The 288358-nt window shown below is 37.2% G+C and overlaps 18 protein-coding genes, 1 long non-coding RNA gene and 3 other non-coding genes across 33 annotated transcripts in view; 9 read left to right on the forward strand and 13 right to left on the reverse strand.

Moving 5' to 3' along the window:
- Positions 1-8722: 8722 nt before the first annotated feature.
- LOC124637704 (matrix metalloproteinase-14-like) lies at positions 8723-145648 on the forward strand. Of its 2 annotated transcripts, XM_047174324.1 has the most exons (13): positions 8739-8857; positions 9009-9143; positions 12419-13283; positions 55644-55766; positions 56162-56331; positions 137320-137469; positions 140459-140604; positions 141649-141807; positions 141910-142475; positions 142604-142745; positions 142856-143015; positions 143129-143232; positions 143348-145648. In XM_047174324.1, exons 3-13 carry the CDS (start codon positions 12588-12590, stop codon positions 143614-143616), a joined length of 2685 nt encoding a protein of 894 aa, XP_047030280.1. In that variant the 5' UTR covers positions 8739-8857; positions 9009-9143; positions 12419-12587; the 3' UTR covers positions 143617-145648. The 2 variants fall into 2 exon arrangements, with proteins under 2 accessions (XP_047030279.1, XP_047030280.1); XM_047174323.1 differs by having other exon boundaries at positions 8723-9143.
- Positions 17370-17442, reverse strand: Trnak-cuu. Its single transcript has one exon. It is a non-coding gene; the product is annotated as a tRNA-Lys (tRNA).
- Trnar-ccu lies at positions 60324-60396 on the reverse strand. The gene has a single exon. It is a non-coding gene; the product is annotated as a tRNA-Arg (tRNA).
- On the reverse strand, positions 60853-60925 carry Trnak-uuu. Its single transcript has one exon. It is a non-coding gene; the product is annotated as a tRNA-Lys (tRNA).
- A 1317-nt stretch (positions 145649-146965) lies between the features above and the next one.
- On the reverse strand, positions 146966-149578 carry LOC124637706 (cytochrome c oxidase assembly protein COX19). The gene is made up of 2 exons (XM_047174326.1): positions 149115-149578; positions 146966-147075 (listed from the first exon to the last, which is right to left on the reverse strand). Exon 1 carries the CDS (start codon positions 149400-149402, stop codon positions 149136-149138), a length of 267 nt encoding a protein of 88 aa, XP_047030282.1. The 5' UTR covers positions 149403-149578; the 3' UTR covers positions 146966-147075; positions 149115-149135.
- A 262-nt stretch (positions 149579-149840) lies between these two features.
- On the forward strand, positions 149841-160130 carry LOC124637703 (probable RNA-binding protein 19). Its single transcript, XM_047174321.1, has 15 exons — positions 149841-149997; positions 151611-151973; positions 152058-152309; positions 152520-152648; positions 153691-153871; positions 154100-154191; positions 155849-155954; positions 156038-156232; positions 156600-156761; positions 156901-157004; positions 157087-157569; positions 157641-157843; positions 158914-159030; positions 159592-159700; positions 159900-160130. The coding sequence occupies exons 1-15, from the start codon at positions 149962-149964 to the stop codon at positions 160110-160112; spliced, it is 2745 nt and encodes a 914-aa protein (XP_047030277.1). The 5' UTR covers positions 149841-149961; the 3' UTR covers positions 160113-160130.
- Positions 160131-160469: 339 nt separating this feature from the next.
- Positions 160470-163641, reverse strand: LOC124637705 (transmembrane 9 superfamily member 3). Its single transcript, XM_047174325.1, has one exon. It carries the CDS (start codon positions 163523-163525, stop codon positions 161798-161800), a length of 1728 nt encoding a protein of 575 aa, XP_047030281.1. The 5' UTR covers positions 163526-163641; the 3' UTR covers positions 160470-161797.
- A 507-nt stretch (positions 163642-164148) lies between these two features.
- LOC124637446 (notchless protein homolog 1) lies at positions 164149-177808 on the forward strand. 2 transcript variants are annotated; one of them, XM_047173935.1, is made up of 10 exons: positions 164149-164368; positions 164632-164789; positions 164917-165053; positions 169295-169469; positions 169805-169979; positions 170201-170345; positions 171063-171252; positions 171401-171564; positions 177482-177608; positions 177702-177808. In XM_047173935.1, exons 1-10 carry the CDS (start codon positions 164231-164233, stop codon positions 177712-177714), a joined length of 1422 nt encoding a protein of 473 aa, XP_047029891.1. In that variant the 5' UTR covers positions 164149-164230; the 3' UTR covers positions 177715-177808. The 2 variants fall into 2 exon arrangements, with proteins under 2 accessions (XP_047029891.1, XP_047029892.1); XM_047173936.1 differs by lacking the exon at positions 177702-177808 and having other exon boundaries at positions 177482-177612.
- Positions 177727-179819, reverse strand: LOC124637447 (something about silencing protein 10). Its single transcript, XM_047173937.1, has 2 exons — positions 179479-179819; positions 177727-179199 (listed from the first exon to the last, which is right to left on the reverse strand). Exons 1-2 carry the CDS (start codon positions 179493-179495, stop codon positions 177801-177803), a joined length of 1416 nt encoding a protein of 471 aa, XP_047029893.1. The 5' UTR covers positions 179496-179819; the 3' UTR covers positions 177727-177800.
- Positions 179820-180195: 376 nt separating this feature from the next.
- Positions 180196-208824, forward strand: LOC124637870 (active breakpoint cluster region-related protein). 4 transcript variants are annotated; one of them, XM_047174590.1, is made up of 21 exons: positions 180196-180629; positions 182839-183082; positions 183264-183453; positions 183615-183771; positions 184019-184271; positions 185195-185366; positions 185927-186068; positions 195413-195526; positions 195654-195839; positions 196078-196275; positions 196558-196677; positions 196767-196898; positions 197091-197294; positions 199342-199554; positions 199884-200079; positions 200563-200756; positions 204088-204263; positions 205497-205636; positions 205717-205862; positions 205940-206064; positions 206267-208824. In XM_047174590.1, the coding sequence occupies exons 1-21, from the start codon at positions 180345-180347 to the stop codon at positions 206505-206507; spliced, it is 3828 nt and encodes a 1275-aa protein (XP_047030546.1). In that variant the 5' UTR covers positions 180196-180344; the 3' UTR covers positions 206508-208824. The 4 variants fall into 4 exon arrangements, with proteins under 4 accessions (XP_047030546.1, XP_047030548.1, XP_047030550.1 ...); XM_047174592.1 differs by having other exon boundaries at positions 183267-183453; XM_047174594.1 differs by having other exon boundaries at positions 183267-183453; positions 196767-196889.
- Positions 186832-188411, reverse strand: LOC124637873. Its single transcript, XM_047174596.1, has 3 exons — positions 188050-188411; positions 187396-187943; positions 186832-187204 (listed from the first exon to the last, which is right to left on the reverse strand). The coding sequence occupies exons 1-3, from the start codon at positions 188123-188125 to the stop codon at positions 187163-187165; spliced, it is 666 nt and encodes a 221-aa protein (XP_047030552.1). The 5' UTR covers positions 188126-188411; the 3' UTR covers positions 186832-187162.
- A 2896-nt stretch (positions 208825-211720) lies between the features above and the next one.
- Positions 211721-214491, reverse strand: LOC124637871 (cysteine-rich with EGF-like domain protein 2). The gene has a single exon (XM_047174595.1). It carries the CDS (start codon positions 214344-214346, stop codon positions 213237-213239), a length of 1110 nt encoding a protein of 369 aa, XP_047030551.1. The 5' UTR covers positions 214347-214491; the 3' UTR covers positions 211721-213236.
- Positions 214492-221823: 7332 nt separating this feature from the next.
- On the forward strand, positions 221824-231105 carry LOC124637426 (armadillo repeat-containing protein 5). Its single transcript, XM_047173903.1, has 12 exons — positions 221824-222146; positions 222300-222526; positions 222722-222950; positions 225499-225667; positions 225926-226096; positions 227080-227504; positions 227586-227925; positions 228143-228328; positions 228708-228945; positions 229084-229192; positions 229601-229746; positions 229829-231105. The coding sequence occupies exons 1-12, from the start codon at positions 221901-221903 to the stop codon at positions 230586-230588; spliced, it is 3246 nt and encodes a 1081-aa protein (XP_047029859.1). The 5' UTR covers positions 221824-221900; the 3' UTR covers positions 230589-231105.
- Positions 230956-238635, reverse strand: LOC124637427 (cytochrome P450 315a1, mitochondrial). 3 transcript variants are annotated; one of them, XM_047173905.1, is made up of 8 exons: positions 238604-238635; positions 235698-235872; positions 235146-235549; positions 234843-235049; positions 234519-234655; positions 234244-234435; positions 231356-231571; positions 230956-231231 (listed from the first exon to the last, which is right to left on the reverse strand). In XM_047173905.1, exons 2-8 carry the CDS (start codon positions 235865-235867, stop codon positions 231085-231087), a joined length of 1473 nt encoding a protein of 490 aa, XP_047029861.1. In that variant the 5' UTR covers positions 235868-235872; positions 238604-238635; the 3' UTR covers positions 230956-231084. The 3 variants fall into 3 exon arrangements, with proteins under 3 accessions (XP_047029861.1, XP_047029860.1, XP_047029862.1); XM_047173904.1 differs by lacking the exon at positions 238604-238635 and adding an exon at positions 236290-236584; XM_047173906.1 differs by lacking the exons at positions 230956-231231; positions 238604-238635 and adding an exon at positions 236290-236710 and having other exon boundaries at positions 231246-231571.
- Positions 238636-253193: 14558 nt separating this feature from the next.
- LOC124637314 lies at positions 253194-254261 on the reverse strand. Its single transcript, XR_006985219.1, has 2 exons — positions 253843-254261; positions 253194-253464 (listed from the first exon to the last, which is right to left on the reverse strand). It is a non-coding gene; the product is annotated as an uncharacterized LOC124637314 (long non-coding RNA).
- A 109-nt stretch (positions 254262-254370) lies between these two features.
- Positions 254371-263126, forward strand: LOC124637315 (26S proteasome non-ATPase regulatory subunit 2). Its single transcript, XM_047173676.1, has 18 exons — positions 254371-254546; positions 254623-254679; positions 254772-254990; positions 255079-255164; positions 255265-255471; positions 255557-255715; positions 255974-256103; positions 256671-256896; positions 257195-257428; positions 257804-257952; positions 258331-258433; positions 258994-259160; positions 260376-260490; positions 260754-260914; positions 261311-261495; positions 261808-262013; positions 262356-262474; positions 262857-263126. The coding sequence occupies exons 1-18, from the start codon at positions 254472-254474 to the stop codon at positions 263049-263051; spliced, it is 2793 nt and encodes a 930-aa protein (XP_047029632.1). The 5' UTR covers positions 254371-254471; the 3' UTR covers positions 263052-263126.
- A 940-nt stretch (positions 263127-264066) lies between these two features.
- On the reverse strand, positions 264067-264931 carry LOC124637318 (PRKR-interacting protein 1 homolog). The gene is made up of 3 exons (XM_047173679.1): positions 264730-264931; positions 264467-264646; positions 264067-264375 (listed from the first exon to the last, which is right to left on the reverse strand). Exons 1-3 carry the CDS (start codon positions 264826-264828, stop codon positions 264127-264129), a joined length of 528 nt encoding a protein of 175 aa, XP_047029635.1. The 5' UTR covers positions 264829-264931; the 3' UTR covers positions 264067-264126.
- A 375-nt stretch (positions 264932-265306) lies between these two features.
- LOC124637316 (enolase) lies at positions 265307-269039 on the forward strand. 2 transcript variants are annotated; one of them, XM_047173678.1, is made up of 8 exons: positions 265307-265459; positions 265848-265920; positions 266300-266494; positions 267269-267521; positions 267637-267833; positions 267974-268222; positions 268305-268456; positions 268546-269039. In XM_047173678.1, exons 2-8 carry the CDS (start codon positions 265849-265851, stop codon positions 268727-268729), a joined length of 1302 nt encoding a protein of 433 aa, XP_047029634.1. In that variant the 5' UTR covers positions 265307-265459; position 265848; the 3' UTR covers positions 268730-269039. The 2 variants fall into 2 exon arrangements, with proteins under 2 accessions (XP_047029634.1, XP_047029633.1); XM_047173677.1 differs by lacking the exon at positions 265307-265459 and having other exon boundaries at positions 265829-265920.
- Positions 269040-269673: 634 nt separating this feature from the next.
- LOC124637610 lies at positions 269674-273731 on the forward strand. 2 transcript variants are annotated; one of them, XM_047174204.1, is made up of 5 exons: positions 269674-270106; positions 270372-270522; positions 272261-272337; positions 272662-272847; positions 273453-273731. In XM_047174204.1, the coding sequence occupies exons 1-5, from the start codon at positions 269914-269916 to the stop codon at positions 273632-273634; spliced, it is 789 nt and encodes a 262-aa protein (XP_047030160.1). In that variant the 5' UTR covers positions 269674-269913; the 3' UTR covers positions 273635-273731. The 2 variants fall into 2 exon arrangements, with proteins under 2 accessions (XP_047030160.1, XP_047030159.1); XM_047174203.1 differs by having other exon boundaries at positions 269679-270106; positions 272261-272403.
- LOC124637611 lies at positions 273727-275232 on the reverse strand. Of its 2 annotated transcripts, XM_047174206.1 has the most exons (3): positions 274951-275232; positions 274279-274455; positions 273727-273991 (listed from the first exon to the last, which is right to left on the reverse strand). In XM_047174206.1, exons 1-2 carry the CDS (start codon positions 275083-275085, stop codon positions 274327-274329), a joined length of 264 nt encoding a protein of 87 aa, XP_047030162.1. In that variant the 5' UTR covers positions 275086-275232; the 3' UTR covers positions 273727-273991; positions 274279-274326. The 2 variants fall into 2 exon arrangements, with proteins under 2 accessions (XP_047030162.1, XP_047030161.1); XM_047174205.1 differs by having other exon boundaries at positions 273727-274455; positions 274951-275229.
- A 1385-nt stretch (positions 275233-276617) lies between these two features.
- Positions 276618-280014, forward strand: LOC124637855 (THO complex subunit 5 homolog). Its single transcript, XM_047174569.1, has 5 exons — positions 276618-276847; positions 277182-277319; positions 277453-277743; positions 278345-278684; positions 278768-280014. Exons 1-5 carry the CDS (start codon positions 276752-276754, stop codon positions 279976-279978), a joined length of 2076 nt encoding a protein of 691 aa, XP_047030525.1. The 5' UTR covers positions 276618-276751; the 3' UTR covers positions 279979-280014.
- A 250-nt stretch (positions 280015-280264) lies between these two features.
- LOC124637854 (serine/threonine-protein kinase unc-51) overlaps positions 280265-288358 on the reverse strand; it is a 36295-nt gene continuing 28201 nt past the window's right edge. For both annotated transcript variants that reach the window (XM_047174567.1, XM_047174568.1), the window contains 7 exons: positions 285413-285530; positions 284784-284944; positions 284409-284526; positions 282763-282891; positions 282184-282302; positions 281586-281724; positions 280265-281415 (listed from right to left, as the gene is read on the reverse strand). In XM_047174567.1, the coding sequence (XP_047030523.1) occupies positions 281330-281415; positions 281586-281724; positions 282184-282302; positions 282763-282891; positions 284409-284526; positions 284784-284944; positions 285413-285530 (870 nt within the window). In that variant the 3' untranslated portion in view covers positions 280265-281329. The remainder of the gene's footprint in view (positions 281416-281585; positions 281725-282183; positions 282303-282762; positions 282892-284408; positions 284527-284783; positions 284945-285412; positions 285531-288358) is intronic.

The raw sequence follows: 288358 nt of genomic DNA on the forward strand, positions 1-288358 counted from the left end.
CCCTCATTATAATATTGTTATTTGCAAATTATGTTTTACAGTATTGCAGTACCAATAAGCAGTATAAGTACATTGAGAGTTGTGGAAGAATATGCTTCCATAGGAGCGAATAACGTAACCATATATGAACAATTGAACATATATGAAATAGAATCCATTTATTGATCTCAAGTTAATAAATCATCACATTAATATATTCTTGAAGTGCACACCTACTTGTAATATAAAGTTGTGTAATTTCCTCAACCCATCCCATAAGATAAGATCCATATGGGTGGTGGGATGGATATCTATTAACAAAATAATGTCTTGTGTCCATAGCGTTAGGGTTAATAATAATTGATCTTAGAACACCAATCTTAGGTTACCGTAAGACAATTGGACTCGCATGAGAGGTAAAGAACTTTATCACTATTTACATTTATCGACATTTATTACTCTTTTGTGCTAATTAAACTACACAGTTGCGTCGACATTTGGTTAATAATAACTAAAATATTATTAAGTTCCTAAGTCCTACTGCAAAATATAATCTGAGTAAGTGTTCCTTAAAGTATAGGAAGTATATCACTATTTACATTTATCGACATTTATTACTCTTTTGTGCTAATTAAACTACACAGTTGCGTCGACATTTGGTTAATAATAACTAAAATATTATTAAGTTCCTAAGTCCTACTGCAAAATATAATCTGAGTAAGTGTTCCTTAAAGTATAGGAAGTAAAATTGCCCTTAGTCACCAAATCGTTTAAAAATTTACTGGGGTGCTGTCCCTATAAAAGATAATAATATTTTTATATTCTGGTTGTCTAACTAAAACAACGTAGATAAAGTCAGCTGCAATAAAGGGTAAGCGCTTTTGAACGAAACTATAAACATACTTATGCAGCCAACTATACTTACATAAAAAAAATATATATATTACGTTACCTATACGCGGTCATGAAATTGGAAAAGCGTAAAATATTAAAAATGGAAGCAGCACAAAGCTGATCATCAAATTGATGAGGTCAAGTATGACATGAGAGCAGCATAGCTGCTCATGAAATTGAGATATAGAATTAGAATCCCACATTTATCTTTGTGTAGACAAATGTTTTAGAAAGTTTAGCGGTTGTTTTGCAAAAGGAAAATTGCATCGACTAGAAAACTGTTTGTGAGCTGCTGTCACCTTGTTGAAAGGAAGAAGAGCATGAGTTGAGGGTCAGGGACTCTTCTATTTTATGGTGATGCAGAATGTCACAGCTTCAAAATATATAGTGCAAAGTTAGTGACACCTGTTAAAGTGCGTTCGTTACATAATATGGTTCTAATTAGTTAAAATCTGATTCGTAATGTTACTTTACACCTTCGTTATAATCAATATGTAACCATGACACTAAAAAGCTTACCATCAAAGCATAATAATTCTTTGACTACTTTAATTTTTGAAAACCACATTAATAAAAGCAAACAAACATTACAGAACGCAATGTCCGGTGATAATAGTGTTCTTGGATGCCTAACCGAAATATAAGTATTCCTATCGCACTATTATATCATCATCATCATCATCATCATCTCAGCCATAGGACGTCCACTGCTGAACATAGGCCTCCCCCTTTGATCTCCACAGATACCTTATAAAGACGACCTTATAAAGGTCACCGGAAGACGCTGGATGCAGGTCGCTTCCAACTATTATATGCAGTAAGGTATTCATATGTTGGGTGTTGAATGCTAAGAAGCTTACAGTTTATTGACTAGATATTGGACATACATTGATGTAGGGTATTTAAAGCCTATATCAGAATTTCAGCGAGTGTACTAGCAGAAACGTGCAAAGTACTAGCGCTGATCAATAGGGTTGAAGACCAGATTGTTTGTTACATTGCTGAGATAATGATAGGCTTTGATATTCCACTCTCAAATTAAAAACTACATATTACCAAAATTAGTTGAGTTAGCATTCTCTTGCTTACAAGGCACACAAAGTACTTAACTCGTACATACACTCAGCGGCACGGAATCTGGCCCAAGCACATTTTGGCCTTATAACCATTATTTAAATGAAAAATCAGAATTTATATTTTAAAATTGTTTAATTTACTCATTTTCCAATAGAAAATGACTAACAAACAACAGAATTATGAGGATTTACATTAAGTTTCATTGAGTTAGAAAACAGAGTCCTTTACCGCAATAATCACCATAAACTTTTAAATTCAACATTTTTAACAAAAAATAAAGTTATCGAATTTTAATAATGGATGTTTCTTCCTCTTGATCTGATGAAGGCTTGCATACGATCTGGCAACCTCTGGATCGTGTTTTTTATCTCCACTTGGGATATCTCCTCCATGGCAGCTACCAGCGCGGTTTTCAGTTCACTGAAAGTCCGTGGTGGGTTACGACTTGCTTGGACCTGTCTTTTAAGCATGTTCCAGAAATGTTCTACAGGATTCATGGCTGGGTTTCTTGCAGGCCAGTCCAATTTTTGAATACCGACCTCGAACAAGTAATCGGTTATTCAAAGAGCTGTGTGAGGTCGAGCATGGTCTTGCATTATACGAAATTCTTCACTTCCTATGAATCCCTGACAGGTTAAAACATGATTTAGAAGGATCTCTTCAATATACCGCACTGTTGTCAGACGACTTTCGACAACCAATAATTCAGTACGGGCTTCTGAACTTCTGCCTCGACAAACCAAGATGGACCCACCATGAAAACCGACTGTTTGCTTAGTAGTGGTGCGAAGAAACCATTGTCCGCGCTTTCCCCATCCACGTTCACGGCCGTCTGGAGCTCTTAGGACGACTCTGCATTCATCGGTCCATAAAATTTTACTCCAATAGTCATGCGTCCAATTTTCATGTTCTCTTGCAAACCTAAGTCTGGCTACGCGATGGTGCGGGAGGAGTTCCGGGCCTCGAGTTGGTCTTTGAGCACGCACATCCCGTTCCTCTATCCTTCTTCTTATTGTGCACTTACGGACGTTGACTTCTCTTGCTGTTTGCAAAGGCTGGCGTATCTCTAATGCAGTGAGTAACCGATTTTTCATTTTTGCACGTACGATAAATCGGTCGTCGTGCGCCGACGAACACCTTACACCCCACTTTCTGGTCTTCTTGTGTAAAGGCCAGTCTGGTCATGCATTTTCTATGCATATCTTTCACTTATACGCGGTGCACTTAAAGTTTCAACCATCTTCCACTGCGTACGCCCTTGACGTCTTAGCAACACTACTTGAGCAACTTGAGCTGCAGTAAGGGTAATTTTCAGATCAAATTGTGAGAAAAGAGAAACAAAAAACGATCATAATCATTAATTTTTTTTGGAACGTGCTTAGTACTTCGGCAATTTCTATCTGAATTTAAACTTAACTTTCTGATTTGTGTTCCAACAACGGAATCTGCTTCTAGTGTTATAAAAGTTAAACAGACTCACATTTTTCTGTATTTTAATTAACAAATACGAAAGGACAGACAAAATGTCATATGAAATTAGAATTTACAACAGCTATCTGGGCTGATATCTACTTCTGTTTGTTTGGGCCAAATTCCGTGCCGCAGAGTGTAGAACTACAATTTAAACCATTAAATTGGTGACAAAATATGTGGTCGCCATTAAATTGGAGACAAAGTATGTGGTCACCATTAAATGGGTGACAAAGTATGGAGTCACCATTAAATTGGAGACAAAGTATGTGGTCACCATTAAATGGGTGACAAAGTATAGAGTCACCATTAAATTGGAGACAAAGTATGTGGTCGCCATTAAATGGGTGACAAAGTATATGGTCATCATCAAATTGGAAACAGTCCATCTAGGTCACCATTCAATTGGGACGATCTTATGTGATTACTTTCCTCGTACGGCTCGTACGGTTTTGAATGAGTGAAAAGCATTGATGAGGTACCCTAATGCCGATCTTTTACCTTGGAACAATGCATTCTGTATCAGTTTTAAGTGAAGTCGAACCAAGCAAGATGAGTGCTCATTATCTGAAGGCACAGCAATATTTCAGACTTGCTTGATTTCACATGGACTGATTGGCGGGATGTCTGCCAAATGGACGGATCATCTCTAGTGTAGATATAATACAGGGCCGGAACAGCGGCTACAAAACCTGAAGTTAAACTTGCCGGCCTGATATCACTGCTACGAATTTGTCTTGTTGAGCCTGAAGCAGATGCTGGTATGTTACCGTCTGCAAAGGGACGGATTTTTATTTATGTTTATTTCACAAGGGAAGGGATGTAGTGTCCTGCAGTATCACCGATATCTGTCGTCTCCTTAAATGGAAAGGGAAATGAAATGGAAACGGAACAAAGTAAATCAGTTTGATGGCAGTGTGATCGGTGGACTGATCTGATAGCGTGGTTTTGTTGTGCTGCAGGTGTTTGATAGATCTTTAAGAAATTACCAAAATATTTATGAGTTTGATTGTTGGACTTTTTGAAACAAGGTTAAAATCAAAACAACAAGGGAGAGATGTAGTGTATGCAGGTACATGTGCATCATTGTATAGGTTATGTCATTATTATGACGCCTCGTGCGCATACGTCACTCGGTTATAAATACCGGATCGAGCGGTGGGGAGTCAGTCGTTGTCAGACTGTCGACCTGTGTGGTGGTGCGTTGGCGAGTCGATTAACATAATAAAATGAGCGTACAATACAAATATCAAGTGCAATATTTAGTTAAGCCAAAAGCATAAGGTAGTAAGTACTATTTGACAGCTGACCTATTCCGAGTTACCCCGATTCTCAGAAAATGGTCTTACATTTGAATTACAGCTAGAGTTTTAGCTAATTAACGTAGAATAACTCCGTATAAAGTTTTCCATAAAGTTTATAATATAACCCACTTACGGTTAGCTTTCATAAATCCTATTAGTCAACTTACATGGTGACTTGTTGGTCCGCATGTGGGTCAACTACTTAGAATTTGGTGAACAACTAACGTTACTCATCACCGCTTAGAGTACGGTAAAGAAATTATAAGCAATGTTTTTATTTCTTTGTTATTGTAGTCTTGATCTGTGATGACGAAAGGTAAACTTAGTGATATCATTTTTTGCTTCAGGCTAGGAACTGCAGCTCTCATATCTATTGCTCTTTAGTATTTGATTGAGGAAATCGTAATCTAAGTTTTTTGGTTCAATAATCTCTGATATCACGTATTTAATACATATCCTTTAATTTTCAGGTTTGAGTGAGATATTTGCCCGAGTAAAATAAAATGTCCTATTATATCAAATTCTACCTTTTTCCTAACCTTTGATCCTCGATAACATTTCTTCCGGCGCAATAAAACAAACTCCAGACAAACATTCAATAAAATATCTTAAATAACATACATGTGCTGCGTGATTAGTATAATGACAAGACAGTCGTGGGTCAAAGTCACGTTGTGCCGGCGCCTCGACCAACACTCCTAGGCACGTACTATTCCATATGTGAAAACTGCGTCGGCCACACACGCTATTTTTAAATGTCTCTCTATGTGTCTGTGAGAGGTTTGAACGTAGTTAACAAAACTGCAGAAACTTCATTAGGTTTTAAGCAATGTTGGTTCTGATTAAAAGCTGTTCGAAGATTTGGATAGGCCAAATAGATTTGAACGTTTCACTGAAGAATGTGAGAAGGAAATGGAAGATATTCAAGAACATGGATATCTACTTGGTCGCATCAAAATAAAATGAAAATGTTGTAGACGTAAAAGCTCTAATAGTATTTTTATACAAGGTTGGTTGGGTTAAATAAAAATAGGAAGGAAGGAAGAAATTTTCTTGAAGGAGTCGCTTAAAACCTTAATGACTAAAATGAAGGAAATAGAACCATAAGGTAACAGTTCTTTTTCACAGTTTCAAAATTTTCCTCCAGCACCATAAAACGGTAGGCATTATTTTAAGCAAGGAAATGCACCTTACATTAAAACAGTAAGGAAACAATGCTGCCATGTTTACGATTACAGTTTGTATCAACAAAACTGCCTATCTGCCGCGTGTACGTAGCACGTGATGCAGATAATCTTATACTCTTTTTGGTAAGCATTTCCTTTGACACAACATAAGGTACGCGTCGTAATAAAACATACGCAAAATAATAACACATTTGAAGTCAGCAAAGCTGAAAAACAGAATACTTTTATTGCAATTAACTTTTGTGTCGATGACTCAAGTAATGCCATCCTGTCTATCGCCATCAATTGCGATATCCGGACTTCCGAGAAATTATAGGTCATTTACATAAATTGACAACGCAGTAGACCATTTACAAATATCAATTCAATTATTAAATCCGATCGATAAAGCAGCCTAGAAAATTGTTTTCCGACATTTTAACATTGCAATTCTATTGAATCGTGAGAAATACTCGTATGCTACAATGTGGAGGCATAAGGTTTATTACCATCCAATTTTAGAAGCAGTCCATATACGTGATGAAACATTGTCAATTGTCGCCGTGGTCGTCTACCTGTCTGTCCAAACGCAGTGGCTATGCTAAACTACCGCATTATAGCACATTACCGTGAACTTGCTAGTTTCCTTTAACTGTCCGTTTTCCTGTTTGTGAGCGGACATCCAGACATATGCTCTGTGGGTTGGACTTTGTTTTAATTTATTTTGTATTGGTTTATAATTGCTTTTGCTTTGATTTACCTGTTTCAGCTGCATTTAAAGAGTGAACTTCGCGGGTTGTGTAAAGTATATTATGTTGTTTAATACATTCTTCTGCCATGATCTCAATACCTTGATTTTCCATTTCTTCTTCGAGTAACTTTCTAGGTTTCAGTCTTCTTGCTGTAGATATTTTAATTTTGAACAAGCTTGAGAACAAAATAATATGATTGCAAAGAAAGAAACAAGTCTACGTAATACATAGCCATAGATCGTGATTTAAAAATCGTACCTGAGATGCGAGACTTCGAGAGACCTTTGCTCATATTTTTTCTCCTCAATTCAATTATCTGTTGAGTCATTAAGACTGAATGTTTTGTTTATATAAGATTAGTCACTATCGAGTGTGCAATCGATCAATCCTGCATTTTTCTTGCTAAGTCAACTTGCTAACATTATTCATCTGCCTAACCTTTTCCCAATAATTAGATTGGGGTCGGCTTCCAGCCTAATCGGGTGCAGCTGAGTACCAGCTTTTTATATGAAGCGACTGCGTCTCTGACCTCCTCAACCCAGTTCCCCGAGGAACCCGCCTCTTGGTGGGACTGATTGACAAACTCTCTGGCTGCTGACTACCAGTAACGACTGCCAAAGATACTGACTGGAAAGTTCAAATAACCTACTAACGTTATTAACCCATATAAATCCTCATATCTCACTATCTTTATTGATCATCGTGGCACCGTCATGGCTCAGGTATCAATTGATTACTGTATTACGAAAGGAAATGAGATTATCATTGTGAGAAATGTAATTATTATCGCGTAATTCTGATTAAAAACGTAGTATTAGATCATTCTATTTTGCGAAAATAGTTGTAACACTTATTTTACCTGTGTGTTCTCTTTATTCTAGTTGGTTGAAATAATAATTATATCACTTATTTCACTTTCTTACTGAGAGAACTTCAAGATATTGATTCAACTGTTCAATTTCCTTCTCTAGATTTTAATCTATTTAATTTATTCATCGATATCGGCTAATGGAACTTAGAAGGATTATATGTTAACAGATATAAAGAGGCCAAACTTTAAACCTAATGACTAATACTTACTTGGGTTGACCTATAAATTGTGTGGCCCTAATTTCAAAATTTAATGATACAATGAGTAATATCATTCGTCAGAAAAATGGGTTAAGATCTCTTCTGGTCTCATAAAAGCAATTGTTTACATTATAGTTAGCAGTCAATATGCCACCGATGTCTAGACCAGATGTTATGTTCCAAAACTAGTGGCGTCTGGAGCTTACCTAGTTACAGTTACTGCGTGTCTAGACGATGCAGACATTCAGGAAACTTTATAGGACTCCCTTTAGACAAAACTAGCCAAATCTGACCTGCAATATTGTTTCAAATCTTCTCTCTGCACTTACAATTTTTCTTTGTTTTCTAAATCAAAAGTAAGGATCGTAATTTTATACTTGAAGACAATTCACAACACAAGCAAGGCTTTTGTTGTTTTTACTTAACGGTAAACTGTGTTAATTGAACGCATTGAACCGCAGACTAATAAGTCCCCCAAGTTTGTGCACAAAGACCCTACAGAAGCTGCGTACGGGCGCAAAGAAAAAAAAAACTTTCAATCTGTATGGAACTTGAGGGCCCAGTGTTATACAGTAAGCTCGTAATTTTATTAAACGTAGGTAACGTTAATAATAAACCCTTTTTTTCTTGAACATATTTTTTTCAAAATTCGCAGATTCAATGTCAACGTCTGTCTGGCGTTTTTGAGGTCTCATAAATTACTGTTATAATTTGCACATATTACGTAGTAGGTACGAAAAATATTTGCATAATGGCAATGGATGCATGAAACACATGAAGCCCCATTGAAATCGGACGAGTCGACAATACAACAAAGCTCCGACCCTCCATTTATTTGAAGATATTTTACACACCGACGACAAAGCATGAAGGCACACATGAAGTAACGCTCGATTCTGTCTCTCAACTCCCTGGATACGAAAAGAAAGGGACAGATGGCGTGTATACAAGCAACATAACGGAGTGGTTGCGTTGCCCGTCAAAAGTTTAGTAGTTAGTTCGCGCTGTGTCGCGGCGAACGCGAGCCGAAACCGAGCGGTCCGCTCATGGACACTGTTCATTTTTATTTACGATAAACTCGTACTAAATTCAAATGTTCACAGAAACAGTGCGTTAGTTGAATTAAGTACTTAATCAGCCGTCTGTACGTATAGCTAAATAATAGTGTCTATTTTGATGTTCCATATATCGATTTTTGACAACTCCTTAGAGAATTAGTTAGCTTCATTATTTTTGAGTTCAAATTCATTGGATGTAAAGTCTCAGTGGTTCCATAAAGTTATTAGTGTTTTCAGTTTCAGCTGTGTAAGCTTGTTTGCTATCCCTCTCATTTGAGTGGAAAGGGAAAGGAAGGCCGAGTGTTACCCAAGCATTGTTTTGTTTTCATGATTTTCTTTGCTGTATATTAATGTAGAGCGGATTAAGAAAATGTAAGTGTTGTTTAAGCTTTTTTATCAGTTGTGTTACGTGCTTGTTCTATTTTTTTTTCTTGTGCTTTTAATGTGGAAATTATACAGTCTGGCATAAAATATTTTTCTGACTGTATAATATATTTTGTGATTTTTCCTTTCTCGATACATATACCTACGTATATTGTCATAGGTATAATACAGTTTCATACTGTGTTATGTTATGATTTATTTGTAGATCAGTCTCGGTCATGTGGACGGCTCCAATTAGACTTGAGTTCGTTTATAAATAGTCCCCACTTAGGATCACTTGCATGTTACTTACTTGTGCCAACCGCTAACTAAGCTTTGCATTATTCAAGTTATCATTCACAACTTATAGATCTTGCTAATGTCTATGTATTTTAGAGTCTAATTAACGATAGTAATTTAAATGACATTATGTATTTCTCTGTACCGTTTTTCATGTAGTTTTCTGTCATCAAAACTTTCTGGTATATTATATCATCCTACTGATATTGATACCCAGTAGGTACTTAATTATTCCCCCATTTTTTCTGCAGCTTTGCTGCTAAAAAACAGTGTGCAAAAATATTTAAATTTGAGCTCAACCTTCATGATAGCTAGCTTTTCGCCGAAGTGGTGATTATCAACATTGCGAAGTTCATATAGCCAAAACTACTAAAAACTTTTTTGTAGACCGTAGGTAGGTTTCAATAGGAAAAAAATGAAAGACCTTTGAATTAAAAAAAATGCCGACCAAGTACCTAATCAATAAATTGAATTAGGTACTAGGTTCTGGTTACAAGGTCATGAAACCGGGTTAATGACCTGAATAGGTTTAACCTAAGGTGTCGAGTGTTTTTGAAGAAGGTGTTGAAGTTAATTTGACCAATATAATAATTTGTGGATGAAAACAAATCAATTTTCTAAATTGTCAACGATTTCTTCAAGTTATTATGTTCGTAAAGGACGATGGGCGTTTTGGTACCCTGTCCAACAGTGTTGATTTTAGTACAGTCAACTTCAGGTCAGTGGTAACAGTTTTATTGGAAAATCGTACTTATTACTATCGAGTTAAGGTGCATGACAGTTACCACTGATGTGCGGTCTACCGTACCATTGCGTAGGTCTTGGCAAGCCAAAAAATGTTTACTATGACGACTAGTCCCAATTCCTTGTCCATTTCGCGTGACATCGACTAATAGAATGTATAATGTTCATAAATCATCAACGTAGATGTAGTTCTTAAATCCAACTGTATTGAATAAAAACTGGTAAAGTAACAAAAAAACAAGAATTTGGCCTTCTTAGAATGTTTGCCTGCCCACTGCTTTAAAAAAAGTCTGTGTGCAAACCTTTGCAGTTCACGCAGAATATAGCTTCTGTATTTGATGAAAGTCTTTCAGTATTTACAATCAATTAATGTTTAATGATTATCGTGTTTTTTTATTTCATATAATGTGTAGGTACATGGAAGCCAGTATGTTTAAAGATAGTATGTAACTAAAATGATTAGTTGTGTTTTCAGAAATGTTTTGAACTTTTGTCAAATCAGATGACGATTGTGTTTTCGTAGTATGACTCCATAGACTATTACAACCTTTAGATTATAATAGAGTGTATCTCAAACAATTTAAGATGTCTATTAACTGAGTTTAAAATTATTACACTGACATATGCCTCTTAATGAATTTGCATATATGGATGACATACTTGTTTCTATGTCGATTTAATTTTTATCGTTACTCGGATCGGACAGCTAATTGAGGCAAGCCCCATAGTTTTTATTATTGTTCACGTAAATACCTTTCTAATGATATATCATACGTTACTGTTGGAGCGGGTACCAAATCCCATACAAAGTGCCCATTGTCCTTTCACCTATTACTAAGGCTGACATTCAATTATAAATGAATTTGTGGTGAATGTAAAGGGTATGCCTAATATAGGTATAGGTCAATACAATTTTCCATTGTCATCAAAATAAACGAGCAATAAAAATTATAAACAGTTCCTAAAAAACTGCGCTAAAATTCCTACACAACTCATACATCAATTTCTAATCAATTTGCAATATGAATCATAGGTCATAAATTAGCGGAATGATGACAATTGATATTTGACAGGTCATTTATGACAGACGAGAATCAAAATGGCGCCCGTTTTGCAGCATCGTGACGTCTATCGTCCAAAAGCTGAATGCAACTAATTGAATGATGTCATATCTCTGACGTCATGAAATACACCGAATTAAAATAAATCTATTGTTACTTGTTGCTTTCTTATGGTCTGCTGCAATAATAGCCCTTATTTAGAGTGTTTCTACTCTGAACAAGGATTGTTGAGCATCAAACATCTTAAGCTAAAAGTTAAAGGCGTTTTGCCGGCATTAAATGCAGGATCAGGGTCAAAGAATCACATAAGGACCCCAAACTGTACTCAGAACGAGCATTCATGTGTATTTATTAAGTCATAAACAATAAAATGCGTGAAAATCGAAATACGTGAACCAATAAGTAATACAGCAGTTACGAATGTTGATTTATGTTTCATTATGATCTTTGTAGCAGCATACACAGGGACAACAAGTTGAATTAACAGATTTTGATCAAGGTGCCATTTAGTACTAAGAGTAAATAGCAAATAATTTATAATATTTATATCTCAAACCAATACGAAATGTCAAAAAAAAAATAGCGCGGACCCCCAAGTCTGCGGTAAGGTTTTATCAATATATATAAAAAAAAATTGTCATGTGAACCAATCATTTTAATGAAACGATAGTAAAAAATTAAGGTCTATAAAATCTTGTCATTAATTGGTTTTGAAAGACTAATACATAATGTACTTATAAATATTGTTGTGGGTCCTGTTATCTACATACCTTTCACATTTATGTAAAATCTATTTGTTTTATAATATAAAGGAAGATTTATGCCGGGGGCACAGGTGTTATCTCAGAAATATGATTAAATACTACTTTCTCTTCTGTTATCGAGCCACAATGTACTGTCCGGCAATATCAGTCAATATTAAGTCGCTCTGTGAGAGCTTTCCTTATCTGGATTTCCTGTTTTCAATGTTACTCCTATAAGTGACGAGTTCATGATCTCATATGGTTCTATCTGAGTGTATTTAATACAACTTGAGTACGGTGCTATGGAATCTAATTAATGTGCAATGTCAACAACATTACTAATGTAAAATTAAACTCTTGTACATGACACACAAGGAATTTCTTTGTGTTGTATCTTATCTCATTAAAATCATCAAATATTTTTCTTTATTTTCAGAGATCGCTTCGATATCTTGTGCCTACAAGAATATTATAAGTACAAAACAAACACAGCGCATCGCCCACGTAGCGAGATAACACAGCATCCCGTCCACAGAGAAATTAATAATCTGGAACACGGTAACAGGAAGCATGTCGATAAAGTGTTCCATGCTATAACAGTGTTGATGAGAGAACTGCTCGACGCTGCTGACACTCTAATATGGTTAGCTGACACCTGCGAACTATCCGCTGCAGTTACCACGATGTTGTCAGACTCCCCGGCACACTACAAACGCGACGTGTCCGCACATCACTTTCATAGAAGTTCAAAACTTGCTCTCGCCGTAGACCCGACCTCATCTAACATGCATCACACTGCTAACGTTGTTGGTGCATCAAACTCGCCGTGTGACAACTCACAAACATCATGCGTAGTCACTAATATCGACAGAATGGCACACGACAATCATTCCAATGATAATTTAGAACAAGTTTATGAATTGACTGACTTAGATAGATGTAGGATACTTAATCATGGAAAATTAGAATGCCAATATGAGTCTGAAAGGCGATGCTCTGCCAAAGATAGAGCCTCTCAACGATACGTATTGCATAACAAAGAAGACGTATACGGAAAAGAATCGATTACCAGAAAGAGGGTTGAGGCTGACGAATGTGGTGGTTCAAGGCGGGCCGCTAATTTGAAATTTAAATGTAGTCGGGATGCACAGAAGTGGATGGGAGCGATCGGGAGGACAATGGGCATTCGTGTTCACGTGCGCGCCATAGCCATCGTGGGGTTGTTCCTGGCCGTGTTAGCGACGAGTGCCGCGGCGCCGACGAGGTCCCGGCCCACGCGCAGCGCACATGAGAAATCAGCGGTAAGTTTTAATTAAGTATCATCATTCACTGTAATTGCACAAGGAGGGAGATAGAAAAAAACGACAGTTCGTACTATGTTTTATAACATGTAGGAAGATGCGACCGTTCTAGCTCATGCATACTAAAAAGTACGATCCTACGTGTATCCGGACGACTTGTAAACTTTAGCTCCCTCCGAAGCGCGGCGGAAACGTGCTGCTTATTATACTGGCATTGTCTGCGTTATCTGAATCTGTCTGATTTACCAGACAATGTCTTTCTTTACACTGCCTTTTTTTCGAGCACTCGCACTGACTTGTGTCAGATCTTTTCATAAACAATACAAAGGCAGTTAGTACTGTCATTTTACTAAATAGGCTTTATTTACACGGACAATTTTAGTCTTTAAAGCTGAGCGTTTAATGACACTACCCTCTGAGAGAGTATATATCTTCAGTTATGTTTATGATAGTCACAAACCCATATCAGAAATTGCGAAGATTCCAGTATTGTATTATAGATAGAATGTGGGCTATGCAGGTAGGTGTCTACTTTTATTATTCACGTGTAGTTAGTCGGACCTCGTTATTCGATTACAATCGTGATGTTATGTAAGTCCACATAGATTGAGCCAGGGCTCGCAATGAAGGTCCCTTGTACCCGAGGAATGTTTGATTCTCCCTTAAAGGGACCTTTATCCAGTGACGGATTAACGACCATTTTAAGGCGTATTTCTACTGAGTGCAAGTAATATGGGGACAAAAAGCTGGCGTGTCGTATTAGATTACTGGCAGTGACAGGCGGACGGACCGTTTGGGAGGAGATTAATGGGCTAAGTGACGACTGGGAGGCATGCCTCTAGTCCTCCGCGAGTCGGGAAGACATCCCGCTCATTTATTTTGTGGACCGTTACAAATAGTGAAAAATTCGACTAATTTCATTGGGGCCTCACGACAGCTAGCTGGAGACACGGGTTTGTTGTTTCAGTGAATGAAAATTTAAAGTGTTCTTTTGTACTCAATTCGCAACAAGAGTTTATAATTCCTGTTCTGTATCAATAACCATGCAATAAGAGTTTTAACACAAATATTTCAATAAAATTCTGTTAAACAAAACGAAATTTACGGGCATGTTTACTGCAATCGTCTGTTAATCCAAATTTCCGTAATCTAAACAGAAGAATAGTAACGAGATAAATTAGTTAGGTCGGTCGGGACGAGTTCAATCAGATTTGAACCCGATTTAATTACAGTTTAAACACGGCGTGACCGCGATGTTAACGGCTTCCTGCGCAAGAGCATATAGGCCGTGTTTGTGTTAAACTTTAGTTATGTAAGTGATAACTGGTCCGTTGCAATCATAGTAGAGAACTTAATTAAACGGAGTTTAAGTATAAAAGCTAAACCTTTCTATGAAATATATACTCAATATACATAAGCAAAACTGGACACTAAACACATTAATTGTGGATGATTATTATAATTAAACAGCTAAGTAGGGAATATCAAAATTGAAACGTTTATCCTCATATCTTGTGTACCTCAATAGGAAAATTAAATTTTTAAGCGAAAACGTAAATGTGGGGCTATAATACATCAGTCATCAAACACCAAACCATATTAAGTACTTACTGCGCAATTTCTAAAACCTATAATCATTGACCGAACTTCGTGAATTAAAATGTGTTCCATAGTTTAATGTGCTATGTATGCATGATATGTCCATGTTCACAATATTCTGATTATGATAGCTATTGCTAGCTTATGTTTAAATCAAGAACCGGTGACCACAGTTATGTACTTAATTTATTTCGTGTAACAGATGTAGGAAAACTGGTGCAGTACGCAACTGAACGGATATTTCCATACCACTTGTTATTATGCAGCTGTTATGTTACGTCATTAGGACTTACCTGAGAAAAAGGGTTTTTCAGAATATAATAATTCTCTTTTGAATTAAATAAAAAAAAAGTTATAACTGAAGTACTTTTTATCTAAATTACTATTTCAATTAATAAAAATATTTATACTATACTACTAAGAAGTAAGATTATAAAATAGAAATAAATTCTTATTTGGATTTATATTTTTCGATTTTCGCATTCCTATTTTTCGATCCTTATGGAATACCAGTTAGAAAGGTATTTTGAACGAAGTATTGGTGCATGAATAACGCGATTTATTCGACCGAATGCGTTTAAAATTTGTAATTCAATATATTTATTACATTGGTTATATTCATATTAAAGTATTTAATATTGCTATACCCGTATCGGTGCATATTAAATACAATTCTATTCAACCAATTTGAAATTCACTTGTACAAAAATATATATATTTTTAAATCTTATCCAGCCAGTTTGAATTCACTTTTACTAAAAGAATTCTTTTGATACTTTTTACTGTTTCGTTGCAAAATTATCGAGAGCAATACGATCGTTCAAACAGCTGTGTATTACGTGGCATTTGTTGACACCAACACAGAATGCAGTGCAGTAAAGGTGCAATCATGACACCTTTACTTTCCTTCGACCAGTTTATTATCCGCGTGGGAAGAGTGGGTACTGTAGTCTGTGCTGCTACCAGTATATCTTGACCTATAGTAATTAGATACACTTATTATTTAAGTAATACAGATGTCATTTTATTTGATGTCATCGTCTATGATATAATTTGGCCCATGTAACTAATTATTTTTACACCAATTTTATTTAGTTCATATGTATGTACCTACAGGAATACGGTAAATAGAACTAGGTTAGAGAGTAAGCGAAATAGGTTTTGAACTAGCCGTCATTAAAATTACTCATCTGTAGAACGATTTTCTTCCTTAACCTGTATGAAAGTTTTACCTTTCATCCAATGTCATTAAAAATATGTAAACTGGTTAATAAATGAAAATCCGAAAAGTCCGATTTTTATGTTGATTTGGAATGAAATTCCGTACTGTCTATATCTATTTGAATATCCTACTCTGAACAATATAGACGGACATATTCGAATAAGAAAATATCAATTCTTATCTTCGTACGCAGTATCATCTTTATCCGTCATGTCGCTAGAAAGTCTGGCACTTCCTTCAACAGATTCAGTTTATGCACAGAGATACCGCTGTGTGGGTAACGTAGTACGGAACAAAAGGTGTCTGGGCCCGCCTGCAGCCAGTAAATACCTTGCAAACTGCAAGGGATATGCATTGTCTACGAGCTTCCCTTACGGCGGACCACTTAGCTTAGCTGTCTCCACTTCACTATAGTGCCTTTATATTATTCATGCATATTTCGGTGCAAAAACAGTGCTGATATAAGGAATATTCTAAACAAATTTTAAATTAGTCAAAAATATACTTACTTAGTAACAAGCAGGTTTTATACGCATAAAGATATTTTTAAAGTAGTCAAATTATATTTGCAAATTTCTTTATCTTCTTTATCTTGTAACGTTATCCGGATGTAAGCCATTAACACAATCTAAGGAGCAATTCTTTTCATTGCTTGATACTGGGAACGGTAAATCTAGACTTATTGAAAGCAATAGCTACATTTTTATGACGATTGCTTTGATCTTTGGTATAATTTAGCTTTACAGCCCATTCTACTGTAACTGTCTATTAGTTTAATTTCATGACAATATTAGCATAAAGGAAAAAAAAAATGTCGTTAGTCGTAATTTTTGTAGAGGAAATGAGTCAATCAATACCAACATGTTTAATTAACACATTTAAATTGAACTCAATAGTGTTATGGTCATAAGATAAAAAAAAACCACGACATTCGGTCATTAGGTACCGTTGAAATATCTAGGTGTATCCGATGTATGTACACGGCCAACATTGTATGATGTGTATAATTCTCTTTAGCCGAAACGAGGTCACATCTGACTGTAACATGCGGCGCTAACATTGATCTAAGTGATAAATGAACGCAAATTCACACATCTCATGAGCCACTGCGAACCCGAGAAAATTATGAAATAATGTAATCCCTACGAAACGTTATCTCAATATATTTTGCCTATAGTTTATATAATAAGTTGAAAACATCGAAATCCATGTAGAATTTGTTTTAAAAAAAATTGTGTGCGTAAAACAGGAGCAAAAAGATATTGCGCCCAACGTGGGGCTCGAACCCACGACCCTGAGATTAAGAGTCTCATGCTCTACCGACTGAGCTAGCCGGGCTTATGACAGTAGTTCAAAATACTGCATTACTTCTCCACAAAGTCTTCTAAAGTCTATTTAACAGAATTTTAATGGAATAAATTAATTTCTTGGCACAATTCCAAGAGAAAATGTCTATGACATAGAGGATTTACATATTGAGTGATATGTTGAACAATAGAAGTGAAAATTAACGTGAGTTATACTTAAAATTAAATTGTAACGGCGCTGGAGGCCATTGCTATTGACCCAAATATTCATGGCGCTATCTATAGCATCCTATTCACACATCATGTTAACAAAATCTCGTTCGACAGTTTAACGAGTACATAAACATTTTTAATTTACCCGTTCAGAATCGCAATAAGTATTGTATGATAATTATTATCATGTTTATATTTTAATTATTTGATTTAATTAAGTTTTTTTCGTACATACAAACAGCCACGTGTTCTTTTCTTAAGACTCTCATGAAGCCGTCCAAAAGTATTAACCTCCACCTCTGTAATTCAGAAGTTTATAATAGGATTACGAGCCCCGACTTTAATCGAATATGAGCACGAAGACGGTCATTAAATTATTAGACACAAGGACTAAAAAATCTAGTGAATACGCAGTTCAATAAAAAACATAAGCAACTACGAGTAGTTCATCATTCTTATCTCAGTAAGCTCTCAAATCTGTGCAGTTACAAAAAAACATCGAATTTCGATTAGTAAATACCCTTTTTCTTTCTTTGCTTTTCCTGCTGATCCACTCTCTGCACATCCATTATGACAGCTTAATCAAAATCTCCTGAGCTTGTCAAAAACCTTCATTGTTCATCTACGCATGAGTCTCCAATTTGCATTTGCAACCCGTAAGAGTACCCCCTACTACAGACTAAACAGCTGACAGTTGGCTGTCAAATTTTTTTTTTTAAAGAAATTCTTAATTCCAATCTGTTTTTAGACGATCTGATACTGACCTTTGTTATGTTCCTAACCACATATTACCGTCCATCTTCATACTAATTTATAAGCCTAAACTGTCGGCCGACAAAAAGTTCTCTAAAGGTAGAGCACGTTTGATAATAATCATCAAGTCAGCTTCTTCATAATTAACAGGACTACACTAATGAAGCTGTATGTTTTACCAACATTAGCATACTTGGAGTTGGTCATCTTTCACGCCATATTCGGTTAAACCTAGATTTCCAGGAAACGCTGATAACCTATAATAGATACAAAATATGTTACCTACAATTTAAAATGTATGTTGTATAAATGTGGCTTGTTAGCGCCATTCATTTGATATGACAGCTATCTCATTTCATTAAAGTACTTCGCATTTCTTGTTTAACTTGTCCTAAGTGATTCTTACGACTTTTTGCGGAACTAATTTTTTATTTAATAGCACTAAAACAATAAATAAAAATTCTAACTGTTTTAGAAAGTAAATAGTAGCACAATAATGTATTCGTAGCTTTAAATTAAACGCAATGAATAAGAAGTTCTTTTTAAAATATTTTACATACATGTAAGTCACTCTTTTAGATTGGAAAACGATAAGTTCCACGAATTATACTCATTATAACTAAATAGACGTTAATCCTCAATTTATAACGGCCTCGATAAATAATACAAAATGTTAAAATAATACGTCATTTGAAATTCTTATTCCTTTACTTAAGACACAAAAATTTATTTAGGAATTACTTTAAAAAAAACAATTAATGCCTTAAAATATACAAGTTTAATAGAACAAAATCGTTGTTACAAAAATACATCGTAGTATGGTAAGATTCTCAATAGTCTCTTGTTAAACGCTCACAAGATAACACGGGCAGATAAGACGACCGAAAATTGATAACGATGACATAAGACTCCAGCCATTATCTACTGCAAGGTGCAGTAAACACAACTGTATCAATAGCTCGATGTAGAAATATCTTTCACTCTTTGTTATCTGACAAAACATGTACTTCCGTCAACAAAATTCATATGTTCAGCCACACGGCAGAAAGCACAATGCAAATAAAATTATTCCGATAAATATACCATGCATTATCTTCTCAATGTAAAGCAACTTATATTTAAACTTGAGGAAGTGCATGACTTTCACAAATTCATTCAAATTGAGTGCAGTGCGATCTGGGAGCCTGCCGAATGGCATGTGCTGACCGGAAACCGCATCTCCGAGATATATTTAGAACCAAAGAGGACGGACATACAAAAATAATACCGAAACAAACCAGTTAGAGAGGGACAGACGTATGTCAGTTGTTCAGCCGCTGAGTACTGAACTATTTACATGTGAATCGTTCATAATTAGGTTATGCATACGATGATGATAGAATCCTATCATTGCTAACAAAATAACATATTAGTCAATAATTACTAGAAGCTTATTTGAAAAAGATATAAATTCAAATTAATAAAGTAGATACTCATTAATATCAAGATCTTGAAATCAACTGAAGAGAAACTTCCTGAAATATTGCATAACAGCAACAGGTGACAATGAAGTTGAAACAATGTATTCTACAGTTGCTTCGCCTGTATAAACTTAACACTGAATAAATAAATATTGCTAATGAAGATTCTTATGATAAGGAAGTACAGCCGCTCGACTGACTTGGCATAAATCAAGATCTATTTATTGAATGATAACACGCTCATGCAAAAATACGAATCCTAATTTCTATTCAGGACGAGTCGCCGTTCGAAAAATTAACAATGTAAATTGTAACAATTAATTGAGAGTATGTTTGAGCAGTGTGCTACCAACTATTCACAGATTCGTCAATTAGTATTCATTGCTTGTTCACCGCCGACTCCCAGGTGAATCCGGACACTATTCAGCGCAATGTTCCGGTGAGTCACTCTGCATCCGTCCAAATTCACCCATTCACAAACCATTTTAAACTGTATTGTAATCAAATAAGCTTCAACCCATATGCAAATAATAATTGTGTCAGTAATTTAACTCTATACCGCTTTCCTATTGTTATTCTAAATGTGTTTCAGTATCGTATTTTTAGACTATTCTTTTAACTTTATAACTATGACGCTTGATATATCGTTGACCCATATTTTGTTTAGTATCTACGAAATAGTTTAGTGTTAACTAGCGCCACCTTTGAATGGAAGATCCCATATTTGAAAAAGTTTGATATTTTCTTAGTTGAACTATTTAATTTTTGTTCAAGGGAGTTTTTTGTTTTCCACTGAATTACTCATTCGCGTGCGACTTCAAATTTTGTTGGCTTTAATAACAATTGTTCAGCTTCTTAGAATCAGCGCATTTAATTTGTTAGTCTGCTAAAGTTTGCCAGCGATGATGATAAAATTTTGTTTGAGATTCAATGAATAACCTTACGGTTCATACAATATATGATTGCTTGAGGCTGGCTTCATGTTATTTTTGACAATCTGATTAAAAGGCAATCTGATTAAATGTATAAATACTTCCAAACTCAAATATCAGTTACTTTGCTTCCGCTGCTTATTTCCTTTCACATTAGCTTCCTTTCATAGAATTTTGATTTTGACGTTTTATTTTGGAGCAAGATCAGGTTTATTTTCCTGCTTGTTTACTAGAACATTTCACGCATTCTCCTTATGTCACAACGCTCATCAGGTTTCACTAGAACTATGTACAGCTGACCGAAGAGCTTACCACTTCTCATCGAGCTTTACGCCAAAACGGTCTGAAAGCCTTTGGGAGAAGGATTATTTCGGCGTGCATTGTTATGAAGGCGTGTCGCCTGTGTGACCAAGTGTACTCTTGTCGTAGTTGCTTTGTAACCTTAAAAGTGCATACTGCATTCTCGTTAACCGTCGTTTTTATATGGTCAAGTTTATTTCTTGGGCCTGTTACGTGTCTCCCTTGCTTTATACCCGATTGTTACTTTTAATGTTCTCCTTAGTCACATTGTGCTACAACAAATAGAATTACTTTCCTCTTCAGTAATACAAGATCTAAAGGCGTGTATAACGTTTTTCGAAATACATCTTATTAAATATGTATATTCATCTTGTTAAAAATGTTGTAGATTTTAATAAAACAAAAGCGATACAAAAAAGCCCTGAACTAATTGTAAAGAATTAGAGGAGTGAAACCACGGGTGAAACAAATTACAAACACAATAATAATTTGGCAGCTATCCCAAATTGCCATTGATTTTGAATCAGCTAATGTTCTCTATACCGAATAGTACAGAATTGGCCTATTTGAAAATAAAACATAAATAAATGTTATATTTTCCTTTTTGGCTCTAAACTTTAGTTCAAGATTTACAATCCCCGCTGAGGTGTTTGCCCTCTGTTAATAGCTGTTTTAATCACAGACCTTTGCGCCGTGTGACAAAAGAAAAAAGTTTAAAGTCTAGAATATATCTTTATTGGCGTTATAAATGCCAGCAACGCAGGTTATTCTACTATTAGAGTTAGACAAGTTTAACATGGCGATCTTTTATCGCTTTTCATTCTTTGCTCGCTCGTTCTTGTAAGCCGTATTTTTGAAACAATCGTTATATGCTTTGCGATAAGGGGAATAGGTAGGAATATCTTTTTTTTTTTGTTGGGATATCATCAAATGACCCCCTGTGAGTGCAGCTTGAGAGAGAGTTAGATGCTTTCTGACTAAAATCCACCATGTTCCTTCTGCACTCTGTCTATCTTCTGAACTCTTCGGATAATCCCGCAGCCCCAGCAGGCTAGGCCATATATGGCCCCTAACTCATCATCATCTCCCGAGCCTTTTCCCAACTATGTTGGGGTCGGCTTCCAGTCTAACCGGATTCAGCTGAGCATCAGTATTTATATGGCCCCTAACTAAGTCATCAATTTAGTTTCTTTAAATAAAATACAATTTATTTCTTCCTAATCAAAACACTCAACAATATATTATAGCAACTGTACACTTTCTCACATCAGTTAACTCATATGGAGGAAATGGTGCCTAAACGCGGTTAGTCTCAATATCTTTTATCGATTGGCCGCTTCCGCTTGTACACTGTATAACGTCGTCCCATACGTGACTAGAGTTCACATGCAAACAAGCTTTTTGCATAATTTATTAATACCTGTGTGAAGTGACCGTATAATTTATTATTTACACGCTGCCTATAAAGTGTTTAAGTAATTGAGCGACGTTTTAAGCGCACCTAGGTTGAGTTGTTTGAACTAAGTCTTTGTAATAGGCACTTAAAGTCAATGTGATTGCTTAATTCAAGCAAAGTTTAGTACCAGCGTAAATAAATATCGTAATCATAAATCTATTACGCTCCAATTACAACTTCGAATTGACCTTTAATTAGGTTAACTCCGCACTATTTTAGATACGTTTTGAAGTCCATTCGAAGATGCGGTTGCTTCCGGCTCAGTAATATTCCTGTCGATTGACGCCTGCCTTATGCATAGTTCATAGCTATGCGGAGTCAATACAGTTTAAATACAAATATGTATTAATGCACGCAGACAGTGAGGGCGGCCGGCGCACGGGCGGCCGGCGCGTGCGCAGCCTAATATTAACTCTAGCTACGGACACATTGCATAAGCGATAGCGATTCTACTATCTGTTGATACCTAAATAGAACTTGTTTTATCGTACAAAATACTACTATTATGGCAGATATACTACGACATATCATTAAGGATACCTAACGATTGAGCATCTATTAACCGCAGAATATTGCAATATTCCTCTCAATTACCAAACGAGCGGAATTTGCACTATACTGTGCACTTAAGCTTCTATTTGTCTCCTAAGAATGCTGGTCGCCCATGCGCTAAGTCTGCAGTCTTAGGCTATGTTTAGCCAGACGCAGCGAGGGGGGCTACCTGTGCCTGCCGAACTATAAATGTGCCCACTTTCACTGCTCGCGAGGGCGTGACCCGTCCACAGCTGATGTATTGGCGAATGGGAGCAACAGAGCAACAGATCTCGGATCTAGCAATAAACATGATAGCTAAATGCTTAACAACGATATCAATTATATTTGTGTTCTGTTCTATTCCAGTACTGGATTTAATTACAGTTATGGTCAACAATTTTATGTTAGGGTGATAGTTCTATGTGATATATGATTATTGCATAGTCAATGGATTACCTTGAGTAGCTACGTGAATTGAGTTTATTTTATGAAAAGTATTTTCCGATTCCGCTTATCGAAAAATATGTCAGATGTTAAAGTTACTCATACATCTTTAGAAGTATCTTTTGTATTAGTCGTCTTATAGGTATGCAATTAGTGTTCGTTACAAATTGTTACAGTGCTGATAGAAAGTATATCTACGAGGTATTTTTAAGTTTACAAGCTGCTGAATGATTAAGTTCAATGCTACAAATAGTAACTAACAAAATCATTAACGAACATGTTCACAAAAACAAACAGTTAAATTAAATTCTCTAAAATACAGTTCCGCAATTTAGTTCCCTTCATAGAACATTAAAAGTTGTTTGTTTACATAAGTCGAAAGCTCGTGCCATATTGCAGTAACTACCAATGAAATATGTAGCTAACTAGTGAACTAGTGATTAACACATTGGTATACAGGCAACGTCTGAGAAAACAGGAAGCACTAACGTAAAACTAGATCATCTTCTGGCATTCTGGTTTTCTTAACAATGTACATGATCAAATATAATATAGACCAAAAATAATTTTAATACATTTTGAGAATATTTGTTGGTTTAGTCGAGCTTTGATGTGCTTTCAGTTTCATTGTTTCCAAAACAATAGAAATAAATAGGTTCAAATCACACTACTAATGCATTATTTATGCTATCGAAATCAGGCCAATATTGTTTGATGATTCAGCAGCGCAATCTCATGGGATGGTTTCAAAATGAAACTTAACATAAAATGAAGTTATTACATAAACATAGAAAGTGTTGGGTGAGGTTGGGACGTATATCCAAGGGGTAGGGAACCCACACAATATTTTCCGTATAAGCAAGACGGAAGCGTCCCTCCATGGCACGTCATTAATTCACTTTCATCGAACGCTTTTATGACAGCAGTTTGTAGAGCATATCGGTTAGAGCTGTATTTGTAAAGGTCGACGGTACCCCACGCCCTTATAAATAGGTAGACGCCCGTGGGGGCTGTAAAAATGCGCCAACGACCCCCCAGTAATATATCAAGATATCGGATTCCGTACGTGCCCACTTCCTGAAAAGATAGTGCAAGAAAAGAAGGTATTTTTAATTATCTACGTACATTATCTCGCAGTAGTCTACGTTTACCGACCCGATAGAATGCTGGTTCCTTTATCTCCGTACTTTACGCGTTTCTGTTATTTGTATTCACACGGACACGGACAACGAAAGAATTGCATTTGTATAATGTTTGCCAAGCGTTTGCATTACCTACAGGTTGCACAGCATTTCCATTTACTTGAAGTAGAAACTCGTGATTTAAAATGTAAAACGGGTTACCTTTCATTGCGTTGTAAATACTTTTTATAATTATTTTCTATGGGCCTTGGGTTGTGAAAGGATAAAATAAGGATGGATATGAAATTATAAGTGTATTCATCATCACGCACAGACGGCACGCAATATTCATAGTCGAGCCAAAGCTTAATGAATGCTACATACGAGTATTCGGTCTGTATTCTGAAATGAGATTTCCAGTACTCTCACTGTGAGCCAAATACTCTTGTTATGTTTTGTTGGTCCGGGTCCAAAGTAATTTAATCCGACCTTTCAAAAGCCGTATCACATTAACTTTTCACTAGATTACATTATTACGTTCCTTCCTAAACAATTGTAGCTGAAAGGTAAAAGAAAGAAAAGTTAGATTGCAATATTTCTTGAAGTGTTTTACGAAGAGGCGATGAATGAGACGGTTACCTTGAGTTGTTAATGAATCGTAATAGCCGATGTTCGTGCCAGTACATGAATATTATTCAATGGAGATGCCAACAATACTCCATGGCGGGAAGCGCAATCGATTGCCGGGGTCAACGGCACGGGAACTGACCTTTGAACCAGCTGATCGAACGTTACTTGTTATTCGTAAAAATATATTTTTCAATGAAAAGTAAAAACCGGCCAAGTGCGAGTCGGACTCGTGCACGAAGGGTTCCGTAAATTACAGTTAAATCAACCTATCTCAAAAACTATAAGAGATACTTTGATCAAACCAAAAATCGTTGAAAGAGTTAATTAGCATGCATCACCTCTATTTTTTTTAGAATTTTATACCCCGTAGTTATAAAAATAGAGGGGGGGGGACATACTTTTTACGACTTTGAGAGCTGATATCTCAAAAACCGTTCACTTTAAGAAAAATGTTTTTTAGAAAACTTTATATCATTTTAAAAGACCTTTCCATTGATACCCCACACGGGTATGTACATCGAAAAAAAAAATTTCATCCCTCAGTTACATGTATGGGGGGCCCCACCCCCAATTCTTTTTTTTACTATTTAGTGTCATATTTTTGTAGCGGTTCATACAACACATATTCCCATCAAATTTCATCACTGTAGTACTTATAGTTTCCGAGTAAATCGGCTGTGACAGACGGACAGACGGACAGACGGACATGACGAAACTATAAGGGTTCCGTTTTTGCCATTTTGGCTACGGAACCCTAAAAATGGAGATTTTAAACTAATTAAATCAATTTAAAAATAGACAGTAATTTGTAAATTGTTTCTGCATGAAGGTAATAAATACGTCCGTGATAAAAATATCAAAAAAGACGTATGTGCATATCGGATAACCCAAGCTGTGTCACTGAAAAGTGAAAACAGATGTTATTGTCGCGTTTCGCGAAGTACTCGCACACAACACGCTCACTCAATTTTAAATGTTCACTTATTTCATTTCAGTGAAGAAACGCGTTGTTTTATGTCTGAACAAGATGTTGAAACTGTGACAGATGTCAGTTATATGCAGCTCTCTTAAATTAGCCGCCCAAATGATGAAGCAAGAACGTACTCTATTTTTACTGCTGTATGCAAATAAATGCGTCCCACGTATTTTAATCTTGAAAATCATTTAAAATAGTACCAAAAATAGATTCAGAAAGTGCAAAAACCTGCTTAATTTTATAGTAAAGCTCAAAAACTATGTACATAGTCATAACACGCATATATTAAAGTTCGGGTGAGTCACCTCGAGCGAAATCGCGTGGCGTCTCTTGTTTACTAATAAATCGTTCTGTGTCCCTGACACTGAGGAAAAGCAGTTAATGTCATAGGAAGGGGGCTCGAAAGAATTAAATGCAATGCTTTGGCTGGTCGCCAGTGACGCGGAAAATGAACTATCGAGTGGTCCTTTTGTTGTCATCCCAACCGACTGAACAAGCTTATTTGGCTCATTATTTAGCTAACATATATTGTCAGTAATTGCGGCTGTGAATAAACTGTCAAACCCCTAATTCATGTAAGGCTGGGATTCAATGAGATTTGAGGGTTTAATTAACAATATCCTTTGCTGAAATGGATAATAGAATTGATTGATTATGTACAATTGGATGAATGTTTGTAGGCGTACAATTAGTATTGTTGAATGATAGTTTAAAAGAAACACGTTTTATACATCTGTTATAGGTACTTATTTATCAATTCACAGAATCCATCATGTCATCCCGTCATTTAAGGTAAGTAGGTAAGTCACACAATTCAGAAAATGACTCCTTAACACTTATTTGCAAGCTATGAGCCAGCTATAAAGTGGCAGTACAAAGTTCAGTGGCTACTCTAACATTATCTATACACGTACGTCTTACGAGCTCGATTAAAGGTAATGGAGTAACGATGATTCATCTTAAAGAGGTACTGTTACATAAAATGTGGGTCGATGAAAGTTCATGCCTGTGATTTATAGCTTTTTTATATCAAACATTATGCATTCAATATGCTTAATATTATTGTAGAGGTATAGTAATTGAGGATGTAAATATTTATACGTTTATAAACGGATAAGAGTTCTCTGTTGAAAATGAACAAAATTGCGAATATTTCCGGCATCGATAGTTTTATACGTTTAGGCCTATTATCTTGCATTGGTGTTACCTTCATAAAGCCAAACCGGCCTTTGTGTGTTAAATGAAAAACATTGTTGTAGCGTCTGCTATGTAGATATAGTATTTTATTTCAAGTTTATTAAGATAGGGGACATGCAAACACAGTCTTTATTTATACTTATAGTACTTCAGTTATTTTAATTACTAAGTAAAATCTAAGAAAACGTCGGTCTTACGTGTTTAACAGCTTGACTCCACATTTATTGCTTTGTCAGATAGCAAGCGATTATCATATCTTGCCTAATCTAATGCAGTTAGTTTCCGCATGGCCACGTAAAGACAAATGGTTAGGTTAGGTTAGAAGTTGCGAAAAGTTGCCTGAATCAGAAACGACTGTTGATATCGACCAATAAAATTTTAACACAGGTTTAGATACTATTTTGTGAGCATTCGATGTCAAATTGAGAACTATTCCATTTCGAACAGTATTTTGAATTCAAATGTTTTTTTTTTATCAGCTTTTATTTAATGGCATCTTGCTCAGAATATACGAAAAACAATTGGAACTATTTGGAACGTTTCATTCCCCAGTATAAATGTTCCGTTCTGTTCTTTAAATAAACCAGTAGTGTGAATCAGGCTTCAGACTGCCATTCGTTTGTTTTAGGGATGATTGATGCAAACAAATATCGATACTCTGATGAGTTTTCGAGATGTATGGTTTACATAGTTACGTAGACACAGCTGGTCGGTCACTGACCCGGTTTACCACTAGACAGCTGTACTTCGTTAAGGATATTTTGGAATATGCAGTTATTCGCAAGAGCAATTGATGACCTTTATTTAACTCCAAATTGCACGCAAGAAAAAACTAGAGACGCCTGTAAATATGCTACTTATAAATGCTGACTAACCCTAACAACATACACAGGTTCTATAACTTACCTTACTCCATCATAAGTTTTGTAATTTCGTTATCAATTAAACGCAGCTCAACCCACTGTCACCCACATTTGCGTACACTCCTTCCTCCTCCGCTCTCAACTGACTCCATCTTACGTAATAATACAAAGCAGGGTTGTCAAACGTTATTCATCACGACGAACGCATAAGTGGCTGTTGTTTAACAAAGTCATCGATCACGGAACCGATGATAGTGGCCGAATCAATGGCGACATTGGGCCGGTGCACGGAGAAGTAGCGAATGGAGTGCTAATGTGCGTAAGTGTTCTCGTCTAAACAAACATTGTATGTACGGGTTACTTTGTAGATTTTAAGACAGTCTAATGAGTCTGGAATGGTTTATTTGAAATATTTTTGAATACGTATTGCTATTTACGGCTGTAAATAGCTGCTGACAGAGTTGCTGACAAATTATAGACCGAACTTGATCCGAAACAATATTTCTGCCTATTTATATATATATATTTTCTGAGTCCATCTCATGCGCTCAGAAAAATATATATATTATTATTAACGTCTAAATAATATATAAATACACCAAAATTGTTAAAACACTGCAGCAATCAGCTATCCTACAGCAAAAATCCTCAGAACAGACGTAATTGCAAATTTTTTGACAGTGTAGAACGATATTGGCACTCCATTCGCTCATTCCTCCATAAAAACACATTCATTTCACTGCGATAGGTGAACGACTGCTTTATGAAGTTGACATTACGTTATTTAATCGATCCGTACAATTCTGAAACAGAACATAATGATGCGCAGAATTAATTTTAATTTCAGTCATCAGCGTCAAGCGTCACGCATCCACTGACGATATTGTTTGTGACTCAAATCATTCACAGTAGGATAAATGACCTGTAATTCAATGTAAATATTAGGTTCGTTGTAGATACGATCAGCACAGATTTGAAGATGACCGAAATGTTTGTTTTCAAATATCCATTCTAAAATTGTTACTATGTGTGTGCATTGCTAGGGGAAGCTTCCCCTACCAATCCGAGAAAATCAATGAAAAAGAATAAATAAATTCTTTTTATGTGAAGTGTTACCTTATACTGAGATCTTCTTAAGATCAAAATGAAGAAATAAAATATTTATTTACAAACGGAGCTCTTGTAGTGCCGTTTATCAAGTGCAGGTCTGTACTCAGTATAATATCACTGTAAATATTTCCCCGTGGAAGTTTTTATTGCGCGAATCAAGTACACACATTGGACTTTATTAAGGATATTAAGGATAATTTGATCAGTGCTTCGTGTGTAACGTTTACTACCGTTTTATTGGGCGAAGTGGGCACGTGTGCCCGATGTTAATCATAACTGGCGCCGGCTTTGCCGAACAGATCTGTCTTAGTTTGACATACATAATGTGCTTCAATACATTCTCCTTCTAAACGGTTCACGGCTTACAATGATAAACATAAACACACATGGACATTGGGAAACAGACATGATGAACACATTCTGGTCATGGAGCTTATTTTCTTCTTAAAACAAAAGCAGGGCGATGCTACATAAATGATATCACCATTAATTAATTAAATAGTCCAATTTTAACTTTATAATGTTAGGCTCGTTTACATACATAATTTATCTTGCAGATAGTGCGTACCCAAAAGTTATGAAACACGCCTTCAGCTACAGAAATATTATTCCAATAACTACGGAGTGTAATTAAAACAATTTCGAGTGCGTATGCACGTACAGACAAAACGCTTTTACGAAAACCTATGAGAATATTTTATGATTTCGCAACACAAATATTGAAAGTTTCTGAAAAACAATCAGCCAAGCTGACATTCAGTTGAAATTTAAATTACAATATAATATGTATGTAGTGAAATATTAAAATTGGGATACGCTTTGCGCCGTGAATAATATATCGCAATGTGGCTTTTGACATAATATTGCAGAATAAAGCTCTAGGTCGTGGTGGCCTAGTGGGTAAAGAACCAGCCTCTCGAGTATGAGGGTGTGGGTTCGATTCCAGGTCAGGCAAGTACCAATGCAACTTTTCTAAGTTTGTATGTACTTTCTAAGTATATCTTAGACACCAATGGCTGATAAAAAAGGTGAAGGAAAACATCTTGAGGAAACCTGGACTATATAGTCTGAAATCACCAACCCGCATTGAGCAAGCGTGGTGATTAATGCTCAATCCTTCTCCGTGTGAGAGGAGGCCTGTGCCCAGCAGTGGGACGATAAAAAGGCTGTAGCAGAAAGCTCAAGGGACGCCAAGTCGAATCCCAGTTACTCATAATTTAATAATGCATATTGCTATAAAATTTGATATTGTCTTCATAAAGCTGTGACTCAGTTTTATTGGGATGTAGTATTTTTATTGCCATGCATTGATTTTTGGGCAATGCGCTCTTTCTGTGGCTTTAACTTTGTTTGTACAAGAGATATTGAAGCTTCATTCAGGATTTTTTACAATAATTATTTATTCAAAATAATAGATTTTAGATATTTGCTTGAATAGTGCTGAAAAAAAAGAAAATACTGAACACCGAAATAACGCAGCGATGTTCACCCGTCACTCCATTTATATCACCTATGAACATAGTGTCATCGATACGTCATTCAAATTGACAAGGGCCACTAAAATCTGCGCTACGATATTTATATCACAAAATATATGTCAATAATATCATAAAATGTCATAAGCTTCTAATGACTGACGTTCGGGGCAAAAGACCTAAATTTTTTTGCAAAACAAAATAATATAGGTACATACAATTGAGATAGGTCAAAGGGAACGTCTGACATAGACGATGTTAATTCAATGAAGAAATTGTTCAAATTCTAATTCGAACTAATATTTATTTGAAATCGTTATTTGAATAGCTCGGGTGATAGTGCAAATGTCAATTAAGAATATTTTAACAGAACATATCTTTTTTTAGAAGACGCAGAAGTGGATGGATCGAGGTTCATTAATATCCATAAAATATGGACTACTTAAGTACTAGGCCTTTCTGTGTAAAACCTGTGCGTCATTTGTCCGTCTAGAACATCCTCTTCCTTTAAATGCTTAAAAAAGACTTGCATCATGAATATCACATAAAATGCGCCTCATTTTTTTTTGGTGCACGTCACCCAAAAAAGTTTTGACTGTTCAATAATGATTCTAAACACGTGTCTTTTACTACCGCCGGCGCCTGCAGCTTAGTACCAAGTAGCTGCTGTTCCGAAATACCATGTTCCATGAATCACTGTTATTGTCACTGTTATATTGGAACTGTTTTACGAACTGACGTTTAATTTTAGTTGCACTAATAATGGTTTTGTTGTAAATGCAAATTGTTTGAATTCTTGCACTGGAATTACTGTTGGAGATATAGCTTTAATTCTGTCGAGTGAAATGTTTGTGCTTTTTATTTTGTCGTCAGTAAATATATCTGTTTAAAATTGCAATATATTACAGATAGACTAGGTATAACCAATCATATTTTTTGTCAGTTTTATGATAAGAAAATCGTGGCTTGTTTTCCGCTGCACTTCCATTGAGCTTGTTTGTCTAAACTAACCGCATTCGTATCAATAAACTATAAATTGCACTTTCAATGTAATTGAAACCGCAGGATGTATCCTATCACATCCATTGAGGAGCTTTTCTGAACTTGCCCCGGAAACTCAAAAACACAAATATATTTTACGCTTTATGATGTTGTCATTAAAGCTCATAATGAAGTGACAGTGACCCAGAGTCGAGAATGAGAATGGACAGACAGAGTAGGGTTAAAGGCCGTTATTAGAGACTATTATGTTAATTTGAATCATAATATTAGTAATAAATAAATACACAAAACATTTATGTAATTATAATGTCCTGTATAACTTAAATAACTATAATTCTAAACTATTTATTACACTGACACATTAATGTAGTTATAAACATAGGGTGAATGTTTGATTAAATAAATACCAGTTTCGAGAAGTTTACAAATATAATTTTAACTATAAATACCACTTACTTTACGTCCTTAATTAAAATAACTATAATTTGAAACACAATACTTATTTACAATGTGTAATTCTATTCACTAAATCCAATTAAAGTTAGTGCATTATTATTATTAAATAAAGTTGTTTTGCTTTGAGTCTTTAATTTGATAGTGAGCGTGGTATGTTCCACAAGGGGGCGCTTGCATGTCAGAACAATAAACATTAAACTTAGACGATACAAAACGATCTCCCATAAAAACGCCATCACTTTTATGACAAAAGACTGCACTCACAAAGCATGGATAGAACTTCCAAGAGCTTTCCTTATCAAAAACACACATATTTAACAAAATACTATTGTAATTAATATTCCGATTGAGGATAAAAGATTGCTCGTTAATTGTGTTTTCATATAATCATACTTCTGTCCGATAAATAGTTCAAGGAGTCTTGTTTATCCGAACGTTCGATAAAACAAATAGAAACACAGAACAACAAAGCTTTTAATGAAACTGTGGAAATACTAATTAATAATAAGGTTAGATACATCATTTTGAACTGGAAACACGAGCCATTTGAATATTCGAGCTATATTTTTCAAACCACGAGCTCATAACAATTTTCTCACGTTTTGATTAAAAACTAGAAAAAAGATCTACCTATTTACTTGCAAATTATTATTGCAGACTGTCTAGAGAGCTAATGAGAAAATTTACTCGAGTGAAATGAACCTTCAGCAGTTACTGATAGTAAAAAAATACTACAAATACCAGATAATTTTTCCTTTTTGTCTGAAGAGGGGTCAGACACATTAATTTATCTGGTTCACTCAGCACTAACATGGCGGACAGGTGACGGCCCGCCCTATACTACTCCAGGCTCCGATATATCGATTCATACATTTTAATCGATTCTTTTCGTGATAACCTACGTGGTACACAGCTGGTAAAATAGCCAATACATATTTCACTCAAATTGATAGGTCACTGGCAAAGTCAATGGATACATTAATAACAATATTATTGACAAAATATTATGCAGTGCGACCCAAAATACATCCGTGGAGTATTTTTTTGGGGTTCAAAGAACTTTTTATAGTCTCCATGAATCCGTCAATCAATGCATTTCAGTTTTAACTGCTTTGTGTAACGCACGTTTGCGGGCTCTTCAATGTTACGTTCAGGGCTGACTGAAAAGTTTTTAATGACAATGAGCTTTTTGACACGACATGACACGACATTTTGACAATATTGTGGTTATTATAGAGTTGACTCTAGACCGTTTCACAAGTGTCTGGAAATGTTACCTACTTTGTAGAATTCGTGAATAGTGCTGTTATTTGAGAATTGGGTTGCTTTACCATTCTTTATTATTTAAAAAATCTCCGAATATCTAACGGGCTACTGCATCCACATATTTTATATTCATATCAGTTACCAGCCCTATCTCGTAGGCACATAACTTTAAAAGGTATTGAAACGTCGTTATAGTTTATGGCAAAGATTTACATCCACATAGTAGAGGGGTAGCACTTATATCTTTAGGGTTCGGTTTAAGTGAGCCTCATTCATCTGCGTTATTTAAATAGTAGGCTTACTCATACAAGGCATTCCGCAGTAATATATTAGTCTCCGTTTAAGATAGGGCCACAGCAGATGAAGATTATTATGAATCATGTGACACAGTTCTTAACTAGACAATAAGGCTAATTTATTAGTTAATTGAGATACAAAATCAAACTGCAGACAGACACTCTTATTTATTTATATTTTATTCTACGTAGTCTATCTCACCGCAACAGTCGTAAAAAGACGATAAACTTAAACTTCTAGTATGTATAAGATTTTATTAACAAAAAAAGCGTTTTTGGTAAAAAAATGTACCGAAAAGGATGCAAGTATATCGTGATAATCTCGCTATTTATCAATGTCTCCTTTATGTCCGTAGTAAAGTTTATGGGGCCTTAGTCGCTCTACGGGTTATCAGTAGTCAACTTGATCATGATTTTGGATAGTTTCAATCCCTCAGTTAAAGAAGGTTGAGCAAGAAGATACCTTGAGCTTTACTTACTAAAACAATTGACAGTCGAAATAAATTCCCGCGCGTGCATGCCATAAATGTGCTCGATAGACACAAAACTTATTGTCTTCTGTGCTATACATATGCTCACACTATGGTACGTGTTCCTAGAATTATCGAAATAAATCCTTTGTGAGTGCACGTTACTCATAACTTTTGACAGGCCACATCATTTTCCGCAACGTATTTTATAGAAGTGCGCATTTACACGCTTTAATGAACCTCCACTGTACTTATAGTAATAATTGCTTTTTGAGTTTACTCAGGTAATTAAAGGAGTTAACTCAGAATTTAAATATTATTTTGATAAAGAGTAAAATAACATTTAATCACAATTTTATTTAAATAACTTTTTAATATACGTGTGTTCGAGGTAAATGCAATTATTTGCCCGTTAAACTTATTCATAATCAAGTTATTCGTTTTTCAAACTTTTAACCTTTCAGTCTTATTTTAATAAATAATTTAGCGTCAACACTGAAAATCATAATTTGATTTTATTTCAAAGTTTATGAATCTGAAACTTTGTTAAAATATGTTTTTGTAGAACTTATTAATGTTATTGTAAGCTTCAGAACGCCTCGTACAGAATCTGCATGATTAAGATCTTTGTTTTTATAATCATGTCGTTTTCTAAGACAAGTCCATCCCATCGGCGCCTGTCGTCCGTGCATCACCGACATAATGCGTTTACTGTTAGGCATGAATAAATCACAGGATAGTAGCCCATAAAGACCTTGCAATAAGGTATTTATTATCCTGATTGGAGTAAGCGGTGATTAATAGTGCTTAGTGTAGGATGCTCGCCAGACGTTACGTTGGTGCAGTGACGTGTTCGCCGGACGTCCATTGTGCACTGGACCTTAATTAAAAATAACATTTACTTGGAATAAGTTTCGTTATTACGGGGAATAAGCTTTTCCTGTCAGGACGACTGCACTTGTAAATATTTGGTACCTATATGGAAATTATTTGTGGTCAGAAAATTGGCATTTACATTTCATCTAAAATAATTCATGACTAAAGGAAAACCAATTCTTAAGAAACTGGGAAGTCTGAAATTACTCTTTAGGTTAACAGAGATGCGACACAACATCGTATCATATTTAAGAGACAGCTGTCGTTCGTGACTTGACATAAATCATGTAACTAATTCTCGTGATCTTGACAATGTAAGTGAGGGCCATTCGGCATGAAAGCTTTTAATTAACTCCCATTGTTCCAACTAATTGAGAATCAAGTGTAACTTAATATTACTGGGAATTTAAATAGTTTCCAGTGGGTAGATATGCGCTACGCTAATGATTTACATTCTGATAGCTATTATTAGATTCATAGAATACGTTTTAAGTACTAGGGACGTACAAGTGTTAGCAATATCACTTTATCGATATCGTAGTTCCAATACTTATCAGTTTTAAGCATACATCCTGTGTGAATACTGAGTAATTGCCTAATAGCGTGGAAATTGTACCTAAGTAATAAATAATGTTATGAAAACTTTCGCCGCAAATTAAACACTTTTCATTTTTAATGGACTGCGTGCGTCACACACATTTTCGGAAATTTAATTTGCATTTGCAGCCGCTACGGTGCAACAATGACGACATAAAATTTACCAAAAGAATTATGGGAACAGTAAATAATTTTAACGTGACCGTTCGCCGGGATTTCTGTGACAGATTCGCTGGCGACCATGACAGAATTTATTGTCATACTTGCTTGCCACATTTTAAAATACCTACGCCAATAAATTTAATGTAATCACCGATTTTCGCTATCGAGGATTCAGAGCATCTATGTGTGAGATTCATATCGATATAATGCATGCACTATTTCATTGTGCTTAAAAAATGTAAGTGTAATGTATGAAGATAAAGAAAAGCGAGTGCAAAATAACGTCAAAAACCCATTCATACAAATATGATTAATAGTTACAGGTTATCCAATTAATACTACCTAGTACTTTGTAATAAAACTACCACAAAGAATACCTAAGATCACCCAAAGACGTAAGTAGAGGAAGTACACGTAATACCTACCTTTGCTTCGTTAGCAGTTTTCAGGAACAATGACTAATTATAAAATGTAATTATGTAAGCAAATAAATATAACTCCTGAACTTTAATCTTTGATACATTACATTTAGTCGTATGATGCAATGTTACTGTACCTATTTTGTATGGACCTTCGATGCCAGACACAAATAAAGAAATAAAATTAACGAGTAAATCTGTATTCAAATTTCTAAAATATATTGTACATTTGTAACACGGCAAAGCCATGAGGTAATAATAATTGTCGGAACATCCCGGTTTTCCAAGAATAAAATGCAATGGAGGAAAAATTACTCAATATTGTCTGAAATGGAACTACATACAAGTAAACAATTTGCTGTTTAGTTTCTCGAACTTAGACTTTAATTCTTATCAAGCACTTTGTTGACCTAACTTCACAAAGTTAATAATTAAACAATTTCATAAACAAACTCTAAAAAAAACAGCAATTCAATACGTCGAGGAAGCATTTTTATAATTATCATCAAGGAAAAAATATTTATTTACCTTATAATATTAATCAATTTTCTATTTATTTTTTGTTTTGTTGAGGGTCACGTAAAAATAATAATTGCCTACTTCAATCTAATAATAATAATTGGGTTTATATTAAACTATAAAGCAAAATGTTTTCCATTTTCTTATATGGATCTAGGTAATATACTTACCCAGGTACCTATTCACATTTTATTAGTCGCAAACCTCTAACCAAAATTACAATCTGCTGGCTTATGATATTATATTTCATAATTTATATAATATGAAAGCATCAGAAATTATTTCTTTTTTATTTTATCGAAAAATAAATTTGGAGTAGGCCATAGGTACAAGAAATTAACTAAAATATAGCTCTTCTCATTGCATATATAAATCTGATCAGTCTTGTACCTAATTATTGATAATTTGGTTTGACAAATGGTTTTAAAATTATTGATTAAGATCACGATACCAAATATAAATCTGCTTGGCTCAAATTCTAAGCTGAAAGTGTAATAAAAATTAATAATATTAATGAATAAAGTTTGCGTAACATGACATAACTACAGATTAAGGCGTTATCCACATAACGCGACTGTATAAAGCCTGGCGCCGCTTTTGTTCGGATTTCGTTAAAATCTGCATAATTAATTCAGCAACACGCTACGTAACTTCACAGTGAATAAATTAATTAAGTCTTATTTGCGAGAAGATTCTGTCACCCTATTGTATCACATAATAAGTGCTAAGTTATAACATTGTTACCTAAGCTCTTGTCACCGCTATGACGTGAAACGTCACATCATATTTGATGTTCAACGTTTTCATTTCATTGTGATAGTTTATTTTCGTGAATTTAGAAAATTATGCGAACAACATTATTATGGATTATCATGTACACCTAGCTATTCTTACCTTCGTAATAATCTAATTAATGCAAAGGAAGGAGTCCTTTATAATGTTTAATGTTCCCTAATCCCATTAATTTTGTGTTATATATTTTTCAGGTGAATTGTCGTTATTATCTAATATTAAGAAATAAAGAAGCTTTATGATCACGACAAGGCAGTTTACCAAACCTGCTTACATTTAAAGTATTAGAAGAATAACAATTTGTATTTTGGCATGTCTGAAATTGCCTTTTGGATACATAACACGGAGATACGTAAAAGTGTGTGTAACATATAATTTTCTAGGCTGACGGACACAGCTTTTCACATCAAACGAATGAAAATAGATTACTCGGTTCCCTGGGGTAGTCGGGTTCGGGTTAGTCGGGAAGACGTGGGATCGCGAATCGCTAGGCGCCGGGATGACGACGATAGTGAATCATACGACCTCGTTAGCGACGCGACGCGCCACCCGCGCTCGCCGATGCAAACTCAACCCTATCGCATCGATAACAATAACATCGATAGCTTGCACCGCACTACCGATGTTTGTCTCGATAAAACTAAGTACCTAAGATGCAATAAATTAGTGACGTGACGTGACTGCCATGTAGATTGCAGAAATCTTAATGTTATATTTACGATTCTTATAAACTATAGGCGATACAGTTGTAAAAGTGAATGTTTTATGAAAAATGCATTCATAAAACGCTATGCTTGTCATAAAAGTGTGCGTAAATAAATCTCGACTTCTAATATTTTCTTTTACAGTTATATTAATATACGTTCAACCTTAAACGATATGCGAGCAAAACTTTATTAAATTATTATTTTGAAAATACATCATTTGCAAGAACTACAAAGTTTGTTATTATTAGCTTTTATACGCAATAACATCGCGGTATATTAAAACACACGTACAGCCTTCGTGTGTTGCTATAACCCTGGTATATAAACTAAGTAACTTATATCGAGTAAGTTTAAATTAAGCTTTTCGAACTTTAAACTGACTTGCCTAAATCAAACAGAAAACACCACATAAATAATGTTTAGTTTTTCAACAGTGACTGCTATTTATTCATCCAACAATATGCCTGAATAAAATAATGTCTCAATCAGAATATTGCTATGAAATCTTCTAAAATCAAAATTCCTCCCAATATTGGACACACCTTACATTGGAGTGTATTCTCGTTCCACACAGCATTCCCTTCATATCATAATGACTTGCGATAACTGACAGCCAGCAAACTGCTTTTCTACTAGACCAAGTGATAGGTCCCACATACCGGAGTATCTACCCTGATAAAATTCATATCGGCAACAGTAGACTAACATTACAGTAAAGGTGTGAAAGAATGATCTAACCGCTGCTTTTCTTTGGAGCTTTTCCGGGAAAACTTTTCGAGTTGAAATGCTGTCTTCTCTGTAAAGTTAATCTGTGGTGCCCTATTAATTTGCCGTGAAAAAGTGTTGTATTCTTTTTCAGTAATTGTATGGCAAGATCAATAAGTATGTTCAAAAAATCATATGTAAGTTAGTAGTCATGATCCAATGTGCATTTCTCTTCTCATTTCACTGTCTAGCTTGTAAGTACTGCTAGTACGACTAATGTAGGTTATGTTTATAATTATAATAAAAGCTAATCAATAAGTTATTTCATTGCTCTACGTGTGTGGGCCGGCTGACCGTTTTGACAACACTGTCGGCGCGCTCCCAGCTCGTATCAAATCTAAACCATATGTGAATGCTTATGTGATTATCATTTGCTATCTCAATGAAACCTATTTCTAAACACAATAAAAGCTATATTTGAATGGCTCAATTGCTTGTATACTGTGGTATAAATGCTTGATCGGCGTTTACACGGGTAGTTAATTATAACGCATCACATCGTTACAGACATATTTCTAAGCAGTGGGTCAAGTGTCTGTTGCTTTTATACGTCTACTCATTTACACAAGACTTCCCTCATAGATAATTCCATAAATACCTGTAGGCTTAGCAGCTTTCTCCTTGTAACTCAAAAGGCTCATATAAACAAAAAGAAGTCAGTATCTTTTATCGCACAAGCAACCTTAGATGGGATTTTCCAAATTTCCCGTGGGGACATAAGACGCGAAAAAGAAAACAGTTTTGAACACGAATCAAGTCGCCAAGAATCGTGTGTAACACATCATATACATAAAATATACAATCTTGACACTTTTGTATCGAGGTGACATGGACGTGATTTTATGAGGTTTGGCACTACCGACTGCTGCGGTTGCTGAAGGTGGCAACTTAGGTCACTAGTAGGTAAATGTTGTGGTAAACAGCTAATTTGAATGAGGTCTTTGTATATACCTATGTATGTATATCTCATAATAATTAGTACTATTTCATAAGCAGAGTATAGAAGCAAATGTTTCTAAAAAACTTTAACACATTTTCCTAATGAAAATCTGAATTATCAATTATCATTCTCAAAGGATCGCAAAAAGTACGCAGCTGCAGTAGCAGCCCTTATAATAATAGCATTAACTATTGCCTATGAATGCTATGATAATAAAACGAAGCCATTAAGTAGCTTTAATATAAGAACTATAAAACGATTACAAATAATTTATTTGATTGGTTACGAGCATTTTACGGCCAGTACTATCATAAGCTGATCAATGTTCTGATCATAGACAATTATCGAAATTGATGCGGCACACGCCGTTATGTTTAGTCATGTTTGAATGAATATCTATTATTTGAAATTATCGAACGACTCATTCTATATCCAAAGGTCTTATGTAAGTAAAGTATAAAAGCAACAAACTTTTTTTTAAACATAAAAGCAAAAAGTTTGAATAGAACACTGAAATCACAGAAAAAAGTCTGCCACAAATGTGCTTCCTTTCAGGGCTTCCTTTCATCATGAACGAAACCCTAAATTTCAATGCCCTCGGCCATTGTATACAAAAGTATTGCATTTGTATAAACCACACCAACCATTACCTAATATGTGTCAGTGCAGTGACGATGACTGTACGAAATGTCAGATATGCATTCAATGCACGAAGCTCATTGGTCGATTGCGACTTTCCACGTCCAGTCACTGAACTACGTTAACCCGAATTGGGTACCGTCTGGTTGTATCGTCCAACATAATTAATCACGCTCATTGCCAACCAAGGGACGTTAATATGTCCAAGGACCACTCCAATTTATCACAATACCGTGACAAAGTCCACTCGACAATTAATAGTTAGGACTAACTGCAGTTTGCCAACTTTGCGAAGTCTGTTAGATAGTTGTAAGCCCTTTATTGATGACAATCCGCTTCTGGTAATCGAACGCTTAAGGCGAGGAAGTGGTCAACAATAATTCCATAACCGGCACGCGCATCTAAGGCGCCAAAAGGGGTCGGAGCGTCTGAGCGGGGCGAGGATAACAATACGCGCGCTAGCTTATAACTAAAAGTCGTAAGCGACAAAATGGTTTTGTAATTTTAATATTTAGAAATGATAATTTAATAAAAATTCCTACTACCATTTTAAAGAGTATGTATATACTCAACTACTAAAAAAGTTAAGAGGCTTAAATCGGTCCCGTTTGCCCATAATATGTGAATCTCTTTTTAAAAAGAGGTATGTTTGATATATTTTTCTCTGTTATAAAAGTTACCTAATCATGTTTCTACAACTAACAAAATAAGGCTTATATCATGAACTTTCAGGTAACCAAGTTGTATTTTGATCCGTTTTGTATTTACTGAGAAAAATTGACATCCTTGGCGCCAAAAATTCCAATTCGTCCTCTTAAGTTAGACTTTAGTCATCGTGAGAACGTTGTCTCGTTAATCTTGTCTTTCCTCAGATACATTTAATATACGTTTTAGGAGTCATTAATTGAGAAATGTTGATTAAATCCTGATTTGCATGGAATTGGATTTGATTTTACAAGACATAAACTTTGTTAGAAGCTTCCTGTATATTGCAGGCGTTAATATTGTCTCATCGTCCGTGAGTAACCCCTCGCTGGCGACCGGTAAAATTAGTTCCACACAAATTGACTGTCTTTGTTTACATTCTATACTTATGAGCGTCTATGAAGATGTGACTAAAACTCTACTAAAATCTAAAATTCATCGCTGTATTTATGTACCGTATTGTATGTTGGGACCCATTGTAGTTCAGAACCGCAATATTTTGTATAAGACAATTTACTAAGAAAATGCAAACGAAAAATACTAAAAAGTCTCACACACAAACCACGAACATCTTGCTTATTTTCTCATTCTTCTAGAAAATAAACAAACGCCTAATGACCTTTCTCTGAACCCCGCGAACGTGCTAAAAACGGGCCAAAAAATAAACAAGTCTTTACCAAAAAAGCGTCCTGACCAGCCTTAATTGCGAAACGAAATTGCAAATTCAATAGCCAAGCAATCATTCTGCACTTACTGTAAACGCACTACATCATGTCTTGGCATTTATATCGCAGTAACTACGGGACATTGTAACCGCGGTGAACACCTGTGCGATGGAGTCGACTTCGCAAGTCGTCGGTAGGAACTAATATCTCACTGTTCGAGGTGTCGGTTTCGCAACGACCTTGCTATTGCCATTTCAGTTTGCCGACCTCGCGCCATATGATACACGAATTTGCAAACGGTCATTGACTCACTTTGTATAATAAGATCGAGTGTTACAAGAAGACGACCTAATTCATTATTGGCGGACTTTTGATCTCAGTGGACGCGAGATCGTCGTGATTATGATCCGGGCACATGGAATGAATGGGGATACCGTGGGAAACATGCTTTAAAAATTACTTTAGTAGAACTCTGCATTTTTGTATCTTGAGTGACTTAAAAATAAATGTGATTCTAAATAATATCTCAGTTGTCTCTTGGGGCATAGTCACAGTAGTCTCAAATGGTTCGTACAAAAGAAAAAGAACTATTTAAGAAAACTAAAATAAACAAAACTTTCCAGCAGATGTACCTAAAACTTTTTTATCTTTTACAATAATTTTGTTTAAAATACCTGTTTCAAAAAGAAATTTTCTGCGAATTGTCCTAGACTGAAACAATGGAACAAAGTTTGGCCTCTATCTTTATGACGCATAAACAATGTAGAAGACATGTCACAGTGTGTTCTCAGGCTTACGGTAGCAGTGTGCTGTAAAAAAAAAACATTTAAAAAGCTTAGTGTTTGTTTTGATTGTCGGATGATTCACTCACGCTTGTTGCTCGCAGTGTAACGAGAGTAGCGTATGCGCTCTGCACGGCTAGCCAACTTCAGACTTTAGTTCAATGACTGACGCGACGCACGATCATTAAATAGACACAATATAGGCTGCCAAGAATGCTGTTATAATAACAACTTACATATAGGCAAACTAACACTTCTATATAAGCAATTAGCTATAAATATATCACAAACTGACTCGACGTCGACGTTTAACGACATATTCTGACGCTAATAGATACAGCTTTTTATGGACTTCTGTTTCCCTAAAAGTTTTTGTTAGTTTCCTAGTAATGGGAAAATATATCGTTATGGCTTTACGATGTAGTTCGTCTTTGTTAGAAGCGTGCATATCGCGTGTAATTGTCTAAAGGGCTGGCAGGTAAGTTTGTTTTTTAACAAAACTGTCTTGGAATCTTTTCAATGACATACTATTTTATTACAAAAATGAAGTTGTGTCTTTTTCATTTGTGGATTTCAGTAGACCAGTTTACTCAATGTATGTAACCGCATTCATAGATTCGGCTGATATAACCTCAGTCTAATTTTATCAGGACACATCAACATAATATTAAAAAGCGTCAATCTGATATAATATATTCTGTGATACTAATTAGGCCCTGAGCGATCGAATCCGTCACTGATCGGAATTATTTCTCCAGCTTTCCCTTTTCTGTCGCAGCCCTAATAGCTAATCGTTGTGGTACATTCCCTTGCTACCGGCGCCCTATATGGCGTCTCCCGATAAAGTGGAACCTCTATGTGACGTATTATACTTCCAATCCTGTCGAAACGCGTGACTCGTTACACTCCACTCGATTCTATCGGTTTTTTTCACTTCCCTAATAAGGTACCTTGTGGAGCCATCCGAGCCATAGAGTTTGTAGCTAAAATACAGGTTACCTACTCTAGGAAGATGGTAGTACTGAGAGAACTTTTTACCTAGGTAATGGTTAACTTGCTAAAGTTTATTTAGATTAAGTTACGTAAGTAGCTTGAGAGTACATAAATGAAGAAAAATTTGCGTGTGACTAATTCCTCAAAAGTCAAAAAGCCTTCCATTTGAACTTCGTCAGTAAATTCAATGACATTGTAAAACCAAAGTTCGTGACAGCACCAAACAAAGCCGTTTGCAAACTTTTACAGCTTTAAGCTAATTTCGAAATAAATGTTAATTAAGAGGCCCTTAAGTTTCGCCATATTCCGCTAAATATTTTAGCGCCCACTTACATGAGAGTGTACTTCACAAGGCTCATGTAACTTCTGTTTTAGTATTCATTAGCTTACGTTTGCGCTGCGGACTGTTACGAAACTAATTTAACATGTTTAAATTCACCTTTCTCGGAATCAATTTAAAAGTAACTGAATTCATTTAAATTTTACACAAAGCAATTTCGTATTACGGGCGCTTTATAAATCTCCGGCAGAATAATGTTGCTTTATAAACCATAAATAGTGATTTAATATTTATAAGTTGAGGCCAGACATAGACATGGACTAATGATGTTTTAATAAACTCTTTGTGTAAGTCATGTTGTCCAGTGAGTTACCATAAGAGTAGGAGCGAGCTTGCATTATACGCAGCTGTCCGTTGAATCACTACAGTACCGGTTGTTTGTACTGGGTCCAATCATAATACGTATGTTATCGTTTCTTCATTTAAAGAGATTTATAATAAGGAAAGTAATGCTACGAAGAAGGACAGCTAAAAGGAATAGGACAGCCGGTATTTCTAACTGTAATTTCAGGTCACTTTTAATTAAATTTAAAGGTCTTGTTGTTCATAAAAGGTAAATAAATAACATACCTACCATAATCTTCAGTTATATGATGTCCAATCAATTCATATTTCAACTCAACTGTCGCACCTTACCCCATTACGATAAAGTTTATATTACCAAGTTGATATCCACCCTGATTCCACCCAACACATGGTGGTCTTGATTAATAATGTCATAAAAATAACGGTTTTTAATGTTCTTTCATACCTATAAACAAGTAGATATTCACAGGCACATACACGGAGATAATATTATATCAATTTCATAAACGTGGCATAAGTGTTGTAGTAAAACTCGGAAAATTTCTTCAGGAACTCGTAAAAGCTGCAAAAAGTGTCCATATAATGTTGGGCAATATCGCAAGTTTATAGCGCGGCCAGCCGATATTAGTATTTACTTTGTGGCAATAACTGAAACTTGGTGGAGTTCAGCCGTCGGCTATTTGGTCGCTCTCAGCTAAGCCTCGGATTTTCACCTTGATATTACTGAGAAACTTTCCACCTCAATGTTTACAAAACAAACTACATTTACATAACTAATCTTGGTATACGTCGCACTTGAAAAGCTCTCTTGCACTTGTTTGGATAATAAACACATTCGAAAACTTGCAGTGTGATTTTACGTACCTACATACAATGTAACTTTTTAAAGTTTGAAGGTTTGGATTCACAAATACTCATTTATTGTAAGAGAGGGAATTAATGATACGAAACCGGTAAAAAACAAATAGTGAGGAATGCTATTTACTCGACAACGCATGTATACGGCCTGCACTTTAAAGCATATTTGAAAAGCGAAGCTCTTCTGATTTCTCCAGTTGGTCAATAGCCACCTTTGCGTCAAAGGTCAGCCCCCTTTACGGTGCCTTACACACTTGTGACTAATGGCTCACGATAGCATCACTTAGAGGCACTCACCAATCACACGTCACGCCATTTCTGGTTGTTCTCACGCACCTAACAAATTGCATGCGCAAACGCATCCGCGCCTCAACGGGTTTATTCAAACGGCGTATCAGCGATGTCTCGCGAGTCAAGAGTGCATTAAACATCGTACTGTCGCCCCCATTTACGATTTAACGCTCCCAACTAAAGTTATAAAATGTAATGAACTTTGTTAATTAGAAACTGCATTTTTATTGCATTTTATAGTTTTGTGAACATTAGTTTAGGGTTTTTAATTAAGTAGTTTAATTGAACTATAAATTAATTGATTATAAATGTTTGTAGATCTTGATGAGTTTCATCAATTTACTAAAGTTGTGTAGTTGGTAAACTTTGAGCTGAAAGTTTTCACAAGGGGAAGACAAGTAACGATCTTAGTTAGCTTCAGTTGAAGCGGTTTAAGTAAATGACTGTACAAAGCTTTTCTATAGAAACTTTACGATAGTACACCATTTATTCATAAATCTCAGTGATTTGATCACTTTGACTTCTCTAAAATAACTCAAAAAAGCAGCCGTGATGGCTCTTCGAAACGATGCTAATTTCCGAAAACAACGTGTTTACTTATCTTATTTGAAAAATAAGGCACCAGTTTTGAGTGATATAAAAAAAATACTGAGTATGAATAATTTAGAATATCATTTGAAATCAGTATTCAACGTATACTTTGAATAGAATTAATAAAACGTATTGAAAATAATTGGCTTCTGGATTCGAAGTTTCCACGGTTTATTATTTAAATTGCTACGTATAAGGTTGAACAATATTATGGTTGAATATCAAATATATTGATGAATTATAATCACACATATGTATGAAACATATGTGTGATTATAATTTGTGACCTTCCTAATACAACCACTGTGTACCTAGTTACTCTATTCTTCCCAGCATTGATTTTTATAATCAAATAAAAAAGAACGCCAAAGAACTCAGTGTTACGAGTATCCCTGATTATATCTGTATCAAAACTTCTTTTTTTTACTTACCGCGAATATTTGCATTAAAATCCGATGTAACTGAATAGGGTTAATTCTCAGTGCGCGTCAAGTTACTTACGGATGCCTGTCAGTCACAGTTCGATGGAAACGCGATAGTAATCTGACTCCTATTGCTGGGCCTCGCGAATTATCATGGCTGGTAGGTACCATCGCATATCTTTCGAAAAAAAAAGGATTTAATTAGTCATAGACAACCTTTATCTTTTTGTTCAATGTAGCAGCCAAAATTGTATGAGAAAAAAGCACAAATGGTCGCAAAAACATTATACACGCCAAGATTTCCGTTACCTTATGATAATGAAGACCTTTTAAAGACAGTCTCCTGGCTGGAGGCCAAACCTCAGGTGGAAACAAAGGGAATCACAAAACATCCCAGAATGTCCCGAGAAGCAAACATACCGGAAACTCAAAGGAAAACATAATTATTATGTTATTAATATAAACCTCATACGGGTTTTTTAATGCCAATTAACTTGAGATTTTTTTTTGGGTTAGAAGAGTTTTCTTGAGAAGCAGATTACTTAAAATAACTTGTTTTTGGTTGCTTCACAACCTAAGCTTAAAAAGACGCATTGTTACCGAGAGTTATTACCCGTAATGAAATGTCTAAAAAAGTATCATTTGCCACTGTCATACACAGTTACACATCAACAAGCATATAAATACAGCATGATATATATTTTTGTCTGGTTCAATAGTTTTCGGTCACATTCAAAATCCGAATACTTATATCGCATCAGAAAACTATATGAAAAGGTAATCTTTAAGTTATTTATGAAAACTCAGCTCTCCAGGTTTGGGCGTCTCGTCTAGACTTCAGAACACCCTTTATATTCAATAATGTATAGACTTATAGAGGTCAAGTCGAATAGAAAATTGGAGAAAATATTTTATTTCTAAAAGTTCTATCTTCCAGAACTAACTAGCTTATTTTTGTTGAATAAAAAACCTTAAGAAATTGAATTAATTGGGTACAATATTATTGTTTGTTTTTTTTTTTTTTTTATACGGCCAATTTTTACTTTCAATTAATATTAGAAGATACACGACCTAAGATCTCATTTGCATCGATTTAAACAACAAGCGATAAAATAATACTAAAAATGCTTATATTTCTTTGAAAATAAAGACCTGTTTTCTAAATAACTGAACCTATAATACCTATACGATATAATAGATACAGGTATCCACAATACTCGAAGAAGAGCCATTTAGAGATTACAATAGCAGCGCGGAAGTACGCAATTACAGATTGTTAGATCGCCTACGGACACCAGAATAACCCATGACGGGACTCCACCTGCGGGGAAGATATGAAAATAGATAGTTTTATGTTCTATGATGCATCGCGATGAATATTTTTATGTACCTATATTTAAATGAAATTGTTTTCGTGAAAACACTGGAGATTACTACTGCTCGCTCTATGAAATATTACAAATGTCAGTATAACATCTAGAAATCAGTCTTGTTAGTTAGTACCTGGTTGATGAAAAAGGACTGCTTAAATATATTTAAAAAAAAGAGTCAAAAAATTCTTCATGATATACAAGCTATTAATTTGCATCCGTGCCATATTCAAGGAGGTAATTATGCTAATGATTCTCGACCCAAATCAATAAAAAAATTGGCACGTAATTTTTTTTCTTTAAGTTTTTTTCGGAATTCCGTAAATGTCATCTAGCCTTATTTAAACTTGGCGCGTATGTTACTGGCGTTAAAACCGTGCTGCACCCTCACACAAACGCAAACACAAAGCATACGCAACGATCACTCATAAATTTCATTCATAAAATTGGATTACTTCGGAAATACCACGACATTACAATGACAAAAAGAGCACTGCATATTAGTTATTTCCCATAAATCGATTATTTACGTATTGTATGTCCTCCTCCTGAACTATGGCACAAATGCAAATCAACACCTTGTATACAAAAAAAAAAACTGGAATTAACTTAGGAAAAAAAAAACATTAACTCATGAAAAACATGCATTATTTATTTGAAACTTCTATCACGCATGCTCGTGTTCTATAATCCTTAAAAAGTTTCCACTTACTGTACTGACCGCGCCTATTTCATTAATAAGCACAATAGTAAAATAGTCATAAAACTTACAAGTATGGCATTGTGACCGCCATATAGGTACTTATATCGTCTGTCGTACCTTTTGTAAGAGAGAGTGATACCAGCTACATTTTACTGAATAATTTATTAACAATAAAAGCTAAACAGTTAGCCGTGACGTATTGCAACAGTCACGTCTTCATTGTTTTACAAATATAAATAAAGCTGAACTCTAAAGGAAGGCTAACGAGTCAATGCCCTAAACACCTGTTTTAAGCTTCTTTTTTCTTTTACCGCAAGACAATTTGCGCGTAAAAATAAAAACTTAGAATGACGCCTTTCAATCAAAGCATAACAATACGTAATTTGGTATTTACCGTGATTAATTGGGAATTCAAAATATTCCTAGCCACGACCTATATACATTCCTAAATAATTTGCTTTAGCACTAAATATTGATTAATGTAATTCGATAACACATCAGACGCAAATATTTACCACGAACATTAATCATTATTACTACAAACAAACATAACGCGTCATCAAATAATGTAGCAGGAAAACGTCTTAAATTTGAAAATGAATGGATTACATACGTTCCCCTGAGTACAAAAGCCGGAACCAACATTGTAGAGAACTCGCCACCATTGTTTCACACTTAATTCCATTCAATTTCATGTGTCACTGACGCTATTAAAATTTGAATTTCAAATTCATCCCTCATTGTCCCCTAAACTCGAATTAGTGTTTTGATTCGAATTACCCCGTGCCACGTCATGAGACCGGCGCATTATGTGATGAACACATCCACGTGACGACTGGTTCTCTCTGATTGGATCCATTCAATGGACGCGTTATTACATCCGTCCATTCGACGCGACACTAAATCATTAACTTTTAAATTACAGATCGTCATATTCACAGAAATCATTACTAAAATCCACGTGCTTTTGATGTGTCAAACTTATAAAAAAAGTTTATTGTTCTTCGAAATTGATTTTCAAATTGAAAGGGTAGGTATGTGTCTCGACCCGACCCGCATATTTTTGTTAAAGTTTACACCCGCAGGCCGTTTCCAACACGTTTGCATCGAAAACATACCTACATTTTACGGATTTCATGCGAGCAATTACGGTGTGAACTTTACTTTTATGTAATTTTAAAAAAACGGTGCTTGATCCCAAAATTAACGAAACATGGTTCTTATCTTAAGTAAATAAAGGTTTGGAAATTAAACTTATCTTTTGGACGTCATATAGGTGCAGCGAGAAATCAACTTCTGCCGCATTGCAATATCACTTCAGCTCTGAGTTTCTGAAAATGACCACTGCATTGTATTACCTATGATGTAAACTTCGAATTTAATAAAAGGAGTACAAAAATCGAACATTCAATGCTATTATTAGCAGTTCATAATGCACAAACAGTTTCACCGGAGGGCAGGCCGCAATAAAATACAGTTTAATTTTACTCTCAACTCCCTTCTGGGAACGCCATGTTTTACTGGTAGCAGGAAACGGCCATCGATGCCAACAAAATAAGCAACTTATTTAATTCGGCAGTTTATAATGCAATATTATCTGCATTAAGGATTTCGGTGAAAGCAAATCGTTTCTGATGAAAATTGTTTGACTGGAACTTTTATACTTCCCACGCTTTTAAGTATTTATATCTACATAGTAGGATAGGTATTTCAACTCTTTTTAATATAAAACAAAACAGAACAGCGTAGCTCTCTACAGTTTATATGAAGATAAAGTAGAATACATTTGCAGTACTCAGCACTATTCTTCATCGCTTTCACGAAACAAGCGAGATTTCGCAAATTACTAAAAGTAACTGTACCTACGAAACGCTTTTGGCACAGAAGGTGAAAATACCCATTAGTTAAGTATACATACATATACCGTGTTTATTATAACATGCATGTAGAGCGGTCTATAAAGACGCGTGCATCACTTTATTGTTGGAACTAGGAAGCGCTTTTAACTAAAATAACACATGAAGAACTCCCACGCATGCGACAAATTGTTATCATTATTATCTAGCGAGCAGATGTTCGCTGATGAGTGAACGATAAACGTGGACCACGCTTGTACCGGAATCAACTTGAACGAGCGCCCATTCAAGAATGTGTGTACATTTGCATTCATTCATCTGAACAAATTCCTACGCACGGCGTAAATTGCAATCCACACTATGAATATTTATATTGTGACACCTAACTGCATTCTGCTTTGTGTGAGGTATAAAGCTAAAGGTTTACATTAGTTATTCTCGGAAAAGTCCTCATTACATTACGTAAAATTAACGGCATTTTAAAACAGCACGTTCCTAATCGATTTCAGTCCCCTAAAAACTTTAATTTACGAGCAGACAGCCTGCATAAATTAAAACTAAACTACAAAACAGTAGTGGTGTGAGTAATTTATAATCATATCCAGTGGGGGCGAGCCGGAGTGACAGCGGGTGTCAATCAAGGGGTGCAACGTGCACCGCGACCGCGACACCCTCGCTTCACTTGATTAGCTACCGATGACAACCACACACGATGCATTCTATAATCTATGGATCCCCACTATGGTGCGTTCGTTGTCTATGGTGTGCGATGACGGCCGCATCGTAATCACTATGGTAATTATCCCCGTATAATTTAATGGATATTGATGAAGTTTGAATTTATATTTTAATGAAGCTCATATTTTGCGGTGGCGACATGATAATACATATTTTAGCGTATGGTTATTACGTGATCGTGATGATGAAATGGATCGCGGCCAGGTTAATATGACTGACATTACCTAAATAATATACCTACTCATAGCCATTATTTACATGGAAATTAGGTTATTTGCTGAACAAAACAGTATTCAGAAAATTGCATACTCTTAAAGATCAAAGTCTTTTATCAGAGACACGTATCCTAATCGACCCAAATAAAGACTTTTGACTTGTTTCCGCAACACCGAAGAAACTGGCACAGGTTGATGGCAGAGATTTGTTAATTAATTAGGGGACAAAATAGGCGGCGTCACGCGACGCACTTAGTGATTCAGGGTACTTTACTTACCGCCGTGTCCTACATTTAGGGATCTTCGTTCCCCCATTTCCCCATTCAGGATCGCCTGGTGTCGTTACCCGCTTACCATGCAAAATAGTAATTAAGTAAATACTACCGTAAAAAAAAATTTAGGCAGTATTAATTAAGTATGTTTGATGAAGTGGGTCCTTTTTAAGTAATAAGTACTGAAATGCTTAAGATAAGTACTATAAAGTATTTTTCTGAAACATTGCACATTAATCCTCTGTTAGTGTAGAAATTGCAATAAAAACTTCATAGCAACCAATAGACAAACAAAGATAGTTTACTTTTGAAAACCGAATCTAGAAATGAGACCCTTTTTAAAATAGCACACCGTGTAGCAAAAATAGTGATTGGTAAACAGTTTATTAAGCATTTTCCATGCACACATCTACGAGTTCAATTGTCCATATTATTATTTACTTAGTTACTTATTTTAGTCTTATTGACGTTAACACTTACTTAGACTGGGTTTAACCACCAGGAAAAACGGCATATTATTAATATAGAAAACATTTTCCCTTAAATTACTAACTGGGAATAGTCATGTAAACATTTTAGTAACACAAAAGTTAACGTGTTTACAAGTTTACAGAAGGAAATTGTTATTGAAGGAATGCTCGCTTGAAGCTTGCAAAAATTCCTTCGCACAAAAAGTTAGGTTCCAAGAATATAATTTAAAAGCACCTAAAAAGATTTTTTGGGTTGTAAAATTTTATGTAGGAATATATTGATGATTGTGCTTTTTAGTTTAACGTTTAATTTATTATTTAACAGATACAAAAACTGACGTCATCACACATTTTAAAAATGAAATACATAGGTATGTACTGAATTTAGTTTGTACAAATAGTTAGGTAGTACAGCGCATTGGCTAATAAATTGCACCACAATACTGAAAGACCAATATTTATTTTATATTATAAAGTAAATTGCAGAAAACAATCTCATTAAGATCAAAAAACGATCATAAAATCAACACACATTTTTTTTTTAAGTACAGGAAAACGAGTAGGTAATTTATTTGTTTGCATACCAATTCCCCGTAATCACTAATCTCAAAAGCGATCCCGAGAACGGTGTATGGACAAAAAAAAACAATAGGGTTACCTTTCAACTTTTAGCAATCAATTCCGGGCCTCGCTGAAACAATATTAACCTAATTCTTAAAATATTTGCATCGATTTATGGGTTCCTTATGGGACTCGATAACTACGTCATCGTGGTGAACTGGGGGTGTACCTGTTGACCTGACACAGATACACCGATAAAATATAGCTGCCCACTGATTTACGTGCTGCACTCTGGAAATGAAAAAAGATACTAATCCGGCCATAAAAAAACATAGGTACTCAAATTAATTTATGCGTACAAATAACTACTTTAATATAATATTCGTGGTTAAATAACAAAAGCCAGACTACTAAATAATGATATTCAGTAAACGAACTATGCGGTTAGCTTTTATAACCACAACACACACGCACGTCGGCTCGCAATTTTTAAGCAGATTATGGCTTATTAAAAAACTTTGTGCCTCCGTGTGTAACAGAGGTATGAGGTATTGCTTTGATAAAGCTGTAGACAAAGCAGATAATACAGCCATTTTATCTCCCTACCTTAAAGGAATGATTGCCTTAATTTAAGTGAAATTGTTCAACTTGAAAGCAAGTTACTTTGGGTCCTTTTCAAACACAGGTATATGTAAATAAACAGAGTCCCACAGAAGCGTTTAGGAGCTAACTTAGATAAGTTAAGGGAGTGAATAATAGACGGCAGATTGCTTAACAAAGTCTTTATTGTTAGTCGTAAAGTCAGGGGCATCCTCGGTTAAAACAAACTTTGCGCTCACCGCAAGCTATGGACAAAAAGCGGTGCTATTTCAACTACTGATGCGCGATATTAGTTTGTAAGTTTTCGAATAACAATGTTAATGGAACTATATTCACGAAGTTTCTATAGGAAAGGTAAATATTGATTTCGATCTGACTATCTTACAAAATTAACCGAGGAAGGTACAAAGATTAAGTATATTCATTTTATCCTTAAAGCATATAGAGCAGGCATTCAAACCAGGTATACTTACCGACTAATACTTGTATGAAAAGCTTACGATAAAATCTTCAGTCAGTTCAGATAATCGAGCGTAACAGACAAACTGACAGGGCGACGTTATCTCCACCAGTTGCATCACAAAACTTTTTGAATAACCACGTCGTATCCCTAAACATATACATATCTACATACAGACAGACAAAAAGGAACTCTCGAAAAAACACAAAGGGATTCGTTTAACCACCATTGTCAACCCACAAGTGTGGTTTTAATTAAAATTTAAAAAGAGGATGTTTAACGAAGAAACTAAAGTTGGTTTAGGATTAATGAGGGTGTTTAAAAATGTAGATCACAAATTTTATATTCCGTGGCCGTTTGCTGTGCAATAATGGGAGACCTTTTAATTAATTGCCGAAATAAACGAGCAATGTTTCAACTGTAGGTACATTTCATAAAACGTTGAATACAGGACTTAATTCTTCTTCTACATCGTCTGATAATTACCTCTATATTATTATTACCTACGATGGAACAGCTGTGCGGTAATGTTGGTACGATGCCATTATTTCCTTTTGAAGGATTGTTTTGAAATCATACGCGTTAAATATTCCCTTCGCTTGCCAGATTGATTGAGGATTCTAGCCTTGTGTGCTAGGCATTCAATTCTGGAGCTGTCTTCTGAGAAATCTATTCCATACATAACTTATGTACTGGAAATAGTTACCGCATATTTCACGCTGCGAAGATAGGTATGTGCTCATCGATGGTTCGTTTTTGTGTCTAAGAAGTGATTTTGACAAAACAAACTAAGATCAAGCAAGTAGTCACCTTTGTTCCACATTACTCTGATTACATAAGCCGTAGCGAAATATTTGCAAACAATTTGAAATCACTTTAAAGATTCAAAAGCAGAGCAAAATATCCCGTGTAAAGTATCCACTCCACACGTAATCCACAACTTACCTTTTCCACCACAAACTGCAAAAGAGGTAGCATATCCTTACGGAAAATAATTACAATAACATGTCCGACTTTGTTGGGCAAGTTTGAGAGATAAATGTAGGGCCGTGTCCGGCAAGGGCCGCTAATGGAGGCTTAATATCTGCTGTACTTTGGGGTTTCGCAATTCGAAAAGTAAAAGGAATCCTTAATGCGCTAAGTACGCGCTTAATCTGCTTAGCCGTCTCGTGTGTTTCACGTGAATATTATGACATGCTCATGTTGCTTCACTTACCTACTTCATGTGTACAAAAGTGACAAACATGGGTTTTACATAACTTATTTGTTCACGTTTACCTATTAAGCAAAGGTTTTTGAACCACTCATTCTGTATGAGTCAAGTACAAGTTTGATAGTTATATTTACGGTTATGTTACATTTAATGCGACTAAACAAATTGATTATGTAATGTGTTCAAAACGGTAACAAGAACGCCGTAAACGCCGTTTGGATATTACGGCCCTAAAACTTACTTGCATTATCATCATTCCCCTGCCCTTACCCCAATTTTATGTGTGATCGGTGCAGCATGGTTTCGTCTTCCTATTTGCGTATTAACCATAGCCATAGCTAAATAATTTGTAAGTTAGAAAGTACACACGACTTTTCTTCAATAGGGAACATAATAGAACACTTTTAGAAATACCGAATCAATATTAATTTTGTTTATTATTTATTTCCAGAGAAGTTACCTGGAAACGTTCGGCTACCTGAAGAAGGGCAGACCAGAGGTCGGCAACCTGCAGCTCATGGGCAACGAACAAGAGTACGAAGACGACTTCAGGATCGCCATCAAGACTTTACAAGTGAGTAACTACACAATCAAACAGAATAGACATGTCTTAGCGCCAAAAAGTATTAAAATTTAAAGTATAATCCGACATCTCACAGTTGCAATTTTGACATGAAATGGCTGCATTCGTCTAGACACCACACAGTGAAGGTGATAAGATGATGTACAATGTCCCATGTTTTATTTAAATTGGGCACCAGTTCCATTCCAGTAAGTGCGAGTAGTATAAAATCCCTTTTGACCCCTATAATTTAAAACAACCTATCCTTCTCTAAAATACAAACTCATTTTGCTTTTGCTCTTCGACCCACTGTCACACATTAACCTATCAAAATCAACGTAACAAAGTCGTACTTAATACTGTGTTAAAGACAATAAATACATGTCTAATTTGCTATAATCTTCCAGGAATTTGGCGGTATACCAGTGACGGGAGAGATCGACACAGCTACGAAGAACTTGATGAAGCAGAAACGATGCGGCCGACCGGACCGGGAGGATGGTGAAGACGAACATAGGAGGAAGAAACGGTTTGCTGTGCAGGGGGAGAAGTGGAAATACACCAACTTGACTTGGAGGTAAGATGCATGATTTATACATATTATGACAAAGTCTGTTTAGGGATATGGAACGATTTTTAATGAAAATAATTTTTACCCGGCATTTTTAATACTTGATCAAAATTTTACATGATATTTTTTACCACCATTTACTTAATATAACAAAGTTTTAAAAATATTGTAAACATTGCAAACAATGACGCAAAGGAATTAATTTATACCTCAAGACAAAATACAGCGCCATCTATGAATATAAACCAAAATAAATTAAACCACCATGTCAAAAGTTTTAAAAAAGAGCCATCTATTGTTCAGACTGTAAACGAGGCAAACAACTATTAAAGTCTCAGTCGATGAGTTTCTGCTACTCGACGCTAGATGGCGCATGCAAGTAATTTCACTTCGAAGTTTAGTTTTACTATAATAATGGTTTGAATTATTATAATTTTGAAAAACTGATATGAATATTAAATTGCTATACATTTTGTTTTATAACAACCGACTTTAAAAGGGAAACTACCACAATTTTTGGATTACTATTGAGCTTTTTTTTAATGTACTGGTACCTACCAGTACATTAAACCTACGTGTACATTACAATCTACTTTACTACGTGTTTCGTATGTAATTTGATGGTTCTTTAATTGCTTAATCTGCCACTAAAATCAATTTACATAACTTCCTACTTAGATAATGCGTGCAAATTACGAGCAATAACGATATTAGAAAAAGAATAAGGTGGGACCTTAATGGCTCATTTTATGTCAAACAGTTCCAACTGTACTATTTGCTTTAAGACCACATAAAATTGATGACAAATAATAGTTAAATCACGGACCTCGTAAAAGTTACGACGCTTTCCGCGTGGCTTAATTAAAAGAATATGTCCTTTTGACGCCTGCCGACGACTGATATTTGGAGCTTCAAATAAACAGAGAAAGCTCTTAACTTCATCATACATCGCTCTGGTAACGACATTTCTTAATGGTAATAATATAATGTGCCATGTAGGTACTGAGTATTCCGAAATAACTGTTTTTCCTTCACTTACTATGGCACAGTGAAGTTCATTTCAAATATGCGTTGACGATATCCTTACCTTGCTCCATTGAGCACTTCTGCCAACTGTGTTTTAAGAGCTCACCTGATCCTAAGCTGGCTTGCATTTTCCATATGGTCGATTTGGACCAAGACGTTGGCCGCTTGCCCGTCGGTTTTACTTTGATATTGGGTACCTACGTTACTTGCGTAGACAACGTAGAATTAACATAGCTTTGCGTAAGTTGGTACCTGTGTAGGAAATAGATGCCCTACCTACGTAGTAAACATCCCACTGTAGCTAGAGTGATATGTACGAGAAAAATCGATAGCGAGACATTTATATAAACGTGTCGTGTTCGTGCCGCCTGTTACGGTGCCCACTAGGCTGCAGCTTGCAGAGTTTATTCAACTTGATGTCCCTGGAGTAAAAAGCCCGACTTGCTCGTTCGCTGTTTGAAGTAGAAACAACCGCCAAACACGCGGATAATTTAAAAAGTTCACAATCACCTGCACAGACCGCGGCTTCAGCACAATTTCCTGTCGAATTAATGGTCTGTCAATATTGTAGTCCTCCATTACAGCTTGTTGTGCAAACAAGCAATAAAACTAGCAGCGCCATCTCGCGGTGGGTTTACGAGAGCGCGGCGCCGGGAGGGTCAGCACAGACACAGACTCCAGACCCAACCCGCGTCCTGCAATAATTGTTCTATAAATACAATTCGACCTTATGCTTATTTTCGGATAGGGATTAAGGTATATTTTTAAGTCGATTGTGAGGTGTCTATAAAGAAACTCCTTCAACCAAAGACGTTTTGATGTGGGTTTCATGTCAATTTTCTTAGAAAGGAATTCGACGATCCAAGCTATTTATTGTGTAGGTAACGCATTTTATCTTAAATAAGTTACGCAATTGATTGTTATGTGAAGGAACGCGTTTTTTGTCCCTAGGAAAGTTTTAAAATAGTTGAAGGCAACAGCAGTAAAACCTGGTTATCTACAGGAAAACTTCTAATGAAACTCAGTAGATACGCGAGAGGGATTTAGAAAAAAAAATAGTAGAAACTAAAATTGGTTGAGGGCGAGAACCTATATTGAAAATTGGCTGTACATGTGCGTGCATACCTCTTATATTAACATAAGTACCTAAATTAACACTGAAATAAACCAAGTCTTGTGAAATTCAAATAATAAACAACATAGTGTAACGTTATCTGTGCCGTAGCTATACCCACCTAGGTAGGTACCTATCACATAATCACATTAACAAAGCTGGACTTAATGCAATGGATACAATGAAATGTAAACAAACGTCGTTATGTTTTAGACGTCTGATAACGATAGAGTTATTACATGGAAATAACGGTATTGTTTTCGCTATGTCGCTGACAGGGAAGTGACAGGCGCATTTCGCCTCTCGCCGCATGGGGCGCTGTCATCGCCACTCAGCTCAACACTAGCAATAATAATATTATGAAATCCATACTTGCCGGCTACCGAGCTTATTGTTAAAATACTTCGTGAAAATTCATAAGCATTCACGAACCGCGTTTTTTCTGCAACTGCAGCTTGCAACAAATAGAAATAAAGTAGGAATAATGTTGGATGAATAAAATACTTATCTACCTAGTGTAATTTGATATTTGTCTGGTTTTTAATTGACGGGCCAGCGACGGCGGTCGCGACCCGCGGTGGTTTTTGTATAAATATTCTGTATGCTTCCTAGATCTTTATTTCAACTTATTTAACAGACACAAAGTTTATTAGATAAGTTTGGAGCACAAACTTGTTATTTATTGTGCTAACGTGTTTAATATCTGCAATTAAAAATAATTGAAAATTGGCATCTACGTAATATTATGTAGAATGCAATGATAGTTCGTCTTTTCATTTACGTTCCGCTTTTTGATTTTTAAAGATCATACTAAGATGATAACTGTTACAAAATAATACATCTATTGCAAAGTTCCATGTAAAAACTTAAGGCGCCTTTAGCACACCACTGACTTACGTAGCTATTAATTACTTAATAATGTAATTATTATGGTATAGTATGGCTGTATTAAGCCAATTACGAAAATGGATATATTTTTTTAAATTCTTATCGACAGCTAACAGTTTTATAGTTGGGTACAATTTGTAGAAAGTTTAAGAATTTCAGGTCAAGTCTTACAGATTGTTTGATGAAGGAGATACAATCCTAATTACACTACCTACCCTCCTTTCATTACAGTGCCTAAGGTTTTCCCATAACTTTTATGTTAAACTGTTATTTTTTCACCGATAAAGTAGATGAGGACCATGACGAGCCATTATTAATTGTAGTGACGTAGCCACTGCCCCTCCCCCCCGGTCGCCCCACCTCGCCCCCCTCGCCTGCCACCGTCACCGGCCGCGCCCCGCAGGCACCCCGTGGCCACGCGAAGTAGGTCGACATTTCAATATTGAAGGCATTTCACAATTTCTATTGCTCTTTATTGCGACTGTACGGCGTAATAAAGAGCTTATTATGCGTATATTGAATGTAGTAAACCGACAATGAATCTGTGGATCATTTTATTAAAATTATGATTACAATTTAAACCGGGGTTAAACAATTGACGGTTAACCTCTTGAACATCCCCGGTTATCGCAATAGTATTATAGGTTTGGGTAGCAACGATAACACGGTCCAATATCATCATTTTGTTGTACGAAAGCATAAAAGTGTTTTAAAACTACCTCTAGTAACATTTTCTAAACTCAGACTGGACAGGAGAACCTCGTAAAATTTAATAAAGCGTGAATTTCGCCCACCTTCACTTGCATGTTGCTGTACTACCATTATGAATATAAGAGTACCAACATCTTAACACAATATATACGCTATCCGGTAGGTACTTGAAACAAATAAATAGAATAAAAGTAAACAAGTACCCAGAAGTTAAAAGATTAAAAAAAAAATAACAAAATAGAGTATCAAAACGACTTTGTACCCCTGGTGGGACTCGAACCCACAATCCCCGGCTTAGGAGGCCGATGCCTTATCCATTAGGCCACAGGGGCTTGTGGCAACTGTTTGAAATTAAACATTATTTATAACATAGTATTGATTCTATAATTTGAATATCAATCATCATTCACCAAGATTTTCCTTGATCCTCAACCTTGCCTGATCTCGAAGCTCCGTCTAGACAAAATAACGGAAAATTGACGGCGTTTTTTTTCTTTTATTCAACGAATCAATCGTCTGCAAAATGCTTGCTTTTTAATAGTAGGAGTAAATGCACATTAGATACGAACAACAATAGTTATTAGTATAACTGTACTTCAATCATATCAACAATTTGTGACACCACGTTTTATCACATCCATGTATCAACTAGGTAAACATTAAACAGTTGATAACGAGCCGCTTAAGTTATGAAATAAAAATAATTTATTTTAAGGCACTAAAAAATACCAAAATAAAAAATAGCTAGCAAAAAGAAATACTGTGACATTAAATTGCAAAAAGAGAGCCGCCCGAACAGGGACTTGAACCCTGGACCCTTGGATTAAAAGTCCAATGCTCTACCGACTGAGCTATCCGGGCTCATGTATAGTGTTCCGAAATTACGCGCCGCGTTCAAAATGGCACTTGTTTCTTTTTTATTTTAGGCGAATTATTGTGATAAGACGGTACATTTTATTTGAACATAATTTTATAATATTGTGGGAAACTCATGATTCAGTGAACATAATTATCTCCATGGACTCGTTTTAGTTCCTACACCGTTCTAACAATCGTTACTTTTTTTTATTCATTTGATTGGAGATTCCCGGAAACCAAATCACGTGTAAGGCAATGATATGATTCATATTTTTTATGTATCAGTCACTGTTAGATTTCATCTGAAAAAGTAAAACAACAGTAGTGTTATTACAAAAAAGTGAAACAGATGTTTCATAAGCGCTTAGACAAAAAATATACCTATGGGTTTTTTTTATAAACAAATCAAATGTCTGTTTCCCTTTTATTTAATAACATCACATTTTTTTTAAGTGCATAAAGATCAAACGATTGATTATTTGGCTTTTGAAAATGATATCAACGCAATAAAATATCGCCGTGAAATCAATCACCATGAAGTACCTATTAATTATATGGAACGAATAACTAACTTGTAATGTACGAAGAAATCCGGTAATGTAGCTGATTTTTTTTACAAAAGTCTGGTGTTAAACTTATTTATAACTTCCATTGTTTTTATAATTGTGATGATACCGCTATTAATGGGAAGTTGGCGTTAATGACCTCCAAAAATCAAATAGATAGATCCTTTAGGGTTAGGTGTTATTCAATACTTAGTTTAAAAAGAAGTCAATTATATTTAGAACCCTCATATTTTTCTGTAAGTCTTGAGATGGATTGGAGGTATCCAACTATCATAACGTTGTATGTATTATCTAGTCTATACTCTATCCACGGAAGCAAGAGCTAAAAGGTAAACAAAGAATGACACTTTTTCAAGATGGCGGTATAACCCGACCGATGACAAAACGTCACATTTTTGTGTAAAATGTTCGCAGTATCTGTGATTTTGTCATCGGTCGGGTTATACCGCCATCTTGAAAAAGTGTCATTCTTTGTTTACCTTTTAGCTCTTGCTTCCGTGGATAGAGTATAGTACATACACAAACAGTACCAAACATACACAGATATTATAGAATTATGTATAGACCAACTACGTCACATTACCTATCTATAAGTAGGTTTGTAACTTCCTGGAACTCCTAATGCCTCATAACCCACTATATACATACTTAGGTATCCTACATATATAAAGGTATGTATGTTGATACCTACACATAGATATGTATAAATATGAAGTAAATGTTAGTAGGTAGGTACATTCGTATACATATGAAGTAAATTTTGGTACGTACATTAGCGTATATGTGTAGTACATATCCATAGACAACAGGTCAGCCGACGTTCAGGGTGTTCATATGACGTCATAACGCGATTAAATTAACACTATGGACGACAAATTGAGTATTCGGCTTTTGTTTTTTTTTTTACTTGAAAAGAGGTTCGGTGGTACGTTGTTTTCATTGATAGTTATATGGCACTGAAGAAACATACAAATATGCATACTTATCAACTACTTACATACATTTAGATTTTTTCTTCGTTAGAAATATAAATCTGGCCATTGCAATAATACCTACTATAATTAAGAGTAAATTTTTCTTTTTTTTTTGTTTGAAACTACTAAACCGATTTACAAAATTTTACACTATTGGGTCGCTACGCTATTCCCGAGTAACATATGTAGACTATATTTTAGTCAGGTACGGGCAGTAGTTTCCACGGGACTCGAGGGAAACCGCGGGAAATCAGCTAGTCATAAATAAGTAGCATCCATGGTTAATTTTCATCTAAGTATAGACTCTCGCCTTCAGATTCCAGAAGGATCGTTTTAATCCATTGATCCTAAGTCTATTTATGATAGAGAAACTATTTATAGAGATTTTTTTTCAGAAAACTGATATTCCTGTTTATCTATCCTTATTTCTCCATCGCTAAAATTAAATTTTCAACATCCCATAATAAAGCTTTCATTGTATAAATCTGGAGTTAATTTTACCCTGAGACTGATATAGCTAGTTCTCTGAATAAACGGGATAAAGTGCTAGCGGGATCACTATGTGACACCCGACGTTTTATTCTACATAGGTATAACAGGAAGGATATTGGTATGGCGCGGTCACTTTGCTCACTTGCAACAGTTTTTTTCTTAATATAAATGGTAGTGTGAATAATATTGAAAGTAGCTATGTTTTTGGACACCTTTCGGTCATTTAATCATATGTAAGTACTAGGTAAACATTAGCATCATATCATCCTCCTGCCCTTATCCCAATTTTATTTGGGGTCGGCGCAGCATGTTTTCTTCATAGGTAAACATTAGCATTACCTATAAAATAATGCTTTAGATACCGTTAGTTGCTGGGTAAACGAAAATGATAAGTTTGGTTATTCTCACTTCATGAAGGTCTTATATAAACGTGAAATACCTAATGCATGTACGATTCAGATGCGCTACAATTTGAGGATCTCATGCACAAGGGCCAATGCCGAAGAAGAATCCAATCCGGGCTGCTAATGTGAATTTCCTAATGGAAATACCCAATAACACTTGAGATTCGGGAAACGGGGATCGAACCCCACGGCCTTCAGTCGCGCTTGCGTCCACTACACATGGCAGTAGTTACCTACGTTATATAATGGATGATGACTGCAAAATTAAAAATAACAAATTTCAAATTAAGTATCATTTTCAGTGAAAATTTTCAGAATGCATATGTGGAAATTTCTACTTAATTCATCAAACATAAACTGAACACCACAAATAAACCGAGAAGATACAAGAATTTTCCCGAAACACCCGAGATTCTTACACTTATAAACAGACAACGGGAGCGAGATATTCGTTCTGTAGTTGTGTAGTACCCGTAGGTAAGTTGCACTCCGGGATATTCGCCGCGTGACGTCACCACGGCCGCAATCAGCTTTTCTTCGAACCTGAAGGGTTCAAGTTACTACCAGCAGTAACGAAGTGATTAACTCCGTTACTGCCCACACAGATCCATTTGCTTTTTCTATTACTTGTCGTAGTTCTTACAGCGGTGTCTGGTTTTTGTACTCTGGTTAGGTACCAGTATGGTTTTGTTATGTCACTTTTCTGTAGCTGGGGTACAAGTTGGTACAAATAAGAAGTACAACTTTAGGTTTGGATTCGAAACTATTTACAATGGCTATAATGTACGTGCCACTTAATTCAGTCGTGTAGACTCGTTGGCTTAAACTTATAGTGATTCGTTAATTGCTTTGGCTTTAAGAACCAATAAGGTTTTGATGTTCTCGCTATTTGTGTTGTAAATTTTCTTACAACTACTTTTCTGCAATACATCTTTGTCGTGAGCAAATTGAGACACTGTTTGACATGAGGTTGTTTTACAGGACGATATAAATCAGGTTCAATCTCGGCTGAGCTCGTTCAAACGCCACGTTTGGAGACCTCGTACGAGTGGCTCGTAAATCCTGGACTGGAAAACAATCCGTGCCTCGGCCAAGTATCCGGTGGGTCTGAAATTCCAATTAAGGGGAAGCTCTAGACGAGTTCGCAGGTCGACTGCACGCGGGCGATCACTCACTTGCACTTTTAATTAATTTATTTATCGAGTTCGCGAATCGACGGCGCAACTCGCGCCGACGCCCCGCCCCGCCGCCGCCTATATAACCCGACGAGGACCGGCGACGTCCGACAGTTTTCTCAGGGACGCCTCGGGCGCCGGTCGCCCTCACCCGGGAAAATGTGCCGGAAGGACGAGGAATACTTTAAATTTTTAAAGTGGGTAGTCGAAATGTAAGGAGGGTGGCGCGGCGGGGTTGCGAGTAGGGCTCGGGCGGCTCGCGGGCGATGGTCGGCAGCGGTGACCTTGAGGTGAGTGAGTGCACGCGCGAGGGCGGCGAGTCGATAGGCTCAGCGCGCCGCCGCCCGCCCACGCGCCTGCACTACAGCTGTTTCACTTGATAACGTGGCATTTTGACACTTTTTCTTCTATTTTGACGCAGTTTTCATTACTTCGACGAGTTGTGATCGCCGTTGAACCGACGGAAAGTTGGCCGCAGTTCCAAGTTCCAGCCAAATGCTCAAGAATGTTAACAAACTTTTCAATTAGACTTATTTAAAAACTTGTTAAGTTGTATTTTACAGGAGACGACTGAGGAAAGGCCTTGATACTTGCGTTTGTTTATATGTTACGTTGCATAAGTTTCGCTGGATATGATCGATATTTGAGTTTATAAATAGCTTCAATCGATGAAGACGCGGCTGAATTAATTTATAAGGGTACCTATCATAATAAAAGTTATTATCTGAAACCTTAATCAGTTCATTGCTCAGTTGGGATAATCTCATCATTAAAAGTCTCTCATAAAATCCTAAGCCGTAGACGAGACAAAAATTGTTCAGCGTCGGTGCAGCTCTCGCCTACGATAACATTCAATAATCCATAGCGATCCCATGGGGTTTGAACCAATCGAGTTACGTTTGAAAATCGGGCGAATCGAGTCGTTCATAAATCGAGCAGGATGTAGTGTAAGTAGGCAGCGTACTTGGTCGATGGCCAAGTACAGACGCGCAGTAATTACTGTCTCAGGAGCGAGCTCTTAATTTGCTTAATTTACCCGAACCCGCTCTTCGGAGCTAAATCGCACGATTTAATGGGATATTTGAATGATGCGCATTGTTTTAAAACGTCTCGCGTCTGTTCCGAACGATCTTATTTCCGCTAAAACACTTATTCGTTAACTGAGCCGTTAATGAATTAGCAGTCCGCTGTCTTCCAATTGGGCTTATCCTTGTTTCGGGAAACTTCATAACTACCGTACAATATTGACGGGTTTATGAGATGGTACATGAAAATGCATTTGAAATAGGTCCCTTAAGAGATATAGCGTTTATACTTATATTAGAGTGCAGTTCTTAAATGAAAAGATAATATCAGAGTGAAATTGCACCGGTATGTAAGAAAATGTAAAGGAAAATCTAAAAACGTAAGCGCTTCAACCCCGAGATGCACGGAGATACTTTAGCGGTTGATATTTTTACGTACATTTTTGGAGTAAGATCTCAAAAAAAATTAAAAAGTTGTGGCACACCGTGCTCAAGATTGCTTTCGTGTGGTTGGCAATAAAAGACCACCAAGTGTGTACTCAACCGCGCGGCTCTGTATTTAGAGCATGAATTTTAGATATGTGTAACCAAGGACAATATAGGTGTACGTAAAAGTACTGTATATCATGTGCCGAGTGGGCTCATACTCTGCTATTATTCATAATCCGACTGTGCCACGTTTTGTTCCTTAAGCCCAAAAATGTAGCGCCGCGTACTGCTGGAAATATTCACTGCTATTTCGCTGCTAAGTATTTTATTACTAGGGGTGTATGTAGCACTTTTCTGATGGGGAAGAAAAACTGATTTAAAAAATCATTACTGCTTTGAATAAAATTACAAGTCGATATAATTATCTAACCACATTTGCCGAATAGCAAAAAAATAAAATACTTAGAAAAAGATCAAAATAAAAATTGTAAGCTCCAAATAATATTTAGAAAGCGTGGAACACGTCGGGATATATGAGGACAGTACGCTACACATACGTGATGTATCCGCCACATTTTAAAATGTGCGGAAAGCTCAACTTTTCCGCTGAGAACGAGGAGGCCGCATTTGAATTATAGAGGAAACGTTGGGAAAGCCGTCAGTACCCTTGCAACGTCTTACACTCGTTAGGAATATTATGATTTATGCGGCACCCGGCTCGGCCGCTCCGGTAAACAAGGATGATTTCACACCATTTACTGACAATGTTTTTTGTACAATAAGTAATTTTGGCTTAACGCCGCCGCAGAGGTTAGACTGGAGCACAAATAATTTAATAGGCGTGCTCCTGCGTATTGTCATTGTAATAAAATTGCGATAAGGAAAGAAAGCAGTCGCTGTAATTAAAGGTGGAGGTTCCGTTTCACTTTTAATGTTCCGTTTAATTGCTGCTTTGATACTGAATTTTGCTGGCGTTCGCGAATTACCTTAAACAGATGTACGTCGTTTGAATGGACGTAAAGTTTTAAACAAATTGAATACAATGTAATTGTTGGGGTATCAATTTTAATTGAATGCGAACTACTGTTTTATTCAGTTCCTGTCAATTTGTTGTGTAACGACCGCGGCTAACAATTTAATAATAACGGTTAAAGCTGTACAATATCAAGGAGCGCTATTTCTAAATAACTAATGGAAACGGTTTTCCTTTCAATTATGAAAATTACCGCTGTATTTGTATATACAACAAAAGTATGATTTTGTTGTTACTGGGAATTGTCTATTAACATTATGTGTATTCAAAGCTAATGCATTGCAGAAGTACCTTAATTGTACAATAATATCATTTGATAACAATATTAAATTTTGTTTCTAAGTTGTATTTATATGTACGTTAAAGTTTCAAATGGAATTTCGAAATTGAAACATCCAATACAATAATTCTTGGAGTTAACATACTTAGTTGTGATCGTCAATAAATGCTAGTAAATACATATTTAATTTACTTATTCTACTGGGGCTTCTCTCATTCCGATTTTACAATAAATCATCTGACTTTTCCCAGAAGGATTTAATGTTGTACAAAATCCTATGATTCAGGAAAACATACCAAGTCTCAGTTATCGTTGTGTAGCAATGTATAATCCCATCAACTTCTTAAGCGCTTCACGTTCCCCCCGAGACAACCGCAATAAGACAAGCATCTAAAAACACATATCTCCACAGAACTTATAAGGCGTCCTCATAGGCCCCTCCAAAATACATAATCGATTCAAGTTTATTTTTCGTAGCAAAGGTAAATGCAAATGTGGAGGAATTCTTTCAACGATTCCGAAGAAAATGTTGCTGGTACGGGCTCAATCAAAAATGTTTACCTACGGACTGAGCTAGTTCAATATTTTAGCCCCTAGCATCACACATTCACGTCAGCGAGGGAGTGCACCTCACTCTGGCGCAATTGAGTTTACCGTTAACGCAAACGTGACGTTTTACACGGATAAGTGGTTCGGTAATAGAATTCATGTGTCTCGCGACCTTTCTCTAACGATCTAAATTAGTGTTCAATGAAATACGTGAGTTACACGGGTATTTGTTCCCGTTCTCAATCTTTTGCGTTTTTCTTAAATGCTGTCTCTTCTTAACATTATTCTATAAAATGCAACCATTTCTGAATTTACCGTAAACCATTAAGTACAAAAGTCTTTCACAAAAAACGCAGACCAGTTTTCACAGTTTCAGTAGTTCTCTACAGTGCGATAGATTCACTCCAATAGTTGAGTCTACAGGTAAAGCCATTGTTTTTGCAGAAAAAATACAAGTATTTGAAGAGACTAGTATTTCGCAGCCTCTAGTCAGGTAGAACTGCCGGTTCACAAAAAGACGACCAAGTTACACACACAGCGGACCGACAGAATTTTTTGCTGACCACACGGGAATTGAAACTAGCGAAACTTTTATCAGGGCCATTCAGACATATGACTTTCAGACTAATACATACGTCAACAACTTGTAACCACAGCTTGTCAATTGCAGACCTGAATGTAAAATAATGAAGGATGCGTAGCTACACCATGGTTAACACAAACAGAAAGTACAACGTAACGACCTAAACAAAAGGAATTAGACGGCATTATTTGCACGCGCCCGCTAAATGACCAGTTTACAACAACAAATGCTGAATAAAACGCAGTGTTAATTAAGATGGGTCGTATATCAATAAATCCAGGCGACTGATTCCTTGCTAATTGCCAGGTTGCGATGAAGTGCGGAATCAGATGCAAGCGCGACTCGGTGCAAAATGCAAATTCGCCGCCGCCCTAACAGCACTGAACAGGCGGACGTAAAAATGTTTACGTAGAACGCTTGACCGCTTTTAATTGTTCTATTTAAATACAGAGAGCTGACATAAAGGCTAAAATGCTCCGTTTGCAGATCAAATTACATTCATTTTCATCCGCTCTGTGATAATTAAAAACACATTTATATCGGAGCTTTACATGCAATTTGTTTCATGAAACATCATCATCTTTTATCGCGTCGCCTAGAAAGGTCAGGCATTTAGATTTTACTGGTTTTCCGTTCAAATTGAGTGCAAAATAAGAAACTGTTCGGTTTATTAGATTAATGGAGTTTTGTGATGTTACCTGGGCTTAATTACTAGCATTTGCTAAGAAGTCTCTAATTTTAATACCTGTCTTAGTTGTAATTTCGGTTACAATTCTCTTTTCACACTCACTGTTAAATTACTCAGAAGGTATTAAACTTATTAATTAATACGTTGTATACCTGACAAAGATATAGATATTGTAATGTAGGTTGTATTGTACCTACGCAAAGTTATGCTTTCCCGTGATTTGGGGTCGTGATTGAGGCTACGCAGATATTCAAAATATTTCTACCGCATTCCAGGCGCAGGTAGTGCGGTGCATATTGAAAGTCAAGCATGTTGTATAATTAAACGTTTCCTCGGCTATTTCGGTGGTACAAATTCGTAAATGTACGATACTTACATCTGACATGAGATTGGGCTCGTAGACTATCTGTATTCGCAGAGCGGCGCTCGTAGCCGGCGGCTACGTCGAGCGGACGGGGTGCGAATGCAATCCGGATTTAGTTCAATCAATGCATCCACTCGTCATGTTTACGTAAAATTGAGCAGAATCAATTTTCGTCGGCTCACTTAAAATTCGAACACATTCGCCTATATCCGGCGGCACATGGTACATTTCCTGCTGTCTAGTCAGCAGTCGCTGCACCGCGGCGCGCCCCTGCCAGCGGCCGCTCGACCACGCTACCGGAGCATTTCGTGTGCCATTTTTATTTCATCATAATTCCGTTTTCAATTTCTAGCGGGAACGTCGGTGGCGAGATTGGTGCGTAAAACTCGCGTAAACATTCGAGCGGTTGCGGAACGGTTACTCCCGACTGTAACCGGTTTATGCCAGTGTAGAATGTAAAGAGATAAGGTTCTTTATGTGTGTAATCATTTTGTGTTACGACGGACTTCGTCATCCGTGAGTGTTATTAGGGCGCGCCTGTCCTTCCGCCGCTGAGCTTTATGCTCCGCGATTTGAAGAATTCAAAAACACGTCTATTCATCATAATCATTACTACGTTTTTGCGATGACGTTTTTGGTTTCTGTCAGAATATTTTCCTATTTTTGCAAGGCACATATTCTGAAAATCATTAACAAAAGATGAGGTTAAGTCAACTAAAATGTGTTATCTAGTGCCAGTCCATCGCTTTCGATCTCCTTTCCTATTTACAGCTGAAGTGAGTGGTTTCAACCTCGGCGTCCGACCGATAATCCCTTCAGAAATAATAATGTGCCATCAAACGGAACATAATGGATACCAATTTTATTCGCAAGTAACGACCCGCAGTATAGCACGACGCTTTCTTCTCACTTCCAGTTCAATTTTATCAACGTCGGTATTTATTTTTTACTGCCAGCGCTTACTTTTCCTACTTTCATCACAGTTATGCCGCAACAGCCATGAATTGGCGCAGTGTGATTACAAATTTAAGCCGTCGCAGCTAATATGAATGACAACGGGTCGCCCTACTCGACATTCATTTCCCTCGGCGCACCTCTCTTATAATAACTTACACGGCAACTTCGCCTTAAGGTATCGATGTGTGCAGGCACACGTATGTGCCAAGGAAACAGCTTACCACGCCCCGGCTGCCGTCCTGAATGCCGCCTAATACACGATGTCATGTCATTTGTATTTGTTTTGCGGAATTTCAAAAAAGATCAAAAACAACATCGCCTTTTCAATCACGTCAGCGCATTATTTCGCACACCCTTACAACGCCGGGGTTATGATAAGGTAGTTTAATCTCATACAGGCGTTTTATTTTAGTCGTTGAATGGAGCAAAATTACAGACAGTGTACAATTTTGGGCGCCTCAATTGCCGATCTGCAAACAAATTTATACATATCTGATGAAGGTGCAGACTTTGGCGCCCTATAATCCAGATTCGACCCTTGAATGCGAGCGAACGAGCGGGTGGTCGAGGTTTTAGAGTGGCCCTTCAATCAGCCCTTCCTTGCGGGCGTGCGCGGCGACCGCGCTGCCGCCTGGTGCCGGGGGAGGGGCACGAGGACCTTTGAGCTACAGGCTCTTTGACACGAGCCACTGGCGCACTCTTCAAGTAATGATTCATTCTGCTGATGACTGACGCGGCTAATGCGTCAGTTTTCCCCTCCGCGATGTTTGCTTAAGGATTAAGGATTCGTTCGCTGTAAATTAGATTTTACCGCGTCGTCTCTTTTTTAAATTACTTTGTTCGCATTAAATTTACATCGTCCTTGTGTAAAATGCAAACATTAAATCATTTTATTGAGAGCTTCATTTCAGTTAAATGTGATAAGAGTTAGCGCTACCTTGCACATTAAAATTATGAACGTTTTCCAAGCATCAATATTCTCTGCTCCTCAAGAAATAAAAATAATTCTCTGGAAAAGTCCTTTTAAATTACACTTACGCACAAAGGCATAGCTTCATTTACCACATAACAAATACATGCTTTGCAAATAGTTCCAAATCGAATAGTGATTAAAATCTCTTTACAGTCGCATTTAGTTTAAAAAAATCATTAGTATAACGATGGAAGTATGTTTGACAGTGACATAACGCGTTGAACGAAATGTACGCTGAATGAGTCGCCGCACGCACCGCTGCGCCACGACAAAGTGCTCATTGTTGGCAGAACTCACCAATTCTGAAAGACAATAGCGATCCTCCAGCTACAGGATTGTGCACATTTAAATCCCTAATCGATATTCAGAATAATTTAATCCGTCGCTCAAAAGCTCATTGATATCGATAATCGAGTGAAAAAGCGGGAATGGAAAGTGTCATCTTTTGATGTAATAATAACTAGCCGTGAAAGCTGCGTGTGCTTCGGTGACATAAAATGGGCACAAACAATATAATCCTTCTTTAAAAATTCAAAAATTAATTAATTTTTATACCTTCACTAGAGAAATGTATCTCATTTAACATATTTTTCTTTAACGTTACTTTTTGACAAACTCCTCAGTAATAATTGTTTTAATCTACAAAAAATTCCAATTAAAAGTTTTTTATCTCTCAGAAAGCTTAGGCTCGGTTTGCAGCCAGCGGACTCGGATTACATTTTGCGTTTATTTTATTTTCACATTTTATTTACTGACCCCTGACGCTGTATTGTTGATCTTTTTGTCATTGTGAATGAACATTTTGGTTACTCGGGCACTTCTGACTAAATAAGTAGCAGCTTTATATTTTCAATATTTCCTGGTTCCGTGAACAGTGGCAGCGAGATCGCACGTCAATAGAATATAATGTATTCGGTTGATATGAGCTGAGAACGCGGGTCGTTATCATGTCAAAGAAACTATCGCATTACCGGACTCAAAAGACTGCGGTTTGTTTGATGTCAGTCATGCACGATAGATCCTACTCAATAAACTGTAATTCTATTATGGCTTTTCAGCAATATTAAAATAGCAGCAGTAATAAAAATACTGCAAAATATATTTCATAATTTAAGATTAATATTCTAATAATAATTTAATGTGAAACTTCTGGCATAAGTACTGAAGGAAAGATAACATTTCGAAAAGTTTTCTCGAATAATTCTCGCGAAGATATTCGAACGCCACATTGATCCTTGGAATGCTATCTTTTTTCGGTTTAATTATAAATTCATTCTTATTTAAGACTTGCTCATAGCTTTATTTAACAAATAATAATATCAGAGAGAAATGTTTTGTTGTGGGAAACATAAAACAACTTCACACGTAATATCATACACAAAAGCGGGATAATGGTGTATTCCACGCCATTCTACTTTATTCCCAGCACACGGCTCTGTTGCATTGCCACCGCATATCAAAGCATAAAATGTCATTCTCCTTAATACATCTCGAATGACGCTGGAGTTTATGTAAATTGTAATACACGCCCGGAATATTTCGGTTCGTGTGAAACTCCGTGGTAATGCAAAAGGCAACTTTTTACGGATTCACAGCGTGTACCTATTAACGGGCAGTCTCCTTTAAAGATATTCTTAGAAGAAAAATAATATGAACCTGTGAAGCGAGTCGATGAACAGATTTCCGACTAGAGAGCTTTCACTTGTTGTTATTCTGTTACCGAGCAGCTTACAGAATCATTATTTTCTTTCAGACTTCTTTAAGGGATATTATAAATTGCATATCAAATAAATAATTGCCTATCAATAAATACTCATCATTTATATTCTTTTTTACATCAAATAACTTACTTCACTACAAATAAACTAAATGTCTAACAAAACTCAAACTGCAGATAATTCGAAATTATACATCAATATGACGTTACTTTTTTCTTATAATGCAATACAGTTAAATTTATTCTTGTACAAAAATACTACATGCAAGCATTAAATACTGACTGCACAGCAAATTTTCCATATTTCATAGCAAAATAACTATCCCAGTCGCATATTAATCAGTAAGTACAACAAAACCTGTTCATCATATTTGTCTAAATTTTCAAGAAGCCATGCTCGGCAAATTTAATGATTTATTAGAACAAAAAAAATCCTGTCACATTGCATTATTTCTAAAAGCAGAACAAATTAACTGAAAAATTGAAGCTAGTAACGAAAACGAATCGCTGCAAAACCGACTCCTCGTAGTCTTGTTTGCCCTACCCCTAGAGTGCAATTCAAAACCGCGTAGGCGCGGAGGGGCGAGGCGGCCTGCAGGTAGTTTTAACGCTCGCCGACGCGGCTGAGGCTGGCCGGCTCTGCCGGCCAGTAAGCCGAAGCTGCGGTGGTGAGCGTGAAAACCATCTGCGACGATAAGCTCGCATGGGACCGCCGGAGCCACGAAGCGCCGGAGCCGTGACAGAAGCCATGCTGCCATGCATTGCTGCATGTTGCATGCTTACTTCCATGTTGCATGCCTGCTTACATGCTGCATGCCTGCCTGCATGCTTCAGGCTTGTTTGCATGCTTCTTACAGGAAAATAAAAATTCCAAAACTATGCCAAAAGATGATTCTGACTATAAACATTCTGAAATATGATAGTTCTGCCTTTTAATGACTACTTATATGAAGTGTATGCCAAAAGGAAGTACTGACAATGACTAAAAAGTGCCTATTGGGCAAACAAGGAAGCGTGGACGCTTATTAATAATTCAATATATTACAATTTTGTATTTAATTTTATATTTTTTTGCTGATCTCATTATGTGGTAATTAATAAATAATAAGATGACTGTGACTAATAAAATGCTGTTTTATTCAGAAAAACTGCTGTAAATAATATAAAAATAGAAGCTATATTTAAAAGAAAAAGAGTTAACATGTATAATGTGCATTAAGATTGTTAGCTGTGCATTGATGAAAAAGCTTTTGCTTTAGGAAAAATCGCTGTACGCTGCGAAAATAAATTGTAGTGTGTTTAGTGATATTTTGAGTTGAATATTTTGCTGTGCAATCAGTAATTTTGATGGGAATTCGGAATCTTATTGCATAGAAAAAGGATATTTTTTGATTTGCGTTTAAATACTACCCCTTCTTTAATAACGTGACGGAAAATTCTCGCATTTCGATTTGAACCTGGCTACGTTCGTGATAAATTAAATCCATAATGTTATTTAAATGTGTCCATGTTGAAATCAGATCAGATAAAATGTGGGCGCCCGTCGTGTTTCCCTATATTTCATTAGGAGTACATTCGGCTTCCTGTGAAAAGTATCGTGTTTCGCGTGTCAATGAACACTGGATTTCATATTCCTAGCTATATAAATGTAATTAAAACATCAGCGTTACAAATTCACCAGTAAATATAAAGCTCTTAATTAACACAGCGGTCAAAGTATTAATTTCACCATTAATTTTGAGTAATTGCGCTCCGTTATAATTTAGACAGATATTAAGCAGCTTAAATTGTATTTATGTTGTTTTTATACTTTTCTAAACACATGTATCTTCGTCTGCCCTTAATTGGAATAAACGCGAGTAATATTATGATGTATGGATATGAAAATGAATAGGGTAGCGTAATTTATAATTATAATTTTGAAATATTAATGCCGGATTTGTTTTTTGTACGAAATCTACCTTAATTACAAATTAAGCCTATTTTGAACATGTTAGTTACATGATTTTAACGAAGTTTTTTTTCTTGCAGGTACGTACATTGTCAACGCTATACCTGCCTACTTAGCTGAGCTGGTAAGGAACCACATCAACTTATATCAAAAGGCTGAAAAAAATACCCATAGACGAAAACAAACAGTATTTACTAATGGCCTTTAATTGTTGATTACGCTTCGATATAAAGCGATCAGTGTAAGGACGTAATTAATCCTTTGAGCGTCGGTCGCACGATATTTGTGACAATGGCGGCCGGTGTCCAGGGGCGACCGATCAAACTTTGTGGACCATTGACATACGCTCCATTGATACGACGGATCTACAAGGGCAATTTGTCCTTATTATTTCGTTCTTTCTAAACAATTACATTTGGAAAATAAATGGTTGTTACTTTTTTTAAATTTAAATGACTGGACTGGCTGAAAATATAAGTATGTAGGAGTAGTTTTAGGCAAGCAATCGGTACATTAAAAGAAAGAAAGTGATAATTGTAATGAATTTTCATAGATGCTCACATATTCGTAAATTAGCTCTCAAGCACTTAGTATCGGTAACTTCTTTATTAGTTCTAATCTGTTGTAAGGTATAACTGGTAGTAAGTAATATAGGAGCAGTTGTCAGGACCGGGTCGGGCGGAAACAGTGCATCCGGCCCTCAGGGACGCCCGGATTTTCTTACAACTCCAACATGCCCGCAGGACACTACCGAAAATACTTTATAAAGGTCCCTCTCACACTTGATATATTGTTACCGGATGTTTTATATCGATTTGTGCTCCATGAATGGGGATAAAATGTTAGAGGAAATATAAAAAGGTAATATTTTAAAGTAAACAAAACGATACTAGTCCTCCGTACGGAATGTTGGTACTCAGAATTTATATGCGTTTGATACAACTAAAATATATTATTTTTACGATATACGTCGTAAATCTGGTACTTAGCGCTGTTATAACGTTTTAGAGCCATCAAATACATTATAAAACAAACTTATAACCGTAAAAGTGTTTTCCGACAATGTTCACGTAACTCCGTAAGGTTCTTACAAAGTTGTTGAGTACTAAGAGCACTAAAAGGCGGCAATGCGTTAATCCGCCTGACGATATCGGAAACGCGTTCTCCACCGGCTCCAAATATAATATAAATAAGAATCACGTATGTAATAAGGCGGGGCGGGGGCGCATTCCTCACACGTCCCGGGGCTTCCCGAGGCTTAGCCGAACTTGGGCCATTACCCACGACCACCGCCGGAGATTTCCTATACGACCTGACGCTCGTCCCGACGTCTGCAACATTTTTAAGTTTGGAAACAAACAATAAAAATATATTTTATTAAAAAACTTAATTCATAAATTGTTAACAAGTTTTGTCTTCATAAATAAATCATTCTCTAAGACAGAACAAAAAAACAAGGACCATTTTTAATACTTTGCAACAATTGCTAGCGAAACGTATGGGCTCGGTGTTTTAAAGGGAAGTGTGCGACTGACCCAATTAGATTGTTAAATTAGAACGCGCGCCGAACAAAACCATTAACCATGATAGTTGAAAATTGAAAATTGTCTTTGCATATTAGGTATACGTATCTAATATATTTCAATTACAGTTAAAAATATATAATTATAAAGACGTAGAACTTACAAGGCTGCGTGGGTTTGAAAATTGTTACGTTATCATAATGCTTGAGGAAGGTACTGATACTCACATGTAACTACCTCATTAAAATACATGACGTAAAGCCTGCCTGCAAACATATTAGTTTACTTTACAGCTGAATGCAGAATCTAGCGTAATACGCGTATCGTGCGCTCTCGTGTGTCACATTCTCGTCAAGCTTTCACAAAACCCATTCGCCTGAACTAGTACTTTCACATAATCAATAGGTACCCAAAATGATAGCCTCAATAACCACCATATACGTTTGAGTCAACCTACATTTAAAATAAACATTTCCACTAACTTCAACATAAAATGTCGTCAGCAACACTGAAACGGATCGTAAGTATCCTTCGAAAACAACGTAAGTCGTTCCATAAAACCGTTTACTTACAACGGACGTGGAAACCATCAAAAAGTGTAAAACATATCCGTTCAATTGGCGCTCAAATAAAAGTTTTATCGGTTGCTAGTACACGGCAATCAGTGCAGTTTTAGCGGCACGTGCTCCGGGAACACAGTTTATGTAAATCGTGTGCGGTTGAACAATCTCAATTGAAGGTATTATGCGATAATATTGGAACACTCCGCTCTCTGCGGCTCTGTAAGCTAATACACAATATGCAGGCAGATTGGATCTGAGGCATGACCGACAATGCGTTTAGCGAGTATCTTAGCGTTATTAAGGCGAGGAATTGGTCAACAATAAGGCGCCAAAAGGGGTCGGAGCGTCTGAGCGGGGCGAGGATAACAATACGCGCGCTAGCTTATAACTAAAAGTCGTAAGCGACAAAATGGTTTTGTAATTTTATTATTTAGAAATGATAATTTGATAAAAAATCCTTCTACAATTTTAAAGAGTATGTACATACTCAACTACTAAAAAAGTTAAGAGGCTTAAATCGGTCCCGTATGCCCATAATATGTGAATCTCTTTTTAAAAAGAGGTATGTTTGATATATTTTTCTCTGTTATAAAAGTTACCTAATCATGTTTCTACGTCTAACAAAATAAGGTTTATATCATGAACTTTCAGGTAACCAAGTTGTATTTTGATCCGTTTTGTATTTACTGAGAAAAATTGAAATCCTTGGCGCCAAAAATTCCAGTTCGTCCTCTTAACGTTTAATGGACAGCACTATTATTCAAATTAACGGTTACTTGATCTCTGTTAATAACATTTCAGATTGCACCGTTTTTCATGATAACTATTTTCCAAATAGTGTTAGTGAACTTTAAATAAGAACTACCAAAATATATACTTACTTTTAATGAGATTTTATACGTGTTAGTATTCTTTTAATAAAAGTTAAAGTTTGTAGCATATTGTATTCATATCATGCTAGACAAACATCGTTCTTAACATAGCGAGCTCTGATGAAGAACAGGCAAAGATTTTCAGCATAAAAATATTTTTCCAGACACAGATAACATTTAAAAAATAAAACATGTTCCAATTTTACTCCGCTTACAGAAAATACTATTTCGTAGATGGTCTACGCAGCGAGCCGTGACAATCGCTGTACAAACTTGCTTCTTGCTCGAGGAAATATATGGCTCCGTATAATATTTTACAATAATATTTATTATATCCATAAATATTTCATTAATAATTCTACACGACAGACTTACTTTTATTTTATCCTCATGTGTGCTACGGCGCGTAGCAGTTTGCTACGCTCGTGTTTGCGTAGACCTTGAGTTTATTTAAATACAACTTAAGTAAATATTACTACAACAGTTAAGTAGTATTAAAAGCCATTAAGCCAGCATATTACTATAAGTAGTTTAAAAAGTATTTGTTGTTAAACGTAGTCATGTTTCATAGTTCTAACGGAGCAAGTTTGAGTGCAATAATTCGGAGTTTATTTGCGATCTGGCCATTAGCAAGTTAATTATTCAGTGGCGGACAAACTTCGTGCACAACGGGAACGCGTATGTGCCACGCTGATATTGCGCTCTTATTCGCATTTTCATTAATTTCCCGGAAAATATTGCCTGCATCAACTTACGACACTTAAGTTATAACGCTGTTAGGGAATTTGTTCAAATTCGCGTAGTATTTCATGTATCTTATTTACTATCTAGTTTGTAATGTAATGTGATGAAGATTAAAAAGGTAGTTATCATATAAATTAATTATCATATTTGTTTATGAGAATACACAGGCATTTCATACAACTGGCCTTTGCTTGAATCTGTGCCCGTATGAAGTGTCCCACAGACAACATAGGGGCCTGCTCGCCCACAGATAAGATAACGTAGTTTGAATTGGCTATTATGAAATCGGGCATAGTAAATAAGGCTGTTGGCACACCGACTGACATCTCTGAATATATTGGATATCGGTTGTAGTGTCGCTGAAGTTTATAACCACCCTAATAAATCTTGCATAGGTATTCTAAACCTTTTACTCAGGCATATTGTGTATAATCTATACTTATATTATAAAGAGGAAAACTTTGTTTGTTTGGTTGTAATGGATAAACTCAAAAACTACTGGACCAATTTTAAATATTAGAAAGCTATATTATTTGCGAGTAACATTGGCTATATTTTATCCCGGTGCGGGCAGTAACTCCCACGGGACGCGGGTGCAACCGCGGGAAAAGGGCTAGTTTTACATATACCTGTACACACAAGGGTAGGTTTTATTGGCTCATGGAACATTTTATTATCAAAACTAGCTGGTGCCCGCGACTTCGTCTGCGCAGGTTTAGTATTTCGAACAATATGTTTACAAATTGTAGCCTATGTGTTATTCTGATGTATAAGCTATATTATTGTAAAGTTTCATTAAAATCCATTCAGTAGTTTTTGCGTGAAAGAGTAACAAACATCCATACATCCATACATACAAACTTTCGCGTTTATAATATTAGTAGGATAATAATTTCGCATGCTGAAACATACAGTTTGCAAATAGACATCCAAACAACTGAAGTTTAACTGAAAATAGTTAAGTAAATCAGACACTTGCCTTGGTTACGATATTGTGCTAAATAGGTACCTATCTAAACTAGCAACACAAATTCAAAGACATTCCGTGCATCGAGTTTGCAACGTTCCCCAGGTTTCACACCAACTCTGCCGACTGCAAGATAATAATTTATTCACATGTAAACTCGTCCGCTCACACAACTTAGATTGGACTTAAACGAGTATGTTGTGAGCTCGTATTATGCTTAATGAAGTTAAACATGTCCCGACCAGGAAACTTGACGACTAGTCTCGGCTAAATTACAACGCCACACTGAAATTATTGTGGAGCCCTCCGACCAACAACGTTTACATTAATAATTGATAGCTCTAAGTTATGATGGCGAAGCATGCGCCTAGTGGGACAAACCACCTCACTGAAATATGGACGACTCTAAAATATACTGAATGAAATTTCTAACGTAGGTATAATAAATTGTTCACGAACTACCCCAAAGGCCTTTTATCGTATATTAAATAGTCCCTCGTACGAAGTTCTCTTTTAACTTGTATTAAAGCAAGCTTTTTGTCCAATGTTTCGTACAAACACATATCTTAATAAAAGATCCTTTGCAAAGACAAAAAACCTTGCGTCGCGCCGCCTGCTCCGAATCTCTGCACACATCTTTTGCGTCCTCCACTCTTTTTTATTAGTACAAAATTTTTTGTATTTTTCATCTTAACTTTACCCAGACTTCGTTTTTCTTAAAATGTGCTGGATAATATAAAAGATAGATATAATACCTACATGTAGATACAGGGTTACTGGTAAGTAGACCGCATCCTTTCAGGAGGTGATAGTATAGGTCAATACGGACAAATTTGACCCTGGGATGCACTGGGCAAAAGTTAACCCGTTTCAAGATAATCGAATTTTAAGATCTTTTCTTTACAAGTCGTCTAGGTACACGTATACATTTTTATTATTAGTTAAAAGTCTCGTTTTTGCGGATTTTTGTGTGTTTTGTGGCTTTTTGGATAGCTAGATAAATGTAGATGTTTTTTAAGTATTCTGCACAAAAAAATGAAGAGTAATATTTTTGAGAAATAATGTCGGGACACAATAAATAATGTCGGGACACCTTTTTCACAATTTCCTCTGTGATTTGTACAGTTTTATGGTTTCTTATTATGAAATGATTCATCTTCTATCCAAAAACACACAAAAATCCACAAAAACGAGACTTTTGACTAATAATGAAAATTTATACGTGTACCTAGACGACTGATCTTGAAATTTGATTATCTTGAAACGGGTTAACTTTTGCCCAGTGTATCCCAGGGTCAAATTTGTCCGTATTGACCTATACTATCACCTCCTGAAAGGATGCGGTCTACTTACCAGTAACCCTGTATATTGTTTCTATTCCTTCACCCCATAAAAAGCAAAACAATATTTGAGAAGTTCGTGGAATTGTTCTATACGTTAACCAGAATAAATTGAGCTCAAACATTCAAAATGTTTTCATTAATGGCTTATGCTAAAATAAAAAAGCCATTATTAGTTTTACAAATTGTTTCCCAAATGACAACACGCGCACAAATTGAAGGTTTTAGTGGCTACTTTAATAGCAATAGTTGGTAACCACATCTACGTAACCACATTTGAAGTTAGACGGGCAGCTAAAAGGCCATTACTAGACGGGTCGTATGAATTATTTGTAGTGGTAGCGGGCACGCGACGCGGGTAATCGAGTAAATTATTGTGGTAGCGATACGCTCCCTGGCCGCCCTCGCCTTCCCGAACAAACTGACAATACCACCACATTTCTACTACTACTTGAACTTCGACATTAGCTCCGCACGCTGCTACCAATATCAATTTACGTTCTCTGCATATTTAAGCATTAATTAAATGTTAATAACTGCATACCTACCTGCCTTCACGGAAAATATATTTTTAGACTGCGTTAATAAGTAAATATTTCAAAGGTAAACTAAAGCTTTTAATAAATACGTGGAATCCAAACGTTACATAATACGGCGTAATCTATGAAAACGAAGCGGGTGAAACCTGTTTCGACATTCGATTCACTGGGAAATAGTGGAATAAAACGAGTAGTAATTAAAGATTTATTGGAAAAATATATTCTACAAATTAACATTCATTTTGAATAAGAACTGTTGGTTTAACTTTTAAATTAAAATACCTCTATATTCTATGTTGAAATAGAAATGTTAAGAATATTTTTGCATTTAGATAGTCACGTAAACTTTTAAGTTACTTTTTTTCAGTCACTATACGATTTGATCTCATTTTAAATAAGTCCAAGCCCCTCCAAGATTCAACAAAGGTCATACACAGAAGTACCGAATCATTATATGAACGAACAATTAAGAACGCAAAAGATAACTATCGTAAGAGTACATACATACATTCTTTAAAACAGCACGACAAGGACCGCCACAAAACATCGAACAATCAACAAGAAAACGTGAAATAAAACTGTTATACCCGTTGTTTAATGGCCTACCAACACTGCATATCACACTGCGATTAAGTTACAAGCGGTATGTGCTTGTTTTATCGTCATCAGGAAATAGTTCCGGTCATATAAACGTGTAGTAATTAAAGATTTAAAGCGTAAGGCGCCGCCGCGGCTGGCTCGATGGCCTAGCGTGCTTTGTGCTCTATTTAAACCACAAACAAACAGTCACTACTAGGAATACTCGAATGATAATGATACTCGTCACTTGTCAATGTCGTTTCTGTAAGTGCTGTTTACGTTGAAAAGGCGTTTAATGACAGGAGGAGAATAGAACTTTTTACAAAGTAATAGAGTATTATGAAAACATCACTTATATTCTAAATACATATTGATGCACCTTCCTATGTGTAGTTTTATTGTACATGCAGCTACCTTTATTTAAATTACAATGACAGTCAGTCCAAATAAATAGATACAATAAAAAAAATATTGTATCGAGAAACCGTAGTTGCAATCGTAGCGTCGACAAGTACCGGGTGGCCATGACGCTACCCCATATATCAAACTTCACATGAATAGTTACAACAATGCTACACACGTTGTATTTCAAACATAGGCCTGTGTATCACCGACCTTACTGGAATTACCAACTCAACTTTTTTACCGACTGTACGGCGCGTTAGTTACTGAAGCTTTTTGGTGCCCTGTTTCAATTAATTCACTTAAGGTACATTAAAACCATTATCTGTAGTAGCGTGGGAGAGCCACGCAAATTACGTTAATTGTGTAGGCATTTAAGTAAGCAATTTTGATTAGGTTCAACTAAGTGCTCGCTAAAATCCACCGCATAAAGTTTGATACTGGTCCGTTAAAGTTCAAAGTAACAAAAAGGATTTTTATTTAAATTCGAATTTATTGTGCTGTCGCAGAGCATACGTTGTCTCCACATAAAGCCGGCTGAAAAAACGGCTCAATAAAACCCCGAAATTTACTGCAGAGGCTGTGTAGTGGAAATTCACAGTTTGTTATAGGCTTAATACACGCGAAACCTTTCTTGAGGTGACTCGATTAAACTAAGTTCGTGTCTAGTTGCGGTTGAAACTGTAGCACCGGGAGTAACTGGGGCACTCACCGCTTTCCTAGTTTTTTCCAACGTGCTTGAAACAATGATATTGTGGAGATGAAGCTTTACTCTTTACTTACGTTGAGAACTTGACAGTACGGTCTGAAGTTAGACTTTGTTCCGCGCTCAAACTATAAATGTTTTAAGGCAGCACTCTGTTATTACGAGTATTTCACTTCTTGTTTTCAGTATATTTTAAAGTGTCTCTGTTTACGTTTGAAAAGACGACCCACAATGTTATCAATTTCTAATGGTAATATTATACAGTGATTAAAATTGAAACCTTATACAAATGTGAAATAAATTATCAGGGTTAAGATTATGGTCCTGAAATAACCACTTTAAAAGAACGCCAACAAAATCTACTTGGTAGCATTTTAGAATACATATTCTTTAGGCGTTATTCGAGCGTAAAGTTTTAGGGGTATGTCACAGAGTTAAAAGCATTTAATTGAGAGGAAATCAAGCGATGTAAAGTTGGTCCCGTAAGAACGGTTTTGTTTACACACATGAAAAGTATTTGAAGCTGAAGCTGCGACGACAGCCGCGCAGCCGAGTGTGTAACAACGTGCGCATCGCTCCGCCAGGACGACCTAACAACACTTTCATTTACATTACACAACTCTCGGCTATTTGCTTAATAAACGCTCGTTAAATTAACATACCCACCGAATAGAGGTTCTTTGAGACCCACTTAGGCTCGTTGAGCTTTGACTTTTTGTAACACTCCTATGCTTGCGCGCTGGTTTTATTACAAGTGAGAATTGAAATTGTTTCAGCAAATATTCTGTTAGGTAAGGGGGACCTCTGTAAAAACCTTTGATGCGGTTATTACACACCACTATGTTCTTATCTGAGTAAAGGGAGCGAATAATACTTAACCCTAAAATTTGTGAGTGTCGTGGCAAGTGTACATACAAAGAAACAAGATGAGTTGGAACCAGCCGGTAGACGCGGGAGACGTAACGCATCCGGCACACAAGCACCGGCAAGCGGAACTCGACTCACCGCGACAATCACGCCAACACGCCATCTTGCCGTATTCGCCACAAACCTCTGCCATTTAATGGACTTTCGGGACAGCGTTAAAAAGTATTTAGCCGAGTATTTTAATACTGTTAAAAGCCACTTAACGCGATTCTTAAATAAAGCGACCCCAGATAAACCAGTAAATGCGTATCTAAAGCGGACTAACAAGAAAAAAATGCTCTTTTTTACAGAGCACCATTCTACAGAATATTGGATACGAAAACTGCGTAACACAATGTTCTAAGCCAATTAGTTGGTCATTTTTGCAGTGGCACGGCCGTGTTTACGCGGAACCGGCCTAAGCTGGAGTAAGCCGGTTATGCCCGGTTCGAATCTAATTAAAGGGCACCGTTTCGTCCAAAATGCTGACAGTTGCCATTTGACGCGATTTTTATTTTATATAGCCATCGCAATCAGAAGGTTAATTGGTTTGTTTTTTTGGTGTATCGATCTGCGGGTGATATTATTTTAACGTTCAACAAAAATAATGTAAGAAACGAAGTGAAAAGAAAAAGTAGGAATGAATAATTTGATCAAGTAATGCAGCAACCGCAGTCGCTCAAAATGAATACAATTGTTTTGTTTTCCCTCGGTAAATTTATTCGTTGTTTAGAATAATGAAACGGGCGTATTTGCTCAAGGAAATCCATTCTCTTACAATTTAAGACGGAGCCGCCTAATGTGTTGCAATTTTTCGTCTATAATAACAGTATGCAAATTGTGTGCGGACTCCGCGCTTATGAACAAAATGTGGCTCAGGGAAACCATTAGCTGATGCTCCTTGTATCTTTTAATCATTATTCTACTTTTCTAAGATGAATTGCTGAGAAAATTGTATATACTTAAGCATAACTGTTCGCTGACAATTCGCGTACGCTTTCTACACTTGAAAAACACAAATAAATATGCATATAAATCAAGTTTAAGATATAATAATTCCAATACATAACAGTACATTGTCTTACATAACCTGTATCTGTATGAATGTGTATGAATATCGGCTTCGCTCGTAGCATGATGTACACACCGGCACGCTCCAGTCAACGAACGACATTAAGGAAAAGAGTTTCGTGAGCTGTAATTTAGTAGAAAGCATTGAAATATTCGTGTATAATCTGAATAACATGCCGATATGAACAACGGGGGAATACGGACGAACGTTAGGGTGTATTTTATCCAATATTAAACGTTCAGGGAACTGCGAGTGGAATATTTTACGAATTACGCAAGGGCTTTTACAATATTCAATAAGATAATAGATGGAAAGAGTGTCTTCATCAAAATATATGTTTATGATTCAGTAATAAAGCGGCTACACGTGTCCTCTTCAATGTTTGATCGTTGACTATAACCAAATTAGAATATGATTTCATTGTATTGAATCTTTTACGATGGAATAAAATATTCTTTGCCGCTTCAAGGATTTAGTCTTGTATAAAAGTAGCTTCGATGTCGCTTTTCACTGTTAATGTATAGTATACAAAATGTATTGAATAATATGAACAAGTATTTAATAAAATAATGTATATTATTTTATTAAATACTTTACTAGCATTGCATAAATGTAGGTCTGTACTCTATTTTATGATTCATATAAAACTCAAAGTACGTATGCATATCTTAAAACTTATACCCGCTATACAATTTGTAGTAGAGATGTCGAAATGAAAGTCGTACGAGCGATTTTATTCCTGTAATAAGTCCATCTGGCCGCTTGGTACGACATCTCGTGTCTACCTACACGCTCGTCTGATAAGAGAACCTCAATATCTCCCAGCTAGACCTTCGTAATGTAATTTTTCGCCTCTCCATTTTCTCATACCCAAAACTTGGAGCTTTATTGAAATATTGGATATCAAGTACGGTAGAGTTGTTTTTATTATTCAAAAGTTTGCCGAATTCTTGGTCCGGTCTACCAAACTATACATAAAAGACACATTGAGTTTATTTTGATTTTTCCCCTGAACGAAATTGGTTTAACATAAAAGTAAGAGATAGGGTAATGTTGCCTGTGTCACGGAGAATGGAAAATTCGGTCACGCCTCGCGACGTGCGATATGAAATGCTTTTTATTTCCCATTGCTTCAGTTTACAAGTCAACATTTACCTCCGTGATCGATATAATATGCTTTGTACAAGTTTCATTTCATTGTCAATAAATAACGTTTAGTAAATAATATAGGACCGACCAATACATTACGAAGGTGATTTATGTACTCTGTAGACATGTATTATCTATCTTTATTGCCGTAAGCAGTTCCACGATAAATCATAAGTGATTTTACCTAATCTAGTTCGCACAACATATTTCGAAAGTTAACAAAAAGGGCAGTGAACATATAAGAAGTACCACTACTAAGGACTTATAGAAAGGTACCTACCATTCGTTTACAGTAAGTAGCGTTCTGTGAACCACTCCTTAGTGTCGCGTGAGGGAAGCGCATGAAACATTTGCAGCCACATACAATGTAGTGACACCGCTCGCCCTTTACTTAGACTAATATCTATTGCAATAACATTTGTCACATAATGCCATGCGATTAATCAGTAAATACCTACTTATTTATGATAGTATTAAAATGGCAATATGTTGGTATTAGTGATTAATCATCATCCGCTTGGCTGTTGGAAAAACCCTTCAACAAAATAATATTTATTCATTTACATACATCGCGCATTGCTTATCTGTCTGTATTTATTAAGTACCAATTAATTATTTATATATTTCTCTGCAAAACTACAAATTAAATATCGCTCAAATTTTACACTACGGTAGTCAGTTGTTATTCCTTAAAGTCTATATCTACAATTCCTCTCGTCTCAAAACTCGCGATTAGCTTGAGTCCATAAACTTGTTATCATCATTTAAAGTCCAAGACATTGTGGGTACTAGTATATTAACTCCAAGTATAAGTAGCAACAAATTCCCGTGTGTGTTGATTTGTAACAGTAATATGTACTGGGAATGCATAACTTGCGGCTAACATGCAACCGCGCGAAACTCGACGCCGGCGCGCGTATCGATATCCTTTCCCATCGCTAATGCAGCTAGACTTGATTTAGTAATCTATACTAATATAATAAAACTAAGTGCCTGTCTGTACGCTTCTACAATTTTTACTCTAGCAAAGTCTGTGGAGTCTCTGTTTGCAGAACGTTACGAAGGTTCTATTTTTGAATTTAAAAGAAAGAACGAAAAACAAATGAGCAACTTTAAGGACTTCAAACTGTTGCTTAGAAGCCGAACAAACGTGATTGTTTCTAATAAACTCTGCAAATAAGTGTTGCGTAGAGTTTTTGAGTTGTGCTGAAATCACAAAAATGCTGAAAATTAAACAAAAAGAAATGTTTTATAAAACATGTTTTGTTAAATTTAACTTAAAAATGATATTTATAAGTACGAACTTTAGTTTTTTCTTTAGACCAGGAGTAGCTATCCAGTACGTAATATAATATAGGCCGGGAATGCGCATGGGTGAATAAAATGATGTGCAACTAAAACACAACATTTAATATTTTGCACAAACGTAGATAAACAAAGTTCCAAGTTGTTAAGTAACCGAGTCTCCCAAATTAGAAGACAAAACATAAACAACAAGTAAGTGGGTAGCAGACGAGACAAATTCTACCGCATGCCTCGGAGTAAACCGCTCAACTAGTGAAAAATTTTCTTGCTTTTATTTCTAGACGGGTGACACTCGATCGCTTACGGTGCGCGGTGTCACTTCGCCGCCCCGCTTGATTTATGCGACCAATATGGCCGCCGCTGTCACTCGCCGACCGATATCGAACCGCTCCTATCATCTAACGCAATATGCTTGACCAGATTTTGATACAAAAAGAAAATTATAAAAGTAAATTGTCTTGCTGAGCTCTCAATTTACCAACCCAATAGATGTGGGTGTTTTATTTACAGAAAGAGGGAAATATTCAAGCAGAGGCAATCCTGCTTAATCTTGGCATTAGGAGCTATCCCGTAATTCACTCGACTGAATTTTTCAATTCGTTTTCGTTGAAGCCTTATTTTCTTACGTTTAATATTATACCCTCTTTACAAATGTAAGCAGAGCTCCTCTGTGGGCGTGTAGAAGACGCTACATTTTGTAACTTGTATTGTGTGACTTACGATTATTAGGTAGGTATCTGCATTCTTTTAGCATATTCCTTATTCCTTGATTGAAGATAGGAAAATGTGAAAATAAATATACAAAGCGTTGTCACTTTTCAATTGAAGTTGAAGAACTTTACAGCGGCTATCAGATTTTTATAATTTCGTGGCGTTCACAAAAGAAAGACAAAAATACTCGTTGATGTGAACAGGAGTCGTCCACGTCGCACGACAATATCAAGTAGGCGGCTTCGGGTGACACCTCGGGCTCGCGGCGTCTATTGCCGCCTCTAAGTAGGTCGAATAATGTGACGGGCTCGCCACAAGTGCACTCCCGACCCTTCGGCCGCTTCGAGTGCTCTCCTGCGCGATCCTCCATACTAAAATCGCTTGATTTGACATGATTTTAAATACCGATACCGGAACGCAGGTATGGCGATGGTAAAATCTGTCGCATTGAAAAAAAAGAACTGAAAGCACGGATGCAAATCGCAGTCAAATCATATATTCACATAAAACATTTCAATAGCAATATTTAGGTATTCCGTGACTATGGTTATTCTACAATGACAGTTGTAGAAAACCCGATCGCGTGCCATTATTTTCATAAATTCATGACAGCTCCTTTGATATGGGCACGGAACTACTGCATTGAAAAATAAACTTTGAAAAGTCATCCCTATAAAAATGTAACTGTCATATCGATTGCCTGTTAAAAAGATAGAAACCTAAGTTTAGATTTTCCATGTGAGGTTTATCCAACAAATCATTAACGCTGAATTCCAAATTACTTAGGACATCCAGCTACCTTCGATAAATAATTTACCAGCAGCTCAGTTTACGGATACCTTATTAATTTGGCATTTCAGGTAAAGATTAAGACTCCGTGGAACGATAATAATCTCTTACGCCATCATCTGTATCAATTCCTGCTTATTATAGCTAAGATTTTTTTTTTTTTAGAATGTAATATAGTGTAGGATGATTCTTGTACGACACTGGGTGTTAGGGAGCAGTGTGTGTAAGCCACAAGGGGGCGGCTGTCACGCTAGTTCGACGTGCGCATCGCTCACGCGCTCCGACGGACCGACTGAATTGAGAAATTGAAACGCGTATCTAATCACAAAAACCTCACCAATATCAATGTTGATCGCTTCAAATGTACTTCCTTCAGCAAATTATAAAGCTACGTATTATATATGTTGCCGCTGTAGTCTTCGGAATCAAATCAAGATTCTACCTTAATAACATTTTAAAGGAACACGTACCCACTTAGAGCTCACACCCGCTGAATTTAATTGTCGCTCGCTTCTAGAACGTCATGCGGTAAGAATGTTAAAATAATTTCCACCGTGTTCGATATTCCTCTCAATTTCACAGACACGACTTGCCTTAGACAAGTATTTAGAACGCTTGATAAATTGGACCCGAAATCGATTTATTGCAGAGTCGCCTTTAAACGAAAATGAAAAATTCCCAAAATCTGGCGGAATCTCATAATAGCCTTTTCATCAATCAATACAATGAATTCGAAACTGACAGGAAACGGCGTCTATTATTTCATAATCATGGCATATTTTTTACGCGATAAATAACTTTTTCCTTCGAGTCATCGCATAAGCTTTGCAGAAATATGTCGGAGGCTTTCGTCTTTTTCATTGTTCAGCAAATAAGCCTAGTGGGTGGACAAAGGCGGCGTGTCGTGACGACAAGCACGTAAGGGCCCGCTTCCGCCGCGCCAGCACTCTCAGGCCGCGGGCTCGAGCCACCTCGAGCCTTGAGCCCGAGACTCGAGCCGCCTCGAGTGCCTCGAGAGCCGAGCGCTGACGAAGCCCACCGAATAGCTGACATTATTACGCTATGCAGCCGCCACAAAATAGGATGCTGCGGATTATGCCGAAATAGCTGCAGCTGTACATGCGCTCAGCACATTCATATTATGTGTTTGCATTACATAATGCGTATAACCATATCGCATACTCTTACCACGTATTTACGTAGAGTTTTGCAAGTTGGGTTACACGCGTAGATATCATTGCATACCGAACATTAAATTTTATATTCTGTTCCGAACAGGTATGCAGAAAGCTCGCTAGTAAAATTAGAGTGTGCAGTAAAAACAATCCAAATAACTGTGCAGCTAACGAATTTAAAATTCCTCGTATTGCAATGGAAATTTAATATTCAATTTGAAGTGAATATAACTCGGTGGCGCGACAATCTGGCCGAACAAAAAGTTCCATTCAACATTTGTAATTAGACGCCACACAGTCGGAAACAGAAACTCGGGGATCTTATGTGTGCGCTAGAAATTAACAGACCCTTCTCATTACGAAGATTTTACTGTTATTTTCTGAGATGGAATGTTTTGTATGGCTATTCTTTTTTGGTTGTACACTCATAAATACGATGGTTGTATGGAAGTTATAATATTATTTCAAAAATCGTTTCAAATAAATAACAGAGATTAACAATTGTTGCTGCAATACTAAATTAGAATAATTATATCACTGTTATACAAAAATTCTCCACAATATTCTGTGTAGCCATTACAGCCAACAAAAAGCTTTTAAGGACTCGACCCAATATTATGCGATTAAAATTCAAAATGAGTTCTATTCCAACTTTTATTCATCGCAGTAAAGTTCTTAATCTAGCAGACACTGGCACGTTGTGAATGGAATTCTTTGAGCATGAAAATCCATCTTCTTATGCATTTTTGCATTAACTCACCGTCCGTCGCGCAGTCTACTTGCCATTGATACCGTCGCCACTGCCTTCATACTCATGCAAGCTTCTTACGCCTCTTCACTGGAGTATCTTTAATCTTTTAATGATCTGTGCGTGTCATCGAAATAACGGAAATCGTAATACCGATACAGTTCACCTGTAAACAGAGTTTGTGAGTTTTTTTTTTCCATTTTAATATTCAGTATTAGATCGCGTTGCAGGTAGAGTGGTACACACGTCGGGACGTGCCGGCCGACGGAGAAAATAACTCAATTAAGTTTTACATTCAAGAGTTCCACGGACGTGGATAAATGCGGTTATCACAATTATGCCGTGTCCGTGGAAACTAACGAGTTACACCGGCACTCGGTAACGTGGCCCGTTTTTTTTTTTTGTAATTTTAAAATAAAATTATATTACGTTTCACAGATTACGTTACCGAGTAACCGGTTGCCGTACCGTGTATTTCGTGATAAATGTTAGAATAGCATACTGAACTGACTGCGAAACGTTTCCACGTATTTGGATGTTTGTTTATTCGAATATTGTTGTTTGCGAAATAATATTTGTAGCCATCAGTTTCATTTTGAAATTACAAAATAATACCTAATCATAGCGCTAATACCATTTATTCGCCATGACTATCCCTGAAAAAGAAAGTAGTTAAAGTAGTGGGTAGTGTGTGGCGCCACGCTGAGCAGCGGCAGGGTTCCGCAGCAACACGCGCGCCTAATGGAGGGGCCGGCAGCGCGCCGGGGGGCTATTACACCCAGCTCTTATTGAACATCGACTTTCTTAATAACGAAGAATTAAGCCTTCTCTCTAACATACGCGAGGATACAATTTTTGAAAAACTACTCGCCTTTTTTCCAACAGGCAAGACTTATAACTGTTCTACTTCATCCCACTTAATCCAAGCTCTTATAGATTAAAGCTGAGCCGTCTGATAGAACTGGTAATATTTCAGATAGTGCAGACTCTTTCAAAGAAAAGGGGAAGAACTTTTCTGAATGAACTCATGATTATGTAAGGACAAGCCTGTCTGCTGTTCGTACCGAGAGAACTCATCAAATGACATCTACTACAAACTCATATGAAGCAAAACTTACGTCAAGAATATTTATGACTTTTTACATACAAGGTGAGGCAGGCTTAAACTAGGTACATCTATTAAAGTTTGTCTAACCCGATCGGCGACAAGTACAAACATCTACGTACATTCCGTCAAGTGAAATACACTCGATTCACCACAACCTGACGGCGGAACTTCCGAGATCGACGTGTCGACTAACAACTGTTCGCGAACAAACTACACACAATTATACACCTTATGTAACAACTTTAAAGCACCAAATCGTTTAAAGCGAGTAGTTTATTTAATTCTTTGACAACGATGTTTCACAGCCACTTAAAACTTTTGAGTGAATAACAAATCTCCTCCGAAAAGTCTATTCGACGAAGTTATACTGTTAAATTGTTTGTCGGTAGACAGAGAAGGTCTTTTAAAAAGTTAAAGGTTGAGAGCATATAAAGGGATCAGGTGGGGCGCCGGACGCCGGACAGTGGGCGTCGGGCGCTGGGTGTCGCTGCATTATCATGCTTTATTTGCAAATAATAACGATTAAAAGCCACTATAAAGTTTATCGATCTCCTGGTGACAGTTCCATCTCAAATTCATAAACAAGAGTTAAAAATTACTATAAATAATATAAATATCTAAAGAACATAATTATAATCACATAGGTTTACTTCAACCCTAGAACATCAAAAAGCTGGAACTACGCCGACTTGAATTAACCATAACATTGGGGAAACGTGTCGAAGTGGCAACTTGACAAAAAGGTTTCAGTGATTGATGTCCTTCCCCCTTCCCCCACCGACCAACTACCTACTAGAATTATATGTAATACGATCCATATTACTACTTGATATCGTTACCATCTTTATAATATGGAAATGAACATTATAACATAGAAATGAACATAATAAATATTCTTGATTTTATCACTTTTCCTGTCGGTAATTGTTTATTGTTTATTATCTCTACTAATTTGAAAAACACAACCCTAAAGCCAGAGATTTGAGTGAATTATGTAACAACCGAAAATATAACTATAAAAACTGATTTCGCAACGAGTAAGTTCAAATACGTATTTATCCGTTTTCCTTATATTCTTGATGAAAATATAAAACGGAAAGGTTAATTAATGTTTCACTCAGTTTTCTGTATCTCTATATAAATTTTCCATCATCCATGATAGGTCTGTTCCAGTTTCCAAAAATAGCTGGTTATTTTTTGTGAAGTTCAAAATATATTACGGCTACATGAAGTATCGCTGGCGTTCATCGTTTGCGGTCAGTACCTCATTACTCGATGCTCACAACTGCAGAGTTCACTAAACTTTACAAGACACACCTAGGAGGTATCCTACGAACAATTAGGATTCGTAATTTACTCGCCGAGACAAAAGCCATACGACCGCTGATAAAACTTGTCAGCATGTAAACTAACCGTACAAGAGAAAAGAAACAAATAGTGTATTTATTTAATTACTGGCGCAGCAGTTGACAAATCCATTTACCACGAGACTCGGTATTATCTTTTGTTGTCTGCGTCTGAGACCAATCAATTACTCTGCAGTCGCCAGTGGGGAGTTGATTACTGTTCCACTACTGATGTAGACGTAACGATATTGTCCAAATGCATCAGTGTAAGGCTATCATTGCGATTACGTCTTTAGCATTCATCGAGCGGATGTTTCGCATGTACGTACTGATTCTATCGATGCCTACTCGGTTCCGTAGTGTAGCACGTGTTTATCTGATGCTATTTGTAACGCAAAATGTAAATGATAAGGGAATGATACAAACACTTTTATTGATCTTGCTTGCTGTTAAGTAACGTCGTAAGTCGATCGTTTGCCAATTGAGTACTTACTACACGGCCGTTCTGGTTTGTATCTTATATATCGCTATAAAGTAGGTACGTACATTAAATAAAACTAAAAAAAATAATTCACGAAAAACATTTAACAATATTTATACGTATATTAATAACAAATTTATCTTGTCACAGTTCATAAAATAAACTTCCATTGAAAAGGCGCCAAAAGATCCCTTATCTCGGTTACAGCCTCTTTGAATAACGATCCAAAGTGTAACCCCATCGCGGCGGTTCTTTGATGTCCTTTAATTATAAAAGTTTTTCTCGTAAAGGAAAACTTTTACAAGACGCGCAGAAACACTGCACACAACGCGTGGAGAAACCACCGACTTATGATTCTATTACTAAACTCGCTCACAAGTCACCATACAATGCCGGGCTCGGTTTAAGAACTTGTTTATAAAACGCGTTTGCAATCATGTTTAAGTAAGACAACTTTATTCTTGCTGCGTTAGGACTCTTCACATAATGATTACATACATATTATTGTAAAGGGCTTCCTCATACGTTTTATTACAAAACTTCGGTTTCGTGTTGCCTTTATGGGAGTCACTTTTCTTTTGCATAGCTTTCATATACATCCACATTCACGCTTGTTTCAGTATTTAGAGAAAACGAGAATTTATGTTGTTGGATCTATTTTACATTCACATTGTCTTTGGCATCACGTCCCGTCGAACTGCGTAAAGTTCATTTGTCAGGGTCTTACATTTTACCATAAATTCTCAAACGACACTTTCTAGACTGGTTGTCGCAAGTATGCCAAAAATGCGGGCGATTCCTACCTACTTTCCCGTTTACAAAGCGGAGGGTTCATAGTACCTACTTAATAATGTCCGCGCCAAGCTTTGCTCCTATGCTTTGTAATTAGCTGTTGAGCTCGGCATTACAGCGCTGACTTCTGTCACTTTGTTTTTTGGCGTATAAAGTTGTGGTCGGTTTCCTTTTTATACGGAACTTTCCGTTGTGTTTATTCTCTCTTTAAAATCAAGACGATTCTTTACTTGAATAAAAAAAAACGTAAAAAGGACGAATTATACATACATCAACATTCCTTCGACGCTCAATTTCTTTTACTCCTGTTTTCAGAATGTTCATTGGAATTTTATCGGGCGATTCCTATTCCTTTTGCAAACGTTGAATTATTTATTGAACATAATATCTTCCATTACTATTTTGTTTCAACTACATAGAATACATGAGGTACGTAATCGCAATGGGTTTGTTCATAATACATTCATCGTTGTATTCAAATAAAGGGCAAAAGAAAATAGAGTTGTGGGCAGCAGCAAAGTAGGGCGCGGTGGGCCGCGCGTATCGATCAGACGCTAAAACAAGCTCGACGCCGACGTCTGTCTAGCCATTGCCTAGCACACCCTATACAAAGCCTACATCACCTGCGACTCTCTGTGTTCCTGGTACAATGACCCAGTAAAACGATTCCGGGACATGTTGATTGAAACTTGAAATAGCGCTGTGTTTTATGGAATTGGATTGGAAAGGGCAGAGTTACGAGTGGACGCGGTTGAGTAGTTACGATCCGATCTAATAGTTATTCACTCTATTGTTTAAATAAAAGGTTGTGGGAATTAAATCGCTCAACTATTTGATTTAGGGTATATTGGTAAGGTTTAGGGTTTAATTTGCATTCAATTGTAAAGTAAAAAGGTTTTCGACAAAATTACCAGAATTTAGGAAATTGTTGTAAACTTCAGTCTTTGAAAAAAAGAGTAAATATGTATTAGAATAATCAAGGTCTGAAATCGTGACATTTTGCATAATGTGAATAATGGTTCAATTAACAATGAAAACCACTTATGGAAACATGATCGTGCTACATAACTATTAAATTCTCATTTGCCTTTGGTAAATGGAAAAATGGAATAAACCCCAAAGTCTCGAATTACTAATCGATGACGTAGATTTGTTTTACTTCCGAACTGAATCTCCCTCATTATTGTTCAATGTGATGAATCACTCGAGATAGACGTTTCATTCAACACAAAGTAAATCAAATGTCGAGTCGAGAGCAATGCGTCGAAAGCTTTTATTAAACATACTATTTGTTTAGCGTTTTATTTCAGTTTATTCATAATGGACATGTTAAGCGAACGTTAATCGTTCATTTTGGTAACAGAACCACTACTCATCGCATTTAATGTTAGTTTTCAACAATAAATGTGAAAAAGCCTGTAAAATGTTAGCAAGCAATAATATTCGTAGTTTTTTTGCGCAACAATTAAGTTACTTTGAGAGACTCGTCTCAGTATCTTGGTTCCTGGCCCAACAAGAGGCGAGCCATCTCGGGCCGCGTCGGTCATAATTGTGAACGTAACAAACATTCCGACAACTGCGGTCACGTTTATTCCCCTTTAATGAACCGTTAGTGGTATAACCATTCGTATTGCAAACGTTTTCTTACTGCTTTACCGCTGTCATGAATGTCCCTATGCACTTAGGTCGTCCATTAAGGCCAATGCAACGTTCTCTGACGGAACGCGATCGTAAAACCTTTATAACATCCTTCCAGCACTTGTAAAGCGTTTTGAGAGTCCTCGTCGTTTTATGCGACCCCGCATTACCCCGCATTACCCCGCACTATCTCCACTTTTTTGTGTCTCAGTGTGATCATACAGTCGTCGCTAAGTATACAAGTTTATACATAAAGACGTCTGTACTGGATATCGCGAGCGCTCACTTTAAATGAAAGTATTTTGAAGTTACGCCTCGTTAGTCTACCCGCTTAGAGAGATCTTATCTTTGGCTCTAGCCAAACACTTGTTACTTTATATTCGTTAGTGTAACTTAAAACCTTTTCCTATATTTTGGCAAGTCTGAAGCAGTACAAATGCAAATTATACTTAAGGAAACAGACTTGGAAATAGTATGCTAATGAATCAAATAATAAAACTACACAATGCTTTAGCTGTGTACAAACCGCACGATTTATAGAGCATCCTAAAGCATTTAGTGTAGCTATTTGTACGATGCACAAGTAAACGTATTAGGACAACAAACCAATGTCGGGTAGCTGGCGGGCGCCGCGCCAAGAAGCCATAGCTCCACACTTGACATATTCGCCCGGAATCCTTGGTTCAAAGCGTTTTAATACTATGCAACTACTAAAAAGTGTAGGATTTGGCGAATGAGCGCTTATTAGAGGTCGTGATTTGCTAGCCCCAAAGATAAGTTTAATCAGAGTGCCATTAAGTTTTACTGCTTCGCCGGGTGCATACGGTTTATGGCGGGTTGGGGCGACATTGTCAACAGATCTTGCGACGCTCTTTACGGCTGCTGAAACGTTGCTTTAACGGTTTTATAGTTTTCGTCGTTTCGTCTCGCTGGCGGTCACAGCGCCCTTAATAGCCGAAGCTAAGTGCCCGCTCGGGGCTTCGTTGCCCTTAAGAATGACTGTTTTTCGTTCATACATACTGAGATTTCCATCTCGAGTATCGTAAAGAATTTTATTTTTATGTTTTTACTTATACTGCTAGCTGGCACTATTGCTGTTTTCAATATTGCGAGAAAGCCAACCTTTCTATATTTTTGCCTTGAAATACAAAAGCAAAACATTAAAGCTCTCGCGTCCCACCTAAAACTTAACTCCTTGAAAATCAAATAGAAAACTAATTATTCACACTTATGCAAAGAACGTTTCACTTTAAAAGGTAACACATTTGTGAGGATTCAGTCGTTCGGCGACGCCTTCACTCATAGCCGTTATAGGTAACATGCACAGCCGAACTGTAAGTCTTCTTTAATTAAACGGCGGTGCAGTGACGCAAAGCGCAATCACGCGGTGACGCATGTCGGCGACGGCGCGATGCAGCCTCACGTCAACTGCAAGCCTCACAATATTAATTTGTAGCAACTAATTAATTAATAACATGTGCACATTCCGCCATTAATCAGACGGTCACGTTTGTCGCGACTCGCACGGCCTCGCAACACCACTTCTCAGTAGCTGATTGGAGCTTCGACGACGCAAATTGGTTTTATTTACTTGACGTGTAGTTCATTTACTTACTTCTTCACATAGGAGCGCCGAACGGCTTCACGACTCGACTTGCCTTATTGAATTTAAAAAGCTTTGAGCTTTTTCTGTATAGCGAGGACGCTTTCGAACTCGACTTATGTTTGAGCATATCATTCTGTGAGACTTTTGCAATGACATCAATAAAAGAGAGAACTTTAACAATATATTGAGTATCTCGAAGCCTTAAATGATAACTTAGTAATAACTTTGCAAATCTGTCTTAGTTTAGATAAATCAAAGGTTGGACGTTTGTCGAGACTATTTTCAGTGAGTTTTTCAAGAGCTCCCAGCATGCGCTATGCAGTAACACAAAGAATCCAAAATCCCATTTGCGCAATTGTTTCTAAACTCAGTTGTAAACTTTAACTTTCAAAGCGTGGACGAGACTACTTTATCTCTGTTTTTTCTAGACATATTAATCAGATCAATACTAAACTTAGACTGAAACTATTTACAGAGGTATTTACAATATTTATCTATGAAATGACGTGGAACGGTGGCCGCCTATTCAAAACAACTTATCAGTCGTTAGTGAATGTCAACATTCCAACAACAGGGGATCCCGTTATCTATTACGTAGATAGTGGTTGATAAGTGGGACGCAAATAAAACAAACTATCGCATAATATCCTCACGTAAGGGGTAGTTATGACGTTTCACAACGCAACAAGTAGAGGCAGGCGCCAGCCAGCCGCCGACGTGTGGCTACGAAAGGAATTTCAATCTGGTCGTGATGACCTGAGCAAAGGCGCAAATTACACACGAGCGACCGTCTTTTATTACCCTTAACGTGCTTTCTCGAATATTCGAGAAGTTCATTTGTGAGTGGACGCCATAAATTTATCCTATACACTTAGTTAGTTAGGGATTTATCAGGCTTTGTTAGCTCCAGTAAAAAGAATATTGCAAAGCTACACGCCAAGCCATCTATAACAAAAACATCAGAAAACTAATATTAGGTACGTGTTAAACGACAGAGCGTCTAATATGTAGATAGAGACATAACAATCGAGAGTGCTTAACGAAAGAGTCGATATTGTTTTGTTTGAACGTAAATACTGAGCGGCGTGGCCTGCGCAACAAGTAGGGCGACGCGTCGGCGCCATCACATATTGGAATTAGTGAACCAACCTTCATGGATAACGTCGAAGGAAATTCAAATTACGTACTAAACCTCTTTGGACGAAACTGCTTTGGAAATACCTTCGAACTTGCACCATTATAGGTAATTGGTTATTTTATTACCATCAAGTTCCTTTAATAATTTGGTCAGGCAAGTACCAATGCAACTTTTCTAAGTCTGTATGTACTTTCTAAGTATATCTTAGACACCATTGGCTGTGTTTCGGATGGCACGTTAAACTGTAGGTCCCGGCTGTCATTGAACATCCTTGGCAGTCGTTACGGGTAGTCAGAAGCCAGTAAGTCTGACACCAGTCTAACCAAGGGGTATCGGGTTGCCCGGGTAACTGGGTTAAGGAGGTCAGATAGGCAGTCGCTTCTTGTAAAGCACTGGTACTCAGCTGAATCCGGTTAGACTGGAAGCCGACCCCAACATGATTGGGAAAAAGGCTCGGAGGATGGATGAAGTTCCTTCAATAATTTAAATTTCTTAAAAGGTTACTTTCATTATAATATTTATTCAATTTTACGAAATAGTGGACTCTTACCATCTTCCATACTTTTTAAATCAAAGTTTAAAGTGATGACTAAAATAATATTGAGATAGACTGATATTGCTATTGCTACGAGTGCTACGGAGCTACGAACGTGCTACGGAAGTTTCTGATTGTATTTAGTTCAAACTAACAAACTGGTTATCCATACACAAGCTTGAATCCCGAAGTAGTTAACAATATAATATTAATTTCATTTTCTTACCAAACATTTAGTTTTAATTGAATAATGTTAAATAAAATATAATTTTAAATCTCTAGCTCAAAAGGATAAATATGTGTTAGAAATACATAAATAAATAACTTCAGATGTCGTAAGTTTTTCCTCAACACTTAATACAGCCATAAAAATAAATTTTAAATATTTATTTTAACTATAAATAAAACTATATATACACTACGTAATGAGCAACAGCACAAACAGCTTATCGCAAAACAGCTACACACAATACTCTAATCGGTTATCTTTTCTATATAAATAAATTATAATAAATTACAAAACTGAACTAAATAATAACGTTTCCGCTGACAATATTTATCTGAGCGCCGATACCCGCGGCTGATACCGACAGTGCGAGACAAGTGTTGGTAGACGCGTCGGCGCAACAAAATAAATATGAATTATCATTGGTGGAATAACAAGGCCGCAGAGCTCCGGTACACCTACGAACGCAGTCTCAGGGGCGCGCCCTAATAGCAGTCCACTTCCACTTTATTAAATTTCTTCGCAAATACACTTTTATTGTCGACGGCCAACGATCTTTGTAAAGGACATCGTTGTCTTCACTCGTTTGTATCGTATGCAAACACTGGAACAAATGGGGGCCGCCCTTACTACGTTTTATGATTTTTATGGACGAAACCAAGTACTCGCATAAAATACGATGCAAAGAATGCTCTCGAGCAGAAATATTCATGTTGACACAGTCAGTCTGCAAATGCAGTCAAATGTTTTTGTTCCGTAAATGAATAAATAATGAGGCGGCATTGGACGGTAATGGTAATACTGCGCTCCATTTTATAACACATAATTTAATGAGATGTGAAACTGTAACAATATTGTTACAATCAATTATGAATTCAATTTGTTGCAATGCTAATGCTAGTGCGAGTTTTGTCGTAATTGAGTCCCCGGTTATAAAAACCTTTAGTGAGTATGGGATCGAATAAGTAAACATAAGCGCGTACATAACTTAGTAGAGTGAACAATTTACTGCGTACGTTTAGGACTATCGTGTGATGCCTCTTCACGCCGCCTTATGGCTTCCTAATGAAGTTGTCGCCGCTTGCTCTGTGTGCGTGCATGACGTCAACACAAATACGTCTGTGTAGTGTGTATGTGTGTGTGCGGCATGTTATCGGTCTCCGTGTATGTGCACATTTTAAGCTAAAGGTCTTACCGATCTATAATTACTGTGCGATCGATTTCCTTCGATAACACAAGCGTGAATATGTTTTAATATTGCCAACGATTTTTAGCACATTAACACAACCACGTAAAATAAATGTGTGGAAGGTACTTTCTGAGCAATTGTACATTGTTCATGTAAAGCGTGAAAATTATTTAATTAAGTTAAAACTTAAAAAGTTAAAAAAAATATCGTAAATCTTTTTCAAATGGAAGAAAAATCAGTGTGTTCAAAATCCTATCTCACGCAACTAAAAGATTATCATAATAAGATAGCAACCCTGATATTGCCAGCACTCAAGCAGACTAGAGGTTCGTCTCGAACAAATTGGCGTGATGCCCCCGCCATATTAAGTTAATATCCCCCATCCCCACTTTTACTTCACTTGAACACACTAAATTCACTATTTCACTGTCATAATTAACTTAAGTCGGTAATAAAGGTTATTAGACATGATTAACGTGACTTCAGAACTTCCATTACATTTTTAGTACCTATCAAAACAGAGAACCCTTTAACTCGTCTGAAAGTCAGACATTCTCGAATCAGGCAACTAAAGTAGTTATTACGTAAAACTGTTTTTAAAGGAAAAAGTAATTTGAATTACTTATCTGTTACGTGTCAGATTGTTATGAGAAGATATCTTACATTGGCCCATTTCAGCTTTGGTTTAAACGTAAGTCAAACTTATTGAAGTTTTTAATTGCAAAACTTTCCCTGTACTGCGTCAGAATTACTCTGAAATATTTCACCGTAGCAAACACGAGTAAAAACTATAATCAATATCCCGAGCCCTACATTTTTCATTAACGGAGGTAAGGGTGTGGGGAATAAATGCCAGTGCTTCAGTAGGGAAAGTTAGGGTGGCACGGGTAACTCAAGGGGTGAGGGGGGCGCTGTAGAACAATGGCCACCATGACATTTAGCATGGAAGCGATTGTCACGGCCCGTTAGAGTCGCGAGCCACTGGGCGTACAACCGTTCTCCGCATAGGTTCCCTCAAATACTGATTGTCATAGATTGTCGTCTTCATTTTTCAAATTCTGCTATGCATTCCCTAATGGCTTGAAATAAGTCTTAAGGCCTAAGCAGAAAATTCAAAAAATATAATGTGATAGCAACAAAGTTGTCAGTATCTTTAGACATTGTTCCGTGATTCTGGTTACATAACGTAGATGGGCACGAACGGCATTAACAGTTTGCGAAAGTTATCATCGAGTAATACTGAGCTCATAAGCAGTAACATAAGGATGCGAACGAAAACATAAGCTGTTTAAATATTTTAGGCACATTTTCTGTGCAAAAAGCAAAGCGGAAAAGTTTATTGGAAGAATAAATTGGGACTAAAAAGCAGGGCGCGCTTGCTCGAGTTTCTCTCGAGGGTGGGAAAAAACAAATTGTTGCTAGATGGTAAGTAATGCCGGGGACGTGCCGCAACGACTCGAATTACTTCATTTTACTTAGACCTGCAGGTGTAGCCAGTGCCACAAGCCGCACAGCCGCAATCAAATTAAAATTTAATTGTCAAATTAAGGACATTAATGGCGGGTTTTTTCGGTGGTCGGCAAACAAGTTAATTAATTTTTTGGGCTGCTCGAATACTTGCATACATAAAACAAAATTGAATTTGTATGTCATCCCCAAAAAAGTTTTACATATCTATGTTTGATGGAAAATATGTATTCTGTAAGCAGTTTGGCACTACGCTGAGTCACGAGATCCTGAGAATTTTTAGTGCTCACCTGCCGCCAGACACCTGCGGTGTGGCATTGTGTAACTACGCGAGCATATTCAACAGCACGACCAAATGTTACTTTTATGCACTTTGTGCGACAAACACATCGGAGCACGTCGGACTATAACAAAAGAGTAACTTCTTTAAGAATATGACTTATAATAACCCCGTCTTAGACCACACATCTAACAGATTGCTTTATTTTATATCTACTTGAAATATAACCGAGCCATTAGTCAGTGATTCGAAAGGTCTGTAACATTATTGAAAATGAAAAATTATTGTCGTGGAAATTTTCAGTCTGAGCCATCTAACGAGGCAATTAAAGTTGAATGAACTCTATACCGCCATCAGAAACTATCGATATATCTTCTAAGTACTTTATCAGCCGCATTTATACTGCTTCTGGTTATTCAATACGATTTCTAACGACCAATGATTGGAAAATTAATCTGACTGTAGCGGTGCGCTTTGAAATATTTATTTCATAAATATACAGCTCAGGTAAATACTCAATTATAGAGCTCTTTGAAATAAATTCAATAATATAATTGGAGTCAACTTGGCATCCGTTGTAAACAAATTCCATCAACATACGACTTAAACATATTGCTCTTTATAAAATGAGTGCGGATTATCACGAACGCACCGATTTTATCCTTACATGGGCGTTTAATTCTCACTATACTTACTTTGCAAATGGCAGGGATGACAAACATTTAAGTTTAATATTGACGTGGACAATTAAGTGGCGGACGGACGGACGGACGGGACGGTGGGTAGACTCGTTTACATATTACAATAACTCGGAGACCGATGCTGCTGACAAGCATTCACTAGATAATCGCCTGCATTGTTTGCTGAACCCCTAATGCTTTTAAACCCGCCTAATCTTGCTTGTAAAGGATCTTTATTTTGGATATTAAAACGTAATTAAGTTGTCTGTTTAGTTAAGATTTTTTATTATATTCGCACATTTCTGTAATGAGTTGTCAAACAGATATGTAAATGTGTTGCTAACCTTAACCAAACTAATAAATTATAGAGACATGTTATTTTGACTTTCCACCATATATCCGACGTCACGTTTCCGCTGAAAGCCTTACTGGTTCCGTAAGGGAAAAATGTAGCCCCATAAACCTAATAAATAGTTGAAGACGCATAGGTTTATTGATCGTTTCGTATGAAGCGAAAATACTCGTACGTGTACTAATACAGTAAATAAAGTATTAACGAATTTTTATTACAAGTACCACCCCCGCGCCCTCGGCCCCCCTCACTCGCGGGGGGTGGCTGTTATGTAGGTATTTTTATTTTATGCGGTGACACTCTGAACCCCAATAGGGAAATTGGACTGATACTACTTTTAAGGGTTTTTTAGACATCAACCGCGGTTTTATGTTTAAACCAATATTGCGTCTTTATGTTTTTTATGCTTTACGACATTGCCAGTTATTATATTTATTTATTGCATATGGACAAGTACGGACACAAGAATGGAAAAGTTATCGATAACAAAATAAATTTTAGAATTACTTTGTAATGAAAAAGACTTACTAAAGCTTTAGATCGAAATTAAATTGAACAAGCTTTTATGGTAAGCCGGCAAGCCCACAGGTTGGTTATAAAAGAGCAAGAACTACGTTTATCGCGTTTAGATTGCTGCTCGGGAATAAATTGGGTGTGAAATAAAACTAAGTAGCTGAAAGTTTAACATGGCTACGCGCGACGGCGGCGCGGCTCGGTGCTACGCGCGTAGCAGTTGGTAGCGAGCGAAGTTGTAGCACTGTGGCCCCGCGGCTACGACGGACAACTTCTTTCGTGTGCCGGTTTTGTATTTCGTGAACTGATGTTCCGCCTCAGATTTTTCAATACATCTCAGTTGTATATCGCTGTTTTAATATTGTTGAGGAAACCAAACTCAAATACGAAAGTTCACGCGTTTGTTTCTTATTGTGTAATAAATCTTGTGAAACTTATGGAGAACACAAAACTTGAGATTTGTAATGTAATGTCATAATAAGGTCTGAAAATAGAAAATAAGGATGTTGGCTGAACCTAAAATTCACCCCATAACATTGTTTTGGTTCCATAAATATATCAGCACACAAATTCACCCTAAAACTTTTGAAGTCAGAACAAATTATAGGAACCGTTGTATACGTCATATGTACAACTTTATATTTTGTCTGTAGTTTGTTGCACGCGGATACTTGGCAGCTGTCACTCCAAAAGTCAATTTGGTCAAATGACTGCGTATAAAGGCGAAGTTGTATCTAGTGCGGGCCAAACGAGCTTGCGGAAATAAAACAAACAACTGTCATCAGCGACAACTCCTCCACCATCACACTACGCGAGGAGTATTGATTATTCTTGGAACCGCGGCTCAGATACCCACCAAACCCGCTTAGATAGTGGACCTCTCATACCCTCGAGACACCACTACTCCGCCCAACGAAACGCAAAACTAACCAAAAATACTCTTTTTAACCGACTTCAAAAAAGGAGGTTCTCAATTCGACCGTATTTTTTTTTTTTTTTTTTTTTTTTTTGTATGTTTGTTACGCGATTACTCCGCCAGTTATTAATCGATTTTGATGATTCTTTTTTTGTTTGATAGGATATACTCCCGAGGTGGTCCCATAGTCATCAGGTCAGGATCTGATGATGGAAACCCTGAGAAATCGAGGGCAACCTTCGAAAGTTGTAGGCATACATAGGGTAAAAACTTGACACTCAGGTGTACGCCTAAAAGCACTATTCAACTGTGAAGATTTGGAGCTGATCTGATGATGGAAACCAGAGAGGGTCGAGGGAACTCGACAACTGAATATGTGAACTACCTCGTGTTTGGGCTTAAATTATTTGTATTGACAAGACCTTTGCAACAGTGAAGGTTTGGAGCTGACCTGATGATGGAGACCAGAGAAAGTAAGTCGAGGGAACTCGACAACTGAATATGTAAAATACCTCGTATTTGGACTTATATTCTTTGTATTGATGAGAACTTCTCACTTGTATGGATAGTGACAACTATTCGTATCACTGAAAAGCTTTAAATAAAAAACTTTTTTACAAAAAAATTAAACCGACTTCCCAAAACACTAAAAAGCAAAAAAAAATCTATTTTTAGGTGCATCGGCCTAGAAGTCGGTGGCAAAATTAACTTAGTAACATCCATTAGACACCGACTTCTAGGCCGATGCACCTAAAAATAGATTTTTTTTTGCTTTTTTTATATTTTGGTTTGAATACACAGAAATCCAAGACTTAAATTGAAAAGTCAACAATCAAAAAAACTCATCCGTTGTTTTGTGCGCTGTGAACAAAAAGCTCCAAAAAATTTGAGTGCAATCATAGTATGCAGCGCTTTAACGAGTGAGTGGGATAAAGTTTAAATCTAGGGTTGTGCTATATAAAACTGAGTAAGAAATGTTGGCTTGATAAATGATGCGATGGTTCAATGAATCTCCATCAGCGCGCGTGGCGCTGCAATTTGAAAAAGGAATTACAGCTATCTGCTCCCTGCTCTCTTTATGGACTTGGCATTACAGCATTCCTTGCATCAAAATGTCAGCGTGTAAGTTTGTGGATTCCTGTGCGTCTATCAAATATTCAAATATGGAATTCGCATACCTAACACTCAAGCTTAGAATGCACTGAATTGCTTTATATTTTTCATATAAAATAGTTCTTAAAATATAATCCTTTATCATAAAGTGTGATGTATGAGTTCGGTATCTTTGTGTTATGTGTGTATTTGGCTCGGTTGGCGACATAAAAACCGTCGCTCGTGTAACTAACAAGGTTATTGTATCGGAACTTTGAACCCGCGATGATAGATGCACTGGAGGCGGACGCTTGCATGCTTATCAACGAACATGCAGCTTATGTGCGCTTATTTTAAAACGTGGAATTTTTATACAGTACATTTTGTTGTAGTTTAAATAACTTTATGTTTAAATGGTTCTGAAATATTTAGTTGGATTTCGATGATTGAATTAACACAAATGCATTGATGATATAGTGTTTAATAACCCCGATTAAAATATATATCGCAACTTGAAAATAACTCAGTGCCGTCTCATGAGCGTTTCTTTCGTTCACGTCGACAAATCAATTACTCAAACCAATATAAGCTATAACATGTTAAAGTAGGCATGCACAAAGCGGCACTGCAAAGCGTGCACAAACATGAATCAGGTGAAAACCACTTCAAAGCCTCGCATTATAGCATAGCGTAGAGCACGCAAATTGGACGCGTTGATCGCGTCACAAGTTCTATTGATACAAAATAGCAACAAGCGTGCCGTTCGGCGACACATGAGCGTTCGCACGCGTGTTTGCTGCCGCTGTTGACCGTCCGAGGCACAGACGCAAACATCCCCGCCCTCCGACATCTGGCCCAAACGATATTGCTCACGCACAATACTCGCGACCCACGTTTGTTCAACCTCCGCTGTTTATACCTACCCTGGAAACACTTCCTCCGCTATGTGGACCTTCCCGCTACGCATTAGTGTTCCACAGAAATCACAATAGGTAAATTATACGCAAAAGCTAGTCTAGTCAACTTTAATTTTCGACTGCGAACCCAAACCCCATTACCGTATCCTTTTTACACCAAACAATGTAGGAAATGGGTACAGGAAAAATGCAGGAGCAACTTTATGTGAACCCACTTACGATATTTGCTCTCGATAAAGGTGAAAAATGTAAAGTAGCAGATAAACGTTTAGATATGAGAAAACCACGTGCGAATAGATATTAAATCGAATTCTAACTAGAAATCTGAAACCTCATTAGAGAGGATATTCGTTCCAAATGCTCGAATGTGTCGCAGCGTTGACATAAAACTTGAATGCTCCTTCGTACAGTCGGAAATCAAATAAAGAGGAGCAGCTGTCGTCGGTGCAGTTGCGAAGTGCTCCGCTACATGCTCGTCTTCGTCACACAGACGTAATATCATCCAATCCCACGCGACTCCAACAAATGACACTAGAAAAATGTTGTCTCGCTTTCTGCAACTAAGTTCGTGAGCTGTGTACATACTGTTGCCACAATTTGTGGAAATAGCTAAATTCTCATAAGCTTGGAGCGCTTCATGTGATTTGATGCCTATTCATTAAAAGGTTAGGGCTCGGACTCGTTTCCACGCCTATGTTGGTACGAGCGTGTTGATCCTCACAATAAAAGGTTGTATTGCAGCGCAAATATTGAGAACTGAGAGCGCGCACTGACCCCGACTCATTTCATCTATGCTAACCCCTGTTATCGCCATCTCATATAGACTCAATTGTCTTGTGGGAAAGCCCAATGACCGTTCACAAGCTCTATGATCGACTGGTTGGAATCCAGAATAAAAACTGAAAAATGACAATTACACTTTAGCATTAGCAATTAAAAGCGTTTTGTGTTCAGATTTTTATATTTTCACAGAGCTTTGAAATGAATATCAAAAGGTTTTTCTAGTAGAAACAATAGAGGGATATTATACGTGAATGCTGGAATAACAGCACAAACGCACAACTGGGACTCTAATCCCGGCCGGGTTGGGGAGAGCACGCGCCGCCACACTTCCTCTGGATAATTTACAATTTGCGTTTATATTTAGACATTCTCTCAATACCACTATTAAATGAGTACCTATAGGTACAAAAAAGGAATAATTAGTTTTTAAAGTTCCTTTTTGGGTAAAACTGGATCCATTACCAAGACTTATCTGTCGGTAATATTGCGAGTCCGCACTTGGGCAGTTTCTTAGCAACCTTAGTGACCATCAATAGAAGTAAACTTCCGGCACCTTCGAAACCATACTCAATTTATTTTGTCGGCCGTTAGTAGAATGTTCTCGAGCAAGCGATGATGTTACAAAGTGCTATTTCGAGCAATCCTTACAGTTAGACCCTTATTTAAACAGCGGCTTTCATGGGTCCCAAGGTGGCCCTCCACGAGCTCACGTTGCGTACTGACTCGAGTTGCGCCACCGATCTGCTTTCAATAAAATTATATGCATAGATTTTCATACTGAAACTTTTTCTATTTCAGTCGACACATGAAGTCAGGATTTCGAAGTGACAACTTATTTCGATTTCTTTAACAAACCTCAGACGAATAATTCCAGAAATGTTTGAAGGTCTAACCGAATAGGGATTACAACATACTTTATAAAAACGTATTTATGTCTCCCAATAGAATTGAATCTGAATATTGTCGATGAATATCTCAAATCCAACGAATAAATCGTGCGATTGAAATGTAAATAGGTACGAACGAACTGCGTTGTGGAATTAATATTTTGATTGGATTAATCTATTAACACAATATCGGAGTGCACAATGGCTCCACTCGCGGTGGTCGGCATACGTGCCTACTGGGCCAGTGCCGACAGTGCACTCATATTATATACTTAGGTATAATGAACATCGGCCGGATGGCGCATAGGAAATGATAGCAATGTGAATCGTTTAATCATATCAGCCACACATGCCTAAACTGTTCATTATTGTACTATGAGCACGAGCTACAACTATTAGTAGGTACAGCCACACTATATGCATGAGGAAATACTAGTATGTTAGAATACTTGTAATTGGAATGCGAGTTAGTAAAATTCATAAGTCAGCGTATTTGCAAAAGATATTGACTAGGGAGTGGGGCGCCCGAACACACCTGAGAATCCGAATGATTCCGGGGTTAGCGGAAATATGCGAGTATTACGGAGTTGATGTACCTCTCGGATGTTACTACTAGGCAATACACTAGCGTTTAATGTCTTTGAGACGCTTTAAACTGCGGAATGTGCGTGACACGCGATTTTATGTTAATAGTAGGGCCGTAAGTACTGAGAATATCTGGACATCTACCGGCCAGAGTTAATTTCGTTTTTATAACACCACAAACCCGAATGATCTGTTTACTAGCGGGTCAGTAATAAAAAAGGGGCCGTGGTAGCCATTACGGAGCGAGTAGTCGCGCCGCCCGGTGTCGCCCCCTATCGGGTTGCAAGTGAAACGGATCGTAGGGGGCGGTGACAGATAACGACCAATATGGCCGATGGTAAATGTCAACTCGATGATATCAACTGATCTACCTCAGTGAATTTCAGTGTTCATGTCCTAATTTTGGTATAACATTTTGAAGAACATTACATTCCACCCAATGGCGCTTCAAAGTGTATATTTGAGTTATGGACTGCTTGAAGTTGTAATTTGCGTAATAACATTCATCTTTACCCTCTCATAGCTTATAGGAAGGAATGACAGTAGTCTTAGGCGTCGTCCTAATTGGCAGCGATCGCACGATGGCGCGATGCGTTTTTCATCTCACGATCTCACTATCTCACTTGCGAGGTTCAAATAGGACACTCTGATGAAATCTGTATGTTTGAACTCATCGAACGACGAGAACGCATCGTGTCATCGTACAATCGCTGTCAATTAGGACGACGTCTTAGATGAAAAACGCATCGCGCCATCGCGCGATCGCTGCCAATTAGGACGACGCCTTATAGAGCAATTCTGCTGCTTAGGAAACTTTCCTGCAAGGTTTAAATCTTTAATCAAACTCAAAACCAGTAAAGAACTAAAATTCGTCTTTCCATACATTTGTATAAGACTATTAGCAGACATCTACAATATCTGTCTTTAGTCACATTGGGCTTTCATCATCCATCATGTTTGGACATGTTTTCCGAACCGTAGTTATTGACTATCGCACTGAACCATCGCATTCATTACTCTGATTATAGGATTACATTCGTTAAACAAAAACTAAAAACTGATAAAATTGAACCTTATCGTATGACTGTCGGATTAGTTGATTTATAGTTGGTTATAAACCTTCTTTTCCTTTTCCATTATAAAGAACTCAATACGGACTTTGATGATGTCGGTGTCTGTAAAAACCCGACTTGTTTTGTTCTAAATAAAAGAACTATCAGCTAGGCTGTCCGTACAATTCCGTTTCCCATCTGCGGTTGTTTGTTGCCCGTAGGTATTAAAATTTTCATCAAATCTGGTATTACTTAATCCACAGGGAGTGTGCGAGTATCTGAGGCCGTGCATGCCGACGGGTCGCGTTATGCCACGATGCCGGTGACACATCCATTATAGTGACATTTTCCCGCCCTTTTCCCTGTCACATTTGACAGGTTTGAAAGCGACTCCTCCTCGCCAATGTTTTCGGCTTGATCCTCATCCTCTCCGCCCACATACATGATATATTGATGATTGAAAAACACTGTTGTTTCGTAATAGCGCAAAAAGAAGGCTTTACTGAAAAGATAAAACCTTTTCACTGAAGTTAACTTCAGTTTCAGACGTCAAACTAAGATTTTGATAGCATTTTCCTAAAGGTTCTTATTGTTTTCAGAATATAATAACTTCATCTACTTAAAAACATTCGTAGACCCTAAGACAATTTAGTCCACACATGAGCAATTTTATAAGATTTACCAGCTTGATTAATTGTTTAATCAAGGCCACCTATCTCTCCTTGCTTACCAGGCTATCAGTCAAAGGCCTTGGAGCAGAGTGGACGTCCTGTCCCATCTCACTACTGCAGTTATTTATAGACGCAATCTTCGCATTGTTGCTGGAAAAAATCGCCACCTGTGTTAGCGCGTTCTACGATTTATTGCTTTTATTGGGAACAGATTCACGCTGATGCGAACACCACATGTACTTATATTATACTTGTATGTAATAATATAGTAAAATTATCTTCAACTGTACTAATTAGAATTTATTTTGTTACAGGTAAGCTTAAACTGATTCTGATCAACACCTACAGTAAGTAAGTGTAACTTAACTTAAAAGGTGGAGATCTTTAGAAAAGTCAACCGTACAGAGCTACCCTATAAAAAACATTAATCCAGTTAGCGACTAAAAACAAAACTCCAACTTAATTTCGGAGCTAAGCTCCACTCTGGCATAGCATCCTCGGCGGGCGTTGGTCGGCAGAATACCGCGAAAATTAATTTCCAAATGTGAAATAGCACTACGTTTGTGGAGACGAGCGGCGCCAATGAACTGTCCGTAATAAATGTCATTAGAGCACGTGACGTCACTCGGGGAACATGGCTGCCGACTCTCCGCATCCAATTATGTCTCAAAACTGCCGGACATAAATTTCAATAACACAATTTGTCACAATTTGCGGCGGCGTCGAAACTGCTGTCGGCTCTTTGTTTTTTGAATGCGGTGGGCAGTATCGTAACAGTTCCATATTCTCTCACTGACATCAACCAAGTAAACAGCGGTCTACATATCGGGTTAACGCGGCGCAATCAAATTTTCCCCGCGATAAGTTATTTGTTTGTTGTATACGCGATTCCAAACAATTGTTCAAGTGAAGATGTCGAATTCATACTCCCTCGTATGAATCATTTTACAAAACATATTGTTTTAGCACTAAATATAGTAGTTAGCTCTATTTATAGCCAACTTAACCGCAGAGTGTAAAGTGCTAAGTCCACAATTAAATAGGTATTATTAATTTGCTATGTTGATAGAGCATTTATATATAAAAGCATCTATGAGTGCTGAGCTATACCTATATGGATTGATTTAACGAATTTCAATGTGACCAGAAATAAGTAAAAGAACTGAACACCTTCAGCTAGTTTAATATCACATGCGCTTCACGCATATCACGTGAAAAGTCAAACGGAAAACCCATCCTTTATATAAACCATTATTGTGACTTAGGCCGTTTATTTATCACGTTGCTTAACAATACGAAAACAGCTTTGAAATCGCGAAACAGATTTGAAATAAAGCTGCGAACTCACAGAAGGGAAACACAAACAAATTAATTGTTACAGTTATACAGTTGACATCGGCAACTGAATAATGACGTAAGCGACAAGCTGAGAGCGCCCTTGCTAGCGGCGTCTACTCCACCAACTAAAATCGCGAATTAATCGCCAATGAAAATTTCCGTCGAGCCGTGAAATTACAATTTAAGCGAAGCCTGTTTATATTATGACGTATAGGTAACTCAATGTTCTCTACCTATGTTACATGTAAGATACATGGCAGAACGTGTGACTGCCCTAAAATTACTTTAGTATCAAATATAATTTAAGTTTAAAACAAAGTTATTAGAATATAATTCGATTCTGTTGAAGTATAAATTATTCCAAACGCTAAGATTCAGGCCATAGAAGTGTTTTCAAGATATAATATGCTCAGAAAACCCCATTAGCCTACCTAAATAAATGTGAATAATGTTGTACCTGGGTGTAACTAACTATAGCTAGTAAAACAAACATTTATTGGATTACAGCCATTTCGAGGTATAAATTTCACGCAAAGTAATTTCCCGTTGCCTAAATATCAAAAACTAAATGTATTTAAAGCTACGTATCCATTTACAAGTATAATAAGATATCGGGTATATCCCGCCACAATCATTAGATTATCGTCGCTCGGACATGAAGCCACAATTCGGCGCTACTTATACCGGCGAAGCCTTGCGACGCCCTTACTCGATACTGACTCACACATTTATTACCTTATAGGATTATCATATCGGCATTTTGCTTGCTTCTATATTGATTGGGACAGGTAGACCTCTCTTTTATAAAAATCGTTTACGATCTTTATTTTTATGAAGGGATAATCCATTTACGAGGATATTAAAAATTATCGAACGCCCTTAATGAACTGCGCTGCAAGTAAATTACGAAAGGCCCAATATTAATTTTGTGAGAGAGAACTGATAAGTGGCCAGTCCCTTGAACAGATGTTAATATTTATCAGTTAATAGTTATGTAAAGTGCAGTTTTTAATAGTTATGAGTATGTAATGCGATATTATCGTATAATTTATCGACGCCGCCCCGCTGGCCGCGCTTATAACCGCCCGCCCGGCGCGGCGCAGGGCTGTGTGCGGGCCGTGGGCACAGCACGTCACGGCACGAGCGCGCGGCTGCTGCCATATCACTCCCAACCTCCGCACGCCGCGGACGCACTCTCGGTGCCGCGGCCAGCTTCCTAACGCAAAACAATTCAAATCAAACATTCCATTAATTGTACGTCTCGCGGCGATAACGCGCGCCGTTTTATTACTCCGTCTTTTATTTTCGTTTTTATTTCGCATCTCCTAATGCAATTGCACTCGAGCAGCGCGGACTGTATTATTTTTTACGTTGTTATTCTTGTTTTTATTGGTTTTGTGCGTAAGTGAAAATGGAGGCGCGCTATGAAACGGTGAGTTGGTAACATTAATAAATTATTTATTACTTCCGTTTTACACAATGGGTATTATGTTTAGATTTTAATTAGTTTCATATTTGTTTATCTTTCGTATATTAGTTTCAGTTTTTTTTAACAAAAACAGTTGTGAATTTCAACCTGAATATCTATGAAACTAGTAGACAAAACATAACAAATCTAAAATTTAGCTTGCCACTAACTACTGAGATATTCTTATTTACATATTCTGGAAAATAACTTCTGAAAACTGGCCCTATAGTTAACTCATTAGGGCTGTAACCATACTACGATATCAACTAACAAAAATATGAGTTTATCCAAAATATTTAACAATTCCATGGGTCTAGAAACCATAAGTTTCTCAAGTTACAATAGCTAATGCTGCGGTATCCTGAAGTCGGTCAAAATTTACTCTTGCAATTTTCGATTGAGTCTTATGTGCAATCAATTAGTCTAGCTTTAAATTATTTGAAACAAACCGGCATACGACTATAACTGTAGAATAATAACCAAATTCCGTCTTTGAACTTTCTTACTGCACACACAAATCTGTGACATCAATTTGACTTATGTATTGTGATCCCGAGCACTCTCCACTCAGGCGCATTGTGAGCCAATCAGTAACAAACATCCATTCCATTAGACCATTTAAACTTGTCACAGTGAGCGACAGTAAGCGCACGTTACGTACAATGAATTTCTATTGTCGTGGATATATCTCTAATCTGTACTTACGTATCACTTGTACATATAATCTTGTCATTAAATTAATCGTCATGCGTTATGTAAGGAAATGTGTCAGCTAAATAATATTTTATTGAATAAACGTTAATTTTAACTTATAGATTTCAATTAAGACGATCTATTTCTAAGAGTGTAAAATAATGTATCTTTTACTCATTGATTTAAACTGCGAAAGGCAAGTCCCTAAAAGCAACGCCCCTATCACATTCCTATTTATCCACAATGCTACATTAAACTTCATTACACAAACATGATCTATCATATCGAACAATCGTAATAGCTCCTCGCATTATGTTCCCATAATACACAAGTATTTCATTCAGCTATCGATTGAGTGGCTTCCCTTTGGCCAGATAGCATATGATAAGATACTTTATCTCGTCCGGGCCGGCCGCCCCCTGACGCTGCCACTCTCACCCTGATATAAAAAACATACCTTAATGAGGATGCCCAGTACAACGATACTATAATCTAAACCATCTCAAAACGATTTCCGAAGAATGGTTATATTTTTGGTTCATAAGTCGCGTTATTACAAGCGTCTATACAATCATAAAACATTAATAAAGGAAATTCAACTGCCCTTATTCAGCGAAGAATGATTGTGAATACATACATTCAAATTTAATGGGGCTATATACCTGCATTGAGATTGAGCCCAAGTGAATTAAAAAGGAACCAAATAAAAAGGGAAGCCATTATTTTGCTGTCGGTTCTATCTAATCTAAATCACTCTACAGCGAAATAGGCTGCAATATTGTGTTATTATTACAATCAGCGTCAATACGAACTTCCACCTACAGTCCCAAGAATTCTCAATCCGACTGAATTATGAGTTTTTAATAAAACGTTTAGAAGACATTTTAATTCGAAACACGTAACTATAGACCGATTTTAAAAAATATGTCAACAATCGGTGGAATGATTACCCGCTATTTTCCTGGTAGATGTTCCATACTACACGTGAGTGCAATGCCGACTACAGAACAATGGAGCGCTAGGCACAAGGAGCTGCCTAGCTCTTTAATAGACCATTATTTTCATAGTCTCTCAATACGCAACGCAAGACCAAGAAACGCGGCTGTTTTGTTTTATAAACAAACGCCTTTGTGTGGCCACAGTCATACCTACTCGTAACTTACTCGATTTACTCATATCATAAGGAATTGTAATTCCTTATTATTACACTCTGGAAAGCATGATTCAATGTAAAGAGTTGAAACCCATTTGAATTTCAAATTGCTCAAAATGTTGCCTTCATAATATTTCTGCTGTAGATTAATGAAAATATCTCTAAATATAATTTGCAATGTACAATTGTTGTGACGTAAGAATGTCTCGATCAATTAAGAACAGTCATGCGAGCGGCTAACTCTCTAATTATCTCTAGTGGATTCCTCAAAACTACGCCATCCATTAGGAAAGTTAGTCCGTGGCCAACGTAACACCTCAGGCCACGTTACAACGTCATCCGATATTAGTCATCTAAACTCGTTGAGGAAAACCCAACAAGGAATATTATATAGGCCCAAAACATTCACATTAATTGTGCGACGCCAATTGATTAGTCACTCCTTACTGAGACACTTAAACAAAGGACAGAGATGTTCCACGCGTTTTTAGAAACTTAGAAGGCATTCTTACAGAGAATAATCAAACTGTTTGTCAAAACATTATCTATTTAATAGAAACAGACATTCCAGTTATTCGTATAAAAAGTATTCATATCTCTTCAGTACGCGTTAACAATTACAAAGTATTTATTATTTGGATCTCGAGTGAGTTCTATTTTTGGAAGCTCCTATTTTTCCCGAAATATATTTTTGTGTAAACAAGACATTACTTATACCTGGTTTTGTGGGTGTGATCGTTTTGCGAAAATGTATAGAGAGAAGGTGAACGTCACTAGTTGGAAGTGTAGTGGGGAATACGATCCTGGCACAAATTGATTGAGAGCGACATTTGATATAAAATTGTGTTGTGATTGATGCGACCCCGCCTCGAACGTGGCTCCGCTAAGTGCTCTGTCGTGGTGTCGCTTATATATACACACCTACACCAGCATGTAAGGCCATTAGATACACGCTGAAAGTATATGTAATGTAACAACTAGATACATCTTACATTATGTACGAGGCGAAGCGGGTTTGCCGAGTAATCTTTTTATATATTCATATCGCCACATTGTCCCTTCACGGGTGAGTAAACGATAGGTGATCGACCTCATCATTAACCTGCCTTCTTGTAGATACGATCTGTTAAAGGCGCGCTTCTGAATTTTCCTCTCGTAGCGTGCCATCGCAGCATTATTATCAACTGGCTCATTTCCTCCTCGTTGACAACACGATATCTAAAATTATGTAAAACGTGAACAGTATAAGACTCAAGTTTTAGGACTCTCAACGACGTTGTAAATGTTCTTGCTTTATTTGCAGCCCATTATGTTTATGATTATGGTTTTATTTTTGGTATTTTTCTTCATTATGTTGGAGCACTCTAGGGAAAAATACTTACATTATTATGACCATTTAATAAAAACATATTGATTAAAAAGAAGCACGAGAGAGTAGGAATTAAGTTGAAAATAAACTTAGTATTATTTTTACGAATATCCTTACTTGCTGTCAGTTTTCGTGAAACTGACAGCTCGTCGTAAAACTTTACTTCATTCCGCGACCATTGAAAGTGAGATAGAGCTTATTTTTCTAAGTCATTCAACACAAAAGGGTAAGCCGAAACGTTCGACAAATTACTCCAATGGTACGCTTAATTTACTTTACAAATGCTTTTAAAGTTTTCCGCAGAATATCTAATTGGTTAGTGGAATTCTGTGTTCATTGTGATTTTGCTGTTAGTAACGTTTTAGAAACCATATCATGTTTTTTACTTTTATGAGGCATAGGTATTTTACTTACTGTTACTGATGCATACATACGAGCAAATAGATTTATTATAAACGACTTTAATCGACTATGCAGGGATCTGCTCAGGCCGATCCATCCATCACACTCTGGATTCATAAGGCCCCGTGCAGATGTCCCCTGTTCGGTTATAACAGACGCGTTATATGTTCGATATGATATAGCACATACTAGACACTCGGCTTAGTTGGCTACACTGCCAGTATTAATTTGGGTTACAGATAGTCATTATATACATGGCTGTTATACATCCTCCATTTACAGTATTAAAAATAAAATAAATCCGGCAAGCATGACTAGCTAGACTAAAGTACATGAAGAATAGGAATAAAATAGGCAGAACTTCGTACCTACGTTTACTACAAACATTACACGTATTGATGATGGCTTTATAGAAATTCCCTTGAGCTCATGTTAAGCAGCCACGCCCTGGCAGCAAGTGAACGATGACGTGATTCCAACGCGATATATCGCCGTGCAGGGTAATATTGTGTCGCGGGACCAACTGATAGCTTCAGCCCTTCGGCAAAAAATAAGGTCGCCCGTTTACACGAGAGCAAAGGCTTAAAGTGACAGATACTAGATAAATGTTACGACGCATTAGATAAGGGTGGAGCGCATAAAAAGGTCGGGTAATCTCGCGTAAAAAGTGCACTTAACATTTTAATACGTAGAATATTGAACGTTGACATGAAGGAGCATGAAACATGGATGTAATTATTGACTATCGGGTAACTTTGTGAATACTAGGACAGTCCCCATTTCATTATGCAGGGGTGTAGCGGACAGGCGACGTCGGGCCAAAGTTAGATTGAAGGCGACGACGCGGCGACGCGAGCGCGTGCTTAAACTGTATCCCGGCTCACTTAGACCAAGATTTACACCAACTTTGCACTGTTGCCGACGCCTGACGCTGCTTGACACTATGTCATCAAAGCATCAATTATATACTATTGAATACCCGCATAACGATGGCATTCGATTTGTTCATTCATTGATTTTAAATTAACACACTCTTATTCATAGTCGGCGTATAGTTCAATTGATACGATTGAAAGTGAGCTGTCTGTGGAATTTATGAATAGAACCATCATAAATTAGCTCTTGCAAAACTTCACAAAAGAAAAACAAACTACAACACAGTTGCTATAATGAATCACAGTAATATCACAGCTTCAGCTAAGATTCAAGAAGCAATTAGTTTAAAGTACACATGAGTGGCTGCACTTCAATGAGAGCATCTCATTAATTCTATTTTAAGATTCCTTTACGTATGTAATCATATGAAAAACATAATTTTATGTAATTATAATTAAAAGCTTGGTGTAATCGTTGGTTCAGGAAGCCTTATCATATCAGCGCGATGACAGATGTCAGACGGATGTGTTGTGGACGGAAGCGTGTGCGCGGGCGGCTTCCGTCGTCGCGTGCGCATGTCCGGCGACACTCGATACGACGCCAGCGACCCGGCTCGCCGCACAGATCGGGTTCCAATCGGCCGGCTCAGCTTACATCCAGCGAAACTACCGCAAACACCGCTAGCTAAATAATACCTACGTACAACCAATCAAACCAATATAATTTTCTCAGAACTCCCATTTTCTTAAAAACAAAGTGTTAATACAAAGTTACAATGATATCAAACATTAAGCTAATTCTAGGCGCATTCAAAATAACCGCGCGCGGTAATAAACAGTTAAAAACAAATGGAGAAACCTCACAATTGCTCTAATTACCGCCTCCGTTACCAAATCACGAGAAAATTCACGCCCTCAGCCCTCCACGTCACAATGAGGGAATGGAAGAAGCCTGTGAAAAAGCAAATTAAATTAATTGTGATGTAAACGAGGGTAGGCCGGGCACACTGCGTACTGTAAATAATAGATGGCGTTGCCTTCGAACCGCACCCCTTTACAATACAATTTTATTTGGCGTATAAAACGTTGGCCGCGTGTGGCATTACTTACGTACTTAATAAATAAATCGAATCTGTCGCTGTGTTACATAAAACTGTTTGTGTTTTATTGCCGAACAAAGATGTTATAAAACGAGCAATTTTATTCAGTTGTTTACTTCTCAGACACATATTCGTACTTTTGTTCAACTTTTTACTTGTATGTAGGAATATTAAGTCCAAATTGGCGCATGTAAATTCAAAGATCTATTTGATAACAAAAAAATATTAAATTATAACGTAGGTAATTAATAGCAAGTAGCGGTCAAGACTCGAAGGTGAAAGCTATAAGAGTGTTTGTTATGAAAACAGCGTGTTCTTCGTTGAGGCCGAAATAGTCGGAGTAAGACGTCCGACCGGTTTACAAGCGAAGCTTTACACCGCGCTATTTTCGGAGCTCCATCAAATAACCGTCGATATCGCTCTTATGGATTTATACAATGATTCGAACATAATTCTTGCTGTATCGGAATTTTTGAGGAAAAATACCAAAAATGGATGTTACCTAAGCCTAATTTGTAGTGTGTTCACTGAAATAGTCATAGTGATATCATAGTTTATGCTTATTCTATGTTAGCTATGCTCCTTTGATGTAATGCAACCTCAAGCAAGAAGCTGGCAACACAGAAATGAAGATCACCAGAGTTCAGAATCTCATTTCCGGTTACTCACTCAACCTGGGTGTGATGTGTGCACTCGTTGCTCGGCCCATCACAACCTCCTTGAGTGAGCGATCGTGGACGAGACACTGCGGCTGATGAAGAGAAGGAACTACATCATAGCAACGTGCCAGCGAAGATTTGTCCAACAATACATATATTAACTGTCTTTTGTTTCTTTTTGTGGGTGTATGTTTGTATTGTATTCAAATGTAGAAATAAAACCTTTTGTAAGCTTCATTATTGTCGTCATCTCAGCCATAGGACTAACATAAGCCACTGCTAGTTATAAGCCTCATTGATTTCCATTTATTGGTAAGCTTTGCCATCATATAATTGATAACGTTTAGTTACTAGTCCTTAGATGAATATGCATAACTTTAAAACCGTAAATCCAGTATAGTATAGTAAAATTCTACGAGGTGTACTGATACGCGTCTTGTCGAAATTTTCATAGAAAAACATTTGGCCTGCCGGTCGGCAAAAATAGCATCACGGACATACAGAAAACAGGCGCGCATCGATCACGTGATTTATGCGTTATTGGCTACCGATTTGGCGGTTTACGACATCTGATCGAGAGCTTGTTCTGTACTACACCGATATGTCAAAAGAAAGATAGATAATACATATAATTTATTGAATAAAATGCCACAATGCACCTGCAAAGCATTGTGCTCGCGTAAAAGAAGATTCACAAACATCGTTACCTGAAGGCATACTCTGTTTACGTCAAGCAGTACTTTTATCCTCCGCTCTGTTCCATTTGCCGCGGTTATTGTTGAGCACAAATCGCTTAGCAAAATAACTACAAACTACATTTTATAACGGAAGCCCAATATATAAACTACACTTGTACCCTATGGGAATACTTCCTCCTCAGGGCAACCCATAAAAGTCACTAAATTTCAAACAGATTATTTCATCCGTGTCCGCTTTATGCACGATAGGAAACTTCGGAATATCTCAAAAACGTCTGAAAAAAATTCGGTATGCTTTTCACAATCATGTAAAGCATTTTTCGAGAAAGTTTCAGTGCCGAATGCAATTTCATGGGCGTAAAGGTAGTGTACGCATTTTGATGTAGAGGATCTCAACTGTTTATAGTAGGCGTAGGCACTGTGTGTGGTTGTAGTAATAACTCCAATCACTTATGGTCATGATATGCAGTATTGTCCGTATCAAGCGGCACAGTCGCGAACAGTCATCAAGTACGCAGTACTCAACTGCCATTATCTGACGGTTCCTACACCTGGCCGCATTGATATGCGCTTACTGAGCGCCTGATTAGCCATGCAATGTTTCACTCTTAGACACCGATTGTATTCGCTTAACACCTGTCTGATTGCATCTGCCATCTGTTATTATAATGACACGTATTGACGCTCGCACACATTCCTGCAATAAACGTAACATATTATGAACAACAACATTCAACACCATTTGCTTTTAATTATAAATTCCATCTTGATTTATCATGTGTTTAAATAATCTGTTTGTTATAAATCTAACACTTACCTAGTTTATTTTTTAACATATACTTGTTTTTAAAAACCATATCGCTAACACATTTATGAGTGAGTACTTCGGCTCGTAGTGTGCGTGTTCATAAAATAATTTTCCGCCTATTAAGAGCGTAACTCAACCCAACTAGTGTTTCTGCTCGATCGTACATTTGTTGTTTATGTCTGTGCCTCAGAATTTGTGTATATAGTAGCATATAGATGTCTTGCCATGTGTGTAACTGGTGGGCTTATCCGTTAGGCGCTGGCAACTCGCGCATTCGTAGCAGTTGCCAACTAACAGGCCTACGCGGCTAAGCCGATATCAGCTGTCGTCGCGTGCTACGCCGTCGCGCCGTAGCCGACTACGAGAATTACATTTTCATTGCCTCGATAGTAATTCATGGTACTTATATTTATTGCGCTATTTGCTCAGTATACCTTTGTTTCATGTAATTTACGTTATTGTTTTATGTAGTTTCTTTATTAAAACTTAGCCTGTAATAAAGAGTGTTTGTTTTTGGTGTTCAAGATATAATCGTAGATAAATTAATAAAAATGAAAACCACAATACAGACAAACATTAGAAGTAACCCTCTTGTATTGGTACAAGGGTATTGTCAGTAATAACAATAAAAGTTAATACAAAAACATCAGGTTATTACAACGACGAAACATTAAAGGCCAGTGGTGTAATTGTTAGGGCGGTTCCACACACGCCGGTAATTTGGCAGCGGCGACATCGCGTCTATTGCAACACCAATTTCATACCGACAACGTGTAGCTGGAATTGCTTTTATTATACACGCTAACAGCGCCCGTACTGCAGTCTGTACGCACACATTATCATTAGAAACCGATGCTCTTGGAAATAATAAAAATACACGATATGAACTAAATTGAGAACTACATGCAACTAAATAAGACAGATTTTAAGGCTTATTTCGTAATAGTCGAACTGAATTACATTCTAATGAAGTACACCGCTAAGATGATTAAAAATTGAATATGCAAATGAATCAAAGTTTGCCACACTAGTGCCCTCTCTTCGCTCCTTTAAGTTGAGACGTGAAGTTGAACACTCGTTAGTTATTTACCGTAGCAAGGTAACAATATAATTTGCACGTGACTCCGTCTAGTTTTACACTTGACAATGGAACTTTGTTAGCAGCGCTCCGCTGTCCGGTAATTAATCAACTTGTTTAGCAGCTATTGAGGGTTATCACTGCGCTCTGCAAGGTGCCGCTAATTGTCAAACTTTACCGACGTCCGTAATACATATTTATCACAAATTCTACTTTTGTACTCACAGTACGCTGACCTTACAATGCCAAAGTAAAATCTTTTAACTTTTTGATGAAATTCAGTAAGCCCCGGCGTTATTCGAGACGTTTATACAAGATAGTGCTCTTTAAACAAGCCAAAACAATTTCACTTTACAGTTTAAATAAAAAAGCCCCCTAAGTCACTTACGGCGAGAAGAAACGAGAGTCGAGTGCAATTTTAGGGCCGACACTACCCCTTTAGGAAATTGAAGGTGTTTGGTTTGAGAACATCTGCATAGGGTGGAGTGTTTACCGTCGCCGGCCGGTCTCAAGACAATTTATTTGAAAGGTGTCGCCGCGCAATCCACTCAGCGATCACTGGCGATACAAATACCCGACCTAGAATAACCTGGGGATAAATCACTCGGAGGAAATAAGTTGGTCGAGCCATTTACCTAGCTGGACATGTGTTTAAACAACGTCTCGCAGTGCCGATACACGCGACGCCACTCACGCTGACGATATTGTGAAAGCTTCGCTATTGATGTTGTTCACTTCAATGGGAACACTGAAAACGTTTTGCATATCTGTTTTGTTTGTCCCCACTTAACTTCTCAAACTTCTAGCGTTGTTTATGCCAAACATTTACCTGTTCGTAAAAAAGTTACCGTATTATATCCGACTTGTTTACGAAAACAAATGATAATGACATTTATCAAAACGTTCGGGGGCCAATACTTGCTTATTTAAATAAGAGAGTACTCGTTCAAATAAAATCAATGCAATTTTCTTTAACCAAAGTAAACTGTCAAAATCGAATTAATCATGAATGTTAAAATTATATAGATATAAGGTATGCAAAATTTGAGCACCTTCAAACACGGTCCCGAGATCTCAATATTTTACGGCAAACGTGATACGTTGAGTGATTTCGTTAGTCACAACGAAATTCCTAATTACGAGAGATGGCAAAATAAGAGGAAATTGTATTAAATCGTGGGTTATCTAAGCTCTCACTCTTATTATTTCGGAGATGGAGCGCGACGACTTCCAAATTTACTTAATTATGTTATGAAGATACTGATCTGAATAAAACGGAGCGCCGAAAGCCGAGGGAATAATCGTCTGGACCGACAGACAATTGGTATCTCATCGCAACTTCCAAATGCGACTTGATCCATTTTTTATTACTTATGTCCTTCGTTACAAAACGGGCACTCTTTGCTGTATTTAAGACGACAAAATGAAAAACACTATCGAAAGAAGATCGATCATTCGCGATAGCAAGCTAAAGTGGCACTTGGATGTTCTCGTTTATTAGTGCGATAGGAAGTAGCGAAGCAATGAAGAGTGCTGTCATAACAGTACATACGGTGCAGTCTCAATTTCGTTAGCGGCGGGCACGTATAGCCGTCGCCTGCTGAAATAGAAAACGGCTGGTGATTAATTGGCAATTACTCCAACTGGCGAGTAATTCCCGCGCCCACTTGTCGCCGAGCTAAGCTCGCATATTATTTTTCCATCGAGTAAATAAATTGAACGTGTGTGCTGCGAACAAAATACAATCAAACACTTAAGGCACGGTAATCAATATTTTTGTAATTGCATAAATGGACGATATCGAGGTTTCCTATACAGGGAACTTACTTAGAGTTCATATTGATTAGGACTTCAATTTTTTTTACATTTATACGCTATAGATTTTACAAGGGAATGCCTGTTCTCAGAAGTGTCAAATCCAATACTTAGGTGAAAACAAATTATAATGACTTTCATTCCTAAGTTATATAATAAAATACTCAGTTCTTTTACCATCTCCTCTCTATCAGTGATACCTCCAATGTCGCGAGTATCTAAAATAGAAATCATAGTCTGAAGCTCATCTTTCTAACATAAATTGTACTAATTCGCACTGAGTATAGTGTTACCCTGGAGCAAAATTGTAATTTGCTGTGATATAATTCAATATTTAGCGAGATGTAATTGAATATTTTTCCAATTTGTCGCGCGTAATGGGGCAAGATTGAGTTGACGGTCCCCACGGCGCGCGGGCCGCCGCGGGCCGCACAGTCGGGGACACCGCCGCGACTCCCCGTCCTCCACTCCTCACCTCGCACATACTTCAAATATTGTCAAACTATACAATCCAAACTTTTTGAAAACAAATACAGCAGAAAATAAATAATTCGAGGGATTTAATTTTGTCACGATTTATCCGACTTCACAGCATTCTGATCATTATGGTAACTTAAAATTTGCCACAGTTGGGTGTACATCATTAGAAGATTGTTTCCAAGATTTAGCCTATTGAATGCACGTCATGGTCCCGTCAATACGTCTGGATTACGATCCGAACTCCCACATACTCGATGCACGTCACGTGCTATGTTTTCAGTAACCGACAAAAAATACGCCATCGTTCATCGCTCGATTTATTTCCAAATAGCTGCACAGTCCCCCTGTAATACCTACTTAATCATTATTTAGATATGATGTAAGGACTTAGGGTACGTGCACTGCCTAAAAAATGGCCAAGCACTCGAAAGTATGAAGATGTTTTAGTACATCAACCCTACAGAATTGTTTATTTAAATATCGCTCATTCCTTCGAAAGCAATTTTGTCAAGCTATCAATGAAATAGATCGTTATAAAGCCAGACACCTCGTCGGCACTTCATGAATATGCAACGTTTTAAAATATTATGCATTATCACCGCCTTTTCTCCTAGTTTAAGATATTCCTGTTATTGCACTTTGACGTAGCAACGGGGAAGATGCCGGCTACGTCACGTCGACTCATTCCAGCGGCGATCGCTACTGGCATACTAATATTGTCTGCGAGCGATTCCATGTAATTCCAGCCGGTACTCCACCGCCGATTGTGCGCCAGCCAGTATCTTGAATATGTTACTAGGACCTGCCGAATGCTACGCCGGATGCCTCCGAAATACCGATACTCAAATCTGTGCAGTCAAGTCATCACAACTCCGTGTGTTACATAATTCCTTACAAAACTACTGAACTGTTATATACGAAACCACAAACGGCTTTAGATTTATTGAAATGGGCATACACATACGTACGGATAAACATTCCTTCTTTTGTTATTTAACAGTTCTGTAACATTTTTTATATAGGCACAGTTATCCGCCCTAGCTAAAAGGCCGTGAGCGTTATGGCTTGACGTGATTCAGCACTCGTAATTCGTCTCAGCCTGAAGCTAAACAAACTCAGCTTATCGCATAACATAAATTGGCAACACGTCGTTAAGGCGACCCGCACACTGCGAGCCGCGCAGGCTTTATCAGTAGCCTCTCGTAAACCAACGCCGTCTGTTATTGCAGCTCGGTTGCGACATTTCCCGAGACTTTTTTCATATCGCAAACGGCTGCCGATTGTAACGCTAACCGAGGACCGGGACGCGGCAGTCGAACCGCGTAAACGATTTGGCTTGTGCCGATAAATATATCCATTTGGCAATGCGCGCTCACTCCATGCTCGTATCAACTGAAAAAGCGCGCCGCCTTGAGCGCTGGCGTAATTAGAGGCCAATCGTAAAACGAAAGGGTTGCGCCGGAACGTCCCATCTGATAATGAGCACGACTGGCGCGGCTCCAGCCGCCGCTCATATTAGGCGGTCTCTCCGCTGCTATCGTTACGACTTTTACACTTTTACGAGTTGTTTAGTTTACAGAGCCGGCTGTGTACGAGCGCGTGCATTGCCAAATGCTAGTTCGCGGCTCACCGCGCGCGACCGCTCCCTAAATATCACCACCGCTACGTGTTAATGAGACGTACGCTTCAGCCTCGTTTGGCATTGTACGGAGCCGCTGCCGTCGCTCTGTGCCATATTACCTAAATATGCCTTTGCGCCGTTATGCCACTTCATAAGCTTTTCTGTAGTTTTCTTTTCGTAGGTACAATTTTGTTCCCAATATGAGAGAAAGCATTGTGGCATTTAGATAAAATTAAAAGAATATTTTCCTTGATAGCTATAACGATCTGTTGGCATCCGTTTACAATAACAGCGAAAGCTTCATTCCCGACGATATCAATTTTGTTCAGTGGCTCTTAATTAACATTTTCTTTTCTTTCGTTTCCAGGTGAGTGAGGGAGCGAATACAAAACCAGGCAGGCTTTGTGCGCGGCGCGCGCGGCGCCCGCTGCCAGACAAAAAAGAATATTACACCGCTTTCAATTCGAACACACAGAAGAAAAAATATGATCTGCACTTTTGTAAACGCAAATGAGGTTCGCTTTGTAATATGGGACTTAATTTAAATAACGTTTCAGGCTAACCAAACTGAAACAGGTGGGTAATTACGCAACAATTGGTTTAGTTTCGTTAATAGGCAATCACAAAAACCGATCGAGTGTAAATGTGACACTGTTTCCAAATTCAACAAATACTTAATGGAAACGCGTCATAAACAAACTAAGGTTAAAACTCATATTAAATACATGTTCCATATATTCTCAGAAGTATGATAAACTTTGGGTGTTGATCTACGAGCAACCCGATGGCAGACAGAGATTATCCCAATGTTCCTCGCGCTATACAAACGGAGCTCACCTTAGCAGGAACATGAAAACTAGTTTCCACGAACTACTAGTCGCAGACAGCCAAAATGATTTAATGCTTAGGTGCCAACACTAGAATCTTTCGAAGTCCGCAAAACATTATTCATGAAAGTATTATCATAAGTTGAATTCTTTTATTGCTCAGAGCAACAACGATACTTTGAATTGCAGACTTTTATATTGCCTTAGTTAGCGAAATTTTGTATACACGTTACATACACAAGAAACACTATTCCTAAAGCAGGTAAGTTCATTACTTTATTATAACTGGATACGTTATGTAGAAAATCGTTAATTTCAATATTAATAAGTGACTATATAAACTTGGTGTAGAGAGTATAATATGAATGCTACATGAGCGAGACAAGTTACCTCACATACGCATTATGTAACAAAGACACTTGATCGCGGACTACGACCTTCGAACCCCAGGAGCTGTTGAACTCTGAACATGTTCAGTAACCTCGCGGTCGACGCCATTTCAAATAAAATTATATTGCAGTAATGCAATGCACACGCTTGCAGGAACGACAATTCAAACTAGTTCATCTATATTCCACATTATTCATGTTGTAATATTATTCCCAAAAATCGATTTTTCATAGATCCTACATAAAGCACGTGACAGTTATCTTCACTGTACACCAGCATAATTTTCAATATTTTTCATTGCTAAACAAACACGAGAGATATATGAATGTACCTGGCGAAAACAAAGAATTTCAGCGCAGTTTCACAAATCCAATAAAGTATTAAGATTTGTGATAACTCAGGCAAACATATGATATGGCAATAATTTACAGGTTTCACAAGTAGTGTACCTATTCGGGTTGTTCAATCCATTACGTGATCTGGCTCAGTGGCATGGTTCAGGGATGCGCGGTCACCTGCGTGACGTGAGAGTTAAGACAATAGGTGCTAGTGCGGGCATGCACCCCGTGGGGCGGCGCCCTCAAGGGCCTTGCACCCTCGCTCTATCTCTATGTTACTTTATTTAAGATAATGCACTTTTACGTAACTTTGTTCGTTTTCTAACAGCATAAAGCAATAAAAGTTCGTAGATCCTTGTAAAACGAACATTATTATTCAGATACTGTTTTATTTCTTAGATAGGTATTATAACATTTTCTAAAATAATAATGAGATATGTGCCCACCTTTTAAAAACAAGATCTCCACGGACAATTTTTACGGTGCTTCTATTCCATAAATCCCGTCAAATTAATGAGGGATGCAACATTATTTCCTTCGTATTCTGGTGCACTGCACTCGTGTGTGGCAGCGACCCCGCGGTCTTCGACTCTGCAGTACAATACTCCGTCTCCTTATTTCCTCTCAACAGCGCATCGACCGGTATAAGGAAACTATTTTCATATCACTTCTCCGTGCTTTATCATTAGGAAAGTTTCCGCTCACTCTTGAAATACAGCAGTTGCCGTTCGAACTGTTTTCATATTCATTACGCAATGAAAATATTTTAACTATAAATAATATTTAACTTCACCGGTGTGTACTTATGTACACTTGTATAAATTCATGATTCTTTCATTTTCTATTTTTGAGTGGTTAGTTAAAGATAATTAACAACATTTACGATAGAATTTAATTTTTAATTGTGTTATATTTTTATATAAAATAAATACATATACTTTTTTAAACCTAAAGTATATTATGTTTTTACTCTGAATTTTAATAAGCTTTAAAATACATAAAGATGGCTTGTGTATCCCGGCGAGCACAAGAAGGCAACAGCCTGCTTCTAATCCGGAAGTTATAAATTTGCTTAAACTTGTTTGAGTTGCGAATTCCCGCGATGTTTGTCCGGACGTGCGGGTCCATTTAGTTCCTAAACCAACTCCGCGAACTTCTGCCCCCAATAATCAACAAAGATGTTGATGATGATAAAATTTCAACGGACTTTATTGGGCAGCAGAAGCAAACATCGATTAATTTAGGCCTAACCGTACCCGAGTACTTCCAAAGTCATCAATATCCGGAACACACATTTAAAAACTGAATTGAACCGGTTATCCTCCCTTGCTTACGGTAAATAAAGTTACACACGCACGAAAAGGGTCACCTCGCCCTAGCCCATACGTGAGCCTGCTCACTATACCTTCAATGCTTTTGGGGTTATACAATAAAACGAAACGAAATTTATCTCTACACTTGGTACGGAAGAAATTGATTCGTGACAAATTACTTAGGTACTCAAATTGATTAAAAAATAGAATTGAAAGTATTTTTGTCTAATAACTTTTAAGAAATCAATGAACTAAGATCCTAACTAGTGTCCGGATCAATTATAAAAATAATATTTCGGTAATACAAAACACAATTAAATTACCTACGTTGTACAAACCCTTAACGATGCCAATGTCAATCACTTTTGAAAATGAATCAGTAATTTTCCCGTAATTTTACGAGAGCCGTACCCGCCTTTATAAAGCGTCATCTCAGAGCCGCCTGTACAAAGTAAGGATGTAATATTAACTCCCAACGAAATGTAGTTCAGAATCTACATTGATACCTGGGATTACGTTTTACCCTCTTTCATGGCGACGTAATAAAATTCAGCTTAAAAATACCCATTACGTACCTGCCTACAAACCACCGCTGATCGCAGCTTTGGTATATATTCCTTTTAGAATATGAAAATATTTTAAAGCCGGGTACGATCATTTCTGTCTGTTTAGGCAAATCTTACAAAATATGAATATCTTAGAAGTTGAAATTGTTATTTACCGTGTTGGCAATATTTAAAGAGATGACAATGGCAGTTGAAAGAGATCGTAAGTAATGCCATTAAAGATTAGCGCGTACAGTTGACGCGAGCGAGGGCGCGCTGAAGACGGCGACTCATTGTAAATGTATCAAGAGTTCAGTCCAACTATGTAGTTGCTGCGCCGGCTCTGGCGGAGCGTCTGAAAACAATCCCAACTGCGTTAATCACTTATTTACGTCCGGGGTCCACTGCCGCCAGAGTATTTCTAACGAACGCCGGGAATTCTGGGGAATCCTAATGAACCGTGGGAATTTCAATTCTAATGAAGCGAGCGAGTTGGAACTTTACAAGTGGACGTAGAGGGGACTTTTAGCTGGTGGTTCGTTCTTAAATCGAATTGCGCAGTTTGGTTGGACATTGTTGCGGTGCATCGGGAGCTACGCGGGAAGTAATTTCGCTCAGTTCCGGCGGATATATCTCTCCCAGGACGCAGAGACCTGCAACTAATCGGTTTGTCATTTCCGCAATCGACCGCCGCGACGCCGTTTTGAATACTTGATATTTGTCCTTTGTTTACACGCCTGTGGAAGGATGCAGGCTCATCAAATCTGAAGTAGTAGTAATAAACCGTAAACATTCCAATACCGATGCGAAAAAAACCGCCTTTTTTCCAAAACTAACAAAAGTTCAATTATATGCAATCAGCAACGTCGCAATTACTCTGTTAGTTTTTATCAATTGAACGAAATTCTTAGAAACCCTAGCACCTTTACCCACTTCTCGTAAAAGTTCAATTGACACTTTAAAAATTCAAGACAAAGACTTTTAGTGCACTGAGGTGAGCGTACAGTAAAAATAACTTGAGACACTTGGTCTTGGTGCTCCGAGAGTAAGGAGTTCGAACATCAAATAGCACCGTTGTTTTAGCCGATGGCATTACTGGATAGATAAACTGGGCCTCACTTAGACACCCAGCATCGAAATAGGTACACTCCTGGAGTGCCATGGCGAGTATAATATTATTGTCAATCTTCAAGCTTTTACACGTCTGAAAGTCAAGAAATATTTTTTAAGTCTTTTTAAAGTTGATACTTGAATACTCAAAAAAACATCATCATAGAAGGCAGGATGAAGGCATTCGGCATCCGTACTCGCAGTGCCCTCTAATCTCTCGGAGTCCCGGAGCCTCAGAAAGCTTGCGGGAATATTCATACAGCCCGCTCACATCCGTCCGTTATCGGGCGGAACGCCGCCAAGTCCGCCGCAAACACTATATCGAAAGAGATACGAGAAAATTACATTTTTAACGTTTATTTCGTTCACATTTGAATGTATGTCCTTATAAAAGAAAATAATTAATGTGCACTACAGTTAAAATAGCACTGGCTAGCTGGCTACATCTTAATTTCGAGTCTTGCACAAAAATAAAACACCCACAACTCAGCATTTCACGAAACCAAATTACACAAGAGAGTTTCCCGAGGAAACCATTAAAATATTACATCGCTTTAGAAACAGTTTGCAAGTTTTATTTTTTCAAAATAAAGCTTACCCTCATGTTTTGTTGTTTGCCTTTATATGAAAAAACAAAAACTATGGTTAGGTACCCTGCGTTAACCCGAACAGCAAGACATAAATAAAGGCTAATAACCAGCTAGCTACCAACAGCATAATATCAATGCATTTAACGCAAGAGAGATATGCCATGTAATATGAGCTCTTCAAAACTTAATTAACTGATTATATCTCTTAAAAAACTGAGCTTTTATAGCTAAAATTAAGGTCGTAACTGCCACCAGTACAGCGCGGTGGTATTGCAAACCGTCTCAAGTTTCCAATTACATCTCTCCCAGTTTAGCTAACTCATATAAAAGTTCTAACAACGCGTGTCGTTAAGTAGCTAGGTCTTAGTTTAGCTGACTTTATGAGCTTAGAACTAAGATATTATATTACGCCTTTCTACTTTAATGATATAAAATAAATTATACCGATTACTTTTAACTATCTTTTTTTCTATTGAAAACATAATTATAGTTTCCTTTATCTCCTCCAACATGATAATATTTTTGAAATAAATCTGTAAAAGAAGATTGGAAACGATCCCACAAAGTCATCAATATTCAACGTGAATTGTGAAGTGCACGCTCACTGATTACCGATGCAATCGTATCACTGAAAAATCGTTTCAATTTTGTATCTGTAGTCGTGCGGAAAATGTCCACGCGGAGTGAACAGTAATATGCCATTACCATCATAACAACGTTACTCTCGACTTAATTCCGCTCCCGGCGCTCTGCCGGACGGCCAGCTTCGCTAATTTCTCTTATGCGCACCGTCACAACCCAATCTACCCGCCTATCGAACATAACACATGTTTGTTTACAGTCGCTCAAAACGAGTTCTACGAAACTTAATGCACATGAACCTAGTCTTTTATAAAGCCATTATAATCTTATATAAACATGTAACCGACACAATGGAGGCAGAACTAGAGTTTCAACCGACGTCTATAGAGAGACGGTAAAGCGTTGTCTAGAAATCCTCTCAAATCCCTAAGGAGCGTCAATGCTTCCTCCACAATGGCGCACGTGAGACCTGCCGGCCGACAGCCGACATTCAAAGGAGCTATTATTAAAGGAATACGCCGATAGAGGTCAATTAGGAATCGACGTCAACATCGATAGACCGTTTTGCTCTATCTAACCTACTCTATCATTTGCATATAGCAAATTGCGTCTCAGGAATTCACTGTAAACAATGATTTTCTATATATTTTTTTATTTACGCATTAAATAGCCGTTTAAAAATGGGATACGTCTAGCTATATTTACTGCGGTTGCATGTCTAAAAATGCAGAACAGAAAGGCATCAACTTGAAATTGGAATTTGCTCACGTTGGAGAGTCTCTTTAGATCCATCAAAGAATTCAAGCGGTAGACGGCTATTGAAATCCCCAGTGAACATCAATGCCTATTGCCACGTCGCTTATCTACAATGTACGGCATGAGAGCTGAAGGCGTAGGCAACACGGCACGGAGGGGAAGACATTTCAAAGGAGTGCCTTGCTGCATCGGGTAAACAATTAAAGCAAGAACGATTAACATACAGTATTGACGATTTATTCGAGTCATCGGCATTTTTCTGTTATACTTAACTTCCTATAAACATTGACTAACGTCACTATTCATTTATTGATTTTATTGATGCTTATGATAAAGACGTTGAATAAAAAAAACGATCAAGACTTTCTGACATAGATGCGGGTATGTTTAGTTTTTTTGTTTATTAATCTCGAACGGTTTGGTACTTTGTTTGTACTCGTTTTATTAAGTGTTAGATTTCAACTGTTTTGATTCGTTAAATAGCCACCCTCATCCCAGTGACATTTTAATATTTTTATGCTAATTCTCTCTTGCAAGTAGCAAAACATTACATATTTTCGGGTCTCAGTAGGACTGAGTGGGCCTTACTACAAAAACTTTAAACCCTGTTTTACACTTGTCTAATAAAATTTTGGCTGCAAAATGAACCATATGTCAACGTCATAATTTGAATTTTTTTTAGACAAGGCATAAACTGACGTTTAAAAGTTTTTGTGGTAAGACGGAGTATGTTTAAACTTGTAATTATTTAATGCTATTGCTGAAGCGGTTTTCATTAGATTCTTTCAACAATTTTAAAATATTTTATATGGTTTCCTATTTTAGTATTCCCATTTCCTTTTTTATATCCCTTTCGATCGGAATGAAGCTAATAAGTACGACACAATAGGAAATACACGCAGCGATAAAGCAATAGTAGGCCAACATAGTTGCTTTGTCCTGTTTGTAACATCTTTTGCAGTAATAAAGTGTAACGTCTGTAGGGTTGTACACGGACGAATAATTTTAATAGCGCGCTGACAGATTATTTCAGAAAATTAAATTTTAGCTCGTTGGACACAGCCCATAAAATTCGTGCTTACAAATCTGTTTGTTATGACATCGTAACGAGATTATGTCCGTTTCGCAATGAAGACGTCTTGCGTCGCCATGCCGTCACGATATCGCATGTTTTATTGTTTCACGCAATAAACAGTGCCGCTGCCGCCTGCCTCTGCTAAATTATACAGAAACATTTTAATGCGAGTATCGAACGCTCATCATGACAGTTTATTACCAATAAATATAACAATGGAAGTTATTTATAGGGAATAAAGATTTCATGAACTCATGCGGGTGTCACTCTCCTACAGATACACACATACGATAAACGAGTATGATAATAAAATGCATTCATTGTATTTTAAGTTATCCAATGACAAAATTAATAATGACACCTAATAAGCTTGGTTTTCAATACCTGTAGAAATTACAACTGAAATATTATGTAGAAATTCAGAGTGTTCATGAACACACTTGAAATACCTATACATATACCTTTTTGGCACTTGGTTAAAAATGTAGGTATTTGGTGTAGGAAGTCATTAAAGCTGATTACTAATTAATAAATATATATTTATTCCAATAAGAGATACCATTTATCTATTATTTAGTAGGTAAAGATGAAACTTATATTTTTTGAGCGAAAACGTAGATAGAGTCTACCACGCAATATCTAAAATGGCTATGAGAAAATGTCCTATGATTTAAAGGCGTAGACCTGAGCATAGTGTAGGCGAGCACGTGGTCACGTGCGGGCGCCTGCTCCCGCCTACCATCACGTGTCCGCAGTTTCGCCACCCCAGCGCGCAACCTCTAGGCTTCTGTTTACTCTCAACTCCTTCAAACTGACCCACCAATAAACAACGTGCCGCGAAGTCCTTCAAAACCACTAGAAACTTATTTGTGAACTCACGTGTTTCATTTCAATGAAAATTATTACACAGCCGACCTCGTTTCGTAAAAATTTGGGCATTTTTCTGGCTTTATCCTCAAGAACTTTGGTACCTGCCAAGTGAAGACTGTATAACTCTTGGTCCAGTAACAAAGGGAAAGTTTAACCTCATTACTTTAAAAAATGCCAACGCTTACTAGGTATGTATATATTATATAGATACTGCGAGTACTAGCATATCTATCTATGAATACTGTAATCTATACTTACTTACCTAGATACAGTGAGTTAATTAAAATTCATGTGTGTACACGTTGCGTGAGTGTGTGTGAAGCTTGTCCCCTAACATATGTAGAGGCAAACGTGTGTGGATTTGATTATCAGATAATTAGCGTAATGGGGTGTAAAGATACATGACACGCGTCACGTGACCGCTCCAGGAGGCCTTTGGTAAACGATGTGACACAAACACGGCCATTGCAAACTGATCAATAAAAGCCGATAGTGATAAATGAAAGATATTTCAATTATATTTTCAATGGCTCGTGTAACTTCAAAGTCTGACATCAAGATTTTATGAATCCGTAGCAACAGCATAGTACATTAAATTCCCTCATGCTATTTGACCACACTCATTATTTTGGGCTGACATAACAACATTAACTTCGAAATGCGGTTGCGAGTTTCATCCAAGGCTTGCAATTAACTAGTTGGCTGATATAGTGCGTGCACGAGCGGCGGCCCATGTTAATATGGCAATAATAAATTTCGAGCGGTTTCCATCCGCCGCCACCCGACTGTCCTGGGGCAGCCGGCACATTAAAAAGACTCGATGAATTATTTTGCACATATCATTTTATTAGCGCTGCCCGTCGCTGCTGCCTAGAGACATGCATTCTACCGCTCAATGAATAACGTTGATTCCGAAATTAGTACGTCCTACTCCGTTTTATCTCTCTAATTTCCCCGGTGTCCCTCTAAATAATTATATTAAAATAATTGTTAACGACGGGAGCTGCGGGCGGCGGCCGCGTTGGTTAATTTTAATTACCCGCGGATACCATATTTTATCCAACAAAATGTGTTGTACAAATATAGACTGAAAGCTGACCGCGACACTAGCGGTTTTGTGCATTTGCGATACATCGATATTGAATAATGAGAGCCGCTACAGCTTATCCATTGCAGTTTTAATAACCTCGTGACAAATATCCGCTTAGTGGTATTAAGCTCGGACTAGATCTCTAATTAAAACCTGTGCGGACCTAATGAGGGCCCGTGTGTTGTACATGACAACGCATAAATCCCGTGTAATGAACGCAGCGAGCGTTAAATAGAGCCGAGTCACTCAAATTGTCCACAATGCGATTATTCCATTACTCGAAAGCTGTCCGGCCGCAGCACTCACAACACAGCTCTGAAATAGGGTACACTCAGCCCCGTGGCACTCACACACGGGCACAATACCTACCGCCACCGCGGCCTTCTACGTAATGACCACTCTCGTCAACTACTAGTAAGCTAAGGCTCACTGTTTTATTACCAGGACTTGAGACTTCTGTCTTGTTAAAAATAACTTCTAATAGGAACCTAAATAAAGTAGCAGTATTGAAACAGAAGTTGCTTCTCACTTTAGCAGTTTGCGATTAACGGTGGGATTAGAAGAAGTATCAGACTTGGATATCTTTCTTGATTTATTGTCTAAGCTTATGATAGGTTCATTGATTATCCTACTTATATTATAAATGTTAAAGTTTGTGAGAATGTATGGATGTATGTTTGTTATTCAATCACGCAAAAACGGCTGGACCGATTTGAATGAAATTTGGTATGTAGATAGGTGATACTCTGGATTAACACATAGGCTACTTTTTATCAACACACCACGCGGGCGAAGCCGCTGGCGGAAGCTAGTATTGGTATATTTATTAAACTTGTAATTTGTCCCGCAGCCTGTCGTCGACGCGGCGGCCATCGCAACTGGACCCGTACGGGACGCGCAGCGTGCTGGCGCGCGCGCTCGACGTGTGGGCCCAGGCGTCGCGCCTCACCTTCACAGAAGTCAACTCGGATGAAGCAGACATCGTGGTCTCCTTTGCCAAGTAAGTTCAAATTTTCTTTATTCCTTATTTTTTTATTTTGTTCCATATATTGCTAGGTGTCACCTTAAGTAGGTTATCAAAATGATTGGTTATTTTCAAAGGAAGACAATTAACGCCCTAACTAAGGCATCAATTCTATTTCCCAAGCAAATCAAGGATATTCATGTAATACAGAATCTTTTGGCATTAAGGAACATTCTTTCGTTACAAATAAAATTGGCAGACTTCTTTAAATATCCCCAAGCTTGATTTATTGTGTTGATAATAAATAATAATCAACTAAGGATTTACAGAAACGTCCTATCCATTTTAAGGGGATTTGCGATCTCCTCGTGCGGGGCATAAGAATAGGGTCGGACGACGCTCAGACCGAAATGAGCCTTATGGCCATCACCCTACGATCGTTTCAACATACCCAGACTATAAATATACTTCTTGAGTTAAAAGTCAAAGAGTCAGAAAAATATATCTAAGCTTGCGACTGGTCGCAAGGACAAAATTAAACAACACCCACAATTTAAAGGTAGACGACATTTAAAAGTTAAACTAAACAACCTGTTGGCTTATTTTTAACTACTATTATTTTCAAGTGAGGGATATTCTGAGTGATGATATCTAGATATAAATATCTACAGAGCAGGACACCATCGGATTCGATTCAAAGTAAGTAGAACAGAAGTAGAGTAGAGGAGCTCCAAAACGATACTGTAGGTACTTAAATACTCTGCCAAACCATGTACTCGAAAAATGCAGCTTTCTTATAAAGGAATAATCACGTTTTTAACTCTAGAACTTAATAGGTATACATAACATGATCCAATAAAATAACCTTAGTTATAAAAGTGAACATACGAAAGCGACGTTCTAAGCTTTACCCTGACAAATGACGCAAAGTTTCTGACAGGAGTCGCATATTGAATGAGAGTAGGGCAAAGTTTCATTTATTAGATCACCGTAAACGACGATATGAGAAAGTAGTGGCGACAAAAACCTCAACACTGGACATATTGCGACCACCATATTGCGGTGACGCTGCAAACTTGCAGTGGCGGCCGACAACTTCACCGCACTCTGCATACAATTTTCTTTTTACTCCGTGCCCCGGGAGCGTCTCATTTTGTGGAGTTGAGGCGCCCGTGGTCACGTCAGGAGAACACTTTTATTACTTGCTGTCGAATCAATAACAAGTTTGCTCGACTTCCGATATGTTATTCGATAATGCTTTGCGATATCTACATTTGGCGTAACTTGACTCAAAGTTTCGAGATTTTTACTATTTCATGCGTTCCTCACCTTGAAGAATGAGATTATTAGATAGGTACGTAGTTATATAAATAATGTAGCTTTGTTTTAATGCACGGAAGCTTTAAAAGATTAAAGTCGTATGTACGATGGAAAAGACATATCAAATCCTACGAAGCGTAGTACCTGCCACGGATTTTATGCGTGCCGTTAACTTATATTACACTCCATAAAAGTCTTCCGTTTCCTACTTCTACTACCTATAGGTATTACCTATATTTGTCTAACAATTGGATAGAAGCCATACAATACTTCATATATGTATGTACTGGGTTTTAAAATGTGTTAGGTATTGTTTAATATTAATATTAATTTACTTAAATAATTAATGTTACTTATATTCTCCATATACATTTAAGTACCTACACTAGAGAAATAAAGAGATGTATAGGTATGTATGAAAATCCAAGAATGTGTGATTTCCGGGAAAAGCGAAAGTTTTCACAACTAAGTTATACTTACACGACAAAAAATACTACGTTCTTAGTTGATGTCAATTCTGTGTACCTAATATTTTATGATTTAATATGAAACGATTCTATCACCACTTCATTGAGATGGAACGCTCAGAATGATTGCACAAAGCACAGCTCCCTACAGTATGCGTCTACCAGATTTATTACTCTCATAAACTGTAATATTGCCCAAGTAATAAAGGATACGTACAACATAACTACGTTCTCCAACTCACGAATGATATAAGTGCAATCACTGGCTGATATCATGCGCTTATATACCAACAGTACAAGACTTCAGTTCTCATGCATTTAGATGTGTAATGTGCATTTTATATGGACCAATTTCAAATGAAGAACTTTGTTTCTTTCTTTTTTATTTGGCTTTATGCCTGCTAGTTTGACTTATGGCAGTTACAAAAAAAAAGGAAAAGATATTTGAAACACAAACATTGCCCCGTTTTATATCCGCACACATTTGGTTCACGCGCGGTTACTAAGGGCAGACACCAACACAGCAATAAATCATCCCTAAACTCGGAAACTTTCCATTCCGAACCCATTATATTTGACGGCGTATGTCAGCGAGACACTTCCTCATTCCACTACCTTACCTTTGTGAAAGCACTCAATAAAAGTGCTGTCATTACGAGAGAAGGTAATGTAGATTTCAAAATAGAGATTGCATTATTCTATCGCTTTTCAGATCTAAACAAAAAGGGGAATAAAATACAAATGAAAGTCGCGTTCCCGTCGCCACCAATATGGCGGCAAAGTCACTGCGGGAATATTCCACTGTGGTTGTATTACCTTAGCGATTCAGGAATCGAACGAGCATAATAATAGCCGTACTAAGTATAGGAATATTTTCCCTATTAGCGCACCCCGCCCATATCGGTTAATGGCAGAACTTTCACATGGAAACTCAATAACGCAACGGTCAGCTAATATCGCCTGAAATATGCATGGGTGAGGTCTTTCCGTTGTGTTTTGTTGGCGCGAAAAATGATTAGGTGGGTAGTAGCCGTGCACGGGACCCTGGGGACACAAGTTTGATTGCTGTACAGACTCCATCCACTCCATCCATTGTTGTTTGTTGTGAGATGAATATATTACTTTAGTATGACTGTTTTCACCGAGCGACACTAAAGCCGAACGCAACTTTGTTGTGATTTAGTGGTTGTCCTGTTTATATTCTGCTCATACTTATCATCCTTTTTTTGTTTGAACAGACGTTATCATGACGATGCGTATCCTTTCGACGGGCGCGGAGCGATCCTTGCGCACGCGTTCTTCCCCGGCACGGGTCGCGGCGGAGACGCACATTTTGACGATGACGAGCTCTGGCTGTTGCAACCAAGGGATGACGATGAAGAAGGTAAGGACTTGCACCTTATTTTAAGCGCTTGCGGTTATTAAGTTAGGCAACTTGCGATATTGCACATTCATACAGGTAACTGTACCCCAAATAATTTCAATCCTTAGCACGTTTTATTGCTTTTAATAAAACCGGGCATTATAACAGCCACATTGTTTATAGTTGGCTATAGTTTGCAAACATAAACGCATGGTGATGCACGTACGTAATTAACAGATTTCCAATGAATTTGCAGAGCTTCCGTGAAAAGTTCACGTGTAGCTCGGAAATGAGCATGTTGCGGTCAGCCATGTTTTGACATGCAAATGTCGAAAGTGCCGGAATACGCCGCTCACCTTAGTTGTTACACGCCCACCGTATTGCCTTTTGTAGCCTGACGGGGATAATATCACTGAATTTCAGCTTTCATTGTAAAATGTCGCCTATATAAACGGCTAATTTGGAACAAAATTATACATTATATACCTAGCTGGAGTTTGTTTGTTTGAACGTGCTTATAATCAGGAACTTCGGAGTTTGAAAAAATCTTTCAGTATTAGATATCCAATTTATCGTAGATTTCGGCGTCGACTAGTATATGTACGAGAAGTACGTATATGTTAACATTTTAAGGTCATATAATAACAAAGGGGCCAGCTTTTAGTAATCGCAGTCGTTACACTTCATAGAGCTATGAGAATTACGTCATCGGAATAATGGACATAGTATAGGTGTCCGAAGCGAGCCAAGTGTGGTCGTCGCATGTATAGTGTAAACACGACAGTAGCCGATAGGTGGCGACCGCAGGCGGGCGGGCGCCGCTACGATTACTGGGCACACGTGATAATTTACACGGACAACGGACGGGAACAACGCCACTTCCAATTGTATTCGGCTAGCCATGTGTAAATATCCACCTTTATTTGACTGAACCCACATACCTACCTGCTAAATCTATAGAAACCTATAGGCACCTCTAGCTGATATTGCTAAAATGACGAGGCCTTTGCAGAAAAATCTGTATACTACTTCGTGAATATTTCAATTGTTTGTTTTTTTTTTCAGGAACATCACTGTTTGCCGTGGCTGCTCACGAGTTTGGACATTCTCTAGGCCTCAGTCATAGTTCTGTGAAGGGCGCGCTTATGTTTCCGTGGTATCAGGGCATTCAACCAAACTTTGTGTTACCAGAAGACGACCGCAATGGTATCCAGCAAATGTATGGTAAGCATCAATAATTGACTGATAATGTCAGCTGCAACTGAGCGAAATGATCATAATAAATCATCATTTAGACATATCTATATTCTTAATCATTATTTTCAGGACCTAAAAAGAGTACGAAATGGGCCAAAATACCATATTATCGCCCAGCTGAACCGCCACCAACTACGACGACCACCACGACCACCACTACCACCACGACAACTACAACCAGGAGGCCGTACATCAACCAACACCACAACAGACATCAAGATAGATACCCCAACCGGCCATACACCCCATACCCACGCATTCCCAGTAAATACCCTGCATACTACCCGGAGAAACCCAACCATTACCCGTATCACCCCGACCGCCGCCATTACAACTCAAGCGAAGAACATCCTCGACGCACAAATCATCATCATAACTTCCGTCCCACGGAGACGACCAGCCATCCTACCACCTACCGCCCACGCTACCCCTATGTGCAGCCAGAGTACCCGAGCAATCCCAGACCGAATTATCCAAATGATCCGAGACAAGATAACCCTAGGAAGCCGTATTACCCGGAGAAGACCACGCAACGAACAACGACCACCACACCTTCGGACAAACCTGACAAGTGTGACACAAGTTATGATGCAGTCGCCCTTATACGTGGTGAACTCTTCATATTCAAAAACAGAGTAAGTACTTGTCTAATTAAACATTTGATTTTGATATATTGAAGTCATCACAGTTTCTCTCATTTTTTCTTTCCCTTATCATGTTTGTGGACACCGAACTGTCCTTAATCTTAACTTTACTTTTCCAGTACCATTGGAGGATAGGAGCTAATGGACATTACCCTGGTTATCCAATGGAAACAACAAGAATGTGGCCCAGTTTACCCAGAGATCTTACTCACGTCGACGCTGTTTATGAAAGACCAGATCGAAAAATAGCTATTTTCATTGGTAAGAAAACACATACCTACTTTCGATTTTTCTTCCCGAAAATGAAGAGGTTTTAAATTTGGATGTTTCTTTTTGTTTTTTCCTTATCTAACCTTTTCATTTTATTTCAGGTAAAGAACTATACTTATTTAATTCTCAATATCTGGTGCCGGGATACCCGAAACCACTATCCACGTTCGGCCTTCCTGAAAGTTTGGACAAACTAGACGCTGCCATGGTCTGGGGTCACAACGGCAACACCTATTTCTATAGCGGCACTATGTACTGGAAGTAAGTTACTTATATTTTTAACCCTCTACGTTAGGGATAAACTACATTATATCTGACACTATTTTAGTTTTTCCTAAAAAGTACCAAGGTCCTAAATAATTATTTGCTTTCAGATATGATGAAGAAAAAGGTCGTGTTGACTACGATTACCCTCGCAACATGGCCATGTGGAAGGGCGTGGGGTACAATATTGACAGCGTCTTCCAGTGGAAAGACGGTAAGCATAAGCATTCTTTAATTCCTTGTGTACCTACTTTATAATGTGCCATCAATTAGAAAAGTGACCAACCGTGAACCAACCGACCAATCGTAATCATTATTTCTTTTTTCAGGTAAAACGTATTTCTTCAAAGGGAAAGGCTTTTGGAAGTTCAACGACCTTCAAATGCGCGTCGAAAATGAGAGGCAGTACCCTTCGTCTACATTCTGGATGGGATGCCCCACGGAGCGCGCCGGTCGCCGCGCCGGCTACAAGGCGCCGCCCGCGCCCGGCTCAACTCTACGCTCACCTAGTGCTGCAACTACTATTACTGTAAACTTACTACCATTCTTATGCTCTACACTCTTAATATTAACAAGTTATATTAGGTACCTTACGTAATTTATTACTATGACTGGCATAATGGTGAACGCACACCTTTCAGAATCGATCGCGGCGAAGGAATCGAATGCATACGAAACCTCGCACACTTGCGCGCTCTGAATTTGTCGAATCGTCCGAATCTGGCAGAATTACAGATATGATATTCGATAAATTCGATTCTTTTGCCGTGGTCGATCTTGACAGGTTTTCGTTCACCATATTAAATTATAATTACTTATGGTATGGGTGGGTCATAGGCTTAGAATATATACTGTCCGGCTATGCGCCAACATAATATGTAGAAAAGTATATATCCTAAGTGTATGATTCTTGAACTTAAATCTGGTTACCTAATTAGGAATTTTGTAACGTACTGATAAGAGTTAAGATTTGGGAACATTGTAACGGTCAAGTTATAGTTCAGCTTATAGGAAGTCTTTAGGTGTCTATACCTAACGTATATTTTTGCATAACATAAAGGATACGAAAGTAAAGAACGATAAAAAAAATTAAAGCTACCTTAATTTAATTCTCCTGTAATATACCTAAAGCTAAAAGATGCAATTTTAACTTAACTGAGAAACCTATGTACCAGAGACGTGTCAAAACGTCGGAATCAACAAGTACATATCGGAAACGTCTGATTTAAGACTAGAATTAGTAACTATTGCGCAAAATTGCACTGCCTGTTTAGTATTAAACAAATATCTAAGTACGTTAGTATAATATACGTGAAGTAAGAAAATTAAATAAAATTACAAGTAATCGATTAGGTATACCTACCGATCGATATTGATTAAGTATAGTCGACCTATATTATTATTTAGGCAATAAGTAATTATATGAAATATTATTTCTATTATATGTACATTTTGATCTCAAAACGATCGAGTGCTTGGTTTGTTAATGTCATGTAAGGTATAAAACACCATCCATTTAGCTTCTGTACAGTTTGTATTGTACTTCGATGTTTAATTGTTAAAATGAAAATCAGATACGGTAACTATGGGTACTCAATAAGTAATAAATACTTTGTGCCATAGGTACCAACAACACATAACTGCCTTAGTTATTTGGTATTATAATAACATGCATTTGTAGATTAATGTTGTAAAAATTGTACTCGTTTTCTTTATTATTACTTATGTATATCATCTATATAATAGTTGACTAACTTATTTATATCTCTTATGCTGGTTAAAAGAGGTACACATATACTGTAATTGTAAATTATATAAATGATTTAAAGTTATAGATAACTAAACATAAAATAGATGCCATATAAATCAATGCTAACTATATACATATAATGGTATGATATATACATGTATTTTTTAACAAATGGCCTTACGTGTAAGTACTGAGAAAAAGTTAGGGATGATGAATATGAAGCGTGTAATCTGATTGTGTTGCCAATGAGAAAAGAAAAAGTTAAACTTGTTAGAATGAATATGGTGCTTATTATAGTTAGTAATTGTACAGAATAAATTCTCTTTGGATATTTTTGTATGTTGCTGTTGTGTCTTGACTCAATATTTACCAAACAACTCAAATATCTTACAGTCTTCTTTAATTCCCGAACTATATTAGGTACTATCTAATATGAAATAATCAATAAATACACCTACATTATAACAAAACAATAAAGTGAATATATAAAACACATGAATATATTTAATCCTGTGCAATCAGCAGTCCAGTTTTTATCAATGTTCATTTTATTGTAAGGAAAATAATAATAATTTAAGGGTTGAAAGCCATGTGGTCGCTGGGGTGACTTGTATGTAACGCAATGTTATACCTCTCAAGCCACTCAACATTTTAGTGTAATAAGTATAGGCTACATTCGATTTTTATAGTTTCTTTGGTCACAAATACATAATTTAATAATAACTGTGATATTTACTTTTATATAAAATGCCACGAAATCTGGCGATAAAAAGGAATAAAAAAAAGTCTTTCTAAAATAATATTACTCAATGAATAATTTTAGTTCAATGTAATACCTTTAAATACTATTATATGTTTAATAAAGAAATTTCTATGGTAACTTGTATTTTATTTCGTAGTTATTCATAACAACAATGATCTCATAGACTACAGAATTTAAAATCAGTATGATCAACAAAAGTCATCTTTATGTCATAGTCAACACAAAGGAGAGCTACAAGCGAGTTTTTACTACAGTAAGAGAAAATGGACTTATGGAAGCCAAAGCTACAAAGTATTACTTGTGTAGTATAAAATTAGACTGCAGAAGCACTTAAACCAAATTGTGAGGCAGCTTATAAATAACTGACTCCAATGGTCGGCTTAAAAAGCGGCGAGATATTTACGACATTATTACCAAATAAAAAGAAAGGGCTTACTCTACTGGGAGTAATCCTAAGTGCTACCCGCATAGACATAATATTAGTAAACAGGACTGCGCATATAAACCCAAAAAACGAGCCGAGTGAAACAGTTAGTACGGAGGCTGTCTGTCCCTTTCTAATAGGGTGACTATAAGATTAAGCTATGTGAGACAAATCCGAATTTGCTAAGATTATTAAACACAGATTAGTATTGAAGTTTTAACTTACGCAGTTTGTGACCTTAAGATACTAATAAAGGCTTTTAATAATTAGCGGAAATTAGCAGTATAAAAGCAGGAAGATTCGAAGTGAAGACTGTTTTTTTTGTATTTCTACTTCATATATAGACTGCTGAGCCATTTATGTCGCCTTTCTTCATTTTTTGGGAAGCTATAACAATAGTACAACAGTTTTAAAATCCATCACCCATATTTTCACTCATTACAAGAATTCATGGGCACCCTAGTTGTTTGGTTTACGAAAATGTTATTATTAGCTAACCTGTGGAACGATATATTGCAACCACCATAGGATTCACTTTTACAAGTATAAACACAACACTTTTTCACCATTTAAATAGTTTAAATTGATTTAATACAAAAAATATAAACAAAATTTTAAATGCTGATTACGCGCCAAGAATGTTCAGGGTTACCGCTAGAAAATAAAAAAAAGCAAAATAAAAATTTATGTTGTTTATGTTTTAATAATAAATACGAATAAATTAATGCGATTGTTATTAATTTGTTGACTTACAATTGTTAAAATAAGATAAAAATATAAGTGATTCAATTGTTTTTGGGAAGACAAAACTTTTGATCACAACATTTTTTTATGCTGGCAAGGTGTTAGAAAGAGACAAACAGCCTCCGTTCGAACTATCCCTCTCGGCTCGGATTTGCCTCTGTGTATTATGCAACCAATTTAGTACCTTATTGCGTTAGAATAGAGTTCATTTTCGTAAATATATATTTTGAGCGTGCGCAATCTTGTTTAGTAATATTATATCTATGGCTACCCGCCACTTGAACTTCACCATATCTACTTAGAAAGACTGACTGCATGATTGGATCGAAAATAAGAGTTATTCATCTGATTATTCGTTAGTTGTCTACCTTTCAAACTGAAACAAACAAAAAAATTCGCTACCATACCTAAAATTAGGGCCTGAAACCACTAAATCATAACACTAGTCAACAGCATTTTCATAACCAAGGTGAAACATATATATTCTTGCAGATTATTATCTATCACAGAATCGAAGTCTAGAACACAGGACTGCTTTAGCACGTCTAGTTTTGGAGAAAAACCAATCTGAAAATGCCTAAAAACGCTTTTTTAACGATATTTAAAGCCATTTTTTTACAGACACTATTTTTTTTTCGTATTTTCTAACTAAAGAATCATTTAGTATTGCTCTTCTCAATTCAAATCCAGTTTACTTTACATCATTACGAGTTTTCTTTCTCAAGATATACCATTTTACATTTACAGATTTTTTCATAAATGATAAAATAAGCCAAAATCATGGAAAGAAACAGACCTCCACGGAATGGTATAGAATACTTTTATTTTCAAATAGGTCTTGCTTTCCACAAAAATTGATAGGGACAGATGTGGAAAAGTGGGTACTTTATGTTGAGTATTATTCTCATTGTCTATACCCTAAATTATGATACCAAATCTAAGGGCCTTTAAACAAATGAATCATGGTGAGCCACTAGTTTCAACATTTACTTTTGGCTTATGTTTAACTGATCACCAGATATAGTAACAAACAGCAGACAAAAATAGTAAATGATCACCAAAATGAAACTCGCATTTTAATGTAAAACTATCACCAAAGTTTTAACACTTTGCTATCCTATTTAAGTGAAATTACTCCAAAATAAATCATGCGTAAGCCAAAAATAGTAAATGATCACCAAAATTAAACCACCATTTTAAAGTAAGATTATAACCAAAGTCTTTAAATTCTGCTATCCTATTTAAGCAAAATGAGTCCAAAAAAATCATTGTTATCCCAAAAGTAGTAAATGATCACCAAAAGTAGTAAATGATCATCAAAAAAGTTTTTACATCTTGCTATCCTGTTTAAGTAAACTGACTCCAAAAAAATAAGTTCGGCCTGATAAAATAAATGTAATAACATTTTGGGGACCCTTTTCCTGCACTAGCGTGGAAAATTGTCTATTGCATGCCTCTAAACAGTGCGATAAGAGTGTATTGAGAAACACATTCTTCTTCTTCTTTCTCCTGCCCTGTTCCCAATTTTACTTGGCGTCGGCGCAATATGTCATTTTCTTCCATTTTCCCCTGTCACTCGTCATACTGACACTCACGCATGCATTGCAAGCCGGACACATAACTTAATATGGCATCATAATACTTTATTTGGTAATAAGCCTACATTTTATGGCAATCACAGTGACTTATTTAGGCAAAAATAATACATTAATTTGGTCGTCAAGAGTTGGTGATCATTTACTAAATTTGGTGGTCGAATACAATTTAAAGTGAAGTCGTGACTAAAATAGCTGGTACTATTACATTTTTAGACTTTATTTTTCTGGTGTTCAGTAGATATTTCTGGTTGCAAAACTTAGGGTATCAAAGCATTTTATGGTGGTCATTATATTTGTTCCCTTTACTTTTTTACGTAGATTATGGAGTAAGAAGACTGAGGTTACTATTTAGCTTGTGGCTTCCGTGTCAGTTGGCTGTTTACAAGGATTCCTAGTAATTTGGTACAACTATTTCCTTGGTGTACTGTATTTTTTTGTTTAAAGTGTGTAACTAAAATTTTCAAAACTTTACTAATAAATTATTTTTATTGAGCTAGTTAATTATCGTTTAGGGAGCATTTTTCACATCTATTAATTTTTTTGTTTTATCATTTCATCGTCATTTTTAGAGCCATGCTGTCATCAGCATATACATAGTATTATTAGAAATCTCAATTGGTAAGTTGTAATAATATATGTGGGCACCCCTGGCCTGTATGTGTCCAGAAACAACAAACAGATTATGAAACTTAATTTTTAGTAAGTAGATTAGAAATTACTACAATGGAAGAACTAGGGCTCCATTTAAAATATATAAAAAAAAAACTTAATTCTATGGCTATAATTTATTAAATCAACAAAATAACAATTTTCTTACCTAAAAACATTAGATATAATGTCATTTCTTCTCTTCAGTTGATACTTCAGTTTTAAATCCTAATTTATCCCAATCTTCTCTCGCCATGAGGTTATTCTCCATTCTGCAGCCTAAATACTCTTTAGCTTCATCTCGGCACAAGGAATTATTGCCATTGTTATTTAACAAACACTTCATATATTTCCTCATACTGCTTTTACATACTCCATCGTGATCCAGAGGAAAGCTACCCTTATCTGGCGGTGTTGGTATAAATTGTTTTTGCCCAAAAGTCATTGCAGTCGACATTTTTATAAATATTAAATTACAAGTTTTACAAATTTTTTGCGGTGTTTTGGTGTCCTTTCTGCTTTATCTCTTCAACAATTTGACTTTATCAATATTTTCTCACTCAATAATTTTCTATAATCTTCACCGGGTGAACAGCTGATTATATTATCTTACTTGACAGATTTACTTTTTTTTACATTGGCACTAGACTACCAGCGTTCGTTCAGAAACGTTATTAACCACCCCATCAGCAACTGCGGTGTGGACTCTGCAAAATATATTTTGACCGGTTAGAAGTCATGAATCTTCTTGAATTTTGTATCGAGAAAGGCTTAAGTCTTTTTGTTACACGGTTGTGCAAAGAAGAAGAGGAAAATGTGTAGATATTTTTGTTGTAGAGCAGAAATGATTCCGCTCTTTCTTTGTGTTATGAGTGCATTCCAGTCAATTTGTAATTCCTTGTATTTTTTTTGGTGTCAAATCTATCAACGTCAAAGGTCTGTCAAAAATAAAATGTGCATGTAGCACGTGCAAGATCGTGTTTATTTACAAAAATAAAAGTTAATTTTAATAAAAAATGTCGCGACTTATAGTGAAGAATTTACCAAATAAGGTGCGTATCATCATCATCAGCCTATATCAGTCCACTGCTGGACATAGGCCTCTCCAAGTGCACGCCACTGAGATCGATTTTCGGCTTCTCGCATCCAGCTCCTGCCAGCCGCCTTGCGCAAGTCATCACTCCACCGTGCCTGAGGACGTCCTACACTACGTTTGCCGAGGCGTGGTCTCCACTCTAGAACGCGTTTACCCCAACGGTTATCGGTTCTTCGGCTAATATGGCCAGCCCACTGCCACTTCAGCTTGCTGATTCGGTGGGCTATGTCGATGACCTTGGTTCTCTGACGGATTACCTCATTTCTGATGCGATCCCTCAGAGAAATGCCGAGCATAGCCCTTTCCATAGCCCGCTGAGCGACTTTAAACTTGTGAACCAGCCGTACCGACAGTGTCCACGTTTCGGCTCCGTAAGTCATGACAGGTAGGACGCACTGATTGAAGACTTTTGTCTTTAGACACTGTGGGATCGACGATGTTAGGACTGGACATAGCTTCCCAAATGCAGCCCAACCCAACTGAATTCTCCTATTCACCTCGTCCTCAAAGTTGTTTCTACCTAACTGCAATGTCTGCCCGAGGTATACATATTTCCGAACAACTTCGAGAACGGCGCCGTGTATCGCAATCGGTTCCGGTAGAACATGTTCATTGAACATGACCTTGGTTTTGTCCAAGTTCATCCGTAGGCCAATGCGTAGAGAAGATTCAGCCAGATCGTTCAGCATCTGTTGTAGGTCCTGCAGCGTTTCCGCCATGATGACGATATCGTCAGCAAATCGCAAGTGAGAGATGTGTTCGCCATTGATGTTGATGCCGCGTCCTTTCCAGTTCAGCGTCTTGAACATATCCTCCATTGCATTAGTGAACAGTTTCGGGGAAATAACATCCCCTTGTCTCACTCCTCGATGCAACGGTATGGGCCTTGTTTGCTGATTCTGTACTTGGACGGACATTGTAGCGGCTTCGTAGAGACATCTCATCACTTGGATGTATCGCCAATCTACTTGACAATGCTGCAGGGACTCCAGAACAGACCAGATTTCAACCGAGTCAAAGGCCTTCTCATAGTCCACAAATGCTAGACACAGGGGCTGATTATACTCTTCGGTCTTCTGTATAATCTGCCGCACTGTGTGGATGTGGTCTATGGTGCCGTATCCGCTCCGAAACCCAGCCTGCTCCGGTAGTTGGAATTCGTCGAGTCTTCGCGCAAGTCGGTTCGTGATCACTCTTGAGAACAGCTTATAGACGTGGCTTAGGAGGGAAATGGGTCGATAGTTCTTCAGCTGGGTTTTTCCTTCTCTCGCACTGGTGTTCGGTGCATTTTTTACTCCATTAGTCGACTTCTACGACACCCACTGGAAGAAGGGGTAGCGACATGTGTATTCTTAAGCCGTCGCTACACGGCTAAGGTGCGTATACCTAAAACCTACTCGCAGATTTACAGCGGTGACTTTAGATTCCGAAACAACAACCAATAACCGATTAATTGCTGAACATACAAAATTCTCAGTGCAAAGCTGATTTCATGTAAAAAGTTTCGTTATTCGATTAGTAATGTTATATTAATTACTTAGTAATGTTATACAAGTAATTATTTTTCAGGTAACAGTTGAAAAACTGAAAGATATCTTTGGAGAAAAAGGAGAAGTAACTGATGTGCAGTTAAAATACACTAAAGATGGCAAATTCAGGAACTTCGGTTTCATTGGATACAGGACAGAGGAACAGGCATCGCAGGCTAGGGAATATTTTGATGGTACATGCATAAATTCTATGCAAATACAAGTTCAAGTGTGTGCTAACCTAGGGGATGAAACAAAGCCAAAAGCTTGGAGTAAATATGCACCTGATAGTACAGCATATAAAAAACTCCATAAAAATGAAGAAGAAGAAAAGAAAAAAACTGAAAAGAAAGCAAAGAAAATTGAAAAGAACAAGAATAAAATTAAAGAACTTCTTAAAAAGGCAAGTACATATATTTTTTTAGTAAGTAATTATGTTTTAATATTACCTTGATTGCATTTTAATGGTAAACTTTCTGAATTTCAGCACAAAGATGACCCACTTTTTGCAGAGTTCATAGAAGCTCATGTGAATGACAATACAGTGTGGATCAAAGAAGCTCTGCAGTCTGCATCTAAAAGTGATGATGAGGATGAAGAAGAAAGTAAGGAAAATGCAGAGGTTGATGAACCTCCTCCAGTTGTCCCCAATGATGATAAGACTAAGAATGAAGATGTAGATAGCAATAAGGAGAAACAAGAGAAAAAGGTTGCTAATAAACCTATTAGTGATTTAGAGGTGTGTATTGTAAAACCATTACATATTATTAAAAAAAAAACTTGCAGATCTCATAGGCTGTCAGTTAGCAAAAAGAGTTTAATAGTATATGTATAGTATGTTTAATCAAGACACAGTGAGGTCATTATTAGTCTACTTCTAACCAATACTAAATAGAAATTGCTATTTTTAACAGAAATAATTAATTTAATCTTATTACATTTATTTCAGTACATGAAAATGCTTATGAAGAAAGTTGGAAATCCACCAAGTGAAAAAACTACTGATGATAGTACTACAGCAAATGAACAAGATCAGCAGCCAAAGAAAATAAGAAATAGACCTTTATTTCATGTTAAAGTGAGTATGCAGGTAGTAAAAAAAAAAAAATAGGTATAGCCACAGCATTGTAGCTATTAGCATTCCAATAGGATATTCCTACTATCCTTTTCATATTATAAATCAGTGGTTCTTAACCGGTGGTCCGCGGACCACTGGTGGTCCCTGGAGGCATTCCAAGTGGTCCGCGAAGCTTTTGCTTCGCGACGTTGCTGTACCTACGTTATCTTACTTTATTTTTATCGACTTATCTATGCGCGCGTGGGTTTTCGCAACATTTTACGTAATTTTGGTTTTGAGTCTTAAAAAATAATTAAAATTTCGCGCTCGCTTCGCTCGCGTAGGTATTCAGAAACTATATGCCCTTCTTTTTGCATTTGTCAACAAACAAAAAGTTAAGTACGTTTGGGCTAAATTTTACGTTATATTTGGTTTAAGTCCGATAAAAATTTCGCGCTCGCTTCGCTCGCGCATTCGGGAACTACATAAGCATGTGTTTATCTTTCTTTGCATTTGCTTACCTACACTTGCCGACATGCGTTTAGCTTTGAGTAGTACTGAACCAAAAATTCAGAAATTAGTAAAGAGAATGCAGTCACGAAAATCTCATTAAATTAAAATCTGTAACTTTTAATTTTTTGCTAAATAATAAAGAAATGAGTGCCAATTATAAAGTATGCTTGTATTCTTTATCAAAGAACTCTCAATTTAGGTAAACCGATGGGGTGGTCCCCGGCAAGACAAACTTTAGTTAAAGTGGTCCCTCATGTCATAAAGGTTAAGAACCACTGTTATAAATCAATGTATGGCTCTTTTCCCCTAAATAAATACTTTTTTGGTGTATATAAGAATAACATGTAGGCTACCTTTTTCCACACCTGGAAGGTTTTCTAGTAATGTTGGTGAAACCGTGTAGGATAGCTACTTGTTAATATTTTGTTATTTCAGAGATGACTTGCTACTGAAATGATTATACTTTATTTAGTAAAAATATACTGTTTTTACACATCATCTCTCTCTACTCATTTTAGAATCATGATAAATTGGTTTTGCTTTGTTTCAGATTATGGGTCTACCATACAAATGTAAGAAAAAGGACATAAAAGAATTCTTCAGACCCCTGGTTCCATTTTCAATAAGACTGCCTTATGGAAAAGGGAAGAAAGTCACTGGATTCTGTTATGTTGGATTTAGAACTGAGAAAGAGTTGAAAAAGGCTTTAGGAAAAGACAAGTTATTTTTAGGTGATTTTTTAAAAATTATTATTCCTCAAAAATTATATCTGGCAATTGCTATGGACTAATATGGATTGGTGAGCAGAATGTTATTCTCATCACCTATTACAATGCACCTTCCAGACAGTGTTCTAAAATGTATGAATTAATTGATAGTTTAATAGCTTTTACAAGATATTAAAATTGCCTATATCTTTACCATGATACAAATATTTGCAACATATTTTCCATATGCAGGTAATCACCGTGTACAAGTACACAAGTATGAGGACAAATCTAAAATAGCTGAAGAAGAAAGAGAAGAATCAACGAGAAAGAGAAGGGAAGAGGTAAGTTTTCATCACTGCATATTATAAAACATTCACTGCATCTGTCGGTTTGCGATAAACAGTCCTACAATCCTATTTTAAAACTTTTTAGTAATTTATAGTCAAAGATTGAGTTGCGCCAATTAATTATAACCAAACCATTTTGAGCTGCCAAATCGCCGATTTGAACGATGGACAAATTTACGGCTGGGTATAGTTTGGTTATAGTTAAATGGACTATCTCGGCTAACTGCCCCGAACTACTACTCACCTAAGTAATTTTATTACCCTAGCCAGGCAACGTGGGACAGTAAAAAGGCTGATCAGGATACTGGGATACGGAACAGTGATTGACAAATGCCCAATCAATTCGACCTTATCAAGCATGCGCAGTTCTGTTGCATATTAGTTTACAAACTATACAAGTTGTTGTCGTCAAATTGTGTATCAATTCAAATATGAGCAAGGTCAATCAGTGTTTTTTTACCTTGAATATAACTGAATTTATTTGAATAAGAAATTGGAACTTCAACCGTATTTTCGATCATAAAAATCTATCGTTGGATAGGACAAATGGATAAGATGGCAGCGGCTTTGTTTCACACTATGTAGTCCAGGAACACATTAAAACTGATTTTTGTATCCTCTGCTATACAGTGCAGCTTAATTTACCCATTTGACTCCTTGCGTATTTGTGTGAATGCATCATATAGTAAAAAATAATATATTGACTTAACACAGCTGTACATGCCAGAGGAGTCATTGATCAAATGGCTAACTTCAGAAATGCGGTAGAATGCAAAGTTACCTAATGGGGGCTACCGTTTTTTGTTTCACCAGATGGCGCAACTGTAGCGTGAGGTCCTAAACTACGGCAATCTAAGTTCGTATTATGAGCACCAAAACTTATATCTACATTAGATGATTATATTAAATCATATTTAATACAATAGAACTATAGTGTGAACGTATTGGCGAGGCCACAGTGTTGAGCAGTGCCGTTTTGCTCGAAAAAGAAAGGCGGACATAAGTTTCCGAAAGATAAAAGTGTGTCAAAGCAGTGACATTTATAGATCCCTAATCTGTATTTGCCATAATTAAACTAAAGTATTGTTAAATATTCGCAATATTAATTTAATTAGAAATATAAACCCGCGCGCGTAAATAAACAGTGATATTTGACGTTTCGAAGACCTCTCGCTACACAAGCGCCTCTAGCGGCGATTTCATACGCGGTAGCCCCCATTGGCGCGAACTATACAGAACGAGAATTCGCCGAATTTGGATATGCATTATCGATATGATATCCGCAATACTATAACAAATAAGTTGAATTAAAATTACACACACGAGCTTATCATTCCTTGAAATCAGTTACTATTGAATGATAGTGATCTGATAACCCGTAGACAATTCTTAACTAATGTAGGTACTGATAAACAGTAGGTTTGAAATAACTGAAATGTAGGTACATTCGGTACATATTATGTAAATAATTTTATATAATGTAATTAGTAAATAGGTAACTTGGGAAGCTGATAATTTGTATGCGAAAGAATTAGGGTTTTATTCTTCTCTTAGAAATCTTATCAGGATCTATTATTTAATTGATTATTTAGTCCTGTATGTACTGTTTTATTACCTACCATAGCAGGTTTACATACAACCTATTTTTCAGAACTCCAACAACGAAGAGAGCATTGGCGAAAGTGGTAGCATATTCGTTCGAAACTTAGCATACGTGGTTTCTGAGGAAGAAATAACGAGCTTGTTCGAAAAGTATGGTTAGTTAACTCATAATTTAATAATAATTTATTCTGTATTTAATTTTTATTTGGTAGGTAGCTACTTATGAAGTATTTTGCAGGTCCACTTGCAGAGGTTAACATGCCGATTGATCCAATTTCGCGCCAACCAAAGGGCTTCGCAACAGTAACGTTTGTGATGCCTGAACATGCTGTGAAAGCGTATTCTGAACTGGATGGTACCGCTTTCTGCGGTAGAATGCTTCATTTATTACCCGCCAAAACCGAAAAACTTGAAAATGATGATGATGATGACGGTATGTTTCTAACATTTTTTAAAAACTTCAACTACAAATTTCAACTGTTCCGACATTCTTTACTTCATTAGTTAATGGTTTTTAGTGTATTATAAGTAAACCTATTGATTATTACGCACGCACATAAAATTATACTATTACTACTGCTATTACATTGCAACGCTGAAAAGAGAACTTCCTTATAAAACGTGTTATCAACTTAAACCTCGTAAAATATTACAATATTGCTTTGCTATGCTTTTATGGAAGAAAAACACAGATTTTAATGAAACGACAATATTTATTTCGTAATCCATCATAACAGTAGGTAGGAAGATACTTAAATTGTGGTTTGGTCCATAGAATCAAGATCATGTTTCCATTTCAGAGGGTCTATCGTTTAAAGAAAAGAAGGCCAAGAAGCTGAAAGCCCAAGCGAAGTCGTCACACAATTGGAACGTGTTGTTCTTGGGCACGAACGCGGTTGCTGACGTCATAGCGTCTACGTATAGCACCACTAAGGAGCAGTTACTTAACGACAATAATAAGAGTGAGTATGACTTATTGTTGTTAATATTCCCCTATATTTTTTTTTTACTGAAGACATTGTAGTCCCATGACAGTACAATACTTTGAAAATACTCAGAGTTTTGTTGGAATAAAAATTATATTTTGATTATGTATAACAGATACTAGCGCAGCGGTAAGGCTGGCACTTGGTGAAACACAGCTGGTAGCTGAAACCAAAGCTTTCCTTGAAGAAAATGGAGTGTATTTAGACGCTTTTAATAAAGTGGGTAATATTTTAAACGACTTATATAATATATTTAGGTCTTATCTAAGTGTAAAATCCTAATTTTAAAAATCTCTTACAGCCTGCTAAAAAAAGATCAAAGACATGCATACTCGTTAAAAATTTGCCTGCAAACACAGAAAAAGAAGAAATAAAGTCATTGTTTATAAAACACGGACAAATAGCGAGATTCTTAATGCCACAACATGGCATAACCGCTCTTGTTGACTTTATTGAACCATTCGAAGCTAAGAAAGCATTCACTAAATTAGCATATTCGCAATTCAAAAGTGCACCGTTGTACTTAGAATGGGCGCCTGAAAATGTATTTATTAAATCTGCTGAGAAGTCTGAATCAAATAAATATGAAGTTGATGAAGAGAAAGAATCTAAAGTCGTTGAAAATAAAGTCGAAACACAGACCTCAGCTGTGTCTCATGAAGTTAAAGAGAGCAAGGAAGATGTTAAAATCGATGATGAGGCCGAACTTGAGGAACCCGAAAATGATACGACATTATTTGTTAAAAATCTTAACTTCAAGACTACTGAACAAAGTCTAAAAGACGTGCGTATTTTGAAACTTATTAATGTATTTTCCATACTTTTAACAAATAATGATTTCACACGTTCTTTCAGCATTTTTCAGTTGTTGGCAAAGTCTACAGTGTCACCATTGCAAAAAAGAAAGATCCCAAAAACCCTGGTCAAGTTCTCTCCATGGGCTATGGCTTTGTGCAGTATTATAAAAGACAAGATGCTAACGAAGCACTCAAGAATCTTCAAGTCTCTACACTTGATGGAAAGTCATTAGAATTGAAGAGATCAGAACGAGGAAATACGTTAGTTTATCTGTTTTGTGTTCAATATCAAATGTCCTAATTGCCTAATTTCTTTTCTTCATTATTTTGGTTTAGTCTAAGAATGACTGATTCGTGAAATGACTACATGGTCTATAATTGACCAATTCTTGAAATGTACAATTCTTTAAATGACTGATTCTACAAATGACTGATTCTATAAAAGACCGATTCTTTTAAAGACCGATTCTATAAATGACCGATTCTTCAAATGACTGATTTTTCAATTCTATGAATTTTTGTGAATATCGTAAATAAAATGCTATGTAAGGGTTTGCAAATCATACCTATACTTCAACTAGTTTCAAAAAATAACTTGTACAATGACACGTATAATCTGTAAAAAGAAGGTGGTAAAAATAGCCGAAACCGTTATATTTTATTTGATAAAAAGTACTAAAATGTATTTTAAAAAATTAAAAATGGAGAAACATCAGTAGAGTCTTTTTTTTTAAATATATAAATTCAACTACCTATTCCTAAGTGATTTATTTCTTATTTTTTATAATTGTTGATTTTTTTATTATTGATTTTATGACTTTTTGACAACTGTTGATTTTTTAAAAATAAAAAGAATAAATGTAAAAGGGCTAACGTGACATTATAACTTTTTGACTTTTTGATAGGACTTTTTGATAACTTGATTTTTTTAGAAGAAACCGAATACATATTTACTTTTGCGCTACAAAATATAGTACGTGGCATTATACAAGTTATTTTTTGAAAATAATATATGATTTGCAAACCCTTACATAGCATTTTATTTACTACATTCACACACTTTCATAGAATTGAAAAATCAGTCATTTGAAGAATCGGTCATTTATAGAATCGGTCTTTAAAATAATCGGTCTTTTATAGAATCAGTCATTGGTAGAATCGGTCATTTAAAGAATTGTACATTTCAAGAATTGGTCAATTATAGACCATGTAGTCATTTTGCGAATCAGTCATTCTTAGACTAAACCATTATTTTCTTAATTATTTATGCATGTTCGTCCTATTCTCAACTGTTCTTTATATATAATTGTAATGCGTATTAAAACTTGCAGGAACGACGTAAGAACGTCTAAGAAGTCTACTAAAGATTCTACGCAGAATGGTACCAAAATACTGGTACGAAACGTACCCTTCCAAGCCAACAGAAACGAATTACATGAAATATTTAGGTAAAGTATTGAAGTTTGCCAATAGGTTTTTCATATATTATTTTCGTTTGATTGTTAGTAATTTTTGTCCATAAATAATGCTTACACGGAAAAATAATTAAAATAAAGTACGATAAAGTGGTTACAAGAATAAAGACACGAATAAAACCACGAGAATTAGCCAATAACTAACTATAATACGTATTAGAAGATATGCTAATCTTAGTTTAATGTGTTGCGCTTTCACCTTTCTACCAGCAGACTTGATTGTTTTCCAAACCGCGAGCTGCTCAACCAGTCCCATTTATATAGGTTGTTCAATGAAAAAAAATATTCAAAGTTATATTATATTGTAAATTACCGAAAAAGAAATATACAAGTACCTTAGTAGAAATACTATGTATGTGTTGTATATTATTAAAGTCAGCTTCTATCCAATGCTAATGAACTGATACGGAGTTAGTGGTAATTAAAGTTATCGTAGAAAACGTTTGATTAAACATTATTTAAAATTTCTTATCTGACGACTAATACATTTCAGCGATTTGAGCAACAATGATACCTATATTATGATTTTTACAGGGCATTCGGAGAGCTTAAAACTTTGAGACTACCCAAAAAACTATCTCCTGGCACGGACCAACATCGTGGTTTCGCATTTGTGGATTACTATTCTAAGGCAGATGCAAAGGTAGCTCTTGTTTTATCTTATCTAGTACCTAACTTCTAGCTATGTTATTGCAATTTTAAGTAACTCTATGGCCATCTACAACTAAATTCTACCCGTTTTAACTAAGAGAAAGTACGGGGCGTCGTCGGTAACTGAAGCCAGGTTAACGCAACTCATACAAATCCTACTCAAAGTATTAAAATTGTTTTATCTATTTCAGTCTGCTTTTGATGCTTTGTGTCAAAGTACCCATCTTTACGGAAGGCGGTTAGTTCTCGAATGGGCGGAACAAAGTGATGATACAGAAGATGTCAACATGTTAAGGAAACGAACCGCGCAAAGTTTCAATGCACAAACTCCAGGAGGCAAGAAAAATAGAAAGGGTGCAGTTGACGTAGAGAAGTTTGTCGAGGGCGAAAATAACGTTATGTAAATAAAAGAAGCCATATTATTTGAGTGTTTTTTTCCACGTGTAAGAATATAATACATTATTGCAGAAAAACTAATATTATAAAGTCGTAAGGGTGTCTGTACGGTAGACCGCACGTCGTAATAAGTACGATTTTCCTATAAAACTGTTACCACTGACCTGAAGTTGACTGTACGTTGGTTTTATATCGCGCAAATAGCTTCACAGATATATATGAAGCTTGTTAGTAATATAGCTTGTACATCAGGATAACATATAGTCAACTTTTAGTTTTTATCTTGGGGTGGAAGAAAATATTTCCTTTGGGACGCGGTAAGAAACCGCAGGCGAAAAATAGGTCTTAAATAAAAGCAAGATGTGTATGGTTAATCGCCTTTATTTTTATGCCAAAATAGGTACAAGTCTGTTGGATGGCATACAATATTATGAATTTATCTGTGTCACAAAAGATATGAAACCCAGCGATCATTTATCTCAATAAGCAATGTCTCTGAGCTTGCTCTTAATATAATTATTATATTTGCCCTAGTATTAACAAGATAAAGACAAATTAGATCTGAACTACAGTATATTCAAAATATTTGAAATAGTCTGAAGTTAATCTTTCCAAAATTCAGCACAGTAATAGTCATGAACAAGCTTTATCATGTGAGTTAATTAATACTAATTGATTACTTGCTAATATTGTTTAGAAAGCCTTACTTTAGACAATACCAATCATTTTGAAAGTACTGTTACACAATTAAGACATTTTTACGAAACAGTAACATTACTAGTGACCATTAATTCTCAATTAAAATTTTAAAACTATGAAGAAATATACAATAAATTATATTCCACACCTTATCATACAAACTAATGATTTAGAGCAATGATTATAAAGTACCACCAGTCATTGACCTATCAGTGAAATATGGTATATCACCATTAGCACTAAAGTTATTATTATAAACTATCACTAGAAAGACTGGGAAAGTATTTACATACCATGAAATAAGCATGAAACTTATTTTATGGGTATAATTATATTGATGACTATGTAGGTACGTTCTGATTGGCCTGGACATTAGGCATTACATGAAAGTGTGTTTACTTGCATTACTCTCACACCACAATACATACTATCTCATAGTGCTTTTGTAATATTATTTTAAATGAATACTTTTTTATACATACAGCTTTACCAATCTAAATGTCCAAGCTGTCAAGCTTTTTTTTATAACTACAATTTCTCTGGTAAGTATATAATCTATAGGTTTTCACATTACAATGCCTGAAGATTAAGGAGTAATATGAAAGAAGGGCAATAGTATTTGTTTTGCTTGGATATTGATAATCAAACATGGCAGTGATAAACTATAAGATGAGATCTAAATTTTACAATGTATTTCAAAGTAGAAATTAGATGTGCTTTTTTCATATAATTTAAGACATTCACATTAGATTTGAGAACCATTAAAGTGCATTACAATATTAATTATAACATATTATACTTGTTTTTAAGGAATGTATCCAATATATTAATGTGTAGCTCTTCACTTAACTTTAGATATTTGAACCAATAGTAAATGCAATTTGCTATTCTGATTGCTTTGACATATCATTACATTCCTAAGAGGGCAAAACTGCAATCACCACTAACAATATCATCAAAAATACGTAAACATGAATTGTTGAATCACAACATCTCAATCAATCTTTACAGTTGAATAAATTTTCCTGACAAATATGCTAGTGCCAATGTATCCCACAGTCCCACAAATAATACCGAGAGCTAAACTGAACAGAGCCATGTAGCCAAAATAGAAGGTAGTCTGAAACAGGCCATACATTTTCGTTTTGAAAAGGAAATAATAGAAAGAGTACAAGTACACATAGATTGCGGTGCTACCTGCTGATAGGAAACTGGTCCATTGCCAACGGTAATCCTCTGCATTTAACAAGAAGTAAGTACACACAATGGTAACACAAATGGTCACTATCATCAGAATTAGGAACACCAGTAACATGAACCCATAAACATAATAAATTTTGTATGCCCAAAAAGAAGTGAAGATAAAGTACATCTCAATAAAGATTGAACCAAAGGGTAATATGCCTCCAACTATAATGATTACAAAAGGCTCCATAAACCATTTCTTTTCTGGAATAGGTCTAGGAACTGCGTTTATACGACACGGGTAGTCTGGCTGACCTGCTAAATTGCGACCAAGCACAGTTCCAACAAGAGTTAGAGGCAATATAACAAAAGTACAAATAGACATGACAGCTATCATACTACCAAACGGTATAGCTCTTGATGCATGGTAATACATGGCAATAAAGTTTATAAAGAAAGCTGTTCCACAAACAAGTACAGGTAATAAAAATGCTGATAGTAACATCTGTTTAATCCACAGTTTGCCACCCATCCTTGCATAAAGAGATCCTCCAAAATATCCGTTAACTGGAGATGTAGCTGCATATATAAATATTGCTGTGGACAGCAATGATCCCCTTTCAGTGTAGAGTTCCCCAAATATAGTAAATATTATAACTGCCAGAGTAACCACCGTCAGCTGATATCCAGATCCAATCAGTGCTGAGAACACTGGCAGATGAGGAACTGGTCTGAAGACATCACCGTGAACTTGTTTCCAACCATATTCATCACCGAGATCCTTTTCTAAATCATCAAGATCATCATCCTTTGAATATCGTGCATAGTCCTTGCGAAGTGTTCTCATGAGAATCATTGAAACAAGGCCTACTAAAAATATCACCATCATAAAACTGTTGAAGATACTGAACCAATGAATGCGGTGTTGAAAGAAATTTGGGTCCAAATATTTATCAAACCTATCTTCAAAGTGTATATCGCTTTTCTTCCAGTTTACTTCATAAGTGAATGGAATTTTTGCGTCGGGTGTAAGTCGTTCTTTATTTTCAGCTGTGAGGTTTACTTCTACGATTCTATTTCCATTGTACCCAATGTCGAATTTTTTATGAGTCCAAATATAATAATGGTCACCATCAATTTCGCCAACAGTTCCCCAAATTGGCAGATCATCAATATACATCTGGTACCAGTAGTGATTCTTCACGGCATAAACAAGTGCTTTGTAAGATTGGTCATTCAATTCAATGGCACAGAATTGTTGTGCCGGTACATTATCCTTATAGGTAATGTCCAGACCACTGAATTCTAGTTCAACCCCTTGGAGCGCTTCAGATAAAGTCTCATGGTAATGTCCAATAGTCACTTTAGTACCTACGCAGAAAGGTAATGAAAAATATGCATACGTCTCCTGGCGATTGTGATACGGACCCACTGTATTCATCCACAGAACAACTTGATCTCCATCTTTATATGTATGCGTATGTTCGTCACAATTAACTATAGTCCAAAAAATAAATAGTAAATAAAAATATTTCATTTTTATGCAGCAAATAACTTCTTAAAACCAATTAAAGTACAAATAAAATAAACATAACACGTATGTGAAATGCCGATGTCGGACATCTATGGTCTAAAGTTGCCATCAAGCAAAAAATGTGAAATAATTCTAAGCTCGATGGTGAAAACGAGTAGTCGAGAAACGTCAGAGGATTTTTATTAGGAGCAAACGAGACGATCAATTGCGCGAAATTACCAATTTTGTATTTACTTTATAAAGATAATATTGAAAATACTTAAATAATTCTTGCACGATGCTACTATAGTTTTGAGGGTCACCTTTTATACCAACAAAAATCGTTAATCTACGAGGCCGAGTGATTATCAATGTACACTTTATTTTACACCATAGTCACGAGCACTGGCCAGTACATTTTGAATCACATGCTGCTTCTATGAACTTCTGAGTCGATCTATTATTATCTGACTGTTAAATGAAAAGTCAGTATTCCTAAAAAAATGTCTGAGTTGAAAGAGGGACTGTAGAGTGTAGACTGAGGTTCTATATAGTAGGTAAAGGTTCTATACTCCATCTACGTTTGTACATAAGATTTTAATTGTAGTTTTTAGAACGAAACAAAAAGTGTCAGTGTCTCTGTCAAAAATAAGTATTGACATTTCACGTTGAAGTGTTGTTTGGAGGTTATGTGCATGTTTATATTCCTTCTTTTTTAGACTATTAAAAATGGAAATAGACCTGCCTAGTTGCGTTCAAGCTAGACTTAAGTCCGACACTGGTGAAGAGACAGGAAGTCCTTTAGACCTTCCTCTTAATATAACTAGAGATCAACTACAACTGATATGTAATGCCCTATTACAAGAAGTAAGTTCGTGATTCCCTTTTCATGTTATTTCACGAGTTATTTCATGATCAGTTAACTCAAAAAATATTCAAACATGAGCATATATTCAAAACATTGATTACAACGTTTTGTGTTTCTCACTACTGTCAACATAATTTGTTAACCTTGTGTATGTACCTGCAATGGGCATGCATATTAGAAATGATATAGTCAAGAAACTTATTTCGTATTTTATACTATTGCTGCTATTGGTGTGCATAAAATATATTAACTTTTATTTCAGGAAGACAAGCCATTCTTATTTTTTGTCAAAGATGTTGAAATAACTAACAGCCTAAAAGATGCCCTTGATATTGAAAGTTTGAACTCTGAAGAAGTTGTTGAAATCATATATCAGCAGCAAGCCGTGTTTAGAGTAAGACCAGTCACCAGATGCACAAGGTCAGTGTACATTAGAATTATAAAATATTTAAGTTATTCATTTCATTCGGTTAAATTTACTGGCAACACAATATTTTATACGTGTGGCAACACCTTGATTGGCTTGTTAATTTTTTTTATTTTTCAGTTCAATACCTGGCCATGCAGAAGCAGTGATATCAACAAGTTTCAGTCCCTCTGGGAAGCAGCTGGCAAGTGGTTCAGGAGACACCACTGTAAGATTTTGGGACTTAAGTACACAAACACCACTACATGTATGTAAAGGTAAGTTAAATTAATTAAAAAAAAAAATGTTATTACACAAATCATTGTAAAAAATAAAATGAACATGTACAGACAACAGCACATCAACCTACCTCAATCTGTCAGCTTCAAAGATTTTCAATCTTATCACAATGTACAAAGGTTTTTATTAGATTGGCATAAATTTATATTATTGGGTTAGTGTGTAGCAAAGGGTGTGCAAGGCTTTTGGGACTTAGAAAATTTTTCATAAAAAATGAAAATTTCTGAAAATGTCTAGTTTTTCATTTCTATCGTATAGAATACTTAAAAATAAGACGAAAACCGTCTGGGCACCTTTTGTCTAGGACCAACGGTTCACCTGAAAATGAGCACTGAAGGTCATTGTAAACAAAGGCAAAGTCGACGGAGCCCCGCTACGCGGGTCTCCTACTTCTGGGTGGTTTAAAAAAAAATAACCACGAAGGGGATGGCGGGGTCTTGCAGACCCCGCCATCCCCTTCGAACCTAACCTGTCCGAGTCGGGGTTGCCCTAAGTCGGGGTGTCCATAGTCGACGGAGCCCCGTTACGCGGGGCTCCTTGGTCCTAGACAAAAAGTGCCCAGATGGTTTTCGTCTTATTTTTAGGTATTCTATACGATGGAAATGAAAAACTAGACATTTTCAGAAATTTTCATTTTTTATGAAAAATTTTCTAAGTCCCAAAAGCCTTGCACACCCTTTGCTACACTCCAACCCCTTTCCATTGATACCCCACACGGGTATGTACATCGAAAAAAAAAATTTCATCCCTCAGTTACATGTATGGGGGGCCCCACCCCCAATTCTTTTTTTTACTATTTAGTGTCATATTTTTGTAGCGGTTCATACAACACATATTCCCATCAAATTTCATCACTGTAGTACTTATAGTTTCCGAGTAAATCGGCTGTGACAGACGGACAGACGGACAGACGGACATGACGAAACTATAAGGGTTCCGTTTTTGCCATTTTGGCTACGGAACCCTAAAAAAGTGTAAAAAAAAATGTAATGTCAGTTGTTGTAAAAAGCTTGTTATGTGTGAATTTATAAAATTAAATATATAATTGGACCCTCTTGAAGACTTTTAGTATCCATTTGACGTCGGAGGATATGGAAAATTTTACAACTAAAATTCAAATCGGTCAGCTCAAAGGCAGTGAAAATTGGGCTAGTTACATGGAAGTATAAAGTTTCCGTAATGTTGCGTGGCACAGAAGGCGCCATGGAGGCAGCAGAAGGAAAGCTTCGGAAGCCGATTTTAGGAACAGGCGATGGTGCTGTGATGGCCTATAACTCAGAGTTATTGAAGTATAGAAAGGCAGACAGCAACGCTCTGCTCATAATGACCAGTAACATGACCGAAGAGACGCTGATGAAAGTCATGAGGTTCGAGACAGCACATGAAGTCTGGGAGGAACTTCATAGATTATTTGATGGACAGTCCGAAGATCGCGCATACACGTTATGCATGCAGTTTTTCAGCTATAAAAATAGTTCGGGGGATGTGTCGACAATGATGTCAAAACTGAAGAACATCTGGAACAATTTGAATGCCGAAATTTTGAAGACTGATCCTAATATGAAGTTACCAGATATGTTTTTGATTTGTAAAATTTTGGATTCCCTCGATGAAAAATTTTTCAACTTCAAATCTAGCTGGATGCTGTTGAACAAACAGGAGAGGACCATAGAAACACTAACAGCACAACTCTGTGGGTACGAGAGGGCACTAGGTAATCACAAAGAAGAGACTGAAGAAGTGCTCGCCTCTACCTCTAAGCCGCAGCTAAAAATAAAATCCAGAGACGAGAATTTGAGGTGTAGGTACTGTTCACAAAAGGGACACCGCATCAAGAACTGCAAGCAGTGGATACAAGATGGCAGACCGAAGAAACCACCTTCACAGTCTACGTCGACGAAGCAGCAAGTGCAGAATATTACGCTAATGATATATACTTGCTCAGAGGATAAAGATGCAGAACATTGGTATGTGGACAATGGTGCCACAACTCACGTAACCAATAGGGAAGATATATTCATAAATTATGAGGACTTTGGGTCGAACCACACCGTAACGACGGCAGACGGCACCGTAGTTCCTGCAAAAGGGAAAGGGTCTGTGGTGGTTGAAACAAATGTTAACGGCAAAATTATGAAGCTTACCCTAAGTGATGTCTGGTATGTGCCAAAACTAACGAAAAATCTGCTATCTATGTTAGCTGCACAGGACAAACTGCGAAACAGTACATTTATTTCCACAACTAAAGAGTGCAGATTGGAACTAAATGGTCAGGTTATTGCAGTAGGTAACAGGGAACATAATGGTGGACTGTATAAGTTACAGATGAAGACAGTTCTACCGAGTAAACCTGTACAAATTAATGCTGTTGATCCATCATGCTTACTCCAGCTATATCATGAGAGGTTTGGTCACCAGAACAAGAAGTACATTAAAGATCTTGTTAAGAGGGAACTGGGGATTAATCTAAATCTAGAGAGTGATATACAGTGCGAAGGATGCATCTATAACTTCAGTCGCTGTGCTTTACACAGCGACTGAAGTTTGGCAAGAGAGAAAGAGCTAATATGCCTGGAGAGCTGGTACACGCTGATATATGCGGACCATTCCCGGAGAGCTATGGCAAACATCTCTATTTTGTTCTTTTTAAAGATGATTACTCCGCGTTTCGTCACGTTTTCTTCATTCGCAACAAAAGTGAAGTAAAGGACAGGCTAATTCAATTCTTAAAAGAAGCTAAAAACGCTGGACATATAGTTAGAACATTATTGAGCGATAATGGTGGCGAGTTCGACAATAAAGCTGTTCGAGATATTCTTAACAAGCAGGGAATAATCCAGCGACTCACGATGCCATACACCCCTGAGCAAAATGGGTGCGCAGAACGAGAGAACAGGACTTTAGTAGAAACCGCTCGATCATACATGCACTCGGGACAGGAGTTTCCACAAGCCTTGTGGGCAGAGCTTATTAATACAGCTGCTTATGTTCTCAATCGCACTGGACCCACTAGAGAAGCAGGGAAAGTACCGTATGAGCTTTGGCATAAGAAGAAGCCGAAGATCTCTCACTTGCGTGTAATTGGTAGTGAATGTTACTTCCACATTCCTAAGCAGAAAAGGAAGAAGCTACAGAAGAAAGCTATTAAGGGCAGACTTATTAGATACGATAACGACGATGGGTATCGCATCTGGAATGGAAAAAAGACCGAAAGATCTAGAGATGTCATATTTAGTCCAAGAATCGAATTGAGAATCCCAACTGCATTGCCAAGTCTTCAAGAAGAAATGGATTTACCACCAACTAATGAACCAAGTAGCAGTGAGACAGAGGGAGATTTCGATCTGATAGAGACAGAGGGAGTGATCTTATCGGAAGATGTTCCAACGCAGATAAGTTCACCAATAAGAGAGCCAGAAACTCGTGATAATGAGACTAATGAATGTGCTCTAGAGGGAGAGTATGATACAGCTAACAATGACGAGGCTGTATCAGGAGATCATGTTCAAGATACTTCAGAAGCAGATCAAGCAGAAGAGTTTATTGATGCTCAAGAGGAGATTAGAGAACCTGAAGTTCACAGGTATAATTTGAGAGACCGTTCAACTCTTAGACCTCCACAGCGGATGAAGGATTATATCTGCCTCATTGACTCTGATCACTTTCCAGAGTCTTACGAAGAAGACTTGGGAAGAGAAGACAGAGATGAGTGGCTGAAGGCATTAAACACCGAAATGAAATCGCTATTGGAAAACAATGTATGGAGTCTATGTGAACTACCGCCCAACAGGAAGGCACTACCATGTAAATGGATCTTTACTAAGGCAGTTCCCAGACCTCGGCTACTGGATTTACGACAGAGGATTGGGATGCATTAGCCACACAAATACTTCTCATCAATTAGGGAAAGTATTATTGTATGTACAACCTCTTTGGTTTAGGTACAAAAATTGATAGAAGAAAAAAGTGTAAAAAAAAAATGTAATGTCAGTGGTTGTAAAAAGCTTGTTATGTGTGAATTTATAAAATTAAATATATAATTGGACCCTCTTGAAGACTTTAAGACTTTTAGTATCCATTTGACGTCGGAGGATTTTTATTCCACCAATTACGCATCTGCATTAATTTATAGATTTTGGTAAATTGACCTGGCATCTGTACATATATTCTTATATAGTAGATATTTACTAATATTATAGTAATTCATTATCATCACTAGGTCATGCCAACTGGGTCCTCTGCATAAGCTGGTCACCAGATGGATTGAAATTGGCTTCAGCATGCAAGCAAGGCAGAGTGATGCTATGGGATCCAAGCACTGGCAATCAAATTGGAAAAACTATGATAGGACATAAACAGTGGGTCACAGCACTTAGTTGGGAACCTTACCACAGGTAACATATTGATTTATACAGCAACATACAAATAAAGTAATAGTTTAAATACATTGGAAGACACACTTATAAAGGTACATAAAAATTATTACTAAAGTTTTCTAACACAGCTATGATGTGTTCAAGCATGAAGTTTCAGTTCATATCTTCCAGCTCCATCATCAGATCAGTTCATCAGTACCATATTATTGTATTCTCATTACAACTACACACAGCTGTAAATTTTCATAATGCTACAATCCTTGGTTGGAAGTTATTCCATTACATGGTTACATACAGTTCAACCCAATAAAAGCGTGTTAAAAATTAACTTAAATATTCACAATATATTACAGGAATCCAGAATGTAGAAAACTGGCAAGTTCATCTAAAGATGGTGATGTCAGGATATGGGATACAGTAACATGTCTGACAATATTAAGTCTCACTGGACACTCAAAAGCCGTCACTTGTGTTAAATGGGGTGGCAATGGTCTTATCTACACTTCATCTCAAGATAGGACAATTAAGGTTGGTCTTCTTTAATTTGCTCATATTCCTGATGAAATACACAGTATGGATAACACTGTTAGTGTTAGTTTATATTTATTTAGACTTAAATATAGGTCTGATCTTTTGTAATAACTGAAACTAAGCAATGTTTAGTCAATAAAGTAGGCCAGCAGAAGTGGCTAATCTTATCTCTGACAGCCTGAAAGTATTATAAATTAAAAAAAACTGTGCTATTAAAGGTGTGGAGAGCTGATGATGGAGTACTCTGCAGGACTTTGGAAGGCCATGCTCACTGGGTGAACACACTGGCGTTGAGCACTGATTATGTACTCCGCACTGGGCCTTTCCATCCAGTCACTGATCAACAATTCAATGTTGATGACAGTAAGTCCTCATTAAAGTATAGAAACATCAAAATTAAAAAAAAAAACGGCCAAGTGCGAGTCAGACTCGCGCATGAAGAATTCCGTACCATTATTTAAAATGAGCAAAAAAACACGTTTGTTATATGTATAGTCTGTTTTTTAATCTCGTAGACTAAATTGACACTTGCAAAATGTCAAACTTACAAATAATGTTGCTAGCTTTTTTTGTGCAGTGTTGTACTTACGGCACCGGTTTGTTGAATCGTAACTTTTTATCTATAATAGACGAATTTAATATTCATTCAAAGTTTTATATTTACAATTCACGTACGTACACACGGCTGCACGACGTGCTACAAACTGCCAGGGATATCTGACCACGCAACGCCATGCGTAATCATCAAGAATAAGCCCATTATTTCAGGATGACTTATTGTAAAAAAACGATACTTGATTTTATTAACGCTAAGTATCGGTCGTGCCACATCACTATTTAAGAATTTGCAATGAACTGACCACACTCGTAATGTCAGTTTGTTTAGTCTACGAGATTAAAAAACAGACTATAGCTTTGTGCAACTGACGGTTAGTGATTGAAAGGAAGATTAATAATATATGTACATACAACAACATGCATTAAATAGCATTGCACTCGTACGAGGCCGGGGCGGGTCGCTGCTCGTTAGTAATTTTAATAAATCACTTATAAGCTTAGATTTTGTTTATATTATTTTAGAATCTACCCTCCAACAGCGTGCCCTGGAAAGGTATGAAGCAGTATGCGGAAAAAGCGATGAGCGCTTAGTATCAGGATCGGACGATTTTACACTGTTTCTTTGGTTACCTGAGAAGGAGAAACGTCCTTTAGCCCGAATGACGGGCCACCAACAGCTCATTAATGATGTCAAATTTTCACCAGATACAAGGTAAATATTAATTTACTAATAGAAGGGTAGCATATCTAGAATATAGAAACCAAATCTCACAAACAAGGTCACAAATAGGGCAGTACCCAAATTGCCGGTCTATGCCACGGTGGCGCCGCTCTTGATAAAATTCTTTCTTTTTTTACAGAATTATAGCATCAGCATCATTTGATAAATCTGTGAAGCTATGGGATGCAATCACTGGTAAATTCATAACAACACTGAGAGGACATGTACAAGCAGTGTATATGGTGGCATGGTCAGCTGACTCCAGACTTCTGTTGAGCTCTAGTGCAGACTCTACTTTGAAAGGTATGGTGTGATCCACTATTGAATTAAGTACATGCTACTTTTGAACCAACTTCAAATAAAGCAGGTTCTCAGTTTGACCTGTATGTGTGTATGTTTGAGCGCAATTATCTCACTGTATTGTACGCTCATTTTATTATGTTAATCGACTCGCCAACGCACCACCACACAGGTCGACAGTCTGACAACGACTGACTCCCCACCGCTCGATCCGGTATTTATAACCGAGTGACGTATGCGCACGAGGCGTCATAATAATGACATAACCTATACAATGATGCACATGTACCTGCATACACTACATCTCTCCCTTGTTGTTTTGATTTTAACCTTATTTCAAAAAGTCCAACAATCAAACTCATAAATATTTTGGTAATTTCTTAAAGATCTATCAAACACCTGCAGCACAACAAAACCACGCTATCAGATCCCGATCACACTGCCATCAAACTGATTTACTTTGTTCCGTTTCCATTTCATTTCCCTTTCCATTTAAGGAGACGACAGATATCGGTGATACTGCAGGACACTACATCCCTTCCCTTGTGAAATAAACAAAAATAAAAATCCGTCCCTTTGCAGACGGTAACATACCAGCATCTGCTTCAGGCTCAACAAGACAAATTCGTAGCAGTGATATCAGGCCGGCAAGTTTAACTTCAGGTTTTGTAGCCGCTGTTCCGGCCCTGTATTATATCTACACTAGAGATGATCCGTCCATTTGGCAGACATCCCGCCAATCAGTCCATGTGAAATCAAGCAAGTCTCAAATATTGCTGTACCTTCAGATAATGAGCACTCATCTTGCTTGGTTCGACTTCACTTAAAACTGATACAGAATGCATTGTTCCAAGGTAAAAGATCGGCATTAGGGTACCTCATCAATGCTTTTCACTCATTCAAAACCGTACGAGCCGTACGAGGAAAGTAATCACATAAGATCGTCCCAATTGAATGGTGACCTAGATGGACTGTTTCCAATTTGATGATGACCATATACTTTGTCACCCATTTAATGGTGACCACATACTTTGTCTCCAATTTAATGGCGATCACATATTTTGTCACCAATTTAATGGTTTAAATTGTAGTTCTATGTACGAGTTAAGTACTTTGTGTGCCTTGTAAGCAAGAGAATGCTAACTCAACTAATTTTGGTAATATGTAGTTTTTAATTTGAGAGTGGAATATCAAAGCCTATCATTATCTCAGCAATGTAACAAACAATCTGGTCTTCAACCCTATTGATCAGCGCTGGTACTTTGCACGTTTCTGCTAGTACACTCGCTGAAATTCTGATATAGGCTTTAAATACCCTACATCAATGTATGTCCAATATCTAGTCAAGAAACTGTAAGCTTCTTAGCATTCAACACCCAACATATGAATACCTTACTGCATATAATAGTGCGATAGGAATACTTATATTTCGGTTAGGCATCCAAGAACACTATTATCACCGGACATTGCGTTCTGTAATGTTTGTTTGCTTTTCCTAATGTGGTTTTCAAAAATTTAAGTAGTCAAAGAATTATTATGCTTTGATGGTAAGCTTTTTAGTATCATGGTTACATATTGATTATAACGAAGGTGTAAAGTAACATTACGAATCAGATTTTAACTAATTAGAACCATATTATGCAACGAACGCACTTTAACAGGTGTCACTAACTTTGCACTATATATTTTGAAGCTGTGACATTCTGCATCACCATAAAATAGAAGAGTCCCTGACCCTCAACTCATGCTCTTCTTCCTTTCAACAAGGTGACAGCAGCTCACAAACAGTTTTCTAGTCGATGCAATTTTCCTTTTGCAAAACAACCGCTAACCTTTCTAAAACATCTGTCTACACATAGATAAATGTGGGATTCTAATTCTATATCTCAATTTCATGAGCAGCTATGCTGCTCTCATGTCATACTTGACCTCATCAATTTGATGATCAGCTTTGTGCTGCTTCCATTTTTAATATTTTACGCTTTTCCAATTTCATGACCGCGTATAGGTAACGTAATATTTTTTTTTTTTTTTTTATGTAAGTATAGTTGGCTGCATAAGTATGTTTATAGTTTCGTTCAAAAGCGCTTACCCTTTATTGCAGCTGACTTTATCTACGTTGTTTTAGTTAGACAACCAGAATATAAAAATATTATTATCTTTTATAGGGACAGCACCCAAGTAAATTTTTAAACGATTTGGTGACTAAGGGCAATTTTACTTCCTATACTTTAAGGAACACTTACTCAGATTATATATTGCAGTAGGACTTAGGAACTTAATAATATTTTAGTTATTATTAACCAAATGTCGACGCAACTGTGTAGTTTAATTAGCACAAAAGAGTAATAAATGTCGATAAATGTAAATAGTGATAAAGTTCTTTACCTCTCGTGCGAGTCCAATTGTCTTACGGTAACCTAAGATTGGTGTTCTAAGATCAATTATTATTAACCCTAACGCTATGGACACAAGACATTATTTTGTTAATAGATATCCATCCCACCACCCATATGGATCTTATCTTATGGGATGGGTTGAGGAAATTACACAACTTTATATTACAAGTAGGTGTGCACTTCAAGAATATATTAATGTGATGATTTATTAACTTGAGATCAATAAATGGATTCTATTTCATATATGTTCATATATGGTTATGTTATTCGCCCCTATGGAAGCATATTCTTCCACAACTCTCAATGTACTTATACTGCTTATTGGTACTGCAATACTGTAAAACATAATTTGCAAATAACAATATTATAATGAGGGCCACTTTGTTAAACTATTTGTAAACACCAATGTAAATCAATAAAAAAGAGGCTAAGATACCAATTAAAATTCATTCAAGCCTGAATCTTGAAGGTTTTAAAAGCACACGCAATCATCAACTTTTGAGAACTTGATTGCAACAATCATCCATGAGCTAATCATCATTAGACAGTTCCCAGAGTAAATATCTACATTGGAACTCCTTCCAGGTATCATCCTTAAAAGATTTTTTGTCACAGATGAGAAGGCCCAGTTGGGTAAATGATGATGATGTCCTCCTAGCCGATTATCGGCTACGGCGGCTGTACTCACGTAAGGGGATTAGCCAACTGCGCAGGACATATTATAGTGCACAAGCATTTGCGCAGACACAAGTGCACTCACTGTTCCTTCACTCTCATAACCCGATGGGACGGCAATCCGACACGACCGGAAAGAGATCAGGCGCAGGACCGACATTTACGTGCTTTCCGATGCACGGGTGTATCAATCACCAACTTCCAGGCCCGACCCGGGAATCGAACCCGAGACCTCGTGCTCAGCAGCCGCGCTTGCGACAGCTAGACCAACGAGGCAGTTGGGTAGATAAAGTAGCATTGTCAAATAAATCACAGATTGCTCCAATGCTTAGTTCCATATTCTTTTGATCTAAGAGTTTTATATCAACCTAAAGTACTGAAATTACAATTGTGAGCTAGCATGTTTACCAAAGATTCTATCTATTGGATACCAAAATTTTGATCCACATTTTCCAGCTAGTATTGCTGCTTGTATGCTGTTCTACTGTTCTGTATCTTCTGGAATATCTCTGTTGTATAACAACCTCTTTAATACAGCAAAATAAAGTAAAAGTATTGAAATTATACCTAGGGTGACTGAGCAACTGTTATAATTAACACTATTATGGGTAGGCAACCCACTAGAGGTGTTGGTGGACTTGGATGTTGTGCATAGGTGAATACATACCAGTATAGCTGGGCGAGTTCTTCAACATACATGGCCAACCTACTACGGTCCCTCAATGTGCTGTTTGTTAAACTAGATACCTAGCACATGTTTGTCATTTGTAGAACCGTTGAGTATATAACCCACCAGTTTGTTCTTGTAATATCCTCTATATTGCAAGCACTTGAATTAAGTTAGTTAAGTACCAGAACAATATAGCAGGTATAAGTTGTTGACTAGACTCTGAGAAGTTAAGTTTGGAAGCTTTTTATGATCCAAATCACCGGGCACAGAAAATATAAAAATTATCAAGATTTACTATTTAGTTGTTGCAGTAGTTGACAACTATCGCCAGATAATTTATGCGTGTACAGTCAATTGAATGACCAGTAGACGTTCACTACCGTTAACTGTCAAGCTGTCAATTTAATGACCAGTAGATATAGACTACTGCCAACTGTCAAGCTGTCAATTTAATGACCAGTAGATATAGACTACTGCCAACTGCCAAGCTGTCAATTTAATGACCAGTAGATATACACTACTGCCAACCATCAAGCTGTCAATTCAATGACCAGTAGATATAGACTACTGCCAACAATCAGGCTGTCAATTTAATGACCAGTAGATACACACTACTGCCAACCATCAAGCTGTCAATTCAATGACCAGTAGATATAGACTACTGCCAACAATCAGGCTGTCAATTTAATGACCAGTAGATACACACTACTGCCAACTGTCAAGCTGTCAATCTAATGACCAGTAGATATAGACTACTGCCAACTGCCAAGCTGTCAATTTAATGACCAGTAGATATACACTACTGCCAACCATCAAGCTGTCAATTCAATGACCAGTAGATATAGACTACTGCCAACAATCAGGCTGTCAATTTAATGACCAGTAGATACACACTACTGCCAACCATCAAGCTGTCAATTCAATGACCAGTAGATATAGACTACTGCCAACAATCAGGCTGTCAATTTAATGACCAGTAGATACACACTACTGCCAACTGCCAAGCTGTCAATCTAATGACCAGTAGATACACGCTACTGCCAACTGCCAAGCTGTCAATCTAATGACCAGTAGATATACACTACTGCTAACCGTCAAGCTGTCAATTTAATGACCAGCAGATTTTTGGAATCGAATAGGTCTTTATTTGCTTAGAATGCAGGCACTTACAAAATAGGATTGTAAACAACATAATAAGATCCGTGTACATTCCGCCTTGTTGGCATGCAAGCACAACAATTATTAAACACAATTGATTATAAGGCAAATAGGTTATTGTATTATATCCTCTAGGAAATCCCACCACTGCTAAAGTCGTCTTGACGACAATTCAACAACCAGCAACTTTATATTGCTTCCAATAAATGCCTATTATTGAATAAACTTTGATGCAGGTTTAAGAATGAGTAAACTGATCACCAAGTAATGATTTTGTATTATAAATTACTCATTTGATAAATATTAACACCTGCAATAAATATTGCTACTTCCATTAGAATTGTAGCAAGGTAAACTTAAACAAAGAATTACGTAAAAAGGTTAAAATTTGTTTGCAATTCGGGTGATACATACATGAACATAAAAGTTATGTATACTTTGTCATTCTACTCTCTTCCCTTCCTTCTTTCCTTTTGCACTTTTTAATATGATTGAATATTAACATCGGTCAGAGGTTACTTGTTATCAAAGCTTATTTAGCATACATTAATTTGGTATAGGCATGAATAGGACAAATTATTTAGTATAACCTTGTATATCAAATATTTTTCTGGATCACAGAACTAATAGGTAGTTCAAAATTATAAAAATTAGATAATAGGTAACTGTTGGTCCAAACACTCACGGTTTTATCCTCGTCGCCAATGTATTGTACGCTCATTTTATTATGTTAATCGACTCGCCAACGCACCACCACACAGGTCGACAGTCTGACAACGACTGACTCCCCACCGCTCGATCCGGTATTTATAACCGAGTGACGTATGCGCACGAGGCGTCATAATAATGACATAACCTATACAATGATGCACATGTACCTGCATACACTACACTCACTATTGGCTGAATAGATATTGGAGCGGTTTTTTGTTTGTCAGATTTAGGAGGTTTAGGGTCATTATTATCAAACTTGTTTTTTTTTTGTAAAAAAGTTTAATAATATCTTATTTCTTTTCAGTTTGGAACATGAAAATAAAAAAGCTGGAGTTAGATTTACCAGGGCATGCAGATGAGGTGTTTGCAGTTGATTGGTCACCTGATGGAGCTTATGTAGCTTCAGGAGGCAAAGATAAAGTGTTGAAATTGTAAGTTTTTAAACAGCTTATTTCCCAACCATTTTGTTGACTGTTTTGTTTTAAGGCTATTTACTAACTTAATATTTTTTTTAATTATTTCAGATGGCAGCACTGAATAAGGACAACATTTTCATTGAAGTACAACTTTAATAATATAATAAACTTGTTACAATATTTTTGATAAAATAAAATAAACGAGTTTCACTTAATTTTAATGCTCTTTTTGACATTGGCCTTTATTCCTGAAGCTTCTCCGGCATACCTGGTCATCTCTGTTCTGGGCTCACGGATGGCTCCCTTCCTCCTGATCTTAGCTTTCCTGTATTTAAGCTTATGTTTGACTCTTGGGTTTCTTTGGTCCTTCTTTCTATGAGGAGTCAAGCCCTTGTTTTTAGCAATTTGATATGTAATCTCACGTTTTTCACCAACATCTTCAGGAACAATATCATGTGATGAGCTTGAAGGTTTATTTTCTTCAGTCTCAATTTCATGAGGGGAAGTATCATTATCAGAAAATCCACTCTCTTCAGATTCATCTTGGTTCCTTTGAACATCAACTCCACTGTCAGACTTGAAGAAGTCATTGCTTTCATATTCATTGTCATCATCAGATACTCCAGTATCTTCACCTTCATCCTTTTCTAATGCATTGATCAGTTTCAACTTCTTGGGCGTTGATTCAGGTGACTGTTTTCCAGATTTACGTTTCTTATCTTTATTTAGTTCCTTGATTTCAGTAACATGTAGTTCCAGATTGTTCTTAACTGCCAGAAGTATTTTGTCTATTTGAGGTTTAATGACTTCCAAGTAAATTGGTTCCATTTTGTTTAACATCTGTCTGTACTGGTACAATCTTTTTATAACAGGGTGATTTTGAATATTAATTCTTTGACTTTTGAGGAGTAAATAAAAACTTATATTAGTGCAGTAATTTAAAATAAGATCATAATTCGTTTTAACAAATTTTGAGGCAGGACATGTGGGGAGTTTGCCATCTTTAACAAGCTCTAAGAGAGGATGTAAATCATCTTTTGCTACTGTTAATTTTGTTTTGAAGTCATCAATTAATCCTGCAAATTCTGGGCTTTCTTTCTCAAGAAGCTGCAACTTTTGTCTTTTTGACAACTGGCTTAGGTCACTTTTTATCACAGTTTCTTTTTCCTCAGCATCTGCAACTTGCTTTGTCAAAAAATCAAGAGTGAAATCTTCTTCCCCAAGTTGTTCCAAAAGTCTTTTCTGAATATCCTTTGCTTCTTTCTCTTCCATTAATGCAATTTCTTCATCATTGCCAAAGCCTCCATAGTCTTCATCAACATAATCAGTTGCATAATATGATCCTTTCTTTTTGCCCCAAGCTTTTGAATCCGGTAAATCATCATCAGACTGTTCTTGTCCTTCTACATCACTATCAGCAATGCTAACATCTTTTTCGTTCTCTGACTCGCCAGACTCAGAAAATGCATACATTTCTTCTTCACTTTCCGAATCATGATGTTTTCTCTTCCGTACCTTTTCCAAGAGTTTTTTTTCTTGAGGAGTGTATTCATCTTCCGAATCTGAAGGTTCATAATTACCTTTCATATCAAAGTTGGACTTGACTCTGAAAAAAGAAAATTAAAAACATAAAAAATAAGTTTTGGTTTAATCATTCATCTGGCATGGAATATTCAAATAATAGGAACACAAATAAAAAAAGATAACATAAGTTTTAGATTTACTAAAAGTTCTTTTTTTATCATTTTACTTTATACAATGTGTAAAGTTAAACGTTGGAAAAATAATGGATGGCAGGGTGGACAGATGCAACGTACTTAAATACTTAGTAATTTTTGTAGCTGAAGACCATATGGAATTATATATTGTATTTGACATTACTTACTTTATTTTATCTGCCATGGTCGCTGATCCTGGTTGCAACAATCATAGAAGTACGTTCGCAGGAAGGGACTAAGGTTAGCTACCAGTCCATTCGTCACAAACCCACACCTTTTCAACAGTGTGACTCGTGGAATGAAAGTTACATATAATGCAGCAGTAACTCCGTAACTAAACGCACAGTTAGATAAACTAAATTATATTAAATAAAAGGTGCCTCGTTGTTTTATTAAACTTCAGGGCACGTCGCTCATATCGTGACAATAAAAAAAACGCAATGAATGAATGAAATTGATCAATAGACTAGAAGAAATGACATATTTATTTTTTTCCTCAGCTCTTGAATTTGAATATGTATTTTTTAAGACCCACCTACAGTTACCGCAGGGAATCGTCGTTTTCTACGGTAGTATAATTATACTTCGTGTAATGCAGTTTTCAATCATTCGAATTCCTGAGAGGTTTAAACCAAGAGCTACTTTTACGAAATATAATTATAACTGAAGTAAACTTGAGTAAAACTAGAAAACTTAGAAGTCATAATTAAAAATTGAAAAGTAATTTCTTTTATTTGTATCATACAACGTGACACATCCTTCTGTTCATTAATCATAATATTGTACAGTGTTCCGATCAATCAATGGTGTAGAGATAGACTGTAGATCGTTGAAAATAATTTTTGACATTACAAATATCCATAGACTTCGCGACATCTGAGTTTTTGTTGTATTATATCTGTGGTAAATAAAATGAAGATTTGCAATGCTATGACAGAATTTGTTATACATTTTTTACGCTAATAAAATAACGAAATTAATTACATTTTATTGTATTGTAACATAAATTTGTCATGACATCGTTTTCTAAGAGATGAGTGTCTTCGGGGATTTTCAACGCGTGTGGGTGCAACGTTTTCCAGAGAGTGCTTTACCAGCAGCTTGGGAAGAAGATGTCAGGGCCAATTTGGCTAAACACAAACAAAAAGTTGCTATATTAAGAGAAGAATTGGAGAAAGAAGAGTTTTATGTGGAGTATTTAGAAACATTATTATCAGATGTCGAGAAACATAAAGCCGTCGCACAAGGCAACCGGACGGCTCCGCCCTCGGGGGGTGACGTGAACGATCTCGACGATAAGGCTTCTGATAGCAAGCAGGTAAATCATTCAGATTATGTGACTGTCATAATAAAGGTCTACTTAAGTAAAACACACTTTGAGTATTCCTTGATTTTCCTACAAAATAAAATGATTTTTAATTACTTTCAATTAAACTGTGAATTTTATCTTATTTAAAGTGTTTTAATTCAATTTTGTTGTAAACTTCTTCTAAATTTTCACATGATATTTAGTACTGTCATGAATTGCAATCAAAGCAATTCATTTTAAAAGCACCACAAATTGTAACCAGTTTTAACTTGGAGAATAAAATATTATGGTTCCTGGAACTGTCTCACTTGTACTTTTCCTCTACAGCTTAATTATGTACTACATACGCATTAGGATGATTCATTAAGTCAGCCTTGTCACTCTATCTGAGAATAAAATTGAATGTGTAAAGTTTTAAACCACAGAAATAATAAAAGGCCATTGTTAAGTCAACACAGAAATTATTATAGATAGTATATTCCCACAGTGAGCTTTAGACTCAAGTTAGATGAATTGTACCAAAACCTTTTTTAAATTCATATGTAACAAGTTTTAGATGCTGTCAAAAATGCCAATGAATAAATTTGATTTCATATTCTAATTAGACAAAACAAATATTCAAATATTTAACCTTTTCAAATGTAGATTATCATAAGATAGCTAATTTTCATTGTGTGAACGTGCATAGAGGTGCAACCACTTTAACCTTTGTTGCTTTAAGAATAATATGGAAGTATAGATGTATGAATTTCTATTTGTTGGTCTCTTTATATATACTGTTTTATTAAATAAATGAATTCTGCTACGTTTTTATTTAAATAGAGGTAAACAACATTGATAGGACTACTTACAAAAATTCTGCTTAAAATAAAAGTTCAATTGATCAAGTACAGTTATTGCAAAGCACAATAGACAATAGCGGTCCACAACAAACTTCTTAGACAAGGAATATGCTATCAATAATCATAGACATTGTAGTAAATTGAAGAAATTATAAAAAATCTCCATAACAATATGGACAGGAGAAACTTGAGATCTCTATTCAAAATACTGTATACAACAAAGTATGGAATTTGACACAGCTATAAACAATAAACAACATTAAGATCGGTAAAAAAAACAAACAAACATCCCAATTGAGAAACTCTTCCTTTTTGAGAAGTCTGTTTTGATAGTAACTACAGAAATTGATCATATAACATTAATTTACTGCATTGTTTGCCATGGTCAATGGTGTTTTAGTAAAGTATTACAATGTATGGTTGAGCTTATGCTCATCTACTTGAAATATTCATAACTGTGGTATAAATATTAATGTTATGGAAATATTTTACACACATGAGTGCTAATTAATTAATATTTAATGTTAACTGTTAATTGATTTGTGAAGCGTGTGAAAGTAACAGTATATTTGACCTGCTTCATGGTTGTTTTTGTATCTTGCTACATGAGTGTCTACAAATTGTTATTATACATGCTGTTACAAAAATACCTGTAAATCCGAAAGGGGGTAAATTACCCCTATTAAGTGACAATTAACAATTTTTTTTTAAAGGTTTATCAAAATAATGAATAATAGGAAAGTCAAGTTTGGAAAGAAGCTTCTCATCTTTTTTTAAAAGTACTTTTGCAACACGTTGTATAACTATGTAGAAGTGTGTTGAGTCATCAATGTGTATGTAAAGGAGGTAGATATTATAATAAGGAGTGTTGATTTTGAATATCAATAAGTTCCTTACTAGCGTTTACTATTCTGTTCAATAACAAGACCTGTGAAAACTGATGTGCTCAACTTTAGTTTGTGGTTTAAAAACACAGTGTAGGTAGAAGCACTTATTTTACAGGCCGGTTGAAATACTTTCATTATTAAATTATCTTTCCATATTTTATATTCCAACATTCAAAGGAATATATATCTCTATACTTTTGTGCAAAAATAACCCATTTTAACCAGTAATTTCGAGCAGACCCTGTCATTGTGTTAATTAGTTGAATTTGAGTCAAATGTTGCTCATTGGCATTCATAAAAACTTAATTAAGTGCCCAGTTATTACAGCTATTTAGATTGGTGTTTACATCCTTTTAGTTTATAGTATGAAAGCATTGCTATTCAAGGCTGTATTAGGTTTTAACATTCCATTAATGTAATTAAAGTATGTCCAAATATTGTTGCGGTCTTTCAGCAGATAATGATGATTGTTAATCATTTATTTTTTAGGAGTCTAACTCAGATTCGCTGAAGAAGAGTGAAGTAAGTCTTAACAGCAATAAAAGTGAGGATTCCACACCTGAAACAGCTGAGTGTGAACCCGTGCAGCTCAGAAATAAACCAGTTCGTGTTACTGAGAGGAGTTCAGTGAATCAATGCATCAATGAATTATCAAATCTTGCTGCAGAGGCGGCGCGGAGAAGATGTAATAGTGAAATAGTCCAGAGAACTGACATTAATCAGGATACTAATGGTGATTATTTTACATTTAGTTTGATCAACTTTCAGTCTGTAATATTATCTAAAAAAGTACATTATTTATTTATTTTCACTTTTAAACTGTTGCAACTGTCATAATGTTCTACTGTTTTCTACTGATCCTAGTTAAAACTTAGATTATAACAGTATTCCAACGGCAATGATAATTATTGCAGTAGCAGTAGAACAAACAAGTCCAAATCAAGCCAAAAACCGTCCAACATCACAAACTGGTGATTTTGTAACAGTCATCGAAGTAAATGGTCTGAAATTAGCAGCTTCAAAGAAGTCGGAAGAGTCCCAGCAATCATCAGAGGGCAGTCCTGTTGACCCTGTGGCGATCGCTAAGAAGAAGGTCCCACCTAAGTAAGCATTCTTTGTCTTGTTAAATAGTTATTAATAAAGGTTTTAGATTCAGATATAATTCTTAAGATTATGCATATTAATGAAAATAGATCTCTAATAAATTCTCTATAAGTGTTTTTGACATCAGTAATTTTTGTCTAACATCGATCCTTTGAATACAGGCCTCCACCAAAAGTGTTCAGTAAGCGTGGTGCTTCGCTGCCGGAGACTGGGCTCGCAGAGGACAGCCCGCCTTCCTCGCTGGGGCGTAGAATCCGTAACGCGGAATCACGCGAGTCCATTGCTAGTAGAGCGTCGACGCCCTCCATTAGTGAGAGAGTGAGTATTTATATAAGTCATAGATATGTAAGTCATATGTTACATAAATATATATTTACTGGCTTTTGCTAGCGGTTTCACCCGCATCCCTTGGGAACCTCTGCACGCACCCAGATAAAAAGTAACCTATAGCCTTCCTCGATAAATGGGCTATCTAAAACTGAAATCATTTTTCAAATCGGACCAGCACTTCCTGAGATTTGCGCGTTCAAACATAGTATACATTACATAAATATTTTATTTCTAGGTAAAAAGTTATGAATCCATCAATTCGTTATCGTCGGAGCGTAAGCGTTCTGGTGGGGCGGCTACTCCTCGGTCCATTGATGAGGAAGCTACGTCCACTACGCCGGACTTGGGTGAAGGAACTGACGCAGACAAGTCGGCGCCACTATCCTTGGAGAGTATACCCGCGGCCGTGCCAGGCTCTGAAGACGAACCTTACTATGACCAAGTGCCCGTTGACATCAATGATGGGGAATACGTTTATATACAAGCAGGTGAGTCTAATATGTAATAAGTACCAATTTTTGAACAATTTTTTTAATTGTTGTAAAAAACAAAGGAGATTTTCCGTAAATGTTGTACAACCTTATTGTTGTCTCCATTCATTGTTTTTTTTTTAATATTGATGTTTATCCTTATTTTAGTTGTAATATTAATTAATACCCATTATAATAAAATGAATAGAAAAGTTTATTTATCCTGCGTTAGTCATTCGTAACAACAATGTAAGTATTGTTTGCGGTTTAACGTACATGGGTACCCATTACGTGTTTACGTTACTATCGTTACTAAATTAGAAATTAAACAGAATCATGAGTAATTGGTCAACAAACGCGTATATTTTCGTCCCTTGTAAAGGAAATATGCGTAGTTAGTTATTACGGAGAAGCAAAAGGTTAATATTTCCACCTGTTCTCTTGTATGTTCTAAGCTACATACCTATCATAATTTGACAAATGAGGCATAGACACGTCTTACGTCTTTCTCTATGTGACGTCACCTATGTATGTCTGCTTGCAATAAAAACGAGAGATTTATATTTTTGTTATTCATTCACTCAAGAACGACTGAACCGATTTAAAAAATTCTCAAAAAAGACTGCTATGTTGCTATGTTACTCATTTGTTCAGGAATTTGAAGTAGTTCCATCAGGGTGCGGTAAAAATCTAGAGAAACAGCTAGTGCGCCTTGTTCACGAAACAACTGTCAAGTTTTTTAATGAATTCTATATAGTAAAGATGCTAAATGTAATCCCATTTTATAACATGAACAAAGCTTATTGCCAGTTGCTGCAATAGTTGTTTCATGTGAAAACAGCCGAAGATTGTTATACCTACCTACTTAAAATTTGATTGTGTGGTTCAACTAGTTAAATCTCGAGAAACAGCTAGTAAAGACTTCGTTTTGTATGTGTAAGGCGGTACGGGTTCGAGTACCGAGGACGGGTCGAGCGGCGCGAGCACGCTGCCTCTGGGGGCGAGCGCTCCGAGCGGCCCCACTGCTCCCGCGCCGCCCACCGCGCCGCGAGCGCCCGACTCGCCGCCCTGCGCCACCGCGCCTAACTACGTCAACATACACTACTTCATACAGTAAGTTAATACTATTCATGGCTGGGGTATGATCTCCTAGCCTTCATCAGAAATAAAACGTCAATTCGTATAACTTCTTGTATTTACTTTTAAAACACATTTTGTAATAGCAATCGTAAGAACACATCGAAAAAACATAGTTTATCTGTCAATGAAGGAATCGCACGTTCCATCTGTCAAAATCTGTCAAAGGGTTGTCACAGTCATCACAGTGGCAGCAGTGTTGCCCGTATAAAATAAAAGTATCTAACACTATGTGTGTTTATCACTAGTCTAGTATTCCAATTCTTCGACCGCGGCGACAAATCGCAAGGGCCTTTTTCACCAAGGCGCATGAACAACTGCAAAGCGCCTATCTCAGTAGGCCTGTCTTTGGCTGAATAAGAATTTGTTCTTTCTGAATATAATGAGCTTAAAGATGTAGAAGAAGAATCTACTAAGTGTGATTTGACCAAAATTGATCTAGTTAATAAAGTCTATAAGCCACATAGTGAATTTATTCTCATGTGGTTAAACGCTTCATATAATTATGTAGATTTAACGTTTATTTCCTTTTAAAGGAAAGGCGGCGATGGTACAGAAGGAAACGAAACGGTTTCCGACCTGGCAGATTCCAGCGACACCCCTCTCTTACTGAGAACAATATCTTCAGATACGGAGGCCAGTGCTACACCGCCGGCACTTAGGAAACTGCACACTCAGGTAACAATTCGCCTTCACTACCCACATAGTAAAAAACAAAGTCCCCATGTATGCTTAAATCTTTAAAAGTACGCAACGAATTTTGATGCGGTTTTGTTAATAGATAGAGTGAAGAGGATTGTTTTGTATGTATGCATAAAATAGTGGGGGAATACTGTTAACCCGTGCGGACGCTAGTATAAAAATAATAAACGTCTACAAAACCAGACTTTTCGGCTTATTTTTGTATATGAATCACCTTGCTTCTAACAAAACAAAGTAATTTGCACAAACGAATGACTGTAATAACTCATTCCTAGTCAAGTCTACTATTGTTTTCTCATTAAACGCCGAGGATTTCGTTATTAAGCAATATGTAAGCGTATTACGCTGCGCTGCATATCGTATGGAGAGGAATTTTAATCTGAATTGCATAAGAGTGTCTATGCCATTTCCGTTTTATACGAACTAAGAAGCGGTATCTGAGAAGACATTTTGAAATATATTACAGACATAGAATCAAGGTAATATGTGCTTTGTAAAAAACGCACATAATTAAAACGCTGGTGGTTTTCGCAAAATAATATGGAAACAATGACCAAATATTCAGCGAGCGAAACATTCACTGGAGTTTTACCAAAGCGTTAAAGTTATTGTGTAAAATTAGGAAAGGTGATCATATTATTATCTCTGTCACTCCACTTCTTGTAAATAGTCGGAGTCATTTAGTAGGTTCCCCGAAATCACAAAAATAAAATAGGTAAGAAAAAAAAAAACACAAGTGTCATAGAATAATGATTTTAATTAGGAAGTAACTTATAGTAACGACTATTCCTATTAGAGTAGGAATGTTTATTTTATTACCCTCTTCCATACTCTTAAGACAAACATCTATGGACTTAACTAAGCGTTTCAATTCCTTATCTAGAAATGTAACAAAAGATAAGAAGTCGTTATACAGTTTTCAAATAGTCCATATTAGTTCGAAATACTAGTTGGCGATATTTTCATAACTAGCAGTATTTTTTCTTACACTGGGATGATTAATTTTATTAGGTCGAAGGATTGCAACACCAAATAGATTAAAATTATTTTGCTACAGTCAATCAGTTGCTTCATTCATTGTATGTAATAAGCCCCTCTTTTGTACCGGCATTCTGTGAAACAAACATTAAAAATTAATAACTAGAATTTTTAGTATTTATAATCTTTAAAAACATATATTTCTTCAAAATTGCTTAATCTATTCTCGCTGGTAGCTATATAAATTCTTGCAAGCTAATTAACTCTGCCAAATAATCCAGTCCTTAATTTTTTAAAGTAAAGTACCTATATATGAATCTCTTACCTCAATCTCTTTCATATCTTCTGAGTATGTTTTTATTTTGTCCGATTTCTTATCGTTAACAGTTAGCGATATAAGTTTTTCTAGTTCGAGAGGATGCTCTTCCGTCTTCAGGTTGTTTCCCTTCCCCTCCGTAGTATAACTTTCAGTAGAAGTTATTAACAAAATCTCTGTTGGCTTACTCATAACACTCGTACTCGTTTCTTTTGGAGTCGGTTCTGTTGACTTTGCCGCCAGAGGTTCTTCCGAAACATTTAAGATGTTATATTCTCTGCATTCTCCTCGAAAATTAGTATCATAAATGCTGCAGGTAATATTTCTACATTGAGTCTTGTTACATTTGACTGTAGTACAAGTTTGATCGTTACAAGAAACGGATACTTTGAGGCTTCCGATGTCTATGATGTTGTTAGGGTCGCTTGTGGCAGCTGCTATAAGTGGTTGAGCCGCAGGTTGGCCATTTTCCTCTGAACTCCACCAAATATAAGAAAAGGGATATTTTATCCATTCCCATATGGAAGTCATAATTCCGCGGCCTTCTACTACTTCATCTGCAATTGATACCATGTATAAATAAATCATACAAATAACTTTATTTGCTAATGGCACTCAAAAAAATGCCCGCAAAAATAAGTAATTAAATGAAGTCGTACTTACCTTCTGTTACTGGTTTACCAATGCTACCGTGAACAAAACACAGGAGGAACACTACAACTATCTTAGACGCGAGCATGGCGACAGTTAATATAGATACTCTTAACGGGAATAAATGTTTAAACAGTCCCTGCTCACCTTTATATACATACCTGAACTAAGTACGTTATTATCTTTGGGGAGATAAGATCCTGTTGGGAATGTTTACTTAATGAGACAAACGTGCATATTTAAGCATTCTAACTTTAATTTAATTTAGTTTACGTTTATGATGGTTACAAATAATTAAAGAACATTGTAATTAATAATACGCCCTCCAATGGTCTAGTATTTGTATAGGCTGTTTGTTGTTGTACCTTTGTTGTTATAAAGGACAATGCTATTCTTTGTATGGAAGTTGGGCTCAAGTGTTGCCCACAGTAACTGCATAGTGTATTATGTTCCATAGGCTTATATTAGGTCCCAGACCAAAGCATTTCGAAATCTATCCCGGGAGTCCTGAGAAAAGCTGGTTTGACTCTTATTCAATATTACATAAAAATAAGCTTACGAACTCGTAACTATTCCACTTTTATTACCTTAATTGAAATGAATTATATTCATTGACAAATACGAGGTATTGTACACGACAACTTTTTTTTACCGACTTCCAAAAATGGAGGAGGTTCTTAATTCATTTGTATTCTTTTTACGCATAACTCCGTCGTTTACCAACCGATTTCAACAATTATTTTATTGTTTGAAAGGGCTTACTTCCTCAATGGTTCCTTTGTCATCCGGCCCAGGGTCTGGTGATGGAATCTCTAAAAAAATCGGGAGCGACTCTCGAAAATTGTAGACACATATCGAGTAAAATCATTCGGGTATATGTCTCAGACACCACAAAACTGTAAAGGTTAAGATCTGACCTGACAATGGAGACGACAGAGAGACGAGGGAACTCCTCAACGGTATCTACTAACTACCTCATGTTCGAGCTTATATTATTCGTCTTGATATGATGTTTCTAGAAGATAGCTCATTGCGCAGGCGTAGCCTTGTAGATTTAAACCGTAAATTCAAAAATATTGCGGTAATTGCCTTTTTTTCAGAAAATCATTGTCAGTTCTTATTAGAATCCAACGCTTTTAGAATTTATTTGAAAATCACAGTAAAAAAAACCATTCCAACATTTTCCAGTACTGGATCCTGACAGCGAGATCCTTAGCATTGAGATCGACAATATACATATGAGTATAGTAAGTTCAACTCAGTCGTGCGCGCGGCCCTATGTGTGGGTAACCCTTGTACATACACAGTGACTTTGTGTGCGTGACAAGAGGTACAGTCGGGTACAAATACAGTTATTTAGGGGTTGTATACGGCTGTTTAAAGTACAGTTATTACGTAATTTAGTTTATTTATTTATAATGATTCTGTATCGCTACTTGAAAAATCAAATGATGAATTTTCGGATTCGCTACTTTCACCAATGTTAATTATAAATTCTGACTCCATGTCAAAATGTCTATAGTATTCTTCTTTTTTCTTTTGTACATGTCGACAAGTATTACCCAACATCCCTTCATCAATTTGACTTAAACGTTCATTTATGAGTTTCATTATTTCCGTCTTATTTTGGTCGACATTATGCGAAGCAATATAATTTTTTAAAATTCCCCACACATTTTGTTTCCATTATTATACTAAATTATAGGTCTTTTACATTCTTAGTCCACACATTTATTTATTGTCCGCGTACCCCGAGCTAGAAAATATGTAAGGAGTATTTAATTCATCTTAGATATTTCACTTCATTTATTTCTTAGATACTGTCAATGTCAATTTGAAAAGCCGTATGAGAAAATAATTATAAACTGTAAAATGTAATAATAAAAAGCTTTGAATGTTGTTTCATTTTTTTGAAACGCTACCTGACTCCTTAAAACATTTTCTCCGTGAAGAACTAGACATTTTCGTAAACGACTGTACCCATAACAAAAAGCGATGAGAACACGTCATGCTCGGACGACGTCACTGTCACACGAATGAAAGTTGTATATTTACAAGCCGACGCACACATAGGGCCGCGCGCAAATCTGAGTTGAACTATCTATAAGACTTATTTGGCAGAAAAGTCTTATCAGATTAATTTCTCGGGACCCCTGGGACCGATTTCAAAAATATTTTCTTTTCATGTTAAGAGTGAAGTAAAGAACCTATTTCAATCACTCCCACTACTGGGCAAATGGCACAGGCTTTGTAAAGCGATTGTTCATGTGGAATATTAGAACCGGTTTTTCTCCGGACCCCAGGGACCGATTTCAAAAATATTTGGATTTCATGTTAAGAGTGAAGTAAAGAACCTATTTTGACCACTCCCACTACTGGGCAAATGCCAAAGACTTTGTTAAGTGACTGTCTAAGGAGAATATTTGAACCGGTTTTTCTCGGGACCCCTGGGACCGATTTCAAAAATATTTTAATTTCATGTTAAGAGTGAAGTAAGGAACCTATTTCAATCACTCCCACTACTGGGTAAATGACACAGGCTTTGTAAAGCGACAGTTCATGTGGAATATTAGAACCAGTTTTTCGCCGGACCCCAGGAACCGATTTCAAAAATATTTGGATTTCATGTTAAGAGTGAAGTAAAGAACCTATATTGACCACTCCCATTACTGGGCAAATGCCAAAGACTTTGTTAAGTGACTATCTAAGGAGAATATTTGAACCGGTTTTTCTCGGGACCCCTGGGACCGATTTCAAAAATATTTTAATTTCATGTTAAGAGTGAAGTAAGGAACCTATTTCAATCACTCCCACTACTGGGTAAATGACACAGGCTTTGTAAAGCGACAGTTCATGTGGAATATTAGAACCAGTTTTTCTCCGAACCCCAGGAACCGATTTCAAAAATATTTGGATTTCATGTTAAGAGTGAAGTAAAGAACCTATATTGACCATCCCCATTACTGGGCAAATGCCAAAGACTTTGTTAAGGGACTATCTAAGGAGAATATTTGAACCGGTTTTTCTCGGGACCCCTGGGACCGATTTCAAAAATATTTTAATTTCGTGTGAAGAGTGAAGTAAATAACCTATTCCAACCACTCCTACTACTGGGCAAATGGCTCAGGCCTTGTAAAGTGACTCGTCATGGAGAATATTTGAACCGGTTTTCCTCGGGACCCCAGGGAGCGATTTCAAAAATATTTGCATTACGTGTTCAGAGTGCACTAAGGAACCCCCTGAAACTACTCCCATTGCTGGGCAAACTATGAGCCCAGACCCTGGCATTGTCCTTTACTAATAAGTGAGAAATCCTGTCTTAAATGTCTCACAGTGCGTTGACTGACCTTCATGATTTTCAGCCAGACTAACATCACATAGAACACAACTTATTTTAATATTAGGACATGCCAAAAATCTGCACACAGTTCTTGATTTATTACACGTTGTTAGTACTTTTAATCGACGAGTGGACTTCTTTTTCAATTTATCCATTGCTTTCTTCAGAAGTTCCTCTGCAATTGTTGTCTTATTGAGCGGTTTCCGCATAGGTTCATCAATAGTATTGAAACTCATTGCTTCTATCGTCGATATAATATTAAGCAGCGATTCATTTGGAATTTCTTTTAATAATAACTTCCCTTTTGCATCAAAGTCAATTATTTTAGTATTCAACTTCTTAATGGTTCTCCAAGGATTCCTATATAAGTTTTCTCCGATCTATTACACATAAAAGAAAATTGTATAGAGACAAACAGCGCCTGTTTCCAACAGAGGCCGCTATGTTAAATTATTATATTCTATGTTAAAGTGTACTGTCGTCGTGAGGTTTATTAGATAAGAGACACTTAAGGCGACGAATTGGTCAACAATAATTCCATAACCGGCACGCGCATCTAAGGCGCCAAAAGGGGTCGGAGCGTCTGAGCGGGGCGAGGATAACAATACGCGCGCTAGCTTATAACTAAAAGTCGTAAGCGACAAAATGGTTTTGTAATTTTATTATTTAGAAATGATAATTTGATAAAAATTCTTCTACAATTTTAAAGAGTATGTATATACTCAACTACTAAAAAAGTTAAGAGGCTTAAATCGGTCCCGTTTGCCCATAATATGTGAATCTCTTTTTAAAAAGAGGTATGTTTGATATATTTTTCTCTGTTATAAAAGTTACCTAATCATGTTTCTACGTCTAACAAAATAAGGTTTATATCATGAACTTTCAGGTAACCAAGTTGTATTTTGATCCGTTTTGTATTTACTGAGAAAAATTGAGATCCTTGGCGCCAAAAATTCCAATTCGTCCTCTTAAGCAAAAAAAAAAACAGCAATACGTAATGTAATAATCATAAGCAATATGAATTTGTTATTCTATCCAAACTAAGATTTCAAATGTTTATGGAAAACAAAAATAAGTTAAATAATAAACATTTACATACCGGAAATCCAATACAAAAACTTGTGATAACAAAAATTATCATAAGTACAACTGGATATATTGTTATCAAGTGTAATTCAAAACGCAGAACCATTCTATCTGGATGTTGGAGTCATAATAAATCTAGCCGTTTAACACAGCTTCAAGCAATGACTGAGTAGAATTAGTAAACAATCGATTATTCAATTGAGCTTATTTATTAAACATAACTAGAACTTACATAAGTTTTGCACCTTTAGTATTCGCACAGTGCCCTGCAGTATTCAATTCTTTGACAGAACATCGAGATTTCACAAAATTCTTTTTGGATGCAACGAGCGTGATACATTTAGCGTTAATGCAAAACGTTGCCTTTCCAAATACTTTTCCCAACATTTTATTTTGCAAAATATCTACTATCTCAAATGCAATATTTGAAGGCAAATCCATAATTGACTCCATCGATGCTAGGCTATCTAAAACAAATAAATAAAAATGGAGTTAAGGTATTATAACCCAATTAAATTAACACGCGATTCTTAAAATATAGAATCTAGATGCTAGCTTCTAGGTTGATCTTACCTGTGCTGTTAGTCCCTCCGCAATGTCCTCTGTTGTTCGGTCTATCTGAGGGCAAGCAAACCCTATGCAGACATGTCTTGTTGCCACATTTCATGGAATGACAAACTTTTTGAGAGCAGAATGTTAATACTCCACGAATATATTTGCCGACAAAAGACATAAAAGCTGGCGCAACCGTGTCAACATCATCCCAGTCCACGTCACCAAATATGGCCTGTTCTAGTGCTCTAGTATGATTCTGACGAATTGTGTCTTTACTCATGTTTAACTTTGTTTTCTTGTGTTCATTTTCTAGTATCATAGTGGTTATATTCTTGTTCGTTTTTATATCGTCCTTGTTGGTTATATTAGGCCAATACAATAACTCTGCGTCACTTAACAGATTTTTGTCTGCCTTTTTCCCAATATTCTTTTCTTTTGTAATATCGTTTTTTGCGGATTGCACATCGTTGAGCGTCAAATGGATTTCACTATTACTAGGTATATTGACGTTCGAAACATCACGTTTTTCGCGCACGGCTACTGGAACCTTCATTGTCATGTTAATGTTTTTTCTAGGAAAATCAGTTTCAATACTATTTTCTATTTTATGTGCATCTTCTGTTCCATTATAAGTACTATTTGTTATATTAACCATTAGATATATACTTTCCTCGGTCTGAGTTTCATTTAAATTGTCATCAGTTTTGTTAATCACAGAATTAATTTCTAGTTGTAAAACATTTGAGGGTTGTAGGTTGGTGTCATTATATAATAAGTTACTATTAGTATCGTTCTTAAATGTATCGCTTATGTTGTTATCACTCAAATGGTTTGAGAACAATGGTTGTTGCTCTACCTTAATATTTTGAAAGGTAATAACCTTCTTCCGGTGTTTTTTGTTATTATTGTTAGTTCTGGATTTCTTTTTCTTGTGGATCGTTATTTTGTGTAAGGGTGTTGAATCGTCTTTAGTAAACTTTGCTTTTTTGAAACCAAATATTTCCATGGGAACTGGGAAATTGAAATAAGGAAATGGCAAATTTACCCCAGGCGCAAGTTCTTTAGAAAACAAATCATCAGTTTCAAGCATTCTGTCGCGATTGTGCATTTTATATTTTCCCAGAATATCTTGAGGCTTTGGCAGTTGAAGATCAATTTTAATGCGAATATTAAGCGTATTGTCGCCCAGCAAATCTTTCATATTTTCGTCAATTAAATGTTCAGATTTTCTAATGGAGTTCTCATATGGTGACGAATGTTGATATCTTTTCTGGTCATCTGTGGAACGCATTCTGATTTGTTCCATTGGATCTCTCAACAGTGGATCGAAGCGAACCAAACACTGTTTACAACCGCAATCGCATGGAAAGTGATTGCTTTTACAAAAACAGGAAGATTTAATAGGCTCGTAAGAAGATTTGTGCAAAATTGGAGAGAGATCTATGATTTTTTTATCATTGAACATAATTTTTTCTAATGGTACAAATTCTTCATGATTACCCTTTGGAGTTATAGTGGTCGCTTCTGGTTTGTTATTCATGTATCTTGATTTTGCGTTTATAGGAATGAATACATCTAAAGGACTTCCGAATGGTGAAGGAGGAAATTTAAATGTTCCTGGATTGTAAAAACTATTAGCGTAGAAGTAATCGTCATGTTTATTATCCAGTCCGGGTTTTGTTTTTGAATATTGATCATGACGTGGCAAAAGAGGTACTTTGTTTTTACCTTTAGTTTTTTCTAAATAAGTCTTTCTTTGTCTGTGGGCCTTATCCAAGTAGTGTTGATATTCAGATAGAAGATTTTCTATAGCTTCATCACTTTGGCTGTCGCTGTTCGTAAATACATCGAACGGTGAAACCTGAGAACGTAAGAAATGTTTTATCATGTCACATATTGTTACGATGCCGTTGGTCACAAATTGTAAAGTAATACTTACACCATTATTTTCAAATTCATTTATTATATCAGCGATATCACTGTAGATAATAGTATCATAAATTGGACTCACTTCAATTCGATTAGATTCGGAACCTAAAAGTAAACGAGATTCTTTTAAATTAATGGTTTCTTACAGTATCAATTTCTGCCTCAAATCATTTGACTTACTTTCTGAATCATAGCTGTAAATGGCACTTATAAAGAAGAGAAAATTGAAGACTAATGTAATTTTCATGGTTCGTTTCCCATGCAGAAATCTATAAGAATGATTTAATCTGAAATGGTACTGATGGTTACCATTTCATGTTTACCTTTCTAGGCTGAATGTTACTGCAAACAAACGTTTTAATGGCTATTGTGCACTGTTGCGAAACTAGTTATACAACTTCTCCGATTATACTCTTTAATTAATTTGGTATATTTGTTATGAATAATGAATTTAATTATTTTTAGGAGTCGAGCAGCAACAATGCGGAGGCAGAGCGGCTGACTATGCACCGTTGCATAATAACAAGTATCATTGAGAGTGAAACCGTTTATGTTGAATGCCTTTATGTTATGGAGAAGGTAATTTCTAAAAATACCTTTGTAAACTAGTCCTTAAAAAATACTATGATTCTGAGTAGATTGTGTTATATAAGGCTCCAAATAATTTAAATAATATGTAAGATTTAAAATCATATTTGTTTTGCAGTATATGAATGCAATCAAAGCGACACTGTCGACATCGCAGCCAGTCATCACAGAAGAAGAATTTAACACAATCTTCTACAAAATATCTGAGCTGCACGAGTTACATAAGAACTTTCTAGAAGGACTGAAAGCAGCTGTCGCTAGTTGGGAAGAGCCTCTGTCTGTTGGAATACATTTCAAAAAAATGGTATGTTATTTGAATATCTGAAGCACTAAATTATAGACTTTCTGTCCTCCTAGACTCCTTCTCTTATTATATAGGAATTGTAAATAACGGTATAAGCGTTTTTGGGTGTGCTGTCCAATTAAATTGACCTGAAAAGTGTTAATTTAACTACCCTTATTTTCAAAATCATCTTTACTACTATATAATACCATTGCAGTGCTTTCAGAAGGTGTATTTAAAAATTATGTATTTTGTATAGGCTGAAAACATAAACATATACGGCGCATTCCTGCACAACTACGGTCGCGCGACGGACGCGGTGCGACGGCGATGTTCCTCGTCGCAGAGCTTCGCGCATCTCACGCGGCAGATCTCGTGTCACGGACAACCGATGTCCTTGGACGATCTGCTGCATAAGCCCGTCGCCAGGGTTCAGAAGAACGCACTAGTCTTGCATGTTAGTAATGTACTATTACTTAAATTCTATTTTGGATGCATTGGAATATATTAAATAACTCCTGCTGAATGAATGGAACATGGAATGATGACTATTGACCTAAAAACGACTGTTTCAGGGAAGCGTTAAGTCTTTCGAGCAATACTCAGCCAGAAATTAGGTTTAGCTTTAAAAAGTTTATTCTTGTTTCTTCTCTAAAAATTGTCTTTACTATTTAGAATTCTGTTTCTCCTATTTACGCCATGCGGCGTACTAACTATTTGTGCCTTATTTGTTTTGTAGGATCTTATAAAATACACTCCAGCCAGTCACCCTGATCACGCCATGCTGACGGAAGCTCTAAACATGACGCAGCATTTCCTAGACGAATTCAATATTATTCAAACTAAATCCATGTTCCCTGTAAGTATTTATCTCCTTTCAAATTAGTGCGATGACTAATGTGAATAGGATCGAAGTTCGCAAGCCAATGATTTCTTATCTATTCGTAGAATGCCGACCGCGCCCAAAGAAGACTCGTCAAGAATTCCTTTATCGTGGAACTCTCAGATGGACACAGAAAATTAAGGCATCTATTTCTTTTCAATGACGTCATTGCCTGTGCCAAGTATAAGGTAACTACGGTAATATGTGTTTGTATTTATGTTCTGAGTAGAATCATTTGAGATGCAAACGCCAACTGCATTAGAGCACTGAAATTGAAATTTTGTAGAAAGCAGCACTGTATGGCTTACGTTAGCATTCCATTTGTGTACTACTCAGTGGTTTTTACACAAACAATTGTACTTTTATTAAGATTTAATTTATCTATACAGGCATCAGGTCGTGACAAATTCACGTTCGAGCTTAAATGGTTCATCCCTCTGCCGGACATTGTGGTGGTAGAAGATGAAAGTGTTGGCGCAAACGCGAACGATGCGCGGGAGACTTCGCCCGCTAACATTGTGGCGCTCAAGTCGCAGGCCTCCACTGTACGCGATCAAATACTCGCTGAGGAAAGGGCAGCGGCTGATGATAAGGTAAGCTGGGAAAGGACAATGCCGGATTTTGTATGGACCCTGTCCCCACCCACCAACAGACTTGAAACCAGTGTCATCGGAAGCGCATCCTTCGATAGATCATGATTATCAAAACGATTTACTCCAAATGTATGGGCTTTTGGAAATACACGACATTTTAATATCCTTAATAATCAATAAACGTCAAGTTTGTTAACCAATTACTCGGAGTTGCGTGGACCGATTTTGATTATTTTTGTTTTAATGCAAAGAACAACGTTAGTCCGATATCATTTTCATCGGGATCTTTTTAGCAACTTTTGAGTTATCACCGGTTAGAATGATAATTGGTTTAATGATTTTGTATGGACCTTTACTGACTCCAACAGAGTTGAACCTAGTGTCATCAGAAGCGCCTTATCCGATAGATATTTTTTTACTGTGACGACATACTCTAAATGTTTGGGGTTTAATGAATTATTTTTTATTTTTAAATTATTCAAATCTCATAATATATACATATATATATTTTATATGAACGTTTACTAGTCATTGGATACATGAAGTGGGCTGCCGTTGTAAGACGACTAAAAAGTCACGGTGTATACCTACTAACCTAACCTAACGTTACGTTAATTGTGGATACTAAAATGTCGAATATTTCCAAACTCCCATACATTTGGCGTAAATCGTTATGATAGTCATGATCTATCAAAGGAGGCGCTTCCGATGACACTAGTTTCAAGTCTGTTGGTGGTGGTGAAGGTGTCCTCACGACATCCTAAATTGCCTCTTCAAACCGATTATTTTAACTGATGATAACTCAAAAACTGCTTAAAAGATCTTGATGAAAATTAAATCGGACTAGCTTTGAGATAGTTTCCCTATACAGGGTTACTGGTAAGTAGACCGCATCCTTTCATGAGGTGATAATATAGGCCAATACGGACAAATTTGACCATGGGATATACTGGGCAAAAGTTAACCCGTTTCAAGATAATCGAATTTCAAGATCTTTTCTTTACAAATCGTCTAGGTACACGTATGAATTTTTATTATTAGTTAAAAGTCTCGTTTTTGCGGATTTTTGTGTATTTTGTGCCTTTTTGGATAGCTAGATAAATGTAGATGTTTTTTAAGTATTCTGCACAAAAAAATGAAGAGTAATATTTTTGAGCAAATAGCCACTAAAAAAGTAATTGCTGTTCGCTAAAATTTCCTCTGTGATTTGTACAGTTTTATGGTTTGTTATTATGAAGCGATTCATCTTCTATTCAAAAACACACAAAAATCCACAAAAACGAGACTTTTGACTAATAATGAAAATTTATACGTGTACCTAGACGACTGATCTTGAAATTCGATTATCTTGAAACGGGTTAACTTTTGCCCAGTATATCCCATGGTCAAATTTGTCCGTATTGGCCTATACTATCACCTCCTGAAAGGATGCGGTCTACTTACCAGTAACCCTGTATACAAAAAATAGATTTCAAAATCGGTCCACGCAATTCCGAGTAATTGGTTAACAAACTTGAAGTTAATTGATTATTAAGGATACTAAATTGGCTTACAGTTCCTAAACCCCATACTTTTGGAATATGTCTCCATAATAAGAAATGATCTACTAAATGAGGCGCATCCAATAACACTACTTTCAAGTCTGTTGGTGGGTGGGGACGTTTTTAGGCATTGTCCTTTGTGTTTTTGATGTTGCAGATTGCAGATTGTGGAAGTAGTGTGTTTGCAAAATGTCAGCTTAAAATATTGGATTTCATATAAATTTATATTTCACTACCGGTTTTTCGCGGTCAGAATCGTTATTATAAACTAATGGTCTGCCATGTGTTTGTTAGGCATTTGCACTATTAGATGTACATGTATTTCTTTAACTAAAAAATTACTTGTGAAACGGGGAAATGAAGAGTAAAAACACAGTTTTTCTTAAAACAACTGAATACCTACTTTGGAAATAGAACGCGAAAATTCATAGTTGTAATAAGAAATCTGACATTTAAATTGTCCATGAACTCGACAAGCACATGGTGTAATTATGATCCTCTTACAGAAAATCCGTATCGGCGGTCGCGGCGCCGCAGAGAGGCAGCGCAAGAAGCTTGCGGAGCTCGAAGCGGCGCTGGTACTAGCGTCCCCCAACCTTACCTTCCGCGTCGGAGCCCGGGCACCAGGCTCAGCGAGCGCACTGCAGCGACAACACATCTTCTTCTTGAGTTCCGAGTACGAGCGAACGCAGTGGATCGACTCTATACATGCTCTACAGGTCAGAATGCTTTTATTTTTTTGTGCAATTATGCGCATAAGTTGCGCAAAATTAATTCTGATGGCGCATATATTATGTTTCTTTACAGTGTTAATATTGGTCGTTTCAGGTAAAAAGCTTTAAACTTTATCAGTTCTTACTGTGATATGCCTAACACGTGTATTTTTTACGATTGTTTTTCACTCAACTGTGTAACAAGTGCAACAATACTGACTTAAATCATCTTTATATTTCTTGGTTAGTTCAATATGTACAAGTTTTTTTCAACAACCCTGAATTTTTTGGATGGTCCTCAAACGTCCTTAACTAACGATTCATTACCACGCTAGGCATCATCAGCACCACCAGCGGGTTCAAGCGCGATCTCTATGCTGGAACTGCAAGCGTGGGTGACAGCTTGCCGCAGCTACTTGCAGACAGACATGGGCTCGTACCTCCTGCGCAGCGGCCGGGATGACTCGCTGCTGCTCGGAGACCTGCAGCTGCATGTCGGCGGCATGACGGCGCCGCTTGATACTGCTGCTGGTAATGTGTTCTAATTTCAAATTATTTAATAGAATAAAATAAAAAAATTTCGTTATACAGTTTTCGCTAAATAGCTACATTAGTTTGTGTATGCCATGGAAAACAAAATAATTGGCGGAGATGTCCTAACTCAATATCTGCTGAGAAAGTAGCGCACAGAAGTGTAGTGGTGTTCGGGGGACGAGGAAAGTTACCGTCTGCACATCTTTTACGCCTTCTTTTGATCCGACCATTCTTTGAAAACACAAAAATCGTTGACAGATGTCTCAAAAATCCGAACGCTTCGTTAGTTCACTCATACCCACCGTACGTATTTGACCTTGAGGAAGGCCCCTGACCTATCTTATGGCCTTATACTTTTTTGTTTGTTTGAACCAAAAAGCACAGAAACTGCTATTGGAATCAGAAATGTTGCTTTCACGTATACCCCAATCACTGAACAACCACAATCTCTCAATGTAATCGATAAACTTTCGTACACAGATTACTACATAGTGGTGGAAGTGGACTCTTACGGACACTACTTCCGCAAGGCGAAGTCGAAGCTAGTATGTCGCAGTGCTCAGCCGCGGTGGAACGAGAGCTTTACGCTAGACCTGGAGGGATCGCAGAATTTGCGCCTGTTGCTGTATGAAGATGCCGCCAGGCCGGTGTTGCGAGGGAAATGTACTATCAAGGTATTGTGACAAACAAAATAATCCCTTAATTTCTTGAGGCGCATATTTCTGTTTTATTGTGTTCTTTATCTATACTAATTTTATAAAGCTGAAGAGTTTGTTTGTTTGTTTGTTTGAACGCGCTAATCTCAGGAACTACTGGTCCGATTTGAAAATTTCTTTCAGTGTTAGATAGCCCATTTATCGAGGAAGGCTATAGGCTACTTTTTATCCCGGTACGGGAAGTAGTTCCCACGGGATGCGGGTGAAACCGCTGGCAGAAGCTAGTGTATGATAAAAGTCTGCGTTATACGCGTAATCCAAATCACTACATAGTATAAAACACAGTCGCTTTTTATTATCTTATAAAATTAAATAACAAGAATTATGTTATTTTTCCACTTCATTTTAATAATATCCGATCACATGGCCATGTGCTCACCCATTGTTTTGTAAAAGTGTGGTCTGTTTATTGTAAATATATTTATTTATAAACATGGGTAATAAAATGTCTGGTAACGTCTATTTGTAATACTACGTACTATTACGTCTATCGGTAAAAAAAAAAACCGGCCAAGTGCGAGTCGGACTCGTGCACGAAGGGTTCCGTAAATTACAGTTAAATCAACCTATCTCAAAAACTATAAGAGATACTTTGATCAAACCAAAAATCGTTGAAAGAGTTAATTAGCATGCATCACCTCTATTTTTTTTAGAATTTTATACCCCGTAGTTATAAAAATAGAGGGGGGGGGACATACTTTTTACGACTTTGAGAGCTGATATCTCAAAAACCGTTCACTTTAAGAAAAATGTTTTTTAGAAAACTTTATATCATTTTAAAAGACCTTTCCATTGATACCCCACACGGGTATGTACATCGAAAAAAAAAATTTCATCCCTCAGTTACATGTATGGGGGGCCCCACCCCCAATTCTTTTTTTTACTATTTAGTGTCATATTTTTGTAGCGGTTCATACAACACATATTCCCATCAAAGGACAATGCCTGGGTGTGGGCTCAAAGTTTGCCCAGCAGTGGGAGTAGTTTCAGCTGGTTCCATAGTGCACTCTGAACACTAAATCCAAATATTTTTGAAATCGGTCCCAGAGGTCCCGAGAAAAACCGGTTCAAATGTTCTCCATAGATAGTCACTTAACAAAGCCTGAGCCATTTGCCCAGTAGTGAAAGTGGTCGAAATAGGTTCTTTGCTGCACTGTTAACACGAAATCCAAATATTTTGGAAATCGGTCCCAAAGGTCCCGAGAAAAACCGGTTCAAATGTTAAACTTGAACAGTCACTTTATAAAGCCCAAGCCATTTGCCCAGTAGTGGGAATGGTTAGAATAGGTTCTTTACTTCACTGTTGTCACGAAATCCAAATATTTTGGAAATCGGTCCCAGAGGTCCCGAGAAAACCCGGTTCTAATGTCCAACTTGAACAGTCAGTTTATGAAGCCCAAGCCATTTGCCCAGTAGTGGGAATGGTTAAAATAGGTTTTTTACTTCACTCTTAAGACGGAATCCAAATATTTTTGAAATCGGTCCCAGAGGTCCCGAGAAAAACCAGTTCTAATGTTAGCCAGCCATTGTTAGCAAGCCATTTTAAGCAGCCACAAACCTAACAACCTCTTTTCTTGAAATAACATTCAGATAGATAGTGGTTTCACTGTTAACAGGATAAAAAAAAAACAGAAATAGACGTTTAAAGGTAATTGTTGTTTCTTTTGCTTTTCAGTCTCTATCTACCACAATCAGTCCTAAGTTCGAGTAGCGTCATGCAAATCCTTAATGGCAATGGAAAAATGTTATCAAGACGAATAAAATAAGCTCAAACACGAGGTAGTAAATAGATACCGTTGAGGAGTTCCCTCGTCTCACTGTCGTCTCCATCGTCAGGTCAGGTCTTAACCTCCACAGTTTTGTGGTGTCGGAGACATATACCCGAATGACAAGTTTTTATTCGATATGTGCTTACAATTTCCGAGAGTTCCATAATGTTTTAAGGCTTCTATCACCAGACCCTGGACCCTGGAACTATTTGGAAAGTAAATCCTTTTAAACAATAAAATGATTGTTTAAATCGGTTGGTAAACGACGGAGTTATGCACGTACTTACGTAAAAAGAATACAAACGAACTGAGAAACTCCTCCATTTTTTGAAGTCGGTAAAAAAAATCCCGTTCAATACCTCGTATTTGTCGATTAATATTATAATGCATTTCAATTAAGGTAATAAAAGTGGAATAGTTAAGAGTTCGTAAGCATATTTTTCGTAGTATTGAATAAGAGTCAAACCAGTTTTTCTCAGCACTCCTGGGATAGATTTCGAAATATTTCGGTCTGGGACCTATTATAAGCCTATGGAACATGCAGTTACTGTGGGCAACACTTGAGCCCAACTTCCATACAAAGAATAGCATTGTCCTTTCATCACTGTAGTACTTATAGTTTCCGAGTAAATCGGCTGTGACAGACGGACAGACGGACAGACGGACATGACGAAACTATAAGGGTTCCGTTTTTGCCATTTTGGCTACGGAACTCTAAAAACAACAGATAATAACAATGGTTACGATGGTACTAGGCGAGAAGGAAGTTAGCTGTTTAGCAGCAGATTTTTAAAGCGCAACCATTTCGTACAAAATATATATATCGGGTGTGTCGTTCATAATCACATTAAATGAAATGCGTTAATATACTGGTTAATATATGTCCATTAACACAAAGAAAAAAGAAAAATACGTAAAAATAAAAAAATGAATTTTTCAAACAAAGTAAATAGAATAAAAATGTGCGAAAATTAGAACACCATATAAAAGTCAGTCATTACAAACAACTGTAATTCTCCCTTGAAAACTGACAGCTGTCAACTGATCAAAACATTCGATACTCCTAACTTTATCTCTGCTTTACACATGATGTTGTAAATTATAAAAACGAAAAATGACTCCTGTGGCTAAACCACTGAATGGATTAGGTTATTTTTTTTACAATTCGCCATAGAATATCATAAAGTATATGCGATAGAATTTAATGTGATTGTGAACAACACACCCGATATAGATGCGTCACGACCACAAATCATAGAAAAGAAAGGACATCGACACGACGACGCCTACTCATCTGCGCCTTCTCGTAAAACACAGAAAAGACGGGACAGGGGTGCCAGCATACGAGGGTGCGGGGTGCGGGCGACGGTGCTGTGCCTCGTCTTTTCTAAATGTTTTAAAAAGTTGTGACGGCGCTCTGTCTTCGTACGACGTCTTTTCTGTGGTCTATGTAACATTTTAGAAAAAGAAGAAGTTCCTCTATTTGTACTTTAGCTTCAGTAATATTTTGTGGTTGACAGCTATCGCGCGAGTGGGTAGCGGAAAGCGCGGGCGGCGGCGTAGGACGTACGGTATGCGTCGGCGGCGGGTCGCTGACGCTGCGCCTGCGCCTGCTGCCGCCCGAGCGGTCCGCGCGCCGCGTGCCCGCCGCCAAGCCCGGCGCACTCTTCGGCAACAAGATCACGCACGTCGCCAAGTCAGTATATTGATTTAAGTCAGGCATCTAAGGCCCATAAAGAATACAATACATAAATATATTATAACATCATATCATACACTAATACAGGGATGGTGAACCTTTATTGACTTACGTGCCAAATTAAATAGAAAACACAGTCATAATTATAGAGGCGTGCCTTTATGTCAAATAGTTAACATAAAAAGGTAAAAGATTATGACGAATTGACTTGTTTTTGATTCTCAAATTTACATTAATGCTTATCTCATAATAAAGTCGTGGTGGCCTAGTGGGTAAAGGACCAATCTCTCAAGTATGAGGGCGCGGGTTCGATCCCAGGTCAGGCAAGTACCAATGCAACTTTTCTAAGTCTGTATGTACTTTCTAAGTATATCTTAGACACCATTGGCTGTGTTTCGGATGGCACGTTAAACTGTAGGTCCCGGCTGTCATTGAACATCCTTGGCAGTCGTTACGGGTAGTCAGAAGCCAGTAAGTCTGACACCAGTCTAACCAAGGGGTATCGGGTTGCCCGGGTAACTGGGTTGAGGAGGTCAGATAGGCAGTCGCTTCTTGTAAAGCACTGGTACTCAGCTGAATCCGGTTAGACTGGAAGCCGACCCCAACATGATTGGGAAAAAGGCTCGGAGGATGATGCTTATCTCATAATAAAATAGGCTCTATTCTGAATATGGGAAGAATCCACGAAAAACATTTAATAGTACGTGGTTATGGTACATAATTTCAGTTGAAAACTTGCAAAATAATGGCGTGCCCAAATTATTTAGCAGCGTGCCACCACGGGCACGCGTGCCATTGGTTCGCCATCCCTGCACTAATACATATTTTACATAAACAACTTAAAACTAATGCACACAAAGTGTTGGCGTCGTGTTAAGCTGCGAGGTGTCGCGTAGCCATCCTCGGAACCTCCGATTTACGACACCCTTCGGCCAAAACCCTTCCTTGAGGAAGGTCTCGATGTGGTGAGTTGGAAATCGCACTATAAACGAATTGAAGTTCGAATATATCTATAGCTGTCGCGCGATTGGGTGGCGGAGAGCGCGGGTGCCTGCTGTCGCCGTAACGAAAGCATAATTAATTGACAAGACAACTTATGAAACTAAATATATGTTTTTTTTTTGGTCATTTCTATACCGGCCAAAGTTAAAAGTGGAATGCCCTAGATGTTTTTCTTTTAATAATTGCAAAATCTAATTCGAAAATAACAGCGGTCGTTTTTTTCCACAGACGTGAGAAACGCAACATTCCATTCATAATAAGTGCGTGCGTCCGTGAGGTAGAGCGACGCGGCATTCATGAAGTTGGCATATATCGCGTGTCCGGGAGCGCTTCCGACCTCAACAGACTCAAAAAGAGTTTCGAAACCAGTGAGTATTTACTCATTTCTGTCAACTTACTATGGTGACATCTCGCGGCCTGCCGTAATATAAGTGTTTTTTTTGTCCAGATGCCTATGAAGCTGAACAGCTGCTAAAAGAAGTGGATATACACTCAGTGACTGGCGTGTTGAAGTTATATTTGCGAGAGTTGCCAGAGGCCCTGTTCACGGATGCTCTATATCCTGAATTGCTGAAGGCGTGGGGAGCTACACAAGTACGTACTTACCTCGTAACTCAATTAGAAGTAATCGTGATTCGAACAGTTACTGATTATTAATTTTTTTATTTCAGGGCGCAGGGACGTCAGTGGACTCAGGACCGGCGCACACAAGACGCCACGCGCTGCTCAAATGTTACGCACAATTACCCGACCTCAACAAAAATTGTATCGACTTCCTTTTGAACCATTTTGTTAAGTAAGTACCTTCTTACACATAATGCAGCTCCAAATGTGTGAAAATAAACAGACAAAAGTTATATAATGCATTTAATGTTTGGCTCTATACAACTTTTTCTTTATTTCTATTTTTACAAATCTGTCCGATCTCTAATATGCAACGTCAGAAGTATCAATCATATAATTTATTCTAAGCTTTAACAACTCACTCGTTTTTACAGAGTGAACCAACACGAGGGCGAGAATAAGATGTCCCTACACAACTTGGCGACCGTGTTCGGTCCCACACTACTTCGGCCGGGAAGTGCGGGCGCGGGCAGCAAGCAACGCACGGATCTACTTGCCGCCGGGACCGTGGATGCCATGGCACAGGCCGGTATACTGTACTGCCTATTGCAGCAACGACAACTGGCTGCCCAGCTGTCAAGTCACCATCGCGCGCCCCATTCGCTGCTAGACTAGTCCCACAAGCGTTTAGGCTTATAGAGGAAAGGCATTGCAGAAGATTTGGCTTTTGGTCAGCGTCCCCTTAGATGCTGTAGTAATCCAGACGTCTACCAGGCATCTCGCCAAGGGATCTTCAATACCATGTCAGCTAATTATTCTTGATACCAAGACGTCGTATGTCGTATTCGTACGTCATTTTGTTAAATAAAATCTTCTGCCATGCCGTCCCAAGGTCCCTTTACGCCTAACGAATATGAAGCCGTTCAGCTTATAGTCAACCTACGCAAACGGTCATGTAAGTTACTGTGGACGTACGTCCCGTAGATAGTCTTTACATTAAAAGTGGTTAAGTACTTCGACCCATAACGGTTTCGTGGAAAGTCGACATTCGATGAAGTCTCTCCATATTTCAAGCTTTTATTGAGATATATAACACCACCCGCCTTTATATTTTATCCCAGTATTACATTATATCCATGTTTGCTATTGCCTCAAAGTTCACTTTGGTGTTTACCAACAATACCATATAATAAGCATGGATGTTTTCGGGAGTTTTGTCTGAGTATTTATAAGGTCAAAACTGTGAAACCAATATATATAAACAAAGTTTTTTTGCATTATTGGTTTTATGAAACTTGTTGCAAATTATGTTAACATTTTAAATACCTAGGTTTTACTGGTATGATGCACTTTGATAATGTTAAATTCGAATGTGGAACAACAAAAACATTTTTCAATAGAATACATTCCATTAATTACGACAACAGACTGATAAATAGATGTATCATAGAAGATATAACATTTACAAACATTAGCATGTATTTAAAATGATGAAGAAGAATGTATGTAGATAGGGTTGCCAGGCTTTTCAGTATGTATTTTTTTTTACATCCTTGTGGCCAATAACTTTTACTGCCATTTGTCAGAAAATCAGTCAAGGAAAGTCTGATCTTATATTGCCAATTATTCAGTTAACAATCATAAATATTTCTTTGTATACAATATGGTTGTCATGGTTTCCTTAACATGAGCTTGTGTGGTAGGAAACGTCCGAAACTTATGATGAACTATGGATTACCGGGAATAGGGAGAACATAACTGCACAAATAATATGGACTAGATATGTTATAGAGAAGTCTAGAATACGAACTATAGCAGCTTTTTATCGACTGCTAAAGCACGAACTTTGCTGTATTAAATCTTTTTTCCCATATAAGGCTGATTGTATTGGTTGTTTTAGTAACAGCTGCAATGTAGTTATTTCTATTCTAAAAAAAATTACGAAATGCGTATTAAGTGACTAGCTTGTACATTTTGAGTCCTGGCAATCCTGTAATTTGACAAGATTTTTATATAAGTTTATCGAGTCGTGTTTCATTCAATTGGTATTTTTTATAGCGGTTGTGACTTGTGCAGCTGACATCGTCGCAAGGGTAGCATGGCTTGTTTAATACTATCGAACGAATTTGGGAGAAACGATTGAATCAGGATAAAATGATTTGATCAAGTATTACGAAGAGGGACCGAAATAAATGTAATAATTTATGGTAATAAAATCATTAGCATAAATTGATGAAGCAGACTGATACTAATGTATTTGTGAGCGATAGTGTTTACTTTTTACTTTTGAAAGACGACAAATTAATTTAATATGTGTTGCTGTTATGTATGGATACAAATGGGAATTTACGACACATGCACTTCAGGGGAGCCCTATTTGATGAAGTTCTCGCGCGTCTCCAGTGCATGTTGTCGTTCTTATCAAATATATCTTTTACCAAATTATGTAAATCTACTTTCAGTACAGTCACAAAATTGATCTATTTATAGGTAGGTACGCAAAAATTTGGGATTGACTATTTTATGCAGTACTAAATGAACGTAAAAGCAGATTAAAGAAATGCTATACATTATTAAATAATGGAATGAATATAAGTTAAAAACCAGCATCACATAATAATTATATACAGATTTTATCCTGGCTAAAATACTTTTGTTTGACCTTAGGTTCTTAGATCTCTAAGACAATGGTATATTGAATACAACAATAGTTGAACTAAAGAGGACTATAGGATACTTTCATCTATTTTAGCATTTTTGTATGCTAGTCGTGTGTATGTTTTTTTTATATCAGCACCACTTTAGTAATTTGATAAATATCCCTTCAACAGATTGTGGGTGTCACACAAATGTCGATTATGATGACTAGTTTATATAACTTAGGTGTTCTATTTCACAAATAGGCTTAGGTGAAATGTGTTATATTAGTACTTAAAGTAAAATTTACCAAAAATAAAAATTCTTAGAACAATATTAATTTCATGTATTGAAATGCGTTTTTTTTTTTTTTTTTGTTGAAAGACATTAATTAATCTGTAATGTACGATAGTTTATGTTGTTGAGTAATATATTCAAGACTTAGTTAAGATTCTTCACAGTTTTATTTTTATCGTCTTAGATAAACCTTGTGTATTCTTCACCAAAGACCACTGTTTATGACATAATATTTCTTTAATACCCAATTAATCAATTTTGAGAAATAGGTACAGTCAGCACCAAAAGTCGATGAACAGAATCAATATGACAAAACACCTGTTCACAATAAAATGCCATAAGTTATCGTCACAACTAGGAAACAAAATAGACTGTACACCAGAAACTTACAAAAGTCGTTAAACACGAGTATTTCAAAAGTATCTGTGCACTAGTATTCCTAAAGTCGCTGTACCCCATCAATCCAAATGTCGCTGAACATCATTGTATCAAAAGTCACTAAACAGCAGTAAATACAAAATTAGGTTAACAAAGTATATTTTTAATGTTGCCGTGTGTTAATGTACCTTTGACTCTTATGTTGTTCAGCTACTTTTGGGACAGTACTTGCTTGACCTTAATAATGTATGTTAACACGTTAGTATCTATTTCAATAATTTTAATAATTATTTTGGAAATACACTCTTTTGCAAAAAAAGCGGGCACCTATACGAAATCTTAGTTTTAAGGACTTTACGTGTATTTCAAAGGGTTTTAATGATTGTAGTATGTTTCTAGCATCAAAAGGGTTAGCCAAGCATGCGTGAGAGTGTATTCTAAATTTGAATTTTGTACAATTGCTAAGAAATTGGTTAAACCTTGTTTTGGACTAATTGCTGGCAGAAAGTTCGTCGGTGTTTTGAAAAGTTTTTGAAGTGATTTTCAGAAAACTGATAATGCAGTCTTAATTAATGTACCTTTTTGTTAGATCAAAACATTTTTGAAAAACTATGCGTATTTGATAAAATTTTCACCTACTCTAAATGGGCTATACTGATGATTGATGGCAATGTTAAGAGTTTCGGTATTTTAGTGTAAAGCGTTCTTCTATTTAGATATTATACCCACGTGTTTTAAAATATCGCTTTTTCATAATTAAACACTATTTAGAGGAGTATCAGTACATTGGGCTGCGACAAAACCAATTTAAAGTAAGCAGTGCCGATCACAACTCATCTCCTTTCGGACTTTAACATTTTTAAAAATCTTGAAATTCTACAAAATACAGAAAATAGCGCATAGATTGTGAGCACGAGGTCTTAAGGTCTCGTAATCACTGATTTTCAAACAACCTCGTCTCTTGGGAAACTCCGTAGACCTCCGAAGATCTATGAGTCTGAGCGTTCAAATACCGTGTTTTCATCCCACTGACATTTTATTAAATAAACTTGCCTGCACCGAGATTTCCTAGCACTTTCCTGCTTAAATCATAACAATAATTGGCTATCTGCTCATTTCTTAAGAAACTTACGTTTGGTTTATACCTTTGAATTCTTGACTCCCTTTCAGCGAAATCATCGTTTAGTAACCCGACCTATGGAGTTATAGAGAGCTTCAACGCGGCAATAATTAGACTTTTTAGATAGCTTAAACCCTCCTCATCATTTTTCATGTGGTTAATTTTAACATTTATCACAAAAATTGGTATTTTGTAATGTCAAAGTACGATAGGAGACGAATTGCGATCGGCACTGCTTACTTTAAATTGGTTTTGTCGCAGCCCAATGTACTGATACTCCTCTAAATAGTGTTTAATTATGAAAAAGCGATATTTTAAATCACGTGGGTATAATATCTAAACAGAAGAACGCTTTACACTAAAATACCGAAACTCTTAACATTGCCATCAATCATCAGTATAGCCCATTTAGAGCAGGTGAAAATTTTATCAAATACGCATAGTTTTTCAAAAATGTTTTGATCTAAAAAAAAGGTACATTAATTAAGACTGCATTATCAGTTTTCTGAAAATCACTTCAAAAACTTTTCAAAACACCGACGAACTTTCTGCCAGCAATTAGTCCAAAACAAGGTTTAACCAATTTCTTAGCAATTGTACAAAATTCAAATTTAGAATACACTCTCACGCATGCTTGGCTAACCCTTTTGATGCTAGAAACATACTACAATCATTAAAACCCTTTGAAATACACGTAAAGTCCTTAAAACTAAGATTTCGCATAGGTGCCCGCTTTTTTTGCAAAAGAGTGTATTTCCAAAATAATTATTAAAATTATTGAAATAGATACTAACGTGTTAACATACATTATTAAGGTCAAGCAAGTACTGTCCCAAAAGTAGCTGAACAACATAAGAGTCAAAGGTACATTAACACACGGCAACATTAAAAATATACTTTGTTAACCTAATTTTGTATTTACTGCTGTTTAGTGACTTTTGATACAATGATGTTCAGCGACATTTGGATTGATGGTGTACAGCGACTTTAGGAATACTAGTGCACAGATACTTTTGAAATACTCGTGTTTAACGACTTTTGTAAGTTTCTGGTGTACAGTCTATTTTGTTTCCTAGTTGCGACTATAACTTATGGCATTTTATTGTGAACAGGTGTTTTGTCATATTGATTCTGTTCATCGACTTTTGGTGCTGACTGTACCTACTGATGTGTATTCATATAGGTGTTTATTTGAAATAGTAGTACTAGTAATTGTCATAAACTATATTGTATGAATACCAATATCTAACCTGTTTAATTTTTATATTGCCATTCTATGCACAGCATTTTTATCAACATTCTTTAAAATTAGTAAGCCATGGAGAATAAATACTTTTATTGTCAATATGGACAACAAAAATTCATTTCTTCCTCTTGAATAATATCTTTTTAATGTTGTACTTTGTTTACTTGAGATCTTTTGTTGTTACTTAAATTGTAATAGATATAGTCAACAGGTTTTACATTTCCTTTATTAAAATGAATTACCTAGGTACAGTAAAGAATTGATTAAAACCATAATGCAATGATCAGTTGCTAAGTATGAAGTGAGAGGATCAGTTGGTTTGCATGAACAAATTAGTATATTTATATTTTTTATTACTATTAAGAATGATCTTTTTGTCAGACTGAGAATACTTGTGCTTGCTGTTGCCAAACTTACCGTTGCCAATTGTATTCTTGATAATGATAGAGTAACATTTAAATATTTGGTCACTACTGATACAATTAGTCTTGATACATGTTAAAAAATGACATGATCTTGTTCACAACTGCCGTAATTAGCAGGCCTTTATAATAGATGTGCATTCATACCTTACGTTTAATAAACATGTTACCTTGTAGCCTGTTTTTACTATAAGTTTACTATTTAATTACTTTATTTTATAATTATAACCTACAATAATTGTTTATGGATAAGGGATTTTGCACATAATCTGGGGTGAATAGTGGCAAGGGTAATAAATGTTTCATTTTAATTGATTTTAACAATACCAGGCCTATGTTTATATTTTTGCTGTTATTACTTTCAGTTTGTGTGTCGAATCTCTGCACCAGCAGCTGTATTATATAAGTATTCCACAACTTGGTTATAATACCTACACATTGTATTTAATTTTTGTATATAAATGACACTATAATGTAGTTACATAAATTTTGCAATAAAATGTATTTTTAATACCACCTTTCCAAAGTCTTTTATTTATAAATACAGTCATTAATTGTAAGTAATAATTATTAGGATTCCAATTTTGAATTTTTGGAATTAAATAAAACACACCATCTCAGTTGAATTTATAATATGAAACAGCTATACAATGTTAATTTGTGCTGTATATTGGCATTTGTGGCCAAAATATTTATAGATTTCCAAAAATTTATTGATTCTATAAAACAATTTTTGTAAAAGGGGATTCCAAATTGTATCACTCCATTGTTTAAATTGATTGAAAACAATACTAATATCCGTTTAAATGGTAACTTAATGGGTCTATGAAAAATGAATATGTAAAAAAGAGCAAATCTTTCATTTATCTAGAATATCTTTGAGTATTTTAATTCTTAAGATTATTTGCACCACCTTTGGATATACTTGGCTAAGAAATAAATAAGAAGGAATGTTCAAGGTATGAAGAGAATATCATCAAAAGTTGTTTATTCATATGCATGCTATGCATAAATATGATTAACTGTAATGTGTATCTATTGGACACACTCGAGAGACATTTAATGGTTACTTAAGCCGTTCCCTAGTGCAGAATTTCTATGAGAATCTAACACTAAGGAGTGACTTAAGTAATCATTGAATGTCTCTGAGTACGGAGATAAGACTTTGTTAATAGGTATATCACATCACTCTCCTGGTGATGAGTGAGGAGAGACAACAAAGAGTTACACTAGGTCTGTCCTGGATAATATGTATTGGAGTTTAATACAAGTATGTACATAGCTACTAATTACAATGTAACAAACTATTTAAAATTTTCATTTAATGTTTGGGTAAGTACATCTAATGTATTCATTTTCAGATTCCTCTCTAAGAAGTACATTAATATTGCAATAATTAAAACTACAATTGAAGCTATTGATCTTGATGTGTGTGATATAAATATTGTAATGATTAGCAAACCAACATACATTGCTATTCTTTTATAGGTACTTGTTAAAATATTTTGTTTGAGTTCATTGTCTATACACATGCCAAACCATAGCACACTGGCAGACTCACATGATGTGCAGTTTGAGGATCCTTCACCAGCACAAGTTTTGCATGATAAATCACATTCATTACATTTATAAGAGCCTTCTGTATTGCTACAGTAATAGTGACCTTCACAAACTGCGTCCACACATTCATCTATGTCTATGCACACACCAGACTGCATTTCCCAACCAGGGTTGCATGAATCACAAGCAGCTGCACCTTCCCCACTACATCCATCACAAGCCTTGTGGCATACTTCACAAGAACCTGTACTAGTTTGGTAAAAACTCTCAGCACATTCATCACAAAGTTTTCCTGTGTAACCTTTTTTACATATGCATGTACCATTTCCTTTCCGAGTGCCAGCACCATCACAACGGCCATGTCCGGCACACACATGATTGTGCTCATCTTGGAGACACGGTTCGCATGCTTCGCCATAATGTTTACTTGGACAACAATGTTGAAGATTTTCAATACATAACCATGTGTATAAATCTAGTGAAACTGAATCTTTATTGAACCACCACTTTTCGAGAACTTGTTCTGATTCCTCAGCAATCGCATAGCATGCATCTTGATGTATTTTTAATTCTGAACATAAACCTTCTTGTATTTCTACCAGACGAACCTCACTACGTGCATAAGATTTCAATTTTGCTTCCTCCCAAGCTGTGTCCCCGCCTTCATATTTTCCTCTAGAAGTTTTCTCGAGCCAAGTATTAAAAGAATCTGTTAACACTTTACATCTTCGACATTCATTCAATTCCTTTGAATCACGAGAATATTTTGAATCGCGCAAGTTAAGTTTTTTGCTACTTACACAAAACAAAAGCAACATCAGAAAAAATATCCTTGGTATCTCAAAAATTCCCATAATTGGAAAGTTAATTTTAATTATTGATTACACTTCTTTGGTTGATATTTTTATTACTTCTTTTGCTTATTACTAGTTATAATAATTAACTATCCATAACCTTAAGATAAAAACACGGCATATAAATAAGTCAAATCGAAAATGACAAGCAAATGTGTCATGCATGCCCATAGACATAATATTAGTAAACAGGACTGCGCATATAAACCCAAAAAACGAGCCGAGTGAAACAGTTAGTACGGAGGCTGTCTGTCCCTTTCTAATAGGGTGACTCTGAGATTAAGCTATGTGAGACAAATCCGAATTTGCTAAGATTATTAAACACAGATTAGTATTAAAGTTTTAACTTACGCAGTTTGTGACCTTAAGATACTAATAAAAGCTTTTAATAATTAGCGGAAATTAGCAGTATAAAAGCAGGAAGATTCGAAGTGAAGACTGTTTTTTTTTGTATTTCTACTTCATATATAGACTGCTGAGCCATTTATGTCGCCTTTCTTCATTTTTTGGGAAGCTATAACAATAGTACAACAGTTTTAAAATCCATCACCCATATTTTGACTCGTTACAAGAATTCATGGGCACCCTAGTTGTTTGGTTTACGAAAATGTTATTATTAGCTAACCTGTGGAACGATATATTGCAACCACCATAGGATTTACTTTTGCAAGTAGAAACGCAACACTTTTTCACCATTTTAATAGTATAGTTGGGCTTCGTTCCGAGTTTTTATTGAAAAAACGATTGGAAGTAAAATAGTATAATCGGTACACAAAAAAACACAATACAATATTTAACACAAGGGAGCTTAAGCACCGGCACGCGAGCGACGCGGGCGTCCGTCAACAACCGGAGCGCATGCGTCGTGCTTCGCGGTTGCTCGTGCACTCTCGGCTCTCCGCGCGCGCCGCAAAAGCTGCGCGGCTGTTCCACTTTTAATTATTTCGGTAGCGAGCCGGCGCGCGTCTTAATCTAGAGGGGCGCGGAGGGGCAATAGGCAAGGTCCGCGCTACATCCTCCCCCTCCAAGTCAGCGGAAACTTGTGGAGCTGGCTTGGGAACCGACTTTTTTGGTCTACCCCTACTCCTAACTTGAGCCAGATCAGATTCACCTATGTAAGGTGACAGGAGGCTGGCATGGCACTTGCCGCGAGGTTTATTATTCTTGTCCACGATTTCGTACGTGGTTGGAGATACTATTTTCACTATACGAAACGGGCCTTCGCGACGCGGTGCGAACTTACTAGTACAGCCTTTTTCGGCCTGACTAAGGCGATGGCTATCCACGAGGACGAGGTCACCCTCACGATAATCGGGTCCGGGTCTACGGCTTTCATCCGCAGCTTCCTTACGGATGTCCTGCTGTCGCTCGATTCGCCACTTCACTTCTTGCAAGCGACTTGCAAATTCTTTGAGATACGGCGTAATTTGAGGCACATAATTCTCTTGGTCTATGACCGTCCTTAAGTCGTGGGCTACGTCCACCGGGGACCTAAACTGGCGTGCGAATGTTAGAAAGGCAGCTGTATGACCAGTACCGTGATTAGGTGCTGTATTCAACGCGAATCGAACAGCTGGCAATGCCTCAGGCCAACGTCGATGTTCTGGGTCTATTAAGATAGCCAGCATCTCTTTCATTTCCCGATTTTTCCTCTCTGCGGGATTGGCCTGGGGATGGTAAATTGGCGTCAGATTCTGATTCACTCCGAGAACGTACATAGCCTTCTGCATTACGGCCGAGACAAATTGGGTACCATTGTCGGAGATCACCCGACGGGGAAAACCATATCTTAGGAAAACTTCTTCAATTAATATTTTAGCGCAACTTTCTGCGTTGGCTACGGCTAACGGGAACAACTCCACCCATCTGCTCGCAGTATCCTCGATCAGAAAGATCCATTTCTCGCCCTTACTACCCTCAGGAAGAGGTCCAAACAGATCCATAGCGAGAACTTCAAATCGCTGTTGCGGGACAGGCGTTTGCAGTAGGCCGGCCGGTTTAAAATTGGTTGCCTTAAATTTCTGGCATAGATCACAAGCCTTAAGATACCTTGCTACGTATTGACGCATATTAGGGAAGTAAAATCGTTCCTTAATCTTCTTAAGGGTGCGTTCCAAGCCCAAATGTCCAGCTGTGGGAGCGTCATGGAGTTCTTTCATAATCTCCTCGCGCATCGACTCGGGCACCACCAGCTGGGGCTCTTCGGATTCACCATCCGGATCGAAGCGGAACAAAACACCTTGTGAAAGATAGTACCCACGATCCGTCCATCTGTTGTATGCATCGTTCTCTTCGAAATCCGTGAGTATTTTCTTGATTCCAGGATCTTCGAGCTGAGCTACTCGCAACTCTTCGGAGCTTTTGTGAGGTAAGTCTACTGAGATGGGACACAGATCACAGGTATTGACATCGACCTCTGATGCCTGGCATACCGGACGGCTAAGAGTGTCAGCGACTACGTTGACCTTACCTGGAGTATATTCTATGTCCAGGTTATAAGATTGAATTTTCAGGGCCCATCGAGCTAAGCGGCCACTTGGTGTCTTCAGTGACAGCAACCACTTCAGTGGCTGATGATCGGTGGCGACGCGAACTTCGGCGCCTTCCAGGTAACCCCGAAACTTTTCTAGAGCCCATACCACAGCTAAAGCTTCCCGCTCCGTTGTGGAGTAATTTTGCTCTGCTGACGTTAACAGTCTACTGGCATACTCAATAGGCTTCTCAGACTTTGGATCCGGACCCTGCATTAACACTGCACCTAGTGCATAAGCACTGGCATCTGTGCGTAGAATAAATGGCTGGTCAAAGTCTGGCTGTCGCAGGATGGGACTAGTGGTAAGTCTTCGCTTGAGCTCGTTGTAGGCATAGTCTTCCTCTTCAGTCCATTTCCAAGGTTTATTCTTCTTGGTGAGGTCGTTCAAGGGTTGCGCAATTTCAGAGAACTGACTAATAAATTTGCGAAACCATGAACAAGTTTGTAAAAACGTTTTAAGTTGTTTCAAATTAGTCGGTGGGGCCATATCCACCACGGCTTGTACCTTCTTTGGATCGGGTTCGATTCCTTTAGCGGTAATGACGTGTCCAAGGTAGGCTACTCTCTCTCGAGCAAATACGCATTTTTCTCTATTTGCCTGGAGATTAAATTGACGTAGACGATCAAATACCTGGTGTAAATCTTGCAGATGCGCATCCAGGTCTGCTGAGATAACCAGAATATCGTCTAAATAAGCCACGACAGTCACATCCTTCAATCCAGTACGAAAACGATCCATCAATCGCTGAAATGTTGAAGGTGCATTCTTTAATCCAAACGGCATGCGTTTAAATTGAAACGTTCCGAAAGGGGAAACGAACGCCGTCTTATGTCTGTCTTCCGGGGCCACTTCAACCTGCCAGTAGCCTGATTTTAAATCTATGGTGGACATCACACAATTACTCTTTGTGGAAAACAGAATGTCATCGATCAGGGGCAGCGGGTATTTATCTGTACGTGTCACCGCATTTAACTTCCTGTAATCAACGCAAAATCTTATTTCACCATTCTTCTTAGGAACCAGGACAATCGGGGAAGTCCATTCTGACTCGGCTTCCTCAATGACTTCGAGTTCCAACATCTTATCAATTTCGGCCTTAATAATTTCCTTCTTTGCCGGATTCATACGATAAGGCGGCGTAGAAATAGGCGCGGCGTTACCTGTATCGATCCTGTGTAGGGCAAAGGGCGTCGGCCCTCCCCCTGCACTGAAGACATCGCTGTTCTTTTCTAGCAGTGCAGCCAATTTCGACCTATCCGCTGATGACAGGAGAACGCCCTCGGACTCGCGGAGACCCATCGCAGAACTAGTTACCACACGATCCTCGCATTCATATTGTAAATCGCATGAGCCTACATCGCGTAAAGTGAACCGATTCTTAGCAAAATCGAGTACCATGCCAGCGTCCTGTATAAAATTCATTCCTAACAATGACTCAGTTGCGCCAGGCAGGACCATGAAGAGTGTGTCAATTGCCACTCCCCGCACCTTTACAATGGTTGAGGCTACTTCTACGATTTGAACGCGCAGCGTTCCATCCGCGAATTTAAGTTCCGTTTCTACACTTTGAAACAATTGGCCATTGGCCCGCATATGTTTAGCTAAACTTTCACTGGCAACGGATTGTTTCGCACCAGTGTCTAATAAAGCGGTACCGTTAGCACCAAACACTTCTATATTTAATAGGGGACGCACACGCGGTTTAAATACAGTATTACACGCCGACAACGACTGAAATGTAGATGTCGACGGCGCAGAACGTCTTTCCTTGCACACGCTGCAGTTTGACCTCGTAACACCGGGCGCACCGCATCCGAAACATGTTAGGGAAGGGCGCAGCTCCGGTTGTGCAACTGCAGCTGGTTCGTTCTTAACTGGCTCCTGCGCGGGATTACTTTTATTTAATAATTTACGGCACTCTTCCTTTAGGTGGCCGAACATTTTACAAAATGAGCACCTCGGTCTGACCCTGACTTGAGGGGCTTGGTCCACAGTTCTGGTCGCAGGAGTATATGAAGACGTCGACGGGTGGACGAGTGGAGGCATCGGGGCGGCTGTCGCAGGTTGTGCCCTTCTCGCAGGTGCAGGAGCGCGCACTTCCTCGAGCACATCCTCCACTGACCGGGCGTGCTGTAGTAGCTCGGAAAACGTGGAGAAAGAGTTTCTCGCTACTCGCTCGCGTATTCTTCTATTAAGGAGCCCGTACACCATATCCAGTTGTACTGGGTTTTCAGGTAGGGTGCGCGGCGGTAACTGAGCAATAAGTGCTCTTACTCTGCACACGAAAACGTCCGTGCGCTCCTCAGCTTGCTCTCGACTAAAGATCTCTCTGTAGACTCTGTGAGGCGGAAGTCGTGGACCAAAAGTCTGCTGAAGTAACAGAATGGCTTCCTGCCAAGTCGCGACTGAGTGACGAACTCCTTGCCACCAGGTAGCTGCAAAATCAGTCAGCAGCATTGGCAGGCCTCTTAGTGCAATCTCGTCACTAACACCAACACAGTCCTTGTAAATCTGCACGGCGTCGGTAAAGGCACGTACATCACCGGACCCATTGTATCTCGCCAAGCAATTTGACAAGTTTGCACTTACAGATGGGGACGCCTTGTGCAGGCTGCGACCGTAACGCTTGTAGCAAGGATAGCAATTGGTGGTCCGTCATGACCACGGGTGTTGGCATAGGTTGTTGCGGTGAGGCGACGGGCGGAGCATGCCCGTGCTGTGGCATAGCGCAGTAGCCATGCAGCTCACGCCCGTACAGCGGCGGTGGTGAAGAGGCCGGGGCGCCGGCGGACGCAGGGCGTCCTGCCAGCGGTGGCGTTGCCGATCTCACGTCGACGAAAAACGCACCTCCCTCCGTATTAGACGGCGTCGCACCGTCCAGCTGCCCACTAGGCGCGGGGTACGGTTCTGCTGGCTGCTGTGTTAAGCGCGAAGCACTATTCGTACGTGAACGCGTAAGCACCATGGTATTTTTTAACAAATTTTCAATAAAAAATCCAGAACTCGTTCGAACGTCACTGTCACTGATTTTGTTTTTTTTCCAGTGAAGTTTGTACTCGAAAACGGCCTCGACGTTGGGCGCCACGTATAGTTGGGCTTCGTTCCGAGTTTTTATTGAAAAAACGATTGGAAGTAAAATAGTATAATCGGTACACAAAAAAACACAATACAATATTTAACACAAGGGAGCTTAAGCACCGGCACGCGAGCGACGCGGGCGTCCGTCAACAACCGGAGCGCATGCGTCGTGCTTCGCGGTTGCTCGTGCACTCTCGGCTCTCCGCGCGCGCCGCAAAAGCTGCGCGGCTGTTCCACTTTTAATTATTTCGGTAGCGAGCCGGCGCGCGTCTTAATCTAGAGGGGCGCGGAGGGGCAATAAGCAAGGTCCGCGCTACAATAGTTTAAATTGATTTAATACAAAAAAAAAATAAACAAAATTTTAAATGCTGATTACGCGCCAAGAATGTTCACGGTTACCGCTAGAAAATAAAAAAAAAGCAAAATAAAAATTTATGTTGTTTATGTTTTAATAATAAATACGAATAAATTAATGCGATTGTTATTAATTTGTTGACTTACAATTGTTAAAATAAGATAAAAATATAAGTGATTCAATTGTTTTTGGGAAGACAATTCTTTTGATCACAACATTTTTTTATGCTGGCAAGGTGTTAGAAAGAGACAAACAGCCTCCGTTCGAACTATCCCTCTCGGCTCGGATTTGCCTCTGTGTATTATGCAACCAATTTAGTACCTTATTGCGTTAAAATAGAGTTCATTTTCGTAAATATATATTTTGAGCGTGCGCAATCTCGTTTAGTAATATTATATCTATGTGCATGCCATGGTCATGCCAATGTCACATGTCACATGCATGTCACTGTCTTGCTTGACATAAGTATGACAGACGATGCGTTCCGTTTTATTAAGGTGCATTCCGTGGTTACAGAAATTATTTCTTTCCAAGAAAGTTGGAGCGGGAGTAGCTTTTATTTTCCAAGTTGGCCGACGTAGGGACACGGTATCGAAGCAAAAGTATCGATATCGTACTCATGAGTAGAATCGATAACAAAGTATCGTACTCATTAAAGTATCGAAACAAAAGTATCGATACTTCAAGGTATCGAGTACTTTTTTAGATCAAAATTTGCTTGGTCAATATCAGTCAGTAAATAATGTCAGTTTTACTTCAGTTCAGCAGGACATAAAAAACAAATGGTATTGGTACACTTTAATAGAATAATAGAAAAATGGAAAATGGAATGAATGAAACAAATCGAAAATGTAGCAAAAGGAAACAATATTAAGTTATTTGAGGTATACTAAAAACTAGCAGTGTCCCACAGTTTCACCCGCGTAGTAGATTAAAGATCCCATTCCTCCTCCGTACAGTCACTTAAAAATAGAAGTTTGTTGAGCCTTTTTGGAGATAAGCGGTTTCGAATTTTTGTGATGGTACTTCCTGCTTTAGAAAATAATTGTTCTGAAGGTACTGACGTCGCAGGGATTGATATATATTCTCGTGCCAATTTATATAATTTTGGGAATACTACTTTCATATCTTCCCATTGTTTTAAGGGATCTACTGAAAGTGGCGAAACCTGTGCCGATAAGTAGTAGCTTATAAGTAGTAGTGAGCTAGAAAGCGCTGTTAAATTAAATTCTTCATTCGATACGATACCTGGGAAAAAGTACTTATTGAGTAAAAGTATCGAATGCAAAGTATCGAGTACAAAAGTATCGGTATCGAACTGGAATGTACTCGATACCACAAAGCATCGATACTTTTTTCGTGTCCCTAGGCCGACGAAGCCAAGATGAAGCTCCACGAATACCTAGTTGGGAAAAGCTATCTATGCGAAGCTCTAAAATAGCTTGCTAAATATATCTGTGCTCTAAAGTTAGCACAGATAAAAAAAACTAATTAAATCTGTGGTTGAAATCAGCTGGTTGCATTGAAAATGTCAAAAACTTTAACTTTGTTGTTATAATTTAGAGATTTAGCTTTGTTTGCTAGAAAATGGATAAAAATTATGTTAAATCCATAATAGAAGGACTAAAATCTTCATCCTCCAGCCGTGTCCAGGAAACCCTGTTAAAAATAAGAAGCAAAATCATAACTAACGACAGTGGAATAAAGCTCTTTAGGGAATGTGGTGGTTTAGAATGTTTATTGCCACATTTGCGCAAACCTAATGAAAGAATTCTGGATATTACGTTAAGCATACTCGGTAATTGCTGCCTTGAAGAAGAAAGCAGTTTAGCGGTAAATAATTTATACCTTACAATATATTGCTTTATGTAAAATGTAAAAAGCACTCACAATGGCTTGCAGGTCTCATTTATTTGGCTTTATATTCGTAATATCACAGTGGAATTCATTCCATGATAGTCGAAACAATTGAAAATGTTATTTCAGGTTGGCAAATTGTACAGCTTTGGTCCGTTAGTAAATATTATAAAAACAGTATGCCGTGACAGCATAGTGGGCAGGGCTTGCCGTGTGATTGGAAACCTGGCACAAAAAAATTCTAACGCAGACGGTTTACACAACCATGGCGCAGTGTCTGCATTGGTCACCCTCATTGAAAGCAGAGACAAGAACACTTCCTATCCAACGCTCACAATGGCTGTACGAGCTATCAGGTAATTTAACAATATATTTTACTATTAAAATATTTATAACAATAATGTTATAGAAATAATATAAATCAGTTTGTTACATACTGTACAGTAACAGAGGTATTTTACTGTAGTCACCAGTATTGTTGTCTTGTAACATTATTATTTTAATTAAAATGTATAATAAAAGTTAGTTTTAAAAGAACATTATTATTTCAGGCAACTCTGGATGGTAACAGAGAAAAGAGAAGAAATGCTCAGCTTGAACTCTGTACGCTGCATAGCTATATTACTTACAACAGAATGTGAAACAGCTGGAATTATAAAGTCAACTGGTCCCATTCGTGAGGCTGATGGGCTCAGGAAAAGTCAAGAAGAACTGATTTCTGGTATACTCAAATGCTTAGGGTACTTCACTACTCACTCTACAATACAATGTGCTGAACAGGTAAGTTTTGTTAATACAAAAAACAGCCCCGGATCTAGGGGGGGGCAAGCCAGGGCCTGTGCCCCGGGCGGCAAATTCAGGGGGCGGCAAATTCAGGGGGCAGCAAAATCAGGCGGCTGCCAAATTCACACTTCACAGACCAATGGATAACGTGTTGTAGGTTCAGAGTAGTAGATAGATGGATAACTCATCATTTATTTAACTTTGACCACGGAATAAATAATAGCACAAGTACAGCAATTTCATGGCCATATCAACTTGACCGATACCCTGCACCACTGCACGAACATTTATTATTCACGAGGCGAAGTTTTAGCAAACTAAAACTGATTAAAAATTATTTGCGATCATCGATGAGCCAGGAACGCTTATCGCATATATTTATTTTTATTTTAAATCCTACATCACAGATTACTGTATGGTTAGGTACCTGCAGCGCCATCTTAACCTATGGTGCAGGGTGTGCGCGTGACCCGGGCGCCTTGCTCGGTCTCAGGGGCGCCACGGGACGCCCCACCACCAGGAAATTTCGATGAAATTACATTTCGATACTGACAAGCAAAGTTTCTAAAAAAGTCGCCTTCGCTTTGTTTAATTGATCATTTTGATTATTTCTCCTCCAACTAAGTGAAAAAATTCTTGCCCGCTACGCTCGCGGCTAAATGACAACGCGGCTGTTTTACTGATTTTTGATTCAGTCTCTAATCACGTTTTCTTTTTATTTGTACATAATTCCCAGTTTAATTTGTGAGTCTTCAAACAAATAATTTAAAAAAATTCGCGCTCGCTACGCTCGCGGCTACTTGTTGCTTTCTAATGTCCTTTATCAGGTACTTTTGTGTCGCGGGCTCAAAAAATTTCGCGCTCGCTTCGCTCGCGCAATATTGTACATGCATTGTCTTAATGACTTCATAAGTCAAGTCCACACTGCCTTAACTTTTATAAGTCAAATGCAGTAGCGGCGTAAGCGGGGGGCGGAGGGGGTGGTCCGCCCCGGGTACCACATCTCAGGGGTGCCATCTTGGTCGACACATATCTGCATGACCAGGATGGCGCGGGCAGAAGGGACAAGTCAAATTCTTATCTGCGAAGCCTAGGTTCACTACCATTTACTGTTTCATTTTATTTATATTCAAATTTTAAACAAAACTACGACAGAGCATGCGCGAGACATCGAGGCGGTCACCCCTCTCAGTGTTTGCTTTATCTGATTACTTAAATTAATTCCTCAAAGTTAGAAAAAAAAATCCGCTCGCTTCGCTCGCGGTTTTTCTTGAGTTCTATTTTGTTCTGCCCTTGCTTTTTGAGTACTCAATCTAACAAAAATGTAAAGCACCGAAGTAGCAAAAACAACTGACGCTCGCTTCAGTCACGGTTTCTTTTTATTTGTGCTTAATTCAGAGTTAAATTACAGTCCTCAAAAGTAACAATTAAAAAAATTCACTTTACAGTGGTTATTTTTAAGTTGTTTAGGCGCTATTTGTAAGCGGAGGTGGAGGATTTTGGTATCCCACATCCAAACAATTTTGCGCAGCTGCCTCACTTTCCGGTGTTTTTTTTTTTCAAACTTGTTTGAGTACTTTTGTGTTCCAAAACTCAAAATTTCGCGCTCGCTACGCTCGCGGCTTCTTCACTGTACGGTGCTTTTTTTCAAACTTGTTTGGGTACTTTTGTGTTAACAAACTCAAAAATTTCGCACTCGCTATGCTCGCGGATTCATTTACCGTTATTTTTTTTTTTTTTAATTGGGATCTTTTGTGTCCTACATCTCGAACATTTCTGGGGCTCACTGTAGGTTTTTTTTTACTACGTGATTATATTCTGTCGTTTTTTTTGGGGAGGTGGGGGATGCTCGATAAGTAGTCCGCCCCGGGTGCCACCCGATGCTACGCCGCCACTGGTCAAATGTAGTAAAAAATATATATTTATGGAGTCCTCAAAAACAAAAAAGTTTGCTTGCTGCTTGTTACAGCGCTTTTTTAAACTAATTAACTTTTTGTGTCCCAAATTAAAAAAATTGCGCGCTCGCTTCGCTCGCGCTGCTTTTTACATTTACATCGTTCTGTCTCGACTTTCATAACTTAGACCGCCAACAGTTTGAGCCTACAATGAATTGGACTCATTTTTTAAAGTCCTTTACCTACCAAATAGTGCACTTCATTCGAACGTTCTTATTTATATTCCTTGTAACTACTCTAAGTACTTCAATACATAGATGGCGCTTGGGTGATGATTGCAACCAGGCGTTACATGAGCTAGAGACGGCCCTGCCTGCCTACATATTGATAGCTAAAATTATATGGATGTTAAGGTGAAAATAAACATAAGTAGGTAGGCGGGGCGGCATTTTGCAGATTTTTCCCCGCCTAAAAAAAATTGAAGATCCGGGGCTGACAAAAAACTGAATCTTGATTTATACAATTTATTAAAAAAAATGCATAGTATAACATAGGTAGAAGAAATACATATTATTATATGAATGCTATAAAGTTTAGTTAAGAATAGCTATAGTCAAAAACACATCCGCAATATGGTTTTTTTTTTTCAGATACAAGGAGATGGGAGAGGGTATCAATGCCTTGTAGCACTAACAAAAAAGTTTGAGTCACTTGCTCTAAAATGCCTGATGAATCTATGCTACTTGTCTAGTTGTCGACCACTCCTAGGCATTGCAGGCTTTGTTGAATGTTTAGTTGGCATACTGCAAAAAATTACAGGTAAGACTACAGTTTTTTTATGAAATTGTATGAGTGATGTGATGGAAAATCAGAGTCACAAAAGAACTGAGGAAATCTTAATAATGTTATGTATAATTTATTTACCTCTAAATACTCAACTTAAGTTGAGTATGTAAACTTATTTATGAAGAGCTTTAAAGCTCTACTTAAATACGTTTATTTCTATCAAAATAATGGTTTAGGTTTCCTAGTTTATACATATACATTATAGTTACTTTTCCAAATATTATATTGCAGATGTTGATCTTTGGCCTGAAGGCACTGCTCATGCGTTGGCGCAGCTCAGCGGCGAGTCAGTAAACCGCTCGCGCTTACGTCACTGCGGCGGCTTACCGCTGTTGGTAGCTGCCGCACGCGTCAATCCTCACGCCATGCATGCTCTACTACAATATGTTTTCGATGACACATGTAAGTTCGCTCACTATTTTATCTTGGCGCAGTATAAGTAGCCCACCGCCGGCCTTGCTACCGTCGAGGCGATCCGGCCAGTACTCGACGACTGGCTCGGGAGAAGGCACGGCTCTCTGTCATTCATGACGCAGGTACTGTCGGGGCATGGGTGCTTCGGCAAGTTCCTGTGTCGCTTAGACAGGGAACCGGACGCTCGGTGTCACCACTGCGTCCATTGCAGGGAGGACACGACGCAACACACGCTCGCTGAGTGTGTAGCTTGGGAGGAGCAGCGCCGTGTCCTCACAAACGAAATCGGAGGCGATCTGTCGCTGCCGGCTGTGGTGCGGAGGATGGTCGGCAGTGCAGAGTCGTGGGACGCGGTGGTTTCTTTTTGCGAGGAAGTGATGTCGCAGAAGGAATCTGCGGAACGGGAGAGGGAGATTTTGACTCCCTTCCCCGGTCGCAGAAGGCGCACCGGGCGCAGGAGAAGGGTGGACAACGCCCTCTTCCGCCCCCCATGAATGGGTTCAAGGGTGAGGGATTTGGGGAAGTTCCCGCCCCTACTCAGTGGACCCGAGGCGGTGGCACGCGCGTGTGTGGGCGCGTGCCCCTGAGGTGATGCACGGGGTAGGCGAACACCTCACTACCCCGTGCAAGAGACGAGGCCCGTGCGAGGGCCAGCACTAGTGTGGGGCTGCGGAAGAATCTGGATTCCCGCGGCCCCGCGCACACGTGCACGGAGGACACAAGGGGGTTTTAGCCGATAGGAGTCCGGCATACCCCTCCGCCTCTCCCCAGGCGGAGGAAGTCCATGAGGATTTCCCCCTCCTAAAAAAAAAAGTATAAGTAGCCCAAAAAAAATGTTGAGGAGACAACAAGAAACCCTAATAGTATTGTATCTTTTCAGTCCAACTAAAAGATTACTGTGTTTCTAAATGTTTTATGCCAGTATTTGGTCTACTGTATGCATCTACATCCTGTGTTTGGTCTTCTTGCAGCATTCCAGATTTTGGTAAATGAAGGTCTCGTAAGTTTGCTTACTGATGAACTGACTACCTATCTCACAACAATGAACTATGAACACACCAATCTAGAACATTCATCCATGTTATGTGAGGCTGTAGAAAAAGTTAAGGAAACTCAGAAGGAAACTAAATCTGATGCAGAATTACAAGCTAGTGAAGGTACCTCAAGTGCTGCAGATGGCAAAGTTAGTTTGTTTGCTCGACGCAAAGGTCCATTGTCTTGTCAAAATGAAGACGAGTTGAAGGTAGTTATCGAAAGAGATAATATGATTGTTGGATTCGTTGATGCTGTGGACAGCGACGCTACCGATGATAGCCAGAGTGAAGATGAGGCACCGCCACTTAGACGTAAAGGTCTCAAAAGAGCTCGGTCTAAAAGTCCTAAAGCTATCAAAAAGGTCCGTTTTGATTATATTTCTTACATATAATCAAACAAATATAACTCAGAAAAACGATTAACTATTTTTCTCTATTTACAGAAATCTCAACTAATCAAAATGGCTAGCAAGGATTGGTCAGCTGGTGTATATTGGGAACCTAAAAGTCCCGAATGGCCTCCAAACTCCCAACCATCGGGTTCTCGCGTCTCAATGAGTCCAGACAGAGGAGACCACGGTCCATTATCGCCATACTCAGATGGCTATCAGTCTGGTTTTAGTCCAGAATACAGGGGCTTCTCGTCCAATAAACGGCCTAAATGGGACTGGAGTCCAGAATCGGGCGTCAGTTCAGGAGAAGCTAGTTCCATGTCTCCCTACTGGAATGACTGGAGTCCAAATAGTTCTGGAGGACCTTCTTCACCGTTTAGCATTAAAGAAGGTAAGTAATCACTACATAGTTTAACAAAGTAGTTTTTTCTGTCTCTGTCTCTGGCGGGTTAAAAATAAAATTAAAACGCTCCCTTTTATGTTTTTGACCGCTACGGTAGCGGTAACATACTTATGCTGATGAACCAATTTGGATCCGTTTTTTTTCTCTTATTTGAAAACATCTTACTGACATCCATGTTACTAATCAAGTTGATCTATATTTGCAGATAGTTCGGACTCGGAAATCTCTGGTCGCTACTCGCCTGTGTGCAGTGACAACGAGGGCGAGTTGGTAGATTTGGCCGGCGTGACCAGTGCGGCTGCTGAGTTGGACGCGGCACAAGTGGCTCATGACCTGGACGAACTTATCATGGAAGATGATGATGATGTAGAGGAAGAAGCTCCGTTAGAAGGTACAAATATACGCTGTGATTAATGACCCTAATGCATCACATTTTTTCCATTGATTTATCTGTTTGCACAACCTTAACGACTAGGTATCAGTATGATGATGCTATATTATGTATGAGCTTACCTAGGTTTGATGGCGTGTTTCTGCACGGCGAGTCGCGGCATAGTTTTCCGGCTAGTATATGCCGCTCGTTATAAACTCAGCGGCACTGTGTGCAGTAGTAAATTCATAAAAGGCTCCAGAAAAAATAATTTTGGCAAACTCTGCACTATTTACTACGTAGACGCTACTATTGCTGGGAATACGAAGAGCAAATTCAAACCTCATTCAAATCAATCAATCATCGAAACTAGAGATTTAAATTTTAATATTTTCCACAGATGTTGTGCAGATCGCTACCAACAGCAAGTCTTCCCGCATAGCATGCGTGTTAGTATTACTGTTCCGAGTATCTCACGGCGCGTGCAACTCGTTCGGCGCTCTTCGAGAGGAGCCCGTGCCCAACCAAACGCTAGAGCTGTTGACGGGCCGAGAGTGCCTCAATGCCTTGTTGGATTACGTAGAGCGATGCAAGCGGCCTCTAGGGCGAGCTGCCCGCATACTCGCACGAGTATTAAGGTGATTATTTTTTTCCAAATACTCTGAATTTATAGTAATCTTTGATCGAGTATGTATAGTAACATTTTTGTCATTTGAGACTTAAAAGTATGTACATAGTTTTATATTATTTAAACTAAAAGATACTTTTTATTTCAGCAACGCTTTATGCCTGATGAGCATACTGAAGCACCGACTAGCTCTAAGGTTACATAATATGTCGGTCAGTTCTAAGCATCCGCCTACTAAATGCCAGCAGTGCAAACAAGTGAGTTCAGTTAATGTATCTACTTAAATCTCTTGAACACATAGTTCTTTTTCACATAGTTTCTAAGTTTGTATGTACTTTCTAAGTATAGCTTAGACACCAAATGACTGTGTTTCGGATGGCACGTTAAACTGTAGGTCCCGGCTGTCATTGAACATCCTTGGCAGTCGTTACGGGTAGTCAGAAGCCAGTAAGTCTGATACCAGTCTAATCAAGGGGTATCGGGTTGCCTGGGTAACTGGGTTGAGGAGGTCAGATAGGCAGTCGCTTCTTGTAAAGCACTGGTACTCAGCTGAATCCGGTTAGACTGGAAGCCGACCCCAAAATAGTTGGGAAAAGGCTCGGAGGATGATGATGATGACATAGTTCTTTTGATGCAGATAATAGTTGAAGTATTTTAATTTTCAGATCCTTAGGCTAAGTTCAAAGCTTTTGAGCCAGCTGACTATATTAGCGGAGTCAAGTTACGGTATTGGTGAGATTAGCTACCAGCTCCTCAAAGGAACCACGTCTATGAAGCAAACATTGTCTCTAACACTGCCATACATCGTGCGGTAAGTACAGCGAGAGATTTACTCTCGCATTTTATTCCCACTCATGTTTAGGGTGATTCCTTAATATTTTCAAATGTTTCAGAACCGAAAAACCACTCAAGAAATATTTAATAGACTGCAGTGCACTTAACCTATTGTTCAGTATAATAGCTGAATCCAAGGAAGACATACAAGACTGCGTAACAGCTTTAGCCAAACTAGCCAATAATGTGCATATAAAAGATCCCAAGGTGCTTGAAAATAGGTTCACTGGTCAAATATGTGTTAGTTACGATCCCATCCTCGATAATTTGTCGCTTGACGAAATAGTTACTTTTGAACTAGATGACTTGACAACAGTCAAAGCCAATAGGGTATTTCTGTGTCAAAACTCCGAGGTTTTCAGTGCCATGCTAATGGGGTGTTTCAAGGAGTCTGTAGAAAAATGTGTAAGATTGAAGAATGTGACCAAACCTGCATTAGAATACTTATTGACGTTGTTACACTTTGGGTTAAATAATTCTAAATGTGAAGTCCAAGTCTTCCCAATGGCTGAAAAATTAGAAACCAATTTAGAAGTCCTTTTACTAGCTGATAGATTCTTATTTGAGAAACTCAAAGGATTGCTTAGCAGTGCTATCCTACAGTTCCAGTTGAATCCAGACACTGCAGATAAAATATATGTATGGTCTTTAAGTGAGGGCATGGGTTTCTTATGTGTAGAATCAGTAGCTTACTTACTAACAGGTAAAATGTGCGAGTCTGAGCGCACGAAATCCTTCCGTAACATACTTAACTTAGAATATAAGGAACAATGGCTTGAAGATATCAAATCTATGATTCTTAGGCAGTTAGTGAAATGATCAGAAAGGAGACTTGATGTTTCCTCTATTACCATTATATTACTTTAGTGAAGAATTATTTAATGTGATAACTGCCATTTATAACTTTGTAACACCATGTATATATTATGAGTTGGCATATTTAAAATAATATTAATAGGTTTAATGTTTTTCAAAATTAATGCATTTAATTTTTACAAAGCTTATAATTATATTAATTACCCACCTTTATTATTATATTTCGTGTTTTGGTATTGTAAATAGGAATATGGCATCTTTTTGGGTAGTTCACACTAGTCAATTCAGTTTCTTTTCATATTTTATTGTAATGTATTTACCTAAATGTTTTTTGTTTTTCATATTTTATACATAGTAAAACAACATGAACTTGCTGAGCTACAAATATATTGTAAATATACTTTTTAAACTTAACTTTAATGCATTGTTAAATATTTTTCATAGCACATGTAACAAAAGTGGAGGAACATAATTTTGTCATTATTATATTCTGCATGTATTAAACAGTGACTTTATCAAACTGCCTTTTTTCTGTTTGACGTAATGTAAAGGACAACTGTATGTCTCTGCTTGGTACAAGAACTTGTGAAGTATTTGCTGTTACCTCATCTTTGTTTAAACACTCAAATTCAAAGTTTTGGACAATCTGTAACAAGAAAGTTATCATATTAGTAGAATAGAACAACATGAATAATGTCATTTAAAGGGTCTGTTGAAATTGAGACATAATCAGGACCTTAAAAACTCAATGAACTTAATATTTTGTTTACCTGACTGATTAGTTCTGTCATCTGTAGCATTGCTAACTTCTTCCCAATGCAAGATCTGGCGCCAAGCGCGAATGGTAGTGAAGCAGAAGTCACATGGTTCACTAGTTCATTCTTCCTAGCATCATTACGGTCCCAGCGATAAGGCAGATATTCATTAGCTCTACTAAAGTTTTGTTCATCTCTGCCTGATGTATAAATTGAGGCTATGATGGGAGTCTGTAACATTGACATATTCCAGATTTTTCATCAAATAAATAACACCTTTTTTTGAAAGGAATATGATATAATTTATTTGGACTAGTGTGAAATGAAGTGTTTTGTTTTTATACAATAGTAATAATTTTAACTTATAAGGAAGACAATTCTTGTTTATATTTGAAAATAAAACCTTATGATTCTTTTAATATATTTCTTTTTAACTTCCTTCTATATGAATCTTTCAATTCCTCTTTTATATGCTTGTAGGGCTCTTCCAGTTCACTTGGAGCTAAAGGTATCCTCAGCTTTCTTCTAATTGATGGAGACAATAAAATCAAGTTATGAACTAAGCCAATAGAACTTGATGTCATCCAATACAGACACATACATGAAGGAACATTAGCTGCTACAGGTATCATTATAATTGTAAATACTCTAAATACATTTGTAAAAACATTGTACAACTTAGAGGGTTGCCTCAGTTTCGATAATCTCTGTATTTCTATAATTGACAAGTTAGTCAGTCCAAATGCTACAGGAAGTATCCAGGAGTGGTCAGGCTCTGTTAAATTAGGAATCCATCCAATGCCCCCAGTAGATAACTCCATAAGGGTAACTAACGCTGCAGGATCTGGACTATTTGTGTATACTAAGTTCCTCAAAGCAAAAGACATGCACACCCAAACTGGCAGTTGAAACCATATCAACAAGCTTGCTTTGAAAGGGTGACAGTTATCTCGCACTATTAAATTGTTCCATTGCTTCTTCAATGATCTCTTATATAATAATACTGCTTGTTTATCTGTTAAGTTGTAAACTTTCTTGGCTATCGTAGTTTCCTTTTTTAACTCATTTACCATATCCTTAAGTTCTAAACTGATATTCTCTACTTTTGCTAATATGTAGTTTTGATAAACCGATAGTGGCAGAGTCATACATGTCCTAATAAGTATTGTGGAAGTAACAATTGTGGCCCACCATGGCATTCCGGTTAGATCGTGGAAATAAAGTAACCCATCCTGCATAAAATGCACAGGGGTACTTCCTGATATGCTTGCATACGTTTGTTCTTGCCATTTTGCGAATGCTTCCATTGAAAAATTACGGCTTACACGGGGGTCAAATGAACATAATTTGTTTTGTTTCAATACATTGCACTTAACCGCTCTATTTTCATTATTTACTGCTACAAGATGATTGTTACAAATAACACTGAATTTCCGATAAGTTTCTAGTGTAGAGTTGATTTTTAACTTTGTTATATGTTTGTAGAACGTCATAGTCAAACTATAATAGTAAGTTTTAGTTCTTAATTTCTAATATCTTGAATAACAGTTCATATTTCTTTCGATCCACAACCAAAAGCTTAAAAAGTTTAGGTTATAGAAATGTCAATTGTCAGACTTGACCATAGACATAATATTAGTAAACAGGACTGCGCATATAAACCCAAAAAACGAGCCGAGTGAAACAGTTAGTACAGAGGCTGTCTGTCCCTTTCTAATAGGGTGACTATGAGATTAAGCTATGTGAGACAAATCCGAATTTGCTAAGATTATTAAACACAGATTAGTATTGAAGTTTTAACTTACGCAGTTTGTGACCTTAAGATACTAATAAAGGCTTTTAATAATTAGCGGAAATTAGCAGTATAAAAGCAGGAGGATTCGAAGTGAAGACTGTTTTTTTTGTATTTCTACTTCATATATAGACTGCTGAGCCATTTATGTCGCCTTTCTTCATTTTTTGGGAAGCTATAACAATAGTACAACAGTTTTAAAATCCATCACCCATATTTTGACTCGTTACAAGAATTCATGGGCACCCTAGTTGTTTGGTTTACGAAAATGTTATTATTAGCTAACCTGTGGAACGATATATTGCAACCACTATAGGATTCACTTTTGCAAGTAGAAACGCAACACTTTTCACCATTTTAATAGTTTAAATTGATTTAATACAAAAAATATAAACAAAATTTTAAATGCTGATTACGCGCCAAGAATGTTCAGGGTTACCGCTAGAAAATAAAAAAAAGAAAAAGAAAAATTTATGTTGTTTATGTTTTAATAATAAATACGAATAAATTAATGCGATTGTTATTAATTTGTTGACTTACAATTGTTAAAATAAGATAAAAATATAAGTGATTCAATTGTTTTTTGGGAAGACAAAACTTTTGATCACAACATTTTTTATGCTGGCAAGGTGTTAGAAAGAGACAAACAGCCTCCGTTCGAACTATCCCTCTCGGCTCGGATTTGCCTCTGTGTATTATGCAACCAATTTAGTACCTTATTGCGTTACAATAGAGTTCATTTTCGTAAATATATATTTTGAGCGTGCGCAATCTTGTTTAGTAATATTATATCTATGGACTTGACAACGTCAGGGTTTTATTTTGACTGGTTCGTTTATTGTTGCCAAGTACCGAAAATTCTACCATTCAATTAATTCAACCCACCGCAAATGCGCTCATGCGCATTCATGTTAATGATGGACGGAATAGCGCAATTTTTTTATAGTTTTTCCTAAGATATGGAACCCTAACACACATCCCTAAATCATCAATGGTATAGCATCAGTTAATTTAATATATCGAATAATTATATGATAATCGGCATAATGAACAAGCATTAACAAAAGTAATTTCTAAATCGTAATAACAGTACACTTTAAAAAGTACTTACGCCTTTGCTTAGTTTATAATTTCCAAAAATGGTCTCTTTGGGCAAAATTCTGGTTAAAAATGGTGCAACAGGATATAATCTCATCGACTCCTTAATGACATGATTTATGTAGGAGTCTCTTTGGTACAATTCTTCTCGCGCTTTTTCATTCTTTGAAAGTAAAAATAGTGTCCATATAGATGTGTAAGACGTCTGGAATGAAACAAATGATAAGCAAATGATGTATAAATTATAATATAATTATTTAAAAAAATAGTAATTGAACTATTTTGTACTGTGTCTCCGGCGGCAATTACGAAATCTCCGATTATTCTTTTAATGTCATCGGGTTTCACATTTTCATTCACGAGAAGATTTATCAGTCCATCGCCATTCTTGCTATTCATCAATATTTCCCCGACAATTTTATGAGCTGGAAGATGAAAACAGATTATAATGTTCATCAGAGATTTAAAATCAGAACGTGGCATGTGTCTTCTGAATATTGTATTCATTTCCAGTAAAACTGGCTGTTCTTTAAAACAGCTCTAGTGGCCAGCCGTGACTCGGCCTGGGCAAAGGTATCATTAGAACGATTAGGTACTTTAAACTTAAATTACCTAGTGATAGAGATCCGTCAACCGATTCCTTGAATTCTCTCCATACTTTTAAGTTTAGTTTTTGGCAGATATCAACGGGCAATCCATATAATTTTGTTGTTGTTTGAAAAATCTTCTTGACTGTTTCCGAAAACATATCTAACAGAGCCTCATAATGTCTATCTCGCTGAAGAGATGAAGAACTGCCTAGCATCACTGCTATTATAACTGAAACAAACGTTGTATTTTATTTAATAAATGTAGATGGTGCGAGGTTGGGAGTATCTTCATATGGTCATAGGAGCATGATGTGTGAATACATACCATCTATAGAAAACTTATAAAACTCCGTCTCCAAATCAGGTATAAATTGTCCTTTTTCAGTTTCAATTTTCCATCTTTGTATCAGATTGTTAACAGTTTTTTTAACGGGGATTTCGAACCAATTTTCGGAGTTTTCTTTAAGTAAAAACTTGTTCATTACTCTACGATTATTTAACCACTCTTCCCCATTCATAAAAAATAAGCCTCTTTTTGACCCATATATTTTTTCATATAGTACCCAGGGTTCAGGTAAAATATGAACTGGATACTTCCCTTCAAGGTTAATAAATAATGACCTAATTAGCATAGGATCACTTACGAATACCAGATCAGTGTTACCGCCTAACTTTTCACAGTACAAAGGACCTAACTGCTTATGACGTCGATCTGCATATTCGTGTAACCTGTAACACAGAAAATTTCAAAATTTAAATAAAAAGTTCTGAATTGGTTAGAAAATAGTGAAAAGTTAATTAAAGCGGCTTTAATATAAAATTTTATTATACAAATATAAATGATGTAGGAGGATTTGTTAAAAAAACTCTGTCTTACTTGGTTCCGCTACCTGCAGCGATGAATTCTAATTTTGTCCCTATGATAGGTAACGATTTTGGACGTGGCATATCATCAATCGACAAAGGTGTTATACAAGCATTTCGTGACAGGCACATCTTGCTGTATGATAGTAGTTTTAAAAACGGCGTTGCGTTGATGCGTTGCATGGTATCTGTAACAAAAGTTTTCTAGTGAAGATGTAAGTCAGTTTTGACGTTATCCATTAGTTAAAAATATCTGCTGTGCTGCAGTATAATGTTTTTGTTATAAACTGAAAACTGGGTAGAACAGAGTCACTAACTAAAGAAAACGCTGCTAAGGGTATTTTATAGGAATTTAATCATATGGATAAAACTGGTGTTTATCGGATGTAACCGCGCGCATTTTGCCGCTTTGAAAGATAATATTATAAACAAAATCATGCAAATATCAACATTTTACATACATGTGTAGAACATTCAAGTGGCAGGAAATAAAATTACGTAGATACAACGAAACTCGGGTATTACAATTATACGCACATCTTTGAAAAGTTACTTAGATTGTACCTCCTGAATAGGTAATAAGTTTCAAATTAAAAGTTACTGACCTCAATGCTGTGTGAATGAAGTTGATCTCACTGCGTCTCTTCACAAACTAAATCATACTTTACTCTCAGTTCCGCAGAACCGCTACCTGATCTTTTTGTCTTTCTAGGTAAATCTCATTGACTTGGTAATCATTTTATCCAGTGCATAATGTATTATTCCGACAGGAATACATTTAGGTATTTAAATTTTAAGTCCGCTTACGCTATCTGTTTAATGTGAAGAGCTATGGTTTCATATATCTGCAATAGTCATCACATTACAGTGAGTTGTTTATTTTATAATTGCTTTTTATGATGGTAGGTATCATGTCATATGATATGATCTAATGACCATCAAGCCCTTTTTAAGTTAGGTACCTACTCAATTTCCGGCCCTTATGTAGGTAAGAATTAAACATGAGCTTTTTTTTTATTTGTGTAAAGTGCGTTTTTTGCTTGTCCCCCGGATTTGACCTAATTTCATTGTTAAACCCATTAACTATTTGAGTTTTTAAAGATACTGGACCAAAGAATATACATTTAATTTTAATTTATTATATTAGTTTCTGTTCCAATTATTCATTATTTTGTTTTAACAGCATTTAAATAAACAGGAGTAGGCTTTTTTTGCTTGTCCCCAGCTGAATTCGTATGATTGGATCAAGAATATTTCGCGATTTTTCTACGGACGATATACTTTTTTTAAGGGGTTTAGTTTCTAAATGTCATCATTTAATAATATTCATCAATTCATTTGTAATATTCTGGCTTATTTACATAAAAAACGTATAAAACTAGGATGATGAAATTTTGATCCATCCTGAACATTCAGTATTGTGACCGCATTTTATAGTACTTTAAGCCACAATTTTTGGGTCCTAATACTTTGAAACAGGCACTACTTAGACATACTACTGGTTTTTACTTTACTTTACTATTAAAGTCAAAAGGATTTTGAGGAACGTAGACGTTTTGTTGCTGGCTCCGTACAAGAACGGAATTTATGTTCAGATTTGTGTTTGAATTTTACTACAGCGTAACCAAATATTAGGATTGCTGTTTATTTCTAGAAACCGCCATTTCTTAAAGTTACTGTTTAAAATGACATCAAATGGAAAAGAACTACAAATAATTATTTATAATTTTTTTTTAATCGGCAAGTATGAAAATGTGACTTCCGTTTTGTGACCAAATCTATGGTCACATACGGGCTGAGCTCAAAGTCACAACATGACTGATCCTATAAAATTAAGTTTACATGGAAACAGTGATGTTGTTTCAGAAATTCAGAATAATAGTTTTCTGTGGGGATCAATTTTATTTTATTCATGTTTACAATCTTTATGTAAACGAGGTACAATATTTTTTTGTTATTATTTGTTCCATTATTGAAAAGATATAGTATTTCTTGATTATTATTAAATGTTGATCTGGAATATTACATAATTATAATAATAGCGTCCATGTAGATGAAGCTTTATACTTTTCAGACGTTCAGTTGCGTGACTGTCCCTGTTTTCTATTTGAAACAAAAAAATATTTAAAATTCTTTATAAAATACTGTTTTGTTCTGTTTTCGCTCGATGGACAGGAATTTAATTTTGTTTCATAACTAGGGATCACTGCAGAAATATATTTTTATTATAGCTTAATATTTTAAAAAATAATATCCGATGTGCATCAAAAGTCATATAATTGAAATTGAAGTTTGATTTTTGTTATAAAACGTTCAAAGAATTGTCGTGTATTGTGTTTTTTTCTTTTGACAAGATTGTTTTCTTTAATTAGTAATAAAAATATTAATAATATTTTGTGTAGTTTTTTGTTAATATCATACTCAATAGAGTCACATTCTGGAAGTGATCACGTAGCTTTTTCCATTATGTATTCGGATATTTATTATTCTAGCTATATTTTTGGCGTTCCAACTTAATTTTCGTTAATTTCAATCTATACACTATTTAAAAATAAAAAAAAGTTGCCATAAATTAGACTTAAAAAAAAAACTAAGTTTTATACTTACATGTTGACACAAATAAAAAAAAAACTCACATGCGAAAGTGTGTTTTTTCATGCTTTCACGGTGAAACGGCTGTGCTGAGTGAAATGCTGTTTTTTATTAATTGTTAGCTTATATCAATGGTTGTGGGATGTTATTCCTCAGGATTCTGGTCAAACTACGGGATACAGTATATTAGTATGCTTTAAATGTGGCAACTATTAGCAAAAGCTGTTTCACATGGACCCTATGTATTATTCTACTTAGATACTCTTTGCATGGAAGTGATATAATATAAGCTGTTGCTATAAGCTGTTCTCAAGAGTGATCAAGAACCGACTTGCGCGAAGACTCGACGAATTCCAACCACCGGAGCAGGCTGGGTTTCGGAGCGGATACGGCACCATAGACCACATCCACACAGTGCGGCAGATTATACAGAAGACCGAAGAGTATAATCAGCCCCTGTGTCGAGCATTTGTGGACTATGAGAAGGCCTTTGACTCGGTTGAAATCTGGTCTGTTCTGGAGTCCCTGCAGCGTTGTCAAGTAGATTGGCGATACATCCAAGTGATGAGATGTCTCTACGAAGCCGCTACAATGTCCGTCCAAGTACACTGTAACTAAAAACTGAAAAGACGCGGCATCAACATCAATGGCGAACACATCTCTCACTTGCGATTTGCTGACTATATCGTCATCATGGCGGAAACGCTGCAGGACCTACAACAGATGCTGAACGACCTGGCTGAATCTTCTCTACGCATCGGCCTACGGATGAACTTGGACAAAACCAAGGTCATGTTCAATGAACATGTTCTACCGGAACCGATTGCGATACACGGCGCCGTTCTCGAAGTTGTTCGGAAATAATCGACGCTTCCGGCAACAAATGTCGTAAACGCCTTTTTGGCGAAAATGAGTTAAGAATGCAGCCCTACTTAATTTTTGGCGCTGCGTCAATCTAAAAATGTGAAAAAATATTCGTCTAAAAAAATACTTTTACACCCAAAATTTTTACTAGTATAATCAATTTTTTTTAGAAAAGAGGGTATGTATAACTCATATTGCTTAGAACCGAATTTTTTTTTTTTTTTTTTTTGGTATGGCATCTCGCAGTTCAGCCTAGGAGGCCGTGTACTGCTTAACCGGACTTTTCCCTGTGGATGCCTAGATTTTAAGGCCTCCAGCCAGGGGCGTAAAACAACTTATAAACTAAGCGACTGCGCTAAGGGTACCCCCTGTGGGGTCGGACCTCGGCTTAGGGCGTCGCTGGGGAGGCAGCAAAGGGACAGGCTGGATCATATGATCATTATTATTAAATGGGGAATTTAAAGCTACTGGCTCAGCTCGCGGGCTGGCTCGATGAGCAAGGGTCGGGAGGACAGAGATCGGGACGTCGCGGCGGACCTCGGCGGCGAGGTTTGTACTAACGCGGTTTGTATTTGTGTATAGAACCGAATAACCGTGCAGGTCGTATAAAACAACGTACAAGCAGCTGTCGGTCGTAAAAGGGTGTTTTTCAGAAAACTTGACCCTAGCAAAATGGGCCTGTCCCACACATTCAAACATTTTTATTTTGATTTTTTTATATGGCACGTGTGAAAGTGAGTTTTTGATTAATTTAGGTATATATTTTAATATACAATTAAATCGATATGTAGCATAAAAAGTGGATAGTTATTTTTATATTTAAAATAAACCTGAAGAGGACGTATAAATATCGTGTGTCCCATGGCGCTCTTGGAGATTTCAAATACATCTAACTTCTAAAATATTCGTTTTTAGGTATGTTTAAGTTTTTGAACTTAGTCTCTGTATTTCTAAAAACGTATTTTTAATTTTTATGCCATAAATTTATTGTTATTTTAAGAAATATCATTATTTTAATGTTGTCCTACGAAAATCATTGTTCCGGAAAATCCGGTTTCGTCACGGTGAATTTGATATCGTACTGAAGACAAAATCTACTAATTTGTGTTTTTTCTACCTTCTTGGCAACTTTATGATTGTATTAGGATTCCTGCATTGCCGTTTTAAAGTCAGTTAAGGCGAAAACTGTGACGACAATGTTGGTGTCATCGGCGCGCAAAATTTTTGGTCCGGATAGTGGCAGTATTTAAAAGGTTAATAAATTGTTTTTTTAACTCTATAACACTGTATATAACATAAACAACTCATCATTATTAGATTAGTAAGGCTAAAAACAAGGTAGTTTAAATAAATATTAGTTATTTTCAATTTTAAAAGTCTCGTGAGATGAAAACGTCACCTCCTGTGCGTCACGTTACATACTACCGGAACAAAATCGTAACGATCTTGAATTGTAAAGCTTAGTGTACAATTAAATAATTTATGGGAGCGTCCTGTCCGCGCGTGTGGTAGGTATCAAACGAAAAGGCTTACATTTAATCGGTTTTGTTTATATATGTGTGTGTAAAGGTTTATATCTAAAAAATTTGTGAGTTAATACTTTATTCTTTGTAATTGTGTTTTGAAAACGGCAGTGTGGACATTGCTCAAATTATTCTTATCCATCACGATATTTTCATAATAGTCACTGTCCCATATTCTGGATGTTACAAAAATAGTTTTAAAATATATATTTTTCATTTTATAGCGTTTATTTTGGCATCATAGTATTTTGTTAGTATCTAAAATTTCTCACTAGGCTTGATTTTGGAAATTGTAGCGGATATCATTAGTAATAACAACTTTTCTAGTGAGATGTGTCCAAGAAGTGACGAAAGTGAAATTATTTAGATGATTATTTAATAATCTTATAGAATTATGCTATCGTTTTGTTTGTTTTTAAAAGATTTTAAGTATATCTTTATGCTACCATAAGTTGATTTCGTTTTAATACTTGTTTGTTTTATTTTTAATTAATTATATTTTGTGACGTTCAGGAATACTATGCATCATACGCTGACAGAAAAACTTTAATATTTCTTAAAATCATCTTATAATTTTAATTTAAAATGCAGATTTAGCTAGTTAACAATATATTCTTTAATATTAGAGTAAATATAATAGAATTCACGAAATAAAAAAAAAATATTTCCTGTGCGTCACAGGGTATTCTTTTCTGAAAAACACCCAAAAACATGAAGACATAATTAAGCGCCATTCGATTGACGTTCGACTCGATTCGACTGATATCCAATCCCGAGTCGATTACGATTGAAGCGTATGTGGCATTCCGCTATTTTTTCTTTGAAAGAAACGTTTTTATCCTTTTCTGTCATTCAATAATGAATCATTTTGTCTGCAAATGATTTACGATTGCAAAATGATTGTACAGCAAACTACCGTATAGACCAAAATCATCAAAATAGCAGACCAATCGCACACCAATCAAATGTCAATCGAATTCGATTGGTCTTTTATTAGTAGCAGAATGCCCGATATGGTTAAAACTGCTATTACGATCATATTGCGATTCGATTTATATTCGATTTTGACATTATTAACTTAGGAGAATCGGGGCCCTGGTAGGACGCACTGATTGAAGACTTTTGTCTTTAGGCACTGTGGGATCGACGATGTTAGGACTCGACGTAGCTTCCCAAATGCAGCCCAACCCAACAGAATTCTCCTATTCACCTCGTCCTCAAAGTTGTTTCTACCTGACTGCAATGTCTGCCCGAGGTATACATATCGACCCTTCCGACAACAAAGGTCGTAAACACCAAAATAGCACTTTTGGTAATCAACGAAAAACAAAAAATAATTTCGTTTTTGGCTTATATCTTTTTAATTTTAAAAGTTGTTAAATTGTGTTCTATACAAGAAATACGTAAAATACGATGGTATTTCATAATATATTATTGCTATTTATGTCAAAGCTTATTTTAAAAGTTAGCTTGGAGATACACCCCAGAAAATTCAAGAAGTTGGTATTTACGACCACTAACAAATCAATGTAGAACGATTTGTCTAACGGAAGTTAGAAGTATGCACCAGTTTTTAAATACAATAGTTCTGGGTTTGGTTTTAAAAACCATATACTGAAATAAAAATGAGTGTAAACACCACGACCTGATGCGATGGTATGTAACAAACATGGAAATATCTGAAGCAAATAATGAATTTAAGACTGTAAGTTGAGTTTTCATTACTTGTAATAAAAGCAAAAAAATAAAACACAAATTGACATAATTGTGTCCTCAAACACATGTTTGATGACACCACCTTCAGACTCGCCGTTTGCCTCCGACTAGGTGCTCCATGCTGCTCTCCTCATCGCTGCCACTGCGGGGAAGCTGTCAACAGCCTCGGTCACCACGACATGCCAACATAAACGACGTGATCCGTCGCGCCTGTTGCCGTCGGCGTGCCAGCCGTACTCGAACCAAATGGCTTGGCACGCGACGATGGCAAGAGACCAGACGGCATGTCGCTATTTCCGTGGAAGGTGGGTAGGACTTTAATGTGGGACGCGACATGCGTCGACACTCTTGCGCCATCTCACCTTCCCGGAACTGCATGTTGTGCTGGCTCCGCCGCTGCACAAGCAGAGAACCTCAAGCGGCGCAAATATGGTAACCTTATAAGCAATTACATGTTTGAGCCGTTTGGGGTTGAAACTCTAGGGCCGTGGGGTCCGAGCGCCCAACTTCTTGCCAGGGATATTTCCCAGCGCCTGGTTACCAAAGGCTGGGACAGCCTGAAACCGGGATCCAAAGGCTGGCTTTTATTTCGCGCTATAATTTCCTCTGTGATTTGTACAGTTTTATGGTTTGTTATTATGAAGTCATTCATCTTCTATCCATAAAAAAACGAGACTTTTGACTAATAATAAAAATTTATACGTGTACCTAGACGACTGATCTTGAAATTCGATTATCATGAAACGGGTTAACTTTTGCCCAGTGTATGCCATGGTCAAATTTGTCCGTTTTGACCTATACTATCACCTCATGAAAGGATGCGGTCTATTACCAGTAACCCTGTATATATAAGTTTTTTTTTTTTTTCAATTAATGTAAATATTTTGTGAATAAACAGTGAATCTGTGGATTGTAGATTCTCCAAGACCAAGTGACAATTGTCTCTCAGCAGAGCTTACGTTTTAAAAATGATTGTAGGGTGTATTTACAATTAAGTAAAATTAGGAGAATCGGGGCCCTGTCATGACTTGAGCCGAAACGTGGACACTGACGGTACGGCTGGTCCACAAGTTTAAAGTCGCTCAGCGGGCTATGGAAAGAGCTATGCTCGGCATTTCTCTGAGGGATCGCATCAGAAATGAGGTAATCCGTCAGAGAACCAAGGTCATCGACATAGCCCACCGAATCAGCAAGCTGGGCCCCGATTCTCTTAACTTAATAATGTCAAAATCGAATAGAAATCGAATCGCAATATGATCGCAATAGCAGTTTTAACCATATCGGGCATTCTGCTACTAATAAAAGACCAATCGTATTCGATTGACATTTGATTGGTGTGCGATTGGTCTGCTATTTTGGTAATTTTGGTCTATACGGTAGTTTGCTGTACAATCATTTTGCAATCGTAAATCATTTGCAGACAAAATGATTTATTATTGAATGACAGAAAAGGATAAAAACGTTTATTTCAAAGAAAAAATAGCGGAATGCCACGTATGTCGCTTAAGTAAAATTAGGAGAATCGGGCCCCTGCTCCTGCCAGCCGTCTTGCGCAAGTCACACTCCACCGTGCCTGAGGACGTCCTACACTACGTTTGCCGAGGCGTGGTCTCCACTCTAAAACTCGTTTACCCCAACGGTTATCGGTTCTTCGGCTAATATGGCCAGCCCACTGCCACTTCAGGGGCCCGATTCTCCTAATTTTACTTAAGCGGCATACGATTACGAGCGCAAAATTACCAAAATAGCAGACCAATCGCACACCAATCAAATGTCAATCGAATACGATTGGTCTTTTATTAGTAGCAGAATGCCCGATATGGTTAAAACTGCTATTGCGATCATATTGCGATTCGATTTCTATTCGATTTTGACATTATTAACTTAGGAGAATCGGGCCCCTGGATGCGAGCAGCCGAAAATCGATCTCAGTGGCGTACACTTGGAGAGGCCTATGTCCAGCAGTGGACTGCGATAGGCTGATGATGATGATGATGGAAGTGATAGTTTCACTATATCAATTTATATGTTTGATTTTGTAAGTTTTGTAAGCAAACTATTGTTTAAATGTCCCATGAGCGCATGGTGAGGTACTTGCACGCTAGTGTGAAATCGCTCTTATTTATATCTTCATGGTATCGATCCCGATGTTTCTGAGTTCTCTGTATGAGATTCGACCATTGACATATATTCTAGCGATAGACAAGAACATCCATACAAATAATTTACCCGCTTATGTCGTCTGTTGACATCTTGTTGACGTATTGTAACATGTAGTCATCCTCATTGATGTTAATTGCAGAAGTGACATAATATTTTCGCTCGTATTTTGCCTACATTTTTCATTACTCAAAAAGTTTATATCTAAGTGAATTCAAAATCATGTAATATATCAAAAAGTTTATTTATATCTAAGTGAATGCAAAATCATGTAATATATTAAAACCAGGAACTTATTTATAGGGTTTTTTAATATTAATTACGATGTTTTTTTTCTTAAGATCATCACATAGACCTATCACAAATTTTCGCGAATTTAATTATTTTTTCTTGAAAGTAAGAACATACCATGACAAAGTGAAGTCTGTTTTCATTGATATTTTATAGATAGTTCAACTCAGATTTGCGCGCGGCCCTATGTGTGCGTCGGCTTGTAAATATACAACTTTCATTCGTGTGACAGTGACGTCGTCCGAGCATGACGTGTTCTTATCGCTTTTTGTTATGGGTACAGTCGTTTACGAAAATGTCTAGTTCTTCACGGAGAAAATGTTTAAGGAGTCAGGTAGCGTTTCAAAAAATGAAACAACATTCAAAGCTTTTTATTATTACATTTTACAGTTTTTCATTATTTTCTCATAAGTTTTTTCAAATTGACGTTGACAGTATCTAAGAAATAAATGAGGTGAAATATCTAAGATGAATTAAATACTCCTTACATATTTTCTAGATCTCGGGGTACGCGGACAATAAATAAAAGTGTGGACTAAGAATGTAAAAAGACGTATAATCTAGTATAATAATGTAAACAAAATGTGTGGGGAATTTTAAAAAATAATATTGCTTCGCATAATGTCGACCGAAATAAGACGGAAATAATGAAACTCATAAATGAACGTTTAAGTCATATTGATGAAGGGATGTTGGGTAATACTTGTCGACATGTACAAAAGAAAAAAGAAAAATACTATAGACATTTTGACATGGAGTCAAAATTTATAATTTACCTCGGTGAGAGTAGCGAATCCGAAAATTCATCATTTGATTTTTCAAGTAGCGATTCAGAATCATTATAAATAAATAAACATTAAATTACGTAATAACTGTTTTTCTTTAAACAGCCGTAACCCCTAAATAACTGTATTTGTACCCGACTGTACCTCTTGTCACGCACACAAAGTCACTGTGTATGTACAAGGGTTACCCACACATAAGGCCGCGCGCAAGACTGAGTTGAACTTACTATACCTACTGCCAGTTTTATGGCACATCTGTTTCTGCACGATTTTCTTAATCCATAATTTAAGATGACGGGCGGGAACAAATTAATACATATTTGTAAAATTGAATTATAAATGAAAAGTATGATATACAAGCGTTGTAATAGCATGAACAGCGTGTAATTTTACTAACTTGACTCTCGAATAGTTTATATGTGTAAGTTTGTACCTTGATATGTATTTTCTATTTTATAATTGTCGTTTCATAGACATCCATCTGACGCAGGTGTCAAAATCGCTCTGATTTGCCATTTTGGGCAATGCTTCTGCAGTGCATTTCAGTGTGGTAAGCTTTTTGTTCGGAACGTTCTATCTAGTAAGTAGTACATATATATCGATGGATTCGACGCTATTTTATTTGTGTTTCTATAATCTATGCTGCTCCAGCCAGAGCCCAACAAAACAAAACACAAACAATGAAAAAGTGATGTAAATCGATACCACTATAGTTTTACTTCAACATCTTTTTATCGATTTCAATTTTTCAGTTTTGAATACGAAAATAAATAAGTTTGCTTCGAACCGTAAACCATTTTGAAATATTAATTTGAGTAGGACTATGTACATTACTACAACTTTAAAATTATTTTAAATTTATAATTAGACAATCTTAAATTAAGAATCGATGCTGTCCCGGTCTCATCCTCTGCTACGCTACTTTATCCCTCCCAGGGGTTATTAAATAAAAAAATAGGTAGGTAGCAAGATGGACAATTTATTTACCGCACACAAACACAGTATAGCTCGGTCGGCAGAAATAAACAATGGGTTAGAGCCCATACATACAGTTTTACAGTGATTAACCTCCTCACTAGCCTAGCACTTCCCTGACGTCACTGGTCGCTGCAGGAACAAGTGGCCGCGCGCCGAGATCAGGTCCAGGTACAGGTGTAGGTGTAGGGTTCGAAGGTCAACCCGCTACAGTCCACCGCGGGGAAGCAGGAGACTTAAGGTGTACGTGAAACCCTGTAATGCGCAATAAGCGAAGGCATTACACACTGGCCGTAGACGGTGAGCACCCACAGCAACGCTTAATAGGGAAGCGCTAAAAGTGTAGATGTGTTGCTGTGGATGTTCACTATCAGATACGGAGATAACAATAAGTCGGTTACTTAGCCAATTCAAAATTTGAAAATTTTAACGGTAACTAAAACGCAAGTAGGCAAAAATTACATTATTAAGAAAGTGTGGGGTAAACTACTATGCAAAAACACATAATAAGCTTGCAATAGAAATAAAGTTAAGCGATAACACAAATAAAGAGATTACCCAGCTAAAGCAAAGCGAAAGAAACCGTTATGGTTTGCTTAGCTTCTGGCTAATTTAAAATTGTATAGCACTTACCCAATCGGGGTTTAAATCACACACACTGAATATGCTGAGTATTATTATATGTCGAGATATATAGTCGAGGGAACGGTAATGACGCCCTTAAAAAGTTTAATCGCTATGGCGGTTATAATAACTTAAAGTTAGTGTTCAAAAAACCGGCGTGCGTTCGCCTCGATATCCAGATTCGCACTGGCAGCAGCCGTGACAGCGGCGACGTGGAAGCGAGGAGTCGCTGGTGCGGTCCGGGTGCCTAATATGTCGCTCGTTTAAATACGTGCGTGGTGATAAAATGTAGCTGGCCAGAAATTTTGATGCGTTTAGTTTGCTACTGTAAATAGTTTAGTTTTTGTAAATAGTTTTAGTTTTGTAAATAGTTTTGTTAATTTTATTTTACTCAACATTTTATTAAAAAGAATTAAGACATGTAACAATTAATGTTACATTACCCCCCTCGTTTCAGAAAGAGTTTTTTTCTCAAAAAAAAACTCGTCTATAGTTTACTACTAACACTACACATTCATACTATCAACTATCAAAATCCTTTCATAATATCAAACAAACTCTCTTACACAATAGCTTCAACAATATAAAATCATGTTGACGCGACCTTCTATAACAAGTTATCTGTGATTATCGCACAGAAAACCAATGCTAGTCGTAAGATGTTAATTTAAGGTGACTTGTCTCAACTCATTTTAAAAAAATGTAAAAAAAATCTGTTAACCACTAGACTTAGTGTTTTTAAAATCTTTGATATGCCAGACACCTATATTTTTCCCTGACATATCTTCCAACACATAGATAAGTGGAGACCGTTTTTCAATTACACGGCATTTGACAAATTTAGGTGCAAGCTTTTTACTAAAATATTTGTCCTTGTTACTTAGGACAAATGCGCGCTTATAAACTATGTCTCCCACATTAAACTCCGCCGGCTTCCTACGTAGGTTGTAGTGTGCAGTATTCTTCTCATGTGCATGCCATAACGAAGCCTGCACATCATTGAAAACTGAACGCAGACACCCTAAGTTTTCAGCGTATAAATCGCGAGGAAGGAATAACACTTCATCGCCCAGGTCATTGTCCGTATAGTGCGATCCGCATAAAACTACTTCCCTACCGTAAACTAAAAATGACGGGGTATAACCGGTAGCTTCATTTACGGAATTGTTTATCGCGAACTGAACCTTGGGGATGGAGGTGTCCCAGGATCTATGATCGTTTCCAACAAACGTAGACAAACTAGTTACAATAGTTTTGTTGTAGCGTTCTACCGTGTTAACTTGTGGTGTATACTTCGGCGTGAAAAAAACGTTAGGGATTTTGTATTTTTTAAATAGCGCGTCAGTAGCTGAACTTATAAACTGTGTCCCATTGTCCAAGAAGATTGTTTGTGGAACTCCGTGAACCAAAAATATAGAATCCTCTAAAATCTTAATAACTATGTCCGCAGTAGCGCGACGCACTGGGAAAATAAGACAAAATTTTGAAAAAATGCACATTATAACTAATATATAAGAATTTTGCTTCCGACTAGTGGGAAGAGGACCCACAAAATCGATTGAGATCATCTGGAAAGGTCTCGAACATTGCTTCGGGCGACCCATTTCTCCCAATGTAGTGTGATTTTGCGCCTTATAAGATAAGCAAACCGAGCAGGAACCTACATATTTAACGACATCCTGGTGCATATTTGGCCAGTAGTAATTTAATAATAAGCGCCGATAAGTCTTAAAAATACCAAGATGTCCACCAGTTGGCTCGGAATGGTTTTCGGCGATGATGCTTTCACGGAACTCGCTAGGTACGACTTCCTTCCAGTCAAATTCTGAAGTTAATTGGGTGTTAATATTTTTTGTGAGTCGGAATAATGAATTATTTTTAATGGTGAAATTAGGATAATTTGAAGGAGTAGTCAGACAGCCGTTGTATATCTTTTTAAACCAGATGTCGTCTGTGTTGGCATTAGCCAGAGATATTGCATTTACCGGAAAAGCTCTAGACAAGGCATCAGGAATAACATTGTCGACACCTCGACGGTGTTTGATAACAAAATTAAATGAGGACAGTCTTACCCCCCATCGAGCTAATCGTCCTGTGGGATTTTCTAACGACAGAAACCATTTTAACGCGGAGTGGTCAGTGTACACCGTAAATGTTTGTCCGTTTTCTATATAACACCGCCAATGTTCGAGAGCAGCTAACACGGCAAGGGTCTCCCTTTCAGTTATGCTGTAGTTCTTCTCAGGACTGGTGAAAGATCTACTCATGTACGCAATCGGATGTTCCTTACCGTCTATAGTCTGCGTTAGCATAGCACCAATACCGTAACTACTCGCGTCGGTGTGCACTTCGAAGGGCTTGGAATAGTCCGGACAAGAAAGAACAGGAGCGGAAACCAAACATTCCTTCAACGAATTAAAAGCCGCGTCAGCTTCCGATGACCACTTGAAAGAAGGAGCGTTTTTCCCGTTAGCAGTGAGCTTATTAAGTGGACCAGCCACTGTGCTAAAGTTAGGGACGAAACGTCGGTACCACGTAGCAGTGCCGAGAAAGCGTTTTAACTCCTTTCTATTGGTAGGGGTCGGAAAGTTAATAATGGCTTCCACCTTGTCCGGATCAGTGCGTAAACCACGAGAATCTACCACGTAACCTAGATATTTTAGTTCGCTTCGAAAAAAGTTACACTTTTCGAAGTTTACGGTTAAATTTGCCTGTCTCAATTTGTCCAAAACCCGCAACAAACGAGAAACATGCTCATCAAAGCTAGAGCTTATTACGATGACGTCATCCAAATAAGCGAAGGTCTTAGACTCCATGTCGCTAAATAATAAATCCATGAGACGTTGTTGCGTTGCGGGGGCATTCGTTAACCCAAACGGAGTGGTTTTAAAACGAAAAGTGCCACGGCCCGGAACGTAAAATGCGGTTTTATCGCGGTCTTCTGGCGCTATAGGCAGTTGCCAAAAAGCTTTGGACAAATCGATACTGCTCAGGTACTTAGCATCGCGAAGGTTATCTAATATCTCCGAAACATAAGGCAAATTGTAAGCATCACGCTTAGTCACTGCATTCAATTTCCTGCTGTCTAAACAGAACCTCGGCTGTCCGTTCTTTTTATTAACAATGAGCACGGGTGAAGACCAGGCGCTTTCGCAAGGTTCGACAACGTCAAGTGACAGCATTTCGTCCACCTGCTCAATTAAGATGCGCTGCTTTTCGGGGGACATCCTATAATAACGCTGTCTAATCGGTTGTACGTCACCAGTGTCAATGCGATGGCATATTAAATTTGTTCTACCGAGACCCTTTTCCTCTGTAGAAATAGTCCGAAACTGCGCAATCACATTATCAGCTATCGCTTTCTGTGACACCGACAAATTATCGTAGGAGTTGATGAAAGGTTCACCGCTACTATCTTTTATTTCCGCTAATGGGACGTTCGACATCGTGATGCTACCTATATAGTTCGGGCAAATCCGAAAAGCGCGCCAAAAATCCACTCCTAATATAATTGATGTCTCAATTTCGGGAACAACATATGCCTTAATAATGTGAAACTGGCCCTCAAAAGTAACTGGCAAATTAACCGAACCTAAGGTGTTTAATGACTGACCGCCAGCAGCTATTATTTTAGTGTGGTCATCCTGGTTTAAAGTGCAGTCTACTAGATGTAAATGAGAATTGTTTCCCAGAATTGAAACTGCAGCTCCAGAATCAAGTAACCCAACAGCATTAATGTTATTTATTTTAATATTTACATAAGGCCTAGAGTCATTTAGTGGTTTTGATAGCAGAATTGTAGCAACTCTGTATGACGAGGAAAATTTTCTTATAAAATCAAGCCAAGCATCCCAGTCTTGCTTGCTAAAATTGTTACAACTCTGCTTAATTAGTTTTTTTGATTTTTAGTCTTACTACAGTTAGGGCAGTCGGGTGTCTTCACATCCTTCATACCACATTTAAAACAAACGATATCCCGTGGAGCCTTGCATTGACGAATGTGGTGGGTGTTATTACGACACCTAGGACAGTAAGGTTCCTTTTTAGCCACGTTAATTGCATGTACATATTTATTGTTATTACTAAAATTATTATTCCTATACTGATTGTAATTATTATTTGAATTATTTTGATTATATTTATTGTAACTACTATTATTAGTCTTATTTATAGATTTATGGACATCCTTAGTGTACGCAAATTCAGGAGCAAGCGTGTCGGAAGTAACCTTAGGAGGCTCTTGAAATTGCGACAGTCGAGTCTGAAATGCCTCGTAGTTACGACATAACGAACGCAAAGTGTCTATAGTTGTGATTTGAGGTGCAGCCGCTAATGTACTAGCATAGCAAGGTCTGATGTTATGCAAGAGAATTTCTAATTGTTCTACTTCCGAAAGAGGGCTGGATAAACGCGAGAACATTCCACTCATAACTGCCAAGTAAATGGTAATATTCTCACGTTCTCCCTGAGTACGAGAACGGATTTCCGAAATGAGTCTATAATCATAATCAGTTTGACTAAAGTCCTCTTTTAATAACCGCGCTAATTCAGGCCAAGAACTAACTTTGTCCTTTACAGCACGATACCAATGAAGGGCATCGTCTTGAAAAATTTCAGATGCAAAACTTAGGACTTTTTGTTGAGAAATATTCCTAGCCAGTATAAATTCATCAACACGCTGTATAAACGAGCGAACACAAGTTTTGCCAGTAAATTTTAATTTACTTAAATCGGATGATGTACGATCGCAAGATACAGAAATCATGTTCTGTAGTTCCGGTACAGTAGATACTGAGTCTTTGACAGAACTAGCACTAGCCGCATTCGAAGAAGTACTAGTAGAAGGCTTCTTGGCTAACAAAGTAGAAAGTTTTTGTGAGAACATTTTATAACCGCTAACAATATCATCATATTCCTTTTTAATGTCGTCACTACGCGTTATCCTCTCGACACGATTGTATAAATGATTCAACATATTCTGTGTCCGCAATAGTGAAGCAACGCTAGGATCGCTAGCGTCAAGATTTAATTGAATTTTCGTTAAAACTTCTAAACAACCCTTAAGGTCCTGTCTTGCGTCAAGAGGTGACTCTAATATATATTCTGAAGGTAAATCAGGGGATAATTTTATAATTTGTTTTCGTAACTCCTCAACAGAAGGTGCAGGAGTCGCGCCTCTAATACGAACTTCATATTCCAACTCAGATTTTTGAAGAGACAGGAACTTAATAGGAAGCATATTGAAGATCAATTAAAAACAGAAGGATAAATGACGCATGCGCTACTACTCACAACACAAAACAAAAAATTTAAAAGAAAAAAAACAATGACAAAACTAAAAAAAAACAAAGCTTAAAAGAGAAAAAAAAACAATAATTAAAAGAGAAAAAAAACAACACGTTCTCCGTTCTGTTACAATTAAAATTTAAGAACGTCTGGTTTTTTTTAACGAAAAAAAAAAATCAAATTAAAAAAAAAAACAAAATCATAAAAGAAAGAAGCAGAAGAAATAAAAAAAAATGCTACTAATGTGTACTGTACCTTAATTAACTAATAATACAATACTAGTATGATATTTATTTAAATGTGAACACAATAAAAAAATTATAATGAAAAAAAAAACAATTTTAAGAAAGCGTCGTTTTAGGTGCCCGAGACAAAAACATTAGCAAGAAATATTTGCACAAACTATGCAACTAAACGACTTTAAATTAATAAAAATTAATGTAGGGTAGATTAATAAATTATGACCAACATTAACTGCTCAAAGAAATTGAAAGCTTGTGACGTACACATTAGTAACGGAAAAAACCAAAAAATAAAAGACGTTTACACAGACAACCACTAACATACACAACCCACAACCAAAGGAGGAGGAGTAATCAACTGTATTTCTACCACGTTGGGCGCCAGTGTCCCGGTCTCATCCTCTGCTACGCTACTTTATCCCTCCCAGGGGTTATTAAATAAAAAAATAGGTAGGTAGCAAGATGGACAATTTATTTACCGCACACAAACACAGTATAGCTCGGTCGGCAGAAATAAACAATGGGTTAGAGCCCATACATACAGTTTTACAGTGATTAACCTCCTCACTAGCCTAGCACTTCCCTGACGTCACTGGTCGCTGCAGGAACAAGTGGCCGCGCGCCGAGATCAGGTCCAGGTACAGGTGTAGGTGTAGGGTTCGAAGGTCAACCCGCTACAGTCCACCGCGGGGAAGCAGGAGACTTAAGGTGTACGTGAAACCCTGTAATGCGCAATAAGCGAAGGCATTACACACTGGCCGTAGACGGTGAGCACCCACAGTAACGCTTAATAGGGAAGCGCTAAAAGTGTAGATGTGTTGCTGTGGATGTTCACTATCAGATACGGAGATAACAATAAGTCGGTTACTTAGCCAATTCAAAATTTGAAAATTTTAACGGTAACTAAAACGCAAGTAGGCAAAAATTACATTATTAAGAAAGTGTGGGGTAAACTACTATGCAAAAACACATAATAAGCTTGCAATAGAAATAAAGTTAAGCGATAACACAAATAAAGAGATTACCCAGCTAAAGCAAAGCGAAAGAAACCGTTATGGTTTGCTTAGCTTCTGGCTAATTTAAAATTGTATAGCACTTACCCAATCGGGGTTTAAATCACACACACTGAATATGCTGAGTATTATTATATGTCGAGATATATAGTCGAGGGAACGGTAATGACGCCCTTAAAAAGTTTAATCGCTATGGCGGTTATAATAACTTAAAGTTAGTGTTCAAAAAACCGGCGTGCGTTCGCCTCGATATCCAGATTCGCACTGGCAGCAGCCGTGACAGCGGCGACGTGGAAGCGAGGAGTCGCTGGTGCGGTCCGGGTGCCTAATATGTCGCTCGTTTAAATACGTGCGTGGTGATAAAATGTAGCTGGCCAGAAATTTTGATGCGTTTAGTTTGCTACTGTAAATAGTTTAGTTTTTGTAAATAGTTTTAGTTTTGTAAATAGTTTTGTTAATTTTATTTTACTCAACATTTTATTAAAAAGAATTAAGACATGTAACAATTAATGTATTCGATTCGAAAGATTAATCGATTCTCGGTATCTGGACAGAATAACCAGTAGAAGAATATAATCTGTGGTAGAAAAGATACGTTTTGTGGTCGCTTCACTACGGTGATGGTGACTTGTCAAAATTTATAAAAATCACTTGAAGCGGAGGAGAGTCACTGTGATTGTTTCATTTTAGAAGAAATTAACGAAAACAGAATCAAAATGACGGTGAAAAATAAAACTGAAGAGCCGAAAAAAGAGAAAGCAGAACCTGCAGCTGCGCCTAATGATGATTTGGTAAATATTGAACTTGGTCATGAAAATAAAGTTATCCGTAAATGAAAAGGAATTCATTGTTTGATTGTTTTTACAGTCTGAAGAAGACAAACGCCTGCAAGAAGAACTCAATATGTTGGTCGAGAAACTCTTGGTATGTTTGACACAGTTGTTTGATGTGATGTGTTGTGAAGATGACTAGTGAGAATCAATCGGTTCTAACCTATTTTGGCATTTTGTTGATAGGGAGAAGATGTCGATCTATATCTGCCGGCGTTGCAAATGTTGAGCAAACTTATAAGGACCTCAACAACATCAATGACTTCAGTCCCTAAACCCTTGAAGTTCCTGAGGGAGCATTACCCTTCACTCAAGATAGTGTATGAAAAAATTCAAGATGCTCAGACAAAGAAGTTCTGTGCTGATGTTGTTTCAGTGCTTGCTATGGGTGTCAGTGGAACCACTGTAAGTATGAACAGTTTTAACTACATTATTACTGGATATACTTACAACATTTTTCATCATAACTAAGTGCTATTTATTTAAAAAATAGGATGCTGCAGAGAAAAGAGAATGCCTTAAGTACTGCCTTCTTGGAACTATGTCAAATGTAGGAGATTGGGGACATGAATATGTCAGGTATGTAAATTCTATTAAATCTATCTTCCATCTGTTTTATGTTTATAAAAAACTTATTGATTTTTTCTTGTGCAACATCTAATTGAAATTGTGTAAACAGACAACTTGAGGGTGAGATTGCTGAAGAGTGGAATGTAGAGAATATGGACTCCTTACTGAACCTCGTTAGAGATGTGATCTCCTTCGACATGAAGCACTCTGCTGAGATCCAGGCCTGTGACCTGTTGATGGAAATTGATCGCTTGGATCTGCTCACCCAGCATATGGATCAAAGCAACTATCCTAGAGTATGCTTATATTTAATTGGGTGAGTAAACACTGAACTTTAATCATTTATGTGAAATCTTTCATTTATTGTTTCATACTTACTCATGTAACAAATTTATTTACAGATGTGCCAGCTATGTTGTTGAGCCAGAATCCACACAGATCCTGCAAGGAGTTTTGGATACATACCTGAGGTTTGGTGAATACCCACGAGCCTTGCTTGTGTCCATGCAATTACATGATAAGGCTAAATGTGAAGAAGTCTTCAACTCTTGCACAGATCCGTAAGTAGAACTTTTTCCTATAATGTTTTTTACATAAATAAAGTTTTTTACATTATTTCATGAATCAAAAACTGTAGAGTAATGTTAGTAGTAGAGTAATATTGACAGTTATGAAAATTAAGCTCATACAAGCATTAGCTTGTCTTAATACAATAATTGTAACAGGTTTTTCAACTCTTCTTTATCAGAAGGACTTACGTGTTAAGCTTGTCCCACATGAGTCATACATTATCCTCAATATACGATTGGTCCCTACAGGTTGATCAAGAAACAACTGTGCTATATGTTGGCGCGTCAGTATATTCCCCTGGAAGTGGATGATGAGGACCTCCGCACAATTCTCCTCAATGCACACATCAATGACCACTTCCTTAGCCTGGCTAGAGAGGTAAGCATCATTGCTGTATTCAACTTGTGAATGGAAAGAACTATTATGATCTTTATTTATGTAATATATCATCGTAATATCATATTTAATTTGCTGTCTCATAGTCAGCAGTAATACCCTGTCCCTGCTTTATATGCATACCATATGAATCAATTTCAATAAATACCACTTCCCAAGCTTTCAAGCCCTTTCCTTTAGGGTCGATTTATACTAGTGCAGAGTCGAAGCGCATCGAAGCGTCTATCCAAAACTGAACATATCAAATTCAACCTTAACTCCACGGCGTAACGCACACATTACTTCGGAGATTTAAAAAGACGCGCGCATTCGTCGGAATTCACGCGTCTGCGCGCGAACTACACAAATTAGTGCGCGCGCATTGCTGTTGATGCCCATTACTACACGTGAGAGTGCGCGCGTATTCCGGCGAATACGCGCGCATTCGTTCGGCTTCGCTTTAGTTGTAAAAAATTTGAAGCTTCGATGCGCTTCGACTCTGCGCTAGTATAAATCAACCCTTACCCTCCGAAAGCTAATTTTCTACAATATACACTTGTCATTTATCAGCTCGACATCATGGAGCCCAAGACTCCCGAGGAGGTTTACAAAACGTGGCTGGAGTCGGCCGGTTCGGCTCTACGCCCCTCTCTACTGACGGAGCACCCAGTGGACTCCGCCAGACAGAACCTATCAGCTACCTTTGTGAACGCTTTCGTTAACGCTGGTTTTGGTCGCGATAAACTCGTCACTACTGAAGACGGCAACAAATGGATGTACAAGAACAAAGATCACGGTAATAATAGATATTAGCTGTGTTTCTGAACATTATTGTGACTAATTATATTTTCAACACGCTTTTATTAAGTCAAACAATATGTAACTATGTAATACAAGTAGCATTATGAAAATTGATAGCTGTATGTAGTTCTGGTGACAATACAATAATATGGTTCTTTTTACTGTTCTGATGATGGAGACAGAAGATATGACCAGTATCTCCATGATGAGTTTTAGTTTTTACGTGTATTTACAAAAGCGTATTTTCTAGCGTTTGTAAAACAGATTTTTAAGTTTATGTTTATGTCTTTTAGGCATGTTATCAGCAGCAGCATCCCTGGGTATGATCCACTTATGGGACGTGGATGGTGGTCTGACCCCCATCGACAAGTACCTGTATACTGCCGACGAGCACATTAAGGCGGGCGCATTGCTCGCGTTAGGATTGGTCAACTGCGGCGTTCGCAACGAGTGTGATCCAGCGCTTGCGCTTCTGTCGGATTATGTTCTACATTCAAGTTCCAACCTTCGGATTGGCAGTGTTTTGGGTAAATTTTTTGTTGTCCTTATGTATTCTCTTTGTTTTGTTCCTGTATTACTGTGTATTTTTACACGATTTTTTTCGTTGACAATTGATTTGATGATATCTCTTTAAATTTTATTTTCTAAATAAGATTGGAAAAAAAAACGCCTATTTACGTACGCCATGTAAATACGAGATATATGAAACAGATTTCAGTCTTGCCAAGGGTTATTGGGTTGCCCAGGTAACTGGGGTTTGGAGGTCAGATAAGTAAACTCTCCATGCAAAACCACTGTTACCCCCGCTGCATCCGGTTAGACTGGAAGCAGACCCCAACATAGTTTGCAAAAAGATAGGCAGATTATGATGCGACAGGTTTAAATAAGTTTGTTTGTCCCAGGTCTGGGTATCGCATACGCGGGTACACAGCGCGAAGACGTGCTCTCCCACTTGCTGCCCGTGCTCAGCGACACGGCGGCGCCCGCCGAAATCTGCGCCCTCGCCGCCGTCTCCTGCGGACTCATCGCTGTAGGGTCCTGTAATGGCGATGTAAGTGATGATGTATTATTGAACACCATGTCTAGCAAATAAGGTCAGACTGAAGTCGTGACTAAAGTGGCCTAATTACTAAGGTACCAACCAAAACGGCTGATGATCAAAATGTAGCTGTGGTGAGTTACCGCGGCTCTGGTACACAAAGGGATCTTGTCCATGTTGGGTTTTAGTCAGTAGGAGAGTTTAGTCTGACTCTGTCTGACACTTTAGTCTGGCCCTCACACTGCACCCACAGCGAGAGTGAAATCTCGTAACTTACGAATGGCTAAGAAGGGCAAAGTTGGTGTATGAATATTTTTTGTGGTAAAGTTTGCAAACTTAAAGTTTAACTTTAATTACGTGAGTTCATAAAAGTAATGTATTTTATCTCAGGTCACATGCGCTATCATCCAACGTCTTATTGACGACAACAAGGACTTGCATTCGTCTACTTACGCCAGATTCTTGCATTTGGGACTGGGATTATGTTTCTTGGGTAAGTTGAAATTTTAATTTTACTCCTGTTATTTACCCTAATTAACCTAATTCTGTCTGAAAAAAATTTCCTTATTTTATCTTTTATGCCATTAGTTTGTTATTTTGCAAATTTTTGCACCGTTTGTCAATATTGGAATTGAAATAACATCGAGAAAAAAAATATTTATGTAAATCAGGCATCTAAGGCCCATATAAAATACTATACATAAATAACATTAAATCATAAACTAATACATAACTTGTAAACAACTTAAAAGGAATGCACACGAAGCGTCGGCGCTACTGGCTGTGGCTGGCACTGGCATTTAGCCACTGGGCTTTTGGTGCTCTTGTTCACAGCATGTTTTTTATAGTTGGCCTATTCGATGCAAGTAAATCTTTCCTCTTTATATATTAGTAATAAGTAAAAGTTTGGTTTTGCGAGTCATGTACGAGCCCATGAACGAAATCAAACTGCCGATATATGCCAGGGTGTCGCCGTCGACGGAAACGTCTAAGAGGACATCATCATCATCAATAAGTAATACTGATTGATTCAAACGTACATGCTATGTCCAGGCTGCAAGGAGCGCACGGAGGCGACGATGGCGGCGCTGGAGGTGCTGCCCGAGCCGCAGCAGTCGCTGTGCCAGACCACGCTCTCCATGTGCGCCTACGCCGGCACCGGCGACGTGCTCGTCGTGCAGCAGATGCTGCACATCTGCTCCAAGCATTACGATACCGATGTAAGGAAATACTCACTTTTATATGTATAAAATAGGCATGATATAAACAAATGTTCGAAAGACTAATTACATAAGGCATAACATACTCCGCAGAAGAGCTCGTGGCTAAGTCAAAGCCACGCGGATTGATCTCATAAGGTTGAGCAACGCTTGGCGCGGTCTGGCCGTAAATGGGTGACCACCTTGTAATGTTGAGTTCTTCCGTGTTTCGGAAGGCACGATAAACCAGTGTCACCTGAACATCTTCAGCAGTTGTTACGCCTGACTTCTTAAATGAAGTATTAACTATTCACTTTTAACCCAATAGACATGACATTATGAAATGTTCGGAACGCTATATAACAATGGTTCATAATAATTATAATTTTTATTTTATTGAAGCTACATAGGCTCACTTGTTAGTAATGCTTATACCTAAGGGTTAGTAAATTAAAATTAAAATTATTTAGGGTATGTCCTGACGAACTATGACCTTTATAAAATGGCTCAACATACGGGAGTCGTTCAGGTCAGATAACGTCTTCAAAATGCTATTGGAGCTGCTTCGCAATCTACTCAGCAGAGAGGCGGTCTTATTTCTCATAATCGCATAGAAGTCGTTTGTATGAGCTTCAGCAAACATAGTAGACGCACTACAAAATCTTGGCAGCCCCAACAGCACTCTGAAACCGTTATTATATTGCACACGCAGAACATCTAGGGCCTTCCGCGTATAGTTGACCCACAGGGCGCCAGTGTAGAAATTCTGGCAATAAGTTTTAAAAAGGGTAATCTTAGCCTCTACGCTACAGCGAGCGAACCTATGGGCCAACATATTGCATCTAGCTGCCAGAGTCCTGCGCTCGCGATCCATGTCTACCTGATCTTTAAGGTCATCTGTAAGATAATGGCCAAGATATTTAAATTGGGTAACCCTTTTCAGAGGCACACCATTCAATGAAATGGTTGGTTTGTGGCAAATTGGTTTACCAGGGGCCCCAAAGATCAAGTATTCACTCTTCCTTACATTGTACACAAGTCCATGCTTCACTGCGTATCACATGTTCTCAACATTTCCCTAATCGACCCTGCCGTTGGACCCAGCAGCACCATAATAATTAACACTTGAGAGAAAAGCTTTTCTATTTCCTGTTCTTATTTATTTCAGATTGTTATGATTGAAGTTATTGCATGTGTTTCGTAATAATAGCACTTAAATGTTAATTCCTATTTCAGAATGAGCAACAGTCGACTGAGGACACAGCATTCAAGAAGCAAGACAAGAAAGAGGCTAAGGAGAGCTCCAGCACCACCTCGGCCGGCAGCTCCAAGGATGATAAGAGCTCTAAAGGTAAACTTACACCTCTTATCTATCTATGCAAGTTTTGATTAAAAAATACCAGAAAATTTTCAAAATCATTTTACTGAAGTAAATAAAAGTAAATGGTTATAGATTCAAATAAATACGGTCGCTTTGACGATCTATAGAATACTCTAACATAATCTTCGCCAAAAATTTTGTCGTCACAGTAAAAGGTATTAGCGGGTGGTGGTAAATGTACATACTTATTTAAATATTAATCTAAAAGCTCCTATACAATTTGGTTTCGCCAGGCAAATCATCAAAAGACAGCAAAAGCAAGGAGAAGGAAAAGGAGAAGGAGGCGAACAAGGAGTTGTCGTCAGTGCAGGCCGTCGCCACGCTTGGCGTCGCCGTCATCGCGCTCGCTGAGGAGACCGGCGCTGAGATGTGCACCAGGATATTCGGACAGCTGGTGGGTGCTTACATAACGTACATGTTATTTATAATAAGGTTTGATGGATTATTTGAGCCTCATTTTGTGACTTCGTCCTCTTTAATTTGAATTAAGAGCAGAGATAATTTGAAGAAAAAAAGAAATATTTTTCTCAAAATACGTATGGTTCTATCTATAGTGTATTTCTGTAGTTTTCACCGAAAACCTTAAAAAATAGTTGTGTGGCTATCCAAATAGACACAGTTACTTCGAGAGATCCTTGTGAAATGGATGCTTTTTGACGACAGTTCAAAACATGCAAAATGAAAAGCGTTCCAATTTGTACAGAAAATTAAAATTATTGATCATTAATTTCCCAAACAGTACAATTATCTTATAAAAAATGTGGCCTAAATAACAATTTTCCTCTCCTAGGGTCGTTACGGCGAGCCGGCAGTTCGCCGCGCGGTGCCGCTGGCCATCGCGCTGTGTTCCATCTCGAACCCGCAGCTGGCCGTCATCGACGTTCTCAACAAGTATTCTCACGACTCCGACAATGATGTCGCTTACAATGCCATCTTCGCTATGGGACTCGTCGGCGCTGGTACTAATAATGCAAGGTACAGTTTTTCATAAATTTTATTAATTATATGATTCGGTTTTTGATAATTTTACAATAAAACATTTTTGTAGATGTGTGAACTGTTTCTCAATTCCAACAAATTAAATATTGTAAAGCCCATTTTCATCTTTGGTTTAGTGGTCAAACTTCAATTACAACATGATTTTAACTGAAAATGGAGCCGTCGCAGCTTTAAAAGTTTAATAACCACGGTCATCTTTTATTTTTATTTTTTTTGTCAGCGGAATTAACAATTTTTTTTTTTATCAGATAATATGTTCAAATTAATAACGTCCATGTATAAACGCAGGCTGGCGACCATGCTGCGAGCATTAGCGCTGTACCACGGCAAGTCGCCGGTGCACCTGTTCATGGTGCGGCTGGCGCAGGGGCTGTGCCACGCCGGCAAGGGCACCGTCACGCTGTGCCCCACGCACGCCGACCGCCGCCTCATCAACCAGCCCGCGCTCGCCGGCCTGCTCGTAGTGCTTACCGCCTTCTTGGACTGTAAGAACAGTAAGTAACCTCTTTCTTTACCTTGTTTTATTTTTTTTTCTATTGCAAGTCTTTGAGGCACACAATTACATAACTAGAATGAAAAAACTAAATTTGTGATATCAATTTTGTAATAAGTATTTCTTTGTAAATATCTAATTGAATAATGGATTTACATAATTATCAATAACATAGAACCTTACATAAACGAGGGAATTTGAATTCGATAAACTAAAACGTAGAAGTTTCGGTTAATTTTCTAGTTTCTGGATTTTCTTAATATTTTAAATGCATAGATTACTGTTGCCCACACCATAAAAAACTGTGTTTTCCATAAGATTTAACTTTATATACTTTTTACAGTTATTCTGGGCAAGTCTCACTACTTGCTATACGTGTTGGCGACGGCGATGCAACCCCGTTGGTTGGTGACGCTCGACGAGAACCTTCAGCCCTTGAACGTGAGCGTACGCGTCGGCCAGGTATGTATCGTCACATGCTTGAACTTCAGCCCTTGAACGTGAGCGTACGCGTTGGCCAGGTATGTATCGTCACATGCTTGAACTTCAGCCCTTGAACGTGAGCGTACGCGTTGGCCAGGTATGTATCGTCACATGCTTGAACTTCAGCCCTTGAACGTGAGCGTACGCGTTGGCCAGGTATGTATCGTCACATGCTTGAAATTTTGCCCAGCAACCATCATTAAAAAAATCATTACTTTATGATTTATAACTACAAAACCATGCCATGTCATGCCTTACTCCCGTCCTTACAATATATAACTATACCGTACATATTTGATGTATATTTTAATTTAATCATTGCCGATGATATGACAAATATTTACTCACGTATTATTTCCAGGCTGTCGACGTTATCGGTAAGGCTGGTACTCCGAAGACGATCGCCGGGTCTCACACACACACGACGCCCGTGCTGCTGTCGTTTGGCGAGCGCGCTGAACTCGCCACCGACGAATACATCCCCCTGTCGCCCGTCATGGAGGGCTTCGTCATACTCAAGAAGAACGAGGACAGCGTTATGGCACCGGTCCAATAAACCTAGCATTAATCTTTAGAATTAATTAACATTTATCTGTATTCTTTTCCAGTTCTAATAAAATTTTGAGAACTATACCTTCTCTATCATTTCTACTATTTACAACCTACTTTACAACTACAAGCAAGCTATCTTTATCAAGCGTTTATTGATGCGGCAGTCACGATTATCCAACCATAAATGCATTAACATATCTGCAGTCTTTTGCAACATTGCTTTCGCAAGTCAGAATTCGTTTTAAAATCTACCTACCTATGTTAGTTATAAACTAAAACTAATGAAAAACGAAGAGGGTATTTTTGTAAGTAATAGAAAAAAACGTGGCCCTCCATTTTGATCAGTATAAATTGCAATTTTACATCGTCTTTACGCAGATTCGGTATAAAATCCCCAAAATGACAGATTTTTCACTGTGGTTTCTTGTAATATCGATTGTTTTAATATCCTTCACTCTGCTGATGTTTGGGTAAGTACTGGATAATAATTATGATTAAAACCATGTTATACTTAACAATTTGCGCTTATCCTAACAAAGACCTTCCAATCAGCGAAACATTTTTTAACTGCTTGTTGCTGCGTGGATCAGCGCCACCGGCATACAAGGGGTTTATCAATACCTTCTATAATTCTCCTACATTATGTAAAAATTTTGTTCAGACCTTCCTTTTCGATAAGTGAAAAATAATCAACTCACTGATTGTTTCAGAATGAGTGTAATACCATGGTGTATACGTGACACAGTTGACCCCATTTGCTACTCTACATCGTGGTCTCGCATGGCCATACCTGCACAGGACAACTTCACTGTATCGATTCCACCGCTACCACCTTACTTTTTTGAAAGTGAACTTAACTACAAAAGCTTCTCTGAATCAGTATGATTTTAAATTATTGTTAATGTGTAAGATTGTTTTAGATATTTGAGTAAATAATTTATGTACTTTAATTTGTTATAATGAATCGAAAAGTTAGAAGTTGTGTATTTTGTTAAATATTTAAATAAAAGACTGGGGACTTAGTGTAATTCATTTAATTTTACTTATTTTCTAGTTTCTTATATAGTTGATATTTTTTGTTATGAAGACTTTTCTTCAGGTGCTGAAGTAAGTTCTTGGTCCTTCTTAGATTCCTCTGTTTCATCGTCTTCACTACTGCTGTCAGACTGTGATGATGGATTCTGCTTATTGTCTGTTTTTGTTTGTTTCCCTTTCAATTTGGCATTTTTCTTTTTCTTCAGTCTCTTAGCTCTTTTCTTAGCTGTCTTCTCTTCTGCTGCTCTTCGATTCTGTTCTATTCTATTGTGATATTCTTCATCAAGTTTTTCCTGAAAGAAGTGGGTAAAATATAAAAACCAGAAGTACCCTATTATTTATAATAGTTTACTCACTCAAACACCACATTCTCATCTGTTATACCTTTTCGCTTTTCTCCTGTATGAACTTTTGCCTTGCATATTCTTTTCGTCTTAAATGTCGGTACACGTGAAACTCGCCCGAACCAGCGCCAGCACTCGAACCCATCACGTTGCGAACAAAATCGGGAGGTGGAGCCAATGATTTTGATCGCGGCGGCTCTGGTATCACCACTGGTTTGTCCTGTTGATATTAAATAATGCACAATAAATGCAGAACATTGGAGTTATTTCATAATATTTGGTACAATGATATGTTTTCCTTACTGGATTTTTCATCAGCTTTTCTAATTTTAGTCTTTGTAAATCAGTTGCATTCTTTATAACGATTGGTTTTTTATCGGATTTAGATTCCGTGTCACTCATTATTGGAGCAGAATAAGTATTTATTACTGAATAGGAACACGAAGAATGCAGTAACCAAAATAAACAGATTCAGCAAATTTCTAAGGAATCTTGACTTGCTGTAGTTGCTGTCAAATATAACAATAATAGTCAGTGTCATTATCTATGCATTTTCTTGACAGAAAGAGAGTAGCTTCAACCGTTACTTTCCAAAACACGTCATGGTGGTAAGGTACGGTTGTGCATATCAAGATTTTCCAACTGTCCTTATGGACGAATGATATCGGTCAAAGTGAAATCTTTCCAACATTCATTGGCAATTCAAAGATTTTTATCTAACCAATGTCTCCGATATAAAATTATTAAGAAATGTTTTCACCAAGCTTGCGGTGTACACATGAACAAGGATCTAATATTAAATTGCTCTCCGCGCTAGCTATTCCCGTATATAAATAATTATCTGGTGGATACTTAAAAATTAACCAAGTTAAAATGAAGTACAGTTACGGTTTCTAAGATCAGTTTTTGCAGCTCTAGTTTCACCTTGTGAAGGACAAAGCTAGTCAACTATTGGCACTTTCCGGCGAATCCGGCGAATTCGTGCAATTAGATTGATTCCGTTTGATTGCTGAATTTACAGAAATACAGTCATGTAAGTAATACATTTCCTACTTAGTGTTAATAAATGATTTAGCTAATTTACTTGCTAGAATTTTCTGTAAAATATATTTATAAATGCCGGTTTTACATAACTTTTGCTTCAGGTTTTGCATACGTCAATTGTTAAAGTTAACTAAATTTTAAATTGTCAGGTGTAATAATAATCTTAAATATTTTGTGTTATGATAATTAACTTGATTTTAAAACGTAGTCTTACCGACTACTATCGTCCTCAACCTATAGTTGACCTTGCCGCGTTTAGATGACTAAATTGAGGTAGGTAATGATAACATTGATAATCCGCTAAGAAAACAATTTTAAAACATCGGAGAACAATATTTACACAAATTAATTAGAAACTTTATGCCCCTTTTATCTAGAATGCCGATCAAGTCCATCAAAGCCCGTCAAATCTTCGACTCCCGTGGCAACCCCACTGTGGAGGTTGACTTGGTATGTAATTACTATCGATTTTTCTTTTTATTTAATTCTTCAAACCAATTAATTTTAAAGAGCCAAGAGGTAGCGATGAGGAGGAGTTTTTTTATGCAATTTTTTAAACATTTATATTAAGTGTATATATTAGGTAATAAGTTAGTTGTAAGTTGTATATATATTCATTATTAAGATATTGTAAAAAGTTCTTGTAAATAAATTTTTCCATTAATTTTAATGGGACAATTCAATAATTTGAATTCCAGTTGGAATCTCATTAGACAGTGCGCTGATTTTTCTTGGTTACATTGATTAAGCTAGCTATCCTCCATCCACTCCATTTGCTAGTTTGTTTTTATTACCATAATAATGTATGAACCTAATAATTTCAACATAGGTCACCGAGTTGGGCCTGTTCCGTGCAGCAGTCCCATCTGGTGCTTCCACTGGTGTCCATGAAGCTCTGGAACTCCGAGACAACATCAAGGGCCAGTACCATGGCAAGGGAGTCCTCACTGCCATCAAGAACATCAATGAGACCATCGCTCCTGAGCTGCTGAAACAGAACCTTGAGGTCACACAGCAGAAGGAGGTATGTACCAATATTTTATATAACCTTCACTTTGACCTTAACGGAACTATTAACAGGTCAATTATGATTTATTAAGGATTATCTTACACGTCACAAGAGTTTTGATGTTTAGCCAGCTTAAAAAATGGAGAAGGATTTTTTTTGACATTTCCCTACTCGTCTCACAGGATCTACTTTTGCATGGATAATAAATAACATATGTGTAGCATATAATTCTGATACAGCATATAAAGCTATAATACTGCCAAGTTTTATCAAATATATTCTGTAGTTTTTTCAGGAGAGAGTAACAAGCATACTTTCATGTGCATAATAAATGTTACTGGATTGTCATCCAAGCATTAATACATATGCTTATAAGTTTCCCTATTACACATACATATTATAGTATGAGTCACTTTTTACTTCTCACAAAGTTTTCCTTCCTATAAATAAATGGCTATACTAAAACACAGCCTATTGTAAATTATGAAAAGAACTAAGATAAAGTAAATAAAAAGTAAAAAAATTAGGTACGGCTGCAATATTAACCTGACTAGAATATTATCACGTTATGAATAACTTGTGCACAAAAAATAGATGTGATGCAACATATGTTAAGCTGTTTAACAACCAGCATATTATTACTCATACCAATGATAACCCAAAGAAGGTAAATGTAAATATACCTTATCAGAGTTTACAGCATTAGTTATAAAGTCACCTGTCTGATCCTCTACCGATTTTATTGTAAGTCTTAAGAATAGTAATACATTTTAAACTATTGGTTAACAGATTGACCAGTTCATGCTGGGTTTGGATGGCACTGAAAACAAGTCAAAGTTGGGTGCCAACGCCATCCTTGGCGTGTCTCTGGCCGTTGCTAAGGCCGGAGCTGCTAAGAAGGGTGTGCCTCTATACAAGCACTTGGCTGATTTGGCTGGCAATGCCGATATTGTCCTACCTGTACCTGCCTTCAATGTCATCAACGGTGGCTCTCATGCTGGTAACAAGCTGGCGATGCAGGAATTCATGATCCTGCCTACTGGTGATTATTTTTCACTTATAGTACTCTGCTTTATGAATAAAACCATATCAGGCTTCTGATTTCCTAATAAAGATTTGTTTTCAATTCAAAAGCTAACTAAAATGGTCTTACCTAGGTGCTGCTTCCTTCAGTGAGGCTATGCGTATGGGCTCTGAGGTCTACCACCACTTGAAGAAGATCATTAAGGAGAAGTTCGGCCTTGACTCCACTGCTGTCGGTGATGAGGGTGGCTTTGCTCCCAACATCCAGAACAACAAGGATGCTCTCTTCCTGATTCAGGATGCTATCCAGCAGGCTGGTTACACTGGCAAGGTAAGAAGGTTATCTACACTGTTACATCATTCTCTAACTCATGGTAAATTATATTAGCAATACATTTGTATAAATCTACTTTTCAATTAGATACAATTGTCGCTAGAATTGCATAACAAATTACTTTGTTTATTCTTTAGATTGAAATTGGAATGGATGTTGCTGCATCTGAATTCTTCAAGAATGGCACCTATGACCTTGACTTCAAGAACCCTAAGTCCAACCCTGCTGACTACCTGTCTTCTGAGAAGTTGGCTGAGGTGTACCTGGACTTCATCAAAGATTTCCCCATGGTTTCCATTGAAGACCCCTTCGACCAGGACGACTGGGCAGCGTGGGCTAGCCTCACCTCCCGCACACCCATCCAGATTGTAGGAGATGATCTTACAGTGAGTAAATCTACTTATATTAGGACCCAACAATATCCTATCTACAAAAAGTGAAATATTTACTTCAATGCTCTGTGTACAGGTCACAAACCCCAAGCGTATTGCCACAGCTGTTGAGAAGAAAGCTTGCAACTGTTTGCTGTTGAAAGTCAACCAGATTGGCAGCGTAACTGAATCCATTGATGCTCACCTGCTGGCCAAGAAGAACGGATGGGGCACCATGGTTTCTCACAGGTCTGTATATTATATGAATAGTAGAAGAAAAATAATGATTTGGCTATGTTTTTGATGGAATAGAGTTTGAAATTTCTTGTTGTTATCAGGTCTGGAGAGACTGAAGACACCTTCATTGCTGACCTCGTAGTGGGTCTGTCCACCGGTCAGATCAAGACTGGCGCGCCGTGCCGCTCGGAGCGTCTCGCCAAGTACAACCAGATCCTCCGCATTGAAGAGGAACTCGGATCTGCTGCTAAATACGCCGGCAAGAACTTCCGCAGGCCTGTTTAATTGCACAAAGACGTAAAAAGGGCATGTTCCAGTACTATAGGAAAATGTGACTGAAATGAGTATGCTCTTAAAATGTTATACAGCATTTTACCCTCTGTAGAATACATAGATACATGATGTAACAAATTAAGATATTATTTCAGCACATATTGTCAAAAGTTTATACTTTTATTTATAAGAGATTACTGGCTGTAGTGATTGTATTAGTGTCGAATGTATGATGCTATTTATTTAAATTTTAAGATTATTTTTTAATTAAAAATGATTTGATATCAAGGCGTATGTTCAATAAATAATGATGTTATTGTAATCGTGTTTTTATTAGAGTTGTCTCAAACTTCCACCAACAGTTATCATTAGAGTGAATCTATTTTTGTAGATTCTTAACTATGAACTATTCTTAGTTCGGGCATATGTCCCTGTTTCATACATGTATCGCAAGGCGCCCAACTTCGGTTGGGATAAATATATTTGCGTGATATACTGATATCCAAAAAGGATTTCTCTGCAACTCGCTCGTTATTTTGAGCCGCCCGCCGCGCCGTTAACTTTGGTGAGAGCTGTGGAAGGTATTAGATAAGCTTTTGACATGGGTGGTTCTGGTTTATTCTGATAATTTTCTGAATAAGGGATCCTTTCCTCTTGCAACATCATTATATCAGCCAAATGCCCTCCACTGCTGAACGTAGGCCTCCCCCAAGAAACACCTAAATAAATTATTTTTCATTATCACTTTGTTAAAATAATTTCAATTTAGTTTGTTAAATTCTACGCAACCCTTTATACGTGGACTGTGCAGTCTGAGGTCCGATTGTTTTTTTAAACAAATTAGGTAGGTACCTTCATATTTTTTTAGAAAGGAAAAGCGTTCAAACAAGATCTTGGGTAGGTAAATAAATTGTCTACGATCAAATAACCTGCAAACACGCGACTCATGCGTGATTGCGACGCCCGCGCCGCCTGCGTGGCCGGTTTACCAAGAAAAGAGAAACTTCATAGTGATAGATAGAACAGTAGGTACAATAAATGATTGAAGCGTGCATTAATCGTGTTTTTACGATAATAAGTAGTAAACATTTGCTCAGTACAAACAACTCGGCTCGTTGTAATAATCGCTTTGCTTAATTAAGCTCAGTGTTTAGTCTCGTTATTGCATTGGGTTCGATTGCTACCTACTTTCAACAATGGCTCAAAACAAACAAGAACTTAATGTTGTGACATATATGTGTCCAAGTCATCCCGTACAACTGTACGAATTGATACTAGAGTTACTTGAGGATGCCTTGGGTTGTTACACCACCTTGCAATATGAAAGTAGAAGCCCGGGACCGTTACCGGATCGTCCGGATCCTTTTTCAACTGGCAAAGCTGACTTGGGTAAGATTTTATTGCACTAATTAATTCTTTCAAATTAAATCCAACGCTTTACTGCGATGTGCATACGTACCTACAGGTGAAGCAGCTTGAGGATAAAACTAGTCTACGAAATTTTATAAATGTAGGTAAGGAATGTGTGTCTGTCGAATAAACCAGCAGCTTCTGTTGAAGTTTTAAAACTTTTTCATTTAGTAAATATGTAATTAGGAATTAGGTATTACATGGTTTTAAATAAAACGTTTGTTTTATTATTTGTAACTTTCAGCGTTCATGACTGCATCTGCGTACATGAAATTACGCGAAAAGGGAAAGACTTACATAGATCTGCTTCCGGTAACGCCTGTTTTCGCACATCAAATGAACGTGGAAAATAAACCTGGATATTTCTCAGACATTATCATTCACAGTGATAAAAAGTAAGAACCCTTATCCTTAGGTAGAGAGGTATTTAAAACAGCCGATTATATTTTCATTTTCATAGTATATTATAGTTCGGCCATTCAGAGAATGCGTTCCTGACACGTCGCGATTGAACTGACGACGTAATAACATTCATTGATTATTGATATAATAATGTTGTTTTAATGCTCCTCAATTGTTAAAACGGTAAACAACCAGCAAAAATATTTTTATCGTAACTGCAACGCCATTGCAAAGTTACGTCGTCAGTTCAATCGCGACGTGTCAGGAACGCATTCTCTGAATGGCCGAACTATAGTAGCAGTATAGCGGTATAGCGCGACTACTGAACATGGGGTTCGATTCCCAAGTCGGGCCGAAATCACTTTGTGGATTTTATTAACTTTCACAAAGCATACAGCCCGATTGATACACCCATGCGTCTCTCTCCGGTAATGTCGAATTGCTGTCCCATCGGGCTTTGAGAATGTAGGTACCTACCTACCTGAGTTTGCACCATAGAAATCTAAAATGTACACACAAATGCTTGTGCACTATGTTAAAATATGTTTTGCTCACTCAGCCAGGGCCCCGATTCTCCTAATTTTACTTAAGCGTCATACGATTCACGTTCGACTCGGTTCGACTGAGATCCAATCCCGACTCGATTACGATTGAAGCGTATGTGGCATTCCGCTATTTTTTCTCTGAAATAAACGTTTTTATCCTTTTCTGTCATTCAATAATGAATCATTTTGTCTGCAAATGATTTACGATTGCAAAATGATTGTACAGCAAACTACCGTATAGATAGATAGACCAAAATCACCAAAATAGCAGACCAATCGCACACCAATCAAATGTCAATCGAATACGATTGGTCTTTTATTAGTAGCAGAATGCCCGATATGGTTAAAACTGCTATTGCGATCATATTGCGATTCGATTTCTATTCGATTTTGTCATTATTAACTTAGGAGAATCGGGCCCCAGCCGATAAACTTATAGAGAACAGCCGCCGCAGCCGACAATCGGCCTAAACGCCATTATCATTATAGTTCGGCCATTCAGAGAATGCGTTCCTGACACGTCGCGATTGAACTGACGACGTAACTACATTCATTGATTATTGATATAATAATGTTGTTTTAATGCTCCTCAATTGTTAAAACGGTAAACAACCAGCAAAAATATTTTTATCGTAACTGCAACGCCATTGCAAAGTTACGTCGTCAGTTCAATCGCGACGTGTCAGGAACGCATTCTCTGAATGGCCGAACTATAAGTACCTATATACCTACTTACTAAAGTCTAACGGTCAAAGTCAAACAAATAATGTACTCAAATACTGAATGAAACCACTCAATATTAAAGATGATTCAAACATAATTCTATCTAGATAGGCAGACTTACCTACGAAAAACCTCTACGGTAGGTAGGACCTACCTACCTATCTAGTTATGCGCTCTTTTCAAAATATTTAAACCACTGGTATGGTATCGTTGTTGAAATCTAAAAATCAGTAGGTATGGTTTATATAACACTGATACACATGAGTTTTTGAACGTTAGGTATCTACATATTATTTCCATTGAAATAAATACATACACAATAGATAAAAATGTTATCAGCATGTCATTGACTTCTGATAAGAATGAGTCTTCTATTATTCTACAATTAGCTACCAGACTGCTAATATTGTTTTATCGAAACTTACTGTACCTCATACTTAACATAGTTAATTTATTATTTCAGAGCTCATAATGTGAATACGTTACTAGATCTCCGTGGTTGTACATTTGCATACAGTGACGAAGAATCTCTGAGTGGAAGTAAAATAGTTCTGAAAACATTAAAAGAAAAGGGCGAAAACGCATCTTTTTTTGGATCATTGCTAAGTATGTGTATACCTGCCACCTATTTATGAATTTCACTTTAATTTCTGATTTATTAATGTTGTTTTTTTGTGTGTTTGATAAATACTTAGTCCTTTTGATATTATTTTGAAGACTTACCCAATTTCCGAGTCATTGGTTGGAATAGATTATCATAATGCCGTTAGATGTCGCTAAAACCATCGATTAAGTAATTTTATTTATTTATAGTAAGCGATATCGCTGCCTATCTATTTATTTTTTCATAATGCTTTATTTCAGGATCTGGATCACATTTAGCATCAGCTCAGATGGTTCTGTCTAAACAAGCAGAATGGGCTGCGGTTGATTCAACAACTCTCCTTTATTCAAAAAACTATATGTTTGATGGTGGAAAAGATATTATCACTTTGGAAACATTGGGCCGTTTGCCACCGTATCCTATTGTAGTAAATGCAAAGTTAAGAGGTGAGTGTGAGTAATCCTAGTAGTCCCCGAATCGTCAGTAGACAGATCTTTTGATTTAGCTGAAAAATATAAAATGTGTCCTTCATTGATATTGGGAGTTGAGTCGGTATGCCACATACCACCATAGTAGTCTGTAACACAGGTCTAAACTGATGTTGATACGGCTGGACATGGAAGATGACCGTCTAATTAGGATTTCTGGAAAAGTATAACAATTCTTTTTTGTTGGTCTGGTAGTAGCATAATTCGACTAAGGTATCTATTGTGCTGACTGTGCATGGCGGGCGTCTCGGGTTCGATTCCTAGGCTAGAGTATAGAAGTTGGTGATTGATACAAGGGTTATTAGAGAACACGTAAATCAGTAAATGACGATCCTGTGCCTGATCCCTCCCCGGAGTCAGATTGTCATCGCATCAGACTGAAAGAGTGAGGAAATTGTACCTATGTCTGCGCAAATGCTTGTGCACTATAATATGGAATAATTATGCCTTGCGCTGTTAGCTCATCTCCTTAAAGAGAACAGCTGCAGTTGCCGTTATTATTATATGTATACAAACTTAAAAAAATCTTGCCATATTTTTATATTTCCTAAATTACTTTACAGCTGAAACAAAAAAAGCGATATCAAATGCACTGCTTAACTTGCCTCAGGAACCACAGTGGAAAAGTAAATTTGCAAAGTTTGGTGTAATCAAGTTTGAGGCTAACAGTGATGTCGCTTACAATGGGCCGCCTGCACAGGTGTGGGCCATCCAGAACGAAAAACTCAATGTTCGGTATTATTAGAGCATTTCTAATAATTTCTTTACTGTATATTATTTATATTTTATATACTGACTTCACTCCTAAATAGGAACTAATAAATAAAAGTTAATGAATGATATTGTTTTGTGTATTATGTATAATTTTTTATTTGTACATAAATATTCAAGAGCTTTTTTAACTACATGCAGGAACCTAGCCACAATATACCAAATCACATCAATTTTTTGGTTTGCATTTTTGTAAAACAATGTTCAAAGACACTACGTCTTTTTTCTTGTTTCCACAATCAATGAGAACACCACGTGGCACTTTAATGATTCCCAGTGTTGTTGGTGCGTCTTGTTTACTTTTCATGGATTGGGATTGGGAAGGTCCTGTCTGCAATATTAAGTGCATATAAATATATGACTGAAAGTTGTAAATAAATAATGTTATTCGATAAAAAGTGACTAATAATTTAACTATATGTATTTCAAATGCCTGACCAGTATAAACATTACTAACAGTTATGAAGTTCAGCATGACAATAATTACATGTTATGCTGATGCTGTCAGCTTTGCAACTCATGCATATGATTTACAAATGTAAATGCTGCTCAATTTTTTAAATTAATATATCTAATGCTACTAGTAGCTAAGTTATTAAATACTGTGTATTTATTAACCAAGGTCTACTTTTGAAAACTGCATCTACTATATGGTAAGTTGAGGGACTAAACAATTCCACCGCCATTGATGTGCTCAATTTCTTCCTCTGTTAGGGGGGCTCTTCTGTAACGACGTGGTAAATCAATATCAGGAATGGAAGACGTGCTCATGGGTGCAGTGCCCTGCACCTGTGCCTGAAAAAAAATACAAAACAGTTTATAAACAGGCTAAAAGATCAAGTTTTGTAGTTCTATCTAGGTAAACTAATATTATAAGCCAGTCAACAGATGTGCCTGGACATGCAGATGAGTATGTGGGGAACTATGTACTCTTTCAATAACGACAATTTTGCCACCAATTCTAATATAATTTTTTTATTAGTCCCCTTGGGATGTAGACAGTTTATTTATAGTTGAACCTGAACCTTTGGGACTGAGATGTTCGAGGTTATTTTATATCACAAACCTATTTTGGGTTGGCACTGTTTATTACAATAAAAAATACATTGATGCTCTACTGATAAGTAAGCACCTTGGTACTCTGCAACTAAGTTTTTCCAGAAACTCAAGTAGATTTCCTGGTATTTGACATGTGACAGACAATATGTCAAATTATATAGTTATATAAACAATTTTTTGTATACTAATTATAATATTATAATCAAACAAATAAGTTCGTGTACAACTTACTGGGGCAGGAGCTCCTTGACCGCCAGCCGGTGGCGCAGATGCTTGACCGGCGCCACCTCTGCCAGCTAATCCTGCTCCACCCTTACGAAATTTAATAACGGGAACACGAGCAAGAACAGAGGTTACGCGCACCATTATGCCAATTTAATTTTACAGGGCTGTATTTTTAGCCAAAATATTTTGTTTTGTTGTAAAATTTTCTTTTTGAAGCTGGGGTTTGACAGTTTGGTTTTTTGTCAGGTGTCTTTTGTTTTGTAACAATGACAGCATGTTCCACACTTGACACTTCATTTTTTTTTCTTCGAGAGCATGTTTGTATAAAATACTTTGTATACATTATAACATGTCGAGATTCAAAGAAGCTTGAAAGAAGTAACATACATACAGAACAGAGAGAATAACGAGAAATATTTTTTTTATTTAAAAAACGAATAACAAAAACAATAATGGTAGAAATTGTTTTCTACCATAGTGTTGCTGGGCTACAATATGTCTTGTTAATTGGTCATATCTAAAAATGTATGTATTTGTAGAAAAATTACTATTCTTTCTCTTCTTGAAAGCAGTGCGAATAGGCAAAGCAGCACCCCGCTTCATTGGAACCGCAGGCAGCCCTAATGTATCCCTTCCATCGAGCTTAGAATTATAATCCCTTCTCATCCCGAAAATGTCCCGAAATTGTTGTATTGCATCCATAGATTATATTATCCCTTCATTGAAGGAAGAGTGTAGTATCTGTGGCTGGGTTGAATGCTGATTAGACATGGGCAAAATGTGTCATTGAAAAGAAAAGATAGATATGCATCTTTCAATCACTGGGATATGAATCACTCTTTCATATCTTTATATCAGTAGTTCAGTATAACTCAGTAGCTCGTTTAAACTCGCAACTCGTGTGCGGCTCACTCATTCAAATAGATCATTCAGATATAGTGATAGGTTGGTTGTTGTTTGCATCTTTCTGATATATTGAGCGGTTGCGATTGAACAACTTTTTTCTAATTAAAAAAAATACTATTCTTATGACTGTAGGTACAACCTACTTCTTTTATGTTAATTAGTTCAATGAATAGTCAATCGCAATCTAGTATTGAGTATAAGCATTAGTTTAGTAAGTATTAGAAAATAAAAATAGAAATAGCCTTCTGATTTCCTTTCATACTTTACACAGGCTTAGGACTGTCTACCTACGAAATTATTTACGTGAAAATTAAATTTTAGTTCAAAATGTGTATTTCGAGTCAAAACATGTTTGTTCGGTAGGCGGTAAGTTTTCAATACATTTGACAAGATTATAATACCGAAATATTCACTAAGGACAAACAATTATAAGCCTTATGCGTGAGCAATAGAGTTAACAACTTATTATTGGGTGTCAACTTATTGTGGTCAAAGTAACGACATTCGTAATCGTATGGGTGCGAGCGAGACGGCTCGCTTGACGTTCAACCAATGGCGCGCGACGAAGCTATCCGACGCCACAGATTAGTTAGTACCCGACGCGATGACCGACGAGTGAGTGAGGTGTAAAGAAAGATATACTGAACTACTGACACATTCGGATATGTAAAGATATGAAGAGTGATGATTGATTCAAATGGAATGATTCATATCATTTGTATCTATCACTCCTGAGTTACCCACTATGGTTACCCATCTCTAATGCTGATTGCTGACTGCTGTCAAGTGAATTAAATTAATTTTTTGTGAATTGTTTACCGTCAACGAGATCAGCATCCCTAATTTCCCCGCATATAAAACAATTAATTTCGTTTTATCCGTTAATCGTGTTTCTAAGGATATGGGTAAAGAAGATGTGTCCGCTAAAAAACGCCGAAAGATAAACACTAGCACACCCACTGAACCTACAAAACTAGTGCCAATCGACATTTATAAGGTTATATACATATGGTTATATGTTGTTTAGTGTTTAGTATAAAAACTTTTTATTAAAAATCTCATTTAAATTACGTAGCCTGTCTACGTACATTATATGTACATATGCTAATATTTCAAATTGGCTAGATTCTTTTCATTCGGCAAAAATTCACTGTGCCTGCTCTATGTGGGCACGCTTGCTACACTCACTAAGTTTGCTGAACGTATTTGTTTTCAGTCATAAACTGCTTGACCAAAGTTACAATGTTTAAAAGCTCCTTACAGACTTTTGCATTAAGTGTTTAGTAAATGATAATAATTATGATTGATAGTGTTATTTTATTTACAAACAGCGTGTGGTAGAGTTTGAGGAATCAGAAGCTCAACTACGTCCAGCTGAGAAAGATGCTGTGTTCTTCAAGAAGATCTGTCAAGATATCAGGCAGCTGTTTTCTGAAATAGCTGATTTAAAAGCGAAAGATACAGATGAAGTATGTTTTACATCTTTTTTTTCTGATACCTTTAAACCTAGTATTAGTTTGAAAGTGACAAGTAAACAGTTATAGCATTGTTTGAGGAAATAATTTTGTTATGTATTTAGCTAATGTGTTAATACTATTTCAGGCTAAAGAAAAAATTAATGCAAAAAGAGTAGAGGCCTCATTGAATTTGGTTGCTCTAAAAAAATTGAACCGTTTAGAAAAGGTCCGTACAAGAGCTGGCCGTGATGCACTCCACAAGGAGAAACAAAGAGTTGACTCAACTCACTTGCTTTTACAAAACTTATTATATGAAGCTGACCACCTCAACAAGGAAGTTACTAAGTGCCTACAATTCAAATCAAAAGATGAAGAAATAGAACTTGTTCCACTTGAAGTTTTTTATACTGATGCTCCTGCTGAAATATCACGGAAAGTAGGTGTTTGAATTTTATGCTATATCATATTTGCAAATGTGGGAATTCATTTGATAGTTTCATATGTTAGAGTAAATTAGTTTACACAGAACTAAATGAGTAGTGGACTTTTGGGACTTTCTGCCCTTACGCGGTGTCCTGCGTGAGCGACGAACGCGACGCGACGCGACGCTGCGAACGCGACGAACGCGATCAACTCAAAGGAATTCCCTACATGCGGCCTATGTGACAGTCTGCGGCGAGACGCGACGTAACGCGTACTTGTTTTGAGGGCGACCAGACGCGACACCGCGAACTATTCAGAAGCGTTGATTGTTGTGGGACAAAAAAAACATAAATATTAAAGAAATCGTTTATTAGTACAAACAAGTTGGAAGATTGTTGCTGTCTGTACTTTAAATATGAACTTTCAAGCAAAATTGTAACACAACTTCTCCATGATTTGAGAAGTAATGACCAAAATCACGTAGGACATCTGTCGCGTATAGCATCGCGTCGCATTACGTCGCGTCGTGTTGCGTCGCGTCGCGTCGCGTTCGTCGCTCACGCAGGACACCGCGTTAGCAAATGTAACAAATAATGTAAAATTTCTTATTTCAGGAACTCACTAAAACTGATGAACATCAACTTCAATTGGCCAGATTAGAATGGGAACTTCAACAACGACGTGAATTGTCATCAGCTTGCAATGAACTGATTTCATCGAAAGAACGTGTGGCAGCGGCTATAGCTGCAGCACGCTCCAGACTTGATGCATTAGTTCCACATCTAAGAGATGTTCTCAAGTCTACAAAACCTTTGCAAGAATGTTTGGCTCTCAGACTTGATGATAAGAGGGATGAAGCTAGAGCTGCTTCCCTGTTGCCATCACCTTTATTTCTTCTCTTTGCTAATGCCAGTGCATACTCTGATGCTCTTGGTGCTAAGACTGTCACAGTTAGTAAGTGTCAAATGTATCATATTACATGTTTAAAAAGAACTTCATGTGTATCATGTACATAATGCTATAATCAACATTTTCAGGTATATCTGGAGATGAAGATGAGGCAAGAAGATTGGAACAGTTGAATAATGTGGATAGTGATTTAGTAGCATCCAATGATTCTGATTCTGATCAAGAAAATAATGAGGATGATCAAATGGAGAAGAAGAAGCGCCACCACAGAACTGCCAAGATATCCAAACAGGAAAAGGCTGAAGCCAAGAAGAAGGAAGTTCTTAAAAAACATCCATTGAATATTCAAGTCTCTGTGAAAGTACAAGATGGAACAGCACTGAATTTGATTTTCTCATATCTACTTCATTTGAAAATAGTAGTGGTCAAGTTTACTGTGTCGCCATCGAAACCTATAACAGGTGTCTCAGCAGCAGATGTGTTGAATGGTCATTGCATATTGAATGAGTTATACCCTGGCGACACTGGAACTGACTCCCCACATCCTGCTACTTCCTATTTATTGAATGCTGCAGGCATCACTGAAGATTTCCAGCATTTCATATCTGAACTTGGAAAGCCTTATATATGGGCGCAAAGAATGTGTGGTTTAGACTTCATGGCGACAATCACAGATGATCAAAAGAGCAATAAAAATATTCAACTTTGTCAGAGCCTTAGTGTTAGTACAGTTGAAAACTTTATTTTAACATTGAAGAAAAGGCTGAAGTCCAGGGTTGAACTAATGAAAGAGTTGCAGGACTTGGAGTCAGGAAAAATATTACCTGTTAAAGGAGATTCACCTTGCCCAGTAAGACTATCAGGTTCTCTGACCCAGTGGCAATCAGTTGGTTGGCCTGAATACAGCCAGTCACCTTCAACATCATTTTTAATATCCGAGGGATTGGTGACTCCGAATGACATGTTATACAGAGCAATCATAACGCGCCAATCAGCCAAGTTGGTGGCATTGGTCGCTCTTCGTAGTGACTATCCTAGAAAGGCTCCAATGTTTTCTTTAACTCTCCATTGGAATGGAACACATCATGCTGGTATCAATGACGATATCAGGGACATCGAGAGAGTTATTAATACGGACTGGGGATCAGAAGAAAACAAACAAAACAAACTGTCTTCACAGATAACTAAGTTGCTGACTTGTTTGGACATACTTCTAGAAACAACTGGTTCTTCCGAGTTTCCACCTGATAAAGTTATGTTTTGTCCAGTGAGAGGACGCAACAGGGTGAAACCATACAAATTCCTCAAACAGGGCACTGGAGTGTTCGTACAGTATTGATAATATTTTCAATAATAAAGTTTGTCATTTGAAACACTTGTTCATGTTTTTTTATATAACCCATATAAGTTTCATTGTCTGCGGATATTGGTCGATGTTTTGCGTCTAGATGTCACAAAGAACACGTCATAGACCGGAATCTCCCGTCCTTTCAGCTGAGTCGAATCAGTTGTTTTCCCATGAATACTTAGGAGATACAGTTTGTGTGCATAGCTTTCTAAAGACAGTTAAACGACAGGAGGAATGCACGGGCAAACTTGCGCGTTTATTAATAATAACTACTAGGTTGTAATGTTATAAGTATTTATTAAAACAAAATAATTTTATAGTACAACAGTCTTTATTCTTATTTCAGTAAAGCAGTAGACATTTTCTGAGGGAAAAAATACATGTTTAAGAATCACAATGTGGGCAAAATAAGTATGATGACAGAAAATTAAACTAAAATTCATTCAATCATACATTCTTTTTAAGGAAAATACTTTTAAAATCATTTCACAGCTTAGCCTAAAAATGCCATAATATTGTTATTGGTCGTCAATGAGATCTCTATAGCATTATATTTATACCGAGACATTTACTTCATAATTTTCATTCATTTTACATGATAACTACAAGATGGTAATAATAAAATGTTAATGAGACTTATTTTGAAACAATACTACGTTTTCTATCCTATGTTTTAGTATTTTATGCCTATTTATTTCACTAAAATGTAGATGACTGGAGAAAATAACTTGTATATTTATTATTTCTTATTATTCATAATATGTTTAGAAATTCACAGTTTGCTAACTTTAAGTGAAAATGTGCTTAATACTAAAATTTCAAAACCTCACTAAATGATACAACCATTTTTATTTAAAAGGAATTCTAGACACACATCTATCAAACTATATAATATTTATATTCATTTTAAAGCGGGCACTGAATTTTGTTCAGCATTCTATGTATAATACTAAAGTATGTGCCTTATTTAGCTCAGCAAAATTAGTCCAGTGATTCATAGCGTACTGTTAAACATTTCAGCTTTACTGTTTGCTTAGCTAAATAAGGTACATATTTTTATGAATATCTACTAAGAACTCTTTCTCGTAATGTGCTGAATATAAAAAAATATAATTTGCTATTGCAATATCTTGTAATTTGCATTTTTATTAATCGCTAAACGATTGTATACAATGATTTAAATTTAAATGTCAATTGATATCATTCACTTTATATTTTTATACATTTTTAGATTATACAGTATTTTGTTTCTCACCGAGTCATTTTTTTGAGAACAAAATAAAATCACTTTTCATGTTGCATCACGTCCACTTACTTCCTACATGGTTGACTGCGTATTGCATTATGAGATCCCGGCCTCTAGTTTCACATCCATTATTTTGCGCGGCCCTTTGAGGCAGTTGAGCCGTCGTTGAACTGCGTCTCGGTCTGTGGGGAAAACATCGAGTGTAAGTGTCTCTGTGCATTCAACTCCACTTACAATAAAATTGCTTGAAGTCTATAGGACTTTACACCCGGTTCGGAAATGAAAGATTTTATCTTTGACCTCAACTACCCAATTATTCTGTATAATTGAAGTATGATAGGTTAGTACATACACTTGGAGAGCGTGGTGCGGTGCTGCGGATGCAGCGGGTGGCGCTGCACGAGCGAGTGCAGCAGCACCTGCGCCGACATGTAGCGCCGCTCGCACTCCTTCATGTCGCCGAACAACTCTTCTATGGCTGCCATTTGACACTGCACCAAATAATACATACATAGAATATTCTTCATTGTATACTAATAACAAACATGGAAGGATATAACAAAGAAGTAGTAGACGAGTACAATAGGTGGTATTATCACTTAAAGCAATGTCTTCCAGATACAATTTTAAATAAAACTTTACATGAAAGCCTTTGAAAGTCTTTTTAATATTTTTTTTTTCCAAAGTTAGCGGACCGCTTGTTCCGTAACAACAAAAAAAAAATACAAACATCCGTATCTCCCCCTTTTTGGAAGGTCGGTAAAAGTACGAATGCTGTGGGAATTAATACCTCATTGTGGTTAGTTTTGCTAGATCCATTACTAACTCAAGCCTTTTAAAACAACTTGCAAAGTATTAATGAGCTTATTTAGATCAATACAAATTAATTGAACCAAAGTTCTGTCGTCATGGACAATATCGATGTATAAAATGATATAAGTTGTACGTACCAGTTCAATGGCATGCTCGTATAGGATTTTGTCGCAGACGGCAGGAGTGACGCCGGCTTCGTGGAGCCTCCGCGACTCGTTCACGATCCACTTGTACTTTCCGTTCATTAGGGAGACAACTATAACAATAACATTCTTTATTAGCATCCCATCAAATCCCATATGTTATACAGGTGGTACATTTTATGAAATGGACATAATATAGACTGGGTAAGACACAGCTAAAAGATAATGGTAGTTAGATTATGCAGTTAATTACTTCTGTAACTATTCCTACTTTAATGAAATAATGTATTACAATAATGTAACATGTACGAGTTACACTCGACATAATTACGAAACCGCGTGAAATTCACGCCTCATCGTCATCAATTCTATCATTTGTTAAAATAAGTAATTGCGTTCAGTTTGTTTTCGGTCATCAAGTACACGGTCATAAATAGTCATTTTAAACTTTATCAAGACTTTTAATATCAAGTGTTGGGATATCAAGGGACGATAATCCTAAATAATATTTTTTTTTGTTGAATATGAGTATGTGAGAAGATGAGCTGGTAGAATAATAGTAAGTTCTAGTACCGTTCCGCACTTGCGGCGTGGGCTGCAGCGTGCGCGAGCGGTAGTGCGCGGCGGCCAGGCGCAGCCCCGCCGCCAGCGCCTGCATCGCCTGCACCAGCAAGCCCAGCCGCACGCTCTCGTTGCAACGCTCTGAACACAACATAAAAAAATGTATTATTACTTATGTCTTAACTGCTTTTACATGCGTTGCTTACGAAAGATCTTGGGTATAACATGGCAAGACAAGATCACAAACGAGAAGGTTCTAGAAATTGCACAGCTGCCTAGTCTGATGGCGCTCCTCAAACAGAGACGTCTGCGTTGGCTAGGGCATGTGCATAGGATGGAACCCTCTCGATTACCACGACGTGTTCTTCTTGGTGCAGTAGCGAATGCAAAAAGAGATGTTGGGAGGCCGTTGCTTCGTTTCAAAGACTGCATCAAGCGAGACATGGCAGCATTTAAAATCGACCACCGTGACTGGGAGAAGCTCGCGGAAAAACGTCCTGAATGGCGCAAACGTGTCGCAGAGGGTCGCAAATTTTGCGATGAAGCCTGGTTCGGAATGCTTGCTGACAAGAGACAGAAAAGACATGAACATAGTTCGACACTAATGTCCAGTTACTTCTCTTGTCAAGCCTGTGGCAAGAGATGTCGCTCTCGTATCGGTCTGTTCAGTCATGAAAGGCGTTGTATCACAGACACATAAATCGTCTGCAATAGACGAAATGGCCGTTGTATGCTTACGAAGCTATTCTAACTGAAATGACGTGACCACGGTGTAAGTGAAGTGCAGGTGGGGTTATTACATATTAGTGATATTAGTGTTTGTGGAAAGATATGATGAACATTCAAATTCAAAGTCAAATGTTTTTATTTCAAACTAGCTTCCGCCAGCGGCTTCGCCCGCGTGGTGTGTTGATAAAAAGTAGCCTATGTGTTAATCCAGGGTATCACCTATCTACATACCAAATTTCATTTAAATCGGTCCAGCCGTTTTTGCGTGATTGAATAACAAACATACATCCATACATTCTCACAAACTTTCACATCCTACTAATATTATAAACGCGAAAGTTTGTATGTATGGATGTTTTTTACTCTTTCACGCAAAAACTACTGAATGGATTTTAATGAAACTTTACAATAATATAGCTTATACATCAGAATAACACATAGGCTACAATTTGTAAACATATTGTTCGAAATACTAAACCTGCGCAGACGAAGTCGCGGGCACCAGCTAGTTTATAATATAAGTAGGATAGGCCTTTGTAGGCTCCTATGAAACGTCACACTAGTTGCTCGGTTCCAAAAAGTTGTCTCGTGAAGAAAAGCCGGCAAGAAACTCCATAGATACATTATATACATTCCATTACATAACAATAGTAGGCTGATAAAGTTATTATTACTGGTGTACTTATAAAGTATTCCTACAAAACTATTCTAACTGAAATGACGTACCAGCTGTATAAGTGGAGCGCATTACATAGGTATTAGTGCTTGTGGAAAAATATGAACATTTTCTAAACAGACATACAGTCACTCCATGTAAAAGACTGCTACGCAAATGTGTCCAGTAAGACCGCTGCCTCCAATATAATTAGGAAAAATCTGGGTAGATGATGGCTGTATTATGCTCGCGGTAGGATAGGATTGGTACATACCGTCGGAGGCGTCCATGAGCGCGGCGATGGGGGCGCCGCACGACACGGCGAGGTCGGACAGCAGCTCCGCCAGCATCAGCACGAAGTTCAGCTGCGAGAACACTTTGCTGTGCTCCTCCTATAAAACAACATTATAAAAATGTTCAAATTCAAATCATACAGATAGGTCAGTTTTTTCATTTTGTTTTATAGATTTTTGGGTTTAATGGACAAATGGGTAAAACAGAACTTTGAATTTGAACTCTATCATTAAGACTTCACTGGCCGTCTGCACACTGGTTTTGTGACTCGGTTAGACAGCTGAAACTTTCACAGGTGTACTTTGGATGCCACCTTCAACCTGTCCTTGCTTGTATGGTATATAATGATACGTACGGCGAGTATGGTCTCCTCCTGCAGGTTGGGTATGTAGACGGGCGGGTCGGGCGCGTGCAGCTTGATGCCGCGCAGCAGCGCGTCGGGCAGGGCGCCGCGCTTGGGGGACCCGCCGCCTGACCCGCTCGCCTTCAGGGCCAGCGGCACCGGAGGAGAAGATCCTACACAACAATCCCATTATGCGTTACTATACACCCTCTTATGTAATAGAATTTAACAACAATATAAAGGAAAGTTATTAAAAAGTCGTGGTGGCCTAGTGGGTAAAGGACAACCTCTCAAGTATGAGAGCGCGGGTTCGATCCCAGGTCAGGCAAGTACCAATGCAACTTTTCTAAGTTTGTATGTACTTTCTACGTATATCTTAGACTCCGACCATATTAGAGACCATTGACTGTGTTTCGGATGGCACGTTAAACTGTAGGTCCCAGCTGTCAGTGATCATCTTTGGCAGTCTAACCAACGGGTATCGGGTTGCCCGGGTAACTGGGTTGAGGAGGTCAGATAGGCAGTCGCTTCTTGTAAAGCACTGGTACTCAACTGAATCCGGTTAGACTGGAAGCCGACCCCAACATGATTGGGAAAAGGCTCGGAGGATGATGATAAAGGAAAGTTAATGAGTGAATTACCAGATCTACGCAGCGGGCTGGCGTTAGTGGGGGAGACCTGCCACAGCGAGGGCGGCGGCGAGCTGCCCGAGTTGCTGCTTCGTCGGCGGGTCGATGGCGGCGTCATCGTGAACGGCACCTGCAAATATATGTAGCCATTTATAACAGGCACAATATATATCATGAGGACACATGGAACGTCAGTGAAGTCAAAAATAACAGCTTTACAAGCAAAATAGGTGTGGGTTGCAAACATTTAAATATAATGATCACCGGACCATTTTCAGCTGTCCAATCACCGGCAAAATACTAAATAGGTACTTATACAATGTCTAAAAAATATACTCCAAATTCACGATTCTCTTAAGGCTAGAAAATAAGCGCCGAACTCGTATTCGATGCAAAAATTACTTCTTTGTTAGAATTTTACAGACGCCTACGTAATTTTTCCATCAAAAATATTGTCAATTTTTATATACCAATAAGTGCCATCAGACGGCAAACATCTATTAATTGCCCATGCAAAACTGTGAGCAAATAGCAACCGCCAAACAATACGCTGGTACATAATACATTACAAAGCATTTAGTTTAAACAGTTACATGGAAACACTTGAGTGAATACCATATAGAGTTACTATCTGACATTATGCGGTGTTGAGGGCGCAGATGTAACAATATGTAAGTGCGTTACATAAGATAATGAACTCGGGACAAAAGATAACGTGACGCCTTTGTTGTATTTGCTTCTAATTGATACACGTGCTAACCATTTGTAATGTGTAAACGTATAAAGGATTCAATTAAAGCTTGTCCTTTTGTTTTTATTTAATACTAGCTTCTGCCCGCGACTTCGTACGCGGATCCTGTCCCTTATGCCAGCGACTACGGGGTCAGCAAAATAAAAGGTCTGAATCATCTGATATTGAATTTTAAGGGCCCGTTGACTTGAAAACAACGGAATACGCATAGCCATTAGAAACGTTCCATATATTTATTTTTGTACTTCAACGGCAAAAGCACAGCAGACTAAACAAAACGCTGAGAACTGAACCGCAATAGACGTGACCATAGGGATAAAAGTAGTGATTCTAATTAGTCCACATTTAAGTTGTGTGTGGCAAAAATATTACACGTATATAATATTGTACGTAAAAAAACATTAAATGTTACTGAGATGACAAAGTCGTGATGACTTAGTGGAAGTCGTAGTGGTTTATTGGGTAGAGAACCAATCTCTCAAGTATGAGCGTGCGTCTTTGATTCCAGGTCTGGCAAGTACTTGCCAATAGTGCCAATGCAACTTTTCTCTCTTGAGATAATAACGACAATAATAATGAGATATAAGCACCGCAGGACATCTGAGGCTGATGACGGGGTGTAGCGACCCCGCGGGGCATATATACTGAGTTCTCCAGGGAGAGTATACTGTCCCTCATCTCCGGCCGGTCGGAGTGAACCATGACGGGGGTAGGTCTCACGACTCTGGCTTGGCTTAACCGTCCAGAGTGGAGTCGGTAGAGCAGGGTTAGTAGCCCTGCTCGGAGGATAGGTGCCTCGTGGTAAGTGACAGGGAGCGCGTAATCTGCGTTTTAAATCCGCCGAGGTATCCTCACACTTCAGCCGCTTATGTCCCTGTTACCCTCTTCTTGCTATTCAGTGACTGATTCCCGGGGGCCCAATAAGTGAGCTGGCGAGTCTCCACTTGCCATTTTTACATGTATCTAATACATTGTCATCGGCAGGTGCCATAGTTCCCGTAGTTTCCCCATTCCTAGTCCATTAGCATCCCATCACAATAGCCCAAGTAGTATTCATCCACAGTTAGCAATGGTATAGCACAGAACCGGGGATTGTCTTTTTTTTTAACGACGTCCACCGGGGATTGTCCTTGGGTTAATTTCTATAGTGTGTAAAGGGATAATCGTCGGTTTTGTGTCACCATTTCATTAAAGTTGTCTCAAAAGGGCTTCAGCGTGTTGGCTTCGGCCTCTCGTTTGCCTCCCGAAAATTCAGAACTCTGTGGTCCCGAGGTCTGGAAGAGACATGCAAAATAATAATGAGATATATATAACGCAACTAATTCGGAGAGTGGGGGCTCGTGACGCCACGTCTAGGTATGTAAAATTTGTACTAAGCAGTGACTTAACACAAAATTCAAGCGTGTTATATCTTCGTTATTATTTGTTTGTGAGAAGGAGAAAAGAAAAAATACGTGTCCATTATTTTAGGGTTATCTAAAAGACGGACTAATTACTTTCTTTGATTCACCATACCTATTTCATAACATTCATTTCTATACATTTCAAGTGTAGTATTGCTCTTGAAGTTCCACATCAGGTGTTCCAGATCTTCGATGTTTGTATGTCAATAGAGAGGGCTTATCAGATTGAACCACTTTTGCTAAAACGTCATATCTTCATATGCTTCATATAGTCTAGCAGGGCTCCTGGAGTTCCACATCAGGTGTTTTAGATCTTCAATTTGTATAAGTCAATAGAAAGTGCTTATCAAATTGAACAACTTTTGCTAAAACGTCATACCTGTATATGGTACAGATAAGCTGGGCTCTTGGAGTTCCACATCAGGTGTTCCAGATCTTCAAATTTATTATCTCAGCTGAAAATGCTCATCAAATGAAACAATTTTTGCCATGGCACCATTTTTGTATCTCTTATAGTTTTGTTGGTCTGTTGGTGTTCTGCATCAGGTCTTCAAGTTTCGAAGATAAATTATAGCCTATATGTTGACCAGGCTTAATACTGATACAACAAAGAAAAAATCATTGAAATCCGTTCAGTAGTTCGGAAGATTAGCGTGTACAAACAAACAGACATACAGACATACAGACATACAGACAGAATTTTTTTTTTGGATTTGTGCTCCATTACTGTTTCTAAACCCCACCCAATTATTATTTTTTTAATATATTCAATGTACAGACACAGTTTTTTTACAGATTTATTAT

Source organism: Helicoverpa zea, chromosome 16 (genome assembly GCF_022581195.2).
Source record: "Helicoverpa zea isolate HzStark_Cry1AcR chromosome 16, ilHelZeax1.1, whole genome shotgun sequence".
NCBI classification, from domain to species: Eukaryota; Metazoa; Arthropoda; class Insecta; order Lepidoptera; family Noctuidae; genus Helicoverpa; species Helicoverpa zea.

What these genes read in the sequence shown, in the direction of transcription:
- LOC124637704 (XM_047174323.1), top strand. Translation starts at nt 12,588, where the DNA reads ATGAGAGAACTGCTCGACGCTGCTGACACTCTAATATGGTTAGCTGAC. An exon ending in TACACCAACTTGACTTGGAG is followed by an intron (nt 56,332 to 137,319) that starts GTAAGATGCATG and finishes TTTGTCCCGCAG; the next exon opens with CCTGTCGTCGACGCGGCGGC. An exon ending in TCTTCATATTCAAAAACAGA is followed by an intron (nt 142,476 to 142,603) that starts GTAAGTACTTGT and finishes TTACTTTTCCAG; the next exon opens with TACCATTGGAGGATAGGAGC.
- LOC124637706 (XM_047174326.1), bottom strand. Translation starts at nt 149,402, where the DNA reads ATGTCGACTGCAATGACTTTTGGGCAAAAACAATTTATACCAACACCG.
- LOC124637703 (XM_047174321.1), top strand. Translation starts at nt 149,962, where the DNA reads ATGTCGCGACTTATAGTGAAGAATTTACCAAATAAG. An exon ending in AAATGATGATGATGATGACG is followed by an intron (nt 156,233 to 156,599) that starts GTATGTTTCTAA and finishes TTTCCATTTCAG; the next exon opens with AGGGTCTATCGTTTAAAGAA. An exon ending in CTGAACAAAGTCTAAAAGAC is followed by an intron (nt 157,570 to 157,640) that starts GTGCGTATTTTG and finishes ACGTTCTTTCAG; the next exon opens with CATTTTTCAGTTGTTGGCAA.
- LOC124637705 (XM_047174325.1), bottom strand. Translation starts at nt 163,525, where the DNA reads ATGAAATATTTTTATTTACTATTTATTTTTTGGACTATAGTTAATTGT.
- LOC124637446 (XM_047173935.1), top strand. Translation starts at nt 164,231, where the DNA reads ATGGAAATAGACCTGCCTAGTTGCGTTCAAGCTAGACTTAAGTCCGAC. An exon ending in AGTTGGGAACCTTACCACAG is followed by an intron (nt 169,470 to 169,804) that starts GTAACATATTGA and finishes AATATATTACAG; the next exon opens with GAATCCAGAATGTAGAAAAC. An exon ending in CTCAAGATAGGACAATTAAG is followed by an intron (nt 169,980 to 170,200) that starts GTTGGTCTTCTT and finishes GTGCTATTAAAG; the next exon opens with GTGTGGAGAGCTGATGATGG.
- LOC124637870 (XM_047174590.1), top strand. Translation starts at nt 180,345, where the DNA reads ATGAGTGTCTTCGGGGATTTTCAACGCGTGTGGGTGCAACGTTTTCCA. An exon ending in ACTCTATACATGCTCTACAG is followed by an intron (nt 199,555 to 199,883) that starts GTCAGAATGCTT and finishes TTACCACGCTAG; the next exon opens with GCATCATCAGCACCACCAGC. An exon ending in CAAAAAGAGTTTCGAAACCA is followed by an intron (nt 205,637 to 205,716) that starts GTGAGTATTTAC and finishes TTTTTTGTCCAG; the next exon opens with ATGCCTATGAAGCTGAACAG.
- LOC124637873 (XM_047174596.1), bottom strand. Translation starts at nt 188,125, where the DNA reads ATGCTCGCGTCTAAGATAGTTGTAGTGTTCCTCCTGTGTTTTGTTCAC. An exon ending in TGGTAAACCAGTAACAGAAG is followed by an intron (nt 187,944 to 188,049) that starts GTAAGTACGACT and finishes TATCAATTGCAG; the next exon opens with ATGAAGTAGTAGAAGGCCGC. An exon ending in AAGATATGAAAGAGATTGAG is followed by an intron (nt 187,205 to 187,395) that starts GTAAGAGATTCA and finishes TTTGTTTCACAG; the next exon opens with AATGCCGGTACAAAAGAGGG.
- LOC124637871 (XM_047174595.1), bottom strand. Translation starts at nt 214,346, where the DNA reads ATGGGAATTTTTGAGATACCAAGGATATTTTTTCTGATGTTGCTTTTG.
- LOC124637426 (XM_047173903.1), top strand. Translation starts at nt 221,901, where the DNA reads ATGGATAAAAATTATGTTAAATCCATAATAGAAGGACTAAAATCTTCA. An exon ending in CAATACAATGTGCTGAACAG is followed by an intron (nt 222,951 to 225,498) that starts GTAAGTTTTGTT and finishes TTTTTTTTTCAG; the next exon opens with ATACAAGGAGATGGGAGAGG. An exon ending in GGAAGAAGCTCCGTTAGAAG is followed by an intron (nt 228,329 to 228,707) that starts GTACAAATATAC and finishes TATTTTCCACAG; the next exon opens with ATGTTGTGCAGATCGCTACC.
- LOC124637427 (XM_047173905.1), bottom strand. Translation starts at nt 235,867, where the DNA reads ATGCAACGCATCAACGCAACGCCGTTTTTAAAACTACTATCATACAGC. An exon ending in TGACGGATCTCTATCACTAG is followed by an intron (nt 234,656 to 234,842) that starts GTAATTTAAGTT and finishes TTCATCTTCCAG; the next exon opens with CTCATAAAATTGTCGGGGAA. An exon ending in TAATTGCCGCCGGAGACACA is followed by an intron (nt 234,436 to 234,518) that starts GTACAAAATAGT and finishes GTTTCATTCCAG; the next exon opens with ACGTCTTACACATCTATATG.
- LOC124637315 (XM_047173676.1), top strand. Translation starts at nt 254,472, where the DNA reads ATGACGGTGAAAAATAAAACTGAAGAGCCGAAAAAAGAGAAAGCAGAA. An exon ending in TCGGATTGGCAGTGTTTTGG is followed by an intron (nt 257,429 to 257,803) that starts GTAAATTTTTTG and finishes TGTTTGTCCCAG; the next exon opens with GTCTGGGTATCGCATACGCG. An exon ending in CCAGGATATTCGGACAGCTG is followed by an intron (nt 260,915 to 261,310) that starts GTGGGTGCTTAC and finishes TTCCTCTCCTAG; the next exon opens with GGTCGTTACGGCGAGCCGGC.
- LOC124637318 (XM_047173679.1), bottom strand. Translation starts at nt 264,828, where the DNA reads ATGAGTGACACGGAATCTAAATCCGATAAAAAACCAATCGTTATAAAG. An exon ending in AAAAGCTGATGAAAAATCCA is followed by an intron (nt 264,647 to 264,729) that starts GTAAGGAAAACA and finishes TAATATCAACAG; the next exon opens with GACAAACCAGTGGTGATACC. An exon ending in TACAGGAGAAAAGCGAAAAG is followed by an intron (nt 264,376 to 264,466) that starts GTATAACAGATG and finishes CACTTCTTTCAG; the next exon opens with GAAAAACTTGATGAAGAATA.
- LOC124637316 (XM_047173677.1), top strand. Translation starts at nt 265,831, where the DNA reads ATGCCCCTTTTATCTAGAATGCCGATCAAGTCCATCAAAGCCCGTCAA. An exon ending in ATTCATGATCCTGCCTACTG is followed by an intron (nt 267,522 to 267,636) that starts GTGATTATTTTT and finishes GGTCTTACCTAG; the next exon opens with GTGCTGCTTCCTTCAGTGAG. An exon ending in GGCACCATGGTTTCTCACAG is followed by an intron (nt 268,457 to 268,545) that starts GTCTGTATATTA and finishes TGTTGTTATCAG; the next exon opens with GTCTGGAGAGACTGAAGACA.
- LOC124637610 (XM_047174203.1), top strand. Translation starts at nt 269,914, where the DNA reads ATGGCTCAAAACAAACAAGAACTTAATGTTGTGACATATATGTGTCCA. An exon ending in AACTGGCAAAGCTGACTTGG is followed by an intron (nt 270,107 to 270,371) that starts GTAAGATTTTAT and finishes TGTAACTTTCAG; the next exon opens with CGTTCATGACTGCATCTGCG. An exon ending in AGTAAATGCAAAGTTAAGAG is followed by an intron (nt 272,848 to 273,452) that starts GTGAGTGTGAGT and finishes ATTACTTTACAG; the next exon opens with CTGAAACAAAAAAAGCGATA.
- LOC124637611 (XM_047174206.1), bottom strand. Translation starts at nt 275,085, where the DNA reads ATGGTGCGCGTAACCTCTGTTCTTGCTCGTGTTCCCGTTATTAAATTT. An exon ending in GTCAAGGAGCTCCTGCCCCA is followed by an intron (nt 274,456 to 274,950) that starts GTAAGTTGTACA and finishes ATTTTTTTTCAG; the next exon opens with GCACAGGTGCAGGGCACTGC.
- LOC124637855 (XM_047174569.1), top strand. Translation starts at nt 276,752, where the DNA reads ATGGGTAAAGAAGATGTGTCCGCTAAAAAACGCCGAAAGATAAACACT. An exon ending in AAGCGAAAGATACAGATGAA is followed by an intron (nt 277,320 to 277,452) that starts GTATGTTTTACA and finishes ATACTATTTCAG; the next exon opens with GCTAAAGAAAAAATTAATGC. An exon ending in CTGCTGAAATATCACGGAAA is followed by an intron (nt 277,744 to 278,344) that starts GTAGGTGTTTGA and finishes TTCTTATTTCAG; the next exon opens with GAACTCACTAAAACTGATGA.